The following is a 228,883-nucleotide window of genomic DNA, read 5'->3' as shown; positions in this document are numbered from 1 at the left end:
TATAGACATGTTACTTTTTACTTTATTTTCACATGCTTAAGTATTTTCAGGTGAATTACAGACATCGTGATGTTCCACCTCCAAATATTTCAGTATAAACCTTTAAAAAAAACAGAATATCTTTAAACATAACCAAAAGTAGATCCTTTGCATCTAATACCCAGTTCATCATCAAATTTGCTCAATTGTCCTTCAAGAGTTTATACAATTGTTTTCTCAAAGCCAAATCCATTCCAGGATCTGGTGTTTTGTCCCTTGATTTTTTTAAAAATACAGGCCAGTCCTTTCTTTTCTTGACCCTGATGTATGGAAAAGCCAGGGCCATTTGTCCTGTCAAATGTTCCACCTTTGGATATTTCTGATTGCTTCCTTCTGGTGGCATTTAGTTTGTCCTCTATTTCTTGTATTTCCCATAAACTGGAATTTAGAGTTCAAGGCTTGATAGATTTAACTTAAGCATTTGCGTAAGTGATGTTAAATTCTGTTTGTAGCACATCGGAGGATGCAAAGTATCTGATTGTTTACCATTAGTGATGATAAGAGTGACCCCTGGGTAAGAGAAAAAATGCCTGATCCCTCCACAGTCCAGTTATGTTTTCCTCTTGGGGCCAGAAAGGAACCTAGTATTATTTTGTCATTGGAAAAATTCCAGAAATCCTCATTGCCATTCTCCTAATTATTTTAACACAACTTATACTTATTGCATGTATATATATTATATATGTATGTATATATATGTATATATATGTATATATATAAATGAGTGCACATAATTTAAAATATTATAAAATATAACAAAACATAGAGCAAATGCATAAAACAATTTAACAAATTGTTATAAAATGATCACCCATATAATGTCCACCCAAAATAAGAATGAGAACATGACCCTCAGTCCAGAAGACCTCTGGTACTGTGTCTCTCCACAGTTATAACTCCCTCTCTCTCTCCCATTATTCTGGGTGTACCCATGATTCTAACTTTTATAATATTTATGCCCTCATTTTTCTTTATCATTTTGCCAACTTATTAGGCATTCCTAAACAATCCATGTGAGTTTTGCCTGATTTTCAGCTTCATATAAATGAAAACATACTCTATGAATTCCACTGTGTCTGGCTTCTCTATTCAGTAGTATATATTTAAGATTCATCCACATTCTCTCATGTAATTGTAGCTCATCCATTTCCACTGTCATATGGTCTTTCGTTGTATGATTGTATCACACTATATTTTTACATTCTACTGTGGATAAGACTGCTATAAAAATTGCTACCATAGGGGGAATTCCCTGGCAGTCTAGAGGTTAGGACTCCGCTTCCACTGCAGGGGGCACGGGTTCCATCCCTGGTTGGGGAACTAAGATCCCATGAAGTACAGATGGTTTACAATGCTGTGTTAATTTCTGCTGTACAGCAAAGTGACTCAGTTATACATATATATACATTCTTTTTCATATTCTTTTCCATTATGGTTTATCACAGGATACTGAATATAGTCCCCTGTGCTATATGGTAGGATCTTGTTCATCCATCCTATATACAACAGGTTTGCATGTAACTTTTGAGTCCATATGAGCATGTGTTTCTGTAGGGTGTCATCTGGCAGTGGTTTTGCTGATCAGAGAGTAGGCGTGTCTTTGACTTACTGGATTCTGCCTATTTTTAAAAAGTGGTTTTACCTGTTTACTATTTTACCAGCAGTTTCTTGTTGTTCCACATTCTTGCTAGCATTTGATATCATCATTTTAAAATATTTGGCAAAAATTATGGGTGTATAATAGTGGCTCACGTGGTTTTAATTTGAATTTCTCTGATTTTTTACAAGAGAACACTAATTTTTTAAGCCTTGGATATTTGGAATCTGATTGACCTGGCACTGCTGGCTGAGTTCATCCTTTCCCCAAAGCTCTGCTGTGCATCTTTGTCATAAATCAGGTGTCCATATGTCCATCTGCTTGGGGGCTCTCTATTCTGTTTAGTGAATTTGTCTCTACCAGCACCAATACCACCCAGTCTTCATTACTATCATTTTGTAATAATTCTGGATTTCTGGTGGACAAGACCTACATTTTTTAGGTCCTTGACCCACGTTCACTCCGCTTTTCTTTAAAAGGGCTTTGGCAGTTTTTGATCTTTTGTGCTTCCATATGAATCTTTTAATCAATCTGTGGAATTACAAAAAAAGAAATTCCTTTTGGGATTTTAATTGTGATTATATTGAATTTGTAGTTCATTTTGGTTTCAAATTAGATACTATGAACATGATATACCATTCTGTTAATAATATTTTTGTTATTGATTTCTAATGTAATTGCCTTGTGATCAGAGAACACATTTCATATAATTTAAATCTTTTGAGATTTGATGAGACTCACTTTTTGTCCCAGTATACAATCAATTTTGTAAATGTTCCACATGTATATTCTGCAACTGATAGCTTTATTGTCTAAATAGGATGGTTTTTATTTTGGTTCCCAGCCAGGGATCGAACCTACGCCCCCTGCAGTAGAAGCTCAGAGTCTTAACCACTGGACTGCCAGGGAAGTCCCATAAATAGGATGGTTTTTAAATCATGCTGTTCAAATCTCTTACATCATCACTTACTTACATATAACATAATCTTTTGTCTACTTATTTTACCAATTACTGAGAGACATGTATACAAATCTCCCAGAACAACTGTGAATTTATTTCTATGAGTATGTGCATATTTTGAAGTTCACTTTATTTATTTAATGCCATATTGCTATTTAGAATTATATCAATATAATTCTAGCAATATATTAATTATAGCAATATAATAAATGACATATTCCTGGCAAACTGAACTTATTATCATTATGACGAAACCTTTCTTATTTCTAGAAATGATATTTGCCTTAAGGTCTATACCAACGATCTTTGTTACTGTTTGCATGGTTTATCTTTTTATACTAGGTTTGTTTGAATCAGGATTCAAATAAGATACACACAATTGCAATTGGTTGAGTTGTTTCCATTTCTTTTAATAATTATGGTGCTATTCAGATACCTATTGCATATTAGGTGAGTTGTAATAGTTTGTGCTTTTTAATGAATTGGTTTATCCCATCTAAGATGTCAAATTAATGTGCATGGAGCTGTTTGTAGTATTTCCTTATTATACTTTTGATGCTTGCAGAGTCTGTAGTGATAGCCTCTATTTCCTTCCTGGCATTGGTAATTTTTGTCTCCTCTTATTTTTCATTTGATTTTTCTATATTTTCAATCAACTGTGATTAGATATGGAATTTTCAAGAAATTCTTTGGCTTTGTTGGCATCTTTGAAACAATAGATAGATGCCCCTCATTAGGTCTTTAATTATTTCTGGGGAATTCTCAGCTACTATCTCTACAGATGTTTTTCTCTCACTATTTTCTCTAAGTTCAATCAGGTCCCATTTGTTTGTTTTTGCTTTTATTTCATTTACTTTAGGAGATGGATCCAAAAAAACATTGCTGCGATTTATGTCAAAGAGGGTTTTGCCTAAGTTTTCCTCTAGGAGTTTTATAAGTGAAAAGACAACCCACTAAATGGGGGAAAATATTTGCAAATGAAATGATTGATATGGGATTAATATCCAACATATTAGCTCATAGAGCTAAACATAAAAAATCCCAAAAAACCCCAAACAACCTGATTAAAACATGGGCAGAACTGAATAGACATTTTTCCAGAGAGGAAATGCAGATGGCCAACAGGCACATGAAAAAATGTTAAACATTACTAATCATCAGGAAAATGCAAATCAAAACCACAATGAGATACCAACTCATATCTGTCAGAATGGCTATCATCAAAAGGAACATAATAACAAATATTGGTGAGGATGTAGAGAACAGGGAACCCTCGTACACTGTTGGAACGTAAACTGGTGCAGCCACTGTGGAAAACAGTATGGAAGTTTCTCAAAAACAAATAAACTAACTAAAAATAGAACTACCCTATGACCCAGCCATTCCAATCCTGCCTATATGTCTGAAAAAAACCTCAAAACACTAATTTAAAAAGATACATGCACCTGTGTTCATAGCAGCATTCTTTACAATTGCTGAGATATGGAAGCAGCGTAAGTGTCCATCGACAGATGAATGGATAAAGAAGATGTGGCACATATATACAATTAGTCAGCCAGAAAAAAGAAATGAAATTGAGTTATTTGTAGTGAGGTGGATGGACCTAGAGTCTGTCATACAGAGTGAAGTAAGTCAGAAAGAGAAAAACAAATACCGTATGCTAACACATATATATGGAATCTAAAAGAAAAGAAAAGAAAAGAAAATGTTCAGAAGAACCTAGGAATATAGATGCAGACCTACTAGAGAATGGACTTGAGGATATGGGGAGGGGGAAGGGTAAGCTGGGACAAAGTGAGAGAGTGGCATGGACATGTATACACTACCAAACATAAAATAGAGAGCATATGTTCTTGATTGCATTCCACTGTCTTTTAATTGGTGAGTTTAACCTGTTTACATTTATTGCAATGATAGTTTCTTGTTTCTTCCAACTTGTTTCAAGTTTCCCATTTATTGTACTTTCTTTTTTTCTCTTTCCCTACTTTCCAATAGGTGAATCAAATATTTTTCTGATTTAAACATTTTACACTTTATTTTTAGTCTTATATTGGTTACTTATGTTTATTTACCCCAGCTGATTTCTTGTCTTATCAATGTCTCTCTATTTCTCCCTAAACAATACGAGTACCTTAGCATATTCTCACATCCCTTAATCTTACCCAATGCACCACCTCTAGAATGTTAATATTGCCTAGAATTTAGTCATGAGTTATATGAATATACATATTTTTCTTTTCTAGTGTCCTTGTTTTTTTCTCCTTTTTATTGTGGTATAATTCATGTGAAGTCAAATGCACAGATCTTTTTTTAATAGAACTTTATTGGAGTATAATTGCTTCACAATACCATGTTAGTTTCTGTTGCACTACAAAGTGCAACAGCCATATGCATACACATGTCCCCACATCCTCTCCCTCTTGAGCCTCCCTCCCATCCTCCCTATCCCACCCTTCTAGGCCATCGCAAAGCACCAAGCCAATCTCCCTGTGCTATGCTGCTGCTTCCCACCGGCCAACTATTTTATTACATTTGGTAGTGTATATATGTTGATTTAGACAAATGTATATACCCATATAACCATCACCCAATTCAAGATAAAGGGCTTTTCAGATCCCCATGTTTCTCTCATGCCCCCCTCCAGTCAACCCCCTCCACTGGTGCCAACTGCTATTCTGATTTCTATCACCATAGATTGGTTTATCTCTTCTAGAATTTCTTTGTTGGAAGCCATCCTGGAGCCATTGCACCATGACAAAGTCATGAAGCAACGGAAGGTGAAACTGCAAGGCAGCGCCATGCCAGGAGGGTGGACTACAGCTCTGTTGTTACATTTTATGATAATAAATTTACATATAGGGGCAATTTTGGGAGGATGTTGCTCCACGTGAAAGAAAAATTCCTCTAAGGACTCCTCCTCCTGAAACTACCACAGAATGGGAAGTACCCACTAAAGCCCCGGGGAAATGGGTAAAGAATTAAGAGCCTGGAACTAAGGGGATGTTTTTATGGAAAACACCCTCTAGTATGGAGTTACGACCATGGACCGGAGTTCCTGATGACATAGGAAATTTATGGTTCTATTATAAAGGAAGATTAATTATAGAAAAGCAAATGCCTAGAGCAGAATTGGTTGCTAGGATAGGGAGAAAACACTGTCTCAGTTGGAGGAAACAACAAGAAAGGGCATGCAGGGTATATTGTAAATATTTTCGTGGAACCATTGTAAAAGGTTGCCCATGCAAGAAGAGAAATAGGAACAAGTAGATCCAACTTCTACAATTAAAATAATTATATAACTGCTTGGCTTGATTATTAAGAAATAACCTGTGCTTAATGGGAACTTGGGGAAATATTTTAATGGGACATCTAGAAACTAGGGGATATTTTTTTAAAAAATCTTTATAGAACATTTTGAGGTCAGATTGTGGTAAGATTGTTTGGTCACGTACCTGGTAATGTAATCAACTACAATATATAAATCTGTGACTGTAAATAATAAAGGAGAGAGAGACATATGATGCTGATACTTTAAGAAGTGTAATAGATTTATCTCCTTCGCCGACGCTATCCATCCCTTGGGTATCCCTGCACTCGCTGGAGCTGGACTCCGGCATTTCTTATTAAAAGAATCATATAAAATGAATCTTTTGTGTTTTTCTTTTTTCACTCAACCTGATGTTTTTGCAATTCATTCATGTTGTTGGATTTATCAGTAGTTGTTTTCTTTTTATTGCTGAGTGGTATTCAATTGTACGAAAAACCCAAACTTGCTTATCTATTCTTCCACTGGTGGATATTTTTTTCCTTTAATTTGGGAATATTATGAATAAGGCTGCTGTGAACATTCTCATGTATGTTTTTGTAAACATGAATAGAATTGCTGGATCATAATTGCCCCAATTGTGTGCTGGAACTTCTTCACTGAACACCCAAACTTCTACAAAAGCCCTCTCAGCCATAGGTGATGTCAGAGAATTGTTCTTTGATGGGGAAATGGTAGGAAACTCTCATTGCATTATGTTTATGACATCACTCCTTTTGATTTTACACTTTTATCTACCTAGGGTCTTGGTCACATACCAGATGTCTAATAAACAACTCCAAGCTTCCACAGACCTTTTCATCAGACAGTTCAAGTGGCACAAGATTGTGGCTGTGGGATCAGTTATTGCAATTTGTGTAACTACACTTCTTTCCACTTGTCCTATCCATCACAGAACTTGAAACAGTTACTTTCATCTAGACGGAGGAGGCTGAGGGAAGCTCTCCATTTTGTCATTCCATTTTCCTGCTTCTAATCCAGGTGGTGCCATGGTGGGACAAGCTCTTAGAGAGAGAATGAGCACATTCTATCAGATAGGGGTAGCTTTAAACAAGTCCAAAACACTAGCCCAAAAGAGTTTGTTTGAGGGGAAGGCAGAAACAAGCTGTCCATGCTTTCTCTTTCCCTAAATTGTTACATTTCTGCTCCAGCTTACCTGGCTCCTTTCCAGTTCTTAAAACTGAGAAGACCACTGTTACCTTCATACCTTGTCTCTAAGGACAACCTGCTCCTTCTCCCTACCTTGCTGCATATGTAAAATTTTCCTTTTCCCCTTGGTTCTGCTGAAAAAAAACTTGAATTCTTGGGAATTCCCTGGCAGTCCAGTGGTTAGGACTCTGCACTTCCACTGCAGGGGGGCGTGGGTTCAATCCCTGGTCAGGGAACTAAGATCCCACATGTGGCGTGGCCAAAAAATATTTTTTTTTAAGTTGAATTCTCGAAAAAAAAGCTTTACCAGGAATAAATAGTGGGGAAAATAGTAAAAAAAAAGAAAAAAGAAAAGATATAAATCTATGTGTTTACAAAGGACAAATCACTTATGTTAAGCAGTTAACAATTGTCTTCAAACTGAGTTGCCTCTAAAGCTCCTTTTTCTGAGCATTAGCTTAAACTGTTCACCATTTAGCCTGGAATAAGTTTATGTTATTGCTGTGACTTGTTCTGGTAAAACTGAGAACTTTTCTTGAACATCCTTTGTTGTTTTCTAGTAAAACTCAGATCTCTCTCAGAGAATAGGAGATAGGAATTCAGTAGAGAAGTGCTATCTCAGAATAGAGTGTACACCTAAGGGTCATGACCCTGGCAGAGGAAGAGATTATCCCAAGAGATGGCATTTCATGATTGACTATAGAGCCATAAGCCCTCAGCCCACCCTGCCCTGAGCTTGTGTTCTCCTCCTGCAACCCTCTGGCCTCTGTAAATCCTGTTGTATCCCAGGACCTGTTCTCTGACCTCTTCGCTTTCTCCCCATCAACCAGGTGGTTCCATACTGAGGTGAAATTCAGTTCCTTCACCTACTGTCCTATACCTGTTAGAATCCAATATCTGCCTCTAACACACCTCCTCTCACTTATCTCTCTCTCTCTCCCCCTTCCTCTTTCTCTCTCTTCAGTGAAATTGATGTCATCCTTACAGATGAGTTTACCTGAAATCCCTATTAATTACATATCACCTTGTATTATAAGCACTTATTTCCTGTCTGTTACCTTTGGCAGGGCCATTCATCTCCGTATGGCCAGTGCTTAGAACATAGTAGGGGCTCATTATATATCAGCTGTATCTAATTAAGGGGGAATGGGAATTCACATTTGTCAAGTATCTAGTGTGTCAAGTATCTAGTATCTAGTGTGTGCTAGGAGATTTAGATATGTGATTTCCTTCTGGCAAGCTTGAATACACTGGTGTGCCTACACTAGTTACTTACTTTTTTTTCTGAGACATCCCTTAGGTTGCATAGGATTTTAAAAGATATTTTCTGAATGGTTAACAGTAGGGAAATACTATCTAGATACATTCACAGTAACAGATCTACAGAATGAATAACAGGATCACTTTAAGAAGTACACCTCTCTTCCTTCCTGAATAATTCAGTCAAAAGGTTTTTCGGGCAAGACTGAGTAAGGAAAGTGGATAAGTGGTGTGGCAGCTTGAATAGGGGTTTCCAGACCCAATTTCCAACTTTGACAGGGGAGGGGGGGCTCCCCATACCTCCAACAAGGAATTCTCAGACACCAGAAGGGTGTCTGAGAATTCAACTCAATTCTGATACTACCCACCCAGAGATAGACTCAGATTCCACAGGTGAAGGGCTCAGTCCCACAAGACCACCCTCCACTTCAGATGTCAGTCGCAGGCTTCCAAGCTACAAATTACAAACGGGAGGTTCTGATGACCCCCTCCTCAGGTTCGATTAATTTGCTAGAATAGCTCACAGAACTCAGGAAAACCCATTTACTCACTAGGTTACCTATTTATTATAAAAGGATATTAAAGGATAGGAATCAATAGCCAGATGAAGACATATACGGGGTGAGGTCCCAAACAAAGGAGCTTCTGTCCTCATGGAGCTTGGGACCCCACATGGTGGCACATGGAAGCATTCTGATTCTCCAGAGTAGAAGCTCTCTGGAAAAGGACCAAAAAGCTGTCCTTTTGGTTTTTTACAGAGGCTTCATTACATAGTCATGATTGACTAAATCATTGGCCAATGGTGGCTGAGTCAAGCTCAAGTCCCTCTCCCTTGCCCAGAAATCAGGGTGGGATGGATCCCAACCCTCTAATCACTTGGTTGGTTCTCCTGGCAACCAGCCCCTATCCTTAGGTGCTTCCAAAAGTCACCTCATTCACATGACAAAAAACACCTTTATCATTCTCAACAGTTAGGAAATTCCAAGGGTTTGGGGAGCTGTGAACTCCCAAATATATATATATATATATATATAATGTATGTACGTATGTGTGTGTATATATATATTATATATATTATATATATTTATAACTATCTAACTTTATATATGTCTTATAAATCACATCACACAGCTAATGTAGTAGAGATTGGAGATTATGCAGGAAGGCAGTTAAGAAGGGTGGCAGCTGGGGAAGAACAGGAAAAGTTTAGGAAATTGGTTTAATTTCCAATTTGCAGGGAGATTAAGCAAGTAAGTAAATGCATTAAGGATAATGAGAAGCCAGTTCCTCATTGTTGAAGGAGTTACCAATATGGAAAGGAGAAGACTAGAATAGACCCTGAGGTGTTGGGTTAGAATTAGAGAGATAAAGGGAGTTATTTCATAACATTAGAAGGATCAATTCAACAAGAGGACATAACAAACCTAACTGTATATGCTCCTAATAACAGAATTTCAAAATGCATGAAGCAAGAACTTCCAGAACTTCAAAGAAAAATAGGCAAATTCACAATTTTAGTCAGAGGTTTCAGTACCCCTCTATCAATAACTGAAAGTACAACTTGGCAGAAGATAAGTTAATGTACAGAAGACTTGAAAAATAGTATCAAACAACTTGACCTAATATATGTTTATAGAACACTCCACAGAACAGCAGCAGAATACACATTCTTTTCAAATACACATGGAACATTCAGCAAAACAGATTGTGTTCTGGATCATAAAACAAGCCTTAATAAATTTAAAATGTTTCAAATAACACAAGGTTATGTTCTTTGGCCACTATTGAAATACATTAGAAATCAATAACAGATAGATTTCTAAAAAATTCTCAAATATTTGGAAACAAAATAACACACTTCTTAATAACCCAATGGATCAAAGGAGAAATCTGAAAGGAAATTAGAAAGTATTTTGAATGGAAGGAAAATTAAACCAGACCTATTAAAATTGCAGGGGACACTCAGAGGGAAATGTAAAGTATTAAATGTCTTTATCAGAAAAGTAAGATCTCAAATCAATGAACTCAGTTTCTACCTCAAGAAACTAGAAAAAGGAGATCAAATTAAACCCTATGTAAGTAGAAGGAAAAGAAATCAGAGCAGAAATAAATAAAATATAAAACAGAAAAATATAGAAAATCAATTCATTGAAAGCTGGTTCTATGAGAAGATCAATACAATTGATTAGCCCCTAGACAAAATAATCATGAAAAAAGACACAAATTATCTATATCAGGAATGCAAGAGGTGTCATCAATACATATTGTACAGATATTAAAATAATAATGAGATAAATTTAAGCCAATAAATTCTATAACTTTGATGTAATTGACAAATTTCTTGAAAGACAAAAACAATAAAAAATAACTCAAAAAGAAATATCAACATGAATAGCCCTATATCTATTGTGGAAATTGAATTGTAGTTAAAATATCTTCCTGGGAGAATACATCATTACCAAGTGGGGTTACACTATGTGTATAAGGCTGATTCAACATTCAAACATCAATAAGTATAATTTGCCATATTAAAAGCCTAAGAAAGAAAAAATAGATGATCATCTCAATAGATGGAGAAAAGGCACTGGATGAAGCTCAACATCTATTCATGACTAAAAGTCTTAGCAAAATTCAGATAGAAGGGAACTTACTTTAGCTGATATAGAGAATCTACTTAATCATTCTTTTTTTCTTTATTGGGATATAGTTGTTTTACAAGGTTGTGTTAGTTTCTACTGCCCAGCGAAGTGAATCAGACATATGTATACATATATCCCCTCTTTTTTGGATTTCCTTCCCATTTAGGTCACCACAGAGCACTAATTAGAGTTCCCTGTGCTATACAGCAGGTTCTCATTAGTAATCTATTTTATACATATTAGTGTATATATACAATGGAATATTGCTCAGTCATAAAAAGGAATGAAACTGGGTCATGTGCAGAGACGTGGATGGACCTGGAGACTGTCATACAGAGTGAAGTAAGTCAGAAAGAAAAAAACAAATATCGTATATTAACGCATATATGTGGAAGCTAGAAAATTGGTACAGATGAACCTGCTTACTTAATCATTCTTAATGGTGAAAGATTGAAATCTTTCCCCAAAGATCAGGAACACAGCAAGGACATCTGCTCTCAGCACTCCTCCTCAACATTGTACTGTAAGTCTTAGCCAGTGCAATAAGGAAAGGGAAAAAAAAGTGTACAGTTTGGAAAGGAAGTAATAAAACTTTCATGAAGACATTATTTTCTACGTAGAAACACCCAAGAAACCTACAAAAAATCTCCTAGAGTTAATAAATATGTTTAGCCCTTGATGCCCTACTCCTGGAGATCTTGTTATGTGAGAAAAATAAGGGCATAATTCTTAAACCACTGGGTATTGGGTTTTCTGTAATTTGCAGCCAAACTATTCCTAGATCATATAACTACCATAGTTGAGCCTTTTATTAAAAATAAGTTTGTATATTTATTTATTTATTTATTTATGGCTGCGTTGGGTCTTCGTTGCTGTGTGTGGGCTTTTTTTAATTGCGGCGAGTGGGGGCTACTCTTCGTTGTGGTGGGCAGGCTTCTCATTGCGGTTGCTTCTCTTGTGGAGCATGGGCTCTAGGTGTGTGGGCTTCAGTAGCTGTGGCACACAGGCTCAGTAGTTGTGGAGTACAGGCTTAGTTGCTCCATGGCATGCGGGATCTTCCTGAACCAGGGCTTGAACCTGTGACTCCTGCATTGGCAGACATATTATTAACCACTGCGCCACCAGGGAAGTCCCAAGCCTTTTTTTCTGATGTTTATTTTCTTTTTATAGTTCCCTTTCTGTAAATTAGCCTGTTCATACACTGTGCCTATCTTTCTGCTGGACTATTTGTCTTCTTCATGTTGACTTGTAGCCATGCCTCCTATTGTCTGGATATTAATCCTTTGTTTATGAAATATGTTGCAAATACCATATTCTGTTAATTCTAGGATATGCATCTTTTCACATTTGAACATCTCTGAAATTGAGATGTGTCTTATAAATTATGCTACCTCACACTGCAGTCAGCTAGGGGCAGAGTGGGCATTGCTGTGGCTACCACCTGAGGTATATTTGTCAAGAGGCCAGTGAGGCTTACGGTTCAGAGTCCTTCCCTTGCAAAGATCCCTTTTAAGGCCCTGGGAGGGGCATTAGTAATGTCATGTGCTTTTGTAAAAGTTACAACGGTAAAATATTTCAACCTCAATCTGTTAAGGTCATGTATCTATTACAAGTTCCTCCATGTCAGATGATGTTGGAGTGGTCACAGGCATTTTTTTAGAGCCTGATAAGGGGAATTTGAATTGAGGAACATTTAGCTTTATTTATTTATTTATTTATTTTATTAGTTTCTGCTTTATAACAAAGTGAATCAGTTATACATATACATCTGTTCCCATATCCCTTCCCTCTTGCGTCTCCCTCCCTCCCAGAACATTTAGTTTTGATTTAATGTGGTTTTCAGTCATTCCTGTGTATAGTTCAGTTACAGCTAAATGTCTCAGTATAGAAACAGCTTCCAGGAATACTCCTACCACACACTGTGCCAACTCAGCATCATGGAATGAAGAGACAGCCAGAGGTCCTATCACAATATGAATGTTTCTTATGATACCCAGCACCAGAAGTATGTGGGCGGTGGAGGAGAAACAAGATTTGAAATGGCCTTTCCCTTCTTATCTCGAGAAGGTTGATGCATTGCCACACACTGAATCCACATCCCAGGTGTAAATAAAATAGGGGCAGCAACCAGCTTCATTGGTCCTTTTTATTAGGTGAGTGAAAGCTGACCCTGATATTTCTCATCAGACCCCTCCTTACATCTTATTGGAACTCAGAAACTCCCAAGAAGACTCGGAAAGTGTGGGATGTGACTGTCATGACTGGCTGAGACCAATAATAATATATTGCATGATAATAACGTATCACCTTTGGCTACATTCTGCTCCAAACGAAAATGGGATCTTGGATAGGCAACCAACAGTGTCTGTCACAAACACCCTCCCCAAGTCTAGACCTCGGGAAACCCACCTGCAGGAAAGTCTGGATCTGCACGAGAGACACACTTATACAGAATCACTGCCTCATGTACACCAGCCCTGAGAGTTCAGAGATGGAGGAAGAGAGAAGGACAAGAACGAGTTCCAGAGTCAACATGACTCCAAAATTATCACTGCACCAGACTCATACTCCCTAAAGTTAGAAAATGATAGCAAATTCCCACCCCTTCGAGCAGTTAGCCCAGAAAACAATGTTCTCAGAGCCCAGTACTGAATACAATCCAGTCTCTGGTTTTGCCGAAGACTGGAGTTGAACTTCAGAGGTGGCTGAAGCCAGGTGAAGAGGGAAAGAAGAGGAAAGCTTCTCAGGTTCAGCCTTACCCGATCACCAGCTGGTCTGCACTGGTTGTCCAATGCCTACAACCTATGAACCTAAATTTCACTGGGAAATTTCTTCCACCGAGAGTGATTTCTCCCACGGGGAGTGATTACGTACAATTATAGGGTAAATCCACCTCTGCGTGCTGCCTCCTTTTCCAGAGGATGGGATGTGGGACATTCCCTTCTTTTTGAAAAATGTGGAAATGTGCAATAACAAAACCCTCACCATCAGATCTTACTTGAGGGGCCCATCTTACCCATGTCATGTCTGTCTAAAACATCTTAATTTCCTGTTCCCCAAGTTCCATGGTCCAGACATCCAATTGCTGCATAAGGTGTGGGTTCTGCAAATGGCAGAACAGAGAGGAATACATCACCATGTCTTGTGTGTAGGCACCTTCTGTGCTCTGTTCAAAGGCTGCGGCCACTGCTTCTTGCAGAGAATTGCTTTGTTCCATGAAATATGCCTCCTGGGGGTAGTTTCTCTCTCAGCCCCATTAATTTCACCTTCAGCAGATCCCTGAACTACATCTTGTAGCTCCAAGGCTTTTGCCTCATTTTAGAAATATGCTCCCATTCTTCCCTACTAACTCATAAACTCAAACCTGGGTAATGTTTCCATCAGGGAAAAGGGGGAAGACTCTATGTCCAGACTCCATCACAGGCAAGAGGGGTCAACGATTTACAAACAGAAGTTGTTGAGTGGGATTTTAAAAGCTATTTTGGTGCTCTGCCTTTCCTCTTCCTGCTGCTCCAAAAGTGAATATGATGGCTGGAGCTCCAGCAGCCTTCTTGGGACCATGAGAGAAGTGCCAAGAGAATCACAGAGATGTTGCCCTGACATCCTTAAGACACTGAACCAGACACTCATTGTGAGAAAAATAAACCTTTCTTTGCTCACGCCACTGAAGTTAGTACCTGTTACTACCAGCCAAAAGCAATTCCTAACTAACACAGTTAGTTAGTCTTCTGCTTTTGAATTTTCCATTATTTGAGTAATGTGTGTTATTTCTCGGTGTCACATCTTTCTTTATAGAAGAGGGTTGATCTCTGGCATTACGTTTCTCTCCATTGTTCCGTAATCATTTCAAAATGCTTCAAATAAGCTTCTAATATTTTAATGTGGTTTTAAGATTCGTCCATTTTCCTCTTCTTCATTATGGCCTTTATGTGTCATCTTTTTCTTTGCATTCCTAATCTCTCCCTAGACAGGTGAACCCCCTCAAGCTGACTTGGGTGAAGGAGGTATACTCTGAAATAAAAACAAACAAAACCATATACCCTCTTGTCTTGGTACTCTAACCCCAGTTTTAGGAGCATATTCTTAGATCAAAGTCAAAGCAGGTGCCCAGGTTTTGGCTTGCTGAAGCCCATGCAATTAAAATCCATCTGCAAGGGCTTCCCTGGTGGCGCAGTGGTTGAGAGTCTGCCTGCTAAGGCAGGGGACACGGGTTCGAGCCCTGGTCTGGGAGGATCCCACATGCCGTGGAGCAACTGGGCCCGTGAGCCACAACTACTGAGCCTGCGCGGCTGGAGCCTGTGCTCTGCAACAAGAGAGGCCGCGATAGTGAGAGGCCCGTGCACCGCAATGAAGAGTGGCCCCTGCTTGCCACAACTAGAGAAAGCCCTCGCACAGAAACGAAGACCCAACACAGCAAAAATAAATAAACAAATTACTAAACTCCTACCCCCGACATCTTCTTTAAAAAAAAAAAAAATCCATCTGCAAGGCTGAAGCCATCAGTTACTAGGCCCATGTTAATGAAAGCACTTACAACCAGCTTAGGGAGGACCCTGCTGAAGTATAAACTTAAAACAATTTTAATTCTTCCACTTGCTGCTATGAACCATGTATGCTGGATGCTGTCCTTTCCCTGGCTTCCTTAATCACATCTGAGCCTAATTCCATAAATTTCAAGTCAATTTCAGTTATGAAAGCAGTTGACTTTGTTCTCTAAAACCCAGTTCTATTTATTTTACTCTTCAACTTCATACCCAGTTCGAAGCTCCCCTCCTCTACTCCTTCCCTTCTCCTTCTGCCCCTCTTGCCACGTTCAGCCAAGTCCCCAGCTGATTGGAGTTGGGCGTGAGGCGTGCTCTGCTCGCACATACCTCCCTCATCCTCTTCCCTCTATTTCCCCTTCAACGTTGGGAAGGGAAACTAAGAGAAGGAAAAGTAGACAGCCTCGTCCCCGTCACTAACCTGAGTGAGATGGCATTCCTTCCTGGTGACTGATCACAGTCACCGACTATTGGCTTGATGAATGGGTGGTGGTTCCAACAGGCCCTGTGCATGAAAGGCTCAATCCCAAGCCACTCCCAGAGCCATCGGTGGTCTCTGTGGGACTCCCCGACATCATGTCTCATTCCTCAATTGCACAAGCCTCTTGGCCCCATGGCACACAGGTCCCTGGAAAGATGGTAGCCTCCCCAGTTCTCAGTCACAAACTACATCTCAAAGAAAGTGACTTAGATATGTTCACATTCCAGGGGCTTAATTAAGTTTCTCCAGGACAAGTCTCAATGATCTGCATGAAGGAAATATCACCACCTGCCCCTCCCCCTCTGGACCAGTTCTCCCTTCCTGATGTACCTTCTGAATCTTTCTTCCTGCTTATGTTGATTTTATCCAGGAAATATGTAAGGAGAGGCATCTGGGCATCCCCTGTGCCCTGGCGAGACCCAGGAGGGTCAAACGGCCAGGAGTATGTATACAACACCTACTCTCTGTGCTATTAGGAAACATTGAGCAAGGGGGTCAAGTTTCTTGACACTAAGATGTAGTCAGAGAACAAACTAGGTGCAGGGTAGGTAAATGCTAGAGACCATCAGATGCTGGTGGGCCATCAGACTGGATTAACTTCCTTCCCTGGGAGGAATTGCTGAGCATTTGTGCTGTGCTTTTGAACCATACGTTTGTTTCCCATGAGGCAAGGCCCACTTAGGTTTGTGCTTACCTGAGACCTGGCTTTTTGTTGGGGGCCTAGAGAGACCTGGAGCGACGGCCCATAACCTCCCAAAACCCCCTTCATCTGTTTGTCTCTCTCCTTTTGCCTCTTGTGCAGGGAAACCCCGGGGCCCCAAGTGTCTAATTCCATCGATTCCAGCTCCTGCTTCTGTGTGTAAAAGAAATCCTCCTTCTAAATCCAGGATGGAGATGGTAGAGGTCATTTGTAGAAAGAGGAAACAGGAAGGGAAAGGGGGATTCAGTCTGGGTTTTGGAGTCCAGAGAGAGAAGAAGGACTTGTAAAGGGTGGGGAGAGCTAAAGACTGGTGGGTGGGTCCAAGCCTGGACCCCCTTCCTCTGGTGGCAGCAAGAGCGTGTGCGTCTGGGGTGAGCAGAAGGTGGGGCAGGAGCTAGCAGGCGCCAGGAGCCAGAAATACTATTTATTGTCCGTGGGAATTTAGCAAAACTCACAAACACAGGATTTTAAACACAGGGTGGTAAGTGGGAGAAGGGGCAAGATAGGAGTAGGGGATTAAGAGTTACAACTACTATGTATAAAATAAATAAGCTACATGGATGTATTGTACAGCACAGGAAATATAGCCAGTGTTTTATAATAACTTTAAATGGAGTATAATCTATAAAAATATCAAATCACCATGTTGTATCCCTGAAACTAATGTAATATTATAAATCAACTATACTTCAATAAATATGAGAAAAAATACAAAATAAACATGAGATGGTGTCTGCAGATGTGTGCGATGGTAGCTCAGACACCAGCTTCGGGGCAGCAGCAGCATGATGCAGGGCAGGTGGGATTTCTGCCTGAGACCCACCAGACACTAAGTTTGGTGAACTGAGAACTTCTTCCCAGAAGAAGAAGAGACACAAACACTGATGGGTTCTTCTGGCTCTGCCCACAGATCTTCTACATCAGGCTGTCCCGGCCTGACGGCGCCGTCCCTCCGCCCCCAGGGCCCCACCCTGCCTACAGATCTTCAGGCTCTCTCCCCCAGAAGTTCTCAGACCTGACCCATTTTCTGCACTGGCCTCTGACCCCAGGAGATGGGGGCAACCTTTTGGCCTCCACTAGCCCCCAGACTTCCACCTACCACCTGAGGAATCCTGCCCAGACCAGCTACACCCTGGGAGGCTACCTGGAGGCCGTCCCCATCGCCAGAGACCACCAGGGCAGGCCCAAGACCCACGGTGGGGATCTGTTTCGGGCACAGCTGCTGGGGCCTGACCTGAAGGCAGGCGGCCTTGGAGATGTCAAGGATCTGGAGAATGGGACATACCTGTTGACCTTCCCCCTGCTCTGGGCTGGGCAGGCCCAGGTGCAAGTGCGGCTGATCCACTCCAGCGAGGCAGTGTGGGTTCTGCGGGGGTTTGGAGAGACCAGTGGGCCACAGTTGATTTCATGGGCTATTTCCGGGGACCCACAGGATACGAAGAAACTGTGACTTGCAATGTTAACCCCCTGTTAATTGGGGAGGAAGAGTCCACCTGTCACTAGAGGGATGACGATTCGGGTGAGCTCTGGTTCTGTGCTCGACTCCCCAGGCTGTCCTGCGACCCACTGGTGAGACATTCAAGCGGACGTTGCTGGAACGTGACCACACCGTGCAAGGAGGCCCTGCTGGCACGGTAAGAGACACAGCGTTGTCTGGGATGTCTGCCCTGACCCCCCTGAACCCAGGTCCCTGGGATTATTCTGCCTGAGCACCTACTCTTATCATTCATCTATTCACTTCTATTAAACATGTCTCCTGAGCACCTAATATATACCAGGTCTCACGTTAAGTGCTGACAACTTTTATGTAATAGTTGGCATTCCTGCCCTCTACAAGTTTTCAGTGAGGGGACATGGGACCTTTTAAAACAAGCACTGTAGTGAGTGCTTAACTGTAGCACACACCGAGTGGTTTGAGGACATGGAGAAAGGGCAACCCACTTGGCATATGGTGATCAGGGCAGGTGACAGTTGAGCTGAAGCCTGAAGGAGAACCACAGACTTCTGGCCAAAGAGAAGTGTCCTGGTCCCTCTGCTGTGCTGACGGTCCCTGCAAGGAGAGATATCAATTTAGAAATCACCAGGATGTGTGGCTGGGGAGTAAGGAGGATGGATGTGACCCCACTGAGTGAGAAGGGAGCAGAGATCGCAGCCTAGAAGCCAAGCAAAACCAAAGCTGAGAATTGTCCTCGGTCCCAGGGAAGCAAGAATGGGAGTGATGGGGAGGAGACAGTGAAACCAGGCTGGCTGGCAGTGAGCCCTACTTACTGCCCCTGGGATCTGAGGCAGGACGAGGGCTAGAGAGACCCCAGGGAGGAAAGAGACATTTTTAAAGATAGGTGCATCTGGTCTCCAGCAGAGACAGAAGGGGAAGGAGGTAAAAACTGGGTCCCGGGGATGGCTGGGTAGGGGCAGGGCAGAGGTGGAGGGACACCCCCTCTGCAGATGAAGGGGGAGAAGGGGCTGCGGGGAGAGGCAGAGGTGGTCAGGTGGGAGGGATGCTGCTCTGTGGCCCCAGAGAGCATGGAAGTTATCACTGGCTGCTGCTGGGAGGACCGGAGGTGCTGGCTGGCTGGCTCGAAGCACTGAGGCAGCTGAGCTGAAGATCCCCGAGGTGCCAGCTCCACCAGAGCCTCTCCAGAGGCTCTCAGCATCAACTGGTGAATTTCCACAACATTTACTTCCAATGTGAGGATTCAGCACCAGGAAACCTGGTTCTTTCCAGACTAATTTTTATGCTCCCCTTGGTCAGGAAAAAAGAACCACACATCCTTTTGGCATTGGTCAATTGGAAATAAATCTAAGATTCAGTACAGGAGCCATCTCAGGATGTTGCTCGGAGGTAAAGCCCAGCTACCTCTGGAGCAAGACGGCCTGGGTTCAAATCCCTGCTCCACCTGTTACTATGTTCCAGCTTCTATTCATGGGATCTCTGGCAAGTTACGTAACCTCTCTGCACCTCCGGTATCTCATTTGTAGACAGGAATAACTTTAGGACCTCCCCTGTCGAGTTGTAGTGAAGAATAAATAAGTTAATGTATGCTAGGTGCTTAGATCAGGGACAGCACAGCAGGCTCTGTTGGCTCTTATAATCTGATCTCAGGCCTTTGCTGCCATTGAGCCCCGCCCCCAACCCCTTCTCTGTGCCAGACACTGTCCAAAGCCCTGGAGGTCCTGGGGACAGGCGAGCAGGGCAGCATGGCTGCATCTCTCAGGAGCTAATAGCATGCCGATTGAAGACAGGCATTGAACAGATAAGCACACATGTGCAAGTGTGTAGTGGACGTGGATTTGCAATCCCAAGGTCAGGTGTTTTCTTTACATCAACTTTAATCACATTCTGAGGACCTCCGCAGTGGGCTGGTGGGAAGGGTTCCCTTGCCTAGGGTCCTGCAAAGGAACTGACCCCCTGACCATCAGGGATCTTTCCTTAGTCTTCTGTCATGCTTGTCACCCCAAAGTGCCCACTGTCCAAGCCTGTGTGGTCTTGGGCTCCAGGATCATCCTTCACCTGCTCCCAAAGCTCTGTCACCTCTATGGGGCACCAGAGCCCCAACAGTCCTAGGGCGGGCCACACTCAGCATCTTTCCAGAGTACAGGAATATTCTCTCCCCTTCCCCCCAAAAGCAAATTCCCCTCTCCTCCTAGGATTCAACCTCTTCAATCAGTCTGTCCCTTCATTCAGTACATGCACATGAGCACCTATTACATGCGTGGTCCTGCTGCAGACCCTGGGGATGTGGCAGTGAACAGACAGACAAGGACCTTGCCCTCATAAAGCTTACATATGACTGGAGGAAGGGATGATAAACAGTAAACATAACAATAAGTAAATTACATAGGATGTTAGAAGGAGATATGTACTATGGAAATTCTTAAATATAGAGGAGGTAAGGATTAGGAGTGTGTGGGGACAGGATGCAGTGTTAAGCAGGGGGTCAGGGTAGAACTCATTAAGGTGACATTTGAGCAAAGACTGTAAGGGGATGAGAGAGTTGGCCAAGGATGTCACTGGGAGAAGCAGAGAGACTGAAACACAGGAGGCCTTGGCCTCGGGCTAGAGCAGCAGAGGTTTCTAAAGTGATTCATTTCTGGATATATTCTGAAGGCAGTGCCCACAGGATGTCCTGAGAGACAGAATGGTCCAAAGAGAGAGAACCGGCGGGTGACTGCAGGGTTTGAGGCCTGCTCACCTGAAGGATAGAGTTGCCATCTGCTAAAGGGGAAAAGGTACAGGTGAGGGGGCTTCCCTGGTGGCGCAGTGGTTGAGAATCCGCCTGCCAATGCAGGACACACGGGTTCGAGCCCTGGTCTGGGAAGATCCCACATGCCAGGGAGCAGCTGGCCCCGTGAGCCACAATTACTGAGCCTGTGCGTCTGGAGCCTGTGCTCCGCAACAAGGGAGGCCGCGATAGTGAGAGGCCCGCGCACCACGATGAGGAGTGGCCCCCACTTGCCACAACTGGAGAAAGCCCTCGCACAGAAACGAAGACCCAACACAGCCATAAATAAATAAATAAATATTAAAAAAAAATAAAATAAAATAAAAATAAAACAACTTTATAAAAAAAAAAGGTACAGGTGAGGCAGGGGTGGAGACGGGGAGTTTGGTCATGTGTGTCAGACATCAAGCAGAGATGCTGATACATACACAAATCTGGAATTTGGCAGAAAAGTCAGGGCTGGAGATCTAACTGTGGAAGTTAAAGTCCGGAGGCCGAGCGAGACCACCAAGGGAGGGAGTGTGACTGGAAAAGAGGAGCAAAGGCTGAGCCTGGACCCTCCAGTATCAAGAGGCTGGGGGGAAGGGGGCTCATAAAAGGGGCTACCAGGAGAGTGAGGCGCCCTGGCAACCAGGCAAAGAGAGAGTCTCAGGGAGGAGGGAGTGATCATGGGGCTGATGAAGGGATGACAAAGGCTGAGAAGTGACACTGGATGTTGCCATTTCTGGTGGGAGTGAAGGTCCAACTGCAGTGGGCTTGGTGAGACCAACAGTAGAGCTAAAACTTCTTGTAAAAGGCTCCAAGCACCTTCTTGTATTAATTGTGTTTCTCATTTTCTGTATTTGGTGATGCTTTGACATCTTGGGCTAGCTGACGCCCAGAGAGAGCAAACAACTTGTCTTGAGTACAGCTTTGATACGCAACCCACCCCATCCTGAGGCCACCTGGCCACCCTGCCTCCTTTTACCAGGCTCTTGAAGCTGCCCCGACACGCCAGAGCGAGGAACTAGGTAACTGAAGACCACCGCTATGGCCCAGGGCCCACTGAAATTATTCAAACTATCCCAACCTAAGCTTGCGCAGCTGCTTACCCTTCCTTGCCCATCGCTTCCTGTGAAAACCACAATACAGGCTTTCACCCACATTCTCCGCCGGATCCCTGTGCCTCCTGACCAGCCCTGGTGCTTCCCCACGTGGCTCTGCATGGTGTGCCATGCCCCCCATGCTCCACCATTTAGGAAATGTGAGTAACACACAATCTCTTCAGTGGCAACTGTCTCCTGATCTGTTGGCCTCACCAGACCTGAATTAAACCAAAGTCCTGGATATATTTTAAAACAATTCTGCTTTCTGCACTGACGAAATCCCTGAGACCATGAAATTCAAAGAATCAGGATCCCTGAACTCCAGCTTCCAATCCCTCCCTAGGCCCCCTATATTGCTGTCTCCCAGGAGCCCCGACACAGGACAGATGCCCTTGACATTGAGAACCTCCTTTCCTCCAAGAACCCATCTTTCACCTCAGTCCAGGATTCCTTCTCATCACATATTCCTCTCTTGCCCACTGGTTCCTCTTCAGGAATGTGACAGACAAGGCCCTCCCTCTGGGCATTTCTCCAATCTGGGTGGCAGAGGAGAACAACAGGAGTCTGGGTAAGTGGCACCAGGGTTGGTAGGAAAGGCAGTCCTGACTCCAGGCCGCGGCATGAACCTCTCGTGTACTCACTGACTGTTTTGCTCACAAACAATTGCTTACAGTTCTGTCCCCTCAACAACCATGCCACCCTGGGATCCCAGGCCTGAAGCCCTCCGGATTCTACCACCAAAACATGTGGCACTTGCTGTCCTGCTCTGGCTGCTCTTTCTCCGCCGCTGACAGCATCCTGGGCTGCCTGGCTGGCCACATCGTCCACATGATGGGGGGCTCCACGCTCCGGCAGTGGTGAGAGTATCTGCGGGACACCGTGCCCTGTGAGTAGCCGTGAGGGGAGAGGGCAGGACCGATTTGCTCTCCCTAATCTAGAACATTGCCAGCGACCTCCTAGTTACCAAGTCTGAAGACCTATTTCTAGTTCTCAGTCTCTCCGGCCCCCTGTAGCATTTTGTCTCCTTGAGTTTCCTTTGGGAACCCTCTCCTTTCTTAGCTGTGTGTTGTCACTCTCTGAAGCCTCCTTTCTGACTGAGCTCTCCAACTTGGATTCATCTACTGGTGCCCTTCAGCCGCCCCTGGATGAAGACTTGCCCCAGGCTAGAGATTCTGGGTTGCCCAGTTTACGTCCTTGCCCAATGCTGACCAGCCTCACGCCAGAGCATCCTGAAACCCAGTATGTTCACTCAGCTGTGTGCCCTGACACGGAGCTAGAAACAACTGAGCAAAGAATGACCAGAAAGGGAGAAAGGAACAGAATGATGTAGTGTTACAGAAGGCAAGAAAGGAAGGTTTCGGAAGAGGCCAACCAGCTTATGGAAATCAAACGCCAGAGAATTAAAAGCAAACTGAATAGGTGTTTGGACGGATAATAGGGAGATCCTTGGCAACCTAGAAAACTTGAGTGGGGGCAGCCCTAGGCTTTAGGGAGAAGGTTTACGTCCTGGGAAATGGGGACTATAATTTGTATTTCAGTCAAGAGGATGGCGCACGGTCCGATATTAATCCCTACACCTCCTCTCTCGTCCTCCGCGCAGCCCTGAAGCCGGTGGATCTACACACCACGTATGAGACGGGTCCTCTGATGGCCGTGGACACAGCCTGGGGCATGTAGTGCGGCACTGACCCGCGCACAGCTGGCCCCTGTGCTCCCTCTGCACATCTGTGGCCGCCCTGCACTCTGTGGTCCGGGAACTGGGGGGCCTGGCTGGGGGCCCTCACACCGTGGTGGTGCTGAGCCTGGGCGGCCACTCCACCACCTTCCCTCCGTCCATCTTTGTGCAACGACTGGCAGGAATCCGGGCTGCCTTGGCTGTGCTGCTGGCCCGGGAGCGCCGCACTCTGGTGGTCATCAAACTGGCCAACACCGGCTACAAGTCAGGGTACGGCAGCGACTGGTTCTCCCTCCAGGTGAACCGGCTCCTCTTACCTGCCTTTGCGGACGCCTGGGAAATGACCTCCAGCCTGGCCCTGCCCGACAGCATCCACCCGGGGAAGCGCATCGTCTGAAATGAGGTGGACTTCTTGCTCTCCCACGTCTGCCTCATCTGAGCACTCTTGCCGGTCCTGGGGCTGTGGATGGAGAAGCTGGTGTGAGACCAAGCCTGGAAGCCCCTCCCCCTCATCTGTCTGTACGTCTTCTCTTACCGCCCTCTGATGCAGGTCATAATATCCACCAGCAAGAACTGGGATGTGGGTGGTGGCAGGAGAAGGAAGCCTGGCAGTCGTCCAATGTATCTTGAGCTTTCTCCCCACGTGGAAAAGCCACGCTGAGGGGATGAGAGTTGGGGACAGAGCCAGCAACGCCTATTCCATTGGTACATATGAGCATATGTGTTGGGCTCTATGTTTAGAGTGTCAAGGAGCCTTGCAAAAATATAAGGGTTGGATTCCACTTCAGATATCAGAGCCACCCAAGTGGAAAGCCTGACTCTCTATATAAAGACTTTCATGGATTGATTTGTAAGATAAAATGTCTCCTAATTGTAAAAAGTAATACATGCTCTTTGTAGAAAGTTTGAAAAAGTACCAAAAAATGAACAAAGAAATCTTTGATTCTCATCCAGAGAGTGAACTGATATGCTTAAGGGGGGTGAATGAACAGCCAGAACACAGCCTTGCTTTTTTGTTACTGCTAATAAAAGAGTAACACTGTTTTCCTTACAGGGAATCCACAGATAATGTTTTGATAACCCTTGTCTCACCAGTGAACCATATAGACGTTATTTTCTAATAGATTTGGTTGAAATGTTAGAGAATCACGTACAGAAGAATCCCTATGGTGTGCTGGCTCCTGTTCCTTGCCTAAGCATTAAAGTGTAGGTGTTTTATAATACTGGAGAAAGAAACAGAGGAACGCAATGGATCCTACATTTTTACATTCACTAAAATTTCTGCTGTGGAACCACTGCGTCCGTATTTCCCCCATGTGAGTCGATTAGGATGATCAAGGCTTCCTGTGATGAATCAGTCCTGTGATGAATCCAGGCATTGCCAGTTAACCAGTGAATCCTGGGCAAAGCAAATGAAACTGATTGCAGAAACATTTATAGAAAATCTCTGTGTGCACAGGGTAGCTAGGAACTTTTCTGCTTGTTACACAAATGGTACAGAATTATAGCAGAAAATTAAGGAACAGTCCATGAATCATAAACATAAATTAATTATATTAGGGAAAATTACATTTCCAAAATTAAGTATTGTTATGGTTGTTTTCTTTGGGACTTGTTTATTTCTGTTCCAGTTTTTATGTTCCTTCTTTCAGATCAATTTTTAAACACATATATTTTTATTTTCTGTATGATGAACTTAGTGTGTTATGGAGGTTAGGTACTAAATAGAGTTTGCTTGTAGATTTTTTGATGATGGCCATTCTGACTGGTGTGAGGTGATATCTCATTGTAGTTTTTTTGTTTGTTTGTTTGTTTGTTTGCGGTACCCGGGCCTCTCACTGTTGTGGCCTCTCCCGTTGCGAAGCACAGGCTCCGCACGTGCAGGCTCAGTGGCCATGGCTCACGGGCCTAGCCTCTCTGCGGCATGTGGGATCTTCCTGGACCGGGGCACGAACCCATGTCCCCTGCATCGGCAGGCGGACTCTCAACCACTGCGCCACCAGGGAAGCCCCCTCATTGTAGTTTTGATTTGCATTTCTCTAATGATTAATGATGGTGAGCATTCTTTCATGTGTTTGTTGGCAATCTGTATATCTTCTTTGGAGAAATGTCTATTGAGGTCTTCTGCCCATTTTTGGATTGGGTTGTTTGTTTTTTTGATATTGAGCTGCATGAGCTGCTTGTAAATTTTGGAAATTAATCCTTTGTCAGTTGCTTCATTTGCAAATATTTTCTCCCATTCTGAGGGTTGTCTTTTCGTCTTGTTTATGGTTTCCTTTGCTGTGCAAAAGCTTTTAAGTTTCATTAGGTCCCATTTGTTTATTTTTGTTTTTATTTCCATTTCTCTAGGAGGTGGGTCAAAAAGGATCTTGCTGTGGTTTATGTCATAGAGTGTTCTGCCTATGTTTTCCTCTAAGAGTTTTATAGTGTCTGGCCTTACACTTAGGTCTTTAATCCATTTTGAGTTTATTTTTGTGTCTGGTGTTAGGGAGTGTTCTAATTTCATTCTTTTACATGTAGCTGTCCAGTTTTCCCAGCATCACTTATTGAAGAGGCTGTCTTTTCTTCACTGTATACTCTTGTCTCCTTTATCAAAAATAAGGTGACCATTTATGCGTGGGTTATATCTGGGGTTTCTATCTTGTTCCATTGATCTATATTTCTGTTTTTGTGCCAGTACCATACTGTCTTGATTACTGTAGTACAGTAATATTACTATACTGTAGTATAGTCTGAAGTCAGGGAGCCTGATTCCTCCAGCTCCGTTTTTCTTTCTCAAGATTACTTTGGATATTCGATCTACAAACAATAAATGCTGGAGAGGGTGTGGAGAAAAGGGAACCCTCTTGCACTGTTGGTAGGAATGTAAATTGATACAGCCACTATGGAGAACAGTATGGAGGTTCCTTAAAAAACTAAAAATAGAACTACCATACGACCCAGCAATCCCATTACTGGGCATATACCCTGAGAAAAACACAATTCAAAGAGTCATGTACCACAATGTTCATTGCAGCTCTATTTACAATAACCAGGACATGGAAGCAACCTAAGTGTCCATCGACAGATGAATGGATAAAGAAGATGTGGCACATATATACAATGGAATATTACTCAGCCATAAAAAGAAATGAAATTGAGTTATTTGTAGTGAGGTGGATGGACCTAGAAGTCTGTCATATAGAGTGAAGTAAGTCAGAAAGAGAAAAAAAAAAAAGGTTATGAAGAACCTAGGGGCAGGACAGGAATAAAAACACAGACCTACTAGAGAATGGACTTGAGGATACGGGGAGGGGGAAGGGTAACCTGGAACAAAGTGAGAGAGTGGCATGGACATATATACACTACCAAATGTAAAACCGATAGCTAGTGTGAAGCAGCCACATAGCACAGGGAGATCAGCTCAGTGCTTTGTGACCACCTAGAGGGGGGGGATAGGGAGGGTGGGAAGGAAGGAGACGCAAGAGGGAAGAGATATGGGGATATATGTATACGTAGAGCTGATTCACTTTGTTATAAAGCAGAAACTAACACACCATTGTAAAGCAATTATACTCCAATAAAGATGTTAAAAAATAAATAAATAAAATAAATAGAGTTTGCATGTGAACTGTCCCCGCCAAAAGTGCCTGGTGAAAAAGCCACATTCCCAGACTTTCTTGCAACTAGGGATTGCCATGTGACATACTTCAAGCCAATGACATTTCTGAGTTGGGCTTCAGGAAAGTTCTTTAACAGGCAGAGAGACTTGGCTGCTGAATGTCTTTTGCCCTTTTCTCTTTCTTTTCCTGACCTCCTAAGATGCAGCTCTGGTGCTGGGAGGGAGCAGACATCTTGTGACCATAGGAAACAGAGCAAATGGTAAGTTTGGTTGAAAGGAAAGTTACAGGGAGCCAGGGTTCCTACTGGGATCACAGGTCTCCTGTGCCCCCGCCCCCAGGCTGCCTTCTTCCAGACTTCTTCTTATGTGAGACACACAATTTTTCTCTAATTTGTTTAAGCTCTTGGGTCTTGTTTGTTTCTGTACTTCAGAGCTGAATCCATGTGATATTTCACACAACTGTGGATTTTTCAGCTTATTCTAATTCAGACCATTTTTCTTTCACATGATTGAAATCTGTATTATTACATGCATACCAAAACAAAAAAATTGACACAAAAGAGCCAATATCAGGGCATCACTTGTAAAATCACTGACATTTAAAAATAAAGAAAGAATCCTTTGGGTATTTAAGCAAAACAGGTTTAAGTCACCTATAAGAGAAAATTTTAGATTGACTTAGGTTAATAAACAACAACATTGAACACTAGAAGACAGTGGAACAATGCTTGCAAAGCCCACAAACTATAAGAAAACAAAACAAAAACACCCAAGAATTTTACACTCACATCTTCAAGGAATTCATGGAAAAGACTCTGACAACTACAGGTTTCTGGTAACTGACTATACTGCTGAACTGAATGAATAAGCATTTACAGAACTCTAACGGAAAACTTATGAACTCATAAAAGTGCTAACAAAAGATCAAGATGAAAAAAATTTAATTACATGGGACTGAGTGAACTGATGAGGATGATTATAGTTTTTGTGACTTTCTGTTTGAATTTAAAAAAAAATCTCACAAGGACTCAGAGGCAAAACATATAAAATCAATTTTCACTGCAAAGTAAAGGAGCTGTTACAGTGGAGGATTACTGGACTGAATGTCAATATTATGACATAGTATGAGTGTGTTTCGTGTTTGGTAATTGCAATTGTTGTTGCTTTTGTTGTGGTCATCCATTTACAATGCTTGGTGTCAGTCTATTTATCTCTTGTAAAAATAAAATACAGTGTGTGTGTGTGTGTGAAAAAAAAAATTGTTGAATTCCACCCATGAACTAAGCTGAACATTTCCCTGGGCTCCCCTGGTCCAGGCATTATGCTATTTGTATTCATTAAAACTGAATACGGGGGCCTCCCTGGTGGCGCAGTGGTTGAGAGTCCGCCTGCCGATGCAGGGGATACGGGTTCGTGCCCCGGTCTGGGAGGATCCCATATGCCGCGGAGCGGCTGGGCCCGTGAGCCGTGGCCGCTGGGCCTGCGCGTCCGGAGCCTGTGCTCCGCAACGGGAGAGGCCACAACAGTGAGAGGCCCGCATACCACAAAAAGAAAAAAAAAAAAAAAAAAAAAAAACTGAATACGGTTTTCTTCATATTTATCACCAGTTTGACTTCCATAGCTGAGGCTTACTCTGCTATCAGCAGGATTCCTTGTCTCCTTTGGAAGTTTTCAAAGTGAAAATCCAAGAACACAAATGAATTCTGGCAGCCAGAGTCCTTAATTTAGTGTGTGGGTTCCAGTCAGATGAGAGGAACTGTATTTTAGGATAAAACAATTAGATAACCCTGAATTAAACTTGTGGTGTACTCATCACATTCTTTTCTTGGATTCATGTGCAATGTAACTGTACTTGACGTGATCCAATTATGTCTTAAGTTCCTGATTGCCGAAGCTAATTGAATAATAAAAGTGTAATGTACCAGTCATATTTACAAAAGTTGTATAGGGCCAATGACCTTGGAAAGGGCATCTTACCTCTAATTGTGCATTATGGGCCATGTGGCCCCTACAAATCATAAAGAATAATCATTAAAATGCTAAAACTCAAATATGAGTTCAACAAAAGGTAGGGACTCTCCATTACATTTTATTAATATTGAAGGAGGATGAAGAGCATGAATGGGCACAGACTATAGCATCTTTTTTTCTGGTCTGTTGTGTGGTTCCAACCTCAGGACACTTACTGTGATCACAAATGCCTGTAATCCCTTGCACATCTGAACAATTTCATTAAAGAGAAAGGTGTCCTAAAAAAAAAAAAGAATTTTACACTCAGTTAAAGTATTACACAGCTGTGAAGGCAACAGACCAACATTTCAAATATGTGATAATCCAGGAAATACAGCTGACTTTCTAAAAGAACAACAAAAGTCAAACTTCAGTCAAATAAGAGATTACTGATATGATTCAGCAATTCTACTCCTGAGTATTTATCTGAAGGAAAGGAAAACACTAACTCAAAAAGATCTCCCCTCCATGTTCATACAGTACTATTTACAGTAGCCAAGATATGGAAACAACCTAAGTGTCCATCAATGGATAAATAAAGAAAATGTGGTGTATATACATAATGGAATATTATTAATCCATAAAACAGAAGGAAATCTTGCTATTTGCAACAACCTGGATGGACTTTGACAGCATTATGCTAAGTGAAGTAAGTCAGACAGAGGAAGACAAGTACCGTATGGTCTCACATATATGCGGAACCCCATTCTCCATCCTTATGCGATAGAGTTCTTTTCCCTTAATAAAGTACAACCTGTCACAGTCACACCCACACCTTCACATCTTGGGTCTTAAATGATGCCTGTGTCAGCTTCAGATTCTTCCAGATTTCTTTTATAAGAACAAAAGACACTTTAAAAAATTTATTCACAGTTTTTGCCTTTCAACTCAAAAGGCAAAAATGCATATATTTTTTTGAAACTTGTAAAGCAAAGCTCCCAGTTCTTAACTGCTCAGACATAGAGTGCTGTGGACTTCCATTCTTCTGGCTTTCTCTGGCTTCTATTCATTTATTCAAAAATACTGACTGAGAACCTACTATGTGCCAGGCTCTGTGCATGTGCAGGGGATGCCACAGAGAGCAAGAGCAAGCACAGTCTGTGCTCTCACGTATAGTCAGGAGAGAGGATTCAATCAAATAAACATACCCTCCCAGACTTCAGACAAAACTCTCCCAGACTTCAGACAGCACTGCAAACCTACAGTATTCAAAACAGACATATGGATCAATGGAACAGACTAGAGAGCACAGAAATAAACCCACACACCTGCAGTCAATTAATCTTCAACAAAGGAGGCAAGAATACATAATGGAGAAAAGACAGTCTCTTCAGCAAGTGGTGTGTGTTGGGGAAGCTGGACAGTCGCATGGAAATCAATGAAGTTAGAACACACCATACACAAAAATAAACTCAAAATGGCTTAAAGACTTAAATGATACCATATAAACTTACATGATACCACAAAACTCCTAGAAGAGAACATAGGCAAAACATTCTCTGATATAAATCGTAGAAATGTTTTCTTAGGTCAGTCTCCCAAGGCAATAGAAATGAAAGCAAAAATAAACAAATGAGACCTAATCAAACTTAGAAGCTTTTGCTTCTTTGCACAGCAAAGGAAACCATAAACAGAATGAAAAGACAACTTACAGAATGGAAGAAAATATTTGTAAACAATGCAACTGACAAGGGCTTAATTTCCAAAATATACAAACAGTTCATATAACTCAATAACAGAAAAACCAAACAACCCAATCAAAAAATGGGCAGAAGACCTAAACAGACATTTCTCCAAAGAAGACATACAGATGGCCAAGAAGCACATGAAAAGATGCTCAACATCACTAATTATTAGAGAAATGCAAATCAAAACTACAATGAGGTATCACCTCACACTGATCAGAATGACCATCATCACAAAGTCTACAATAATAAATGCTGAAGAGGGTGTGGAAAAAAGGAAACCCTCCTACACTGTTGGTGGGAATGTAAATTGGTGCAGCCACTGTGGAAAACAGTATGGAGGTTCCCCAAAGAACAAAAACTAAAGTTACCATATGATTAGCAATCCCACTCCTGGACATATATCTGGAGAAAACTATAATTCGAAAAGATACATGCACCCCAATGTTCATAGCAGCACTATTTACAATAGTCAAGACATGGAAGCAATGTAAATGTCCATCAACAGGGGACTTCCCTGGTGGTCCAGTGGTAAAGAATCCACCTTCCAATGCAGGGAACAAGGGTTTGATCCCTGGTGGAGGAACTAAGATCCCACATGCCGTGGGGCAACTAAGCCAGGGCGCCACAACTATTGAGCTCTTGCGCCTCAACAAAAAAGCCCACATGCTGCAAACTACAGAGTCCATGCTCTCTGGAGCCCGCAAGCCACAGCTAGAGAAAGAACACCCGCATGCCACAACTAGAGAGAAGCCTGCAGGCTGCAATGAAGACCTGACGCAGCCAAAAAAAAAAAAAGTCAAGAAGTAAAAATTTTTTTAAAAGTGGCCTCTTCACCTTTTAAAATAATAAATAAATAAATAAATAAATGTCCATTGACAGATGAATGAATAAAGAAGACGTGGTGTGTATATACAATGGAATATTACTCAGCCCCAGGAGGCTAATTCCTTTGGACCACATCACCCAGGTGCCTTTGCCCTCTGGTTTCCTGTCGGGACCTGCCAATGGGAGACACCTGCTGATCAAGGGGAGGAGATCCCTTCCTTGCTGAATCATCTTGGGCTGCTGTTTTCCTCCACCAAAGACCTTCCCCTTACAACTAGGGCTACTTATTCCAGTTTCTGGTAATTGTTCCCTCTCTTTGCTCCTTCAAGCATATTGGCAACAAGGACTCCACTCCTGCTAGCCCAAGATGCTCCACCTCCCTTGTCGGCGTCCCATAATCCTCTCCATTCCTTTAGAAATGGTTCCTTTATTAAACTCTCCTCCATTCCCTCAATTTGAGAATGTCATCTGTCTCCTGCCCTGACTGATACAAATAGAAACTGATCTCCCAGAATTTACTAAAGTTACTTAATTATTTAATTTAAAAAGAGAAATGGGGGGCTTCCCTGGTGGCGCAAGTGGTTGAAAGTCTGCCTGCCGATGCAGGGGACACGGGTTCGTGCCCCGGTCCGGGAAGATCCCACATGCCGCGGAGCGGCTGGGCCCGTGAGCCATGGCCGCTGAGCCTGCGCATCCGGAGCCTGTGTTCCGCAACGGGAGAGGCCACAACAGTGAGAGCCCCGCGTACCACAAAAAAAAAAAAAAAAAAAAAAAAAAAGAGAAATGGCCTGATTGCACGGGCCCATTGTGTACCAAAGAAATAAGAGAAACATGTAGATGCACTATAATGAAAGATAAGAACATCAAAGACAAAGAAAATTCTAATAACTTTCCAAGTAAGAGCAAGTTGTGTACAAAGGAACAAGATTCAGATTGTTATTACAACAGTGACAATGAAGTAAAGTGTTGTAGAAAAGAATCTTGAACCGGGCGCCCAGAGCCAGGAGCCGGCCGTGGGGTCGCCACTAGGTGGCGCCACTGACACCCGCCGCGAAGGGGCCCAATGGCGGGCGGCCTCCAAGGGGGTCCCTGGAGGTCCCTCTGCAGAGGACGGCAGCCCTGCCGGAGAGAAGAGCGTCCTGGGAGACGCTGTGGGGGTCGCGGGAGGAGGACAGAGTTGTGACCCAACCCACGTCCAAGACCCCCAACCCCTTCGTGCTGGGTCCCTCAGCCCCGCCCCCGCCCACTGCAGCTGGCCCAGCAGCCCGGACAGCAGCTTGGACCGGAGCTCAACCCTCCCCAGACCGTCCTCAGGACCCTCCCTCCCCCGTGACTATCCCCTCCCCACGCCACTGCAATCCAGCAGCGGGTCGCGAGAACGCGTTCACCCCGTCCTTCTGCCCCTCGGCGACCCCAGAGCCCTCCTTCCCCAGTCCAGCCCCACCCACCCTCGGGCTCGCCCCCTGGCCCGACCCTGACACAGTCTCCTGTCCCCAGCCCGCCGGAGCCCTCTTCCCCACCCGGGGGTCCCGCCGCCTGTCCCCGTGGCCTGAAGCTCCCAGCCCGCCACAGCCCAGCGCCCACTCCCAACCCTCCGGGTAGCCCACCGCCCATCCGGCCTCTCTCGGCGTCCGACATTTTGACACAACCGCCCTGTACTGACCCCCAGACCCCGGGTGGAGGCTCCAGGCAGCTGCCTTCAGGGTCCTGCAGGCTCCTCCAGGGACCGGCTGGGAAGAACCCAGGGAGCAGATGAAGCGCTGGGCCCTGGGCACCGCGACCGCCCTGCCCAAATGAAATTGCTCATATTTGCAAATAATATATCTGATAAATAGTTAATATCCAAAATATACAAAGAACTCATACAACTCAACATCCATAAAACAAATAACCCAATTAAAAAATGGTCAGAAGACCTGAATAGACATTTTTCCAAAGAAGACATAGAGAAGGCCAACGGACACATGAAAAAATGCTCAACATCGCTAACCAGCAGGGAAATCAAATTGAAACCATAATGAACTACCGCCTCACACCTGTCAGAATGGCTGTCATCAAGAAGACAACAAATAACAAGTGTTGGAGGATGCAGAGAAAAGGAAACCCACCATGCACTGCTGTTGGGAGTGTAAATTGGTGCAGCCACTACGGAAAACAGTATGGAGATTCCTCAAAAAATTAAAAATAGAACTGCCATATGATACAGCAACTTCACTTCTGGGTATTTATCTGAAGAAAACAAAAACACTAATATGAAAAGGTATATGCACCCCTATGTTCCTGCAGCATTATTTACCCAAGATATGGAAGCAACCTAAGTGCCCATCAGTAGATGAATAAAGAAGATGTGGTATATATAAACAATGGAATATTACTCAGGCCTAAAAAAATTAAATCTTGCCATTTGTGGCAACGTGGGTGCATGTAGAGCGTATTATGCTAAGTGAAATAAGCCAGAGAGAAACTAACACCATATGAACTCACTTATATGTGGAATATAAAAAATAAAATAAACAAAACAAATGAAAACAGACTCACAGAAACAGAAAAGAAATGGGTGGTTATCAGAGGGGAGAAGGTTGGGGATGAGGGCAAAAGAGGTACAGGGGATTAAGAAGTACAAATCTACAGTTATAAAATAAGTCATGGGGATGTAATACACAGCATAAGGAATATGTTCAATAATATTGTAAGAATTTTGTATGAAGACAGATGGTTACTAGACTTATCATGGTGATCATTTCATAATGTATGCAAATGTCAAAACACTATGTGGTACATCTGAAACCAATGTAATATTGTATATCATCTATATTTCTATAAAAATAAATTAAAAAGTACCGGAGGATTGTGTAGGTTATATGCAAATACCTATGCCATTTTATACAAGAGATTTGAGCATCATAGAAATTTGATATTCACATCCTCGAATAAAAAAGATCATCTACAGGGCCTCCCTGGTGGCGCAGTGGTTGAGAGTCCGCCTGCCGATGCAGGGGATACGGGTTCGTGCCCCGGTCCAGGAGGATCCCATATGCCGCGGAGCAGCTGGGCCCGTGAGCCATGGCCGCTGAGCCTGTGCATCCGGAGCCTGTGCTCCGCAACGGGAGAGGCCACAACAGTGAGAGGCCCACGTACCGCAAAAAAAAAAAAAAAAAAGATCATCTACAGACTAGAGAAAATACTTGCAAACACACATCTGATAAAGAACTTGTAACCACAATATGTTAAGGTCTCTTGATACTCAATAACAAAAATTCCAACTTTTAAAAATTGGAGGGCCTCCCTGGTGGCGCAGTGGTTGAGAGTCCGCCTGCCGATGCAGGGGATACGGGTTCGTGCCCCGGTCTGGGAGGATCCCATATGCCGCGGAGCGGCTGGGCCCGTGAGCCATGGCCGCTGGGCCTGCGCATCCGGAGCCTGTGCTCCGCAACGGGAGAGGCCACAACAGTGAGAGGCCCGCATACCACACACCAAAAATAAAAAAAAAAAAAATAAAAATTGGAGGGGATTCCCTGGTGGTGCAGTGGTTAAGAATCCTCCTGCCAATTCAGGGGACACAGGTTCGAGCCCTGGTCCGGGAAGATCCCACATGCTGTGGAGCAACTAAGCCCGTGTGCCACAACTACTGAGCCCATGAGCCACAACTACTGAGCCCGTAAGCCAAAGCTACTGAAGCCCGCGCACCTAGAGCCGGTGCTCCGCAGTGAAGATTAGCCCCTGCTCACTGCAACAAGAGAAAGGCTGCGCATAGCAACAAAGACCCAATGCAGCCAAAAGTAAATAAATAAATAAATAAATAAATAAAATTTATTTTAAAATAAATTGGACAAAATATTTGAACAGATATTTTATCAAATAAGAGATACAGATGACAAATAATGACATGAAATGAAGTTCAAAATTATTAGTCATTAGGAAAATGCAGATTAAAACCACAGTGAGATACCACTACAATACCAAGAATTGGTAAGGATGCAGAGCAACTAGAACTCTCACACTTCACTGATGGGGATGAAAAATAGTATGACCACTTTGAAAAACATTTTGACAATTTCTAATACATGTAAATACATATGTACCATATGACCCAATAATACCACTGCTAGGTATTTACCCCAGAGAAATGAAAACATGTTCTCACACAAATTTGTACACTAATGTTCATAGCAACTTTATTCATAATTATCCAAAACGGAGGGAAAAATTGTCCCTCAGATGATCAACTGGTGAGTGGGTCAACAACTCATGGTACATCTATACAATGAATACTACCCAGCAGTAAAAAGGAATCAGCTACCTATACACAGAAAGTTGTGGACAAATCTCAAAAGTACTTTGCTAAGTGAAAGAAGCCAAACTCAAAAGGCTACATACTGTACAATTCCATTTACATGACAATCTGGAAAAGGCAAAAGTATAGGGACAGAATTCAGAGCGGTCATTGCCAAAAGTTGGAAATGGGAGGACAGTATTGACTACAAAGTGGCATGAAGGAACGCAGGGTACTGGAATATTCTTTGTCTTGACTGTAATGGTGGCTACACAGCTCTATACCCTTTAAAACTCATTGAGCTGTAATACTTAAAAAGGATAAATTTTACTTTATGTAAATTATATCACAATAGACCTGAATTAATAAAAAAGATACAGTTATCTAAAACAACAAACAATATGCTATTAGGAATAACGTGAATAAATCAAATAAAAGAAATGTAAGAACTTTTTGAAAAAATATAAAACTATTGAAATTATTTTGTTTTATACCATGGTCATGAATAGACTCAATATCATAAATTAAATATGTCAGTTCTCCTCAAATTAGACCATAAAGACATACCAAACCAATAAAAATCCCAACAGGTTTTATCATGGAAATTGGCAAGCAAATTGTAAAATGCAAATGAAAGAGCAAAACACCTAGACTAAATGAGATTTTGAAGAACCAAAATTAGATGAGGGTCTCGCATACCAGCTCTCACATAATGACACTAATTAAAAAGTTACTGAAATTAAGACACTGGCTTTGACACCCATAGAGCAATGAGAAGAGAGCCTGGAAATATATCCTTGCGCATGTGGAACCTTTATATATTAGAGAGATGGCATTACAATCCTACAGGGAAGTATAGCCAGGACAATTGGCCATCCATCTGGAAAAAATTAAATTCCAACTTCACACCTTACACAAAAACCAATTCCACTGGATATGACTTAAAACTTAAATATGAAAAGCAAACTTTTAGTCTTAAACAGAAAATACAGGAGGCTGTCTTTATGACCTTAGGAGTAGGACAGGATTTCTTAAATAAGACACACAGAGTTAGATAAATCTGAAAAGATTAGATTTAAATTTCTATAGTTCAAAAGCACTATAAAGTGAAATAACTAGCCTCGTACAGAGATGATGTTTGCAACATATATAATCAGCAGAGAATTAGAATTCAAAATATCTAATGAACGACAAATCAATTTAAAAGTAGAAAAATACATTACCGAACCTGGTTCATTCGCCCAATGCACAGCAGGCCAAACCATGGGACACCAAAGTTTGCAGAGAAAAGGTTTATTCACAAGGCAGCCAAGCGAGGAAACAGGAAATCTGCCTCCCAGAAGGGGTGGGGCTCAGGATATTGATGGGATAAAGATGAGGTTTGGGGAGCTTGGGGAAATGTGATTGGAGGTAAGAAAAGGGTGAGGTAATTGTCCTGCTGCGCAGGTGCAACTAAGCTACAGAACGTTCAAGAAGTCATCTCCTTAACCCAGTGGCAGTGGAAAGGAGGTTGTTATAAATAACAATATACTCATTTCACCTTTATGGCTCTGAAGCAATTTCAAGAACTGAGGATAAGAGACCAAATATTATAACAAAAGATGATCCTATTGCTCTTATGGCTCAGGAATTTCCAAGGGTTTTGGGAGCTGTGAGTCAGGAACTGTGGAGGAAAACCGCATATATATGAGAAATATGTTTTGGTCATCCCAATCACCAAATATATATATTTCTTATCAATCACAATATCGCAAGAATAAGAGGCAAGTTGCAAATGAATGTATCCTGGAAGATACCTTGCATCAATCATCCAATCCCCAGGGGCCCAAAGGTAAAGCCTGGGCTTTAACCAGCCTCCAAATCTCTGATGACAAGAGACAAAGCCTGGGCCAGAGCAGGATGGAGATCAGACGAGACCTCTGCATAAAGCCAGGGCCCCTAAATCACTGACCCTCTGACAGTGAGCCAGAAGAAAAATAACTGCCATGAAGGGAGAGGTAGTGGACACTAATTCTTCAGCCATAGCCTTAGAGAAAAGCATGAAAAATATCTTCCCTCAGAGCATCCCTAACCCTCACTCACACTCTTGAGGGTGTAGGCCAAAATTTACAATACCTGTGAGGCTTGAAAAATATAAGCCAAAAATATCATTTAAAGTGACCCTCATGGGTAGTATACCTGTACCCAGCAGATGTAAACACAGATCCCCTCTGGAGGAAGGCACTTACACCTAGGCCTCAAAGAATTCCCACAGACTAAGTTCCAAGTAAGATGAAATATCAATTAAAAAACCATCAAACAGGACCTCCCTGGTGGCGCAGTGGTTGGGAATGCGGGGGACACAGGTTCGAGCCCTGGTCCTGGAAGATCCCACATGCCGCGGAGCAACTAAGCCCATGCACCACCACTACTGAAGCTGCACTCTAGAGCCCGCGAGCCACAACTACTGAGCCTGTGTGCCACAACTACTGAAGCCCATGTGCCTAGAGCCCGTGCTCTGCAACAAGAGAAACCACTGCAATGAGAAGCCCATGCACCACAATGAAGAGTAGCCCCCGCTCACCACAACTAGAGAAAGCCTGTATGCAGCAACAAAGACCCAACACAGCGAAAAATAAATAAATAAATTTATTTTTTAAAAAACCATCAAACACAACAAAACAACTGATCATGAGCAAAGGAACTACAGAAACAATTAACTGCAGTTAGACCTTCAAAGATTGCTGATATTAGAAGTATCTGACACTGATCATAAATCAACATGTGTAAAGAAATAAAAGAAGATATTGGAAGTATGATGAAACAAGAGAATGTAAAACTGACCAGGCAGATTTGGGGGGAAAAACACAAATAGAAACTCTACAAAAGTAAAATATAAAAATTGAAATAAAAGAGTAGATGGGTAAGTTAAATAGCAAATTAAATACAGCTGGAGATAAAATTTGTGGGTTGGCTTAATATAGGTCCAAAGATGTTGTCAGAATGCAGCATGGATGTACAGAGAGGGAAAATATGAAGGAAAAAAAAGTCAGATATAAAAGAGTTAAAAAATGTCTGACGTGTCTAATAATACAACTTCAGAAAGAGAGACTAGAGAAACTGGGAAATAAGCAGTATTTGATAAGAAAATGAATTTTCCAGTATTGATTCAGGAAGCCAAATAAATTCCAAGCATAATAAATAAAAAAGTCCACAACCAGAAACATTCTAGTCTAACTGTAAAAGACAAAGAGATGTTAATAGTAGGCAAAATTAAAAAAAACCAAGTATCTACAGAAGAGCCACAAATAGACAGCTAGGGACTTCCTTGGTGGTCCACTGGTAAAGAATCTGCTTCCAATGCAGGGGACATGGGTTTGATCCCTGGGTGGGGAACTAAGATCCCACATGCCACAGGGCAACTAAGCCCCTGAACCACAACTACTGAGCTCCCGCGCCTCAACTAGAGAGGCTGCATGCTGCAAACTACAGAGCCCACGTGCCCTGGAGCCTGTGTGCCACAACTAGAGAGAGAAAACCCGCACGCCACAACTAGAGAATAGCCCATGTGCGGCAACAAAGAGCCCACGTGCTGCAACGAAAGATCCCACGTTCCGCAACTAAGACCCAATGCAGCCAAAAATAAATAAATAAAATAATAAATCTTTTAAAAAATATATACAGCTAACTTCTCACTGGAACCCAAAAGATAGTGCAATGTTATCTTTGAAGTGTTGAGAACAAAACTATGTCAACCTAGAATCATGTAGCCAGATAAATTATTTTCAAGAACTCTAGCAAAATAAAGACATTTCCAGACAAAATAAAAGTAACAGAAAGAAGTAAGGTCTGAGGTGCAAAAGGGAATGGTGAGAAGAAAGAAGCAAGCATGCAGATAAATCAAAAGTAATACTGAGCTCATAAGACAGTAACAATGATGCCTAATTTGTGGGATTGAAAATATCAAGGTAGGAGTCCCAGGTCTGGTTAAGATGAGTAAACACACTCCACACTATCTATCCCCCACTGATTACAACTAAAACCCTGGACGAATACATGAAGCAACAATTGGAAGACCCTCAAAAGTAAGGAATAGCGGACAGATTGGAGGGCGAAATCAAAACTCATGGAAGGGTGTGGCAGAGAGTTTATGGTTTAGTTTGGTTTGGTTTCAGCTCAGACTCAGAGCATCCTGAATCCCAGAACTGCATAGCAGGCACAGGAAGAAAAAGCTCCAACAAAACCCCTCTTTTTCTGATCAGAGACCTAGGACAGAGAGAGTAGGAGGAGAATCCTGGTTTTATTTGTAATCCCACCCAACCCTGCCCTGAGGCCAGACCCTGTCCCAAAGATGCACTCTCACGGCAGTAGTGGCAACCCAGAAGCAGCAGCAGCAGCCATGCCCACCCTGACAGGGCAACTAGGAGAGAGAAAAAATCCTTCTCTCTGACCGCAGAAACCATATTTCACTACTACGTATGCTCTCGAGGCTACTGTGCTATTGTATCCTCACCGTGGGAAGGCTGTACAATGACACATGCTGTACATTTCCTCCTGGCTCACATTCAGTGATTTCACATTGGTAGTTGTATTATCTGCTCAGGCTGCCAGAGAAAAATAGCACAGACAGAGTGGCTAAAAAACAGAAATTTATATCTCACAGTTCTGGAGGGTGGGAAGCCCAAGATCCAGGTGCTGACAAGGTAGGTTTCACTCTGAGGCCTCTTCCCCTTGGCTTGTAGGCGGCTGCCTTCTTGCCCTGTGTTCACAATGGCCTCCGAGTGCAGACTCGTGGAGGAGGCAGAGAGGGCACTCTGGGGTCACTTCTCATGAGGACATTACTCCTATTGGGCCAGGGTCCCCTCCTCATGACCTCATTCAACATTAAGCATTTCCTTAGGGGCGCATCTCCAAATACAGCCACACTGGGGGTTAGGGCTTCAACATATGGATATGGGGTGAGAGGGGCACACAAACAGTCAGTCCCTACAATAGTTAACTTGACACTTGGAAATTGGAAAAGCCTACAAATCAGGACTCCTTTTCTGGAGATGGTTTGGTGAACACTTACCAGCACACTGCTCTGAGGGGAAGTGCAGACAATGATCTCCTGGTCCCATTCTTCTGGGTATCCTTCACTTCTCCCAGCCTGGGAGCTCAGCAAGGTCAGGGGTCAACCTTTGATCCCCAGTTCTCATCCCTCTGCTCTCATCTCCTAGAAGCCCAATCAGCATTTGTCAGATTGACCAGGAGCTGAAATGCATCCTGGTGGCATGAAAAGGAGGCTGACAAGAGAGGAAGTCTCAGTCCCACAAAGATGAAACTTGTGAATATGACAGAAGCAGGAACTACAGACACAGGCTCTGGAGTCGACTGTGGGGTGGATGACTTCCCTTCCCTGAACTTCGGGTTTCTCATCTGTAAAGTGGGGGTAATAACAGTACCTCCCTTGGAGGGTCCCAGTGAGGACAGGATGAGGTAACACTGAGGACCCTGCACACGGCCTGGAAAGCTACATGGATCGTCACACAGATACCCATCTTTTAAAGATCTCTCCTTCTTCCATAAACATTCAGTCAGCACTGACTGCCCCACTCACTGTGCCACCTGACAAGGACCCAACACCCCCTGCGCCAGTGTCCCAGTCAGTCCTCAAGCTTCTCCCTGTGTAGCAGGAAGACAACACAGAAAAGGGAAGCATTGATTGTTAATGGGGCCAGAGGGCTGTTGACCTTCGTCACTGCGTGGGGAAGTGGTAGGGAGCACGGGCTCTGGGCTCAGACCCAACGCTGCAGCGGACATTTACATGCGATGTGACCTCAGTTTAATCTCACTTGGGACCTGAGTTTCTTCCTGCATAAAAATGAGGATCAAAATAAACCCTGCCTACCTCCTGGGGTTGTTGGGAGAGTTAAGAGCTATTTTAAAACATAACCTGGATTTGGTAAATTGGTGCAGCCACTATGGAAAACAGTGTGGGGTTCCTCAAAAAACTAAAAATAACTACCATGTGATCCAGCAATTCCACTCATGGGTACATATCCATGAAAATGAAAACACTAACTTGAAAAGATACATGCACCCCAATGTTCATAGCAGCAATATTCATAATAGCCAAGACATGGAAGCAACCCAAGTGTCTATCAACAGATGAACAGATAAAGAAGATGTGGTGTGTGTGTGTGTGTGTGTGTGTGTGTGTGTGTGTATAATGGAATATTACTCAGCCATATAAAGAATGAAATTCTGCAGTTTGCAACGGTGTGGATAGACCTAGAGAGTATTACGCTCAATGAAATGTCAGACAGAGAAAGACAAATACTCTGTGTTATCACTTATATGTGGAATCTTAAAAAAGACACAAACAAATGTATGTGATAAAACATAATTAAGACATTCTGCCCTGCCATGCCCTGCTCTCAAGAGACACAAGTCATCTCCCCCAGCAAATGGGCCTGGCCTGCGGAGGAGGGCGGCATGCAGCTCCGCTTTGCCCAGCTTTCAGAGCACGCCACCACGCCAACCAAGGGGTCCAAGCACGCCACGGGCTATGACCTGTACAGTGCCTATGATTACATGTACTACCTACAGAGAAAGCCCCTGTGAAAACAGACATTCAGATAGCTCTTCCTTCATAGATGTAGGAGCTGGTGTCATAGATGAAGATTATAGAGGAAATGTTGGTGCTGTACTGTTTAATTTTGGCAAAGAAAAGTCTGAAGTCAAAAAGGGTGATTGAATTTCTCCGCTCATTTGTGAACAGATATTTTACCCAGAAATACAGGAAGTTCAAGTCTTAGATGACACTGAAAGTGGTTCAGGAGGTTTTGGTTTCACTGGAAATAATTAAGATTTATGCCAAGAACAGAAAATGAGAAAATGTACTTTTTCCTTGAAAATAAAGACTTTGCTTAAAAGAAATCATAGTTAAGGGATTAAGAGATATAAACTAGGTATAAAATAGATAAGCAACAAAGATATATATATGGCCTGGATTTGTTTTATTCAAGTATGGTGAGACACACAGACACAAAATTGGCTATTATGAAGGAAGCAGTTTATATTCACAAAACCATAAAAACAAGATGCCCAGCACTCCACGCAGGGCCATGCAGGGAGGCACCAGGGTCAGTCAGGAGGCAGAGGGAGGGAGGGGGAAACATGGGCAGGAGCCTTTGTTGTAGGTTCTGTGAGAAAGACAAGGCAAGGGAGAGCAGGCAGGTTTAGGATCAGCTGGTATGAATAATGTCTGCGGGCTCTGGGGATTAGGGGCTGTCCCTAGTTGCCTGGTACCTGGCCCTGGGATGAATACGGCAGAAGAACATGGGCCTCCTGGAGCATAAGAGCCAGATGGAGGAGGTGGTGGGGAGTGTGGGCTCTGGACTGGTTGGTTTGCATATGACAGGCGAGCTCCTGGGCACGTCCACTGCTCTTCTAAGAAATGGCAGCCCTGGGAGGGACAGTCTCTCCCTGGTCAGTGAAGCCCCAGATGTCAGAGCATCAAGAATACAGCAAATAAGAAAACATGGCCAACACGAGTGCAAAGCACCTGACACACAGGAAGTGGGAGATATCATCCCTGCCTGTTTCAACTTTATGGGGCCTGGGTCTCCCTCTACTTGCTTCACATAGTGAAGTAAGCTGAGAGTCTTCCCTTCCCAGCTGGACTCTAGTTCCTGGAGGGCTCACTGCACGCTTGCACCCACCAGGGCAGGAGAAGCCTTCTCTAGGCCCCTCCCTGTCTGGAAAACAAGAGGAAGTAAACAGAGTGCTGATGTCAGCAGAGGCCCATGGACAGCCCATGGGAAAGAGCAGAGACCAAGACCTTGCCCTTCGTCCCTCCCCCTTCCCTGTGCTCTTTTCTTTGCCTCGTGTGTCCTGCCTCACCTCAGGGGCCACACTCACATCCCTCCTGCCTTTGTTTCCCCAGACCCTGAGAAGTGGCCAGCTGAATGAAGCACAGTGAATGACCCTCCAGGATGGGCTGTGGAAGGAAGGGGAAGTGAGGGAGGTTAATGGGGGTGGTTGGTGGGGGAGGGGCAATCTTGGGTAAGCGCCAAGCTCACGAGGCAGACAGACCTGAGTGCGGTCCAAATCCAGACCTGGAGGGAACCAGAGTAAGTGAGGTCACCTCCCTGTGGACTGTGGAAGACGCTTGGGCTGAATTGGTGACAGGAGTTCATCCTCCCTTCCCCCAACAGGAATGGGGGAGTTTGGGACTCTCCATGACATTAAGGCTCTGGGCCTCAGTTTCTTCCTGGGTAAAATGGACATAAGGATACATCACCACAGAATGTTGTAAAGTTGAAAATGAGAAAACGCAGGTTTAGGGCTTGACTCAGACAACAGGGTTCCATGAAAGGGCAGAATCTGTCCTCTGCGGCCTATAAGTGCAGGCACATAGAGAAAGCCAGGACTACCTGGCTGGCCATGAGAGAACTGTGCAAAAACTCTATTAGGATTGGGAAAAAAACTGAGAAAAGGAAAAAGGAAGTTCAAATCATGTCCTCCCACCCCCATGGTCCATTCTGTGAACCAATGCCAACGCCATCCTGGAGAGCAGGTGAGCAGAGCCTCCATCCCAGCCAGCCCTGGGGGGCCACCAAAGTTCCCAGCCCCCAGTCTCTCACCCCGCCCACCACCAGTCACAGGCGGGCAGGGCCTCCATCAGAGAGGGTCCCAGGGACTGTCACCAGGATGGATCATGACTGCTCTGACCTTCATCCCCTCTGTCCAGGGAAGGCTCCTGATGAGCCTGGGTCGCCCAGGTACTGTTGGAACCCCCTGAGAAGCGTTATTAAATACAGCCTCCGGGCTCAGCCCCCAGAGCTCTGCACTCACAGGGTGAGGCCCAGAGATTCTGTGGCGCAGCCAGGAGGAAGCATCCAGAGGAGCAGGAGGCTCTGTGGGCTCAGAAACACTGGAGTTGAAGTCCTGGACCCGCCACCTCAGAGTCCTGGGCGTGGGGCAGGGCGTGTCTGAGCCCCGGTGTCCTCCTTGTAGAGTGTGGGGACAGAGGGCCCTGCGGATGCAGTCCTGCATCCCTGGGTGGAGGCGTGGCCTCCAGAAGGCCCACCCTCTGGGTAGGTAGGAACCTGCGCCCACCCTCACCTCCTCACCTCAGGGAGGGTGAGAGACTGCAGGGAGCAGAGCAGGGCGGGAGGGGCCTGGTGGGCCTTGGTTCTGCCTGGAGACTGACGCGGACACTGCAGTGTCCCCTACCTGCAGAGAGAGACCACCAGCATGCTGGGTGCCCCTGGTGCCTGCGCTGGGGGCTGAGGCTTGAGCACCAGCAGCTCCCTCCTCCTCCTTCTCTCTAAGGGGCTGTAGCTGGGCAGGGACTCAGGGCCGTGGACCTCTCCCTGAAGGAGCCTGAACTGGTCCTGCTGTCGCCCCTTTCCCTGGGAGGAGAGAGACACTCAGAGAAGCAGAGAAAAGGAGAGAGAAAGACACACAGAGAGACACAGAGACTGACTCCTAAGGAGATGCCAAGTGGGTGGCAGAGGCAGGGAGCTGAGGGAGAGAGGAGAGGCCCCAGCTGGCCCAGGTCAGGACCAGCCCCTCAGTGTGCAGAGGAGGGCAGGGAGCCCTAGGTCATGGTTCCCTTTGCACTGACCACAGAGAGGCCCTTTTGCAATATAGGAAAAGAAGCCAGATTGATAAAGGAACTGCCAGTCACGGCAGGGGTGGGCAGGTTTGGGGAAGGCCCCTACCCTCCTCAGTCCTCTGAAGGAGCCTGGTCCTCGCTCTCCTGGTGCTGAGACTCCCCACAGGCGGCCCCTCCACAGGCCTCCCCTCTGGCCTTGAAGGCTCTGCTTGTCTTCTCATCCCGGGAGGAGGGCAAGGCCATGGGTCTGCCCCTGCTGTTGCCCCTGCTGCTGCCCCTGGCATCTCTGCAGGCAGGTGAGAGGCCGGGACTGTCCTGTCTGCCCAGGGCCGCAGGGACCACCCCCAGGGGAGGGGCTATGGCTGGGTGTCTGTAGAAGTGTCCCCTGGGGTAGCCGGCCAGGCCTCTCACCCCCAACAAACAAAGAGCTGGTCCCACAGTGCCGGGTCCCCCCAACCCCGCACCCTCCTCCCCGCCCCAAGCCTGGAGAGGGGCTCACCCAGGCCAGAGGGCCAGTCCTACCACCTGTCACACATCCCCCTGTAGGTGAGGGTGGCTGACGGTCTGGGGTCACCTTCAAAGTCTCTCCCTCTCCCTCTCTCCTCTAGGTCACTTGGCAGAACCCAATCCAAACACTGACTTTGAGATAAACCAACCAAAGAAACTCTCAGCCTCCAAGGATGGCTCCATCCACATCCCCTTCTCCTTCTGTTACTCCTGGGAATTAGACAAGGTTCCCAACGTGAGACTATCCTGGAGATGGAAACACTTCCATGGGGAGTTCATCTACAACACGACCCCGCTGTTCATCCATAAGGATTTCAAGGACCGGCTCCTCCTGAACTGGAAAAAGGGTGGGAAGAACGGCTCCCTCCAGATCTCGAAACTGCGGAGGGAGGATGAGTCTACATACTTCTGCCGGGTGGAGGTGCGCACACTGAGACAAGGCAAGCGGATGTGGCAGTCCGTCGAGGGAACCACACTCACCATCACCCCCAGTGAGTCCAGCTGTCCTGCCTGAGGCTCTTGGAGGCCACTGGGGTCTTGTCTCCCAGGCCTGGCCCAGGCCCCCTCTTCCTCTCTTCTCTCTAACTCCTCTCCCTGCCCCCTCTACTCCTCCCCAGGCCTCTCTCAACCCCTTTTCACCTTAATCTTGCCCAGCCCTGGGCTGCCTCCCTTGCCCATCCTCCTCTCTGCCCTCCAGATCCAGCGTCCTCCCTCATCCTCAGGCCTCCGCCCTCTGGGCTCCCAGCTCTTCTCCTTTCTTGCTCCAAGCTGGGGCTGCACCCTCCCCTGCCCTCACCCCATGTCCTCCAGGTGACTTGACATCTTTGGGATGTGGCCGCCTCCCCTTTGTCACGTGTCCATGTGTGGAGGCTCGGCTACCCCATGTCTGTCTCCCCACGGCCATGAGCTCAGCCCACACACACAGTAGGTGTGTGGTGGCCACCAATGGTGGCCCGAGGCGTCCCGTGTCCCCATCACCTGTTTCCCATCTCCCCCTTCCTTCTGCTGCTCTGCTCCCCAGAACGTGGCCCTCAACGCTCCCACCCCCATCCCATCTCTTTCCCATCTCCTCTTCCCCGCTTCCACCCTCTTTACCTCCTTGCCTCCCCTCCACCTCTCCCTGTGTGGTTCTAGTCACACTGTCCCCGTTGTCCACCCTGATCTTGCTCCTCTGTCCTGGTCATGACGAGGCAGCAGCAGCGGTAACGGCAGCTCCCGCTGACTGTGTCCTGCGTCCCGGCTGGACACCTTGGCAGCATCACCCCAGCTGAACCCCAGCTAACCTTCCCCACGACCCCGGTAACAGTCGGCCCTTCTGCCATCCTCCTGTTACAGGAAGGGAGACCGAGGCTCGCACAGCAAACACCTGCCCGAAGTCACTCCTGGTGCAGGTGGGGTTTGACCCCGGTTTAACCCCAGAGCCTCCCTCCTTAACCATGAGCTGCTCGGCCTCACCTACTGACCTCATCATCTTGGTGTCTTGACCTCTTTTTAACCTAATAATGGACACGTTGCAGTAACAGATCTCCGTCTGTCACTCAGTGGGGCATCGGAACTTGCACCTCAGTGTATCTGTCTCCAGAGCAGCGGGGAGGGGGTTCTCTCTGACAGGAAATGACAATAAGGGTGTTGTCGTCTGTAATTTTTTAGAAAACTAATAATTGACTAAGACAGTTTGCTCTTTATAAACACTTGTGCTGGCAGTTCTAAACACTGTCCATGATGGATTACTGCTCTTGGCCGGAAAGACACTCTCCCTGTCTCTCCTCTTGGAAAACCACTGCCCCTTCTTGACCACTATGCTCGTTTAAGAGCAAACAGATAGTGACTCACAATCTGAATTAAGCAAGACAGCCTTGGATTAATATTTCCTGCACCTCCTCCATATTCCCTTAAATCAGGGGTCTGCAGCCTGTTAGGAACCGGGCTGCACAGCCCGAAGTGAGCAGCGGTCGAGCGGGCGAAGTGTCATCTGCCTCCCCCATCGCTCCCCGTCGCTCACATTACCAACTGGACCATCCCTCCCCGCTTCCGAGGAAAAATTGTCTTCCACAAAATCAGTCCCTGGTGCCAAATAGGTTGGGGACCGCTACCTTAAATGACCTTTTCTGACAGATTTTTGGTCTCCTTAGATCCCTCTTCTTCCTTTTCTAATTCCCTAATTTCCTCTCCATTCTTTATTTTTATTATTAATGTACAACATTATCTTTTGAATGTTTACTTTTTATACTTTTCATTGTAAAAGTAAAGCATAAATTCTGGCCAAGATGCTGGGTTGTATGCACATGTTTACCTCCACTCCCTCCCAAAATCTACTAAAATGACAGCAAAGGGAATTTTAAAGACAAAAACCAACAAGGACAAAAAAATTGTGAGCTAGGAGGACAAAACCAAAATTTTGGATGCTGGAAACAGATAGATGAATGTAACTGGCTCAGGAGATCAGAGTGGTTAAACACTAAGCCACCAGTGGGGACACCCAGAAGGAAGGTGATTTACACTGGAAAAAGGGTCAGGAATGGCAACCCCTAATATCCCTGAAGGTGGGTATGGAAGCAATCCAGATTATGATTGGAGATTAGCATAAGGTTTTTTGTTTTTTGGCTGTGTTGGGTCTTCGTTGCTGCACGCAGGCTTTCTCTAGTTGCGGTGAGCGGGCTACTCATTGTGGTGGCTTCTCTTGTTGTGGAGCGCGGGCTGGAAGCGCACAGGCTTCAGTAGTTGCGGTGTGTGGGCTCAGTAGTTGTGGCACAGGGGCTTAGTTGCTCCGTGACATGTGGGTTCTTCCTGGACCAGGGATCGAACCCATGTCCCCTGCATTGGCAGGAGGATTTTTAACTACTACGCCACCAGGGAAGTCCCTAGCATAAGGTTTATGTTACTGTTTTACAAAATGAATTAGAATTGCATTATTTTCCATATTTCTATGTTCTGGAACCTTCTGTCTGGGAATTATCTACTCCTTAAATTTTCACAAGAATTTATCCATTAAACCTTCTGAGCTTGAAATCTCTATGAAAGGTAGTTCTTTAATACTCTTCTCAATTTCTTCTTTGTCTATCCATTAAAGTTTACTGTTTCTTAAATTAATTCTTTAAAAATTTTCTTTGTCTCAGAAAATCATCCACTTCACAAAGGTTTTTAGATTTCTCAACCTATAATTGAGCACACATGCACTCATGATTTCAACAGACTCTTTGTCACTATTAGGCTTGCAAGAGTCTTGTCTGTTTTCTTATTTGTTTTTCCCTAAATAACCACGTCCTTAATTTTTGAGTCCTTCTGCTGTTCTGTTTCCTTAAAAATGTATCCTATCTAGGTTTTCATTACTTTCTATGAAAACTATGAGTTTCCTTAGAAACTCCTCTCTGTTTTGGATACTGAATCTTTCACTCATTTAAAAAATATCTTCAGGGCTTCCCTGGTGGCGCAGTGGTTGAGAGTCCGCCTGCCGATGCAGGGGACGCGGGTTCGTGTCCTGGTCCGGGAAGATCCCACATACCGCGGAGCGGCTGGGCCCGTGAGCCATGGCCGCTGAGCCTGCGCGTCCGGAGCCTGTGCTTCGCAACGGGAGAGGCCACAACAGTGAGAGGCCCGCGTACCGCAAAAAAAAAAAAAAAAAAAATCTTCACATTTAAAATAATGAAAGTTTTCAATACTGTGAATTCAACTTTGAATGTAGCTTTAGTTTTGTAGGGTTTTTAACCTGCGTTCCTATCACTTTTATTTTATATGACATGTTAGTATAATTAAGTAATTTTTCTTTGATTAAGTAATTTTTAAATTATAAAATCTTAGTTGAGGGACAGTATTTACACTTTTATTATTAATTTCTAATAAGAGTGGACAGTGAATTCGGTCCACACTAACCCGAAGACTTTATTGGAATTTGGGTTTTTTTCCTTTTGGCTGGGTATTAAGTAATCTTTTAATGGTCTATTAAAAGAGGTGCAATCTGTTTGTAGGACTTAATAAGTTAACCTTAGAAACGCATTCCAATATACATTAGGTGCAGACAAATACTGTTTGATTCGACTTATAGGAGGTACTTGGAACAGTCATATTCATAGAGTCAGAAAGCAGATTGGTGGATGCCAGGCTGGGGGAAAGGGGATGGGGAGTTAGTATTTAAATGGGACAGAGTCTCAGTTTAGAAAGGTGAAAAATTCGGGAGATGGATGGTGGTGAGAGTTGTACAACAGTGTGAATGTACTTAATGCCACTGAACTGTAGAGTTAAATATGATTAAAATAGTAACTTTCATGTTATGTGTCTTTTACCACAAAAAAAACACATTTTTTTTAATCCTGTGATTTAGTTCACCTATGGGTGGGTGATCAAATAAGGTTCTGAGATCACAGCACTGGTCAGTGGTAGGGTCAGGATTTAAACAGAGGGATGAGGATTCAGAGCTTCCAGCATCTGCCCTTGTTACTCCCCTCCCTGTGAGAGCTTCAGAGACTTGCTCCCCACACCTCCACATTCCCCAAACTAGGGAACAAGATGTGACAGCTTCACTCAGATACCTCCAGCCCTTTAGTGATGAATTTGCATATTTCTTATGTCTTCCCAGCTGCTAAGCCAACCACCCTGGGCCCCACTACGCCTAGCATCAGGGTCCCAGATGGCAAAAAGAGTTCAGAGTTGTGGTCCCTAAGTATGGAAACTACAGTTGAGTTGTCATCGGCCAGCGCTATGCTCAAAATCGCGATTTTGGGATTGATCGTGTACCTCAGGTGGAAGAGAAGCAAAGGTAAGTGGTCTGGGACCTCCAACCTCTCCCCAGCATTCCCAACTAGGTGTTTCTCAGAACCCTCCTGCATCAGAATGATCCAGGTGCCCATTAAAAGTGCAGATCCCACATAAGACCATAAAAATGAAAACAAAACAAACAAACAAAAGAAAAAAACAAACAAAATGCAGATCCCTGATGGGCCTGAGGTCTGGGCTTGGGAATCTTCATTTTTAATGATCTGCTCAGGTGGTATTTGTGTGTCATCGAGTTCGGGAACCACCGCTCCAGCCCAATCCCTCTTCATAAACCTGATCACTTTCCAGTTCTGGATGCTTGACTTAACAATTTCTCAGTCCTCGCTTTTGGTTCATGGGAGGGACGCTCTGCCCTGGGAGAAGGAAGGTGAGAGCAGAAAGAACAGGAAGTTGGCTCTGCTCAGCAAGCACTGGTTGGACACCTATTTCCCAGGGCCTGGCTTGTAAATGGAGATGCAAAAGTAAATAAAGCACAGGCCCTGCTTTCAAGGAACTGGGGGATAGGAGGATATGGGGAGGACAGTTGCCTCAAGGGCTAACTGACCCACTTATGAAGAGCTAGGTTGGGAGGAAGGAGGGGTAATCAAGGAGGACTTCCCAGAGGAAGTGACTCCTGCAAAAAGTCTCAAAAAATAAGAAAGAATTAGCCAGGCAAGTGGTGAGGGTGCTGTAGAGGTCACTGTACTTGTGGGGGAAGGAAACCATTCTGGGAACTCTAAGTAGCTCAGGGCTGTGGAGGAGGCAGGAGATGAGAGAAGATGACCTTGGAAATCACACCCCAGAGCCTCTGATCCCAGAGGCAAAGTGAAGCAGCAAAGTGGCAACCTCAGCTTGGCCTTGCAGATACACAGTCTGCGCAGTAGAGGGGCCGGAGGTGGGCCAGGCTGGGGTCACTCTAATGCCATGGCAGCGTGGATGGAGGGAGAGGGCCAGATCCTGAAAAAGTTTAAGAGGGGAAACCAGTAGGACTTGGTGATTGGATTGATAGAAGGATGAGGGAGCAGGGCTTAGTCCCATGTTTCCAACTTGGGTGCGTGAGGCCATGGTGAACCCAAGTAAAATAGGGGGCATAGGAGGTCAAGGACCATGATTGGGAGAGAAGGATGATTCCTGAATTTGGAATAGTTTATACTTGTGTGGCATGTGAGTAGAGATGCCCATCAGAAATTTGGATGTATGCATTCACAGATGAAAGAGACAACAGGGCTAGAGGAATTAATTATTTATGCCACAACACCCACCAAAACTGATTTGAAATAATTTTTTAAAAATTTGCAATGCGAGATGAGCCCTGTGAAATATTAAAGCTCATAGGTTGAAAAGCATAGAATCCAGCATGCCTGCAGCCGGATTCACACACCTGCTTCACACCCTGGCTGGGTAAACTCTGGCACTATGATACTACTGCTCTGAGCCCCAACTTACTCATAGGTAAAATGGGAATAAAAATAGTATTTCCCTGGGGTTGTCATGACAAACAAAAGGCATTTAGAATAGATCCTGGTGCAGAATAAGCACTATATGAGCATGAGGACTTATAATTAATAAGTTACAATAATTAAAATGATGTAATTCTGGCATATGATAGATAAACAGATGGAATAAAAGTGAAAAATCAAATACAAGCAGGATGAAAACAGATCCAAATATATGACGGAATTTAGTAGGTTAAAAGGAAGCATTTCTAATCTAGGGGGAAGGATAAATAGTTCAATACATGGTCCTGGAACAATGGAGTAGCAGCTGAGAAAGAATAATGTTATCTCCCTATCTCATAATTTGCACCAAAACTGAAGATATAAATGAGGAAAAAAATAACCCTAGTACTAGTAGAAAGCATGTGAAACTATTTTACAACCATGGATTGAAGATGACCAGCCTAAGTATGAAGAAGTCATGAATAAAAATATTTATAAAGTCAATTACATACAAATTGTTTTTTAATTCTGCAGAGCAAAAACCACAGTGGTTGTGTCCTGGGAGTGAGGATGAAGGTCAGAGACAAAGAGAAAATGTGACATAGTCACTAAAGAAATGCAAGATGGTATTTGAGGACCAACTCAGATGAGGAGCCATAAATCTGTACAAGCATCATTGCACATGATTATGTTTCCCCCCAGCAGTATTCAAGCATGCAGGTTTAGAAACATTTAGGAATTACTGGTTAGAAGTTGTGTTCAGCTGCTAGCACCAAAGTCCAGAAGGAACAGTAAGTTAAATAACACAGAGTTTACTTTCTTCCCCTCATATAAAAGGATGTGGAGCCAGAGAGCAGAAGCTACCACCTATAAGCACTCAGGCTTCTACCTTTCTGCTCACTGTCCTGGATCCTGGCTTCTATTCTAAAGTTTACCTCATAGTTCAAGATGGCTGCTAGGACTCCAGCCATTATTTCTGAATCCAATCAGGGATAAAGGAGGAAAGGACAAAAAGACAATTCCCCAGCTGTCTGTTCTCCTTTTAAAGAGCATCTGTGAAGTCCTACCCACAACTTCCCTTTATACCATATTGGCGAGATTTAGGTCCCACATACGTCCCACATCTACCTGTAGGGGGGCATGCTGCCACTCCAAATAAAATCAAGGTTCTGTAACTGAATAAGAAGAAGCAAATGGATATTGGGATAAGCAAATAGCATTCCCTGCCTTAGGACACATCCAGGATTGAAGATGTGTCAGCAAGTGTGGCAGGATAGGGGAACACAGGAGGTCAAGGAGCGAGTGAGGGGGCAGAGATGGAGAGGAGAGGACTCAGCAGGGAGCCTGGATAACCTGAAAGAAAGTGGATCATCAAGAGACAAGAGTTAGGTTAAGCACAGGTACAGAGGGATGATGACAAAAGAGACCTGGAAGGAAAGACAGTAGTAGCATAACAATGATACTAGCATTTACCAGGTCAGAGGTCTCAGCTCCAGTGATTAAAAAAAAAAAAAAAAGGCCCATGGTGTGGCTGAGTGGAGCAGGGGTCACTGGAGTTGGGGGAAGTGGGCAAGTCCAATGTGTTCAGAAGGTGAAGGGGTGCAGGGTGCAGGGAAGAGCTGCTCTCCTGATGTGTGTTGAGGACAAGGCAGGACAGGAGTGGGCAGCCTCAGGGTGCCTGCTGGGTGCAGGCTCAGAGTCCCGGGCCCTTCCCAGGTGGGTTTCAGCCGAGCTGCTTCGCTGCTCTGGTCTCTCCAAGGATGAGCTCACAGTGGGACGGGGCAGAGAAGGCAGGCAGGAGACAGGCCTCCATGGATGACACATTGACACACTGTTGGTCCCCCTACAGGTCTGCAGACTAAAGCCAGAACCCCAGCCAGGTGAGCGCTTCTCCTCCAAGGGGGGAGGGGGGTGCTGTTTTGTGAAGCAGGAAGTTTCCTTCTGGGAACAGCACTGGGGAGCCTTTCACAGCCCCTCCCCTCCTGGACTCTCCATCCACACCCTCCCAAGTCCCCTAACAGGCCAGGCTCTTCACTTCCCGAGGCTCCAGCTCTTTAAAAAATCAAGAACAGTGGACCAGCACTTTCTCTGATTCTTTCCCAGAACATCTCCCTTTGTCTTTCTCTGGCTGCCTCTTTCCTCCTTCACCCCCAGTTCTCAGCCTTTTCCTCTGTTCATCCTGGTTTCTCTCCACCTCGTCCTTCCTGAACACACCTACCACCTCCACGTTCTGTCCTCTTTCATGCCCCTCATCCAATCTGTCCTTTTCCCCTGTGACGCGGGACTTCCAGCTGCTCCGCCCTCTGTCTTTTCTCAGAGCAACTTCCCTCCTGGCTTCCAGCCTGGCTCCCTCTCCTCGGGCCCCAGCTCCTCTTCCTTTCCTGAGCTCTTACCCTCCTCATGGCCCACCTCTTTCCTTTCTCCATCTTTCCTTCCACTTCCAGGCTTTTCCTTCTCTCAGCCCCTCCCTCTTTTCTCTCCCTCCTGACTCTTGACAGCTGCCCTCCTCGGACCCCTCCCCATGGCGATGGCATCTCCTCTAGGGACCAAGGCCTGAGCACCGCCCAGGGGACCTGAGATTAGCTTCCTGATTCTCAGGCTCCAGTTTTAACTGAGGTGCTGCGGCAGAGCGAACAGAAGCTCCCCCTCCTGCTTCTCCTCCCTGTGCCCCTGCAGTAAAGCCGCTTCTCCAGAACAATCCACCTCAGTCAGCACTCAGGGACAGGGCTACACCGCAAATGACCCCTCAGCCCCATCCAGGTGGCCTCCTTCTGAAAGCCTCAATCCTCTGCCTTCATCTTCCGAGTGTGTCCAGGCAGGTCACAGAACCCCCACCAAGAGAACCAGTCCGATGCAGGTGGTAACTCTTTTCTGCCCAGCCTCTGACACATCGCCCCCCTCCTGTTCCCACACAGGGGATCCTTCCAAAACCCGGAGGAGAAATACGAGAACCCAGGGAATAAAGAAAGGTAGGTCCTGCCGCCATCATCCCCGCTCTCCACCTGGGCCGTCCTTCCCCCCACACACCCCCTCCCTACACACGTGCCCTCAGCATCCTCCTCTCTCCCCCGCCTCACCCACCCTCCCCCAGACCCTGTTCCTGACCTAAAGATGACCTCACTACTGGAGCCCCCTGCCCACTTCTCTACCCTTGCTGCCAGGCCACCTAACCCTGGCACATCTTGATTTTTTCTAGGACAACATACAGGCCCCAAGCTGGACACCAAGGTAAGCAGCTCAGATTAGGGCCTGAAAGAATTAAAGGGAAATTTGGAGAAGGTGGGGTGGAAGAACAGGGGGACTGTGGTTTTGGCAGGGCATCAGCTGTGGGACTGCGGCTCTGAGAAGGGACAGCTCCGCCTCTGCTGCCTAACACCCTCCCCTTTCCATTCTCCCCCAGGATGATGGCATCTTGTATGCCTTCCTCGCCCTCTCCAGCTTGACCTCACCAGCAGCGCCTCCCCACCCACCTCCCCAAGAGGGCCCCCAGGAAGAGACCCTATACTCTGTCTTAAAGGCCTAAGGAGTGGGACTGAGTGAGGACCTGCTTAGAGTCAGCTGCACACAGGGATCTCAGTTTCTCATAATCACCCTGGACAGACACAGATGACTCAGAAGCCAGCAGATGTTGAAGGCCACCAAGGACCTGAGAGACACACAGCCACCTGCTCCAGATCCCTCTTCAACTTCCTAGCCCTTGACCACAAAAATAAAAGTCCCTGTACAATTTGGCTGAATGCATGTAAGGAGAAAGCTGACATCACCTTCCACTTCTGTCCTTCTTGCCATATATTAACCATAATAGATAGCTCACACCCAAGATCCCTCCCCTAGTACCTTTGTTCAGTGACCGCCTCAGGCCAGGGACCAATAAATCCCCAAACACTGGTAGTCAGTCTGGAAGCAAAGGTTTGTCCCCCAACTTTAACCATTCTGCTTTCCTTAGGAAGATAACTAGCATGTATTGTGTTAGTGCCTTACGTACATCGCCTAATTTCAGCATCATCAACCACCCTATATGGCACTGGATGTACCATCTGAGGCAGGATAACAAGACCCAGAATGGTTACAGTGCTTTTCCTAAGGCCATGTAGCTAGTAAGTGACTGAGGCAGGATTTGAACCCAGACCTGCCCTTCTCAGTGTCCTTCTCCTAGGACTCGGGTGTCATTGCCTTCCCAGATCCCTATACTGACAGGCCTCCCACCAGAAAGCATGATGTGCCACAGTGACACGGAGGAGGAGGGAGAGAAGCCAAAAGAAAGCAAGTGGTTGAGACGAACCAAACCAACTAAACCAGTAACCTGGTTTATTAACATAAACTGCACAACTCTGACCTTAGCCAACAACCTCACAGCCAATGAACAACCCCAACATTTATCAGCTTCTCGGGGATCCTCTGAGAGGCTCTGCCTCCTGCTCCCACAGAAGGGATGAGAGAGCAGAAAGGAGGTGCGAGGCCACAGCTATTCCTCACAGCAGGACACGGCGAGCTCCCCTGCATCCTCTCTGTGCTGTGGCTCCTCCCTCTGCTCCAGCTCTTCTCCAACGTCCTCCATGAGCTGGTCCAGGTCCAGGTCACTGGAGGCTCCATCATCAGAGAGGACACTTCCAGCCTCCTGAGGCCATGGCTCCTGGGGTGCAGGCCCTTCTTTCCCCACCATGGGACAGGCCCCGGGAGGAGCTGGTGGGGTCAGGACCTCTGGCAGTATTCTAGCTTCTTTTTCCTCAGATGAGCTGCTTACTGGGGCCTTGCTTTGGGGAGCTTTAAATTTTTTCTTGGGGCCTAAATGAAAAAGTGACAAAACTGAGAGTCTTTAAGTTTTACATGTCAAATTCCTAGATTTCTAATTCCAAAACAATCTCCGGAAAAGATGACGTTTTTCATTAGACAGAAAAGGGGCTTTGGAGTCAGAAAGACCTGGATTTAAGCCACAGAACAGCCACATGCTAGACACTGGTCTTAAGGAAATTTTAAAACCTTTGAGCCTCAGTCTCCTTACCTTTAAAATGGCAAATATCCAATCATAGAGATAATGAAAGAAGTAAAGGGAAATAAAGGGAACAATCATAGAACTATGTATCTAGCCAGCCCACAGAAATGTCAATAAATGTTAGTTCCCGCCTCCTCACCATTCTCCTGTCCCTGGAACAAATAAATGCAATAACCATTATGTTTCTATAATATATGCTGCATTCATATAAAATGCTCAATTAAGACCACAAAAGGCAGAAAAAGTGTAAGACAAAAATAGGAACAGTGGTTGAGAGTCCGCCTGCCGATGCAGGGGACGCGGGTTCGTGTCCTGGTCTGGGAAGATCCCACATGCTGCGGAGCAACTAAGCCCGTGCACCACAACTACTGAGCCCACGTGCCACAACTACTGAAGCCCACATGCCTAGAGCCTGTGCTCTGCAACAACAGAAGCCACCATAATGAGAAGCCGGCGCACCACAACAAAGAGTAGCCCCTGCTCACCACAACTAGAGAAAGCCTGCGTGCAGCAATGAAGACCCAATGCAGCCAAAGATAAATAAATAAATTTAAAAAAAGAAACACATTCTATCTACTTCAAATAAATAAATAAATGCATTGATAATCTGTCAAATTTTAAAGGAGTTATCAGAGGGCAAAATCTAAATGAAACTGGGAACTCAGAGAGTAATACACTAAAGACTGCTTTCCCCTTGAGGGCATTTGCCAAGCTCAAGAAACTTGAGATTTGGTGTTCAGGAAGCCAAGAGCAAGATACAGACCCCAAAGTCTTTGACAATGTGGTGAGTCTAATAGGAAATTGCCCGCTTGGCATAAAGTCAGGGTCTCAAAGTTCTACACCCTCATATTGTGTGACCTGGAGACCACCACGCCACACTCAAGCAGAGGATTTCAAAGAATTTGACTGTCTTGGACCTTGGTCCAGAACAGACAGAGAAAACTCTTTCTGGAGAATTTATACCCACAAGCCAGCCCTTAGGTAGATGTGCAGTCCAAATTCACAGAACCACTGATAGGAAAAACCTCAACCTGTGTTAACACACTCTAGGAAGTTATTAGCCTAAATTTTTGGCAGAAGCAAAAATTTTCTTTGGAGAAGCCCACTATCAGATGGGATTCTTCTATGCCTATTTGGTAACCTCTGAATTCAGTACCAAATTAATAGAAAATTCAATACCAGATTAATGAGCAAGGGATCTTATTTGGGTCACATTTAAATTAACCATAAGGTGTTGCTATTAATAGGGGTAACCAACCCAGAGCCAAACATGCTTATGATTTAGATCCATTAACTGTTCCTTACAGTCTCTGTGGCCTTCAAACCAGCTTTCCCATTTGTTACTTTTTGGCCATCTTTCCAACTTCTTCTTTTAGTTTTTTGCTCTTGTTAGCAGCTTTGACTTGAATTTGTCATTCCAATATCTAATATTAAATTAACTGCTTTTAAAATTATTTTTCCCCAGCTTTAGTGAGGTAAAACTAACTAACAAAAATTGTATATATTTAGGTTGTATAGCGTGAGTTTTTAAGGGGTACAACATGATGGTTTAATATATGTATACATCGTGAAATGATTACCATGATCAAGCTAATTAACACATTCATCACCTCACATAGTTACCTTTTCTTGTGTATGTGGCAAGAACACCTAAGATCTACTCACTTAGCAAATTTCAGGTATACAATACAGTGCTGAGTATAATCACCATGCTGTACATTAGATCCCCAGAACTTATAACTGAAAGTTTGTACCCTTTGATCAATATCTCCTCATTTCTCCCACTCCCCAGCCCTTGGCAACCATTTTATCCTCTGGTTCTATGAATTTAACTTTTTAGATTCCACATACAAGTGAGATCATACAGTATTTGCCTTTCTGTGTCTGGCTTATTTCCCTTAGAAAATGTCCTCCAGGTTCACCCATGCTGCCAAAAAATGGCAGGATTTTCTTTTTTAAGGCTGAATAATATTCCTCTGTGTGTGTGTATACATATGTGTATCTCACATTTTCTTTATCCATTCATCCATTAATGAACACTTATGTTGTTTCCATATCTTGGCTATTGTGGATAATGCTACAGTGAACATGGGAGTACAGATATCTCTTTAACATACTGAGTTCATTTCATTTGGATACCCAGAAGTGGGACTGGGATCATATGGTAATGGTAATTACCATGGTCATTCTATTTTTAATTTTTTGAGGAAACTCCATAGTGCTTTCTATAATGGTTGTACCAATTTACATTCCTACTAGCAGTCAGTACACACAGGTTCCCTTTTCTCCTCAATCTTACCATCACCTGTTATCTCTTATCTTTTTGATAATAGCCATCCTAAACAGGTGTGAAGTGGTCTCTCATTGTGGTTCGGATTTGCATTTCCCTGATGATTAGTGATGCTGAGCACATTTTCATATAGCTGTTGGCCATCTGTACGTCTTCTTTGGGAAAATGTCTATTCATGTCCTTTGACAATATTTAAATTGGGTTGATTCTTTGCAATTGAGTTGTATGAATTCCTTATATATTTTAGACATTAACCAATTATAGTTTGCAAATATTTTCTCCCATTCTGTAGGTTACCTTTTTTTTTTTTTTTTTTTTTTTTTCTTTTTGTGGTATGCGGGCCTCTCACTGTTGTGGCCTCTCCCGTTGCGGAGCACAGGCTCCGGACGCGCAGGCCCAGCGGCCACGGCTCACGGGCCCAGCCGCTCCGCGGCATATGGGATCCTCCCAGACCGGGGCACGAACCCGTGTCCCCTGCATCGGCAGGCGGACTCTCAACCACTGCGCCACCAGGGAGGCCCTGTAGGTTACCTTTTCATTTTGTTTCCTTTGCTATGAAGAAGCTTTTTAGTTTGAGGTAGTCCCACTCATTTTTTCATTTGCTGCCTTTGCTTTTGGTGTCATATCCAAAAAAATCACAACCAAGACCAATGTCAAAGAGCTTTTTCCCTATGTTTTCCTCTAGGAGTCTATTGCTTCAGGTCTTACATTTAAGTCTTCAATCTGTTCTAAGTTAATTTTTGTGTATGGCATAAGGGTCTAATTTCATTCTTTTGTATATGGATAACTAGTTTTCCCAACACTACATGGTAATTCACAAAATTGAATACTACGCATGTGAAAATGAATGAATTACAGCTACCCACAATAAATGGGTAAATCACCCCTCTTCTGGAGGTGAGCCTGGGTGCAGATGCAGAATTTTCTGGTAAGGTGGCTTGAAGCAGAGATAGCTGGGACAATGGTCTTTGCTTTCTCTGTGAAGTAAGTGCTGCCCCCTTCCGGAAGTGAAGATGGAATGATGTGATGTGATTGACAGGTGCTTTGGGCAATGGGAGAAGGCATAAAAGATTGCATTTAAGAATGTATATACGCGCTTCCCTGGTGGCGCAGTGGTTGAGAGTCCGCCTGCCGATGCAGGGGACACGGGTTCGTGCTCCGATCCGGGAAGATCCCACATGCCGCGGAGCGGCTGGGCCTGTGAGCCATGGCCGCTGAGCCTGCGCGTCCGGACCCTGTGCTCCGCAACGGGAGAGGCCACAACAGTGAGAGGCCCGCGTACCGCAAAAAAAAAAAAAAAAAAAAAAGAATGTATATAACAAAACACGGGAATTCCCTGGCCGTCCAGTGGTTAGGACATGACAATTTCACTGTCGGGACCTGGGTTTGATCCCTGGTAGGGGAACTAAGATCCCACAAGACACGTAGCGCAGCCAAAGGGGGAAAAAGAAAAGTAATGTATATAACAAAACAGACTCACAGATATAGAGAACAAAGCACTGGTTATCAGTGAGGGAAGGGAAGGGAGAAGGGGCAAAATAGGGGTATGGGATTAAGAGATCCAAACTGCTATGTATAAAATAAATAAGCAACAGGGATGTATTGTACAGCACAGAGAAATACAGCCACTTGTAATAACTTTAAATGGAGTACAATCTATAAAAATATTGAATCACTATGTTGTATACCTGAAACTAATATAATAAATCAACTATACTTCAATTTAAAAATCAAAAAATAGAATCTAGGATAACCACCCCACCCCCAAAAAAAGAAGGGGAACTTTAGGGGCTTCCCTGGTGGAGCAGTGGTTGAGAGTCCGCCTGCCGATGCAGGGGACACGGGTTCGTGCCCCGGTCCGGGAAGATCCCACATGCCGTGGAGCGGCTGGGCCCATGAGCCATGGCTGCTGAGCCTGCGCGTCCAGAGCCTGTGCTCCGCAGCGGGAGAGGCCACAGCAGTGAGAGGCCTGCGTACCGCAAAAAAAAAAAAAAAAAAAAGAAGGGGAACTTTTAGCATCATCAATTCGTGCACTAACCCACTGTGGTACGTTGCAACAGAAAAAAATGGCCACAAATTCTTTGCAGCTCCTTCTATCAAGATGGAGAGGCTATTTCCTCATCCCTGAATTTGGGCTGGCCTGCTTTGGTCAACAGAATGTGATGTAGGTGATATTGTGCAATTTCTGAGCCTAGACCTCAAGTGGCCTTGCAGCTTCTGCTCTCAAGGGGCACAGTGGGGAGAGGACATTTCCAGAAATAATGACCAACACCAGGTATCACCTAATGCTAAGTGAACAATATAGAGAAGGCATAGCTAGAGTTTAAAATAAGGTTGGCAAATTCAGGGGTGGTTTTCTGTAGGAGGTGAGAGAGCTGAGCCTGGGTGTTTGAGATGGTGGAGAAAAGCGAGAGGATGGGGAGTGGAGGGGGAGCGGGCTCAAAGGCCCGCAGGAGAGGAGGGTGTGGGTGTCTGAAAGGCAGTGGGCAGTCAGCCAAACTGGAGCAGAGAGCTGTTCTTGGAGAGAACTGGGCAAGAAAGCCGGGGTTATTCTGCAGCCAATGTCTGCCAATGACTTGTGAGTAGAGGAAGCTGATCATATAGGTGCAGTTTTCCTAAGAGTTTTCACCAAAAAGAAGTTTGAAAGAAACAATCACTCTGGGCCCAACCTCCTAATATCTTAAGCACTTTTTCCCTCTGTTGTCAGCCCTCTCCCCATGCTGTTTTCCTCACTCCCTGTCTCTAAGGGATCATTTCCATCAGTGTTTGTATCCATTCACAACTCATCTTGTAAACAGCTGAAAACACAGTCAGAACAGCTTAGGCACGAAAGGAGTTGATTAGCCCAGGTGACTGATGAGTTAGCAGTGGATCTGGCTTTCCGTGCTCACACCTGTCATCTGGTCTGTTTCTCGTCACTGCCCACTTCTGCCCCCTACCGTTCAGCTTATTCTCTCATTCTCATTCCCTCTTTGGTGGCCCCAGCAGCAGCGGGCTCTTCCAACAAGGGGGCAAGATGACCCATCCTCCCATATCAGTCTTGCAGGAAAGAATGAGACTTTTTCCCTTAGCTCCAGCAAAACCCCTAAGATTACTAAGACTGGACTAGCGTAGGTGACCCGTCCATCCTGGAGACAATCAGTGTGGCCAAAGGGATGTGTTGCTCTGGGTGACCAGCCCTGAGTCAAGGGTAGGATACCCATGCTCTAGAAAGTAAGTCGGGACTGGAACTTTTATCTGTATAACTTGAGAGTGTACAGCTCTAAATAACCTGTCCCCTCCTCTCTCGTCCTCCGTGCAGCCCTGAAGCCAGTGGGTCTACACACCACGTATCAGCTGGGTTCTCTGATGGCATGGACACTGCTCGGGGCGTAGTGCGGCACTGGAACGCACAGCTGGCCCCTGCGCTCCCTCCACACACCAGTGGCCTCATTACAATTGGTGGCCCATGAAGTGGGGGGGGGGCCACACCGTGGTGGTGCCTGGGCACCCACTTCACCGCCTTTCTTCTGTCCATCTTTGTGCAACGACTGGCAGGGATCTGGGCAGCCGTGGCTGCACTGCTGGCCTGGAAGCCCTGAACTCTGGTGGTCATCTAACTGGCCAACACTGGCTACAAGTCCATGTACAGCAGCAACTGGTTCATCCTCCAGGTGAACGGGCTCCTCTGAGCTGCCTTTGCTGACCACATGGGCTTCGTGGACGCCTGGGAAATGACCTCCAGCCTGGCCCTGCATGACAGCATCCACCTGGAGAGGCTCATCGTCCACAAGTTGGACTTCCTCCTTTCTTTCCTCTCCCCAACCTGAGTGCTTCTGTCCATCCTGGGGCTGTGTGAATGGAGGGCCCAGGCTCGGGGACCCAGTTGTGAAGAGGACCACAGCCACAATAGGACTTCTGGGATAAGGGCAGGTCCATCAAGCTCTCTCACCTGGAAGACGGCAATGGCTTTCGATCTAGTCCAGCCCATTCTATTGTTGCCCCACTCCAACCCTTTCTCCACTCAGAACAAGAGTGGTTATTTTAAAACATAAATGAGACCAGGTCAACGGCCTGGTCTTTTGTATCAGTATAAAGCCAAAGCCTTCTATCTCAGGACAAATCCAAACCCCTAACCATGGTTACCAAGGCCTTGCAAGATGGCGCTAACTCTGTGGGCTTATTTATTGCCACTCTTCCCCAGCGTCCTGCAACCCAACCCCAAGGTCCTCTTGCTGCTCAAGTAGGTCAAGCCTGCCTCGGGGCCTTTATACCTGCTATTCCAGTGCCTGGAATGCCCCTCTCCCAGACCTCCACGTGGCCAGCTTTTTCTCATTCAGTTCTCTCATCAAACATCACCTCGGAGGCTTTTCCTGACCACTCTCCCACCCCAGTACTCTATACCCTTCTTACACTGCTTTTTCTGCATATCAGTAACCAGAACCCGTAATTATTTGGTTTACTACTATTATTATTTACCTGTCTCCTTGAGTTTGTCTGGCTTGCTCACTGCTGTATCCCCGTGACCTCAAGCCGTGCTTGAGACATTGCAGATGTGTTAAGCAGCATTCATTGAACGAATTAATAACTTAAAGTCAGATGATGAGAATGATACCTGTCTGCCCTGCACCTTCTCTCAGCAAGCTGCCTCCTCTGAGAAACAGGCGATGTATCGCCAAAGTGTCCCCTTGTTGCACTTGCTGGATTATATCTGCATGATTATCACTATGAACGCTTCACATTTACATTTAGGGCAGTATGATTTTTTTTCTTTTTTCTTGGAGAATAGTTGAAGGGCAGTATGATTTTCAATGCAGTTTCTACTTTTATTTTGGAAGACTCTCCCAAGAACATTCTCCCATTTTACTAATGAAGCCCGAGAGGTGGCACACAGCTGAGCCAGTCCTTGGTCCTAGTGACCCTGGTGACAGCTGTGGCAAAATTACTCTGTGCTCGCTGGAAAACTGGCCTCCTGGAAGGGCTGGAAGTGACAACCCATGACTCCTCTCTGACACATCCTCTCGTGTCCTGGACGTCAGTTTCTTGTCTGGGGGTGGGGGGCTGGGGTCCCTGAAAGGAATCCAGTCAAGACTGGGGTTTATCGGTGCACCGTGGGCTCCTTGTCTCCGATCACGAGATCTGGCCGGCTGTTCCTCAGACCCTCTGTCTCTGGCGCCGAGGTTTCCCTGATCACCCTAAAGGGGGCTCCGTGACCAGGCACGACCACGTCGGCAGTGCCTAGGACCCTCTTCCGGCTGTGCTCCTGGGACACCGGGTCTTCGCTCAGCGCCTGCCACGAGTCCTCGTCCCCATCACGTTCAAACACATCGCCCACTACCATGACGGTACCCAGGGCCGTGCCAGCCACCATCACGCTCACGTCCCGCTGGCCACCATGGCCGGGCGTGGCCCACACCTCGAGTCCCGGACCCAACCGCAGAGGCTGCTCCTCAGCCAGCCCGTGGGGGAGGTAGCGGCCCCCGGGGAGGCAAAAGTCGTGCGAGACCAGCAGGGCCGCCGCGGGAAACAGCCCCAGGTTCCCGATGTGGTCCGAGTGTCCGTGGGTCCCCACCACCAGAGTCACATCTCCCGGGGCCACGCCCTGCCCCGCCAGGGCCCCCAGGAGCGCCTCTCGAGCCCAGGGCCCCGCGGTGTCCACTAGGATGGGGCCACGGGCCGCCTCCTCCAGGGCGGTCTTCGCCTCGTAGCCCTCGGGCGGGGGCTCTCGGTGGCCGGAGGCCGGGCCCCAGGCCTGGGGCATAACAAGGGTCACGGAGCCGTCGGCGCGCACGGCGTCGCCGACCCCCTCGGGCTCCGCGTAGCCCTGCAGCAGAACCACCACAGAAAAGGCGTCGCCGGGCACCCGCAGAGGAGACTCCCCGAGCAGCGGCTCGGTGCGCACTAGACCGCTCATGGCCGGAGAGGGACGGGCTGGGGAAAGGAAGTGGGGCCTTTGGCGACTGTCCGCTCCCTTCGGGTTTCCACACTCGCCCAGCCTCCGCGGAGTGAATCTCAGTTCGTTGCCACCCCTCTCACACCCTTAAGTTGGCATCGCCCAACTGAACTTCGGCGAGAATGCGCTCGTCCCTCAGCGTCTTCGGCCACCACCCCGCTCGCGTGTGAGGTCCTCAACCGCCACCCTCCGGAGATAACGTTGTTATTTTCTTCATTCTAACCGGCGCCGCTCTCTACCTTGGACCTAGTTTTAGCGCCTCTTAGGTCTTGCCTCACCCTGAGGAAAGAGACACCGGAAAAGCGCGTGGGAGTTTGTCCTCTGCGAGCTCCCGTCACCCAAGTATGGCGGCCCAGGCGTCGCCGCGCACGTAACTTAATTCCGTCGCGTTTTCAGGCATGCGCGGACCGCGGCTGCGCAGTCCCAAGCCTGAAACCCGTCTCAGCTCGCTGATCCGTGCCACCCTCCTTGGGCTGCAAAACTACAAAGCACCGGTAGCTTTTAACAGGATGGCGACCAACGGCCCTATTCACTGGGCGCTGCCGTACCGTACTGATATTTAAAAAAAAGTTTACTAGCGTTATAGAAAATTTGGCACCTTTGATATTACGTGGTGGCCCCGCAGTGAAATTAATATGAAGTAGACCAAGTGTCTACCCCACCTAACTTATCAATATTACCCCGTCCCCATCCAGTGTCCCCTTCCCGTTCACAGACTGTTGGCATGTAGCCTCCTAGACGCCGGCAGCGTGTATAGGTCGTAGAGAGAATGTCCATTCTGCTTCTTTGTTATAAGAGTCTAAAAACAGATCCTCGAGGGGCAAAGTGACTTTGCCAAGGTCCACTGCTTCTAAGCCATGTTGACCTCTGGGTCCGGTGGGGAGTAGCGGACATATTTAAATATCTCAATACTGTCACCACACACACCTGACAAGGGGATAAATGGCAGGTAGAGGACTCATCTGTCGGCACCGGGCTTCCACCTACTGCGCCCACCTTTCTCCCCATAGCTATGCGATGCTGCACCAGCAGGATCCTGCCTGAGACTACATGGGAGAGAAGAGCTACACGCTCTAGGGTGGGGTCACTCACACATACACACACTCTGAAAGCTGTGGGGCAGGGAGCGCTCAGACTTCAGAGGGTTCCTCTCCAAGACCCCTGTTCCTCCTGGGGGCTCAAAGGCAAAGGTCAGAGTTCCTCTGGGTCATGCTTGGGGTGGCCTGGTGTGTTAGTCACCTCCTCCTCCTCCTTTTCTGTCTTCTCTTGCCCATCTGTGATCTTCTCCTTTCCAGTCCAAGTTTCCTGTAGACATGCTAGGTTGGGTGATAGAAAACAATTTAGATATTGGTCCTGGGGAGAGGGAAGGTTGTGGCCTGGCGAGAAAGGGGCCAGCCCCCAGGCTTACCAGTTTCAGTAGCTCGGAGCACATGATCTTCACAGAGAAAATGCTGTAGGGGCTGCTCCTGATGGTGGAAATACCAGTCTCCCACGACGTCTTCAAACTCCTCCAGCATCGTCTCACACTGGTCAGGTAGAAAGGTCAGAAGGGTATCTGCTCTGCTGGCCTCTGCAGACCCTCCTCTCTGCTCTTCACTCCCTGTCTCCCCACCCCACTTCGGAAAGGCAGGGAACCAGGAGGTTACACTTGGCTTATTAGATGTGTGATCCTCATTCATTCAACAGACATTTACCAGCACCTACTCTGTCAAGTAAGTTATTATACTCCGAGTCTCAGTTCCTTGCCTGTAAAATGGGAAGTGGTAATAGTACCTACCACATCAGGTTGTTGTGAGGGTAAATTGAGGCAGCAGCTGGAAAGTATGTGGCCCCAAGTCGGGCACACAGTAGGTGCTCAGTAAGTGGCAGTATATATCATTAGCCTCCATTATTACTTCTTGATATGCTCCTGGGCCCACTTCAGTCAATGGCAGAGTTCCTGCTCTGCTCAAAGATGGACCTCCTTAGGATCTAGCTCCCCTCTCAGGTTCCCTTCTCACCTTCCCGGGCAGTGCAGTATCTTATCCTACCTGCTTCTTGAGGAACGTGACCTCCACACTGGGCTCATCCCACAGCTCCAAAGGGATCCCCAGATCCACCTTCACCCCCTTCTGCACCAGGCCTTTCAGCGTTGCCATGGTCTGACTCTGCCCCTGAGAGATGGGAATTTGAGGTCAGCCCAGGCCACTGCCCTGCCTCCTCCCCTTTTTGCCATATCAGCTTTGTCAACTACTGGAGACCCCGGTGAGTTCCATAGAGATGAGGTGAGGGAGTCTACGATGGGGAGGGGACACTCCAGAGCTGGGGGGAGCTGGGCAGACATCGTGAGGACCTCAGGGGGTACAGGTTGTAGTTTCTGAGAGATGGGATCCTGCCCTGGAGAAGAGTCTGACCTTGGCATATCTCAGTGAGCCCTTGCGCTCGGCATGAACACTGTAGTCCAGGATCCGCTCACATAAATTCTCCAAGGCCTCTTCCAGCCTTGTCTCTCTGTGGGAAGAGGGGAAACAAAGACTCCCTGGATGCTATGGGCGCTCCCAGGGCTCCTTCGGGGATTGGAAGGTGGAAGAACACCAAGAAGAACTCACGAAACACTGTAAGGGATGTGTCTCTTCCTCTTGCCTGTGTCCAGCACCTGCCCCAGCTCCAGCACCTCTCGAGATCGGCCAGTGCGACTCAGCTCTTCCTGTAGCTCCAGGCTCAGCAGTTTACATACTAGATGTCCAAGGGGACGTGAAAGACAAACAAACGTACCAGCAACTCATTCGGCAGATAAGCAAAGGCAGCAGAGCACAATGGTTATGGGTGCAGGCTCTGGAGCCAGCCTGGCAAGGCTGGAATCCTGACTCAGCCACTTAGTAGCTGGGTGACAATCCTGCTGTGCCTTGGTTTCTTCACCTCTAAAATGAAGATAATAATAGTACCTCCCTCACAGGGGTGTGGTGAGGATTAAATCAATCAATCTATGTAAAGCCCCAAGAATAGTGCCTGGCACGTGGTGAGCACTGCCTAAGTGTTTGGTGTTTTCTGCAGTTATTTGTTGAGCCCCTTCTGGATGCACAATAGCAACACAGAGAGCAGTAAGACCCATGATATATCCACAGGACATTGCCAATGTCTCTGGGGATAGATAAAAATATGATGACAATATTGTGTAATGGACTCTATCAAGAGACTTAATCTCACTAGGAAATGCAAAATTCATTCAATGTTCATTCATGGACTTCCTACTAGCCTACGATTTCCTCAAGGATGAGCATTGTGTCTCTTCCACCACTGTCTTCCCAGCACCAGTGGGTCCCAAGAAAAGGACAGGCCTATACAGAAGTGCCAAGCAAACTAAACACAGGGGCAAGGAGCAAAAGTGTCCCAACTGTGCCTATGGCACTATGCTAAGGATACACAGGGAGACACAGGTACTCTCCTTCCCTCCAATGCAGTGGGAGGTGACAGATAAGGAAGGAGGCTTCCAAAGGAGGTGACATTTAAACTGGGTCTTGAAGAACCAAATACAGAAGGGCAAGGATCATTCCAGGCAAAGGAAAAAAACAATGTGCAAAGGCAGAGAGGTGTGAGAGGATGAGGCAGGCTCAGTGACCACTGAGGGGTTCAATATGGCTGAAGCATGGGCACTTTGGGGATGGGAGGTGGGGTATGGAAATGTAAGAAAGATGGAGGCCAGACCACAAACACTTGGATGCTATGCCAAAAACCGTTGGCTGTAGTCTAATCACAGCAGGAGGCCTGAAGAGGTGTTAAAGCAAGGACATACACAATTGAGCCTGTGTTTAGAAAAACTGACAGGTGTAGGGGGTTAAGAGAAAGGACACAAATGAAAGGAGAGGAGAGATGAGGACCAAGTCAGGAGGAATATTGCTACTGAAATGCAGCGTGGAGTGAGGCGAAGGGGAAAAGAATTCAGGAAGAAATTAAAGCAAGGGAGGCAACAAACCAGGGGACCAGGGCACTCTGAAGTGCCCCTTCCCAGCTGGGCCCCATAGGTGATACAGCCACAGAAGATGCTGCTCACTGTAAAATTCATACAGTGCACACCCTCTGCAAAACCTCACAATTATGGGGAACCTCTCCCAGTTGTGTGGCCTCCTCTTTCTTTTATGAGCTTCAAAGGCTGATGTACTCACTCCCAAACCCCTCAGGAGGGCATGGGGCCTATAATTTGGGAGCGTCTCCGCCGGGGTGGAGCAGAGGATGTCCACAGGTAATGAGCCTGACACCTCACTCCTGCAGTCTCTTCAGATTTAGGTCTGGTGGCATGGAGGAGACACACACACACACACACACACACACACACACACACGATGCTCAGTAAAGTGGTCGGTCCTGGGCCGATAGTCTCTGCACTACAATTCCCACAAACCATTGGGAGGCCCCAACCAGCAAGAAAAAGCGGGCTCCCTCTGGATGTCTCATGGGAATTGTAGTGCCATAGTTTTGGGGTAGCGCTATGCGTTCCCTCCGTTGACCCCATTCGAATTCCACCAGGCTCCATCAGAACCTCCCTCAGGTCCTAAAGGAGGTCAGGTGACCCACCCATCACGGTCCATTTGGTCTGGCCCAGACGGAGGTGGGGCAGAGGGATGCGAATAGGGGCTACTCCCTTTAGATACCTTCGCATTTGCTGGGCAAGCGTTCTGTGTCATCGTCCTCCTCCTTCGGCGTCCCAGACACAGTCAAAATGAAAAGCAACATTGCCAACCGCACAGGTCCCATGACCAAGTGCCGTCCGCAGCCAACCACCTCCTGCCTTCAAACCAACTTCGGTCAGGCAGCGGGCCCTTTAAATCCCAAGGCTGTCGGCTGCAACTTTAACCCGGCCTGGCATGGGAAGCGCAAGCGCAGTGCCGGCTCGAAGAGGGCGGGGCTGCGCGGCGCTGTGGGTTTCCTCGCCTGATTTTGTGGCACCTCCCAAAGGTCCTGGCTGCCGGATAGTGAAGGAATAAACTGAAGTAATTACAGCAAGAGGGTGTGCTCCTTACACGTAGGCACAGAGACAGCATTTTAATATAATTTCAGGCCGTGAACCTAGGGGTCTTATTCCGGCTCGTGGAAGGGGCAGTGCCCTGCTCTCGGTCTCTGCCAGGAACTGCTCCTTGAGGGGGCGGGGCCAACATGGCGCCGAGCGCCGGGTGAGCGGCGCTTTGGCGGTGGTGAGAGGCTCTTCCTGTGCTGGGCGCTCGACTGGCGGGGGCGGGTCTGAGTGGTACCCGGGACTAGACCCTTTGAAGGGCCCGTGTGGGGACCCGGAGGAGGACGGTTGGTTGTGTGTCCGTGCGCGTGGGGACTCTGTGTGTTTGCATTGGAGGGATGTTGGGGGCATGAGGTGGGCTTTCTACGCCTTCTTTCTCGCTGTACCCATTGCCTGGGGACCTTAGACCTGCTTCCCTGCTGGGGAAACTGCTACACGGATCTAGGTCAAGTTAATCTTCTGGGAAGCCTTCCTGCCGACTCCACTGACCTGAGGTTTCCTGAGGCCGTGGCGTGTTATTTGAGCCTGTACTGGCAGAGGGTACCGCGGGGTATTGAAGGATTAGTAGGAGTTCGCCAGGGAACTGGGACATGACCGCCTCCTGTATACCCGGCTCCAGGCACAGAGTATGTTGAATAAATGTGTTCCCTGCAGATAAGACTTATAAAAGCGGGGGAGGAGACCTGGGATGGTTTGAGAAGAACTAACTTGTATTTCGCCCCCATCTTCCCGCCCCTCCAACAGGCCCACACCCGCCCTCAACGTACACCTCGCAGTCAGTCCAAAACACTTTTGACATTAGTCTTCCTAATGCCAGCTTGAAGCGAGCCACTTTCCTTTTGGACACAAAGTAGATTCCAAGCTTGGGCTTATATCTTGTTCACTTGATAACAGTGGTACTTGAGGGTTTAGTGAGCACCTAATTCCTAAGCCTTACAGTTCATTCATTTATTCAACAGATATTTATTGAGTATCTAGTGTGTCTCAGGCCCCAGTCCGGGGTCTCAGAATACATCAGTGAACGTAACAAAGATCCCTGTTCACACAGTGCGGGAAGGGGAGATGTGGTGATAAACAATAAGAAATAATACAATATGTATCAGCAGATGTTAAATTCCATGGGAATTTTTTTTAAAAAGCAGAGTGGGGGTGGGGTGCAGTATTAAACAGGGTGATGGGAATAGGCAGCCAGGGAACATCTGGGGAAGAGCATCCCAGGCAGAGGGAATAGAGCAAAGGTTTGAACAGCAAGGAGGACAGTGGGGCTGGATCAACGTGGAAGAAGGAATGAAAGGAGGTCAGAGATGTGGTGGGGAGAGAGTAAATCACGAAGGAGCTTGTAGACCATAATAAGGATTTCGAATTTACACTGTGGCACATTGGGAGCCAGTACAGGGTTTTGAGCAGAGAAATGACCCAATGTAGTTTATTTTTTGACAGAATCACTCTGGTTGCTATGTTGGGAATAGATGTAGGGAGCAAGGATGGAAGCAGGAAGACCTTATCAGGAGGCTATTGAAGTTCCCCAGGGGATAGATGCTGGGGAGCTGGTCACACAGTGGGAGTGGAGGATCAGATTGGATCACCTGGTGGATTTGCTTTGAGGGCTCACATAATGAATGACCGCCTGGATGAATGGTGTTGCTATGAAGATGAGAAGAGCCGAGGCTGGAGCTGGTGGGGTGGGGGTCATCAGGAGTTCAGTTTAGAAGGAATTCTAAGTAGCCAGTTTGATATACAGGTCTGGAGTTAGGAAGGAAGCTCTGGGCTGGGGATATAAATTTGCCATCACCAGCCTATAAGCGATACTGAAAGCTGTGAGAATGGTTGAGGTCACCAAGGGAATAAGTATAGCTCATAGCTGTACAAGGACCAAGCCCAGGGCACTGCAACATCAAGCAGACGAGGAGAAGAGGAGGAACCAGCAGAGGAAACGTAGAGAAAGTGGCCAGTGAAGGAGGAGGAAAACCAAGAGAAGGTGGGGTAGCCGTGGTGTTAAGACAGTGTCTCCAGAAGGTAGTAGGCAACTATGCCCTGTGCTGCTGAGAGGTCGAGGAAGATGGGGAAGGAGATGGGACTTTGGATTTGACAATGTAGAGTCACAATGACCTTGATGAGTGGTTTCAGGCACCTAATGGAGTCAGAAGCCTGACTAGAGTAGGTTCAAGAGGAATTAGAGATAAGACAGCTCTTCCAGGGAGTTTTGTTGCAAAGAGGAGCCAAAAAACCCCAGAGTATCGCTAGTACAGAAAGTGGGATGAAGAAAAGATGGTTTTTTCTTTTTTAATTATCTATTTATTTATTTATTTTTGGCTGTGTTGGGTCTCCATTGCGGCAGCTTCTCTTGTTGCAGAGCACTGGCTCTAGGCACGCGGGCTTCAGTACTTGTGGCTCACGGGCTCAGTACTTGTGGCTTGCGGGCCCTAGAGCGCAGGCTCAATAGTTGTGGCGCACGGGCTTAGTTGCTCTGCGGCCTGTGGGATCTTCCCAGACCAGGGCTCGAACCTGTGTGCCTTGCATTGGCAGGCAGATTCTTAACCACTGCGCCACCAGGGAAGTCCAAGTTGGTTTGTTTTTTTTTTTTTTTTTTTTTTTTGCGGTACGCGGGCCTCTCACTGTCGTGGCCTCTCCCGTTGCAGAGCACAGGCTCCGGACGCGCAGGCTCAGCGGCCATGGCTCACGGGCCCAGCCGCTCCGTGGGATGTGGGATCCTCCTGGACCGGGGCTCGAACCTGTGTGCCTTGCATTGGCAGGCAGATTCTTAACCACTGCGCCACCAGGGAAGTCCAAGGTTTTTTTTTTTTTTTTTTTTTTTTTTTTTGTGGTACGCGGGCCTCTCACTGTCGTGGCCTCTCCCGTTGCAGAGCACAGGCTCCGGACGCGCAGGCTCAGCGGCCATGGCTCACGGGCCCAGCCGCTCCGTGGGATGTGGGATCCTCCCGGACCGGGGCACGAACCCGTGTCCCCTGCATCGGCAGGCAGACTCACAACCACTGCGCCACCAGGGAAGCCCCAAGATTTTTAAAAAATTTTTAATTGTGAAATACACATAACATAAAACGTACCATCTTAACCTTTTTTTTTTTTTTTTTTTTTTGTGGTACGCGGGCCTCTCACTCTTGTGGCCTCTCCCGTTGCGGAGCACAGGCTCCGGATGCGCAGGCTCCGGATGCGCAGGCTCAGCGTCCATGGCTCACGGGCCCAGCTGCTCCGCGGCATGTGGGATCTTCCTGGACTGGGACACGAACCTGTGTCCCCTGCATCGGCAGGCGGACTCTCAACCACTGCGCCACTAGGGAAGCCCCATCTTAACCATTTTTAAGTGTACACGTTAGGGGCATTAAGTACATTCACACCCATCACCACCATCCATCTCCAGAATGCTTTTCATTTTGTAAAACAGAAACTGTACCTATTAAACAATAACTCCCCCTTCTCCCCTTCCCAGCTTCTGGCACTCACCACTCTGCTTTCTGTCTCTATGAATTTGACTACTCGAAGAACCTCATATAATTGGAACCATATAGTATTTATCCTTTTGTGACTGGCTTATTTCACTTAGCACAGTGTTCTCAAGGTTTATTTGTGTTGTGGCGTGTGTCAGAATTTCCTTCCTTTTTTTTTTTTTTTTTTTTTTTTTTTTTTTTTTGCGGTACGCGGGCCTCTCACTGCTGTGGCCTCTCCCGTTGCGGAGCACAGGCTCCGGACGCACAAGCTCAGCAGCCATGGCTCACGGGCCCAGCTGCTCCGCGGCATGTGGGAACCTCCCGGACCGGGGCACGAACCCATGTCCCCTGCACCGGCAGGCGGACTCTCAACCACTGCGCCACCAGGGAAGCCCTTTCCTTCCTTTTTAAGGCTGAAAAATATTCCATGGTATGGGTGGACCACTGTTTTGTTTTTGAAGATGGGAGAAATAACTGCATTTTGTAGGGCTAATGGGAGTAATCTGCTAGGTCGAGGAATTGACGATGATGCAGGGAGGTGGGGGAATGCTGGAGGGATGCTTGAGTTGGGGAGGGGCATGACCAGAATCTCTACAGTGAAAGGGAAGGCAGAGCATGTGGGCGCCGGTGCTGCTCAGTCGGTGGACATGGTGGTGGGAGCCTGGGGAGGTCTCTTCTGATGGCCAAAAATCAGGGAGGAGTAGAGGTGTCAGATGAGACAGAAGGAACCTGGGTGCACTGAAATGTAGGACCATCAGGCAGCATTAAGGGCCCGTTTGAAGTTCGTGGCCATGAAAAAAGTGCACATTGGTCAGGATGGTTGTGCATTTTCTCATCACGTTCAATTGTAAGGGCATATAGGCTCAGACAGGGAGAGTTGTTTTTAACCAATGTTGTATTCTTGTCAAGTGTGAATAATGATGCATGACGGAGCAAGACACATGAAAGCAGGCACATTAACAACCTTAGGGAAAAAAGATGCTTTCCACATTTTACAGAGAAGAAACCCAAAGCTGGGAGAATTTAAGTAGCTTGCCCAGGTAACATAGCTAGGTAGTGCTGGGGCTGGGATTTAAACTGAGAGCTGAGATCATTCCACTATACCTCACTTGTACTGTGCCTGGCATAGAATCAGCTCGATAAATTGTGTCGAATTGGGTCCAAGTGCTACCTCCTCCTGTTCAGCTGGTGCTGCTCGCGTGGGGATGGACAAAGGGCACCCCCCCACCCCGAGCCCCTTCCCCCCTCACATCTCCACTGTCCTCCCTTTGTGCGGCCCCTCCTGAACGGACAGCCCCTCTTCTTGGGATATCACTCTCACGTTTCCTCTCACCCCCCTGCCAGGGTCTCCATCTCTCCGCCCTGGGGCATCTTCCTTCAGGGGAGGGGAGGAGGGGCTCCAGAATGGCTGAGGAGAAGAAGCTGAAGCTGAGCAACACCGTCCTGCCCTCGGAGTCCATGAAGGTGGTGGCCGAGTCCATGGGCATCGCTCAGATTCAGGAGGAGACCTGCCAGCTGCTGACAGATGAGGTCAGCTACCGCATCAAGGAGATTGCACAGGTACCCTGGCCTCACTGCACTGTATGGAGGATGCTGCCCAGGCCGCCTTCTTCCCCAGGGTCTCGGGCTGACATCTGTCCTCCCATCCCTAGGATGCCTTGAAGTTCATGCACATGGGGAAGCGGCAGAAGCTCACCACCAGTGACATTGACTACGCACTGAAGCTAAAGAACGTCGAGGTGATGGGAATGCACAGGACTGAGGGGGCAGGGTACTGAGACCTCCCATACGGTACATTTGCCTCAGCCAGACCTGCCTGCTTGGGCTCCTTTCTCATCCCAGTGTCTCTCTCCGTCCTGTTGTAGCCACTGTATGGCTTCCACGCTCAGGAGTTCATTCCTTTCCGTTTCGCCTCTGGTGGCGGCCGGGAGCTTTACTTCTACGAGGAGAAGGAGGTTGATCTGAGCGACATCATCAATACCCCTCTGCCCCGAGTGCCCCTGGATGTCTGCCTCAAAGGTTGGGGAAGGGGAGGGGAGCAGGGGAAGGAGCAATGCGTAGGGGTATGAGGAAGCACGCCCTCAGTGTGAGGTCCCTTGTGAGGAACAGGAAGGAAAGCACGCGTCCCATAGTGTGGAGTGACTTCCTGATGTCTGCGCTCAGCAGTTCACTTTGACACCTTCCTTCCTTGCAGCTCACTGGCTGAGCATTGAAGGCTGCCAGCCAGCTATTCCAGAGAACCCACCCCCAGGTAACCTCCGTGCCCAGCGTCCAGCACCCACCCCTCTCCCTCCTCCTCCCTTTACATCTCCTGCCTTGACTGCTTTCCCACCAGCTCCCAAAGAGCAGCAGAAGGCTGAGGCCACAGAACCCCTGAAGTCAGCCAAACCGGGCCAGGAGGAAGACGGCCCCTTGAAAGGCAAAGGTCAGGGGGCCACTCCAGCTGATGGCAAAGGTCAGTACTGCTGGGCCAGGCCTCTTGCCCCAAAGCCAGATGGTCATTTGTGAAGTGGGTGAGGTCAGGGCAGAGGGCGAGACCTCAGGCCAGGAGCCCCAGCGAGGATCAAGAAGCCCAAGGGAAGCCGGATCTCCCTGGGTGGGGGAGGGGAGGGTTGAGGTTTGTCTGGTGCTGAGGCCTCCTCTGGAGCTTTCTTTTCTAAACCTGTCTTCCCACTTCACACAGGGAAAGAGAAGAAGGCGCCACCCCTGCTGGAGGGGGCGCCTCTGCGACTGAAGCCCCGAAGCATCCACGAGTTGTCTGTGGAGCAGCAGCTGTACTACAAGGAGATCACAGAAGCCTGCGTGGGCTCGTGTGAGGCCAAGAGAGCGGTGAGGCCCTGCCACCCTCTCCTGGCTTTACCCCTTGGAGGCCACCCGCCCCCCCGCCCAGTGTCGGCCCCTCTTCACTCGCTCCCCTCCCCCCACAGGAGGCTCTGCAGAGCATTGCCACCGATCCGGGGCTCTACCAGATGCTGCCGCGCTTCAGCACCTTCATCTCAGAGGGGGTGAGAGGACGCGGGAGGGGGGCACCTAGGACAAGGTTCTGGGGTGAGGAGGAGGGAGAGGAAGCTCACCGGAAGGGTCCCGCTTCCCCATCGCTTCTCTCCCCCCAACCAGGTGCGCGTGAACGTGGTGCAGAACAACCTGGCCCTGCTCATCTACCTGATGCGCATGGTGAAGGCGCTGATGGACAACCCTACTCTGTATCTAGAGAAATACGTGAGTGGACCTGCCCTCCCACCTCTCATCCCAGGCCCTGGGGACCCTGCCACCACCCACAGGAGGTCATTTGTCAGAATCAGCTGACTCGAGGCTTCTCCCTTAGGTGCATGAGTTGATCCCGGCTGTGATGACCTGCATTGTGAGCAGACAGCTGTGCCTGCGGCCAGATGTGGACAATCACTGGGCGCTCCGGGACTTTGCCGCCCGCCTGGTGGCCCAGATCTGCAAGCATTTCAGCACAACCACTAACAACATCCAGTCCCGAATCACCAAGACCTTCACCAAGGTGAGCCGTTTCCCATCACTACCCGGGGTTGTCACCAGAACAATGAGAGCTTCACTCAAACCAGTGTGGCTGCAGGAAATGATGCTGAAAACCGGGGGCAAGAGGACAGGGGGATGGGGACTGGGACTTGAGCTGCATCTGCAGTGTCTTTTTTTTTTTTTCTAATTGTGTGATTCCATTAAAGTTCAAAAACCAGAAGAACTAATCTCTGGTGGTAGAGGTCAGAATAGCGGCTACTTTGGGGAGGACAGGGTGGCTGGGAAGGAGCTGTCATGTCTTAATGGTCTACAAGGAAAATGTGTGTATGAGAGACTTTGGTCTTTAGTAGTTAGCTTTTCACACCCCTTTATTTGGGTTTATTTTCCATCCCCTTACAGAGCTGGGTGGATGAGAAGACCCCGTGGACAACACGCTACGGCTCCATCGCAGGCCTGGCAGAGCTGGGACATGATGTTAGGCCCCAGCGGAGGGGAGCCCTGGGGGAGGGGAGGGATCGTGAGGTCAGAGTGGGCAACAGCCCCCTGACCCGGGAGACCCTGTGGTGACCCCAGGGCCCCAGCTTCTCCCCTTCTCTTCCAACAGGTGATTAAGACTCTGATTCTGCCGCGGCTACAGCAGGAGGGGGAGCGGATCCGCGGGGTCCTGGACGGCCCAGTACTGAGCAACATCGACCGCATAGGGGCTGACCACGTGCAGAGCCTCCTCCTGGTGACAAAGCCCCGCCCCCACCCTCCCCCACTTCTTCCCGCTGATCCCCCTCTCCACCCCCCACCACACACACACAAGGACGATGTTTAGCAAACATACAGCATCCTCCATTCATCTCTCCCACCTTCGCCTCTTACGTTCAGGGCACACCACAGAGTCCCATATTGTTTGCAGCTGGAAAAACTGAGGCACTAAGGGGTTAAGTAAGAAATAAGAGTCTTAACTCTCAGCCTGTGACTTCAAGCCTGCACTGACCCTGATGCTTCTGCACCACTCTGGCCCATTCTGTGCAAGGCACATGCCCTGTGGACTGGCTGGCCCTTAGATAGCACCAGTGTAATTACTCAGCAAGTTCTCCACTCCCACCAGCTGGTGCCCAAGTTCTCTATGAAGAAAAACCACAGCAGGGCTTCCCTGGTGGCGCAGTGGTTGAGGGTCCGCCTGCCGATGCAGGGGACACGGGTTCGTGCCCCGGTCTGGGAGGACCCCACATGCCGCGGAGTGGCTGGGCCCGTGAGCCATGGCCGCTGAGCCTGCGCGTCCGGAGCCTGTGCTCCGCAACGGGAGAGGCCATAACAGTGAGAGGCCCGCGTACCGCTAAAACAAAAACAAAAACAAAACCCCACAGCATTCCTTACACACTGATAACCCAGCACAGCCTGGCTTCCAGCAGGAACACACTGAACTAGTGGGTGACCTCCTTTCTCACCCCTTCCCCCGTCATGATTCTCAGAGTCACTGCCCTCCCTCTACCTGGCTGCTCTTTGCTTTCTCTCTGCAGAAACACTGTGCCCCTGTTCTGGCAAAGCTGCGCCCACCGCCTGACAATCAAGATGCCTATCGGGCAGAATTTGGGTCCCTCGGGCCCCTCCTCTGTTCCCACGTTGTCAAGGCCCGGGCCCAGGCTGCTCTGCAGGCTCAGCAGGTCAACAGGACCACTCTGACCATCACTCAGGTCAGTACAGGGTCCGGGGAGGACAGATGAGCAAGTGGTAAGGTGAAATGAAGAAAAACACGGCGGTGGTTCCCATCCAGGCGGGACTCACAGACACCACGTACTCGGGCACACACACTGACTTTTGTAAAACACAGCCCCCGAGTCAGCCATCTTTGGGGGTGTCTAGGCCCCCTTTGTGATGATGTCCCAAACCCAGTGAGACCCACTGAGGAACAAGAGGAGCCCTTCTTTTCATAGCTGGTATTTTTCGTAGATGGTGACGTTTTCTTCCTGCTGCTTCTTCCTACAGCCCCGGCCCACGCTGACCCTCTCACAGGCCCCCCAGCCTGGCCCTCGGACCCCTGGCTTGCTGAAGGTCCCTGGCTCCATTGCGCTGCCTGTCCAGACACTGGTGTCTGCTCGAGCTGCTGCCCCGCCTCAGCCCTCCCCTCCCCCAACCAAGTTCATTGTCATGTCATCATCCTCCAGCGCCTCATCCACCCAACAGGTATGTGGAGCCGTGTGGGACCAGGGATGGTGGGGACTGTGTCACCATGTCACTGATTATTTGGTTGGAGCAAGGGAAGTATCCCCCGGCCTCGGGTGTGGGAAGAGTGCAAGGCAAGCGGCACTGCCTTTCTCCCCGCCCAGGTCCTGTCCCTCAGCACCTCGGCCCCTGGCTCAGGCTCCACCACTACCTCTCCTGTCACCACCACCGTCCCCAGCGTGCAGCCCATCGTCAAGCTGGTCTCCACCGCCACAAGTGCGCCCCCCAGCACTGCCCCCTCTGGTCCTGGCAGTGTCCAGAAGTACATCGTGGTCTCTCTTCCCCCCACAGGGGAGGGCAAAGGAGGCCCCACCTCCCATCCTTCTCCAGCCCCTCCCCCGACCTCAGCCCCCTCCCCGCTTGGGGTCAGCGCCCTATGTGGGGGGAAACCGGAAGCTGGGGAGAGCCCCCCTCCAGCTCCAGGGACTCCGAAGGCTAATGGCTCACAGCCCCCCGGATCTGGCTCCCCTCCGCCTGCACCCTGATGCTGTCGCGCGTCTGCTGACCGTCTTCTCTCCCCTGTATTCTCTCTCTCTCATTCACACACACACACACACGCTGGATGGAAGGAAATAGTAGTCAGCTTCCCCCACGTGACTTTCTCTTTCAGTATTGTACAGTCAGTTCCTCAGAATAAAAGTTTGATTTTTAAATTGTGATCCACCTCTGTCCTTCCTGGGTCAGATCCCACGGATGGGCGGTCGAACCCATGGAGCCCCCCTGCTCTCTAGGACTCAGGACTCTCCCAGCCAGAGCCACATCCACAGGCCAGGATGCTGGGAGAGGAAACATCGTCCTTCTCCTGATGCACTGGTCACCACCTTTGCCACCCGTGTCCTCGTTTGGGAGCCTCAGATCCGAATGACATAGGCGTCGCTGTGGCTTAGATGTCGCACCCACTTGTGGGGATTGGCGTTGCCGCATGGTCTGAACGCCAGCCTGAGGAAGCGAACCTGGAGGCCAGAGCATGTATGCCGGGGAAGTTCAAACGAGAGGCTGGCGGGGCCCAGCCCCAGAGGAGGAGCCGAGGTGGAGGGGCCTTGGCCGGGAGGCCCGGGGAGGCCCGGAACGTCCATCTGTGAGGGGCAGAGGCAGGAGGAGGGTGCTGAAGGCCTCAACAGGAAGGAGGGCAGGGGAGCCAAGGGGCCAGGAAGCTGACCACGCGGACCGACCGCATTAGGAGGCTATGGGTCAGGGCTGAAAGTGGAGGTGGGAGGAGAGGGCCTGCGGGACTCAGCGGCTGATACCTGGAAAAGGCCTGAGAGCTGAGAGCCTCCCTGCACCCGAGGCAGGTCCCAGCAAAGGGCTCCCTCCCCCAGCTCTGCCGTCTGCTCTGGGCTGCTCAGCTCCTGCGACAGGCTGGAGTCGGGAGAGGAAAGGTGCTGGGTTAGCCCCTGCCATCCCACAGCTCCCTCTCCTCCCCCAGTGCCGTCCTGTTGTCTGGAGAAGCTGGTAAACCCACCCGCGGGCCCGCGGTGCACACACGCTCACCTGACCACCCCCCGTGGCAGGGGAAGGTGCAGCCTGACGTTGAGAGCCTGGCTGCAAGGAAAAAAGGAACAGAGTCAGCCCCAGGAAGGTCGTGACGTGTCCCATCTTCATTACTGTCATGACTGGAGTTCTGCACAAGTGCCACCCCACCCCCTTCCCAAACTCTAGAGCCTCTAAGCTGGATTCTGAGGCTGGTGGCCGCACCTGAAGGTGGAAACAGCAGGTATCTTGGCCTTGTCTCCTACCCTACGTAACTGGACTAAGCTTGGCTACCCCCACTTACCTCTTTGGGGGCAGGTCACATCGTAACTTCAGATAAACCTGGAGCCTGGGTGGGAGGGCACAACACCGTTACTCAGGCCCTATCCTACTGGCATCTCACCATCCCTCACACAGGGCCTCCACGTGTGGCTGTGTGGATTTTGCCCCAAGACAGAGAGAGAAGGGCTGAAATCCACCCAACTCCACGAGCCATTACATTCATGGAGCTGGGTCCACTTGTTGGGGAGGGTGCCTTTACTAACACAGAGCCAGTATCGCCACCACCACCGCTCCTTCACAGCCAGTCCAAGGGGTAAACAGAAAAGTGCATATATGTGTGCGCACACACACACACGTACATGCGTACACGTTGGCTTGGGCTCCAGAGAACTTCTAGAACGGGGAAATGGTCTCACCTGCCTGAGCCTCGGTCCCAATGCACGGAGGGAAAGAGCCGGAAGGGGAGCGGGGAAGGGAGGTCATCTGAGAGTTGATACCTCATCACAGTCAGCTGAGACCAGAGAGGAATGCAGGTGAGTTTGGTCTCCTCACACCTGAACTGCCTCCCTTCCCCTCGGTAGGTGGAATATGCTAGGCCAGCCCGATCCTGACCTCACCCTGAGGTGGCTGCAGGCGGAGGATTCGATGAGATTCAAACTCATCCAGATGCACCGAGCTGTGAAATGAGACCTCATCCACCCGAATTCCTGGCCCATAACCTGGAAAGAGAGAAAGACCCCTCTCCTAACCCATATTTTGGGAGGGAGTGGGGATCTGTCTCTAACTTCCCTCCATGAAACCTTTGACAGTGACCTCGACCTAGGAGAGAAAGACCCACTTTCTCCTCACCTCTCAGTTCTGACTTCCCCACACAAAACTCTTCCGTTAAGCCGATGCGCATCTCTGTCAGAGAAAAGAACAGAAGAAGAAGCTGCCAAATACCCCATACGTGCCACCAAGGAGCCTGTCCCAAACCCCACCCTGGTCCAGCCTGCAGGCTGCTCACCAGAGCCGCTGGGCAGAAAGCTCTTGAGTCGTATCTCTCCCTGCACGTCCACCTTCAGCAGCGAGCCCTGAGAGTGACAGGTCAATGCCCAGACGTGACCTCCCCAACACACTTCCCAAAGGCCACCTGTCCTCAGCCGCAGGGCTGGGGGCTCAAACTTACGTTAGAGGCTATCAGGACAGACAATCTCTCGACCACATCCAGAAACACTTCATTCTTTTGGCTCTAAGGAAAGAGGGATTTGGGGGTTGATCGGCCTGTGTTCTAACGTGGACAGGCAGAAAAGACAGGACAGTGGAGGCTGGAGCCCTGGGGTGAGGACACGGGTAAGAAAAGGGATCATCCACGTCTAAGGGAGGTGGAAAGATACGCTGGGGTCTTGGACTCTGGGGGCTGAGAGAAAAATCAGAGGATCTGAACCCATTAATCCCTCCCTCACCTGGTCAGAGCGGCTGGACAGCACCGGGCGGCTGGCTGCACTGCTGGGGGCCACTTTGCTCTGTTGTGTCTCAGCCCCAAACTGGAAATCATCCAAAGCAATCAATCCTCACGTATGACACTTCCCACTAACCCTCCTCAATCCTGGCCTCATCTGTCCCTGGACTGACCAAGCCAACGCTGCTGAGGTCAAAGAGGCTGAAGGGTTTGCTGACCACGGCCTCCGTCTGGATGAAGTTCCTCAGCATCTCCGTGGATGTGGTCTGTACATAGCCATAGTCCTATGGGCAAAGGAAGGGCAGTCTTTGGGTGGTCGGGGGGGTGGGGGAAGGGGTGAAAATGAATGGACTCAGCCTCCCAGCCAGGGGATGCATCTTCAGGGAACGGGGGACAGGGAGGGACATCCTTGGACTCACCAGCACTTCATCCAGAAGTTCGTAGACCAGAGCCACGTTGCGGGAGATGGTCCCCTCACCCAGGGAGCCACAGTAATCACCCAGGAGCGTGGCTAGCCTGCAGAACAGGACAGAGTGCGCATACCCTCCTCCTCTCTGACCCCCACGCCCGGGTGCCCAGCCCCGCCCTCCTCACCGGGAGAGCAGCTCTAGGAGGCTGAAGGGAGAAATGTTTTCTGAAGTCGTGGCCACCAAATAGAGGCCGCTGTGTCTGATGTGAATAAAATGACGGTCATCGTGGTGCTGAGGCAGAGGCAGGAGGAAAAAGCATTAGCAAGAAAGAGTTATGGTGATTCCTGGCCCATGAGACCTGGGCTGGTATCCTGATTCCCCTACTTACTAGCAGCGTGACTTGTGTCACAGACGAAACCTCCCCAGGGCCCAGCTTCCTAATGTGTAAATGGAGTTAATAATAGTACCTACTCCAGAGTGGCTGAGGATTGAGACGTGCGGGGAGCTGTGCCTGGCGCATTGAGAACGCTCAATAAACTTCCATTAATATTATTTAGAGGAATGTGCCCCCCCAACTGGAAGCTCTCAAGGAAACAGCCCTGGGAGGAGGCGCCCCCCACCCAGACCCACCAAGCGCATCCCCTCCACCCCACCCCCGCCAGTGGTTACCACGACAACCGGAGACTCGTCTCCAGGCAGTCCCGTCAGCTTCCGGTAGAAGAGCTCGGCCACATCCCGGCCTCCGCTGTCTCCGCGGACTGACCGGGTGGAAGGACAGCTAAGGAGCTAGCGACACTGGCTGGCTCGGGGGCACTAGTCCCACCCAGCCCCTCCCCCCCGCCCCGCTGGCCAAGGATACAGTCCTTGTAGATAAGCGGGTCCCCCTTGGAGGACAGAATGAAGAACTGGGAAATCATGGCCGTTCTGGAGAGTAGACCAGGAGGCAGCGAAAGTTGGGCCTGCCCCGCCCTGCGGCCCCGGAACAAAAGGACGCGAGTGGGCTGGCCCTTTAAGAGCGATTCTCCTTCGACCGCGGGAAACCCGGCGCCAGCCCCAGCCTCGCCCAGCCTTACCCTCCTGACACCCGCGCCGCTCCCCCGTCACTCAGCCCAGACTCGCCCGCTGATTGGTCGCGGCAGGGGCCCGTGGCGAGTGGGAGGGGCGGAGGGCATCTTCCCCGATTGGCCCGCACTCAGCGGCGCTGGTCACGTGGGGAGCGACGTTTCGCGCCAATTTCGGTTGGTTGGCCGCAGTCCGTCGCGCCGACGTTTTTAGCTGCCTGGGGAGTGAGAGCTCAGAGCCCGCCAACTGCTGCCGCACAGCCCTCGGCAGCAATGGCACTTAAGGACTACGCGCTCGAGAAAGGTGAGGGTCTGCAAGTGTGGGAGGGGCGTCCTGCGCGGGAAGTTTCCTGGTCAACACCTGTTTGGGTGAGCTGGGGTCCCGGGGGGCCGGGTTCGGCGCGCGAGGCCCGAGGCAGGGTCGGGAGGTGGCGGGCTGGAGGCACACGGTGCCTGGGATGCGCACGGGGCGCCGAGGTCGGGGGAAAGCTGGTAACCGCGTACGGGAAAGAAGTAGGGGTCGTGGGTGGGTGGGCTGTAAGTTCCAGAAGGAAGGGTCGCCCCAAGGGGAGACTAGGACCTCAGGGGACCCTGTCAAAGGTTCAGGGTCGGCCACCCCCAGCCCTACTTCCCTCCGCGCTCCGAGCGCCCGAGACGCGCCGAAGCCCGGGGGGCGGGCAGGCCGGCCGCTGCACTCTGGGATTGGCCGCGTTAGGCCCACCTCCAAGCGGAAGTGGAGGCGGGCGGAAGTTGCGCGACGCCGCTGGAAGGAGTGTCGTGTGTAAACAGTGTCCTTCCGCGCGGTGGCCTCGGAGAGAGCTGCTGAGGGTGGGGGCCTGCCTGGAATTGGGGTGCTTATCAGACGCAGAGAGAGGAAGTGGTGGGGTGGGACGGTGTGGCCCTTGACGAGCCGGCCAATCGCCGGACGGGCTCCCGCCCTGGGCGGAGGAATCCCGGGCTGTGAGGCGGCGGCATCTGGGCCCATGTGCTTCTTTGTTTACTAAGAGCGGAAGCCGTGGCGGGAGAGGGGGTGGGGCGGAGGACGGGCCTGGTGGCGGAGATCCCAGTGAGGGCAGCGGTTTAGGGGACCGAAAGAAAAGGAGAATAAAACGCGTAGAAGAAACGCTGAGAACCTTGAGAGCTGAGTGTGTTGCCGGCTGTGGGAGGCCCTTAGGAAACGGTACTGAGATTTCTAACTAAGAGAGTGGAATTCCCCTGCGGGGAGGGTATCGGTTAATACTCTAAACTGCCCGGGGCCACTTTTTCTTCCCTAGGCCAAAACAGGCTTGTGAAAAAGAGTTCTGCCCTGTTTGGGGAGAATTAGGTAGGCTTATTTGAATGTTGTTTCGATTGATGAGTTCATCGATCTCATTTTAAATGGAGGTGAGTTGCTTAGATTTCTCTCAGACGGGTTTTGCAGTAGGGTATCTGAAGAAAGGTTGATTCTTACGGTTTTACGCTTTCTTTATAGAAAAGGTGAAGAAGTTCCTACAAGAGTTTTACCAGGATGATGAATTTGGCAAGAAGCAGTTCAAGTATGGGAGCCAGTTGGTAAGTCTAAGGTTGGGTAGAGGGAATGGGGCAGTGACTTGAGCTATGAGAGCTATTAGCAAATGCATTTTTGTGTAAGTGACGAGTTTAGCACCATACCTGATACCTGTGTATCACTACATTGACAATAAGGTATTTTCAGGGGTTGGGGGGCTGAGAAGTGAGCCTTGTTCTGTCTCACACTGCTGTTTCTCCCATGTGGGGCCTGGGACCTGTGTGCTGAGCTTGTGGTGACAGACTTTTGCTTGTCAACACTGGTAAGGTAAATTTGGCCCCGTGGCTATCTCCTCCCCACCCCAGGTTCGGTTGGCTCATCGGGAGCAAGTGGCAGTGTACATAGACCTAGATGATGTAGCTGAGGATGACCCTGAGCTGGTGGATTCAATTTGTGAGAACACCAAGCGCTATGCCAGGCTCTTCGCTGATGCTGTACAGGAGCTGCTGCCTCAGTACAAGGAGAGGGAGGTGAGAAAAATGCAGGGCATGGAACTTAGGTTTTTTCCAAGAAGGTTTTTGGGAGCAGAAAGCTGGCTTTCCAAGCTGGCAGAAAGGGGGCGGTGATTTCTGCCTGGCCCCCTTTATGCGATGTCCTTTCACCATCCTGGCTTTTTCCTATTTTCCTTCCTTTTCCTTTAGGTGGTAAATAAAGATGTTCTGGACGTTTACATTGAGCACCGGTTGATGATGGAGCAGCGGAGCCGGGACCCTGGGGCAGCCCGGAGCCCCCAGAACCAGTATCCTCCTGAACTCATGCGCAGATTGTGAGTGGTCTCGGTGGGGAAGGGTGTGGGGTTTGATCCCCAGAGCCTTGCTAACGACAGTTTTTTCCCTTAGTGAGATGTATTTTCAAGGTCCCAGTAGTAACAAGCCTCGCGTGATCCGGGAAGTACGGGCTGACTCTGTGGGGAAATTGGTAACAGTGCGTGGAATTGTCACTCGCGTCTCTGAAGTCAAACCCAGGATGGTGGTGGCCACTTACACTTGTGACCAGTGTGGGGCAGAGACCTATCAGCCGGTATGTGTGGAGCAACGAACAGTGGTTTTTCTAAGAACTAATTTTGTCTGCTGATGGTCACTTGTTATTTTCTCTGATAATTGTAAAACATGGTGTGTTCACCTTTTATCTTCTTTCTGACGTGGAGTGGTCTTTTTATACGTTCTGTGTTGACATCCACCAGGAATAACTTAAGACATTCTCGAGAAAGTTCTATGGTTTTTGTGACAAAGAGGAATGTGATTTAAGTAACTGACTCTAAGGGGCTCCTTTCCTTATGGTTTCCTTTAGTGTTTCCTTTTTTGCATGCTAGATCCAGTCTCCCACTTTCATGCCTCTGATCATGTGCCCGAGCCAGGAGTGCCAGACCAACCGCTCAGGAGGGCGGCTGTATCTACAGACACGTGGCTCCAAGTTCATCAAATTCCAGGAGATGAAGATGCAAGAACATGTGAGTTTGGGGTGTGTGGTCCAGGACCCAGGGAAGGTGGAGCTTGGGAGTCCAAGAGAAGTCATCAAGAGCAGCAGGGAGGTTTAACTGGAACTTTCTGATTGAGTTGGGAAGAGGTAAAGGAGAGCTCAGCTTCCCTCCTGTCGGCTTCCGTGAGGCTGAGCAGGCCAGGAAGCAGAAGAGCAGTATGCCTGGGGAGGGGAGGTTAGTCTTTGGAGGCCTCACGTACCCTTCTCCCCCAGAGCGACCAAGTGCCCGTGGGAAATATCCCTCGCAGCATCACGGTGCTGGTGGAAGGAGAGAACACAAGGATTGCCCAGCCCGGGGACCATGTCAGTGTCACCGGTATCTTCTTGCCAGTCCTGCGTGCTGGGTTCCGACAGATGGTCCAGGTGAGAACGGGAGTTTAAAATGAGGAGGTGGTTTTCCCTTTTTCTCCTCATCCCCTTATTCTTATCCAGCCCCACAGAGAAAAGTGTCAATAGCAGAACACCAAAGCAGAACGAAAGGTTTTGTCAGGAACTCCTGAGGGAATCACGTGGATGGGCAAGTCAAAGAACTTCATTCATACCCTGGCATCTTCCTGCCCAAGGGTTTACTCTCAGAAACTTACCTGGAAGCCCATCGGATTGTGAAGATGAGTAAGAGTGAGGATGATGAGTCTGGGGCAGGAGAACTGAGCAGGGAGGATCTGCGACAGATTGCAGGTGAGGGGTCAGGGGAAGGACTGGGAGTGTGAGCTTCATCCTAGCACTTTTTATCCCCCAGAAAACACTCTTACTTTTCCCTTTCCCACAGAGGAGGATTTCTATGAAAAGTTGGCAGCCTCCATCGCCCCAGAGATCTATGGGCACGAAGACGTGAAGAAGGCGCTGCTGCTCCTGCTGGTGGGAGGGGTGGACCAGTCTCCTCGAGGCATGAAGATCAGGGGTGAGTGCAGTGAGTGCAGCGTTCAGGAAGAAAGGATGGGTGACCAGGGCCAGTGTCCCATAGGTCACAGAATAAAAGAGCAGGCGTCTTGGCTTCCTGGGCACGGGGCGGGATTAAAAGAAATGGTGCTGGGCATGATGGGGGCAGATCTCAAAAGCACTTTTCTCTGTGTTTGGATGACTTGCATTGAAGGAATAGTCATTCAGGGGCTTCCTTCCCTTTCTCCAGGCAACATCAACATATGCCTGATGGGGGATCCTGGTGTGGCCAAGTCTCAGCTCCTGTCTTACATTGACCGCCTGGCCCCCCGCAGTGAGTAGTCAGATCCTGGGAAAGGCAAACTGAGGGCAGGAGTAGGACCACCACGCGTCCGTGTGTGTTCTCTTCTGGGAGCATTGGGGAATGGAGATTCGGTCAGCACCGCCACCCACAGACCTGCAGCTGCCTCGGGAAGGCCTGGCTGGGTCAGAGCAGTTCAGTACAGGCCTTGCCTCACTAGCCCTGTTTCTTCTGTCCTTTGCCCCGTTGTTGCTCCCTTGTTGTCTTCGCTTTTCCTAAACATGTCTATTTTCTTTCTCCCTGGCCCTTTTGTTCAGGCCAGTACACGACAGGCCGCGGCTCTTCCGGAGTGGGGCTCACAGCAGCTGTGCTCAGAGACTCCATGAGTGGAGAGCTGACCTTGGAGGGTGGTGCCCTCGTGCTGGCTGACCAGGGTGTGTGCTGCATTGATGAGTTTGACAAGATGGCGGAGGCTGACCGCACGGCCATCCACGAGGTCATGGAGCAGCAAACCATCTCCATTGCCAAGGCAGGCATTCTCACAACGCTCAATGCCCGCTGCTCCATCCTGGCTGCTGCCAACCCTGCCTATGGGCGCTACAACCCTCGCCGCAGCCTGGAGCAGAACATACAGCTTCCTGCTGCGCTGCTCTCCCGATTTGACCTCCTCTGGCTGATCCAGGACCGGCCCGACCGAGACAACGACCTGAGGTGAATGCAGCTCAGCACTCGAGACACCCCTTGGTAACAATCTCTGGAGATGGAGGAGAACTTGGAAAACTCATTGTCTGCTCATGGAAACTCCAGAACCTTTCCTTCATACAGCAGGGGCTGGTCGACAGTTGTTAAGAGTGGGTCAGGGTTGAAATGTTGATGGTCATTTAATGGGAAAGTTTGTCCCTGCCAGGCTGTGAGGTGGAGAGCTGAGGGGCCAAGATGTAGAGTTCGGGTGTGACGTGTGACACCAAAGAGACAGGGTTCCTACTTGCCTCCCCTCTTCCCAGGTTGGCCCAGCACATCACCTATGTGCACCAGCACAGCCGGCAGCCCCCTGCCCAGTTTGAACCTTTGGACATGAAGCTTATGAGGTAGGAGAGCTGGGCGAGGACTGGTGTACTTGCCCAGGTGCCATGGGTGGCAGTGTCTTGGCCTGGGTGTGCGTCTCTTGAAAATCTTTCGCTCCTCCTCCACCATATGTTCTGGGTCTAAGAACAGTGAGTCTAGGTCCCTGCAGCCTGGCCATGGGAGACCATGACGCAGAACCTGCCTTTCATGCTACCCCCACCACCTTCCCATCTCAGGGTTGAGACAGGTTCAGATTTTTGGCAAAGCTGCATCCTGCTGCACGGATACCTGATAGTACTATTCTCTCCATGGAGTCTGTCCAGGGACTCCCAGGGGTTCCTTAAGTTTTCCTTCTTTTTACCTATTCTCTTGAAGTTAACAAAACCGTCTCTTAAGACAGGTGGATTTGTCATATTCATGCAAAAGCCATTTTCCTAAAAATTTGGGAATAACTTGAAGTGCAGCATTTGGAGAAATCCATCAGTGATATTTAAGCAAGCAGATACTCATCTGCTGATTTTGTTTTTCCTACTTAAAAGTACCCCCGCCAAAGTTTTCTTAAATGGAAAACTCTTAATGCAGAAAAAACATACTCTTTGCACCCCTCTCTCCTGTTTTGCCACAGACGTTACATAGCTATGTGCCGGGAGAAGCAGCCCACGGTGCCAGAGTCTCTGGCCGACTACATCACAGCAGCGTACGTGGAGATGAGGCGAGAGGCCTGGGCCAGTAAGGACGCCACCTTTACTTCTGCCCGGACTCTGCTGGCTATCCTGCGACTGTCCACTGCTCTGGTGAGTGCCAGTCTGTCATACTGGAGGATGGTCCACTTGGGCTCTACTGGGCAGCCTGCCTTAACGCGGCCCCCCTCGCTGCCTCCCTCCTCCGCTTGCCCTGCCGGGGCTAAAGTGCTGACAGTGCAGATAGTGGTCCTCTCCGTGCTACCGCACTGTGGGTACTTGCTGCTCTGGCAGGGCACGCCCAGCGCCCGTGGAGGGAAAGGCCTCCCTGCTTCTCCGACCTCACCGAGGGGGTGGATGGGTTAACTTCACTCCCTGTGTCCTAGATCCTGTGCTAGGAACGTTCATTTCTGTCCTCACATCTTGGACCTTAGTCCTGGGGGCTCCAAAGTGCTGTTCGTGCAGGTAGTGTGATTACCTGACCTACTGCTGAGCTAGCACTTCCCGAGCCCCAGGGACACTACCTCTCTGCCAGTTGCTTTCTTGGCTGAGCTCCCCAAGCTCCACCTGTCGTGGTGGGGAGCCCAGTGGAGTTCAGAAGGGTCTGGTCTCCCTCACAGGACAGCTGAACACCGGGACTGGCCAGTGTTGAGAGGCGGAGACTTGGGCAATTGCTGGACGCTGCCCTGGGCATTGCACTTGTCTCGGTCTGACAGTGCCGGCCCCACACTGCGGATGCTTGGCGGGAGGGGAGGGGCCTCTACTCCTTTGTGAGTAGGAACACGTGGGTTGTCCAGCCTTAAAGCTGGAGCGGGGTGGGGGGTCCCTGACTTTGTTCCACCCCCCCTCCTCCCGTTCCCATCTCTCCCTGCCTTCCCCTTAGGCACGTCTGCGAATGGTGGACACAGTGGAGAAGGAGGATGTGAATGAAGCCATACGGCTAATGGAGATGTCCAAGGACTCACTTCTGGGTGACAAGGGGCAAGCAGCCAGGTGAGTGGCTTAGTGAAGGATGTCAGGAGTTACCTTGACCTTCTTGAGCAGAAAACTTATCCTGTGGCTTCCGCATCCCTGTGTCTGTGATGTTGGCCTCAGAATTCTAACCCTGACCACTGCTGTTCTGTTGGTACTGGGTGTTCTTGTTGGACCCTGACCTTGCACACCCATGCTTGTTTTCTCCAGGACCCAGAGACCAGCGGATGTGATATTTGCCATTGTCCGTGAGTTGGTCTCGGAGGGCCGCAGTGTCCGGTTTTCCGACGCAGAGCAGCGCTGCGTGTCTCGCGGCTTCACACCTGCTCAGTTCCAGGCGGCCCTAGACGAGTACGAGGAGCTGAACGTCTGGCAGGTCAATGCCGCCCGGACACGGGTCACTTTTGTGTGATTCCAGTTGCTTGAGACACTGGTATCTACTCTGCATATGGTCCTAATCCCCCTTCCTTTAAAGACCTAGAGATGCCCTTGAGGGGAAAGGAGGATCCCCTCTTTTTCCCAAGCTGCACTTGTTTTACTCATTCTTTTTGCTAATAAATGTGTAGATTTTCTGCCTTCTGTTAAAACAGGGTATTTTGAGTTTTCTAGATTCCTGTCTTTTCTCTTTACGCTTGTCTTATTCCAGCCCCTCATAAGTCTACTCAGGGGAGTTCCTGCTCTGCCTGCTGGGCACTGATAGAGAGTGCACTGGGTCTCCACTCCCACCCCCCACTCCAGTTGATAGTCTTAAAGTATGGACACGAGTACCTCTGCCTTCTGGGGTTCAGGCACATATCTCCCTGTGGTAAACACTCAGTACCGTAGTAACTGAGAAACACCTCCCCCTCGGCCATCCACTGAGCCTGTAGGATCAAGGCTTTAAGATCCAAGAGTGTGGCACCTAACAGAGAGGACAGAGCCACTAGAAGGGGTGCGGAGGGGCTGCTCCCCTTTTATTAGCAACAGGTTTCTCTAAACGGAGTGTAGCACCCTCCTCTCGACAGCTGTCCGACCCCTGTGCTGCATCCTTTCAAGTATCCTCTCATCAGAAGAAGAGCCCCCGCATCCGCCTGCCAATGCCTTGTCGGTCATAGAGGACGTTGAACTTGTTCACAAACTGGTTCATGGTGTTGCATGTCTTGGTGATGGTGCCAAGGTAGGCCATGAGCCCCACGTCATTGCATTGCTGCGAGGGAACAGAGAGAGCCAGTTCCCCAGGGGGCTCTGGGTCCCCCGCCGCATGCCCAAGGAACAGCCAGGTCCCACGTCCTGCGTGCAGAAATGACGGCGCGAGCCCCACCTCCCTGTCCTGGGCTTTACACTCACATCGTAGAAGTCTGTCTTGAACTTGTCTGTGCTGAGCACCGGGAGGCAGTGACACAGAGCATAGGCCTCACGCAGGATCTCATGGTTAAAGGGAACCTCTCCTGAAGGCACAACAGAGGCTGCGTTAACGTGGATGCTGTCGCTTCCCCACGAGGGAGAGGAAAGGGTTCAAGTGCCAGGGAGACACCTGCACCTGTCCCACCTGCTTCAGAGGCCTTGACGTACTCCAAGATGAGCTTGACGCGGCTGTGCAGCATCTTGATGGCGCTGTGCTGTGCGATCAGGTGTTCAGCCACTGCAGGGGGACAGGGACAGGCCAAGGTGGAGAAGAGTGGGGCCACACCTTCCACCCCCCACTTACGAAGCCCCTCCAGCCTCCCCTACCAGTGGAGTTCTCTCCACTGCCTGTTGCTGTCATTCGTGCCACGTGGTCCACACCAATGCGTTCAGCTTCCTCTGTGGCCAGAGTGTAGGTCAGCTCAGCAAACAGCATTGTGGCCTACGGGGCACACAGGGAGAGTCAAAAGGAGGAAACGGCCAGGAGCAGAATCTGAGGGTTGAAGAGCAGGGCGTTACCTACCTCTCCATTGATTATATCTATGACAGACTCAAAAACGCTGACGGGAAGCTGTAAAGAAGAGATGGGAGAACAGCTCTTATTAACATCAAACACACCTGAACCTATATGTTAAGTGCCAAAAACTTGGGCTTGGCCCCTGCACATTACATTTTCTCATCTAATCTTCCCAAGGACCTAGTGAAGTAGGAATTGCCCCATTTTACACACGGGGAAAATGCACTTTAGAGGTTAAATGACTAACCCAAAGTCTCACAGCTGGTAAACTGCAAAAGAGATTCAATAAAGATGTCATACAGTTAAAGATAGTGGGATGAGAATGAAAGATGGCCACAGCGATGGACAAGCAGGACAAAGTGGGCACGGGGTCAGTTTTACTCACATCTGTGTGCTTGGTCATAGGGTTCAACTTAAGAAACAGAGGGCTCTCAATTATCTCGCACACCTGGAAGAGGGGGAGGATGCACACGAGTGTCAGGGCCCATCTTCCCCTCATGTGCTAGTCTCTGCCCCAGCATGCACAAGTGTGAGTGTGTATACCTGCTTATGGACGTGGATGTCGGAGGGGTCAGGTGGCCCCCCTGTGGTATACCAACCGAGGAACTCCAGCTCCTTGAATACCTGTTTAACTGGAGAGGAAGGGGCCAGAATATTTCTTTAAACCATCCTTCCTTAATTTGAAGTTCCTGGTGTATTTTTACCAGCTTCTCCCCTCCCCATGCTGGCTCTATTTAGAATAATTTCAGTCTTCTCTCACTCCTTACCTTTGCAGGGAATAACTGAATGTGTCCTTTTTCTAAGGTCTCTTCAGCTACTCTATCTTCACTTTTCCTCCGTTCTCGTCCTATCCTGTTTGTTTTTTTCCCCAACCCTCTCCATCTTCCCCACTCTGCTTTTTTTCCCCACTCCCACTCCGCTCCCCCACGTCTATTCCCCTCTCACACTGCTCCTCCTTGGTGTAATAATATTCCTTGTCAATGATAATCTTCTCTTCCACGGTGTGGGACAGCAGCTCAAAGGAGTTCATCACCTCGATATTTCGGCCCTCCTGCTTCCCGATCAGAGCCCCTATCACTGGATGAGAGAGGGACGCATAAGAGGTGAGGGTAAGGAAACCCCAAACTTCCCTAATCATTATAGCTTGAGGGTCTGAGGTCAGTGTGAACCAAATATTAGGGAAACGGGGATCTGCGGAGGAGGAACTGGCTTCAGTAAAGGAAGGGGAAAGACCACCATTTGGGGGAGGTGGCCAAGGAGAGGAGGCTGGAGAATTACGCCGAACACTCACCCTGCATAGGCCGCCCCTCCTGCGAGCGCATGCGAATCCAATGATCTGAGATGTTGAGGATGACGAGGGGATGAAGAGCGACTGAAACGCTGCCAGTCACTCCGGAAGCCATCACGCTGGGCACGACTAAGGGAGGAGGAAGAGGGGGTGAGAATCCTCCCGGGAGACGGGAGTGGGAGACGGCAGAGTCGGGCCATACATCCCTCCCGCAAGTTAACCCAGGGAGCTCGCTTTTGACCCGCCCCCCGTCTTCTCCCGGGAGTCCAGGACGGCCTTGATGCGCCCCCAAGGAAGTCTCCAGAAGCCGCTCCCGCGCGGCCCATTACCTGCTGCATCCACCTCCATCCCGCTGCTCCCTCCGGTCCCGTTGGCCGCAGGTACCGCCGCCGCCGCCATTTCCCCCGCGCCCGCCAGCGTCGGCCCCGCCCCCTCCCTCCCTTCCTCCCTCCTCCCCCTCCCTCCCGGCTTCCGTAGGCAGAGGCGCATGCGCAGTGTCGCCGTGACGCGCGCACGCCCCAAACCTGGGCTGCGCTGGCTGTATTTACCTAGCCTCGGTGGGGTGGCGCAGGCGCCCCTAGGGTGGGGAGAGCCGGCAGGTTTTCGTAGCCCCTCTAGCCTTCAGCTGACCTTGAACAAATTACCTAACCCCACCCTGATCGTCCTCGTCAGTAAAAGTGGGATCAGACTACCTAGTTCCTAAGGCTGTTGCAGAATGAATGAAACGTCCCGTTGCTGCCCTCAGAATAAAACCCAAACCTCTAACCATGGCCTGCAAAGCCCTGCAAGATCCGGCCGCTGCCTGCCAGCCTGCCCTGGCCTCTGCCTTTCTGCTTCTCAGTCCCCGTGCTTCAGCCACACTGGCCCTCACGTCTGTTCCTTTCACACGCCTCACTCACCCCCACTTAAGGGCCTTATGTCGCCTTCATCACTGTAACCCCTGTGACCAAAACTGTACCTGACACATGGGCACCTAAATGATTTTTGAGTGAGGCGGTGGAGCCTGGTCTTGAGAGGCTCCATCCACACGTCCTATCTTTCCTCCTTCTGTATTACCTAGGGCACTAGGAACACCCCCTAGTGTTTTCTAACCTCTTCCAACCTCCCTCTACCCTCCATCTCCATCATTCTTTCCAAACTCACCTCTGGCAAACCTGGCCTACTACAGCCCTCTCCCCAACCCTGCACCCAAGCAAGTTGTGTACACTGCGTTTACTCCATCTTGTTGCCCCTACAATTTCGCTGGCTCTTTTAGTGCGTGTCTGCACTGAACCCAAAGTGTTAGCTCTTAGAGAACAGGTAGAGACCTGTATCTTGACCCTATGGAGCCTACTCGTGCCCAGAACCAGCAGGTCCCAGGAGATGTTTTCTGGCGATAATGGTGCTTTCTGTGAATTAAGCAATCTTTCCTAAATGGAGCCTGAGTGAAGGGAAGTTAAAGGGCAAGCAGCCCTCAAAGGAAGGGGCTTGAGAAATCCTGCAGGGAGAGACGTCTTCTGGCCAAAGGGAAGTTAAGAGTTTCTCTCGTTTTAATGCCCAACGAGTGAAAAACCTCCCCGTCAACTGAGAGGGTTATGGGAAAACCTCACTTCTCTATATATGCCTCACTTCTCTTAGGAAAAGTGAGGTCAGAAACATGTATCTCTTAAATAATAGGCAGCTTCTGAGGACTGTAATGCTTCTCAGCTATATTGAAGACTCAAAAAAAAAATTATTCTGGTGTTGAAGTTGCTAGTTTGCATTGCTGTTTCAATCATTAGAGAATTCCTTTGCCTTTTTGTTGTTTCAAATGCTTTTGAAACATTGTTCAGATAACTATACAACACATAAAACAGTGGTTACTGTGAAGTTTAAAGATGACTTGGAAATTGAATCAGTTGTTTATACATGCTTTGGAAGTAAGCTCAGCTGAGCATTTCTTTAAAGTGCATTGTATTTTAAAAAACTACCATCAGGGACTTCCCTGGTGGCGCAGTGGTTAAGAATCCACCTGCGAATGCAGCGGACACGGGTTTGATCCCTGATCCAGGAAGATCCCACATGCCGCAGAGCAACTAAGTCCCTGCACCACAACTACTGAGCCGGTGCGCCTCGAGAGCCCGTGCTCTTCAACAGGCGAAGCCACCACAATGAGAAGCCTGTGCACCACGACGAAGAGTAGCCCCAGCTAGAGAAAGCCCGCGCGCAGCAACAAAGACCCAACACAGCCAAAACTATAAATTTAAAAAAAAAAAAAAAACCTACCATCAAAACCTCCGGTTGAAATGATGGTGTTAAAGCAGCTATCCCACTGTTCTTTTTTTCCCTTCCAACAAAACTAAACATACTGTATCACTTTGTTGTTTTGTTAACTTTTCCTTCCACAGACAGAGTGGAGGTGACTGGGCTGGTGGGGAACAGAGCAGAGGGTCTGCTCAGAGAGCCTGCAAAGAAGGCACATATGTGAAAGCTGCTAAGAGAGTACACCTTTTTAAAAAATTATTATTATTATTATTATTTGCCACGCTAAGCAGCTTGTGGGATCTTAGTTCCCCGACTAGGGGTTGAACCCGGGCCCCCAGCAGTGAACGCGCAGTCCTAACCACTGGACCACCAGGGAATTCCCGAGAGTACATCTTAAAAGTTCTCATCACAAGAAAAAGTAACTATGGATGGCGGTGGATGTCACATCCCAGTAACTATGGCTTCTCCTTTTCTCCAGTTATCCCCTATTTCCAGACCTTTTGTTCAGAAGGGTCAGGTGTGAGTGACAAGGCATTTTTACAAAATGTACAAAGACCCATTACTCTGGCCACCGTGGCACATGTATTTGTTTCCCATCGTTGCTGAAATAAATTACCACAGACTTCGTGGCTTAAAACATCACACATTTATTGTCTTACAGTTCTGGGGGTCAGAGGTCTGAAATAGTTTCCACTGATCTGAAACCAAAGTGTCTGCAGGGCCACATTCCTTCTAGGGGAGAATCCCTTTTGATGTCTTTTCCAGCTTCTAGAACTGCATTCCTTACATTTCTTAGTTCATGGCTTCTTCCCCGTCTTAAAATCCAGTATTTTAGCAGCGTCTTCAAATCTCTTTCTTTGTCCTTCTATTCCCATTATCGTATTGCCCTCTGTTGTAAAATCTGTCTCTACCTCCCTCTTATAAGGACACTTGGGGTTGCATTTAGTGCCCACTGGGATAATCCAGGATAATCTCCCCATCTGGAGATTCTTAACTTAATCATATCTGCAAAATCCCCTTCACAGGTTCCAAGGATTAGGACCCAGAAATCTTGGGGGCCACTGTCCAGCCTGCCACAGCAAGTGTGAGCCACTATAGGGGAGCTGGAGAGAGCAGTGTCCTCAGTCACATGATCTAGAACCACACCAATCCAACAAGAGAATCCTGATGGCTGGGTCAGAATTAAGCTGGAATTCTCTAGGCTCTCTTTTGGCTGGGCTGTACTCAAGAGAGTCTACCAGCCAGGCTGGCCTAGGGTAGCTATTAGGGGAAAGAAAAGAAATGCCATACCAACAAGTGGTCAGGGCAGACTCTTTGATTTTCAAAATAAGTCTAGAAAGACCCCCGTCCCTTTCATCCTGATCATTACCCAAGAGATGGCCAACCAAGAAGGGACAGCCACATTCAGTGACCAGGCTGCCTTACTACAGTGTGTGGACCAGAAGTAAGTGAGGGAAGTAGAGCTGACTTGAAAGAGGTCATTCCAGTGCTTGGTACCCAGATGCTGTGGGTGGTAGGGAGTGTGGAATGTCCATCCAACACCTTGACTATTGGCCCCCGGTGAGTGGCTTTTGTAACAGAAGGTGCATCAATATCAGACTGTAGAGGACCTGCAAAGCCTAAGACATGACACAGTTTCAGGGCTATAATGATGTGGCCTGAGTCAGCCGACTGGACTGGGACAGGGACACCAGCATCAAGAGAGCCCATAGCAGGTGTTAAAGGTTCGATGGAGTCAATTTACCAGGAACAGGAGGGAGCTTCTGGGCGGTGCAGGCTTGATCAACAGCCAGGGAGTCTTATCAGAGACCAGGTCCCCACTCTGGGCATCCACATGAATGACCCATCTGTCAGATAGGACCAAGGTGTGATTCCATAGTTTACCGCCCCAAGGGTGTGTCTTTAATTCTCCATACCTGTCATTTTCCAAGTGAACCAAGCAGCCAGGCCATTGGCTAGCAGCCCAAGTCAGTAAAATGTAACAAGGTTCATCAAGGGGAGTGCTGGCCAGACTCAGGATGAGAATGGCCTTGACTTCTGCCCATGGTGGCATCCACTTTCGGTTTTACGTAGCTGGCCATGAAGCTGGATGGCAGTGGCCACCCAACGCACCCATCAGGTTTCACCTTGGCTAAGTCATCAGTGAACCAAAGCCGGGCATTTAGGGGAACCTGTGTCACTTGAGGGCCCCAGATTCAGGACCTTGTTTCAGGTGGTTTCTCCCAAGGCAGTAAGCTGCCACTTTTTCATGTAAAATTCCTCAAGGGCCAGGCTGACTGCGCTTTTAAATAAACCATTTCTATTTGACTATCGAGGCCTTTTAGGCTCTTCCCATCTTGCTAACTCTCAGGTTCAACTTGACTCATCCCAAAATGGGGTATCAAGCTGGAGAGCTACAAAGCCTCCTGGGTGTGGAGCTCAGTGGCAGAGGTACCTTGTGGCTGTGTCAGCAGGTGGCGCTGTTGCAGTGAGAGAGGCCTCTCTGAGAGCACAGGCAGCAATCCCGTTTTTAAGAAAAGCTGTGATTTCCTTTTCTTGCTTCACAGTCTTTATTGTTTCTGTTGGACCATCGGAGGTGGAAGGAAGGAGGGTTGAGGAGTGATCTCCGTGTTCCACTGTCACCCTCTACGTACAGCAGTCCCTGGATGGGAAAAGCCCCTCTAACACTTAAGGGACTGGAAAAGTGCAAGCATATAAGCCATCAATTCCTGCTACGTATACAGGTGCAGAAGCATCAGTTGAATTCAGACACCTCTTCCCCTACAGGAACAAGGACCAAGAAATCTAACACATTTGCGAGGGGCAACAATAACCACCAGCAGGAGACCCCAATGATCCTCCAGCTGAGCCTGCAGGGCACGGTGGAGGCAGCAGAGGGGAAACGGAACCCTCAGGCTTCTCCTTCTTGGGCCTCGCACTCCAGGGTCAGCACCCACGATTCACTGCTGTCCCTTCCCTTGCATGGAGGGTTGGTACCTCCTGGCCTCCTGTAAATGCCCCAGCCCAGGGGGCCCCTTTCTTTCTGCACCCATGCATGTTGTTGCATTTCACCCTGCAGTCCTTAGGGCCTTGCCCACCCCTGTGCCGAGCACCCTGACCTTACTACCAGGAGCCAGGTACTGCGGCTGGGTTGTGAGCCCAGCCCAGCAGATACTCAGGCCACTGGCTTAGGCAGCACTGGCATAAGCCAGTGGCCTGAAAGGTGACCTGTCCGGACACCCTTGCCTTGCACAGAGGGGTAATGACTCACAAGGCCACAATGACTGCCCCCTCCAAACCCATATTGATGAAAACAAGTGGCCTTATTATTGGGCTGGGGCTGCACAGGCCCCCTGGGTCACTGGTGGCAGCCCCCCATGTGGTGGGAAGAGAGGACGAGCTGACCAGCTTCAGTTCATAGAATCCTATAGTGCCGGCCTTGAGTACGTTCCTGGAACACACAACGGGCTAGTCAGCTGTGAGTGGGCCACATCTCCTGGGCACTTCCTCCGCTCCCCCCCACCCCGGAACCACACACACACACACACACACACACACACCACTGAGCTCTTTATCCAGGAAGATAAGCCAAGAGAGGATACGCATTCACCCTTCATTCAGGCTTGGAGGTGGGCAGAAGAGTTTAATCTAGAAATAAAGCATCATTAATTTTCTAATTGATTAAGGCTCTGTGGGGGTAACTAAGATAAATGTGCCCACATGTCTCTCCCCTGGGAGTTACAATCCAGAAAAAGAGAGTGACTAGTATTCAAATGTTGCAGGGAACTAGTAGACTCTGAGTGGATCCCAATGCAGTGAAGGTCAAAAAATTATCATCTCTTCTAGTCCTCTGGGTCCCTCGTTCTGGGCGTTTAATCCGTTGCCAAGCGCTCTTGGTTTTACCTCTATGAAATCTCCCATATACCAACCTCCTTCTCCCCGTTTCCGACGACGCCACCCTAAAAGCACGCAGCCTGCTGGCCATCCAAGTGCCGAGGAGTCTCTGATCACCTGTAACTCGTCCCAGGCACCCAGGCTGGGCACCTGGTCGGAAGCCCCTCTTTCCTCAACCCTGACCCCTCCACTCTCACCCTGCCTCCTGCTTACCAGGAAATAAAGGCTCTTTGGTACGACTTACGTCGACTTCCTGATCTCTAACAATCCTAGCGGGTATATACATCTCTCTCCATCTCCTCACCTGTAGTTTCAGAGGATGAATCTTACCTGGAGTTTCATCGGAACATCTTGCGGGAGCCAGTCACGACTCGAGGGCTACAGGCAGCCTTTACTGGAACAAGCAGCGGCCGTGGAGATAAACGGAAGGGCCGCAGACAAGTGTGGCGGCCACTGGGAGATGACCTGCCGGGCGCGGGTGCAGGACGCCCGCCCTCCACCCACAGGAAGCAGACAGACTCCGGGGTCCAGCCCAGCCATAGCCGTTCATAGCATGTGCCATCCAGGGAATCTGGTTACTTATCCAAAGTTGAAAACTTCATTTGCAAAAAACCCATATGAATTTTTGCCACAGCTGAAAATAACTGACAAGTGAGCTGACCTCCCAACAGAGGCCTTCCTGTCCTGTGGCCACCAATGGAACCCACTCCTGGATGTAAAAGCGCATTATCTCCCTTCCTCTGGCCTCAGAGAAGCCTTCAGTACGGACAAGAAAGGGTGGCTGAGCCTCCTAACTAATCCTGGGATCCTGTGCGCATGCGCATGAGTAAGCCGTGGGCTCGTAGAGAGGAGAATGGAATCGACCCACAGAGGAGGAAGCTGGGTCAGATCGCTTAGGGAGTGCCTGCTTCCCTTAAAGTTCCTTGAGTTCCCAACTCTGAGACGGATCCTGCCTTCGGATTCTGCGTGCTATCCGGGGCCCTTCATCACCCTCCTTCCCCTACTTTGCACGAGTTAGTCTGGAGAGGCTAAATTACACGCGCGATGAAGCACCGGATTGCAGCGCTAACACCTCCCTGAGGCCAGGAACTTCCAGCTACTGAGCAGGAAACGCCTACAGCTGGATGCCCCAGAGCCGCTGTTGCCCTGGGCTGTACGGTGTAAAGTGGTGATCCAACGGGATTAGCACAGCAGTTCTGACCAAAAGACAGGATTAAGGGGGCTCTCTTATTCCAGGGATGTGAAGAAAGAATGCCATCCCCGGACAGAATCTTAGGGCACTTGATGTAAAGGTGAAAGAGAACTATAGAATCATGCTTCCGTTTCCAATAACGACTAAAAACTAACTAGAGTGCCCCTCTAATTCATTTTGGGGTCCAGGTGGATCCCCTAAGAATGCTCACATGCACAGAGCTGGAATAGAAGGACATCCAGACATCCTGTCTGTCCCTCTCCAGAGCTTCAAGCCTGCTCCCTCCCACTGTCCGGGATGCCAGAGTACTTAGACCCTGTATTTTTTTTTTTAAAGCAGCATTTTATTATTATTATTTTGCATTTTTTTTTTTTTTTTTTTTGCTGTACGCGGGCCTCTCACTGCTGTGGCCTCTCCCGTTGCGGAGCACAGGCTCCGGACACACAGGCTCCGCGGCCATGGCTCGCGGGCCCAGCCGCTCCGCGGCATGTGGGATCTTCCGGGATAGGGGCACGAACCCGTGTCCCCTGCATCGGCAGGCGGACTCTCAACCACTGCGCCACCAGGGAAGCCCTATTTTGCATTTTTTAAAATTTATTTTTAATTATTCTTTTTCTTTCTTTTTGGCCAAGCCACCGGGGCATGCAGGATCTTAGTTCCCAGAGGGATCGAGCCTGTGCCCCCTGCAATGGAAGTGTGGAGTCCTAACCACTGGACCACCAGGTAATTCCCTAGACACCTGTCTTGAGTCCTCTTGGGTCCTATATTGAGATGTTGGACAGGAGGGGCCAGGTGATGGGAAGAAACTGGCCTGGTGATGGTGGTTCCTGAGCACAAGGGTGGAGTGGAAGTCCTTGCTCCCAGGCTGGCTTTGGGGCTGGCACAGGGTCTTACCCTCAGGGCAGCAGCTTTTGCAGGCCAGCTCTTTCCACAGTGTGTCACTGGATGAAGGCAGCTCGAAGACAAATAGGCTAAAACCTTTTTTCTACACCCTGGGAGCCAGGTTGCCCTGGAGCAGAAAAGATGGGGCAGTTTCCTTGTCAATTGTCCCTCAGGGATGGGACTGCAGCTTGAGCTCAGTCAGCTGAGGAATTTGGTTGAATTTCTCTCAAAGGATACAAACTACATGAGCAACAACGCTATTCCCAAAGCCACGTTTGGAGTCTGGTCATGGAATCTGGTACTCGGCTCCAGCTGCTACTTCCAGAGCCAAGGTGCCCTTCCCCAGCCTCACCAGTTCTCTGAAGGAAGGCAGCCATCCTAACTAATCTCAGGGAGAGACCTTTTCACCCTAACCCAGTGGTTCTCAGCTGGGGTCGATTCTGTCCTTCAGAGGTTTGGTTTCATAGTTCTATGTTTCATGAGGTCCTTATCATATGGGCAATTATACTGTAATTATTCTGTAAAATAAATAAATTTACATAAAAATACTGAATTACTATAATGTACACCTGAAACTCATATAATATTGTAACTCTACTTCAATTTTTTTTAAGTGTGAAAAATAATATTTACACAAAAAATGATGTTATGTTTGGGATTTGCTTCAAAATAATTAGGAGGAGGAGTGGGACTGCAGATGAAACAAGATTGGTACCTATTGATAACTGATCGACTTATCATAATTCTCCGCAAAAAAATTGTATAGAAACTGAAATTTAATTAAAGTTTTCTATGAACATAAGGCTTTAAGTATTTAAAAAAATTTCTCCTGGATTGGGTTATCATGATAAGTAGGACTTTACAATTGACCAAAATAGAAATGTACAACAGGGACTTCCCTGGCAGTCCAGTGGTTAAGAATCCACCTTGCAATGCAGACGACTTGGGCTCTATCCCTGGTTGGGGAACTAAGATCCCACATGCCACAGAGCAACTAAGCCCTTGCGCCCTAGTGCCCGAGTGCCACAACTACTGAGCCCCCTTGCTCTGAAGCCTACGCACCTGCTGCAACTAATGACCCTGCGTGTCACAACTAGAGAGAAGCCCATGCACCGCAACAAAAGATCCTGTATGCCGCAACTAAGACCCGATGCAGCCAAAACTTAAATAAATATTTTTTAAAAAAAGAAATGTATACTACTGAGCCTGCGTGTCTGGAGCCTGTGCTCCACAACAAGAGAGGCCGCGACAGTGAGAGGCCTGCGCACCGCGATGAAGAGTGGCCCCCACTTGCCACAACTAGAGAAAGCCCTCGCACAGAAACGAAGACCCAACACAGCCAAAAATAAATAAATAAATTTAAAAAAAAAAAAAAGAAAGAAATGTATAACAAATCTGATCTATGAGTAACAAAAAGTTATTTTTATTAGAATTTATCTCAGTGAGATAGAGGGAACTGTCTTGTTTTTCTCAATGGATGGGCAATACTTATTACCGGAATGAAATATTATGTCTATTACTACTTTTGGGTCTTTTTTTGTTTTTTTAATAGATCTTTATTGGGGTATAACTGCTTCACAATACTGTGTTAGTTTCTGTTCTACACCAAAGTGAATTAGCCATATGCATACATATGTCCCCATATCCCCTCCCTCTTGAGCGTGCCTCCCATCCTCCCTATCCCACCCCTCTAGGTCATCCCAAAGCACGGAGCTGATCGCCCTGCTACTTTTGTTTTTTAATTTAATTAATTAATTTATTTATTTAGGCTGTGCCCCGCACAGCTTGTGGGATCTTAGTTCCCTGACCAGGGATGGAACCTGGGCCCCGGCAGTGAAACCGCCGAGTCCTAACCACTGGACTGCCAGGGAATTCCCTACTTAAGTGAGATGAGTGGTGAAAGGAATATAGTTATAGCAATGTCAATTTAATCTGCCAAAATCATATTGTGATCTATCACCAGCAATGGCCTTGTCCTCCTCTCATTTTTTTTTTTTTTTTTTTTTTCTGCGGTACGTGGGCCTCTCACTGTTGTGGCCTCTCCCGTTGCGGAGCACAGGCTCCGGACCTGCAGGCTCAGCGGCCATGGATCACGGGCCCAGCCGCTCTGCGGCATGTGGGATCTTCCCGGACCGGGGCACGAACCTGTGTCCCCTGCATCGGCAGGCGGACTCTCAACCACTGCACCACCAGGGAAGCCCCATCCTCTCATTTTTTTTGGAGGGAAATAATAGGAAATCACTTGAATCACAAAGGATTTGTTCATCTACTCGATATTGGCAGCAAGGTTCCCAATGAATCCTTTTGTTTGGTACCCCAGAAGTTTTGGGGTACCAAGAAAAAGAATAAAATACCTAGGAATAAACCTACCTAAGGAGGCAAAAGACTTGTATTCAGAAAACTATAAAACACTGATGAAAGAAATCAAAGATGACATAAACGGATGGAGAAATACACCATGTTCTTGGATTGGAAGAATCAATATTGTGAAAATGAGTATACTACCCAAAGCAATCTACAGATTCAATGCAATCCCTATCAAACTACCAATGGCATTCTTCACAGAATTAGAACAAAATATTTAACAATTTGTATAGAAACACAAAAGGCCCCAAATAGCCAAAGCAATCCTGAGAAAGAAAAACAGAGCTGGGGGAATCAGGCTCCCCAACTTCAAACTATACTACAAAGCTACAGTAATCAAGACAGTATGGTACTGGCACAAAAACAGAAATATAGACCAATGGTACAAGATAGAAAGCTCAGAGGTAAACCCATGCACATATGGTCACCTAATTTATGACAAAGGAGGCAAGAACATACAGTGGAGAAAAGATAGCCTCTTCAATAAGTGGTGCTGGGAAAACTGGACAGTTATATGTAAAAGAATGAAATTAGAACACTACCTAACACCATACACAAAAAATAAACTCCAAATGGATTAAAGACCTAAATGTAAAGCCAGACACTATAAAACTCTTAGAGGAAAACATAGGAAAAATGCTCTTTGACATAAACCACAGCAAGATCTTTTTCGACCCACCTCCTAGAGTAATGAAAATAAAAACAAAAATAAACAAATGGGACCTAATGAAACTTCAAAGCTTTTGCACAGCAAAGGAAACCATAAACAAGATGAAAAAACAACCCTCAGAATGGGAGAAAATATTTGCCAATGAAGCAAAGGACAAAGGATTAATCTCCAAAATATACAGACAGCTCATGGAGCTCAATATCAGAAAAACAAACAACCCAATTAAAAAATGGGTGGAAGACCTAAATAGACATTTCACCAAAGAAGACATACAGATGGCCAAGAGGCACATGAAAAGATGCTCAACATCACTAGTTATTAGAGAAATGCAAATCAAAACTACAGTGAGGTATCACCTCACACTGGTCAGAATGGCCATCATCAAAAATCTACAAACAATATATGCTGGAGAGGGTGTGGAGAAAAGGGAACACTTTTGCACTGTTGGTGGGAATGTAAATTGATACAGCCACTATGGAGAACAGTATGGAGGTTCCTTAAAAAACTAAAAATAGGGGCTTCCCTGGTGGCGCAGTGGTTGAGAGTCCACTTGCCGATGCAGAGGACATGGGTTCGTGCCCCGGTCCGGGAGGATCCCACATGCCGCAGAGCGACTGGGCCCGTGAGCCATGGCCTCTGAGCCTGCGCATCCGGAGCCTGTGCTCTGCAACGGGAGAGGCCACAGCAGTGAGAAGCCCGTGTACTGCAAAAAAAAAAAAAAAAAAAAAAAACAACTAAAAATAGAACTACCATATGAACCAGCAATCCCACTACTGGGTATATACCCTGAGAAAACCATAATTCAAAAGCCCACATGTACCCCAATGTTCATTGCAGCACTATTTACAATAGCCAGGACATGGAAGCAACCTAAATGTCCATGTACAAATGAATGGATAAAGAAGATGTGGTACATATATACAATGGAATATTAATTACTCAGCCATAAAAAGGAACGAAATTGGGTCATTTGTAGAGATGTGGTTGGACTTAGAGTCTGTCATACAGAGTGAAGTAAGCCAGAAAAAGAAAAACAAGTATCATATATTAACACATATATATGGAATCTAGAAAAATGGTACAGATGAACCTATGTGTAGGGCAGGAATACAGACGCAGACGTAGAGAATGGATGTGTGGACACAGTGGGGGAAGGAGAGGGTGGGACAAATTGGGAGATTAGGATTGACATATATACACTACCATGTGTAAAATAGCTAGTGGGAAACTGCTGTATAGCACAGGGGGCTCAGCTTGGTGCTCTGTGACCACCCAGATGGGTGGGATGGGTGGGGGGTAGGAGGGAGGGCCAAGAGGGAGGGGATGTAGGTATACACATAGCTGATTCACTTCATTGTACAGCAGAAACTAACACAACATTGTAAAGCAATTTTACTCCAATAATAAAAAATATATATTGGCCGCAAGATTCCCAAAGAATCCTTTTGTTTGGTACCCCAGAAGTTTTGACACCCTGAGGGCAATGCACCATTGCAAGATTTGGGGGTGAGAAGCCTGACTATCTTCTGCCAGGTGGGGAAGGCGACCGAGAAAGAGGGTGCCCTGGCCACTGGGATGCTTTCCAGGAAAGCAGTTTTAAATGTGAACAGATAGAAAATAAGGATCTGGGGCAAACATGGCACTGAAAGCTGTGGGGACTGTGCAGGGCCGAGGTCTGCAGCCTGTGCACCGTCTCTGTCACCGTGGCACACTGGCCCGGCTCTGCTGTCGGGTCGTAAATTCACAGACAAACATGAATGGGTAACAACAGAAAACGGTGTGGGAACCGAGGAAATCAGGAATTTTGCACAGAAAGCTTTGGGAGATGTTGTTTACTGTAGTCTGCCCGAAGTTGGGACAAAATTGAACAAACAAGAGGAATTTGGTGCTTTGGAAAGTGTGAAAGCTGTGAGTGAACTCCACTCTCCTCTATCAGGAGATGTAACAGAAATGAATGAAGCTCTAGCAGAAATCCAGGACTTGTCCACAAATCTTGTTATGAAGATGGTTGGCTGATCAAGATGACACTCAGTAAGCCTTCAGAACTAGATGAACTAATGAGTGAGGAAGCATATGAGAAATACATAAAATCTATTGAGGAGTGAAAATGGAACCCCTAAATAAACTAGTTTGAAACAACTTAAAAAAAAAAGAAAGAAGGATCTGGAATTGATTCTTTCAGAACTGGCTGTGTCCTCACACTCTTTGGGAAGATTTGTGTGTTCTCCACCCTCCCCCTTCCCTATGCCCCCTCCCCCAGGTCCTCATATCCTTGTCTGAAAATGGCTACAGTCTGACATGAGACCCACATACGGCCACCAGTACCCTTCCTTCTATGGACCTCTGATAAGACTTATTATTTTTTAAATGAAATTAATACTTTTACTGCTTCATCAAGGACATTCTTAAATGAAACTGGATTTTTAAAAAAACTATGCATGCATGGCAATGAAGAATATAATAGTTCAGTTTTGTGCCATTACCTGAATTTATGCTAAGGCATTAGCAGTTTCACCCACGATTACTTTTGTAGCATCACTGCAAAGTCAACACAGTGAAAAAGACCAAAAAAATCTATCTTATGTAAACAGTTTTGACCTCCCAGACCACCTGGTCGCAGGGACCCGCACAGGTCCACAGAACATACTTTGTAAACTGCTCAAAATTAGATACTTCAAAGATAAGATAATGTTACAAATAATATCACACCAGAAGATTCGAGATTTTAGATGAAACAGATAAATTCATAGAAGAAAGTAACTTACCAAATCTGATTCAAGAGGCAACGGAGATATGAAAAACTCTAAGCCAAATTCTAGGCTTCAGAGATGAATTCTTGTGGAAGTCTCTTCTGAGATACAGAACAAGATAGATACAATTTTGTTCTAATCTGTTTGCAAAGCCACAGCTGCAGCTTACTTTAGGACAAATGGACTAAAGTGCAGATAACACTCTCTCTTCCCCTCACCAGCCTGTATCACTGCTGGAAAGTCTTCTCACCTCTGGACAGGGTCCTGCTCTTCATCACCTTTTCTTAGCACTTACCGTATTTTCTTGGAATTGATTAGATTACTGTCCTTAGAGTGAAGTCCCAGGAGAGTAAGGTCTGTTACATTGCAGAGCTGAATGGGTGCGCTATAAATATTGGAGGCAGTAAACATTGAGATCAACCGCGAGGCAGGGCCATAAGGGAAATCAGGAGATCACAAGGGTTCATTTTGTATATCATCTGAAAGACTTGATTCTCTCACTACCAGGATTCCTCCTGTGAGGGCATAAAAGTGAGTGAACCTGAGTGAGCCACGAAGCCTCGCTCCTCATTCCCTCAAGCATTTCACACCTTCTTCACAGTGATGGGGCTTCACCAGTTTTCTATCATCTGGATGGATCGACATCGGTAACTTCCCCAAGTCTTTTCTGCTCGCTTGCCTTGTACAGGTTTTGTCCTCACGTGAACTCTCTGATGGGCCGGAATGTTTTCTTCAGATTTTAGTAATTTAAAGGAGGCATTTTTACAAGAAACAAACACAAAACTTGGTTTGTTTGGAAGCATAAACTTGGTTTATTTGGAAACTTCAAGTAAGGGTGAATGTTCTATATTGAATCCTTCCAGCGTCCTCCTGTTTGCTGCGTGTCGGCTTGGGACTCCGATCCCTCGGACACGGTGAGCAAGGCTCGGCACTCGGAGGCCCCGCGGGAGACCACGTGGGAGGGCAGCCAGGACCCACTCAGCCCCCTGCGCCCCGCCTTCTGCGCCCCGGCCGAGCATGCGCCCTGAGGACCAGGTGCGCGGCGCCCCACCCGGCCTGGCCAGCAGGGGGCGCGGCTGGCGGTGCGGCAGGCCTGGAGTGTCGCGTCGGTGCTGGGGCCCTGCGCCCAATCAGCAAACCACCGAGAGGCGAAGAGCTTCCATTTTCCTAGAGGGAACAAGTGGATGTGGGGGGACCGGGGGAGGTGTGGGTGGTGGTGAATAGGACCGACCCGGAAGCGAAACGGAGCGAACTTCCGTTCTTTGTTCTGTCCCCAGTGTGTGGGTCTGTGACAGGGTCCGACGGGGCCTGGTCGGTGTCCGGCCCCCCAAATCTCCCGTCCCTGCCCCCAGGGTGAGTCCGGCCGCCCCCGGGGCTCGCGGTGGGACAGAGGCAGTGGTCGCCGGGGAAGGGGTGGTGTCCGTGCCGCTGCGGCCCGCGGGGTCCCCAGGCCCGCCCGGGGCAGGGTGCCGGGAGGCTCTGGTCCTGACTCCGCTTCCCCAGGGACCCCGCCCCCCAGCGGGCCCTGCATCGCGGGAGGAAAGGGGCTGCGGTTATGGTTCTGTGACAGCGCCCAACTCGAGTACTTTAAAGTTCTGGTATGGCTGCATAGGCGTTCCTCTCTTTAAAACAGCTGATGACAACGACCCTAACTTGGTCGTTCCCCGAGACGCTTTCATTTGATGTTAACACAGTTACAGTTATCCGCGCCCGCGGCACGAGAGAGGGTCGATTTTTTAGTGGGCTGGGTCTGAGGACCAGAGAATGAGTTCAACGAAGTGTGCGCAGTTAAAACTATTCAGATTCCATAATAATCCCCTTGGCGCCCAGTAAATCTAGTCTTTTTCGTAGAGTGGTACAACTGTGTCCCATTTCCAGTTGTAATAGATCCCTGATTTGATTCGCTTTTCAAGTGGGACTGAACACCGACCGGTGTTTCCATTCTGAAGGGCATGTGTAAACTCCAGGAGAGGATAAGCAGGATGCTGAACCTGAAGTCTGTGGGATAATTAGAGGAACTGAAGGTATTTATCCCCAAGAAGAGAAGTTTGTGGAGTGGGCATCATTTGGTTTCAGGTGTTTGGTGAAGAATTGTGTGGAAGGAGAAGATTCTATCATTGAAGGTCCATAGGGCACTAAGCCTCTGAGAGGTGAAGGTCGAAGGGGCAGGTTTTTAGTTTACCATCCGAAGACCTCTCTAATGGCTAAGCTGTGCAGCAATGGGACAGACTCCCAGCTGAAGCAGCTGAGAGTGTCTAACAAGTTAGCTGCCAGAACCTTAGGAACTTGAGAAGGTGTTTCTTGCCCTGGGTGGGAGGTTGACCTGGAGAATCTTGACTTCTGTTTCAGCTCTAAGGGTGCAACACAAATACCAGTTGTGATCTTAATCAGTATTTATTAGCATATGTCCCCTCTCTTTTTCTCTTATCTCTTAAATATCTAGATTAGAAGTGAAGTTTACATAAACATTTAAAATGCCTTTTTTTTTTCCCTTAGTCCTACAGCGTTGGCATCAACTAAAGTCAGAATTCCCAAGAACTTGAACAGAGGCTGCCAAGTTCCCAGTAATTGCTACTCTGGCCTTTTAGAGACCAACTCCAGAGAAGGAAGGAAAGAATCCAGGAGGTAAAGCTTTCCATGACTTGTTCTCACTGCCAGGTCATCTTTCCCAGTCCCCAGCAGCACTCCAGAGAGTGGGGTTGGCAGTGGAGCAGGGGAAGGGCCCTGACAGGACCTGAAGCTCTGGGGGCACAATGGAGGTTTTTCTTTCTATGAGAAACATTGTTTACTGATCCAGACACCGGGGACTTGTTCTCAACAATATCCGTTTGAGCTCCAGCTTTGGTTAACCCAGCTGGGAGGAGGGAGTGTTGCTTTCTTCTCCGGAGTCAGAGCCTCTGACTTTCCCTTCCTTTCTAAAGGAGAGCTTAGACTGAGAGAGCGGATTTGTTGGGGGTGCCTGCTTATAACCAATCCTGGAGATTGTAAAGTTCGTTGACAGAAAAAGATGGCTGGCTCTGAGAAAGAGTTGGGCCCCAGCCAAGAGGGCGATGGTGGCAAGAGGGTGTGTCACCTTGATTGTCAGTGGGTCTGGCTTATGCCTGATTCATTGCTTTTCACTGTGTTATGGCACTGGTGATGGGCCTTCTACATCCCCTTGCTGCCCAAAGACTATAGAGTTCTCTGAACTCTGAGTGACTCTTAGGGCCCCTCCCCTTTTTATACCTTAATGTGAATGCAATAGTCTGTAATGATGAAGCAAATACCTTTTGCATTGCTGATTTTCTTACTCCTTTCAGTAGTGCTTTGCATTGTTAATTGGCACTCAACAAGTGTTTGTTACATGAGCAAATGAACAAAGAGGGAGGCACACAAAATCCAGGGGTTTTCCCTGTTCTTCCCTCAGTGTAAGGATGCGCTGGCAGCTGCAGCACCTATTCTCCATCTGTTGATTCTTGCCACAGCATTCAGTTGTGAAAAACAAACTTGTACTTGAGACCCAAACCTTCGTCTAGGTACTAATGTTACATCTTATTCCCTGGAGCCACAGAGAACAGCAACCGGGGAGTGGGGATCTTAGTAGGGACAAAAATGGAGTAATAAGTAATCTTATGCTTTTTAAAAAGCATTGGTTCTTGCTTCAGGGACTTACATTCTGATCCAAGAAAATCTCTTATGAGAGAAGGGAGATAAAAAAGAAGGTTGGGGGGCTTCCCTGGTGGCGCAGTGGTTGAGGGTCCGCCTGCCGAAGCAGGGGATGCGGGTGTGTGCCCCGGTCTGGGAGGATCCCGCGTGCCGCGGAGTGGCTGGGCCCGTGAGCCGTGGCCGCTGGGCCTGCGCGTCCGGAGCCTGTGCTCCGCAACGGGAGAGGCCACAGCAGTGAGAGGCCCGTGTACCGCAAAAAAAAAAAAAAAAAAAAGAAGGTTGGCTGCTACCTTCTTGGGGAGAGGAAACACAGCAACTGGGACTAGTCTCTCAGAACCTGGCAAATATATACACCCACCCCTGTGATGAGACGACACAAGGACCACAAAAAGGGACTAAATCCTTCAATAACATCCCACCTTTGACTGAGACTGGAAGCAGGAAACTTATCTTTTTTTTTTTTTTTTTTTTGGCCACACCGCACAGCTTGTGGGGTATCAGTTCCCTGACCAAGGATTGAACGCAGGCCACAGCAGTGAAAGCGTCAAATCCTAACCACTAGATTGCCAGGGAGTTTCTGAATTTATCTTAATTTAATAGATCTGAGCTATTTGCCCTGGTTCTGTGAGACAGGTATTGTTTCCTCAGGGTTTTTAAATTAAGACAGAACTTATGGAAACTCCCCCATGGTCTCTGTTATTTGGGTGCTTTTTCATGGCCCCTCTTCCTCTAAGGATAGCACCTACATTTAATATAACAGCTAGAAACCTACCACAGTAAGTTTTTTTTCCTTCTACTAATTCTAACATTTATGAGGGTTTAAAAAAAATCTATATAGGGCTTCCCTGGTGGCGCAGTGGTTAAGAACCCACCTGCCAATGCAGGGGACATGGGTTCGAGCCCTGGTCTGGGAAGATCCCACATGCTGTGGAGCAACTAAGCCCATGCACCACAGCTACTGAGCCTGCGCTCTAGGGTCTGCGAGCCACAACTACTGAGCCTGCGCACCACAACTACTGAAGCCCGTGCGCCTACAGCCCATGCTCCGCAATAAGAGAGGCCACCGCAATGAGAAGCCCGTACACTGCAATGAAGAGTAGCCCCTGCACGCCTCAACTAGAGAAAAGCCCGCATGCAGCAACAAAGACCCAGTGCAGCCAAAAATAAAATAAAAAATCTGTATACATTAGCTTTATCCATTATTACAAGTATTCTTAAAAGTTGATATGATACTTACATTTTGCAGTCTGTGTGTAACACTTTTTCACTTTAATATTTTTCATGTGAGTAGTTGCTTCATATTTCATTCTGCTAATGGCATCATTTGGCACCCGTGTTCCCCATTTTTTGTTGTTAGAAATATCACTCAGTGTTGCGGGGGGAGCCTAAAGTGGGATGTGGCCCAGGAACTTCGGCCTTTGACCTGAAAGACTAATCCCAGTTGCTGCATTTCCTCTTTGCTGTTCTGGTACTAACTGAAATGCTAGTTTCCCTCTGTCTGTATTCAAGAGGGTTTTTAAAAATTATCTTTGGGACTTCCCTGGTGGCGCAGTGGTTAGGAATCTGCCTGCCAATGCAGGGGACACAGGTTCGAGCCCTGGTCCAGGAAGATCCCACATTCTGCAGAGCAACTAAGCCCGTGCACCACAACTACTGAGCCTGCGCTCTAGAGCCCGCTGAGCCACAACTACTGAGCCCACGTGCTGCAACTACTGAGCCCGTTTGCTGCAACTACTTAAGCCTGCACGCCTAGAGCCCGTGCTTCACAATAAGAGAAGCCACCTCAATGAGAAGCCCGCGCACATCAACAAAGAGTAGCCCCGCTTGCCACAACTAGAGAAAGCCCGCGCGCAGCAACGAAGACCCAATGCAGCCAAAAATAAATAAAATTAAAAAAAATATATATATATATATATAAATTATCTTTGAACCTTGAACTTTTCCTTCTACAGTGCTTCCTCATTCTCATTCAAAACCTGTTTCCTGCTGACTCTGCAAATAGGAGACCAGAGATCCGAGCTTCACGCCCGACCCATGGAAACTCAGGCTGATCGAGTATCTCAGGAACCTCAGGCCCTGCTGGAGAGTGGTAAGGAATCAGGGTTCCCTCGTCTTTTTATTCAGCCATTCAGCAATCACCTGTTGAAATCCCTCATTCACCAAGTGCTGGGCTAACTTCTGGAATCCAGACTGGATAGGACATAGTCCTTGCCTTTCACTAGCTCCCCGCCTAGTGGGGAAAGGCGGAATGAAGCCATTAGTTAAGTATAGTTTGGAACTTCCCTGGTGGCGCAGTGGATAAGACTCCGTGCTCCCAATGCAGGGGGCCCGGGTTGATCCTTGGTCAGGGAACTAGAGTCCACATGCCACAGCTAAGAAGTCCGCATGCCGCAACTAAAGATCCCGCATGCCGTAACAAAGACCTGGCGGAGCCAAAATAAATGTTTTTTTAAAAAAAAGTTACAGGAAAAGATATATGATCAAGCACGGAAACAGGAAACAAGATACATCATCTAGCACAGAAACAGGAAACATTTTGTAGTGTGTAGATTTGATCTGGGGATAGAGAAAAAAGAGAACAGTTGTGGGCATTGTGTCTTCAGTCAGGGCTGGGATGAAGCCCGTTTTCCTCTGGTCAAGAATTTTGTCCAGGAGTTTGAGATGTGGAGAATGACGGAAGGGACATGAACAGGATAGCTTGTGTTCTGGCCAGGCTTGAGAGGATGGACGAGAATACACGAATCACTAACAGTAGTTCAGGGCAGATGTCATGGAGAGTAGAGTGACTGGAAAGAAAGAAAGGGACCTGGGGCAGACCAGAGAGCCTGGGTCACCAGGGCTTTGGGCGTCTTTCCTCAGGCAGGAAGGCCCACGCTGAGCGTGCCGGCCGTAAGTGTAAGCACCTTCTGTAGCTGCAGAAGGAGTGAACTTAGAAATGTAAGAGGGGGTGGGTCCTTGGTTGTCCCAGGACCTGTGAGTTTTCTGTAGGTCGAGAGGCTCAAGTGCAGATCGACTGACACATGGACCCTTTAATTGTCCTCAGCCCTTCCTTCCTCAAAAGTTCCTGCATTTTCCGACAAGGACAGTCTGGGGGATGAGATGTTGGCAGCTGCACTGCTGAAGGCCAAGGCCCAGGTAAGCTGTGCTTTTCTTTATCCTTCTTTCCCTTCCCATTTTGCAGAGGTTTTTTGTGTAGCAACATCCCATTCAGTGCCCTGAACTATGATTCCCTCTATCAGGACTGTGGGCGTTTCCTGCTACACAGTGGAACTTCGCTTTATCTCAAACTCTCTTCTCTCCTCCTCCACCCTGACCTCCTCTCCCACTTCCCAATATGCGTTATTCAGCCCCATCCCGAATTAGCTTTTGGCTCTACCAGTCCCATCCCGCAGCCTGAAATTGCACGGGAGAACATGTTGTTTCAGGAATTGGTGACCTTTGAGGATGTGGCTGTGTATTTCATCCGGAAGGAGTGGAAGCGTTTGGAGCCTGCTCAGAGAGACCTCTATAGGGATGTGATGCTGGAGAATTACGGGAACGTGTTCTCCCTGGGTAAGGAGCGATGCTTCCTCAGTAAAACTCCCTTGGCATTTCTCTGCTTCCTTGTTTGCTAGTAATAGTTGAGTCACTGAAAACCATTAGCTAAGGACTGACTTAGTCTCAGAAAATTCTAACAATAGTAGCAACTCCCATTTGTACAGTAATTTGTAGTTCATAAAGAGTGTTCATAGATATTCTCTCATTTAATCCTCACAGTGATGCAGCTATTGAGGTAGCCAGAATTAGCCTCATTTTATAGGCAAGGGAAGAGAGGTCAGAGATCTTAAATGCTTTGCATACGGTCATATTGCTAGTGACTGGCAGGACTCGAGCCCTGGCCTTTTAATTCTATACTTCTTTTTAAATCTGGCACTTTTTTTCCATGTTATTCTTAGGACTTAACATTAACATATAACCCAGAGGGCTTCCCTGGTGGCGCAGTGGTTGAGAGTCCGCCTGCCGATGCAGGGGACACGGGTTCATGCCCCGGTCCGGGAAGATCCCACATGCCGCGGAGCGGCTAGGCCTGTGAGCCATGGCCGCTGAGCCTGCGTGTCCGGAGCCTGTGCTCCGCAACGGGAGAGGCCACAACAGTGAGAGGCCCACGTAACGAAAAAAAAAAAAAAAAAAAAAAAAACATATAACCCAGAGATTTTCCCAAAAGATTACATATTGGGATCCCTAAACATGTGAGGTACTGCTCAGTGCCCAAGTGAACATTCTGGAACTCTGTCTAGCTCCTCCCTTCTCTGTCGGGACTTCCTTTAGGGATCTGTTGATTTGTGGGTGGACCTAGTGTAATTGCTGCTCTTGTAGAAATTTCAACTTGCGTTAGGGAGGAGAGCAGTTAGCTTCTTAACCTGTCGTCTGTGGACTCTTCATTCCTTTACCCTCGCCTGCTTTCAGTGAGGACATTCTCCTGGGCAAGGCCGGGGGTCTTCCTGACTCCCATTTGAGAACTCCCCATGCATTTCCTCTCTGTCCCCTGCAGATCCTGGGTCTGGGATTGAGCTCTGGGGCCATTTGGTATGAACAGGATAAACCTTGTCCCATGTCTTTCCCTGTGAGCAGGATTCCCATTTCTGAATTTTGACATGATCTCTGGGCTGAAGTGAGAGGAAGAGCCGAGGGTCCTGGGTTTGAAGGGCACTAAGCAGAGAGGTCCTGAGAGGTACCTGTTCAGGTGAGGGAGATACAGCTCTTTCTGTCCCTAACACTCACTGCCCTGCCTTTACTCTCACAATGTTGACAGACTAAAAATGCTAACAGTCTGGACCCTTTACCCTTGTCCTCTGTGCCTGAAGTTCCCTTAGAAACCCCAGAGCAGTGAAAATAGCGAAGGCAAACTTGGAAACTGTTGACATAGCCTCACATCGTAGCACAGCGTTCTAGGCCTGGGGCCCAGAGATGGACTGACCTCTGTCTCTGGCCTGTTTCCATGGACTTGGCATATAGGTGCCATGACTACAGACCCGAGTGTCCTTTTCTCCTGGGGCTACAGGGCTTCACCCTTGTCGCTTTGTATTCATCACCTTCCCACTTTTCTCCACACCGTCTGTGGTTAGTTTCTCATACCTGCTCCCCACTTCATCCTCTAACTGTTCTGCAGTCACCATCTCCCAGGTTATGTTCAGTCTCTGACCTCTAGGACTTTGTCACTTCATTAAACCGTATGTCCTGTCTCTTCTGTTTTTGGTTCCCTGCCTCTGCCTGATCCAGCTTTCTCTACACTTCCACCTCCACCTCTTTTCTCGATTTTCCTTCCTGCCTTTCTCCTTCCCTGTTTCCTTGGCCTGGTTCTCTTATTCTGCCTTAGCTACGTACAGCCTGGGTAGGCCTCTTTGCACACAGATAAGAGGCATGTGCTTTTAGCCTGTGAACATTATGTGATTATACTGTCTCTGGTTTTGATTCTTTTTCCCACAAAGAACAAGTGACATTTGTGTTTTGTATTGTGCCAGATGGTGAGACCAGAACTGAACATGATCCAGAAATTTCTGAAGATACAGGATCACACGGGGTGCTATTGGGAAGATTCCAAAAGGATATTTCTCAGGGTCTTAAGTTTGAAGAAGCCTATGAACAAGAAGTCAGTCTGAAGAGGCAGCTGGGGAGCTCCTCTGGAGAGAGACTGAATAGGAAGATACAGGATTTTGGTCAAGTGACAGTTGAAGAAAAGCGAACCCCCATGGGAGGGAGAAGTGAGAAATACAGCGATCTGGGGAACAGCTTCACTGTGAGTTCCAACCTTATTTCCCAGCAGAGACTTCCTGTGGGAGACAGACCCCATAAGTGTGATGAATGTAGCAAGAGCTTTAATCGAACTTCAGACCTTATTCAGCATCAGAGAATCCACACCGGGGAGAAACCCTATGAATGTAGTGAGTGTGGGAAGGCCTTCAGCCAGAGCTCACATCTTATTCAGCATCAGAGGATCCACACTGGGGAGAAACCTTATGAATGTAACGACTGTGGGAAGACCTTCAGTTGCAGCTCTGCTCTCATTCTCCACCGGAGGATCCACACTGGAGAGAAACCCTATGAATGTAATGAGTGTGGGAAAACCTTTAGCTGGAGCTCCACCCTCACTCACCACCAGAGAATCCACACTGGAGAGAAACCCTATGCTTGTAACGAGTGTGGGAAGGCCTTCAGCAGGAGCTCCACCCTTATTCATCACCAGAGAATCCACACTGGAGAGAAGCCCTATGAATGTAATGAGTGTGGGAAGGCCTTCAGCCAGAGCTCACACCTCTATCAGCACCAGAGGATCCACACTGGAGAGAAGCCCTATGAATGTATGGAATGTGGAGGGAAGTTTACCTATAGCTCAGGCCTTATTCAGCATCAAAGGATCCACACAGGGGAGAATCCCTATGAATGTAGTGAGTGTGGGAAAGCCTTTAGGTACAGCTCAGCTCTTGTTCGCCACCAGAGAATTCACACTGGAGAGAAGCCTTTGAATGTAATGGGAGTGAGCAAAAGTTCTCTCCGAGTTACTGCTGAATTAAATATCAGAGAGTCTACGTGAAAGAGAGCCAGATGCCTGTTTTCCTCACTTCCTCTGAGTTTCAAGAGCTCCTGCCTTACTATATAAGTATGAACAATTTGGGACGTGTCCCTTCCGACTCCATCCTTTCGCCTTAGAGAATGGGGCATATTGGGCAAATCATCCTGGCACAGTGGTTAGCAACCTAGTCAGTTTTCCCAGGAATGACACCGGCCTTGAAAAATTAGGGTGCAAGGAGCAGATTAAGTGCTGGGAGTAGAGGGAAGCTCTGGGACCAGTCTCCTTCCATTTGGGAAGGGAGTTTGCACTAGACCATTTTTCTCACACCATTTCCAAGGTGGGGATGGAAGCACAATAGGAATAAAATTCCAAGGATTCCTCTAACTGGAGTCAGCACAGAAGAGAGTAGAATGTTTTGGGTCGTGTTTTTGCTAGAAAGGGGAAATGGAGGCTGTATTTCAAAGCCACTGCTTCTAATCCAGCTTTAAATTTTGATAAGGAATGTGCTATTTTGTTTCATGACTTCATTAATTACGGGAATCTGGTGCTGAGGGATTTGTTATTTTGTTGGGCATGGGGGAAGGCCCCAAGAGAGATTTTCTGTAGTGACTATATCCTTCAGGGCTCTTGGAGCAGCAAGACCAAGTTGCCAAGAGCAGTCTGACGATATGGGTGGAGAACTCACTCTTCCCTTTTGTGACAGTGAGTCTAACATGAGGGAAAGGATCAAAAGCATTTAGCACTGGCCTCTGTCTCATTCCCTCCCCTCTCCCTCTTCCTCTTGGCACTCCTGTGATGGAAAGTGATTTAATCTAAACCCCTAGCAACTAAGGACACTTTTAGGATCTCGCTCAGCCAGCTTGCCCTGCCCTCTGATACCGATGACCTCTGACATCTGGCACCAGCAGCCCGACCTTTCCCAACCCCACCTCTGACTTCAACAGCCAAGTGTGAATTCAGAGAGCACAGCCCAGAGGAGGAAGCTCGGGTCTGAGCCTGGCATCAGGGCTCCTTGCTGGCTTAGGATGGAGCTCCCCGAGTTTTCCCAGCGGAAGGGATGACCTTTCGTTATATTTTCCAAATCCTGCTCATCCTGTAGCATAAATCAAATGCACTATTAAACAGAATAGTTTTCCAGAAGGACAGATGGAGTGTGTTTTTGTGCCGGGGCCAAATTTATTTCGGTTTAAACAAGAAACATTAGTGACTGTAAATGGAATCTTTAAAACTTTTTACAGACAGCTGTTTCTCTTCTAGTCTCAAATCTGTGACCTCTCTCCCTTGACTCTGTCCTTTCCTCTGCACGCTGCCACAGAGTATCTTATCTCATTTACACAGCCGCTTACACGTCTGTACCCACCTTTAGGATTTCGTGTGCTGCATGGCGTTCTGTGTTGCACGATACTTTAACACCAGCAACCAAAACTAGAAAGGTGTTTCTGAGTATGGGGTTCTTGACAAGAGCATGCTTGGATGTTGGGTAACAGTAGGCGTATTGAGGCAATTCCCTAGCGGCCCAGTGGTTGGGACTCGGTGCTCTCATTGCCATGGCCCTGGGTTCCATCCCTGGTCGGGGAACTAAGATCCCGTAAGCAGCGTGTCTTGGCTAAAAATCGCGCCCCCCCCACCACCACACACACAAAAAAAACAATAGGCATATTGAGATTTCTTGGTTTGGCTCTTGGTGGGAGGTTACAGTCATGGAGAAGGCTGAGATGAAAGTCTGATGGAATAAAAGGAGGAAATGTCTGGAACTCTGACCTCTGAAAAATTTTGGATCATATATTGTGACTGACTAATATGTTTTTAATTTCTTAAAACGACCATGAAACTCATCATTTTTGGCTCGTCTTTGACACCCACCATAGACTTGAGATTGACCAAGTGTAGACCACAAACTATCATAGCAGGGTCACGAGGCTGCTTGTTAGTAATGCAGGTGTCTGAGTCCCAAGTCAGACCTATAAAGTATAATTCCTGAGGGTAGAGCCTAAACATTTACACTGAGAAGAAATAGTAAGGAAATGGAGGAAATGTCTAAAAGATAAACCTGAGCTAGGCCGTATAAGACCCATGTGTAAAGGAGAGGAGGTTCCAGGCAGGACAGTTTGGGGTGGGCCTGAGCCTGGCTGCTCGTGCAGGTTCAACTGTGAAGCTCTGGGAAAGACCCCTGAACAGGTAGAACTGGTGATGGACAGTCACTGCACAGCAGGGCTCAGCCTTCTGACCACCCCCGACCCCTACCCCTACCCCTAGAAGACTTCGTGACACTTCTCAGAGCATCTCAGGGGGGCCCCTGAGACTGAGCAGGGCCACTGTGTGAAAAATATGTTTTTTAAAAAATATCTTTGAAACAGCTACAACATCTGATTCACCTGATTCTCCTGATTGTTCATTCCTTTTTCTCTTAATGATTCCTCTTTTCTCAGTCCCTAATTGAGCATTCCTTAATGTTCAGTCACCGTATCGGTGGTATCTTCCTATGCCATTATCCTTGGAACCCATTTATTCCCATGGCTTCGACTGTTAACCTCTATTCAATTAAATTTTAAATCTGCACATGGGGTACTAATCACTCTCAAGCTCCAGTCTCGGGTCTCTAGCAGACTGCGGGGCATTTACACTTGGGCCTCTTAAAAGTTTCAAATTATTTGCTTCAAACCAAATATGTTTTTTGCCCCATATACTGCCCCAAATTTTCTGTAAACCTCTCAGGGTCTAAACTTCTGAGTTTTCTTTAACTATGCTCATCCTCCTACATCTGACCAGTGTCAAGTCCTGGGCAGTTTCAATAAGCCAGGTGTGGAAAGACGTTGTCAGAGGGGAAGGTTTCAGAGTTGAGTCACGGAGGCGGTGGGGTTTCCAGTGAAGGTAATAATAGCGGACACGTGGCATACACTCTTCCTGGCCCTTTCCCAAGTGGTGTTCATATATTAGATCATTTAATCCTCACAACAACCTGTGTGTGAGGCAGGTGTTAGTATTAACCCCGTCTTACAGAAGAGAAAACAACTGAACTTGCCTAGGGCATGGCCTAGACGTCTTGGATGTGAGGTCAGGAGGCCGGTGTGAAGAGCAAACGTCATCCAGGCAATTGCCTTGTCCTGTCAGTTACAATTCTACCATCTCCTTCCTAGTTCCTCCTCTTTGTTTCCTTTGTTGCGAACCCTAGAGTTCGGGTCTTTATGACTGTTCCTCTGGATCACATCAATAGTCTCCTAATGGACTAATACCTTTGTTTTCTCTCCAGTTAATCTCCCCTAAGCTCTACTCCCATCTTGTCACTGCTTTACCAACAAGTTTCAATGTCTTCTCCCTCCTTAAAGGATAAAATTCAAACTCCTTAGCCATAGAGTCCAGGCTTTCCTTGAGCTGGTGTCTACATATCTGTACAGCCTTCTCCTTTACTGCTCTTTACACATCTGAAAACCAGATGTTTGAGAAAACAGAGGTGGGTAGTAGGGTGGTAAAAGATTTTATTCAGAATTATTATGATAGGGGAAAAGAAGCCTCAGTGTAGAACTGGGCTCAGTTCTGAATACAGCATGGCCACATGGGAATTTATGGCTAAGGAGTAGGGTGGAGGTCAGTGGATAGAAAACTTCTAAGGGGAAGCTTTAGGGGTAAGAGGGGTTTTGGCTAAACTGACTTAGCAGGGTTCTTGCTAGAACTGGATTTTGCAAGGAAGTGCACAGAGGGGCCTAAGAAAAGGTTCGGGAGCCTGAGTAAGGTTTGCTCAAGCGAAGAATCTCTGTCACATCATATAGCAAGATGATAACAAGGCCCCAAACACACCCTACATCCTGCCCGAGAGGTTGTCCACGCACGGTGTTCCCACGTCCTGCTCCAGCTCCTTACCTCCAGCCAGTGGAAGTCAGAGTCCAAGAGGGCCTGTTTCAAGGCGGTCTTCAACCTCCACTCAGCGCAGACACTAAACAATAGTATCCTGGGCGGATGGCTCTCGGGTCTCTGTGGTGGTCTCTTTAGGGATGGCAGACTTGTTGTTACCCCAGGCAAAAGCAGGTGATTCCACTGTTGAGCTTTCTGACTGCTGGAAGTTAAGTTGTGCTGCATGCTGCCTCCCTGTAAGCTTCTGCCTTCCACGGTTAGCTTTGCCTTCTCACCTGTGGAGTGATTCCGAACGATATTATCAGTCCTAGCAAAAGCAATTTCATTCCTGATGCCCCTGCCCACCCCAAGTCACGCCTGTCCGAGCTCCAACTGAAATAATTCTGAGAGAGGATGTTGGGTTAAGTTTCCAAGGAGAGGAAGAGCCTGGTTTTACCTGAACCCTGCAGCTGACAGGAATGTGAGCCACGGGGTGGTGGTGGAGAAGAACATCTTAACAAACTGTTCCTTTTTAATTAAAAGATTGTTTTTAAAAGCTCCCCAGGGGCTCCCCTGGTGGCGCAGTGGTTGAGAGTCCACCTGCTGATGCGGGGGACACGGGTTCCTGCCCCGGTCCGGGAAGATCCCACATGCCGCGAAGCGGCGAGCCGTGGCTGCTGGGCCTGCGCGTCCGGAGCCTGTGTTCCGCAACGGGAGAGGCCGTGGCGGTGAGAGGCCAGCGTAACGCAAAAACAAAAACAATAAAAGCTCCCCAAAGGGCTTCTCTGGTGGCGCAGTGGTTGAGAGTCCGCCTGCCAATGCAGGGGACACGGGTTCGTGCCCTGGTCCAGGAGGATCCCACATACCGCGGAGCGGTTGGGCCCGTGAGCCATGGCCGCTGAGCCTGCGCGTCCGGAGCCTGTGCTCCGCAACGGGAGAGGCCACAATAGTGAGAGGCCCGCGTACCGCAAAAAAAAAAAAAAGAAAGAAAGAAAGAAAAAGCTCCCCAAAGACATTTCTTTTTTTTTTTCATTTTCATAAATTGTTTATAGAGCTTAGGTTAAGGTTTTTTTCCACTTCAAAAAATAAAAAGAAAGCCCAGTCAGGTACATTATTTTTTCTTTAATTTTTATTTATTTTTTTTACAACCTTGTCTTTATTTATTTTTTTTAACATCTTTATTGGAGTGTAATTGCTTTACAATGGTGTGCTAATTTCTGCCTTACAACAAAGTGAATCAGCTATACATACACACACATCCCCAGGTACATTATTTAAAAGATATCAATAATGGGGCTTCCCTGGTGGCGCAGTGGGTGAGAGTCCGCCTGCCGATGCAGGGGACACGGGTTCGTGCCCCGGTCCGGGAAGATCCCACATGCCGCGGAGCGGCTGGGCCCGTGAGCCACGGCCGCTGAGCCTGTGCGTCCGGAGACTGTGCTCCGCAACGGGAGAGGCCACAACAGTGAGAGGCCCGTGTACCACAAAAAAAAAAAAAAAAAAGAAAGAAAGAAAAAAATATATATATATATATCAATAATGATGAACTGAAGAGTTTTAAAATGAGTCCAAATTCCCATATGGACCATTTTCTGCATATGCAGATAAACATGGTCGCCAGAGTGGTTTCTCAGGAATGACAGAGGACTCTTAGTACCTTCCTCCACAGCACAGTTTCCCTCGTGTATCCCCTCCTCTGGTTGCTGAGAGCATCAACTTCCCAGTCAGCCAAGCCCCAAACCCGGGCCTTGTTCTGGCTGTGCTGTTGCCCTCCATCTCCTCACCCTCCACGTCTCTCCCTATCCTGCCTGGCCCATTCCTGGGACTTCTGCATTGGCCTAGACCATCTCTGATTTGTTCCCAGACTTTGGCACCAGCCTTACAGTAGGTCTCTTCACTCCCAAAGTGCCCTCCAACCATTTGTCCTGCTATGAGTGAGTCATCGCTCCTAAATGCTAACTGGCTGACAGCCCGTCCAAGCCTTCCAGGGCCCCTTCTCAGCCCCCAGGTTGAAGTCCAAATTCTTCATCATGACACAGGGCTTTTCACTTCCTGGCCCTGCCTACTTCCCGTCCCCCCTCCTAGCACCCCTCTCACTCCAGCACCCACCCTTCTGCCCTCCCGTACACACTATACTGGAGCGATGCACAACTACAGTGACCGCGGCGCAGAAGCTATTTAATGCCCCGGTGCCTTTGCACATGCTAATGCCCTTCCCTGCTTCGTCCACCTAACAAACTCCTATTCATCTTTGAAAACCTCCTCGTATGTAAGCTTCACCTTGTCCGTGGGGTCTTTCCAGGACGTGGGGGACGGCACCTTCTGCCCCCACCGAGTACATCATTTCCTTGAGCTGCCTCTGCATCTTGTACACATGTGCATTATTGTGCTCATCTCCCCCCTCCTCCATCTTTTACTTGTTTGCTCATACCTCTGACTCCCTCACTATGGTGGGGGGGTTTCCTACGTTTTCACACTTTTCTACCATAAATAAGTATGGCGTTCATAATCAGAAAAAAATACACCAAGAAAAAGAGAAAAGTAGTAAGAAGGAACAGCCATGGAGCACTTATTATGTGTCAGGCATTGTTCTAAGCATTTTATCTGGTAACTCATTTAATCCTTGTAGCCATCCTGTGAGGTAGGTACTAATATTGCCACCATTTTTATTCCCTTTTCTTCAGGAAAGAAGAAAGGAAGGAGAGGAGGGAGAGAAGTCCTCCAGGCACAATAAATGGTGCAGTGAGACTCAGAGGCTTTGGAGGCCAAAGCCCGGGCTTGCCCTCCCTCATCACAGTCTCCCCAGACCTCCTCCCACTGATCCTTGAAGCCCTTCGCCAGCAGCTCAGCGAGTGCCATGGGGGGCACAGAGGCGAACCACCCATTGTTCTGCACTAAGGAGGCGCCAGCCTAATGAGAGCCAGAGTGAGACCCCAGGAGAGGCTGGTAACCATGACAGCTGCCCTTTGCTGACCGCTCACCTACACGCCAGCATGGACCGTCTTCAGTACAGTCAGTATTGTTGTCACACAGTCATATGTGCTGTTAGTCCTACTAATATCCCCCTTTTTACAAATGAGAAAACCTAGACACACAGTGCAGTGGAGCAGGGGTTCAAACCCAGGCAGTCTGGCTCCAGAGCTTGGGCTCTTAATTACACCATGGTACTCTCTCTTTACAAATGAAACGGGGGAATCAAAAGAAGCTAGCTTGTGTTCCCCATGGGGAGGGGTGAGGCACATGGTGGTCACCAAAGGCTTCAGTGAGGAAACGGCATTAAAGCTGAGTTGAGAACGTGGGTTGGTAAATACAGACAACCATTCCTCTTTTAGTCACCAGGGTGTGACCTCTCTTTCCCTCAAGACTCCAGCATATTCCCCTGGATACCACCCCAGACTATCTCGACATTACAGTCACTGCCACCTTCATGCCCATGTACAGAAATTTCTGTGCTGCGTGTTGTTCTGTGCGGTACGATACTTAAGGCTGGGGGCAGGCAGGCATCGTCTAGACAAAACTGTCCAGAACCATGAAATACCACTGCCACCTCCCCCCACCTGCCCCCATCTGCCTCGTCACAGTGTGGACGCCAGGTGAAAAGTTCCAGTGAAAAGAAAGTTTATGTCGTCTCTTCTGCAGGAAGAAGCTGATGCACCATCAGAATTATAAAGAGTAGCAAGTGACAAAAAAGTTGTTTTTAAAGCTACTAACATTACCTGTCATGTACCCCAAATTAAACACAGAATTTCTTAGTAATACTTATCTGCTCTAATCACACCAGGGAAACACTGAACCCCAGCAGCTGCACGATTCCCTGGGATAGCCCCGCCCCATTTTCTTCATGTCTCACACCTGTCCGGGAACTGTCACGCTGCCCTGTCACAGATTTCTGTCACTGACTCCACGGTCTGCCATTAAGCCTTCTCCGCACACCAGCCTCCCCAGGACCCACCAGCACCTTCTCTCAAGAGTGTGCCACATACTCTCACCACCCTGTCTTTGCTGGTACTGTTCCCTGTTTGCAGTGTCCTTCCCTCCTTTCCCTGGTTGCTAAAATCCTAGTATGTTCATATCAGGGGAAAAGCATTCCAAGCAGAAGGAACAGCAGCTGCAAAGGGCTCTTGAAGAGGACCGTGTTTGCCATGTTCCAGGAACAGCGAGGGGCATTGAGATTTAGAAAGGGTTGCATTCTGGAAGTCAGATCATCAGATGGGAGGGGTTTTTCTCACACAGAATTCTTTTTTTTTTTTTTTTTTTTTTTGTGGTACGCGGGCCTCTCACTGTTGTGGACTCTTCCGCTGCGGCACACAGGCTCCGGACGCGCAGGCTCAGCGGCCATGGCTCACGGGCCCAGCCGCTCCGCGGCATGTGGGATCTTCCTGGACCGGGGCATGAACCTGTGTCTCCCGCATCGGCAGGCGGTCTCTCAACCACTGTGCCACCAGGGAAGCCCTTTTTTAAAATTTTTTTTATTTTTTATTTTTTATAAATTTATTTATTTTTGGCTGCACTGGGTCCTCGCTGCTGAGCGGGGGCTACTCTTCGTTGTCGTGTGGGGGCCTCTCATTGCGGTGGCTTCTGTTGTTGTGGAGTAGAGGCTCTAGGCACGCGGGCTTCAGTATCTGTGGCTCGCGGGCTCTACAGCACAGGCTTGGTAGTTGCGGCGCACGGGCTTAGTTGCTCCACGACATGTGGGATCCTCCCGGACCAGGGCTCGAACCCGTGTCCCCTGCATCGGCAGGCGGATCCTCAACCACTGTGCCACCAGGGAAGCCCTCACACAGAATTCTTGATCCTCAATCCAGTTGAAACTGATGGAAAATTTCCCTATGGTTATTACATGCAAGGGTAACTGCTGGCACGAATCTTTTCATGTCTTTTCACATCTGACTCCCCAGTGCATCTTCTGCTAAGCAGCAGCCTGTGTGGGCATCCATGGGTCTCGTCAGCATGAATCCTCCACTGCTCCACCAAGGCTGGCCCCTCGGCAAAGGCTCTGTATTTGTTTGCTTGAGTTTGTGGGTTTTTTTTTTTTTTTTTTTTTTTGCGGTACGTGGGTCTCTCACTGCCGTGGTCTCTCCCGTTGCAGAGCACAGGCTCCAGACGCGCAGGCTCAGCGGCCATGGCTCACGGGCCCAGCCGCTCCACGGCATGTGGGATCTTCCCGGACCGGGGCACGAACCCGTGTCCCCCGCATCGGCAGGCGGACTCTCAACCACTGCGCCACCAGGGAAGCCCGAGTTTGTGTTTTTTAAAAACAACTTTGAGAAATAATCCATACAGCATATCGAGTGGTTTTTAGTATCGAGTTGTGTAACCGTCACAATTTGAGAACATTTCATCACCCTAAAAAGAAACCCCATACCCTTTAGCAGTCACTCCCCACTTCCCTCCAGCTGCCCCAGCCCTAGACAACTGCTGGTCTACTTTCCGTCTCCATGCATTTGCCTATTGTGGACATTTCACATAACTGGACTCATAATCATATATGCGGCCTTTCGTGTTTAGCTTCTTTTGCTTAGTACGATGACGTCAAGTTTCATCTATGTATGTTGTAATGTGAATCTGCACTTCATCCTTTTTATGGCTAAATAATATTCCATTGTATGCATATATCACATTTTGTTTTTTCTTTCATCCACTGATGGAAACATTTGGGGTTTTTCTTCTTTTTGGCTATTATAATGTTGCTTTGAACATTTGTATACAAGTTTTTGTGTAAATATGTTTTCATTTCTCTTGGATATATATCTAGGGTAGCAATTTCTCAAACACTCTATTTAAACTTTTGAGGAAATGCCAGGCTGCCTTCCAAAGTGGTTGTCCCATTTTACATTCTCACCAGCAGCATATAAGCTTCTGATTCCTCTGCATCCTCAATACCTGATATTATCTTTTTTATCACAGCCATCCTAGTGGGTACGGTGTGGTCTCACTGCGGTTCTGATCTGCATTTCCCTCAGAGCTATGTTGAGCACCTTTCCATGTACTTGTCCTTTTTTGTATCTTTTGTGGAGAAATGTCTATTTAGATCCTTTGCCTATCTTTTAATTGGTTGTCTCTTTTATTACTCAGTTGTAAAATATATTCAACATAAAAGTGCCTTATCATATATACATGAGTTGCAAAAACGTTCTACCATTCTGTGGGTTGTCCTTTCACTTTCTTGACAGTGTCCTTTGATGATGTCCAGTTTCTCTTATTTTTCCTTTGGTTCTTTATGCTTTTGTTATCTGTATTAGGTTAGACAGAGAGGTGGAAGCATTGCTGTTCACACATACTGGGGGTAGGATTGCCGGATAAGATGCCCAATTACATCTGAATTCCAGATAAACACTGAATAATTTTTTTAGCATAAGAAGTATGTCCCAAACATACTGTTTACCCGGAATCTAAATGTGCTTTTATTTGCTAAATCTGGCAGCCCTAGCCAGGGGTCCAGTGTACATGTGTATGTGTGTGTGTCTAAATGTGTGTCCATGTGTGACGTATGGGGCTACACTCACAAGCATCTTCAGACCAAGCCAGCCTCGCAGCCCCCTGGGACAGTGTCCTTCCCAGCCCACCAGGGATCCTCAACCACTCTCTTGAAGCCAACCAGGAACTAGCCTCCTAACCATGGGAGGCGGGCACAGGGACAGAGCAGAGGTCAGGTATACCAGCTTCCCCCATTTGTGACCTCATGTCTCTGAAGGTCCCCAGCAGACCTGAGCACTAGCTGCCTATAGAAGAACCAGCTCAATAATGCGTCTCTTACTGGCTTTTCCTCCTCTCTCTCTCCTTGCTTCCTCTGGCCATCTCCCTAAGTAAACTATCTGCCCCCATGCCCTGGTCCTGCGCTCTGTTTTAGAGGAAATCCAAACTATGACAGTTGGTACTGGAAGTGCCCTAGAGATGGAGCCCTCAGGATGGGATTCTGGAGTAGGTCATTTGCTGGTCAGATGGTAAAAAAAAGGAGCCTGGTGATAAATGTAATGGTGGTAACCCCTGGCGTTCTACCCCATGGCAGTTGCTACTGTTCCTACTAGTTCTGGCAAGAGATGAGGTACAGGTACCAGGGAAAGCATCAGCTTATGCAATAGTTCTATATAACCCAAGCATTACTGGGATAGTGGCAGTTATAAGGGCTGCAGAGTTTCTCTCTCTCAAGCTTTGAAGAAAGAAAATGATACACTTGCGTAAGCCAACTATCAGTTCAGGGCCTGTTGTGACAGCCAGAAGTCCTCCACGGCAGCGTTTGAGGAGAACCGCGCTTTGTGTACTGAGAGCAGACTGGCCTGAAAATCAGGCACAGTGTTTAACTGTCAGGGTGGCAGAACTGCAAAGGTGGCTAAATGAAAAGCCTCACCAAGTCACTGATGCCAAAATTCCAGGCCCTGATCGGGAAAGACTGGGATCCTGATGTATGTGACACTTGGGTAGGTGTGCCTGAGCACCTGGAACCCTAAATTCCCAAGTCCTCTGGCCTAACAAAAGCACCTCCCTTCCCCCTTGATACAGGAAAGGAGCCTCTTTTTGCCTGGAGACCATGCAAAAATCTCACCTGAGGCAGATGCCTCTCAAGATAACGCTCATTCTCCTCAAAATCTGTCCCCATCTTCCACAATACATACAGACTGCGATACTGTGATTTATAACAATATGAATTTAGTCATTCATACGACCTGAGCAGGTCCAGAAGTCACAAGGTGTGTAAGCAGGAGGCTCAGGCCTCACATTTCCTACCTTTGTTGACCTGATGCTTCCCTCTGCTCACACCTGTGGATTCATTCCCCTTCGACTTGGTGGAAGAAACAAGTAGCGTTTGTGTTTCACAGAGGGATCAGCTCAATATTTTGGTGTGTGAACCAAAAATGTGCTGATTCACACGGCCTTGCTCAGGAGTGGCCCTAAAGGCCAGAGTGAGGGGAATCTGGTGGGCAGAGCTGTGAGCAGTCTATCTGGCACCAACTTTTCATGGAGGGAGAAGTGGCCTCCTGGGCTGTGACTTGTCTAGACAAGGGGTCTGCAAAGAATAAGGCTGAAAGTCTGGAGACAAGGAGGTCAGAGGAAGACTTCAGCTCGCAGATGGACCGATGGGAGCTGAAAGGAAGTGTGTGGACCTTTGCCTCACATCAACACCCATCAGAAACTACCACTGCACAGTCAGGAAGGTGAGGGGCAGGACAGATGGGGGGCCCAGGCCGCTCTCACCAGAGGAGGACGAGGGCTCAGCAGGCTCCTCAGCCTTCATCTGGAGCAGTTTCGGCGGGGGCCCTACAGATAGCCAGCTGCCACCTAATCACTAAATTCTCTGTGGGCCTCCGGAAGGGCTAATATACAAACAGGATGGCTCACACGAAATGGCCAAAGGAGCTGGCAGGGATGTCCAGATCATCAGCAGGCCACCGGAACAGTAAGAACCCTTCAGATTTCAAGCACTATTGATTCTTTTTCAGTAATGACACCCCCGCCCCCCCACCGCCCTAATAAATTTGGCTGCTGCATAGACTCATTACCTGTAGTTTAATCTGATCCCAGGATGGCATACGAGGCAGTTTCCAGCGATCAGAACTGGTACTACACATGACACTTTCTTGCTGTCCCCAATCCTGGCATGTCAGGTTTGTGTGACCACTAGGGCTGCAGCAGCAAAGAGATATTTCAGTGACTACTAATAAGAGGTGGAAAAAACTCACAATATGAAGATAAGCAAATGACAGGAGCAAAGAGTGAAGTTGCTGGGTTTCCAGGTAACAGGAGGACCAAGTGGCCAAAAGCCATACCTTAAATCAAAGAGTTTGCAGCCAGAGGGAGAAAAACAGGATGGATTTAAGGTAATCATACTGTGCATTATTGGCTTCTGGAATTTAGTAGGAAGCTTATCAGGGAGTCAGATTTTCACAGATTTTGGCAGAGACACGAGTGTAACACCCAAAAAGCATGAGGCTGACAAAATGTTCCCAAATGCTGGAAAAACGTGTTCTGTACACAGGAAAAGCACAATGAAGACTAAGCTGCAGCTACCCTGCACACCCTGCTGCAATTTCCTCACACACACACTCACAAGCACTGAAAGTTCTATTTACCCCAAATCCAAATTTTCCAAAAGCAAAACCAGTAGGAAGTTTCCTCTCTAGAATAGTGTTGAATAACATACAATTTTTTAATAAAATAGTCCTGAGGCATCACAAGATGTTTTAAGTTTATTCTGAATCGGATTAAACTGTGTTCAACATGGCTCATTTCTTTACAAATCATAATTCCTGAATATATGTTAAAACACTTAAACAGTTTTAATGTTTCCTCCTTAATTATACCGGATACACAGCACTTTAACTATACAAAAGGCAATGTCCGCATGGTTTATGGGACTCGAAGTGTGGTGAGGGGACCCTGCTGCAGCCAGCGGGCAGGTGAGGAACCCGCAGTGTCCCCACCTGAGCTCTCACTCTGTCCCCTCGACGTCGAGTGAAACGAAATCTACCCCAGAGTTTACACTGCAATTACTGGGCTTTCTCCCTAGCATTCACGTTCTGAAGTTAAAAAAACAAAAACCATCAAGAGAGCATACCTGACAGTTAAGGCCCTTCTCCCTCTGCAGTGTGGACCCTCTGATGTTTGGAAAGATTGGACTTACTACAGAAGCTTTTCCCACAATTATTACACCAATAGGGCTTTTCCCCGGTATGGATTCTATGGTGTTTATTAAAATTGGAGCTGTGGTTGAAGGCTTTCCCACACTCCTTACATTTATACGGCTTCTCTCCAGTGTGGAGTCTCTGGTGAGAACTAAGACCTGCGTGCTGACTAAAGCTCTTCCCACACTCGTTACACTGATACGGCTTCTCCCCGGTGTGTATTCGATAGTGTCGAATGAGGCTGCCTTTCCCGCTGAAGGCTTTGCCGCAATCTTTACACTGGTAAGGAGCCTCTTCAGTGTGCATTCGCTGATGTTTAAGGAGGTCCGAGCTCTGACCGAAGGCTTTTCCACACTTACAGTCATAGGGCCGGTCCACCAAGTGTGTTCTATAGTGAAGGGTCAGGTTGGAGCTGTGGCTGAAAGCTTTCCCACATTTGGTGCACACATACGGTTTCTCCCCAGTGTGTGTTCTCCGGTGTTTAGTGAGATTTGAGCTATTACTAAAGGCTTTCCCACACTCAGCACATATGTAACGTCTCTCTGCTGGGGCAGGTTTAGTCATTACTTCTCTACCTTTTGAGGAACCTTTGTCTTGGAGAGGAATTTTTGTTCCTCTTCCCTTTTCCAGGTTAACCCACTGCCTTTCTAACCTGGCCTCACATTTGTTGGCAATAATCATGGGAATAGAATCCCTTCTGAATCCTTCTGCGTGAAATTCTTCAGAACTTTCCTGCTTATCTGTTGATTCCTCATTCTGGGTGTTCGACTTACGATCTGAAACAGTAAGTAGAATAAGGACATGTCAGTTGTTTCCTGTCCTGAAAAGAAACTGTTAAATGAGAAATTGAATCACCAGGTGACACTGATGGATTCTAAGGGGTAACCAAATATTGCTCTATGAAGTTACAGTATCACACTGATACAAATAAGTCATTATCAGATCTAGTTTATGATGCCAGACTTTCACGCAAGCCCCCTACCAGAAGCTATCATGGTATGAGAAGTACATGGTGTTCTCTGCCAGGAGAACTTCGGGTATAGAGGGCAATTAGGCAAAACCAAGCATATTGAGACAGGGCTTCCCTGGTGGCGCAGTGGTTGAGAGTCCGCCTGCCGGTGCAGGGGACATGGGTTCGTGCCCCGGTCCGGGAGGATCCCACATGCCACGGAGCAGCTGGGCCCGTGAGCCATGGCCGCTGAGCCTGCGCGTCCGGAGCCTGTGCTCCGCAACGGGAGAGGCCACAATAGTGAGAGGCCTGCGTACGGAAAAAAAAAAAAAGCAGCATACTGAGACAGCAGCAAAGGAGCTGGGTGATGCTCAGGGAGAGAAACAAGAAAGATTGTGCAAGGGTCAAAGTTGAGAAAGGAAAAGAAAAAGGATAATTAAGGGAGAAGAGGCTAGTGGCAAACTCACAAAATCCTTATTCTCACGGAAGCTGAACATAAAAGCAATAAGAGAGAGTGTTTGGTCCACTTATAATCATTCTAGTCCCAGATCCTTACTAATTTGAATGACAGTACTTAACTCCCATGAGCGTTTAACTCTCATCATTTCACCTACATTGGCTATGTCTTATCATTCTCTTAGTTACAAAGTAACTGTCAAAATCAGACTGAAGCAGTTTAGCTTTTTTAGAGCACTTCACGAGACAGTCACACCTCTTAAAAGTCCACCTAACCATCCACATACACAGAAAAGGGGAGTAAGAGAAATTCACACTGAAAAATGGGCTCCCTTTGAGAAGTGTCATCCCTCCGCAAGTCCAGAAGCCTCAGTCAACAAGGTACTTTCCTCTAAGCCACTTTCTCCTCGTCCCTGTCTCTCTCTCCACCCACCATCTATTTCCCTCCTCTGCTACCAGCTGCTTCTAGGCTCACCCCCTCCTCACTGTTCATTGTTGACTGAAGCAGCAGCTAAAATCCCTCTCAGTCCCCATGATGAGCAGTCACTTGGCTACACGTACAGATTTCCCTTCAAGTTGCCATGAACTATGTGTGGGAAGTAAATAACTTAAGAAAAGTTAAACATTTTAAATAGCTTAATGAGGCATAAGTTGAAAAAGAAATTACCAGGACCATTTCTGCATAATCCCAAACTGATCACAGCAGGTTCACTAAGTCATTAACAAAAGAACCAGTACCACCTTTTACTGGTTCATTCAAGCTGTCCTCGCTTCCATGAACAGTCCCCTTACTAAACTCACTTCAACTCTCCCTTTACGAGCGTGTCATCTGTTCCCACGCCAGGACTGACTGAGACACACCTGAGGGAGGAAAGGAACTCATTCTGCCTCATCAGCCAGACCAGCTGAGTCAGCCTAGGGGACCACCTCACAACCAGGAATTAGGACGAGTGTTTCTTCAACCACAAAGGCCTGGGCACCGAGTGGGGGCCTGACAGATGGTCTTACCTTGAATCTTTCTCAGCTCTGGAGTGAAGTCCTCCTCTTCACCAGTCTCTTGGATGTAGAGGGGCCCCCAAGACTCGTATTTGTAACTGGTCTCCACAGACCGTGGCTGCGGGCTGCTCAGGGATTCCTCCACTGCTCCTGAGGATGCCATCTTCTCCCACCACTGTTTCTGTTCACTGGGAGGTGGTGAGGCCTAGAGACAATTAGGAACGGCTGGGTCTGTGCACAGCTCACTTTAAGAACCAGAACAAAAGAAAATCTCAGGACAGCTATGTAGAACCTCTAGGAAAGAGAAAAGCATCCATCCCATTCAACTCCCAAGGGTAATTCCCCAATTCCATATAGGATAGCAGAAGAAAAATAGGAGGAAACATGGTCTAACTCAGCGGAAGGTCCATTCAGTTATTCTCAGTGTGTGAACAAACCCGCTCCTGCCTGGACTGCTATGCTTCCGATCTCACAGAGCAAAAGGTCTCCCCAGCCTACCTGCTGTGCTGGCTCATCCAGCTCTCGCTCCAGATCTTCCAGGAGAGTGACGGCCTCTTCAGCGCTCTCCGGGCAGTGCTCCTGCACCCAGGCCTGGAGCTCCTGGGGCAGGATGGTCAGGAACTGCTCCAGCACCAGCAGCTCCAGGATCTGCTCCTTGGTGTGAATCTCAGGCCTCAGCCACTCACAGCAGAGCACCCGGAGCTGGCTGAGGGCCTCCCGAGGGCCAGGGGTGTCATGGTACCCAAACTGCCTGAAGCGCTGGCGGAACATCTCCAGGCTGGGAAGGCGCTTCCCTTTCTCCTCCTCCTCCTCCTCGACCTTCACAATCACAGGCCCCTGCTCTTGTGGAGTTCTAGGGCCCAGAACTGTGGCCATGCCCAGTACCTTGGTCATCATATAGGTACTCCAGAAACAGTGTCACTAAAATGGGGCTCTGTGTAGCAGGAGTACTGGTTCCTTTGGGTTTCTGGTTCTTTAGGGCTACACGTTAAACCTATGAAAATATGGTTACCATAAAATTACCAAAAGAAAAAGTATGTATGCTTTTTGGTTTTTATAGCCACACCTTTAGCACAGGAAATTGTGGAAATTATGGCCATCGTAAAGCTACCATATTACAATGACTGTCAAATATCTTTCTGGAGTCAGCTCAGGATATCCTATTTTGATTTGACTTTGCCTCCACTCTCTGAAAAAGTGCACTGTGGCTCAACCCCACTCCTGCATATATGTCTGAAGAAAACGAAAACACTAATTCAAAAATAGACATGCACCCCAATGTTCATAGCAGCATTATTTACAATTACCAAGATATGGAAGCAATCTAAGTGTCCATCAACAGATAAACAGATAAAGAAGATGTGGGGTGTGTACGTGTATACACACACACACAAAATGGTATACTAGTCAGCCATAAAAAAGAGTGAAATTTTGCCATCTTCAACAACATGGATGGACTTGGAGGATATTATGTTTAGTGAAAAGTCAGACAGAGAAAGACAAATACTGTATATTGTCACTTACATGCAAAATCTAAAAAACAAAAAAAACCCTAGTGAATATAATAAGAAAGAAACAGACTCACAGATACAGAGAACAAACCAGTGGTTACCAGTAGGGTGAGAGAAGGGGGGAGGGGCTATATAGGGCTGGAAATTAAGAGGTACAACCCACTATGTATAAAAGAAATAAGCTACAAGGATATACTGTACAGCAGAGGGAACAGAGCCAATATTTTATAATAACTATAAATGGAGTATAATCTTTAAAAATTGTGAATCACTATGTTGTACACTTGTAACTTATATAATACTGTACATCAAATATACCTCGATTTGAAAATAAATTTAAGAAAAGCACTGTGGCATAAGCTTAAAACTAAATTTAAATTAACTTTGCTCCAAAAACTGTTTCAGAATCTTACAACTTCTGAGATCTCAAGAGGCCATCTACTGGCCAAATGAAGTCTGTCTAAACCTACAGCTTTTAGCTTCAGCATTAAAAATTTACTAGTCAGGGCTTCCCTGGTGGCGCAGTGGTTGAGCGTCCGCCTGTCGATGCACGGGACACGGGTTCGTGCCCCGGTCCGGGAGGATCCCACATGCCGCGGAGTGGCTAGGCCCGTGAGCCATGGCCGCTGAGCCTGCGCGTCCGGAGCCTGTGCTCCGCAACGGGAGAGGTCACAGCAGTGAGAGGCCCGCCTACCGCAAAAAAAAAAAAAAAAAAAAAAAAATTTACTAGTCAAATGACAGGGCTAGTTAGCATAACCAGGAATCATGTTAGAAGCCTGGAATTAACTAGCATATTTTTAAATGATTGAGCACAGTTAGTGATGTAATTTAAGCTTCACTTGACCCATTTTAAGCAGGGCATACTCTTGTTTTAAAATGCCGTTTATGTTTAGCTTTCACAGAAAGACAAGTGGAATGACAAGAGATTAGACTAAAAGTAACGTATGTTCTTGCAGAGGTATTTCTTTTGATGAGACACATACTGCTGAGAGGAAACTGAAAGGAAAAATTAAACCACAATAGACAATACAAACAAAAGATGTTTAAGAGTATTTTTTCTTTTAAATTTTAAATATTCTATATATTTGTCAGTTGATACATTAGAATACTGAAAACATCTATAGTAAATATAATTACTTCCATTTTCTTCATATGCCAGAAAAGTGAAATCCATTCACTCAACATTTGCTCAATACCTGCCATGGGCTCGACGCTAGGACTGCAGGGATGCCTAAGATAGATACACGCCTACCCTCACACAGCTTTCAAGTTGTGGGGGAGATGGAAAAGAAGTGAGTAAACAGACAATAGAATCAGTCTATCATTATTGGCATTCACTAAATACAGTACTCTGAAAGAAAACTACATAAGTTAATTAATCTTACACACTTGTGGCTGGCCTTCCTGATGAGCATGTTTTTAAACTCTAAGCAGCACCTCTCCTGTCACATAGGTGTTCCCGTACTGAATTTGAATAATCTAGACCAGGAAAACTCCAGCAGTCTCAAGAAAGAGCCAAACATGTAAAAAATCTATGTGGGTGTTCATTACATGAAATTATATTGATAACAATGGTAGAGAACATAAAAAGGATGTATAAATGGCTTATAAAAGCTGAAGACAAGGGAACAGGAGTTGCAGATAATCTAAAGCTAAGGCATTTAAAAAGCTGAGTATGCTAATTTCTAACATGTGTGTCAATCTCCATGGATCTGGCTTGACAGCCTTGAAATATCATTTCGCACACACAGTCATAATATACACACAATCACAATGAAGGAAAAAGATAAAAACACGAACAGTGATATTTCTGGGTTACAGAATTATGAATGATTTCAATTTTTTAAAGTCTTTTTTTTATTTCCTAAATTTTCTATAATGGATATTATTACTTTTGTAGCCAGAAAATCATAAAATCTCCAAAGGGATCATAAGCAGTTTTTAACAAATAAAATAGATTTTACTTCTAATGCCCAAATTCCATGCCCTTCAAAAAAAGAAACCCAGGAAAACAAAAAAGCAGCAATTCCAGCCCATGCAGAACCTTCCAAAAAAGGTACATTTATGTTACAGCTTTTATATCAGATGTTCAGTTTCACACATTTAGTAAATATGTATTAAAAACATGTGTTTTATATGACTTCCCCTTTATTTTTGTAATCAATTTTGGTAATTAAAAAAATATAGGAAGTGGGGTTCTAGGAATAAAACCTCAATATGTAACCTTGCTTTTACGAGAAAGTCAATAATTATCAGCTGCTAATTAGTTCAGAACTCTCGGGATGCTAGCTGGGACTCCCCTCTACTGTACCCAAATTCTGAAGCATCCTATGAGGTGCCAACAGGTATTCCAACACAGTGGACCAGCATCAGCACTGAACACTCGTTTATGCTATCCTCTGCACCCAGTACACTACTGAAGCTCCCAAGTTCAGGATTACTTGAAAACTGAGTGGGGATGGGGGGTGGGTGGGAAGCACTGTCATCTAGTCTCTTAAAATAAAGGCATTAGCACCAAAGGCTAAAATAACCTAAATATAGATGTAGCAGCGCTGGGAGCATTCCTTAGAAATCCTTTCAAGTGGACCTCCTAAGTGTTGGAATAAGTTTGTAACATAACTGGTTACAAAATTTCCCACTCTCTTCAGAGGAGGGCACCCCAAGAACAGGAAAGACTACTCAGCTTCTGGGATCCAGCCTGGGAAACTCTGCAAGACACTAGGAGTTATAACCCAGCACAGGAGGCATTAAACAGTGAGTGTCCTGTATCACGTTCACATGGGATCTGTTCCCAGAAGTTGGTGAGTTCAAACTCACAGATGCCACTATATCACACAATCGCCTTTGCAAAACACATACATAGTCATAATTGAAGAAGAAAGTTTCCCTAGATGTTGCTGCTGGGCAACTGGCTGGGCTGGCTCAATAGCTCAGTGGTTTATTCTAGCACACCAGTTTTGCAGTGCCCACAATTCAAATTCATGCCTCAGCAAGGCCACAAACAAGTGGAGGGCTGGGTGCTTGGAGCCTTCTTCCTAACTGTACTCACTCTCTTTGGAGAGTTCATCCAGTCACGTGGCTTTAAGTACCATCTATATACTCAACAGCCGCCGATTTATCTGCAGCCTGGACCTCTCTTCTGAACTCCAGACTCACACAACAAACTACCCACTTGACGTTGCCACCAGCACGTCCAGTGGCATCTCAAGCTTAACACGCCTGAAACTGTACTTCCCATCTTTCCCCCAAAGCTGCTCATCTTAGTTAATGGCAACTCCACCATTTTTTCCAGACCAAAAAAACCTGGGCACCCAAATCCTCCTTCACATTCTGCACACAATTCATGAGCAAAGCTCTACAAGTAAGAGATTCAGAGTTCGCTACCTCCAGCACTGCTGTCCCACCAGTCCATCATCTGTTGCCTGTTAAATACAAGTCAGATCCCATCATTCCTCTGCTCACACCTTTCAAGGCTTTGTGTGTCATACAGAGTAAAAGCCAAAATCATCACAAGGCCAACAAGGTCTCAAAAATTTCAGCCCCTGTTGCCTCTCAGATCTCCTTGTCTCTTGTCTGCCTCTAGCAAAGCCAGTATTGGTCATGACCACACTGGTCATGTTGAGTTTGTCTAAAGGTTCATTTAGGGATGCCCTCAAGATCTTAGCTTTCGAATTTTTCTTAATAAGGTGCTTATAAAATAAAAAAGCATGTGAATAGAAAACAGAGGCTTCATTACTCACACTGTCTTCAACCACAGTGAACTATTTTAAGCTCGCTAGAATGTTTAGGACAAGAGGCCCATCAAGGAAACATTCATGGTCTACTACAAGCAGAGGCCTTTGTTCTGTTCCGAGGTTTTTTCCCCCTCTTTTATGCCGATTTCCCAAAGCTTATATGCCCTTATCAAAGTGCCCCAAATCCATTCTAGAACAAGATGAGGCATAAATAAACCAAATTATTACAGTCTAACAATTTAACATGACTTACCTATTAATGCTAGAATGCTTTTGACATACTCATTCTGTACCTGAAAACTCCTACGCAGGCAAACTTGATAATTCATGAGGCACAGATTTCTACTGCTGGACAGTTCTAACTGTTACAAGTTTTCTTTAAACTGAACCAAATTCTGCATCACTTTTTATCTTCTTTCTTCACTGATCCTAGTTTGGTCCTAGACCAAAACTTACTTTCTCCGTTGTAGGCTTCCAATACCTGAAAACAGTTGTCTTTTCTTCACAGTTCTTTCAATTGCTCCTTATATAAGAGGTTTCCAAGTACCTCACTCACTAGATCACCTTTCTCTTGACAAACTATTTATAAATAAATGGTCCTCTAAAAATGCGTTTCCAAACTGGAGCAGATCCTTGTTACGTGCTTTCTAACCTGAACAAAGCCCTCCCTATTCCCTCCCTTGGAACAGACACTACCCAGGACTACTGAGGCCCAGTTTCTCACACGAGGTCCCCAAACCCCTCGGGCGAATTCTTATCAATTAGCCTTGAATTCGGACCGCCTACTGAGAGCCAGGGAAAAAAGAGAAAGCAGCCCCGCTCAGACTGACGGGCCGTTCGGCTCAGGGAGCGCAGAGAAAAACTGCTCTGGAACACGAAAGAGGCCAACTTTCACTTTTTAAGCCCCTCGGGGGGTGCGCGGGGGTGGAGGAAATGCTTTCAAGGGAGCAAACGCCTCCGCCGTCTGGGGCTGGGCAGGGACTGGGAGCTCCTCCCACCACCCTCCCAGGACCGGTCTGGGGAGTCCCCACAGGCCACAGCTGCCTAACCCACTCGTCCCTCCCCGCACCCTTCGGCGGACACTCCCGCTTCCGCCCGCCACGCGAACCGGGGACCCGGAGGCTCACCGTGAGTCAAACCTGCTCAGGCCGCTGGAACACCTCGACGCGCACCGCCGCCGACGCAGCCGGAAGTGCGTCATAGCCCCGCCCGCGAAGAGCTGTGCGGGGCCGCAGAGGCCCCTCTAGGAAGTTGGGAGGTGTTTTTGGCATCTCGGTGTCTTGGGTACTCGGGAGGTAGAGGAGCGAAAGTGACTAGTGGAGGCGCCCTCGCAACGTGAACAGGCGGGGACCTCTTTCCCATTCCTTTTTTTTTTTTTTTTTTTAACTAAGGAGGGGCCGACCAGATGAAGTCTTGGCGGTTTTCGCACCCCGCTCCCGACGCCCCGGGCCAAGGAGAGGCGTGGGCTAGGCGCGGCGGCCTTGGTCCTCCTCGTGGACTTAAGAGGCCGGTTCTCCTGTGACCCTCAGGCCGGTCACCGCGTGAGAACTCGGCCCCCGTTTATGGACACAGAGCCCCACGCTTAGCCCACGAAGCCCGAGATTCAGTTATCACACTCAGATGCCCGGCGGCATCCACCTGAAGTAGCTGTGCCCTTGGGGCTTTGCGGGTTCAAAACTTCCTGGGCAGAAATCTCCGAGGCCGCCTTCCAGAGGCTCCTGATGCTGCAGGACTTGGTACAGAGGTCCTTGCCTACCTTTTCCCCCGCCGCTATTGCTCAGCTGCAGGTTACGGGACTGTAGATTCTCAATGTTTTCGATCTCAGCCCCACCCCGTCCGGCCCTCACTGAGTTTGCTTTTGCCTGGTCCCTCAAAAGGCACACATGTTGAGGGACAGCAACGTGCCTGCGCAGGGAATACCGTGTCTGAATGCACCATAAATTTGTAGAGATGAGACGTTTTTCCCTGATGTTTTCTATGATCATTTAAATTTAAAAACATAAAAATTTAAAATTCAAAGACATACAAAAGGTCAACAGTGAGTCCCCTATGTACCAACTGACCAGTTTCAACAGTTATCACACAGTCTTGTTTCATTCATTCCCCCACGCACTGGTCAGACGTCTAAGATGGGCCCCTTCTGGGTGGCACACGTTAAGAGGAGTGTTCAAAACCCAGTGATCATCCAGAAATAACGAAATCATTGGGAGGTGTGAGCTCTGAACACCATGCCATCCCACCTAGAAGAATCTGGAGAATTTTTCTTACCTTAGGTAGGAGAGGACAAGGGGAGAATGAGAGACAAAGCAGTCTTAGTTTTCAAATTTGTGAAGTGTCATCACTTGAAAATGAAGTTTGTCTTCTGGAGCCCAGAGGACAGAACTAAGAGCAATGAATGGAAATGAAAGAAAAGTTCAATACAAGGAAGGACTTTCTGAGAGAGTTGCTCAAAAACGGCCACTTCCTGCATCATCTTGTGCTGCTTTGAAGTGGGAGAGCCCTGGGAATAGGGAGGACAGGAGTTTTGCAGAGTGAATTTTGGGGCTGGATGACCTGCAGCTTGCCCCAGACTCCTGTTAGTTTTTCCCTTCACCTCCAGCCCCAATGGCATTCATTCACCATTACCACTCCCTCCACACACCTCCCCTGAGTACTTACTGTGGGCCGGTACTGTGTTAAGCACTTGGTTTCAATTCTTTATTGCCGCATAAAAAACTACCCCAAAACTTAGTGCCTTAAACACAACAATTATCCTGACTTCTTCTAACTCAGAGGCAGTAAGGGGATTAAAAGTATAGACTCTGAAGAAAGAGCCAAGTTTGAATTTGACTTTCCCACATCTCACTTGTATGACACTGGAGAAGTTACTTGCTTTCCTGAGCCCATGTTTCCTGATCTATAAAACAGAGATTTTAATATTTCAAAGGGGTAAGTATTCTCAGGATTATGTTTCAAAGGACTGATAAATTGAAGATAAATGTGTGTAGCAGATTGTTTCTAAAAATAGTCACAACATTATCTATCATCCCACATGCTCTTTTGCAATGTGGCCAGGAGCCAGATAGAACAGAATCACTCGGGCTGAGGGGGAAACCAGAAACCTGCATAGGTCCATGAGCCACATATGTTTCGTTGTTGTTGTTTTTTGGTTTTTTGGCCGCACTGTGAGGCTTGCAGGATTGAACCCGTGCCCTCTGCAGTGAAAGCTCGCAGTCCTAACCACTGGACTGCCAGGGAATTCCTGAGCCACACGTGTATTGATGCCTTGGCAGTGCTCTGTCCAACCTCATAGACAAAAGGATCTTTGCCGAGTCATGCAACCAGTAAGTTGTGATGTTGAGGCTTAAAGGAAATCCTTCCCGTTCCAAGCCCATCGTTCTTTCTACAGCAAAGGGCCTAGAGCTGCAAAATACTGATGGCAAAAGAGACCTTAGGGAAAAGCTGGTTAAGCTCTTGTTTTCAGATGAAGAAACCCACCTGTGGCTGAAGAGGTCAGCTCCGAGGCACACTAGTGAGCTAATTAGTAGCAGAGCTGAGAGTAGAATCCAGATGTTCTAATTCAATCCTGTGTCCTTACTATATCTCAGCAGATTAAAAAGATCAATATGCTTCCATCCAAATCAGACTGTGGTAAAATAAGTTAACTTACATGATTCATTATCAGGTATTGATATAACCATGGCCATATGACAAAACCACAAGAGAGCAGACAAAGGAAAAGTTAGCCATTGTGGCTGGTGGCTCTTCATTTCTTCTTCAGAACAGTTTTGACTTACAAGAACCTCATATTCTTCCAATGAATTCATTCAGCAAACACTAACCAAGAACCTACAATGTGTCAGCCATTGGGTTCAGGCAAAAGGAGAAAATGAAAAATGAAAAATACATGTAGTTCTTGGCAGGTACGTAAACAAATAACTATGGACATGGTCCATAATAATACATGGTCCATGATAATACAGACGAGACCAATAAATGGTGACTAAGTGACGGGTCATCTTGGGGATGCACAGTGTGATGTCTCCTAATATGCAAAGCTCTGTGGCAGGGAGTTTATTAGAGGACAGTTCCCGCCTTTTGGAGAATTCTACTTGCTAAAAGTTCTTTCAATTAAAGCAAACATCTAGGGGACTTCCCTGGTGGCGCAGTTGTTAAGAATCTGCCTGCCAATGCAGGGGACACGGGTTCAAGCCCTGGTCCGGGGGATCCCACATGCTGCGGAGCAACTAAGCCCGTGCACCACAGCTACCGAGCCTGCGAGCCACAACTACTGAAGCCCATGTGCCTAGAGCCCGTGCTCCACAACAAGAGAAGCTACTGCAATGAGAAGCCCACACACCACAACAAAGGGTAGCCCCCGCTCGCTGCGACTAGAGAAAGCCCACATGCAGCAACGAAGACCCAACGCAGCCAATAAATAAAATAAATAAATTAAAACAAACAAACAAAAAGCAAACATCTGCTTTCTTGTAATTTCAACTCATTGATCCTAGTCTTTTTTTTTTTGGCTGCACCACAAGGCTTGTGGAATCTTAGGTCCCCAACCAGGGATTGAGCCCAGGCCCTCGACAGTGAAACCACGGAGTCTTAACCACTGGACCGCCAAGGAAGTCCCACATTGATCTTAGTCTTGATTGATCTTTTTCTCTCACAAAATGCATGTAGTTGTTCTTGTCAGCCCTTCAAAATGTTTGGAAACTACCATGTGTGACTGTCCCGAAGACCACCTACAACAGTTCTATGATCTTGTCTGAAAGTTGCTTCTGAATCTTGGAATGTGAAGTGTATAATGACTCTCTGAGGGTCCACGGTTCCTCATTTAAATTACCTCCATACTCTCCCACTTAACTTTCTCTGCATTACTCGGTTTTCTTTTGTCTTTTTTTTTTAATTGGAGTATAATTGCTTTACAATGTTGTGTTAGTTTCTGCTGTACAACGAAGTCTTTTGTCTTGAAAGATTATTTGGTTTGAAAAAGAAAAAGACCCCACTTTGTAGCAGAGGTCTGGAAGGGGAAAAGCTACGCTAGTTACTGCAGGTCTGGGCTCCCTCCCTCCTCTTCCAGCAGGGTGGCCGTGGTTTTCTCTAAAAAGGTTGCTTTCTGGATCTTCCTCACTCAGTCTCGCCATCACTTACTTTTGCTGCCATCACTATGCTTCGCCAGCAGAGGGTGATCAAACCTTGGCTTCTTTTAGAACAAGGCAAGCTCCTCATCCATCATAGCTCTGAAAACTTCCTTTTTCTTCCCAGAGGGAGTCCACCTGTACAGCCTGTTGGGAAGCTGCAAAGACATTCATTCAGCTAAAGAAAATGAAAAGAGAATAAAGGTGATGTAGTTAGACAACCCCATAGCTTAGAGCTGGAGCGCTGTTGCTAATGAGCCTTGGAGAACTTGAAGATGCAGCTTAATTATCTGGAAAATGGGCATAATAATAACCTGCTCTGAGAACTTTAAAGCATTTGGATCACATGAGAGTGAACTAGCTTTCTAATTACCTGTACCAATAGTAAGGACATTTTCATCTTCAAAATTCTTGGCTACCATATTATTTCTGATCTTTTAATGTCAGCGCACTGCCCTCCCCCCAGCCCTGCCCTAGGATGTGGCTCTGCCCATCACAGGTCCTTTTTTGTTGTTGTTGTCCTACCCCCTCTGGAGAGGGCCACTTGCCTTCTTAACAAGAGACAGTAAAGTCTCCCGCCAAGGGTTTTACAAGAGCAGGTTGCCGGCTTATTCCCCGTTGTTGGTGGAAGAACCCAGAAAAAAATTGCATAACCTCTGAGTAGAAGGAGATCACCAAGGGCATCTGGCCCAGCCCTCCCCCCTTGCAAAATCCCTTCCTGCCCAGGACCCCTGGGTGTCATACCTGACCTGATTCGATGCAGACACCTGCTCTGGCTGGCTCTGCAATGAGGTTCCTTCTCCCAGTGTCTTCCACTAGGGCCATTCCTTCTGGGTGTGCACCTTGGGCCCTGCAGAACCCTGGGGCCACCAGTCATCTTCTTATTAGGAGTTGTACGGTTATCACAACTCGCTAGCACAAGGCAGGCAAGTGTCTTGAGGAAGGGGTGCCTTTTTCTAATTTGCCCAAAAGTCCTGGTAGCAGCTGGCAAGAGCTGGCTTTACTTATCTGCCTTACTCACTGCTGGACCTCTTTCTTTTTTATTATTCCTGACACCCAGCACATGGCCTGACAATAATGTTTGTTGAAAGGGATTTAGATTGATTTCTTGGAGGCATGCAGAACAAACTGAATGCCTCTTCTACATGACAGGCCTTTAGATACTTGAGGGCAGAGACCAAGTTCTCATGTGTTTTCTCTTCACCAAGCAAAACCCCTTATTGCACACCTGAGGTGGTTTTGGTTTTACCATCCTGCGGTTGGTCTGTCTCTCTTTTAAAATGTGGAGTCCAGAACCAAATGCAGGGCGCACGATGACAGATAATCCAGGTAGGGGGGAGTCGTGCTAGCACGTGTATGTTCAAGCATCTGGAGTGGAGGCCGTGCCAAAGACACCTGAGACTTGGAGGCAGTGGTGGTGACTACTGGTGAAGGGATGTGCATAGTTTGGGACAAGAAAGCCCTCTTAAACCTGTGCAGTAATGCCCATGACTCCAGAGGAAATACCATTCCCCGGAGGATTTGGAATTGCAAGAGCTGAAGAAGCATTGGGGCAGGGGAAAGAATTGAGTAGGGATTAGTGCAATTTGAGAGACTCAGACGCCATGTGAAATTGTCCGTAACATTGGGGACTGTCACGGGTCCCAAATTTTCACAAAGACCAGATTTCAAGGTAACGTCTTTTAGGGACTTTTCCTCCACCCCCGCGCACCCCCCGAGGGGCTTAAAAAGTGAAAGTTGGCCTCTTTCGTGTTCCAGAGCAGTTTTTCTCTGCGCTCCCTGAGCCGAACGGCCCGTCAGTCTGAGCGGGGCTGCTTTCTCTTTTTCCCTGGCTCTCAGTAGGCGGTCTGTCAAGAACACTGGTGACCTCTAATGGTGCCATCTAAGAGGCTGGGAAGAGAGCTGAGTTACAAGGGAATTCCCTGGCGGTGCAGTGGTTAGGACTCCGTGCTTCCACTGCAGGGGGCAGATCCCTGGGGAACTAAGATCCTGCATGCTGTACAACGTGGCCAAAAAATTAAAAAACACACAAAAAAGAATGTTAAAAAAAAAGAGCTAAGTTACAGGGGCTTTATGAGGGAGGATATCAGCAGTGAAGAGATGGAAACAGCAGTTCTGGTCCACGTGGCAGAGGAATTTGGTAGCTAAACGGAAGGGTCAAAGTCAAACCAAAGATTTTAAAAATTTGCTTCTGCTCCTCAAAGCTACAAGTTTGTGCTTATTTAAATGGAGAACAGGTACTGAGGGGTGAGGAGGAGCCTGGAGGCGCTCGAGAGCAAGGCCACATCCCTCGGCAGGCAGCAAGGGAGGGGCTCCAGGGAGCAGGGAGGACCAGACAGCGAGGCATCAGGATGGCCTGAGGCCCCTGGGAGAGCATATCAAGGGGGGTCTGCTGAGAAAGGGTGAGGTGAGGCCATGGTGGGCCTGGGAGCTTGGGGAGCAGGAAACACCCGGACAGCGGCCCCAAGACTACGGCAGAGAAGAGGGTAGGCTAGCAGGGGCGAGGGTCATGGAGGGGTCATGGAGGGGCCATGTCTGCGGATTTTCCCCAGGCAGCTTTCTGTAACTAAGGCACAGGAATGGAGGGAGGAGGAAGCTACCAGGGTTTGAAGTGGACACAGTGAAAGGCTGAGATGCTCTTGGAAGGTAACCTTGACCCTTACGACTCCTGGGGCTCTTGTCTACACTGGGGACGCTGGAGTCTCTGGTCCTCTCCACACCCAGCCGTTAATAAGCTCAGGACCAGAATCTCTCACAGGGCCCATCGTCCACAGCAGTGACCAAGTTCAATAATGCACTGGATTTCTTCCAGCTTCTGTCTACCCTGCTGTTCTCTGGAATCATCTCCTAAAATAAATCATCTGCACACGAGCCCTAACCTCAGGTTCTGCTCTCAGGGAACCTAGGCTAAGATAGTTGGACAGGATAGGGTGTAGTACCCGAATTAAGATTTGGTCATGATACCTAAGTAAAAATACACTGCTTTTTCATATGTGCCACCTTTTACTTTTTAAACAATTTGTTTATCTCACCATAGCCCTGGAAAGCAAGTGAGGCAGGGGTTAGTATTCCTTTAGGATAAGGAAACTGAAGAGCAGAGGAAAACAGAACACTTTGCACTTCTCTCTCGTTTCTAAATAGGGTGGAAAAAAATCAATTATTTAAATGAGACAGTGAAAAAAATCACATTGAGTTTGTTTCAGTAAGTTATGCAAAAACAAGGTTATTAGGTTAGAGTTCATAGTTTGAAGGTCTAAAATATCAACTTTACATGTTGCTCCTACTATCAAGATCTTCAATTTTTTGTCTCATAAAATGGTCGGTTTTGTTTTTGTTATTGGAGTATAGTTGATTTACAATGTTGTTAGTTTCTGCTGTACAGCAAAGTGAATCAGTTATACATATATCAACTCTTTTTTTTTTAGCTTCCTTATCCATATAGGCCATTGAGTTCCCTGTGCTATACGGTAGGTACTTATCAGTTATGTTTTATATATAGTAGTGAGTATATGTCAATCCCAGTCTCCAAAGGTTATTTTAATGGTTCCATCCTATGAAAAAATTGCTTTGGGGATCATTAAAAAGCAACTTTATTCCATGGTTTTTCATTCTGTTGCCAAGAAGCTACCTAAGCGCTTGTGAAATTACCTAGAACATGTCATTTGGGTGCGGATTGTTTGTGTCACAGTTCTAGTTTTTTTGAAATTATACTTTTTTCTTTACCCAAAACACGCATTTTATGCAACCAAGGACAACAAAAAACAAACATCACAACTATTGCCACCTAGAGATGATAATTTATTGTTTTACCATGATCCTGAAGAAACATAAAGAGATTATTTATTACAAATCCCCACAATTTCCTTCCCCCACCTCACTACTCTAAAATTTGTCAGACACCATCAGCCTCCTAAAATGGACCATTGACTATAAATGCATTACCAATTTACTTTGCTGCCATTTCTCATGACTGAAACTTTAGTGCTCAATCAAATGACTTTTCAGTGGAGGAGTTTCCTAGCTTTAAAAAAAACCCCACTTTTCCTCTAAAATTCCATTATTTACTGAAAGAAGCCGTTCTAGAAATGTTAATGAGGATTTTAAATGAACAAATTCATTAAAAAATCATTCACTGAACATCTACCAAGCATCTGGATGCTTCAAAGATCAGGGAAATGAAAAGGCCAGGTTTCAACAGCAATAACTTAATTCTGCGGATATACAAAGACAAGTCAGTTTCTTTTCGTCTAATTTATTCTAAACTAAGAAACTAGGAACTGACAAAACAGGAAAGGTTTGTTTTATCCAGTCTACAGATAAACAAGACAATGCCTGAGTTAGCTCTCTATATAGATTTAGGCTTATTGTGTTGACCTGGGTGTAATAACCTCTATTTAACTAAAAGTTAATACAAATATTTATGTTCATGTTAAAATAATTGCTGATTTTGCTTGAATATCCCGCCCCTTGCCCCCAAACTCATAGATTTTTAGAACAAGATTTTCCTGTGTCGTCACAACCTGCTTCCCCCTGCCCAGCCCTCTCACTTAAGAACCCCTGCAACCAGCAGAAGCACCTCTAAATCTAATACGCTTTGTCCTCGCTCGGCAGACTAAAACCTTACTGTCAAGTGGCTGAAGTGGGGGTAGGGGGGTGGGGAAGGCAGGTGAGCACTGGCCCCCAGCACATGCCCAGCAGTCCCTCTTCTCTCCCTCCACAGGGCTCCCTCACCACTCTTCCGCAGCTGGGAGTCTGGCCCCTACAACCCTCCCCTACACTCTCCTTCCTAGCAAACCTGACCTTGTCGGGAGACTAAACAATAGCGACTCAGGCAGCTGCCTGGTCCCTTCCCTGGACCAAAGGAACTTGAAACCCGCATCTGAAACTGGAATGAAATCCCAGTTTCAGCATCACCTTTCAATCCCTCACAGAACTTACTCTTTGTATCTTAACGCACTCAGGCTGACTGCTTAATGAGTGCTTGCTGAAGGGAGAAAATTTAATTTTAAGACCAATTAACTTTGCTGATTACTGTGTAATTTGAAGTGAGTCATGATTCTTTAGTAAATGGAGGCGAGAATCTCAATGATTAAAAGAAAAACAAAACAAAAAACCTGTGAAAATAACAGACCATTGTTCAGAAGTCGACCTAATGCCCCCTCTTTACCTTCCACTGTTTTAGGATAAGAGAAAAACATGAGGCTTGTGGTATCCACTGTTAAACAGAACCAGACAATATGAAACTAAGTTCTCATGTTAAGACATTCTGTATTATGAGATGTCCAAACTAGTTCCCAAACTTTTGTTTGACCTGCAGAATTGGAGATGGCTTACCTCCCTATAACTTCAAGTTTGTTTTACAAAGCTCTGTAAAGTAAAACAGATAATTTCATTTTTAGATATAATAAAAAATTAATTTGAATAGCAAAATAAGTAACTACTTTTCAATGTACAGTAGTGTGTCCATTCTAAAAACGAAACCTAAATGTTAGGGAAACTTTTCAAATAATACTTTTTATTATATTCTCCAGTAGTAGTTGAAATAAAAATCTACTCTAACTTCTATGAAAAGATCTATTTATACCACTTAATTTCCTTTTCTCTGATTCTACGTTTCACTTTGCAATCTGCAGACCTTCACGTGGTTTCCCAGGTGGGGAACCATAGCCCCCTCATCGTTATTTCTGGTAAGTTGCACAGGGTGGGACCCACAAACACATGGCTGCGCTGCTAAGTACTGCTGTCACTGTGTGACGACGTTTTAATACTGTTACTCCAATTCACACGATGACTCTTCTGTGAGAATGGTAGGATGAGCCTGGTTAGCTAGCTTTAGATGAGGACGTCAGGACGATGAGACCCTGCAATAAAAGGTGATCAACTCTAGGACAGAAATTAGAAAAAAGTTCTTTCCCAGCTATGAACCTTCATAAGCCCTCTCTCCTAATAATCACAGGCCAGGCGAAGTGAGTGGGAGCAAGGAGGGTACACAGGAGACAGATGAGACAGGAATATTGCAAAATGCTTCTCAAGCCTTCCTGCAATCCCAGGGACTGGATGCCTGTGTGTCTATTTTCCGGGGAAGAACCCATCCTGGTGTTTTCCTATCCCAAGTTTTCTAAACACAGAAATTTAAGAGTTAGTGGAGGAAGCAGGACTACGCTTCACACCATTGGGTCAAGGTAAGTGGTCCCACTGGCCCTCCCAGGACATGCCCTCTTCTTGATTGACGGGGGCAGACCTTCTTCCTCCCCCCGCAAGCTCAGAGAACCCATTCTCCTTGCTTGAAATGGTGATCTGGCAGCTAAGCGGTCAACTTCCTGGCTTTGAAGAGAACACTCTCAGGAAGCTGCAGATGTTTCTAGAACTGTTCCATTTTAGTGCCCTAGTCGCCTGTCTCTCCTAGCGATTCCACTCATCTCCTAAGCTCTTGACTTGATAAGCACCAAACTATGAAGGTTTTTTTCTCTTTTTCCCCTTCCTCAGTTCTGTGAACTGACTTTTTGTCTATGACCACACCAACTTCTTCACTACTCCAAAACTTTGCTCTTTTGGAGTGATGTGTTCTGTCAAATAGATTAAAATAAAAATACATTATCTGTTTACAGGAAATATACAGAATAACAACAGGGGCTGGAGGTACAAAACACAGACACTGACATTATGGTCATACAAAATATATAGAAGTACCCAACATTAACAATTTTTGTCAGAAGTTGTACATTTGCTATTTCTTTAGCATTTCCCCACATTTTTTTTTTTTTCTTCTTCTGTGGATCCTCTGGAGTTAAGATTGAGCTTCCTCTGCAGTGTTTCTGAAATTCAATACATGATTGGAACATACTGACGGAATTCATTTTCTGTCCAAAGCAATGAGTGCTACACATGAAAGTTTTCCACACATATAATATTAATAATGTTTATTTACAGTGTGAGCTTTCTGATGCTAAGGGCTGAGATGTGATTAAAGGCTTTGCCATATTTATCACATTCAAGAGGTTCCTTCCTGGGATGACTTCTCTTGACGCCAGGTAAGATGTGAATTGTCTTAGGTATCAAACGTGTCAACCTCTCTGTACATATTTAGCACAGTTTCACTTTTATGCCTTTAATAAAATACTAAGTGCCTTCCATATCAAGATGCCTCATACATCTGTAGTCTTAGGCTTTAGCCTTGCCTGCCAGGATGAAGTAGAAACAAATGCCCCACAACTTGAAGACTTTTACTTCTCTTCCTGGCAAGGTTAAGGTGTATTTTTAAAAACCCCTCAAAAACTTCCACTGGGTCAACTAGCATGCTAACAGTTAATTAGAGTACTTAAACCATTAACATACTTCAGCCAGTTGACAACTTTCAAATGACTATCCTGAGCACTAATTTAGATGTCATAAGCCTTTTGGGCCATGACTCTATTACACTTTGCGCTGAAGAGCTGATAAATGAATGCAATGCAGATGGTTTTAATAAACAGTGGTAGCCGGTTTTCTTCAGAAAACTTGTCTTCAAATAGCTGCTTCAAGGAGTCCATCTGCTGAAGATCTGGAGCAATGCCCGTGGCCATCCCACACAGTCAGTACGATGTCCCAGGAAATGGGAATTAAATGTGGGGCACAGGTTATAGTTAACTTCCATTAAAAAGAAATGACGGCTGAATCATGTCCGCATAAAAAAGCCAATGTGGGTGGACCTGACCAGTGTTCTTTCCCTCTTCACAACAGTCGGTGCTTCAATCGGTGTCTGGAGTTAAGCACCTCACTGCTTTCAGTTGCTTCCTGGCAGCAAAAGTCTTTGCTCAAAAGCATCAGCAGTTTTCTATGCGACCACCACTATGTCTCACTCTTTGAAGAAAATTCCTAAAAGCATTTCTTCTACCTTCCCTTACTATAAAAAGTTACTTAGGTGTGCTCTTCTGGAGTCTCTCTCCTATTTTTCTTAAATTGGATGGATAGAATACTCTGGTCACCAGCTGACTTCCTTAAAGTTCCCCCAGGCAACACTGATGCAACTGCTTAGGAGCTACCGGGAAGCTGGAGTTGCTCCAAGTTATAGAGAGAGGCCAGAGAAAAAGTGCTGTTTGGCCCAGAGCTGAGGCCACAGGTGCCCCCATCTCCATGGTTCCTGGTGAAGTGACACTGTCTCACAGGCTTGGGTTGTTGGCTAGCAAACCAGTGATGAGTGACAGTTTTAGTTCTTGAAGGAAAATCTCAAACTCTATGTGAGGGGTCTCCCCTTATGGGGCTAGTCTTCAGGTGTGTTCTTAGTCTGTTTCTAAGTCCCTGCAGGGCTGTCCACAATCATTCGTGTGCTCTCACGAGCAGTTACCTCTACCCAAGGCCCTGATGACTTCCTATGTGACCCACGCTGCTTGGGTCTCTTGTGTGTGCATCTGAAAATGGTCTGTCGCTGGCTTCTACGCAGAAGCTAATGCATCCTTCTGCACAGATGATGGGAAAGATCAAAGTTTCATAACCTCACCTCAGTCTCTAGTGATGAGAAACAGAAAAGACATTGTGCAGTATGACTGCAATACGACCAACCACATCTTAGCACATTGGTGAGCTTCTCAGAGCAACAGACACGTTTAGTAATTGCCAGCTAACGATCTCAAATGTCTTTTCGAAGTTTCTGGAAGTTTCTGTGGGAAAAAAAATGCTCCCTCCAATGTTCCTTTTTCTGAAAAGCAACAGAAATCACATCCTTTGAACTTTAAAGTTACAAATGATTCAGAAAGTGCCCAAATCATCATGTTGTTCAGCAGCTGACTGAAGAAATTCTGGTTAAGATCTTTGCCATCTTTGCCTTAGTAAGTGTTCACATTGTTCTTTAAGATGGCGGATGACAACAAAGTCGTTTGACATTTCATGGTATTTACTCTCTGATCTGTGTCTAGATAGTCCACGCTGGCGGCTGACCAGCACCCTTCGTTTATCTTTAGGACAAAAACAGCATGCTACCCTAGAGCTTTAGCCACGCCTCGGGCTCACAAGCTGGGCCACGCTACCGTATTTCAGGTACTCGTGACTCACAGGCCTTGTCGTGAATGTACAAATCCTGCTAGGCCTAATGAGCACTTCTCATATGGTCAGCACTGTGTCCAGGGCTGTCGGGGATATAAATATATCCCCCGACGAGAGAAGCATCTCTTTTGGGGAGTGATGAAAACTTTCACACACGGAACAACAAAAGATTCAAAGACAGTATGCAATCAAGTGCTAACCTGTGGAGAAACGCAGTTAGGAGTGCGATAGTGCTTTAGGGAATTCGGGGATTTCGCGAAGGGAGAGAAGTGTTTTGAATCACGGTTGCCATTTCAGTAGGATTTATCTCAGTCATGAGGAGGGAACCATCTACATCTGCAGCTGTCCTTTGGAACTGTAGACTGGTGCGCATGCCCTCTCTTTCAGGAAGAGATAGAAATCTTTGGTTTGATACTGACAGCGCAGTCCTAGATTTCTATAGCTTTGGTAGGCTACCAGCGACTGTAGAGAACTTACCGTATATATATAACTAGTTTGAGCAGCATGTGCCGATGTAGTTTTTGTTCAAACTGTCCCTCTTTTTTGAGAAATAAGGTTCAGCAAGACGTTGGCCAAGTAGGGCGTGTTTGCGGCAAGCAGGTTTTGAACCTCAGTGTCATTTTCACAGAGCCGATCTTAGTCTTTCAATTATGTACTGTGGTTGCGGAGAGTTCAAGAGCGCCTTAAAGGTCTCCTCATTGCTGAAAAGCTTGACATTTTCCTGTGTGTGTGCTTCTATCCTGTGTGGAAATAGCATGTGGATTATCCATGCCTATGACTAGCACTTCCCTGCAGGGGCTGTGGAAGAATTATACGCCCAAAGTCTAGGCAAAGGCAGAACACTGCTGATGTACCTGTAAGGATCCATAAGTGTGATTTTTTTTTTTAACCTGTTGAGGCTTTTTTTTTTCCCCTCCGTGGGCACACATCTCTGAAGTAACTTTAGAAACGAAAAGGGGAAATGGCTTGTTGACAAATTCTCGCTTTACACACAGCTTTTCAGGAATGCTCCGAAAGCATCGAGGGAGGCGGGGCTGTACTCGGAGGCTCGCTCTCTGGTGTGGATTCTGTGATGCAGAGTGAGGGTAGAGCTCCGGGTGAAGGCCTTGCCGCACTTCGTGCACTTATAGGGCTTTTCTCGGGTGTGAATTCTCCGATGCAAAATAAGGTATGAGTTTCGGTTGAAAGCTTTTCCACATTCACTACATTCATAGGGCTTTTCCCCCGTGTGGATTCTCTGATGCTTAGTAAGGTCTGAGCTCTGGCTGAAGGCCTTCCCACACTCGTTACATTCGTAGGGTTTCTCCCCAGAGTGGATCCGCTGATGCAGAATGAGATTTGAACTGTGACTGAAGGCTTTGCCACACTCGTTACATTCATGAGGCTTCTCTCCTGTGTGGATTCGCTGATGCAGGACAAGGTTTGAGTTAAGACTGAAGGCTTTCCCACACTCACTACATTCATAGGGCTTTTCTCCGGTGTGGATTATTTTATGGCGAATAAGGCTTGAACTCCTTGTGAAGCATTTACCACATTCATCACATCTGTGGGACTTTGCTCCTGTCGGAACTTCTTCAGGGGTGTTGAAGTTTGAGCTCAGACTGAAACTTCTCCCCAGTCCTTTACCCTTTTCCCTTGGACCTCGCTCTCCTGTGCTGGGGTTTTTTTTTTCCTTGACTGCAGCTGGCCCCGGATCTCTCTTTTCTTTTCCAGTCTTCTCCTCAGGGTTTCTCTGCTGCCTTTCTACTACTCTGCCTTGCTGGTCACGTTTTTCTCCAAAATCTTTCTGGAATTTTCCTGTGGTCTCCCCATGTGATGCTGAGTCTTCTGCAATTTCAGCTTTTGAGGTGGACTCCTCATTCTCATTCCTGTTTTCACAACCTGACACAATAAATAAAAAATACAAATAGCATCTTTTTCTTTTGAATATGTGGGTTACTCAAGTGACACTGTTTTCCAGGAAGCTTCTACCTGCCTGCAAAATGACCTCACAATATTAACTGGAGATAAAATAGTAGAAAAACAAGGGAAAAAACATAGGGACAACTTGGAGTAGAATTGGGAAATGAGAGGGCAGGCAAAGCGTGGAAAGGACAACGGAGGGAGCGTGCAGAGAGGCCAGGAGCGAGCAGAGGGAACAGAACCAGGCGAGGAAGGAAGGAAGGGGTGAGGAATTAAGGAACATAAGAGGTCACAACTCATGGTTCTATAATTTGGTCACCTGGTAATTAATCTGAAAGAATAAATACACATTTAAAAAAATCATGGTCCAGGGATTTCCCTGGTGGTCCAGTGGTTAAGACCCTGTGCTTCCAATGCAGGGGGGTGCGGCTTCAATCCCTGGTTGGGGAACTAAGAGCCCACATGCTGTGAGGCTAAAAAAAAATTTTTTTTTAAAATCATGTTCCAGTTCTAATTAAGAATTTATGAGTTAATGGGCTTCCCTGGTGGTGCAGTGGTTGAGAGTCCGCCTGCCGATGCAGGGGACACGGGTTTGTGCCCTGGTCCGGGAAGATCCCACATGCCGTGGAGCGGCTGGGCCCGTGAGCCGTGGCCGCTGAGACTGCACGTCCGGAGCCTGTGCTCCGCAACGGGAGAGGCCACAACAGTGAGAGGCCCACATAACGCAAAAAAAAAAAAAGAATTTATGAGTTAAAAAAAAAGAGAGAATGGACAGGTCTTTCCTAGAAAATGATAAGTGGTATTACCAGAAAGTAAGGAATGCAATTAATAATAATAAAAAAAGCAAATACTCTGCCAATTCTGTGAGATTTTTATTGACAAGGTGATAGTTAACAGGCAAAACAAGGAGCGCTGAACCTGGCAGGTTACCTTCAGACACAGAAACTAGTTTCTCTCCACCAGGGAGAGCAGCACAGAGCTGACAGTGCTCAAGCAACAGGAATGAGGGTGAAGAAGCTGGTTGGGGCATTAGTACACGTAACTGAAACCTGCACTGACAAATGACTGAGAACTACTGAGAACAAAGAGACCGAAAACAATTCCAGAGACAGCCCACAAAGGACGTAATATAAGACAAGATCTTACAAATGCAGAGATGATCCTCTGATTTTAGCAATCTGCCTGTTAAAACACTGGAATATATTCTTATTGTGAACTGCTATATTTTGTGTGCCACCCTGTTTTTTAAGTATAGACTAAAAATTGTTCAGTACAAAAACACTATTTTATATATGTTAACATTTGTCTAGGAAAAAACTAAACTATCCCAAATCTATTCTTTATTTACTTGGCCTTAAGAAACCTTTCCAAGTGAGTGTGCACTATCTCAACGCCATCACTGAAGGAGTTGAGTATCTAACCCCTGACTTGAGTGATGAAATCACCATAAATACTGACCTGATCATAAGGAAGAGGAAATTGGTCTACTTCTTTCGAATTCCAAGCCTAGGTCCTTGATGATCTGGATAGTTCCCCGGTTGTTCCCAATGTTTTGTTTTGTTTTAAGTTAGCAAGGGGTGGGTACTACCCCGCTCACAAACAGAGATCAGTTTTTTTGGCTTAATTTTCACCTCGTCCAAAGAGCAAGTACTAAGAAACAACAAACCCCAGTTATCCCTGTGGTTCAAAACAAAACTTGAGGTTTCTGTAGTAACATCCTTTCTTCATAACTTCCCTTCATTCACCCTACCACTGCCCTCCCTAGGCACAAGTCTTAGGAAGTGGCCTTCCCTATGACAGGACTGATCTGAGAGCTTCCTGCAGTACTGTCTCCCAGGGGTTAAGACCTAATAGAGACATATGGGACTGTTTGTCAACTGTCACCTTGTCTTATCTGGTTGATGCCTCTTAGAACTTCTTTGTTCTTTAACTACACACTCAGGAGCCAGAGCTCTTCATAGAAGATCACCATTAGGTTTGGAATCTGGGAATCCTGACCATAAGGGAGGTACAGGTGCAAGTTCATGGAATTATACAGAGCTGTCGTGGAGCAGCGCTCACAGGATGCAAGACTGAAAGCCCATGGCAGGATGCAGTGTAGGTTCAGGAACATGGTCCCAGGTTAGGATTAGACTGATGATCAATTCTCACCTGGCCCTCTATACTAGGAAATACAGACACTCCCCCTGACAAAAGCACTTAATTGTATCCACAGGGAATGAAGCAGAGTCCTCAATGGTGACAGAGTAGTTGAAGAGGTGGGGATTCAGAACATAAAAGTATTTCTGCTTTCAAACAGCAAAAACTACCTAGAGGTAAAAAATCCACCTGGAATCAGGAAGTCCCAGTACCAGGCTTTTGGGATTAAAGAAAAATTGTTCTGCTTCTCTATCTGGTCTGAAGAAAGGGGCTCAGTAGTCTCTAACACATCAGAGATCCCAGAACTAACAGAAAAAGAGGCAATACAATCTTATCAGACAATAATCCTGCAGCCATCTTACCCTGGGAAATCATGTTCCCATAATTCTCCTGCCTGGTGTCCCTATTCAGATTCCTCCGAGCCAGGTTCTGACATCCCCATTCCTCCAGGATGAGGGACACGGCCATGTCCTCGATCTTCACCATTGCCTGAAATAACATGAGATCCCCACACTCAGTTCTCCCAAAGTCCAGGGACAGTCCCACTGCCCGAACCTGGAGTCGGGGACGGAGGTGACTGCAAACCTACAGGATGCTGGGAAAGAAAAGGTGACCACGCCAGGCTCTAGTGGACAGGTGGGAGTGGGGCTACTCTGTGGGCAGGGACATCAAGAGCCAGTGTCCTGGTGAAGACCGCTGAAAGAGCCCCAGGAAGAGGCAGATGTGAGGGACTCAGGAGGGCAGAGGGGCCCACAGCTCACCTGGGAATCTGCCGAGAACAGTGCAGATGCCATCGCCTGGTCTCTGGGACCCCCCTCGTGATGAGGGGCAGGAACGTGGGTGGCAGGGAAAGCTGAGGGAGGAGAAAGGAGCTGTGAGTGAAGCCAGCTCTGCTCTGGGCCTTCCCTCAAAGAAGGGCCCAGGGGCACCCTCTTTCTTGTACCAGCATGCCCAATGTTCAGTGTTTAACTACAGAACTGAGAACCACAGAGAATATAAGAAAGAAAAGGCATGATCTGTGTCTTCCCAAGACCTCTGTTCTTAAGCAGGAGTAACAAGGGTCATAAAAGGGTCCTTAAAATCACCTGGTCCAACTCCTTCATTTTAAAGAAGGGGAAACCGAAGCCCCGAGAGGGTAAACAACTTGCCTAACATCATCCTGTTAAGAGGGCAGAGCCAGAACTAGAACCCGGGTTCCTACTCTCAGCCACAGAAGTAGGTAACACTCAGCCCACATTCAAGTCTGGCTCATAATTTAATTTTCTCCAGTCCAACGAACAGTATACCAGGACTTCAGAATCCCATTCAGTTGTGGAAAATGCAACAGTTTTTAAAATCTTTAGTATAGTAATATCTTGAAACACTGAGAAGGAAGGGGCTCTTCTTACTTCTGGGTAAGTTTCTGCCATTTTTTGTCCCTCTACTTTTCTCCCTCACTTAGCCACAGTTTTTGGATAAAATGCACACATGGTTCGAATGTCAAGGAGACATTTACAAATGTATAAAGGTCTGGGTTGACACTCATCTAATAAAAGACATCTACAATATAGGATCACACTAACTGCAATGTGCAAGAAAAACTGGAAAAATTTTAAACGGCAAAATCAAAATCCTCCCTTGCCAAGTAATGTTAGATTTGGAAATGTTACTGGTGAACAGATGATGTTACTGCGCTGCAAAGATACTAGAAAAACTAATTTGAAACGGAATTAGTAAATCTTGTAACTATTTCAGAATATACAGCAATAATATAAGCTAAAGCAAAATGTAGAAAAAGATCAAGTACCTAGCACTTTAACCCTCTGAGAGTTAGGAAACACTCTGGAAGATGAGCAGCACAAAGAGAAACTGAGAAAGTGCATATGCCTCAATTCCTTCAAGAACTATTTACGACTTAACAACTGTATGTTCCAGGGTCTGGAAAGCTGCTACTCTGGTAACCTGAATCAGCCCTAATCTGGCACTTAAAACCACGAAGATCCTCCTCCGTTTCCTGACTTCACTTGGTGGAGTGCGGAGAGAGCTCACAAACCCTACGAGGACCTAACGGGACTGGGTGGACAGCGGTGGATAAACATCACAGCACACTGGTTGGCTCACAAGGCTTTCTCCAGCTTATGAGCGCTGGCTATCCTGCAGAATGCACGGAAGACAATACTTCCTTAAGCTCTAATATTCCTATCCTGAATGTCATCATAAATAAACACACTGGTTAAGGACTGAGCCTTTGTCAACTCTTGCTGAACAACCATACTTTTAGCATGTTATTTTTTTTCTTTTACTGATATTCTACGTATCAACTTTGATTTTAAAATTGGATAAAAATATTGTTAATATTTCCCTCAAAGGAAAAAAAATTCAACTGATTTTTATTTATATGACCCTGAAGTGATTTTTTTGCCTCATGTTCCTCAACCAAAAACAAAATATTTTTTCCATCCTTTTCCCATTCTTTGGAATTTTTGAAAGTAACCTAGAAATAGAGTGATGTTACAGTATTTTATACATTTTAAATAAAATGAATTGATAAATGATCCTTTTAAAGATAATTTACAACATACTAGAGTGTTGGCTATATTTCATCTCTTCCTAGGACTTTCCTGTAAAAAAAAAAAAAACCTGCTAGACATCCAGAATACTAACAATTCAACAAATAATAATAATGTCCACCCAAGTTCATTATGCACATTTCACTTATCTCCTTGGTAACATTATTTAACTCCTGAAATTGGTCTGTAAGTTATATTTCCTCTGATATTTAGTAATAACGACAATAGAAGTAAACATGCTTCTCTATTACAAGCATTTAGCAACACAGAGAGGGCACTCCCATCTGGAATAGTTTGCTTCTTTCCCGCCATGTGAAACCTTGCTTCTTACCCCGTGGTTGTAAGAGGCGGGGTTTCCGAGATGAATGCTTGAAATGGGACTGGGTGGCCTCACGAGGAAGGTCAAAGCTCGAGGACTCCTGTACTGGATCCAGAGGCACCATCCCCCTTGCGAGCATCTCAGGTCCATGAACTTGACCTGGGACCTGAGGACAAACAGGTTGGGCTTGTGGGTAAATCACTTTTTAAACAGGAATTTAAACAAACGAAAAAAGACAGTAAATATACCAGTGGCTGCAGGAAGGACAGGGCCAGAATACTTTTTGATATCCAAGCAGAACAGGATCAAAGCACCACAAGGACTATATTAATACAAACTTTAAGTCAGTAAATTTCTCTCTGCTCCAGTCTCAAAGTCCACGTGCTGCTCACACATGACAGGTTTCCCCTCTTCTTACCTGCTGTCCTGATAAATCCAGCTCCAGATCTTCCAGAAGGGTCACAGCCTCCTCCCCACTATCGGGACGGTATTCCTGCAGCCAGACTTGGAGCTCCTTGGGAAGAATGGAAAGGAACTGCTCCAGCACCAGCAGCTCCAGGATCTGCTCCTTGGTGTTTATCTCTGGTCGCAGCCACTGGTGACAAAGTTCCTTCAGTCGACTCAGGGCCTCTCGAGGCCCAAAAGTGTTCTGGTAACAGAAGTGCCTGAACCGCTGGCGGAAGATCTCTGGGTCGGGAGGAGGAGACTCCTGCAGACTGGCGTCCTGCCCCCACACGTGCTCTTCCTCATCTTCCTCTTCGACCTTCACTATCACAATGCCGTCCTTCTCCTGGGCAGCGTGGGGGGACAGACCGGTGGCTTCCCTTGACTCAGCAGTCATCATTCAGGCTCAGGGACCTGACTTGATCCAAACAGGGTCTGTGCTCTCCTTTCTGTCCTGGGAAATGTTTTCTGATATCTGTTTCTGTACTATTCCTGAAGGAGTAAAAAAAAAAAAAAAAAAGTTATTGGTACCTTTATGAAAAGTGACCTGTGCTGTTAATACTTCATACAAGGCTACACATCAAGGCATTAAAAATGCCTCTGGGGGGCTTCCCTGGTGGCGCAGTGGTTTAGAATCTGCCTGCCAATGCAGAGGACACAGGTTCGAGCCCTGGTCTGGGAAGATCCCACATGCCGCAGAGCGGCTGAGCCCATGAGCCACAGCTACTGAGCCTGCGCTCCGCAAGAAGAGAGGCCGCAACAGTGAGAGGCCCGCACACCACGATGAAGAGTGGCACGAGCTCGCCGCAACTAGAGAAAGCCCTTGCACAGAAATGAAGACCCAACACAGCCAAATAAATAAATAAATTTTCTTATTAAAAAAAAAATGCCTCTGGGGGCTTCCCTGATGGAGCAGTGGTTAAGAATCTGCCTGCCAACACAGGGGACATGGGTTCAAGCCCTGGTCTGGGAAGATCCCATGTGCCGCAGAGCAAATAAGCCCATGCACCAGAACTACTGAGCCCATGAGCTACAACTACTGAACCCGCGTGCAACAACTACTGAAGCCCACGTGCCTAGAGCCCGTGATCCACAACAAGAGAAGCCACCGTGATGAGAAGCCCGCACACCGCAACGAAGAGTAGCTCCCACTCGCCGCAACTAGAGAAAACCCACACACAGCAATGAAGATCCGACACAGACAATAAATAAATAAATAAATAAATAAATAAATAAAAGTCTCTGAATAGCAAGGGGGGGAAAAAAAGCCTCCAGAGCCACACTGTTTTCCCTGTCACTGTAGATATTAAGGTTTGCAAACAAACTTCCAACTGGCAAATTCCCCCCTCAGGGTGTTTGCCTGAGCACCGTCCCTCCAGGAGGAGGGCAGGCTATGACATCATGTGTTTACACGCTAAGCCCAGTGAGAGCGGAATGTTAGTGGGGTGCCAGGCACCCGCTTCAGCAGCATGCTAGCCATCTTACCACCTCCCACGATACCCTTGGAGCACCATCTCACAGATGACACGACTGCGGCTCGGAGGACTCAAGTGATTTGCTCAGGAGCAGGAGGCTACCTCCCTAGCAGAGTCAATACTCAAGCCAAACGTGAAGGCCAGGACTTGCTAACCCACCGTCTAGCTATTTCTATTATTTTTATGGGTGCCTTGGTCAGTACGAGATGATCCACTTTGGACAGAGAAAGAAAATATCAGAACGTCTATTTATATTTTAAAAGTGAGAAAAAATAAACCATATTTAATGTACAAATGGAGAGTACCAAGCTCACTTGGTCTAAATGCTGAACTGTGACATATCACACATGAGACAAGCGTGGGGGTGTGTGTGAGCAAAATGGGTCAAATGATACAAACTTCCAGTTATAAAATAAGTTAAGTCCTGGGGATGTAATGTACAGCATGGTGACTACAGTTAATAATAATACTGGGGGCTTCCCTGGTGGCACAGTGGTTGAGAGTCCGCCTGCCGATGCAGGGGACATGGGTTCATGTCCCGGTCCAGGAAGATCCCACATGCCGCGGAGCGGCTGGGCCCATGAGCCACGGCCACTGAGCCTGCGCGTCCGGAGCCTGTGCTCCGCAACGGGAGAGGCCACAACAGGGAGAGGCCCGCATACCGCAAAAAATAATAATAATAATAATAATACTGTACTGCATATTTGAAAGTTGCTGAGAGTAGTTCTAAAAATTCTCATCAAAAGAAAATAAAATGTAGGGGACTTCCCTGGCAGCGCAGTGGTTAAGAATCCGCCTGCCAATGCAGGGGACACGGGTTCAAGCCCTGGTCCGGGAAGATCCCACGTGCCTCGGAGCAACTAAGCCCGTGTGCCACAACTACTAAGCCTGCGTTCTAGAGACCGTGAGCCACAACTACTGAGCCTGTGTGCCACAACTACTGCAGCCTGTGCACCTAGAGCCCATGCTCCACAACGAGAAGCCACTGCAATGAGAAGTCCGTGCACCGCACCGAAGCGTAGCCCCCGCTCACCGCAACTAGAGAAAGCCTGCGTGCAGCAATGAAGACCCAACGCAGCCAAAAATAAATAATAAAAGAAAAAAAGAAAATGTAACTATGGTGACAGATGTTAACCAGACTTATTGTGGTGATTACTCTGGAATATACACAAATATTGAATCCTTATGTTGTACACCTGAAACCAATATAATGTTACATATCAATTACATCTCAAAAAAAAGAGAGACAAGCAGCTTTAAAGATTCTTTCAGAGAAACTACAATTAGGGAAATACTAACGATGCAAACACACACAAACAAGAAAACTGCACAGCAATTTTTAACTCAGCCAGGTTAGAAGGTAAAAACAAATGTGGAACTGAATCAAACTTAAGAAGTCAACCAGTAAGTGAGAAAGTAGCTGCTTAAAAAAAATTGTGAGGAAAGATATATTATGAGAACAGATGTGTGTTGTTACATAATTTTAACTGCCAAAAATGATACTCAGTTTCCTGGAAAATCTTTATTATCTACACATTTTAAAAACTTGGAAATATTTCCTAATTTGTTTAAAAATCTTCCAAATGAGAATTTTTAGTGGGTCTTAAATCTGTTTGTTAAAATTATAAAACACCTTTTTTTTTTTTGGCTAAACACCTTTTTATTTTTTTTATTGGAGTATAACTGCTTTACAATGCTGTGCTAGTTTCTGCTGTACAATGAAGTGAATCAGCTATATGTATACATATATCTCCTCCCTCTTGGACCTCCCTCCCATCCCCCACCATCCCACCCCTCTAGGTCATCACAGAGCACTGAGCTGAGCTCCCTGTGCTATACCGCAGGTTCCCACTAGCTATCTATTTTACACACGGTTATGTATTTATGTCAAACCTAATCTCCCAATTCATCCCACCCTTTATAAAACACCTTTTGATTAGTTTGTAAGAACAGGCGATTTAAGGGCATGGAAAATGGAAACGTACTAGCTGAATTTCAAGAACAAAAATTTAACATGGTTGGTGGACAGGATCAATCATGAGTTACTGAGCAGAGGCAACAATGTGTCGCTTCCATCTGAACTGACAAATCTTTGTGAAGCATCTTTTTTTTTCCACCTCTACAGCCATCAAAATTAAGCATCAAATTCAACCTTTAGAGACAGAGCATCCAATTGTTCTATAACAATGAGATAAGCCAAGAGTTTTAAACTAGCAAAGTATTTTTAATTACATGGCTCTCACTGAAGAATTATTAGTAATTTTGATGGAAAAAGGATCATGTACATTGAAAGCACAAAAATTTTTCTAGAATAGCACAACTTAATGTATTTTTTAATTATACAAAACACTGGTACATGTATATGATTTTTCTAAATAGTTTTTACTGACAGAAACGTGTGGTGTGACCAGAAGTTTGGAGATGACTGTTCTAATCGCAAAGAATATGATTTTAATCTGAGATTTATCACAGGATTAGTTTCTTTCTCTCTCTTTCTTTGGTCCTTAATGAAAACCAGAAACCCTTATTAAAATAGCAGTCTAGGGCTTCCCTGGTGGCGCAGTGGTTGAGAGTCCGCCTGCCGATGCAGGGGACGTGGGTTCGTGCCCCGGTCCGGGAAGATCCCGCGTGCCGCGGAGCGGCTGGGCCCGTGAGCCATGGCCGCTGGGCCTGCGCGTCCGGAGCCTGTGCTCCGCAGCGGGAGAGGCCACAGCAGTGGGAGGCCCGCATACCGCAAAAACAAACAAACAAACAAACAAACAAAAAAAAAATAGCAGTCTATAATAACAATAAAGAATATTACATTCAAAAAGGCTTTCTACATAAATGTAAAAACAATGTGGGAATTAAGTCATTTCTCCAATGATTTTAAACTGGTAAAAGTCCTGTTGCAAACCATCTTCTAGCCCTTCCTATCCACTCCTTCAGATCTGTTTTGCATCCACCCACCTTGCCGCAGGAAATATATTTGTTTTTCAACTTCAGAACAGCTTTACCTGGAAAGTCCTTACAGTTACGAGTATTCAATTTCCTAACCATTTCTGCAATCTACAGTATGCAAAGTGTCTTGCTAAACTGAGGGGAATAAAAAGATGAGAAGCACCATTCTTATTTTCACACAAATAATTACAGTACAAAGCAGATGTGCCAACAGTTCTAAGGAGGTTACAACCTGAGTGCTGGAGAAGCCCTGAGGAGAGACTGACAGCTACAAGGCAGCTTCCAGGAAACAGCTCCCCTGGAGCTGGGACCCAGACAGGAAGAGGCAGCGAGTAGGGAGTCCAAGAGATCACTCCTTTGGCTAGCTTTCTCCCAGCTGGAGGCTAAATAATTCCTGTAAGGTTTAGCCTCTTTATTTCGTTCTGAAAAGTGAAAAGAAAGACTATCTTTTCCAGCTATGCCTCCCAGAACTGTCTTCCACCACCTTAATCCAGGCTCCACATCTCCTGCCGAGACTAGGGCCTTAGCTCCATACAGTTTCTCTAGCGTCCATTTCTCCCCTTTCTAATACGAACAACATACCAAGGTCAACTTAGTATTGCCAAAGTATGCTTCTGGTCATTCCCTCCTTCCCCTCAGTTACTGTCAATGAATCCCTGACATCTACCGATTTAGTGTTCAAACAACACACCCCCTCGACCTTTCTACTCCCATTACTTTCCTTAGTAGTGATCTCCTATGTTTCAGCCTATTGGGCCCATTAATGTTCACCAAGCATAGGGTGCGACTTCGCATCTTCAGCCGTTTGCTGGGACCAATCTCCCACCTTTATCTACCTCTACTGGCCAAATTTTCACTCACCCTTCAAGATGTACACTGTCTCCTGACATTCTGAATTAAATAAGATATCTTCCTCCTTTGAACACCCCTGGTACTTTCTCTGTTCCTATCTTAGGCACTTCTACTCTCCTTGTATTATCATTACTTGAGTTGCAGTTCCTATCTCCACCTCCCAACTGAGCCCCTCAAGGACAAGGACTTTTGTTTACTTATCTTCTAGGGAACTGGGGAGACTGTTAAACGGCACAGAAGAAATAAGAACAACTCAGGGACTTCCCTGGTGGTCCAGCGGTTAAGACTCCACGCTCCCAATGCAGGGGGCCCGGGTTCAATTCCTGGTCAGGGAACTAGATCCCACATGCCGCAACTAAGACACAGCGCAGCCAAATAAATAAATAAATATTAAAAAAAAAAAAAAAGGAAAAGAAAAAAGAACAACTCAAACCATTACAGCTCCCCCTGCCGTCTTATTGCCTTTAGTGGCAATTAGTGATCAGACAGCCCACGAACATCTCATCACTCAGGCGCAGAATCTCACCTTCCTTGACTCCTCTCTCTCCTTACGTGCATTCAGTCTCCAAGCACCAGGGAGAAGTAATTCTTTGTTCATACTTATTTTTCTATCTAGCTCCGTGGAGGCCAGCTTCCTCTCTTTGGTGCCCTGCCTTCATCCCCCACCCCAGTTCACCTCCCACCTTGCTCTCAGACCTCTTCCTAAAACTCTAGAGCCTTGCAGTCAATACTCCCCAGCACCTGGTCCCAGTTTCCCCATCAAGCTTCATTTCCCATGAATTTCTCTCCCTCCCCTGCATGAACCTTTTCCATCCAGCAAAATGAGTCTACTCAGTACTTCCTAAATATGTCTTGTATTTTGAACACCATCCTTTTCTCCCATGATAATGCCTGGGATTTCCCTCCCAGTCTTCTCTGACTTTTCAAATCCTACTTATCCTTCAGAGCTAAGCTAAAATGCAACTTGCCCCTCATCTGTTCAAGAGGCCTCTAGTAGGCATTATAGGAAGAACCAATGTCAGTCAACTGAGTGCTTTCTATGTACCAAGCATTTCACACAACACCCTCAGGGGGTAGGTACCATTGTTGTCTCACTGTATAATGAAAAAACTAAGGTTTACAGATGTTAAATAACATACCCAAGGTCACAGAGCAATTGAACGGTAGAGCGAGGATGTGAAATTAGGTCTGTGGGACCCCTGAGTTCAAGCTCCAACCACCATACTAAACTCATTCTGTCCCAACGTGTGGGGTAAGGAAGGGCTTCTGCAGACACACGGATTCTTTCGAAGAGGAAGGCCTATGAAGGACGACCACTCAGGAATGGGCCTCACCTGCCATCCACTGTTTTCACTGGAGAGCTGCGTGACTAAGGAGACACGGCAGGAGATGCAAGTGGGAATCATCTAAACTCTAACCAGGTGGGACCTTCAAAAGAGACAACTGAGCAGAGCTAGTGTGGCATCTAGCCTGGTGTCAGAAATCTCATTTATGAAAATTCTGTTCCATCTTAGGCATTTAAGGAGACTAAAGGAAAGGAATCTTAATTTGTGCCCACACCTTAGCCAGTTTTGAAGAGTAGGATGCTCCTTGGGTCAGTGGGACTCAACAGGAAGGGATTCTGAGGAGGAAGTGAGACCTTAAGGGACAGAGATGAGGGCACGGTCACAGCCCCTCTTCCCCCAATTTTGACAGGTACCCCCCCCCCATTTCTCTGCTCCTACTTTGGGCAGGAGAAAAGCCACAATAGCGGTGGAAGGGCTGGGTTTTATTTTAGGTTTCAGAGGATCTGTGCACACAATCTTTTCTCCTCTCTCTAAACTCTAAGCCCTAATGGTCTCCACCAAGCATCTGCTATTCAAGTTCTTTCTTGGTAATTTAATTTTTCATGCCATCTTCTTCGACTGGGCTATTGTTAAGAGTATGCGTCTTTGTACCTCTTAGACCACTTAGTATGACCTCTTTGCAAGCACTAGTTTTTAAAAAATACTCGACCGAATGTTACTCTTTTTGGCCCATTCATACAGCATTCAAAGTTGCCCTCAAATTACAGGGGTGGAAGAGTTTCACTAAGCTGCATCACCACTTACCAGCTGATTTTAGGTTAGTTACTCTAAGTACAGATGTTTCTTCTCTGGGTTAAAAAACAGTATTTGTCTCACAGAGCTGCTGTGAGGATTATAGGAGTTAACATATATGAAGCACTTAAAACAGTCTCTGGCATTTAGTAGGCACTAGAGAAGTGTTTTAAATTTTTTCAATAAACTTAAGAGATGTAACTATACTTTCCAATTTTCAGCCTGCTTAAAAGATTAAGCAACAGGAGAAATCCTGTAATAGTGAAAGTAGCACAGGGTGGAACACCTGAATCCTAGTCTCCCATGAGTAAGAGTGAGTCCCTCCCTGGGTGAGTTATTTAACCTCTCGGACATCCAGTATCCTTATCTGTCAAATTGGGGCAGGGTGGGGGAGGCAACAGAGGAGCAGAAAACTACCTCTGGGGTCCCTTTGAGCTGAAAACCATTCTGACACACTATCCGATTTAGATAAGATCACCCCCAGTACCTGGTTCTCCCCGAAGGTAAATACTAAAGATTTTCTTACAAAAAAGGCTTGGAGTTACAAGCTCAGTTTATTCCAAAGGCTATTTTCTAAACAGGCCAGTATCTTTTCCAGGGCATAGTCCTCAAAGTTTAAACTGCCTCCCACCCATTTCTGAACAGAGCTCTAAGATGTTTTAAAACATGAAAAAGCTACCTTTAAAAGACAACTAGGGCTTCCCTGGTGGCGCAGTGGTTGAGAGTCCGCCTGCCGATGCAGGGGATGCGGGTTCATGCCCCGGTCCGGGAAGATCCCACATGCCGCGGAGCGGCTGGGCCCGTGAGCCATGGCTGCTGAGCCTGCGCGTCCGGAGCCTGTGCTCCGCAACGGGAGAGGCCACAACAGTGAGAGGCCCGCGTACCGGAAGAAAAAAAAAAAAAAGACAACTAGCTACCCAAATACTGATACTCAGAATTAAAAGGTAACATTTAACATAACACTCATCTGTATTTAGATACAATATAAAGTTAGAAAAAATTTAAATGCTTAGATCAAGTAGGGAATCAGCAAAAGACTATGATATTAAGTAGCTAGCTTCCCTGTTTGTATTTTAAGATTGGTGAAAACTGCCTGAAATAATGAACAAGCATCGTGCATAGTAATTCAGAGACAATACAAACTTGGAGGAACATTCTGGGGCAAATGATCATTATGGTTCCCTAAGTAATAAAGCTACTTCTCCACACGTGGCTGGCAAATACAGTAACAGGGCTTTGTTGACTAGTTACAATGAATCCTCCACAGTTCAATTCGACAACTATTTACTGACCACCTCCAATCAGCCTAGCAATAGTCTGTATAATAAATGCTTTCTTTGGTCCCAGGCCATGTAACAGCTGCTCTCTGTAATGAAAGTATCTTATTGAGTACTGGAGGCACTGCAGGAAACGGAGAGCAGGGGGTCAGTGTCAGGCTGAGCTGTAGCTGAATTTTTCAATTATATTGACCAAATCAAATTATCTCAAAGTTGGAAGGGCCTTTGGAGAAAACCTAGTTAATCTGATTGATGACAAAACTGAGAGTTGGCGGAAGTGTCTTATCTTATCCAAGGTCACTCAGTTAATCAGTCTCCTAATGGCCCCGCGCAATTTCCACAAATTCCTTTCACTCTTCACCCCTTCCAAGTCAGGCAGAATAACTACTACCCAGAAATGGAAAATCCACCTCATCTACCGGACAGCTCGTTTTCAAAAGCCTTCGAAATAGTCCATAAAGCTGAAAGAGAGTGGGATGCACATATAATCTCTACTAGACCCGAATCATTCTTTACCCGCTCTGACTAGGTTTCAAAAGGTCTTTAATCACCGCTCGGGGGTGGGGGTGGGATGCGGAGAAGCAGGTGATCTGGAAACACGTATGCGGCACCTTGAAACGTGTCCATTTCTCAGCCTTCCGCATTTTTCACCTCGAGGTCCTGCAAGGACCCCGAAAAAATAAATCTCTCACTGGAATCAAAGCAAATGGCGACGAAAGCAGAGCAGAACATTCAGACAGGGGTCGGTTCGCTCGCGACCCGGTTCTCAGAAACGTCAAGCGACGATGACGACACTGCAGGAGAGGGGCCCGGAAGGGGCCCGCAGACGGCCTCCCAGGACCCCCGGCCAAGGACCGTCGCCCCCTCCCCGCCTGGGCCCGCGGTGGGGAGGGGACAGCCGGGTCTGGGGCGGGGACGCGGTCACGGACTCGCTTCACGCTGCGCCCCGGCCGCCCGGAGAGGACCCCGGGGCCGCAGCTGCAGAGCCCACCCCCACGCACACACCCCTGCGGCCCCGCCCGCCCCCGACAGAGGCCGGCCCCAAGTCTCACCGTGAGCCCCGGGAGCGGCCTGGGGTCGCTGGGCGAGCAAGGGGAGCTGACTCTGGGGATCAGGCCGGCTGAAGGGCGCCGCACACGGATCTAGGCCCTCCTAACGCCTCGACACAGACACAATGAGTCACAAAGGCCGGAAGTGTGTCAGCACCTCGTCTTCCGGGACTGCGCCGCGCTTCCGCGTCCTCTCTAGGAGCGCGGGAGGTTTTGGCATCTCGGTTCCCGAACGCTGGACCAGTCCCCTTCCCTGCCGTGGTCCTGTCTCCCGCTTTGGGGTCTCCGCCCTCAGCCTGTGCGCCCCGTGTGAAGGCTGGGGACGAAGGAGAAGGGATTCAGGCCTTTCGAGATACAAACAGACTGTCCAGTTCTGACACCAGTCCATCTGATAATTCGATTTCTCCTTTTTCATCTCGGGCAGTCCTTGTAGCAATTATAGTGATTACCAAGCAATAATACTACTTAATAATTGTATGTCTGTGGCAGAGGAGCTGAAAGAAGGGTGTACACAGAGGAAGGTCAAAGTGAAGCCAGCGGTGGCTGGTTTCACAAAACTGCCGTGGTAGTTTCTCTCGGGCCCTGAAGATGTCTGACAATTGAGTTGGTGGTATTTTTAAATACTTGGCCTGTGGATGAAGGACGTCTTTCTACAACCAAGCTAGTTACAGGTTCTATGTTCTGCTCATGTGACATATGCTATTATAGCGATTTGAAAGAAGTTTTCAGAATAATAACAGACACTTTTGCCTTCAAGGTGCTTTCACAACCTACAACAATTAAGGCCTTCACCTGGCAAGATAAAGCAGAAATAATTGCCTGCTGAGCAAGGGTGACCACAGGCTTTAATGATTGTGACTTTGCTGTATATTCCAAGGCAAGTTTGGGGGAGAGACTGAACTTAATAGCTTGGTTGCATGACTCCTATTGCTTGGAGGAGATTACTTTTTAAAAAATATTTGAAAACTAAAAGGCAATTACAGTTTCATTAAATGAAAATTGCAAAATGGAGAAAAATAATCAGCTGTAATCCCTCCATCATAACCCAACTATGATGGTTTTAATGTATCCCTTTCCTATCTGTTTTCATATGTATATGTTTTTATTGTTTTAAACATGGTTCAAAACTATGATTGTATTGGATATGTGGCTGGTGTACTTGAAGCACCTGCCACATTCATATTGTGTGGCCACTTTTTGGACCAGAGCTGATGGGAACAGTTTTGGGCACTTGATGGAAACACAGCTCATATGCTGTGGTGGTCTGGTCTGAGAGCTCTGATGAATGGGACAGTAGGGAACTAAAGCGACTAGATCTCCTTTCTTGGGGAGTTCAAATGGGAGACACACAGAAAACTGGGGCCAAGCAGAAATCAGTCAGCAGAAGGCATTAGGTGACAGGAGCCACAAAGCCATGGGTGTCATGGGTAAGCAGTGGTTTCAGTAGAGAAAACTCAACTGAGCTATAGAAACAAAGCCCAAGAGTGGCTGATGCACCACATGGCAGAGCTCACAGAAGGGAGCCCAGCCACCTAGTGCTGAGAACCCACAGCATGAGGAGGTGACAGCCTGAATAACCCTCAGGTTCCAAAGTTTTATTCTCTGCACCACTTGACTTTGCTGCAGATGCTCTTGTATCCTGTTTCCCTACTTCCCCATGTGTCCGTGTGTCCTTAGAATAAATCCCTTGCCAACAAAAGAGTCTCACTTTGTTCCTTGCCACAAAGAAAAGCCCCATGTGGTTGATGTGAAATAATGCATGCTACTTAAAAAACCTTAATATCATATCATTAACATTTAAAATTTTGCTACACAGAATGGATAATTATCATTTTAATAGCTGTATAGTATTCCATCAAGCAACTGTACCATTAATTATTTAATAATTCCTGTATTTCTAGACATGCTGAATACTTCAAAAGTTTTGCTAGGTTAAGCAATATTTAAATGAAGATCTCTGTGCAGATGTCTTTTGGATTATTTAAATAGGACAGATTCTGACAAGCAAGTTTACTGAGTTAAAAAAAATATATATGTACATATATATATATATTACCATTATTTACAATTGCCAAGATATGGAAGCAACCTAAGAGTCCATCAACAGATGAATGGATTACGAAGATGTGGTGTGTGTATACAATGGAATATTACTCAGCCATAAAAAAGAATGAGGGCTTCCCTGGTGGCGCAGTGGTTGAGAGTCCGCCTGCCAATGCAGGGGACACGGGTTCGTGCCCCGGTCCGGGAAGATCCCACATGCCGTGGAGCGGCTGGGCCCGTGAGCCATGGCCGCTGAGCCTGCGCGTCCGGAGCCTGTGCTCCGCAATGCGAGAGGCCACAACAGTGAGAGGCCCGCGTACCAAAAAAAAAAAAAAAAAAAAAAAAAGAATGAAAATTTTCCATTTGCAACAACGTGGATGGACTTGGAGGGTATTATGCTAAGTGAAATAGGTCAGACAGAGAAAGACAAATACCATCTGATAGCAGTTATATATGGACTCTAAAAAATACAACAAACTAGAGAATATAACAAAAAGGTAACAGATTCACAGATATAGAAAACAAACTAGTGGATATCAGTGGGAGAGGGAAGGGGGGAGGGGGAATATAGGTGTGGGAAGTAAGGGGTACAAACTATTATGTATAAAATAAGCTACAAGGATATATTGTACAACACAGGGAATATAGCCAATATTTTATAATAACTATAAATGGAGTATAACCTTTAAAAATTGTGAATCACATTTCCCCTGTGACTTATATAATATTGTATATCAACTATACACTTCAATAAAAAATATGCATACAACCATATTTCTTCCCCAAAGAGGTTTAATTCTTATCTTTGTCCTGCAGCAAATCTACTTACACCAGAAGGGTGGCAAATGTCCTTCCATTGACCTTGCTTAATTTATTGGGTCACATCAGAGTTATGGCAAAACTTATTTATATATTCATAACCATTGATCATATAATATGTATCAGGGATTATGCTTGACTTTGGAGGATACAAAAGTGACATAGCACTGGTCTTCGAGAAGTTTAAAGTCTTGTGGGGATATTAGATCAATGCATGGGTCACCAAAATACAAAGTGAAATGATGCATATATCCAGAGCCATATAAATACACTTCTCTGTCCTGCTGGTGCAGGTTTCCCAGGGCAGAATTAAGGGATCTGTGGGGCCCCTCTTCCAAAGGTTACTCTCTGGTAGTAGAAAAAGGGGTTGTCTCTTCATAGCACAGGGAAATCTACTCTGTACTCTGTAATGACCTATATGGGAATAGAATCTTAAAAAGAGCGGAAATGTGTATATGTATAACTGATTCACTTTGCTCTACACCTGAAACTAACACAACATTGTAAATCAACTATACTCCAATAAAAATTAATTTAAAAAAAAAGAAAAAGGGGTTGTCTCAAGCCTCCTCCAAGGTCAGCTGTGACAAGGTCAGCTGTGACAAGGTCAGCTTCTCCTCCTGCTGCCCCTAAGTGCCACTGCCTGCTGTTGTCTACTCTGAGTCCCCTGGCTTGGAAAAGCCTCTTCTTCAGTTCTTGGACTTATGAAAGGTCCATAACACAAGATTGTTGTGCACCTGTGCCAGCGAGGCTGTGGGCAGAGCAGGGCGGGGTGGAAGGGGCCAGGCCAGGGAAGGAGAAGTCCCCACGTGAGGACCTTTCTCAGGTCGGCCACCTCTGTGCTGACTGAGGGCCTGGCCCTCACGCCTCCCCCCTCCCCCTGCCCCTGCATGGCACATCCTCTGTGGCCCCAGCTGTCCCACTGTGTGTGGCCTCTGGCCTTCCCACCTGTCCCCTCTTGCTTCCTGTGGCTCCACAGAGAGACCACCACCAGCAGTCAGCCTGCTATCTGGCCCTTGTCAGCGCGTCTGGGTGCAGTGGCTGTGTCCCTGAGCTGGGCTTTCCTACAGAATGGTCGCCCCCCTCACCTGCTCCATTACCTCTGATATGCTGTGCAAACATATTTCTGGATAAAATGCTGGGAAGAAAAAAGATTGCTGTGCACAATAGATTTAATCCTCAGTTTCTGAATCAATGAGGAAAATGATAACATGCAGATTGGAATCAAACTCAAGGTGAATATTCAACATTTGCAACCACTGCAGCCATCGGGAATTTATACCTGCCCAGCTCGCTAATGCTTAGCCCTACCCCGCACCCAAGCTCTCTGCTTTACCCAGATCCTCCCTCTCATCTTCTTTCTTCTAGGATTTTAACAATCTCTTGGAGCTTTTATTCTATTGAATATCGATGTCTCTTTATGTACGTCCATCTGCCCCACCCCCAAGTACCCTCAGGGGCCAGGCAGCCAGTGGCTGGGATAAATTTAATTGTTACCTGAGCTTGAAGTGGGACTGTGGGTGGCTGTCCATCTGTTGAGCACAGGCCCTGGCTGAGGGAGGCACTCACACTTCAGGCTATTGCTGCCAAGCCAGGTGTGGACTCAGAATTTCCAGAAAGGCTAATTCTTCCAAGGAGAAAAGAGAAGTGGGATTTTTAGATGAAGTTTCTCAATTTTTACTTGGTACTCAGCAAACAAACGAGGGGCACACTGGCACTGGGCATGCACACAATACACCCCCTCTGAGTTGGGTGCAGAGAGATTTGCAGGTGGCCCTGTGTGCTACCTCTTGTCTAAAGAGCCCCAGGGCCGAGGGACCTTCCCTTTCTTATACAAGTCCCCTCCAGGGGTTTTCCTAAACAAAGAGCCATCCGAACGTGAAGTGAATGCTGATCCTCCACCAACAATATGGAAGCACTATTGCAATTCCTTCCCTTTAAAAAAATAGTCTTTTTCTTTGCACTGCATGAGAAAATTGTACATCCTGGAGGTGGGTGGGCCCTCTGGGAGAAGGATATTGAGGGATGTAACTGGTTGTTTTGGTTGTTTTAACATCTTTATTGGAGTGTAAGTGCTTTACAATGGTGTGTTAGTTTCTGCTGTATAACAAAGTGAATCAGCTATACTATACATATATCCCCATGTCCCCTCCCTCTTGCATCTCCCTCCCACCCTCCCTATCCCACCCCTCTAGGTGGTCACAAAGCACCCGCTGATCTCCCTGTTCTATTTGGCTGCACTGGGTCTTCGTTGCTGCGCGTGAGCTTCCTCTAGTTGCGGCCAGTGGGGGCTACTCTTCATTGCGGTGCGCAGGCTTCTCATTGTGGTGGCTTCTCTTGTTGTGGAGCACAGGCTCTAGGTGCACGGGCTCCAGTATTTGTGGCATGTGGGCTCAGTAGTTGTGGCTCGCGGGCTCTAGAGCACAGGCTCAGTGGTTGTGGCACATGGGCTTCGTTGCTTCACGGCCTGTGGGATCTTCCGGGACCAGGGCTCGAACCCACGTCCCCTGAATTGGCAAGTGGATTCTTAACCACTGCACCACCAGGGAAGTCCTGCAAAGGACTTCTCACCATGAAAGATAACATATTCACAGGTTTCAGGATTAGGGCATAGATATCTTTGGGGGGTGGATCGTTCTGCCCACCATAATTTCCTGGGAGAAGAATTCTTCAAACTCTCCCTGCAGGCTGTCCATCCAGTTCCTAAGTCCTGGGCACGTACGGACCTGCATCCTCAGGCCATTGCTTCACCATCAGCTGTCAGCTTGCCATCACCACCATCAAAGATGTTGCTGCTGCCACTACCCCCAAAGGAAATGACACCAGAGTCACCTGCTGGCAAAGGAGTCTGGAAAGTGTAATTTGCATGGTCCTAGCTTCTTCCATACAGAGTGGGAGCCAGAAGGGAGAGAATCAAGCTGGGCACTGAGAGCTGACAGGAAGAGTCCACTGCATTCCTTCTCCCTGTTCATCAAGATTTAACTTCCACGTGGCAGCAGCAACAACAAAACACACTTTACTTTCACTTAAGTTGTTGCAATGATCCCTCATACATGTGAAATGCTTTTGCGCATTTCCACAAATCCCCATCAGTCACTTATTCACCATTGGGTGTTAATATCTGGTTCAGTTCCAATCTCACCTGTATAGTCTGTAACCTAAAATCTAAACTGTAAGTTAACCATTTCTGATGTAAAATTAGTAACACTCTTTATATAAAATAATAGGAGAAACAGAAGAAAAAGGACAGATTAGTAAATACATAGAAATATATAAATACATATATAACTATATACTACAAATAAGGAAGAAAATAGGCATAGTTGCTACAGGTCTTACTTCTGTAACTCACTGCATGGTTGTGTTTGGGGGCTTTTTAATAACCTCTCTAAGCCTTCAGTTCCTTCATATGTAAAATAATGATAATTAATAACTGATCATTATTGATAATCAATTGACAAGGGTGAAAATGATACTAACCTCATGAAGTCTTTGTGAGCATTAAATGACATAATGTATAAATAATGTATTAAATGCATAGCAAAATGCTTGGTACACAGTTAATACTCAAGGCCTGTTACCTATCATTATCATTATTATTGTTATTCTTATCATAATCTGAATCAGAAGAGGAAATAATGGAGCTTACATCCACATGGGGGAAAAGACGCAAGTAAATAATCAAGATAGTTTCATAGTGGTGCTGTGAAAAAAGCAAACCAATTTTGTGCATACTCATTAAAGGCATCTATGATGATTTCTTTTTTTTTGCGGTACACGGGCCTCTCACTGTTGTGGCCTCTCTCATTGCGGAGCACAGGCTCTGGATGCGCAGGTTCAGCAGCCGTGGCTCACAGGCCCAGCCACTCCACGGCATGTGGGATCTTCCCAGACCAGGGCACGAACCCGCGTCCCCTGCATTGGCAGGCAGACTCTCAATCACTGCGCCACCAGGGAAGCCCCAGAGCATGGGGCTGTGCGCGTCCAGAGCCTGTGCTCCGCAGAAAAAAAAAAAAAAAACCCCACGCTCTGGACACCAGAGGTGAGCAGACACTTCAGGGAAAAGTCTCTCACGGGTGTGCTTATCGCTCTGGATTGTCCTTTCTGGCCTCCAGGGAATTCCCTTACTTTCCAACCAGCTCTTTCACATACAGTATTAATAAAAGATGTCTTTTTCATGGAACCCATCATTTTTCGGTATGCTCTACAGGGGGAGTTTCTCTAATCTTCTTACCTGCTATATGGCCAGAAGTAGAAGTCCAGGAGGATATTATATGTAAGACTTGTAAGTCTGAAAAATTATAGGTGGCATGACTGGAGTAAAACAGGCTTAATCATTAAATCACGGAACACTAGAATGAAGATGCTCGTGCAAAGTACAAAGGACAAATACCTGGAGATATTGCTTTGTAGAGAAGATAGTGATTTTATGGATCTTATTCCTGGGGGACAGGCTGGAAAAATGTGGCCCTCAATGACTATTTGCTATATAAATGGAAGGCAGGTAAGGGCAGAGTTGGATGGAATTTTTAGTTGGTTGAATTACCAGACCCAAGTTCTATTAACAAACTCATATCAACTTTAAATGGAGTCTCCAGAGACTGCTACCACTGGGCTCCATACTGCTATTCTCATTCAACAGGATCCTCTTATTTTATTTATTTATTTATTTATTTATGGCTGCGCTGGGTCTCCATTGCTGCGCGCGGGCTTTCTCTAGTTGTGGCGAGCGGGGGCTACTCTTCATCGCGGCACGTGGGCTTCTCATTGCGGCGGCTCCTCTCATCGTGGAGCATGGGCTTTGGGCACGTGGGCTTCAGTAGTTGTGGCACACGGGCTCAGTAGTTGTGGCACGCGGGCTCAGTAGTTGTGGCTCATGGGCCTAGTTGCTCCACGGCATGTGGAGTCCCAGGGCTTGAACCCATATCCCCTACATTGGCAGGTGGATTCTTAACCACTGCGCCACCAGGGAAGCCTCAACAAGATCCTCTTATATGTGCTTTATATGACCTGTTTCCTCTTTTATCAGTGTCATACTCAAGAATGTTGGTGTCATAAAGTTGGATTAGCACATGATCCTAAACTAACGGTGTTAACTAATGTGTTGAAGGTAGAAAAGCAATTTCTGTCCCTTCTCCCCCGACTCCAATCCACAGACAGGGAATGGATGAGTTAAAATATAACAGGGCCAAGTGTTCTGCTTTTAGGGGGAAAAGTCTACAAAACATCCCTGTGGCTACCATCTAAGATGGAACATCAGTCTGGAAAAAATAAGCATAGAAGGCCCAGAAGTGGAAGATGTGGCTTTTTGACAGTAATGTTAGTGAACAAGCCCTGGGGTTCTTTACGGACTGTAAGCTCAAAGGGAGCCAAGGGTGAGTCAATCAAAGTTAAATAAATCTTAGTCTCTGTGAGCAGCAGCACAGAGTCCAATGAAGTGAGAGGCATGTCTTCCTCCACAAATGGTCAGGACAGCTGGTTGCAGGGCTTCGCCTCTGGGCACTGGAACTAACCAGAGTGCAGGGAGGGGAGAGGTAGCCACATGGGGAAGGAGCAAGGGAAGATCCCTGCTCAGTAAGAAGAGCAGGGTCTGCTTAGGCTGAAGAGGGGGCTTAGCTGGGAGCCTGTATTAGTCTGCAGTGGCCGCCATAACAATATATTGTCTTAACATCTGGAGGCTTGGTTCCTTCTGAGGCCTCCCTCCTTGGTTTGCAGATGGCCTTCTCCCTGTGTCCTCACTGGTCTTCGCTCTGTGTGTTTGTGTCCTAATCGCCTCTTCTTTTAAGGACACCAGTCCTACTGGATTAGGGCCCACCCCAGGGACCTCATTTAAATTTTTTTTTTAAGTTACCATCTTAATCATTATTTTTAAATAAATTTATTTATTTATTTATTTTTGGCTGCATTGGGTCTTCGTTGCGGTGCACGGGCTTCTCATTGCAGTGGCTTCTCTTGTTGAGGAGCACGGGCTCTAGGTGCACAGACTTCAGTAGTTGTGGCTCGCGAGCTCTAAAGCACAGGCTCACTAGTTGTGGTGCACGGGCTTAGTTGCTCTGCGGCATGTGGGATTTTCCCAGACCAGGGCTCAAACTCGTGTCCCCTGCACTGGCAGGCGGATTCTTAACCGCTGTGCCATCAGGGAAGCCCTGGCAGGCGGATTCTTAACCACTGCTCCACCAGGGAAGTCCACCTCATTTAAATTTAATTACCTCTTCAAAGACCCTGTCTCCAAATCCAGTCACCTTCTGAGGTACTGGGGGTTAGGACTTCAACACATGCACTTTGGGTGTGGGGACGATGATACATAATTCAGCCCATAACAATGACTGACTCTTGTTTCCACATGCAGAAAAGGAAGTAGATTTCTCTTTTGCGATTCCAGCAGACAAAGCAAAGACCACTGTGTAGGAATTATTAGGAAGGTCAATTCTGGCTCAATAGGAAAATCTTTGTAAGAAAGAAGAAAGAGCTTTGCCTTAGGAAGGGATGGTTTCAAAGATGGTCAAAAAGAGGGTGGATAGTCTCTTGTTGGGAATGTTGTATCTGAGAAAAGGCAGACTGGATGAATCCTCAAGATGCATCTATGAGCCTGAGGTTCTTTGATGCTGAGTGTACACAATTGCAAAAATATCTCTTGTGTTCCCCTTTAATGACAAAATACCAGACCTGGAGAGTCATGGTTTTGGATTGGAGTACCATTTCTTCTGTACTTAATTTTTTTAAATTGAGGTATAATTCACGTATAACCTTATTAGTTCCAGGTATACAGCATAATGATTCAATGTTTATATATATTGCAAAACAATCACCACAATGTCAGGTTAACATCCGCCACCACACATAGTTACAAAATTGTTTTATCCCGTGATAAGAACTTTTCAGACCTACTCTCTTAGCAACTTTCAAATATGCAATATGGTATTATTAAATATAGTTGCCATGCTGTACATTGCATCCCCAGGACTTATTTATTTTATAACTGGAAGTTTGTACCTTTTGACTCTTTTCACCACTAACCCTGACTCTCCAGCCTCTGGCAGCCACCAATCTGTTCTCTGTATCTACAAGCTCGGCTTTTTTTTTTTTAGATTGCACGTATAAGTGAGATTGTATGGTATTTGTCTTTCTCTGTCTGACTTATTTCACTTAGCATAATGCCCTCCAGGTCCACCCATGTTACTGCAAATAGCAAGATTTCATTCTTTTTTATGGTTGAATAATATTGAAGTACACACACACACACACATTTTCTTTTTTTAATAAATTTATTTATTATTTTATTATTATTATTTTTTAAATCAACAAGTATTTATAGCCTCTTACAATTTCTGTGTGGGTTAACTGGACCCAACAGTGCAATTCTATACCATGTGTCAGGGCTGCAGTCTTCTGAAGGCTCAACCCGGCTGGAATATCCACTATGGCTCACTCTTGGGGCGGGCAGTTGGTGCTGTTTGTCGTCTGGGAACTCAGCTGGGGCTGTTGATTAAAGGCCTTGATTGTTCTCCACACAGCTTCTCCATGTGGCTTGGGTTCCAAGAAGGAATACTCTAAGCGTGCTTCTACATGATAGAAGTCACCTGTCTTCTCTTGCGGTACTAGCAAGCAATTCAAAGTTCAAATCTCAGAGGATAAGGGCTGGAAAAAGTAATTTCCCCTCCTATCTGCTTGAAGTCAATCTCCTGGTGGTCTCATTTCCTATATGAACCACCACTTGTCATCTTGGTGACTGAAATGGTAACCTAACACTTTCAGGGGACACACTGGCCTCTCAGAGACCTCACCTAGACAAGCAATTCAGAGTTGAGCTGACAATGCCAATAGTCATTCTAGGGATACACACTTATATATATAGATTGCAAAGGGGTGGGGTAGGGTGGTGGTACAATTCATAGGAGCTTCATGACAATCACTATCTTACTATTGTAAGAGAACACTGCAAATGGGCTACATATTTACACACTACTTAAGAACGAAATAGACATGGGAAAACAAAAAAAAAACAAATCAACTAATCTAGTATATGTCCATGTCAACTACGCTAAATACTTCATTAATATTTTATGTCTTTTTTTAAATTTTGTTTTATTTTTTATACAGCAGGTTCTTATTCGTTATCTATTTTATCCATATTAGTGTATACATGTCAATCCCAATCTCCCAATTCATCACACCACCACCACCACCACCCCTGCCGCTTTCCCCCCTTGGTGTCCATACATTTGTTCTCTACATCTGTGTCTCTATTTCTGCCCTGCAAACGGGTTCATCTGTACCATTTTTCTATTTATTTATTTATTTAGGCTGCATTGGATCTTCGTTGCTGCGTGCAGGCTTTCTCTAGTTGCAGCGAGCGAGGGCTACTCTTCGTTGCGGTGCGTGGGCTTCTCATTGCGGTGGCTTCTCTTGTTGCGGAGCATGGGCTCTATGCGCGTGGGCTTCAGTAGTTGTGGCAGGTGGGCTCAGTAGCTGTGGCTCAAGGGCCCTAGAGCGCAGGCTCAGTAGTTGCGGCATACAGGCTTAGTTGCTCCGCAGCATGGGGGATCTTCCTGGACCAGGGCTTGAACCCATGTCCCCTGCATTGGCAGGCGGATTGCTAAACACTGTGCCACCAGGGAAGTCCGATACCACATTTTCTTTATCCACTTACCCATTGATGGACACTTAGGTTGTTTCTATATCTTGGCTATTGTAAATAATGCTGCAATAGACATGGGGTGCATATATTTTTGAGTTAGTCTTAAGGTTTTGTTTGTTTGTTTGTTTGTTTGTTTTTGCGGTATGCGGGCCTCTCACTGTTGTGGCCTGTCCCGTTGCGGATGGAGCACAGGCTCCAGACGCGCAGGCTCAGCGGCCATGGCTCACAGGCCCAGCCTCTCTGCGGCATGTGGGATCTTCCCGGCCCGGGGCACGAACCTGTGTCCCCTGCATCGGCAGGCAGACTCTCAACCACTGCGCCACCAGGCAAGCCCTAGTCTTAAGTTTTAAACGCAGAAATGAGAAGTGGTTGGACTGCAGTGAGGTGACCCAGAAGGAGGAGGAAGTCAAGTCCTGCTTGGTTCTGCCCAGCTGGGACCACTGGTGGTCCTTTCACAGGTGAGCTGTCCCCTTGTTTGCAGGCCCATTCATATCAGGGGAAGATGTGAGGGGACCCAGCTGACCCTCAGGTCTCAGCACAAGGTCACTCTGGTTGCTCTTGGGCACCAGTTCTATGACCTATGACCTGAATTTCTGTTTTGTTCCAAAGACCAGGTCTCCTTGGATCTGAGTTCCCGTGTCTGGAATCCTGACTTGTCCCTGTGCCTGAAGTCCTGGTTTAGGATTTATCTAGAACTCTGGTCCATTTAGGGTTGGCACAAGGTTTTGCATGCCCCTCTATGAAATTCTAGGACTCAACTTTAGGACATGTTACTAGGACTTCTCTGATCGTCAGAGTTTCAATCACAGGCAAGCTGGGAGTCACCTCTCACAGTGCCTCCCCCAAATTGCCTTTGGTATAATGCCAAACCCATAGGTAATAGAACACAGGACGTGTTTGAGTTGGGATAGAACCCAGAGAGCAGCTGAACTAACCCAGAGCTTCCTCTAAACATCTGTGTAGTTTATAAAGGTAAAGGACTGTCACTGCTGCAGGGAGCTGGCAGGGTAGAAGCAAGGTGTGGATGTGCAAACACACCCAGGCAGCACGGGGTGGCTGGCCATGGGGTGAACTGTCATTCATGGCCACCTGACCCTTAAAGTTGCTGGTTCTAGGAGTCACATTTTAACAATCAATGACAGGCTCTGAATGTTGAGAGAGAAGAAAGAGACAGGAGAGGGCTAGTTAGAATTTTTGGAGGAAAGGAAGTGAGACCTTCACATTAGGAAGAATGCTTGAAAGCGTATAAGGAGCAATTTATCAGGAAGGTAGTGAAGATCTTAACGTAGGTCAGTTAAAAGAAAAATGGCAGGCAGAGCTCAGGTGCATTGAAGGCAAAGACAAAAAAACCCCAACAACTCACAAACAACCAGTGTTAGAGGGACTTCCCTGGTGGTCCAGTGGTTAAGACTGCACACTCCTGACGCAGAGGGCCCGGGTTCGATCCCTGGTCAGGGAACTAGATCCCACATGCTGCAACTAAGACCCAGCACAGCCAAATAAATAAATGAATAAATAAAAACACAAATAAATAAATATTAAAAAAAATAACAACCCAGTATTGGTAGTTTAGGCAGGGGATGAATAGAGATCCAGCAGGGAGGAGAAGCTAATTGCTAAATGTGAGTCGGTATGAATGTTTGTGTATATGCACGTAGGCAAATGGACTTTGCAAGCTGTAAAACATGGTAGCACATTAATTGTCACAGGAAAGTGGTCCCTGAAGGATGGATTGGTGAGAAAAGAGGGGAGACAGGATTTGACCACGACGGGAAAGACCAGGAAGTGAGGCTGGCCAGGTGCTGAGTCAGGTGCTGGAGCCGGGCTAAGTGGGGAGGGGAGCAGAGCTGAGAGGGTCCAGCTGACCTCACAGGTCAAAGCAAGTTGGATGGAGCAGGGCAGCGGGACTTGAGGGTCAGAGCTGGAACTCAGGTAACGGCTTCAGGTAGACACGCACAGGTTTGAACGCACGGGGACAAGCCCAAGAGGAGGCAGGGAGAAATGAACTTGGAGGAAAGCTTCGGTGGCCCTATAGCACGTTCCCCCTCCTCCACGATTCTGCTGGTGGTAGAAGAGTATGTATGTTCTGTGTCGTTTCACCTGGCTGGTCCACATAAGGCTCTGTCTGGTGCCCGGGGAACGCCCCATTGGTGGTACCCATGGACAGACTCCGTGGTCCGGGCACAGTGCCCTGCAGCTCACACCGCCTTTGCTTTCCACTAGGTCCCTGAGATGCAAGGCTCTCTCCCAGGAGCCACTGGAAGGACGTAACATATTGGAACAAGGTCTCCGCACACCTTGCTTTACAGCCAAGTGGGAGGCAGGGGGCGAGGTAGAAAAAGCTCATAACCTGCAGTCACTGGGCCTCTGCCTCTTGTTGGGTGTGTGGTTTCGTGCCAGTGACTTGACTCTCTAAGTGTCAGCTCCTCATCGGTAAAACAGGGATGATTTTGGCCGCAGCCACCCACCTCCTTGCTGTCTTGAGGGTCACATGAAACGGTGGAAATGACAATGCTTTGTCAACTGTACCTCGTGTATGAAACATCGCCATTCCTTGAGTGCTGAAAATGGCATTTCTCCCCACTTTGAAAGGTCCTAGATGATTTATTTGGTGTGGGTATGAATTAAAGGGGAAAATAATTAGCACTGTTTTGAGAATTTTTCCCAAATCTGCCAGATTCACTCTCAAAGAGGAGACGAGAGCGTCTCCAAAAGACTGTTGTCAGGGGCCTGCCTTCCCCGAGGCCCTGGAACACAGACAGGGCCTGACCTGCGAAGGTCCCCCGCCCGCTTCCCCGCTCAGCCAGAGAATAGCCAGATGGCACTGCCACCTCCCTCCCTGTGCAAACATCTCTCACCCAGCAGAGTAAACAGGCCTCCTGGGTAGCGGCGCCTCTGTGCTGCTTCTGTGTGATGTACCCCAGGAAACGAGGAGCCCTAGGCTCTGGACTTGGGTTCTGTTTTCAATCTGGGCCCCCGGGCAACGGGGTCATCCGTCTTGTCTCCTTCTCTCTTTATGTAAACAGGGCTGGGGGCCCCTGTGGTTTGAGTACAGCCAGGCCCCTGCTCTCACTCCTCCCTGTGTAAACACATTACAAAGAATCTTTGTAACCGTCCAGAGGAAGGGAGCTTGAATCAGGAAGCGCGTGGTGGTAGAGATGGGGGTGACTGCAGGAAGGGGGGAGAGGGGAGGTGGCGAAGAGGTGATGCCCATCAATACTCCCTGTGCTGTGTGATGCAGAGAGGTCTGCTTTGCCCAGTGTCTGGCCATGGGACAAGTGGGTCTGTCCCCTGCAGCAGAAACCAAGCGGGCTGTGAGAAGAGTTGGGGAACAGACCTGATATCCTTCAGCCCTGACACCTTCCCTACTGTAGAATTTCAGGTGTGGTAAGAAAAAGAACTAAGACCTCCTCTTCCAGCAGTGCAGGGTATAAGAAAGAATATCAGCTGGAGAGTTGAGAAAACAAACTCTATTCCTGCCTCCACCCTTAATGAGCTGTGTGCCTTTTGGATGGTGCCTTAACCTCTCTGAGTTTCCTTGTCCAGATAAATTAGAACTACACTCTCTGCCACTTGTTGAGCCCCTTTGATGTGATGGGGACTTTAGGGGGTATGTTATTTTATTAATCCACACAACTACCCCATGAGGTAGGGAATGATTATCCCCATTTTAGAGATAAAAAAATTGAGGCTTAGCAGGTAGACCTGATTTGCCTCCAAAATGCACATTAAGAATCGGAAGATTGGGACTGACATAAACACACTGCTATATATAAAATAGATAACTAATAAGGACCTACTGTAGAGCACAGGGAACCCTACTCAATACTCTGTAATGACCTACATGGGAAAAGAATCTAAAAAAGAGCGGATATATGTGTATGTATAACTGATTCACCTTGCTGCACACCTGAAACTAACACAGCCTTGTAAATCAACTACACTCCAATAAAAATTAACTCAAAAATAAAAAGAAGTGGCAGAAGCAGCTCTTCTCTCTGCCAAACCCCCATTTTGCCCCCGCAACTGAGGATTTCTTTCCTTGACAACTTGGAAGCTGAGCTAAGAAGGTCCTGGCCTACGGAAAACAATCTTTCTTGCCAGAGACGGAGGTTCTGACTCATAAGCTCAAGGCCTGGGAGTCAGGGCTCTGTCTCAGGGGCCCCACCCTCCCCAGACATCTCCTCTCACTGCATTCCTGTATCACCTTGGGTAAAATCCAGGGAAAGAGAACAATCGGCGATTTGTTCCACCCGGGGTAGAACTTGGCAGGAACTCTCGGAATCGCTGTCACCACCTTTTCCACTCCAAGGCAGTTCATAAATGTCTACATTTCCATGGCACGTCTTGGAGGCTGCATGAAGGAGAGAGAACTGGTAACCCTTATACCTACAGGTAAAAATCAGCGCTGGGAGCATTGCTAAGGAGAGGAGTAAGAGAGGTTCAGAGGCCTTTGACAATAAACCCTCGACCACGATGTTCTAGGACTGGGATGGGCAAACTTCCACCACTGGGCCAACTGCAGCTTGCTGCATTTTTTGTAGAGCTAGCGACCTAAGAATTTTATGTTTTTATTTTTATTTTTTTAAATTTTATTGGAGTATAGTTGATTTGCAATGTTGTATCACTTTCAGGTGTACAGCAAAGTGATTCAGTTATACATATACATACAGTCATTCTTTTTCAGATTCCTTTCCCATATATGTTATTACAGAATATTGAGTAGGGTTCCCTGTGCTGTACAGTAGGTCCTTGTTGGTTATCTATTTTATATATAGAATTTTATGTTTTTAAATGCTTGGGGAAAAAAATCAAAAGAATCATTGTTCATGACATGTGAAAATTATATTAAATTCAAATTTCAGCCCATAAATAAAGCGACTTTGGAAGGTAGCCACGTTTCTTCGTTTACACAGTTGCCTTTGCACTAGGATGGCAGAGTTGAAGAGTTGTAACATCGACCATGTGGCCTGCAAAGCCTAAAATATTTGCTGTCTGGCCCTTTACAGAAGAAGTTTACCATCTCCTGTCCTAGGAAAAACTATGTGCCTGGGACAGGGGCTTGGGGGGAGGGTCTCACCATTCAGGAGGTAGATATTCATTTAACCCCTTGTTTTTGGTACAGCACCCACATCTCAGCTGCGCCTGGTGGCCTCGATCCAGCTGGGTCTAGTTGGTAGCCTGAGGGGTGCAGGCTCCCAGACCCACAGTGGATGAGTGGCCTTGTCCTTCACTCCCTACCCTTCAAGGGTCAGGTCCTTTCCTCCCCGGGCATCCGGAGTACTGGCAGCCAGGCTTGGACTTCTCAGGAGGGAGACTGGAGGGTTTTCCCCCGGAGAAACTGACCAAGAGACAAGATCTAGATGCTGACAGTTGGGAGTTGAGGGAAGTTCGTGGTGGACAAGCCCTGCCCACAGCCAGGGCCTTCCAGAGTCCCACGATGACATGTGAGTGGACGGCTGAGACATGTGAGCAAAGCCCTCATCTTTACGTCTGGTGAGGTGGAGAATTTCACGGCTGATCAGGAAGAGATGGGACCATGACGCGTCAGGATCACAGAACAGGCCTACTGGGTCGGGACTGCGTGAAAAGGACCTTACAGACAGCTGCAGGAGACCTTACAGGGGCAGCTGCGGCACCCAGAGGGGGAACAGGGCAAGGGAACTCCCAGGAGAGAGTGGAATCACAGAGGGGACTTTTGTGTCTCCGTGGCATCACTCAGCAGTGCGGTGGGGATTTTCCAGGTCAGAGACCCCTGAAGGGCAAAAGCAGATTTGGGGTCTTTTTTTTTTTTTTTTTTTTTGCGGTACGCGGGCCTCTCACTGCTGCGGCCTCTCCCGCTGAGGAGCACAGGCTCCGGACGTGCAGGCTCAGCGGCCATGGCTCACGGGCCCAGCCGCTCCGTGGCATGTGGGATCTTCCCGGACCGGGGCACGAACCCGTGTCCCCTGCATCAGCAGGCGGACTCTCAACCACTGCACCACCAGGGAAGCCCAGATTTGGGGTCTTTAATGGCCCCAGGGTTTGTCTTATCTAAGGTAAGCTGATGCTGAGTGCAGTTTTGCAAAGCAGGCAGGCTCAGGTGGCTAAAAATACCCTTCTTTGGGCTATATTTAAAGCAATCGGATGTGTGAGGATTTGAATTTAGCACTGGTGGGCTTGGAGCCTGCTGTGAAGAAGTAAAAAACACTGAGGTCATCTCTAGCCCATGAAATAACAGCAGCCACAACAAGAGAAAGACCAGGAAACCATGGCAATAGAGGGAACAGGAGAAAATCGTGAACAAGAACCCCTGCTGTTAACGTCCTCAGAGATATGAGAAGAAATTGCAGGGTGCTCTATAAAAGGAACACTCAGAAAACAAAAGGAGTAACTTTGAAATGGAAATTATTGGAGCAAAAATGGAAAATTCAACAGAAGAGAAGGTTAAGGAAATAGGACAGCAAATAGAACAAAAAAGACAAAGACAGTGTGGTAGTAATCAAGACAGTGTGGTACTGGCACAAAAACAGAAAGATAGATCAATGGAACAGGATAGAAAGCCCAGAGATAAACCCACGCACATATGGTCAACTTATCTTTGATAAAGGAGGCAGGAATGTACAGTGGAGAAAGGACAGCCTCTTCAATAAGTGGTGCTGGGAAAACTGGACAGGGGCATGTAAAAGTATGAGATTAGATCACTCCCTAACACCATACACAAAAATAAGCTCAAAATGGATTAAAGACCTAAATGTAAGGTCAGAAACTATCAAACTCTTAGAGGAAAACACAGGCAGAACACTCTATGATATAAATCACAGCAAGATCCTTTTGGACCCACCTCCTAGAGAAATGGAAATAAAAACAAGAATAAACAAATGGGACCTAATGAAACTTCAAAGCTTTTGCACAACAAAGGAAACCATAAACAAGACCAAAAGACAACCCTCAGAATGGGAGAAAATATTTGCAAATGAAGCAACTGACAAAGGATTAATCTCCAAAATTTATAAGCAGCTCATGCAGCTCAATGTCAAAAAAACAAACAACCCAATCCAAAAATGGGCAGAAGACCTAAATAGACATTTCTCCACAGAAGATATACAGACTGCCAACAAACACATGAAAGAATGCTCAACATCATTAATCATTAGAGAAATGCAAATCAAAACTACAATGAGATATCATCTCACACCAGTCAGAATGGCCATCAAAAAATCTAGAAACAATAAATGCTGGAGAGGGTGTGGAGAAAAGGGAACACTCTTGCACTGCTGGTGGGAATGTGAATTGGTACAGCCTCTATGGAGAACAGTATGGAGGTTCCTTAAAAAACTACAAATAGAACTACCATATGACCCAGCAATCCCACTACTAGGCATATACCCTGAGAAAACCATAATTCAAAAAGAGACATGTACCAAAATGTTCATTGCAGCTCTATTCACAATAGCCCGGAGATGGAAACAACCTAAGTGTCCATCATCGGATGAATGGATAAAGAAGATGTGGCACATATATACAATGGAATATTACTCAGCCATAAAAAGAAATGAAATTGAGCTATTTGTATTGAGGTGGATAGACCTAGAGTCTGTCATACAGAGTGAAGTAAGTCAGAAAGAGAAAGACAAATACCGTATGCTAACACATATACATGGAATTTAAGAAAAAAAAATGTCATGAAGAACCTGCGGTAAAACAGGAATAAAGACACAGACCTACTTGAGAATGGACTTGAGGATATGGGGAGGGGGAAGGGTAAGCTGTGACAAAGCGAGAGAGAGGCATGGACATATATACACTACCAAACGTAAGGTAGGTAGATAGTGGGAAGCAGCCGCAGAGCACAGGGAGATCAGCTCGGTGCTTTGTGACCGCCTGGAGGGGTGGGATAGGGAGGTTGGGAGGGAGGGAGACGCAAGAGGGAAGGGATATGGGAACAGATGTGTATGTATGACTGATTCACTTTGTTATAAAGCAGAAACTAAAAAAAAAAAAAAAAGAACAGTATATAATTTATTTCTTTAAAAAAAAAAGACAAAGAAATTTTTAAAAATGAGTGGAAAATGAAAATGAGAGAAGCAACCCAGGAGGTCCCACATCTGAATTTTAGGAATTTTGGAAGGAGAGAAACAGAGAAAATGAAGTGGGGGAAATTATAAGTAAAAGAATTTAAGATAATTTCTCAGAAATAGAGAACATGCACAGCCCACTGAATACTCAGCAAAATGAATGGGAAAGAAACAAACCATAGATGTGAAATTTTTGAGCCTAAAGATTTCCAGAAATCAAAAAGAGTTCTCATATAAAGGACAAAGAATCAGAATGTTCCTGGGTGGCTTAATCACAATACTAGAAGTTAGGAGACAAAATTCCATGGGAAAATATTTCCAAACTAGAATTTTATGCCCAAACTTAAAAAAAGAGTTTTTTTGAAGGAGAGCAAAAAGATATTTTCAGATATGCAAGGTCTCAAAATATGAACTCCAACAGGCACTCTATCTCAGGATGCTTCTAGAAGAGTATGCTTCACCAAAAGGAGGAATAATCAGGAGAGAAAGGGGATCCAGAAGCAGGAAATCCAACATATGGGGGGGGGGATGGTCCCAAGGTGACATCAGCGCGGGACTGAGAAGCAGCCGTGCATTTCTGGGGCAGGAAGCGAGAGCTCCAGAATTTTTCTAAAGAGTAAAATACATGCCTGTATTCAGGTGATAAATTGAACAGTTCTCAAAACCGAAAGAAAACATTTTAGCCCCAGTGGAAAAGGATTCCTTTGCATTTCTTAAAAAAAGAAAAACTTTTTTTTGCTGTTGTTGTTTAGCAGTTTTCAAAAAAACCAATCAAGTCCTTCTGTTTTTCCATGTCATTTGTCATTTGTGCATCTATATGATAATATGAAGAAGACAAAATTTGGGGTAAAGAATATTCCAGCATCTCTGGCTATCTCCAGAACGCAAGATCATACTACCCTCTTGTCTTAAACACTTCAGTTTTCCTCTTGAATATTGTGCAGCAAAACTCCCCCTAATGCATAGAGCCCATGGGTTTTCCAGATGGCTTGGGGCCTGTTCTAAAATGTGAGCACAGTAAGAGCCTATATCTGGAGGATTTTAGTGAAAAGAGCCTGAGCTTTGAACCTGAACAGACTAGCCTCTGCCACTCTGCAGCTGATGCATTCTGGCAACTGTTCTGACTTTTAAAAATGATCCTGTGCTCGCTTCGGCAGCACATATACTAAAATTGGAACGATACAGAGAAGATTAGCATGGCACCTGAGCAAGGATGACACACAAATTCGTGAAGCGTTCCATAGTTTTTGTGTATCATGGGATAAAGTAAATGAATGATTATACTGATTTTTTTGAGAACTGAGATTTTCAGCATGAGACAAAGAAAACATATATGTAAGATCGATGCAGTTAAACAAAAACTCTATAGTCTTCAAGAAAAAAAAAAATCCTATCGTGGCTACAAAGCATCTAGTACCATGGGTGGTTCCTAGAGATGCTTAATGCCTTGTGGCTGTGACAAGTGTTGATGTTCTGTAGTTTCCACAGTGCTTTCATCTGTCCTTTCTCATCGACTCTTCATTGAGGTGGGAGGCGAGGTGGGAGGGCGAGTTTGAAGTCTCCACTTAAAAACAGACAAAATCAAGGCTCAGCACAGTCTAGTCCTCTGGGATGGACGCTTTGGTGGCGTAGCGTTTCTCATCACTGGGCAACGCTCTACCACAGATAGAGCCACTGAGAAGGGAACTTCCTTGAAAGAGCATTCATCCCTGCTGTGGTTTTACTTCCCATCCTACCCTCCCAGCAGCAGGACCATGTGGTTGAGAATAGACTGTGATTACAGACCTGCTCCCAGAAAGAGGGTGTTTTGACGTTCCAAGCGGGACCAGGAGGGATAAGTGATGACAGGACAGAGTGGATCCAGGAAATAATGTTTTCCTATTCATTGCCCAAAGGAAATTGGAAAACAAGCGTGTATGAATCACTTCACTCCTGTAAATACGTTTGCTACATAGATGGGATAAGAAATATCAGGGCAGTCTGCAGAAATAATAAGGACAAAGCCCCAAGCAAAGGATAGAGCTTTTTATTCTTAAGCAGGCTTGGAGTTCCTCTTTGAACATAACTAAGTAAACATTTGTGTTAAACCATGTCTTTAAAATGGTGAATGGGAAGGATTGTGCCAAGAATGCCATTTAAAACAAATTCAGACTTCTCGAGTCATTTAGAAATAACGTAAAAAGCTTCAGAGACTATTATAATAACTGCCATGAGAGCAGGATTCATATTTAATTGTCTGAGCAAATTATCTGTGTATACAAGACTTCTGTTTACTTTTTCTTTTAAAAGAAATGTACAGGACTTCCCTGGTGGCGCAGTGGTTAAGAATCCGGCTGCCAAAGCAGGGGACATGGGTTCAAGCCCTGGTCCGGGAAGATCCCACATGCTGCAGAGCACCTAAGCCCATGTGCCACAACTACTGAGCCTGCGCTCTAGAGTCCGCAAGCCACAACTACTGAGCCCGTGCGCCACAACTACTGAAGCCCGCATGCCTAGAGCCCGTGCTCCGCAACAAGAGAAGCCACCGCAATGAGAAGCCCGCACACTGCAACGAAGGAGTCCCCACTCGCCACAACTAGAGAAAGCCTGTGCGCAGCAACGAAGACCCAACGCAGCCATAAATAAATAAATAAACAAATAAGCAAATAAATAAAAGAAAAAGAAATGTACAGTGGAGCCAAGAAAGTTATGTTAGACCGTTTTGTGTAGGGCAAAGAACCCTGAGGGCGTCATTGTGTAAAGGATATTCATAATGTTGACCAAGTCAGAGAAAAGTGAGTTAAATCATACACAGACAGGCAGGTGTCATAAATTTTAGAAAGATTTCCATGCAGGATGATTAAATGTGTTATTTCTGAAAATATTAGCAAAAGGTCAATAAATGTGGATTGAATGCAGAAAAATTATTTAAAACAATAAATAAATATCCAAAGATGAAAACACTAACATGTAAATGGTTATCTCTAACATATAACAATATATTCCAATAGTCCCATTATAGACGGGCTTTTGGGCATTTGGAGCTTATTTTCCCAAATAAGCAGTGCTGTAGACATCAGTTATGCTCTCACAAAAGTTTAGGTAAAACATCATGTAGATAAAACCCTGTGTACCTGCAGTGAAAATCAGTAGAAATTCTAGCATAGAAGTACAAAAGGAAAACAATAAAATTGGGTTAGAAATGCTATATTAGTTTGCATGCTAGTGTTCAAGGATTAGAGAACTACTGAAAAAAGAGATTACTTCTGGGAGGATTCTGAGTGAGGTATCTGGGCTTTCAAATAACTGAAGTGCTGGTGGCACCCATGTGATTTCACTTTAATACTTATGGCCTTCTCTTTTCTTGATACACTTATATCTCTGGATTATTGTGAGTCAAATCAGTGATTATTGTCATTTTTAAGTTCACAAATGGTATGAAGAGGGTGAGGGGATAAAGGACAGTGTTGCTTTTTTTTTTTTTTAACTGAGGTATAATTGATTTACAGTGTTGTGTTAAGGACAGTGTGTCTTTTAAGGTAAAAGGCAAATGATGAAAGATAGGGGCCTGTTGCAGGGACGTAAAGAGGGAGCTTGTGCACCCTTGTGAAAGGGTGTGAGAGGGCATAACTTAATGGTAAGCAGTGAGGGGCAGGAAAAGGCAGTGAGTCATGGTTGCCCTGAGATGCCTCATCACACGTGTCCTTCCGCCTTAACTCCTGGGTTCTGGTCAGCGTCTTCAGGGGTGGTGGATTCTAGGGGTGGGGTGGCGTGGGGGAGGGTGGAGCAAGGAGGCAGGGTGCATCCGGCCACTGTACATACAGAACATCTGTAAACTGAACCCTCGTAACTTGAGGACTACCTGTATCGTGTATATTTCAATCTCATCCACACCACCCCATTTTTTCCCCCACATGCTTTCCCAATTTCTGATAATTGTGAGTCTCTGCAGTAGAACCATGATTATTATCCATCACATCCCCTCCTGAGAAATTAAGAAAAATGTAGCTTGAGGCGTTACAAAAGGACCAGAAGAAAACAGTGACCAGATAGTCTGTTTACCTAGACTGTGTGTTTCTGGAATGTGAATAAGCTCATGCACACTTGGTAAACAGGGGAACCATATTAGTATAAAGTGAAGCCCTATTGTTTCATATACAAGTTTTCTCAGTTTACTGTTTTGAGCTGCTAAAGCACCAGCGCCTGCAAGCAAAGCACACCAATGAAGCTGAACTCAGCAAGGTGCGGGCCAATCCAGAACAGTACTCGCCCCTTCTTTCCTCCTGTTAGCTCCGGTGGCCACATGCTCTATTTTGGAAAGGCTTATGCACACTTGTCCCTAATCTTTGTGTATTAGCCCATGTCTCCCTAACTCTATAGCCTCAAGCTTTCCTCACAGCCCTTCCATCAAGCTACCTTCCCCTTTTATTTAAAAAAATTCCCCCGGTTTTACTGAGATATAATTGACATACAGTATTGTATTAGTTTCAGGTGTACAACATGATTGATAATATGTATATATTGTGAAATGTCCACCACAATTACTTAACACCATCACCCCACAGTTAACAATTTTTTTTCTTGTGATGCAGACTTTTAAGATCCACTCTCTTAGCAACTTTCAAATATATAACACAGTATTAACTATAGTCATTATGCTGTACGTTACATTCCCAGAATGTCTTATAACTGAAAGTTTGGACCTTTGGACCACTTTCACTCTTTTTAGAAGAAATCTCTAGAGCAGGGATTTGTGGCCACACATTCTTTAATCTCCACTACCCAGTGCAGAATAAACATTTACCAGAATGGTATTGAAATATTTACTGCTCTCTCTGCAGTTCTCCCCACCCTTTCACCTTTAGGCTTTTGCACCAGCTCTATCCGGAATATCCTTGGCTGGCAGGGCAGTGCCACAGATCCAATTCTTACTCTCTTCGAATACCACCCCCGCCCCAACCCCCCTTTGCAAAATCTTCAGGATTTGATCTCAGCCGCTGCAGCTCTATCGGTATCTCTCCATCTCTCGGTTGTATCTCACATTATATCGACAACACACGTCAGTTCCCTTGCTAGAGCGCCCAGCTCGGGAAATGCAAAAATCTAGTCTGATGTTTATTCCCCCTACACCCAGGTCAGTGCTCGGCTGATTAAGTGCATGTGGAAGAATAAAGAACATGCAAAGCCGAGGGATCCAGCGTGTGTTCTGCGGTTCAACAACCTGGACTTCCCACAGGGTCCTTTCAAAAGGAGTTTCTGTGGACTTGGGAGGGGGCGGGGGCGGCCTGAACTCCGCTGCCAGGCTGGCTCCAAGGAGGCCAGAACGTGGGGTCAAACCTCGCACCTACCCCCGCTCCCGCCCCAAGTCTCCGTTAAGTCCCCCCGGGCTGGCTGGGAGCACAAAAGGAGGACAACACCAAAAATGGGAGAGTAGGGAGACTTGGTGCCTGCAACTGGCCGCCGGGCCTTCTTGGGCCCCACAGGCCGAGACTGGCATCGCGTAACCCGGTAACCCACACCTTCATCCTGGGGGCCTCAGAGCCACACCTCACCGCGCACCCCCGCTGACGGGAGAGCGGAGAACTGACCCCCCGGGCCGCGGTCGACTGCGGCACACAAAGGCCGGAAGTAAGTCGGCGTCAGACTGGCGAGGCGTCCTCTCTAGGACCCAGGAGGCCCCACACCTCAGTGGTTCGCCAGACTCGCAGGTGGCAGGAGAGGACCAGGGCCAGACCCGGCAAGACCTCGTCTCCCAGGGCGTGTGCCCCACTCCAGGGGCAGCAAAGTGAATCGAAAGAAACAACTTGGAAATCAAATCCAGAACTTTTATGTGCAAGAGAAACTCCCCTTAAATGTATTCAGGCCTGTTTCAGCTAAGGGTTTGGAGCACAGTGGGTTATCATCCTAGCTCCCCGCAGAGGAGGAGAAAACAAACTGGAGAAAGTTCTCCGTGGCTCAGGGCTCAGGGCCTCTCACTGACAGAGTGGGTCAGACCCCGGACCTGTACCACCACAGTCAGTGCACTTTCTGCTGCCCGGGGCTGCCTCTCATCAGAAAGACTCAGTAGGGACAGGAGAGTGTCTTCAGTAAATGGTGCTGGGAAACTGGATTACTACCTGCAGAAGAATGAAACTGGACCCCTATCTTCTACCACTCACAAAAACTAACTTGAAATGGATTAAAGACTTAAATATAAGACCTGTAACCATAAAACTAATGAAGAAAACATAAGGAAAAAGCTCCTTGACATTGGTCTTGGCAACAATTTTTTGAAGATGACAACAAAAGCACAAGCAGCAAAAGCAAAGATAAATAAGTAGGATTGCATTAAAATAAAGACCTGCTCAGGGGAAAAAAATCCGCAAAATGAAAAGGCAACCTATGGAAAGGGAGAAAATATTTGCAAACCATCTATCTGATAAAGAGTTCCTATCTAAAATGTATAAGAAACTTATACAACTTAACATCAAAAACCTAATAATCGGGCTTCCCTGGTGGTGCAGTCGTTGAGAGTCCGCCTGCCGATGCAGGGGACACGGGTTTGTGCCCTGGTCCGGGAAGATCCCACATGCCGTGGAGCGGCTGGGCCCGTGAGCCATGGCCGCTAAGCCTGCGCGTCCGGAGCCTGGGCTCCGCAACGGGAGAGGCCACAACAGTGAGAGGCCCGCGTACCGCAAAAAAAAAAAAAAAAAAACCCTAATAATCTGTTTATTGTATAATGGACAGAGGACCTGAACAGACGTTTTTCCAAGGAAGACATACCAATTGCCAACGGGTACTTGAAGAGATGCTCAGTATCACCAATCATCCAGAAAGTGCAAATCAAAACGACAACGAGGAGCTTCCCTGGTGGCGCAGTGGTTAAGAATTCGCCTGCCAATGCAGGGGATATGGATTCGAGCCCTGGTCCGGGAAGATCCCACATGCCACGGAGCAACTAAGCCCGTGAGCCACAAATACTGAGCCTACACTCTAGAGTTCGCGAGCCACAATTACTGAGCCCACGTGCCACAACTACTGAAGCCTGCAAGCCTAGAGCCCGTGCTCCGCAACAAGAGAAGCCACTGCAATGAGAAGCCCGCACACCACAACGAAGAGCAGCCCCCACTCGCCGCAATTAGAGAAAACCCGCGTGCAGCAATGAAGGCCCAATGCAGCCAAAAAAAAGACAATGAGATATCACCTCACATTTGTTATAATGGCTGTTATCAAAAAGACAAGAAATAACAAAAGCTGGTGAGGATGTAGAGAAAAGGGAACAGGGTGCATTATTGGTGGGAATATAAATTGGTACAACAACTATGGAGAACAGTATGGAGGTTTTTCAAAAAATTAAAAATAGAACTACGATATGACCCAGCAATCCCACTTCTGGGTAGATATCCAGAGGAAATGAAATCAGGATCCTAAAGAGATATCTGCATTCCTGTTCATTGCAGCATTATTTGCCATAGTAAAAATACCGAAACAACCTAAGTGTCCATCTAGGGATAAATGGATAAAGACGATGCGATATCTATCTTCTTCTGGTATATGGGATTATTCAGCCATGAGAAAGAAGGACATCCTGCCATTTTTGACAACATAGAGGGATCTTGAGGGCGTTATGTTAAGTGAAGTAAGTCAGACAAGAAGTCTCTGGGTCCAACAGCCAGTTCTGGATTAAGCCAAGCTCTTCTGTTCCTTAGTAGAATGTCCTCAGGTTCATCCATGTTGCAGCATGAGTAAGGATTTCCTTCCTTTCTAAAGCTGAATAATGTTCCATTGTTTGGATAGATCACGTTTTGTTTATCTGTTCACCCTTTGATGGACACTTGGGTTGTTTCCACCTGATCTTGACATTTAAGAGAGAAGTGACGTGATCTTACCTGTGTTGTCAGAGCATCGAGCATGTTAGGAAAGGAGACAGACTTGTGAGGACTGTGAATAATTGATGGCGGTGCAGCATGACAGGAGCAGTCTGCGGGAGAAAAGGGCCCGAGTCAGAGCATAATTTGGTGACATCTAGGCTGCCGGGGCTGAAAGGGAGGGGACAGGAACCTTAGCTTGGGAGGTTGGGAGGAGAAACCCAGAGGAGAAGGATCAGGAGGCGGAAGAGGAGGAGGACGGTGAAGAGGGAAAGTAGTTTTGGTTTTCTTTGGGGGTGGGGTGGAGTGGGGAAGATCATGCTGGAATTGGGACTCGTGATTCTGAGACGTCTTCAGGACATCCAGGTGGCAATGCTGGGGAATAGGTGTGAAAACGAGTGAGATGATCCCATAATTATAAAAAGGATCAACAAATACAGTGGAAGAGAGATGCCCTCCTCTTTCCTCTCACCCAGGGCTCCCGGACAAGCCCTGCAGGTTCTTAGAGCTGCTGGGAGAACCTCTCCGAGCCCGTTAGCTGGACACACAGTGCCCTCTCCTGGCAATTACTTGCAGCTGCAACTGAGCCTCCACCCTAGGGCGGAAATGCCTTTCCCGCTGAGCATCCTGAAAGCCGCAGCTGCGGTCCATTAGCCTAAGAAAGAACTGTGACTGACCAGCACGACGGGTTTTAAGATCCTGCACGTGAGGATTGCGTGCTCAAGGGTCCAGAGAAGCTAACCGCCCCCTCAGCAGGTGCCGTGAGCCTCGGAGGCACCTGCGGGACAGCAAAGTGGAAATGGGAGACCAATACGGAAGGTTCACGCCTAACTTAAAAGAGTCCGATGCTTTTGCTGTAAACCCCGTTGTTTATTTGAAAGCATTCACACACACGGAACCTCACAAACAGAAGAAAGACCCAGGGCGGTGAGAGCTCCTTCATCCCTGTGGTCCCTTGAGGGCGGCAAGGGCAATGGTGTAATTCCATCATTTTTCTCTGCCCGGCCCCTGCCGCAGCCCCGGCTCTTTCTGAGAAGTAGACCCCGTCTCCTAATCCCACCTTCTTCCGAGGCCTGGGACTTAACACAGAGGGGCCTTGCCTCTTCTGTGTGTCGGGCATCTGAGCAGCCCCAGGAGCTCCAAATCCCATCCTCTCCCCCATCAGGAAAAGTGCTGCATCCACCCAGCCCCGGCCGGATCCCCGGCATCTGAGTTTTGAGGTGCCCAGAGCTGGCTCCATGGCTTGGGGGTTTGGAGGAGAGGAAGGAAGGGGGAGAAGGCAGCACAACAGAACCCAGGAAACAGTCTAGACTGAACTTTTCTCGTAAATTCTGAGATCTCTCCCCTGTCCTGTTATCCACAACATACCACGATTTTTTCCTGATTGCGAGGCCTCCCGTGGCTGAGACTAAACACTCCCCTGGTTCTCAGAGTTCCGGGTCTCCCAGTGAATTCTCTGCACAGATGCAGCCCAAGCATTCGTTCCTCCTTCCCCTCTTCCCAGGACAGCATCCTGCCCTGGTGCTCCTGGCCTCGAGGGCACACACCCACCCTGTGAACCCGGCCTCCTCCCTCCCGGCCAGGGACCCAGGGCTCTCCGTCACGTGTGAGCCTGAAACCACATAATCCACCGCCCACTGGGGACACGGAGTGTGCACAGGCAGGAAGGGTGACATCCTGCCAAGGATCTGGACTTGTTGATAAAACAAGATTTAGAGGCTCTGGCTCTGTTTACAGAGCAGAGAGAGGGACCGCCCCCCTTAGGGTGGGGAAAGGCAAAATCAAGGTCAGCGATGGGGTGGCGTTGGGGGTACTCACAGCGGTGGCTCCGGAGGCAGATTTTTAAAATATGTAAATGTTGCAAAACTGTCACATGGCTTCACTAAGGGCCTTTCACAAGCCTGGTGACCATGGGGAGAGAGGGTGAGAGATGTGAGAAGGAATGCCAGTGAGGGGCGGCTATGTGGTGAACTGCCCCGTCCTGGGCATCCTCCCCTGGCTGCTCTCTGCCTGTGTCACTCACCTGGAGGCCCGAGCAAGGGCTTGTCCACAGGTAGAAGCACACAGAGAAAAGAGCCTTCTGGCCGGAGCCCACCTGAACCCCAGCTCTCCCCCAGGCCCAGCTTCCAGCCACAGCTGTGTCTGCCTCTTCGCTTTCCATTCCCCCTCGGAGGAAAGAAGACCAGCAGCTGGAGGCAGTCCTCCTCCTGCCTGTGTTTGAGAAGCAGCAGAAACATGGTTTCCTGAGCAAGGGGTGGGGCTGGAGAATCACTCCGAAGCCAGTGTGGAGGCAAGGAGGTGAAGCCTGGGAGGAGTGCCCTGGGTGAGGCTCTGATCATGGCAATGGCAGGTCTTAGAGCCCAGGGCATGGAGGGGCCCTGGGCGGCAGGAAGGAATGCAGCCCCCGGTTACCTTCCTAACTTTCCTCTGTGTCACCTCTTTGTCCCTGCTGTCTACCACTGTTCAATTCTTAGGCCTTCCAGAAAAAAGCCCTGTGAGCACTGACTATCTCCAATTCTTGCCCCACCATCACTGCTCAAGCCACTGCAACCTGGCAGCTTTTGGCTCTCTTAACCAGCGGGCTGGAGAGGAAGATGGGAGATGCCTGACAGCTGGAGTCAGGAGAGCTGGGAGAGCCCTGACCCTGGTTCCTAAAGAGAAGTGGCACAGAAGAATGTTCCAGAATACAGCTCTGCAAGATTGCAGGTGCTGCAAAGTCAGGGGCTGTGCCTGTCACGCTGACCATTGTGTCCTAAGCTGGGTGTCTCACACGCGGTACATTTGAAGTAACAAGAAAACACAGTAACTAGGAAACAGAAGATGAGATGAAAGCAATCAATTTAACTGTGTCAGAAATCACAACATATTTAAATAGGTTAATTTCCTATATTAAAATGCAGATTGTTTAGGACTTAATTCTCCATTTCTTGGAATCCTTAAGAAGACATACTGTTACCCAGAAGGCCTTTATAGTTTTGCAGTGTGTAAAATAAGCATCAGCCCAGAGCAGAGAAGCAGAAGTTTGCAATCCAAGGGCAATGTGATGAGCTGAATTGCATTCCCCCAAATTCATGTGTTGAGGCCCTAACTCCCAGTACCTCAGAATATGACTGTATTTAGAGATAGGGCCTTTAAAGAGGTAACTGAGTTAAAATGAGGCCATTAGGGTGGGCTCTAATCCAATTTGTCTGGTGCCCTTATAAGAAGAGGAAAGTTGGACACACAGGAGACACCAGGGTGTGCGTGCACAGGGGGACAACTGTGTGACAACACAGGGAGAAGATGGCCGTCTGCAAGCCAAGGAGAGAGGCCTCAGGAGAAACCAACCCTGCCAACACCTGATCTCAGCTTTCTCGCCTCGAGAACTGGGAGAAATAAATTTCTGTTTTTTAAGCCACCCATTGCGTGGTGTTCTGTTACGGTGGCCCTAGGAAACTAGTACAGTCATGTACAAGAACATTGGGTGCTGACAGGTTATGGGCAAGTTACCAAAGGCATCTGCTACAGGGGCCAACTCATTTCATCAGATTCTTAAGGGGGCGATGATCTCCCAAAGTTAGAGTCACAGCGTAGAGATTTCATAACTCAGCGTGGAGATAGAGAAAGGTAGGAAGTGCCCCTCACCCCAGCTTCCGAGGCTGCTCACCCTGACCCATTTGCCTGGCAGGAAGAGAACCCACTAGAAGGTGGTGTGTGGGGCAGAGGCTCATCTCCTATAAACAACTAAGGGGCTGCAATGTGAGGATGTGAGAAAATTTGGGAAGTAACTGCATAACGGAAAACCCTAGGGGCCTTGAGTCATCCGGCTGATCCCATGCTGTGTATTTCAGAGTTATGATGAACTTTAACCTCCATACGGGGAAGAGGAAAATAAAGTAAAATGAGGCTACCCGGGAGGGGGGGTTGTCTTCTGTCCTTCTGCCCCTTCTGGGGCAGCCAGGGGCATGAGGAGACATCTGCCAAGGGGGCTTCAGGGAAAAGTTCAGTTGGGTCTCTTCAGTTTGGGCCACTTTGTTTAAGAATGATCAATAGCAGTTATTAACCTCCCGGGTAGAAAGTATTTCCACTTCCTGGAGCTCTCCTGCTGTCGGGGATATTAATCCAGCCACCTAGGCTGAAGATACAAATTTGAGAGCTTTCAGCAGATTGATGGCTTCAAATCCATGGAAATGGAGTGAAAATCCTAGGAGAGGGTGGGCACAGAAAATAGAGGAAGGTCCATGCATTAATCGTGAAAGGCAAACCGAGTTATCAAAAAAAAAAAAAAACCCTTCTGCATCTCAAAGGCTTAAAATAAAGGTGTGTTTCTCACTTACTTAACAGTTAGTGACCGAGATGTATGGCCCCACCTAGATGTCAGGGGCCTGGGGACTGAGGCCATCCTGTGTATCCAGGAGGACAATGGATTGGCTTGGTGGACACACAGCATCATCTCTGCCACAGTGCAGGCCCGGGCTTTCATCAGAGGAAGCTGAGGCAGGAAGCCCGTGTGCAACGTGACAGCCTGCAGAGGTAGGGCTGCAGGAAGTGGCTCAGAGCAAAAACCTGGGATGCAGACTTGAGTGATCCCTTCCCCGCAACAGCTCATATCCAGCCCATCAGCAAACCCAGTGCTTGCAGATCCATCAGCAAGTCCTGTAGGCTTGATCTCCAGGATATATCCTAATCTGGCTGCTTACTACCTTCTCCACTGCTGCCACTCTGGTCCAAGCCCTTCACTGGTGCCTGGATCTGGTTTCCTGATCTCCCTCCTTGCATCACTGTGGTCAGTTCACACAGCAGCCGAAGGGATGTTTTAAAAACTTAAATCAAATCATATTGCCACCTTGGCTAAAACCCACCAGGAGTTCCATTTGCAATAGAAACTCCTTTCCAAGGCCTACAAAGTCCTACATGATCTGGTTTCAACATCTTCTCTTAGGGCTTTCCTCTTGTTTACAATGCTCCAGCCCCACTGGTCTTTATTCTGTCTTTCAAACACCTAGGTGGTTCCTTCCCCAGGACTTGGCATTTGCTGTGCTCTCTGCCCCAAATGCTCTTCCCTCAGATAGTCCCAGCTTTGATTTCTTTACTTTTCTTTCTCTTTCTTTTCACTTGGGAAGGAAAAAAAAAAAGAGACTCAGTGATGGGTGGTCTGGGATCTCTTGCGACATCCTCAGATGATGTAGAGATTGGCTTCACTCAAACTTCTTCTTGAAACCTCCCCTGATATTTCTATCTGAAAGAAATTTCAGCATGAAAAGAGTGCGTGTTGGAATTGGTTATCATGGAAGCGGTCGTGGGAGGACGTGAGATTGGAGCTGGACCTTAACAGTGAGGGTTGTTTCAATAAGCAGAATTGGGGTAACCTCCATGCAGGAAGGGGCTGTACCTACCTTGTTCTACGGCTCTCCAGTGCTTATTAGAGTACCAAGCAGAAAATAGATACTCAATATAGAATTCTTGAATGAATTCACCACTAAATGAACAAAGGAAAGAGAGTGAAAACACTAAATATGTGTGATGGCGACGAACAATAAGGTCTATTTGGCTAGAACAGCCAGTTCTAGCGAGAAACGAGGTTGAAAAAGCAGCATTCAGCTGAATTGAAGAGAGCATTAGCAGAGAATGTATTTAAGTCCTATACCCGGTTGGTGTCTCCTGCCTAATTCGGAGCATGCCATTCCTCCAATCCAGCTGGTGAACTATCCCCAGAGAAATCCTCCATAGAGAGCCGAGGTAGTACTTAGGGACTGAGGAACTGTTGAGAAGGAGATAATTTGCGGCAACGAGCCTCTCCTGGGGTGGGACATCCTCAGATTGCACTGGAAGTTGGTCCTGCCCGCAGGGAATCTGTTGGTGGGTCTTTGCTGGGTGGGCAGGAGGTGACCATGGCAGGACCCACATTTGGCTCTCTGGACCCCTTCTTCCTCCCTGCATTGTCCAGTCGATGCCCATGGCCCCGCCCCACCCTCGGGTTGCTTCCCTTGTCAGGACCTTGCCACCTTCACATCTCAGCTGTCTCACATCCGACTGGTCAGGAACACTCTTTTTAACCTCTTCTTGGCAAGCTGTCTTAGGCTTCCCCTAAAATCTGAACCCCTCCAGGAAGTTTCTCTGGGTGTCCGAGTGGCTCTGTGCCCTCTCTTTGTCCCCACACCTGGCCAGGACTCAAGTCTTTTGAGGTTTTCTCCTCCTTGCCCATCTCTCCTGTTGTAAGTGGGGCAGATCTCACATTGCCTCAGCCCTGGCCTGTTCATGTGGACTCTGCGTCTCCTCGTTGATCTGAAACTTTTCTCCTGTCACGTGTTATTCTTTATTTGTTCAAAGGTCAGAAGTTACTTTGAAATATCACTGGCTATGTTACTGAGTTATATATATATATATATATATATATATAACTCCTTCTGAGTTATTTGGTTCTTCTTCCATGACTTACTATTAAAGATAGCATTTCCACGTATTGTCCACCAAATACAGGGTAAGAAAGTAATACTACTATGAGTGAGAATTATAGAACCATGGGGCTTATCCAGGCCAGTGTCTCCCTGGGGAGCTCAGGACAAGGACAGAATCCAGACTTAGGCCCTTTTCTTGAGTCTCAGGAGTGGGCTGACAATGTCCTTCCCTGTCTCCAACCTTGTCCTGAACCTACAGCTTTTGAGAGTACTTTTAGTGGGTTAAGCAGGATTCTGAGGAACACTGTTCCACACCTCTAAGCCTTCCTCCTTCTCTTCCACTGAGTCATGCACCCTCTTATGTCCCCTTTCCTCAAGGTTTCTTGGTCCTTCTTTTGCTCAATGCTGATGAGTAGAACACAAGAAGAAGTGAACACAGTCCAGGTAGTAGGTGATCCCGCTGAGCATCTCAGGGCACTCCTCCTCCAGGCAGGCCTCAGCCACTTCACTGAGCTGCTCTCCGATTCTCACTTCTTTTTTTTTTTTGCGGTACGCGGGCCTCTCACTGTTGTGGCCTCTCCTGTTGCGGAGCACAGGCTCCGGACGCGCAGGCTCAGTGGCCATGGCTCATGGCCCAGCCGCTCCGCGGCATGTGGGATCTTCCCAGACTGGGGCACGAACCCGCGTCCCCTGCATCGGCAGGCGGACTCTCAACCACTGCGCCACCAGGGAAGCCCCGATTCCCACTTCTGATGGGTGTCTGGGGCTGCAGGGTCCAAAGGGACTCAGGCTGGGATTTCTTTGTTGAACGTGATGAATCTGTCCATTGTAGGCATACCTCCAGACTGCTACCCTGCTTTGTTTTTTTATTTGTGTTTTTACTCCAGAGCTTTCAACCCAACATTCACTGGAAGATGTGAGTCCCTGAACGTATGGCCTCCTGGACCCCGTACACAGTCAGGTGGTCTGGCTTCATTTCCTGCTTCATTCACAACATGACTTCCATCTCTGTTTTTTTTTTTTTTTTTCTTCGGTATGTGGGCCTCTCACTGCTGTGGCCTCTCCTGTTGCGGAGCACAGGCTCTGGACGTGCAGGCCCAGCGGCCATGGCTCACGGGCCTAGCCACTCCACGGCATGTGGGATCCTCCCGGACCAGGGCACGAACCCGTGTCCCCTGCATCGGCAGGCAGACTCTCAACCACTGCGCCACCAGGGAAGCCCCCATCTCTGTTTCTTAAAAAAATTTAATGTTTCATTTTTATCATTTTATCCTATAAAGCTATAAAAGCAGTTGAGGCTTGAGCCACATTTTTTTAAAATTAATTTTTATTGGAGTATAGTTGTTTTACAATGTTCTGTTAGTTTCTGCTGTACAGCAAAGTGTGAGCCACATTTTTTGTTTTAAATAAATTTCCACACAGTTACTTCCAATTACATAACCTTTTTGCAATTCTTTCCTTTTTCTGTTAATTATGTTCCAGTAAAAATTCTTTAAGACCGTAAGTATTTTTTTCCAATGCTTGGTTTATGCAAAAAGTAATATGGTTTCCAAAATATTTTTTCTTTATATTTCACGTGATGATTTTTCATATCTTTTAGCTGGTTATTTTGTAGATACTTACCTCCATGTCTCTAAATAAAATGCTTTCTTGATATTTCATTATAAAGTCAATATCCTGGAAGATGATGATTTACCTTCATCCTTTCCCAGCCTCCACCACACACGTCCATTTCCCGTCATCCATCCTCCCAACATAAATAGCTTATATGAGAATTTAGGTTAGATCGTCATTATTTTCATTATTATGACTCTGTAATATATTCACACCTCTGCTGTGTAGTAAACTATAATCATTTGACTTTCCCACACAACTTTTTATTTTCAATGGAGCTAATAGTTATTATTTTCAATGTTCTTATTCAACTGCAAGCTTCTCACCAGTCATATTAATCTCATCACAAGACATTCAGAAATCTGGGGTTTAGACAGGTTGCTCTCCACACTTGGGATTTCCCTTCATCATCCTCATCTTGGGAATTCCATCTCTTACCTGTGTGGCACCTTCTATGTCCTCTATACCATATATATAGTCTTCTCTTAGTTTACTTTTTCATTTCGATGGAGCACATTATCAAGAAGCTTCTGGAGGTAAATTTTTAGAGTGCTGGTATATCTGAAAATGTCTGTATTATACCCTCACACTTGAGTGACAGTTTGGCTAGGTATAGAAGTTTAGGTTAGAAATTATTTTCTTCATAAGTTGTGGCATCTCTCTGTTACCTTCTGGCTTTCATTGGTACACTTGAAATGTCTGGAGACATTCTGATTTCTGATTCTTTAGTATGTGACCTTTTTTTTTTTTTGTCCCTTTTGGAAGCTTGTAAAAAAATTTATTTTTTTCTCTAGCATTTTGGAATGCAAGATATGAGTCTATTCCTCCTCAATTCTTTCTTTAGGGAACTCCTATTGTGTAGCTGTTGAACCAGCCAGCCAGGTTAATTTTTAAAATCTCTTTTCTCCTACTTTCTATTTCTTTTCTTTTTACTATAGTTTCTGGGAAATTTCTTCAACCCCCCCCCCCCGCCACCATGAGGGGCTACAGAAACAGAATGACCCATTGCTCTGTTCCTGTGCCTCATGGAACACCTGGAGCTTTCCAGAACCAGTGAGAGGGGCTGGAGGGGGATGTCCAATGATGGGAGGACCCTCCCTCCCCTTGGTGGAGGGGGATCCCCAAGAGACAGGGGGACCCTGAGCCATACCTCACCAACCATATGGCTGAGGAGGAGGAGGGGGAGGGCCAAGGGGGCAGCAAGAAGAGCAGTCAATCCTCATGGCTATGCCTGGCCAGGAGAGCACTGAGTCACCACACTGATCACCACAAGTGAGGATGTTCCTCTGCCTAATTCATCTGGAAAGCCCAGCTACAAAGATAGGTGCTCTCCCCACTCCCCAGCCTGATCTGAGAAACAGAGGGGGGCGTCCAGGTTGCTGGGCGTCCAGGTTGCTGGACACCAGCTGCCACCCTCACTGCCCTGGGGTGCTGTGGATTGGAGGGGGCACCTCACAGGTTCTCCCCGCGACCTCCAAACTCACACAGAAGGGTAGGGCTGTGGGCTGCTATAGCCCAGAATCCTGAACCCGTCCTGCGTCCCATGCCCATGAGAGCAACCGAAGATCAGTGTGTTAGCATCATTCTGATGCAGTCCTGCCTCACCAGCAGGAGCAATCAGCTTGTGTGGACAGTGGGCCAATCTGGCGTAGAGGTGGGGTTGGGGGCAAGGAGCTGGGGAGGGTGCTGTTGGGAGGGGCAATCTGCCATGGGTTTTGAACTCCCTGTACATTCTGGGCGTCTCAACAATGCAAAGTCCTGTGTTATCTTTACCCAGGCTGTTTCTCAGGGTACTGCATGGAGCCACCTCCAGGGATGTGGTATTGATCCCCTCTGGAAAAAGATCAGGCTTGTGCCAGCTCGCTGTCATTCCCCAAGCTCCGTGTTCCCTCCAAGCCTACCACCTGGGTCCTGTGGAGTCACCGTCTGGGATCTAGGGGCCATGCTGCTTGCTGTGCCATAATCATCAGTTCTTTGTCTCTGTTCCAGAGCTGTCCTGTCTCTGTCACATCCATGAAACATAACAGGCTAATTTATTGGCTTGCAAGTAGGGTTCAATTCCAGAGTCTGACAAGCACCTGCCCCAGGGGATGGTCTCACGCCCCTCCCCTGCCTGCATCTGATTCTCTGCTGGCAGTGTGTGTTGGGGGTACTTTGTGTGCTAAGCTGATCAACCCACCTGTGTGCACCCCAGCTATGGATATGTCAGTGCACTTTTAGGAAACCAGGTCCACCGTTCCAGGGAAAACAATCAGGATGATCCAGCCCTCACTGCCGGCCTCCTGGAACTCTTGTGGGGGACACCACACACCTTCACTTTAGTAAGGTTCAAACCCGACATTGACACTTGGGTTGGTGTTTCTTAGACTCTTAGAGGTAATATCCCATTTAGCCACAAGAGGAGCCTATCAGTGGGCTGGGAAAGGAAAATCAGCTCGGTGGGCACTCCTGAGTCGGCTGAATAGAATCTTTCTTTCTTTCTTTTTTCATTGAAATATAGTTAATGTACAATATTATGTTAGTTTCAGCTGTCCTATATCATGATTGTACATTTGCATACATTGTGAAGTGACCAGCATAAGGCTAGTAACCTTCTGTCCCCATACAAAGTTATTACTATATTACTCACCGTATTATTCTTTATGCTGTGCATTATTATACATCCCTGTGACTTACTTATTATGTAACTGGAGGTTTGTTCTTCTTAATCCCCTGCACCTATTTCACCTACACTTACTCACTCCCTTCTGGCAACATTCATTTGTTCTCTGTATCTGTGAGTCTGTTTTTGTTTTGACCTTTTGTTTTTTTAGATTCTACATATAAATGAGATCGTGTGCTATTTGTCCTTCTCTGACTTATGTCACTTGGCATAATGCCTTCTAGGTCATCCATGTTGTGGCAAATGGCAATATTTCTTTCTTTTTAAACAGTTGAGGAATATCCCATTGTGTGTGTGTGTGTGTGTGTATATATACATATATATATATACTGTACATACTGTATATATATATATATATATATATATATATATATCTCACATTTTCTTTTCTTTCTTTCTTTTTTTTTTTTTGGCTGACCAGGGATCGAACCCGGGCCCTTGGCAGGGAAAGCATGGAGTCCTAACCACTGGACCGCCAGGAAATTCCCTATACCACACCATCTTTATCCATTCATCTATCAATGGACACTTAGTTTGCTTCCATATCTTGGCTATTGCAAATAAAGCTGCAATGCACATTGGAGTGCAAACATATTTTCGAATTAGATTTTATTTTCTTCAGGTAAATGTCCAGAAGTGAAAATTCTTCAGGTAAATACCCAGAAGTCATATGGTAGTTCTATTTTTAAATTTTTGAGGAAACTCCATACTGTTTTCCACAGTGGCTGCACCAATTTACATTCCCACCAACACTGCACGAACATTCCCTTCTCTCCACATCCTCATCGTTTGTTATTTGTTGTCTTTTTGATGACAGCCATTCTGACATGTGTGAGGTGGTATCTCACTGTGTTTTTTTTTAATTTTTAAAATTTATTTTTATTGGAGTAAAATTGCTTTACAAGATTGTGTTAGTTTCTGCTGTACAATGAAGTGAATCAGCTGTATGTATACCTATGTCCCCTCCCTCTTGGCCCTCCCTCCCTCCCTTTCTCCCCCGCATCTAGGTCATCACAGAGCACCGAGCTGAGCTCCCTGTGCTATACAGCAGGTTCCCATTAGCCATCTATTTTACACGTGGTTAATCTGCATCTCCCTCATGATTAGCAGATGTGTGTGAGGCTGGGGAAAGGCAGAAATGTCTGGATATCTCTTCCTCTCCCTGAACACCTGGGATCAGTATAATCCTACCCTAGGGCTTCCTCCTCCTTCCTCCTTCTGTCTATTCAGAACAGTAACTCTAACTAGGATTTAACCCAATATGAGTGTTTTGGTTAACTATCCAGGTTTTACAGACAGCGTGTCCGGTTGAATGTTGAATCCCAGTTCCACCACCACTGGCTAAATTTTTTACCTTGAGCAAATTACTTAATTCCTCTGTGCTTCAACTTCTTCCTCAATAAAATGGATATTTTGATAACAGTTTTATCATAGAGTTTTTTTGGGTGAGAATTGAGATAATATGTACCTGGTACAAAGTACTTGCTCAGTAAATGCCATCTACTATAATTACATAATGTCCTGTTCTTTCTGTCTATCTGTCACCCCTGCTACTCATGACTCTGACCACAATTCTTCTGTTCCAGCCCATGTCTCTCCCAGTCCTCTGTGCCTTAATTACTCCTACTTAGGAGACACGATCCAGGCTGCTTTCCTGATCTCTCCTCCTGGAGATTCCAGATTCTCTGCAGCTTTCTGGGCATTCTTTTCTCGAACGCCGCTCTTTACCTCTTATTCCATGTCTTGTAGCAATGGATCTGAGGAACTGGTTCTTGCCCTGGTCTGGATCTTGGAGTCTGTATCACCCATAGAAATTATTTATTCTGAGTCTGTTTCCTCATACATAAAATGGCCTGGAGGATTCGTAGGATTCCATGTAGCTATGACAGTCTATGGAAAGGAAAACATTTAGTGAGCACCTGGCATGAACCATGAACTATGCACCATATGTACTGAGCAAGTTCTAAACGCCGAGCAATGCCCTTGGCAATGAGGGTCAGGGCAGATCAAGAGACACACCCTCCCTGTCCTCACGATGCTTACACAGGCTAGTTTTTAAAAATTGGATTCTCATAACAACCATGAGGGGACTCATGGGGGCAATGCTATCCAGATGATTAAGTTACTTGATTAAGTCACCAAGAAACAGCCAGTGACTGGTGGAGCCATCATGTGAACCCAGGTCTGACTGACCCCAAGACTGGCTCACTTTCCACCCAATAGCCCTGGACAGGGGTGAGTCTGACACCTTCTGAAGCGGGAACAGCCTCAGGCAGATGCGGGGCGTGGAGGTGAGAGGTCAGATGTGCCTGGATCAGAGCTGACTCTGACATCACTTCCTGTGTGAGCTGAGGCCTGGGAGATGGGGATGGGGGAGAGGTGGGGGAAGGAGGAAAGCAGATGAGTGTGGGGTTGGGGAAAGGCAGAAATGTCTGTGTATCTTTGGGGGCTCTGATATTTCCTTCCTGCTATCTCCCTTTCTCATGTCTACCTGGGACTGGCCCTTGAACTTGTGAAAATGGCCTAGTCCTACCTCCCATTCACAGCCTTCACTCCACCAGCCTTCTGTCTTTGGAATGGTCCATGACGTCATTCAAGGTCGCCATGAAGACGTCCTCTCTGGTCTTCTGAACTTGGTTCTCCTTCTGTCCTCCATCTGTACCACCTGGCTCTAGGGGCCCAGGGGCTTACTGCCTTCACAGTCATAGAGAAAGAAGACCTGATCATTGGGGTGGGCAGTGGCCTAAAACATGGGGAACACTTCATGGGGCCTGGAAAATCTACTGTAAAGAAAGTCACAGAGTAAGGACCTATAAAATTGGAGAGGCCTTCGAGGTGTGGGTCTACTGTGAGTCCCACTGAGGGGCAGCAGAGGGCCAAGAAGGAAGACCTGGTCATTGGGATCAACAGTTGTCCACAGCCTCTGGTCTCTAGCCTTTTCTTCCTGTCAGCCTCTCAGCAATGCACGCTCACAGGGGCAAGGACTTGCCTTCATGTGGTAGAAAGTGCAGGATGGAGAAATTTCTAGAAATCTAGGTAATAAACCAGATGGAACAAAACCAGGATGCTGCTCCCATTAAACTTCACCAGTCCTTTGAGTTAAACTCATTGCTAAGTCGAATCCTTGCCATACTGGTGGGAAATGCACTTGCTGACTCTGTAAATGTTGCACGTTTTAAACCTGCATAATATTAAAAAATTACTAGCTTTGGGGCTTCCCTGGTGGCGCAGTGGTTGAGAGTCCACCTGCGGATGCAGGGGACGCGGGTTCGTGCCCCGGTCTGGGAAGATCCCACATGCTGCAGAGTGGCTGGGCCCGTGAGCCATGGCCGCTGGGCCTGCATGTCCGGAGCCTGTGCTCCGCAACGGGAGAGGCCACAACAGTGAGAGGCCCACGTACCGCAAAAAAAAAAAAAAAAATTACTAGCTTATATCTTTGTGACCTTCAGATTGTCACGCAATGATGGGCCCAGGACTAGCTTATCTCCCTTCTCTCCAGGTCACACGTAGTATCCCCGGCCCAGTGCTGTTGAATCCGATTCTCTGGGGAGATTTTTTTTTTTTTTTTTTTGCGGTACATGGGCCTCTCATTGTTGTGGCCTCTCCCGTTGTGGAGCACAGGCTCCGGACACGCAGGCCCAGCAGCCATGGCTCACGGGCCCAGCCGCTCTGCGGCATGTGGGATCTTCCCAGACCGGGGCACGAACCCGTGTCCCTTACATCGGCAGGCGGACTCTCAACCACTGCACCACCAGGGAAGCCTGTTTTTCTTTTTGTTCTGACACTTTCCTTCTACTGACTGTAACTGAGCAGGGCCCTATGAGGCCTTTCCAGAATAACCACCACCCCCTCCGCCCCCACCCCCATATCCTCCGCCTGCCTTTTGTCTGTAGAAAAACTTTAGTCAACGAATACATTTAATCAGAGAAGTGAGAAAATGCAGAAAGAAAGAAAAACAGTCAAGCAAGACAAACTAATAATACTTTAGCCATTAAACAAAGTCAAGGACCTTTAGTTCTTCCTCAAGGGCTATAGATAATATTCTGAGCCATGACCTTTGAGCTGTTATGCAGATACTGAAACCCCCTCCAGGTGGAAGAAGTTAACCATGTGCTGACCACACAGGTAGACCCTAGACCAGTTGTAACCAGAAGGTTGATGGTGTTGACTCCCCATGACCTCACTACCGACCAATCAGAAGAATGTCCATGAGTTGACCACGCCCTGCTCCTAGAACACTATGAGACTCCTCATTACCCCCTCCAGGGGGGGACACACAGTTTTGAGGGCATTAGCCCGCTCTGGCCCCCTTTGCCTGGCAAAGCAATAAAGCTATTCTTTCCTACTTCACCCAAAACTCTGTCTCTGAGATTTAACCCGGCACTGGTGTACAGATACCCAATTTCGGCAACACTCTTCCTCCTCAATCCTCGTTCCTGGTGGTCTCTCACTCTCCCCCAAAGCAGACAGACACATCCAGCTGTGGAAAGAGGGAGGGAGGGAGGGAGGGAAGAAAGATTTCTCCCCCATCACCATGAGGGTACAGAGATGCTCCCCAGCCTTGGGTGACCCCTGCACCCCAGGCACCCTGCTGCTCCAGGTCCTGGCACGTTTTGTCAACATATGGCTGTGGGAGGAGTCTGGTCTCATCTGCTGGGAGGAGGGGAGACAAAGAGGGCCTTGTTTGGTGGAATAAAGAAGTGGGAGGAGAGTTCTCTTGACCCTTGGGGGCTTCTTTCCTGGCACCAATCCTCAGAAACTTACTGTGAAAGAGAAGTTTGTCTTGGTGCTTTAGGGTCCTGTCAGAAGCTTAGAAATAATTAGGCAGAAGTCCCCTCCCCCCAGCCTCCAGCACCAACCTTAACCTCCTGCCCTGATACCCACATTGACCCAGGCACTGTGGACATTTATAAATGGAGCCATTGAGGAATCAGGAGAAATCCAGGCAACTTTGAAAAATGTGCCTATTCTCCGAGTCCTGTGTATCTCCCCACTTCCCACCCCCATCACAGACAGTTTGTCAAGGACTTTGGTCACTGTGGCTGGACTGTCTGCATAGCCCCGAATGGCGGGCTCACAGTTCTCTGTTTCCAAGGAGGTGATCACATGCCGTCAGCAAAGAGGTGCTGTAGGCACCTGACTCAGTGGCTCCTCCTTGAGAGGGGGAAAGAGTTGGACCCTAGATTCACCCTTGGTTCCCATCCTGTCTCTTCTACTTACTGCCTGAGTGGCCTTCACAAGTGATTCAACCTTTCTGAAACTTTGTTTCGTTGCTAGTCACCTAACTCTGTTATTAGGTGTATAAATGCTTAGGATTTGATGAATTGACCCCTTTATAATACCGGAATGACCTCTTTATCCCTGGTAATAGTTTTGCTATGAAACCTAATTTGATATTAATATAGTCCTTCAAGCTTTCTTTTTTTTAAAATTTATTTTACTTTATTTGTTTATTTTTGGCTGTGTTGGGTCTTTGTTGCTTCACGCGGGCTTTCTCTAGTTGTGGCGAGCCGGGGCTATTCTTCATTGTGGTGCACGGGCTTCTCATTGTGGTGGCTTCTCTTGTTGTGGAGCACGGGCTCTAGGTGCGTGGGCTTCAGTAGTTGTGACACATGGTCTCAGTAGTTGTGGCTCGCGGGCTCTAGAGCGCAGGATCAGTAGTTGTGGCGCACGGGTTTAGTTGCTCCGCTGCATGTGGGATCTTCCTGGACCAGAGCTCAAACCTGTGTTCCCTGCATTGGCAGGCAGATTCTCAAACACTGTGCCACCAGGGAAGCCCTCAAGCTTTCTTTTGATTAGTGTTAGCAAAGTATATTTTTCCATCCTTTTACTTTTAAACTATGTGTGAATTTATATTTAAAGTGAGTTATTGGTGGGACTTCCCTGGTGGCGCAGTGGTTAAGAATCCGCCTGCCAATGCAGGGGACATGGGTTCAAGCCCTGGTTCAGGAAGATCCCACATGCCGTGGAACAACTAAACCCATGCGCCACAACTACTGATCCTGTGCTCTAGAGCCCGCGAGCCACAACTACTGAGACCATGTGCCACAACTACTGAAGCCCACGCACCTAGAGCCCCTGCTCCACAACAAGAGAAGCCACTACAATGAGAAGCCTGTGCACCACAACGAAGAGTAGCCCCTGCTCGCCACAACTAGAGAAAGCCCGCGTGCAGCAATGAAGACCCAACACAGCCAAAAAATAAATAAATAAATTTATTTAAAAAAATAAAAATAAAAAATAAAAAATAAAGTGAGTTATTGGGACTTCCCTGGTGGCAGAGTGGATAAGACTCTGCACTCCCAATTCAGGGGGCCCGGGTTTGATCCCTGATCAGGGAACTAGATCTCACACGTATGCTACAACTAAGAGTTTGCATGCCACAACTAAGGAGCCTGAGTGCCGCAACTAAGGAGCTGGTGAGCCGCAACTAAAGAGCCCTTGAGCTGCAATGAAGGAGCTCACATGCCTCAACTAAGACCCAGTACAACCAAATAAATAAATAAATATTAAAAAAAATAAAGTGAGTTATTTGTACATAGCATATAGTTAGGTTTTGCTTTTCTACTCAGTCTGTCTCTCTGCCTATAAATTGGAGTGTGTTGACCATTTACACTTAATGTGGTTATTTATATGGTTAGATTTAAACCTCCCATTTTGCTATTTGTTTGCTATTTGTCTCATATGCTTTATTTCATTTTCTTCCTTTTCTGCCTTCTTTTGGATGAATTGATCATATGTTTATATTTCTATTTTGTCTCCTTTGTTGCCTATTAGCTACAATCCTTTTTTGACTATTTTATACTGTACATCTTCATCTTATCACAGTTTACCTTCAAGTGATATCAGACCATTTCACAACACAGTATAAGAATCTTGTAAAACATACTCCTGGCTTGTATGTAATATGGGGTCACAGCACACTTCACCATGCTCTCACCGCAGGTGCAGGTCTTTTCTTACTGAAGTCAGTCTACAAAGTCTGGAAAAGTAGAGGACACTTCCCCATTGTATTCCTTGCCTCATGGCCCCTTCCACACATCACTCCAGACTCCTGCCTCTGATATCACATCTCCCACTGTACTCTCTGACCTCCTGCCACCTTCTTATAAAGAACCCTGTGATTTCATTGGGCACACCCAGACAATCCATGGAAATGTCCGCATCTCGAGATCCTTAAATTTTATTTTATTTTTTTTCTGGCCACACCTAGTGGCATGCAGGATCTTAGTTACCCAGTCAGGGATTGAACCCATGCCCCCTGCAGTAGAAGCACGGAGTCCTAACCACTGGACGGCCAAGGAAGTCCCATGATATCCTTAACCACATTCGCAAAGTCCCTTTTTCATATAAGGCAACATTCACAGGTTCCGGGGATTGGGATGTGCATATCTTGGGGGGCATTACCCAGTCTACTCTAGGCAAGAAAAGGAGGCACAAATGGCCCCCAAACATATAAAAAGTAGATCAACATCATTAATATTCAGAAAAATGCAACTTTAAATCAAAAGGGCATGATCACAGAAAACTGTTAGGCATTGCCTTATAGGATTGGGTATATTCTATCTAACATTAGCCTACATTCTGGTAATTCCTCAAAGATGAAAACTCTAAAGAAAATCTTGCATGGGTGCAGATATAGAAACGTATGAGAAATGTGCATAACAATATTGATGAAATAGCAAAACTGAGAAACAACCCAAATATCATCAATATTAGAACATATAAATCATTGTGGTTTATTTAAACAATGAAGAACTACACAGCAGTGAAAATTAATGGACTTCAACTGCATGTATGAGCATTACTTATATTCATACTCATGTTAACATGTATGAGTCTAAAAATATATAATACAGAGACAAAAAGGAAATCACAGAACTGTATAATTCCACCACATGTATAAAAAGTAAAAAAAGGCAACATTAAAAACAGATTTTAAACAAAGTAGATATGTGTTAAAAGTATAAAAAGATAAAGGTATGATAAATAAATATTTTAGGAAGATGGATACCCTGGAGGGTTGGGAGAAGGAGATTTTTAAAAGGGGCAAACACATCATTAAAAACTCTACAAATAACAAATGCTGGAGAGGGTGTGGAGAAAAGGGAACCCTCCTGCACTGTTGGTGGGACTGTAAATTGGTGCAGCCACTATGGAAAACAGTATGGAGGTTTCTCAAGAAACTAAAAATAGAACTACCATATGACCTATCAATTCCACTCCTGGGTATATAGTAAAAAAAAAAAAAAAGAAAAAATGAAAACACTAATTCGAAAAGATACATGCACCCCAATGTTCATAGCAGTATTATTTACAATAGCCAAGATATGGAAGCAACCTAAGTGTCCATTAACTGATGAATGGACAAAGAAAATGTGACACACACACACACACACACACACACACACTATGGAATACTACTCAGCCATAAAAAAGAATAAGATTTTGCCATCTGTAACAACATGGATGGACCTGGAGGGTATTATTCTAAGTGAAATAAGTCAGACAGAGAAAGACAAATACTGTATGATATCACTTACATGTGGAATCTAAAAAATACAACAAACTTGTGAATCTAACAAAAAAGAAACAGATTCACAGATATAGAGAAAAAACTAGTGGTTACCAGTGGGGAGAGGGAAGGGGCGGAGGGGCAAGAGAAGGGTAGGGGATTGAGAGGCACAAACTACTACATATAAAATAAATAATCTACAAGAATATATCTTACAACACAGGGAATATAGTCAATATTTTATAGTAACTATAAATGGAATATAACCTTTAAAAATTGTGAATCACTATGTTGTATAATATTGTACACGAACTATACCTCAATAAAAAAAAAAAAAGAAAGAAAAAATGAGAGTTTACCCCTAGACAGTTCCCTAGTAGAAGAAATACTAAAGGTTGTACCTCAAGAAGAAAATTTAGTGCACCTATGTTCATAGCCCATTATTCACAATAGCCAAGAGGTGGAAACACCCCAACTGTCCATCAGTGGATGAATGGATAAACAAAATGTGGCACATACATACACACAATGGAATATCATCTAACCTTAAAAAGGAATGAAGTTCTGGGCTTCCCTGGTGGTGCAGTGGTTGAGAATCTGCCTGCTAATGCAGGGGACACAGGTTCGAGCCCTGGTCTGGGAGGATCCCACATGCCGCGGAGCAACTAGGCCCGAGAGCCACAACTACTGAGCATGCACGTCTGGAGCCTGTGCTCCGCAACAAGAGAGGCCGCGATAGTGAGAGGCCCGCGCACCGCGATGAAGAGTGGCCCCCGCTTGCCACAACTAGAGAAAGCCCTCGCACAGAAATGAAGACCCAACACAGCAAAAATAAATAAATTGAAAAAAAAAAGGAATGAAGTTCTGATAGATGTTACAACATGAATGAACCTTGAAGAGATCACGCTAAGGAAAATAAGCCAGTCACAATGTTCTATGATTCCACTGATATGAGGGGTTTAAAGTAGTCAAATTCATAGAAACGGAAAATAGAATAATGGCTGCAAGGGGCTGAGGGCAGGTAGAAATGGGTACAAAGTTTCAGTTTTGCCAGATGAAAGAGTTCTGGAAATCCACTGAACAACAAGAATGTGAATATATTTAACACTACTAAAATGAACACAAAAATGGTTAAGAGCACGGTCACCAAGAAAAAAGAGAGAGAGAGAGAGAGAGAAGGAGAAAAAGAGTTAATCGGAGGAAGGCATAAAATTGAAGAAGCAACACTGAGCAAAGAAACTGGTAAACATGTTGGTAAATCTAAATAAGAATTGAATTAAATATTGTCTGCAATGCAAGGAATGCATTAGAGGTGGACAAGTCTAGAAACAGCGACACTAGGGTGACATTTTGGTAATTCAGTCTTTTTTTTTTTTTTTTTTTTTTTTTTTTGTGGTACGCGGGCCTCTCACTGTTGTGGCCTCTCCCGTTGCGGAGCACAGGCTCCGGACGCGCAGGCCCAGCGGCCATGGCTCACGGGCCCAGCCGCTCCGCGGCATGTGGGATCTTCCCGGACCGGGGCACGAACCCATGTCCCCTGCATCGGCAGGCGGACTCTCAACCACTCTGCCACCAGGGAAGCCCCAGTCTTTTTTTTTTTTGTAAATTTCTTTATTTATTTTTGGCTGCATTGAGTCTTCATTGCTGCGAGCGGGGGCTACTCTTCATTGCAGTGTGTGGGCTTCTCATTGCGGTGGCTTCTCCTGTTGTGGAGCACGGGCTCTAGAGTGCAGGCTCAGTAGTTGTGGCACGTGGGCTTAGTTGCTCCTCGGCATGTGGGATCTTCCCAGACCAGGGCTCGAGCCCATGTCCCCTGCAATGGCAGGCGGATTCTTAACCACTGCGCCACCAGGGAAGTCCCGGTAACCCAGTCTTGAACTAAGGCACCTTCTTAATTCATGGGACAGAAATCTGTGCAACCAGTAGAATGATAAGATGTGCTCAATGAAGGAGAAGTTGTCAGTGATGACACCTAAGTTTTTGCTTGGAATCCAGGGTTGATGGCATAGCTAGTCATTAAGATGGAGAAAATGCCAGCAGAGGATTTTTATTTTCTTGAGGGTATGAAATTATAGTGGATTTACCATCAAAAGGTCTTTAAGGGCTGGCAATTTGAAATATGATGAAGCTAGGAGTATAGTAGTGTTTAGGGGTTTGCTATCTGCAGCCAGATTGCTTTTTCAGATCCCATCTCCTTTAGTCACTAGCTGGTCAACCTTTTACAAGTTATTTAACTTCTCTATTCTTCATTTCTCTCCTCTGTACGAGGGCAGTAACAGTATTTACTTCATAAGGTTGTTATGAAGTGTGAATTAATAACCATTTAGCACTTAGAATATCCATCATTTATTAAACAACTAAATAAATGTTGGTGTAACAAGATATTGGAAATTTGGACTGGGATTTCAAGATGGAATATTTTAGAAAACACAACACATATGACATTCTAAAGTGATTTGTTAGTCTAAAATACAATATTTCAAAGGAAAACCAAATAAATAAGTTATGTCCCTCGAACTCTCCACCCATGTCTAAGTTGTATAAAATGGCAGAGTTGTTGGAAATTAGAGGGAGAGAGGATTAAGTCTGGAGGGAAGCTGCCTTGGAAAGAGATGTGCTGTTAGTTCTCCCCAAGGGAAAGGGGTGAGGGTGCTGCCTCCTGTATCTCATGCCTGGTGAGAGGGGCTCCATTGTGTTGATTCCCGACTGATAAATCAAAAAGGCAGGAGATAGGATATCCAGCAGATGAATGGAAGGAGATGTGGCTGTGTTGGAAATGGCCTGTATGCCCAGAGTTTCTTGGCCCTAAGGATGCATCCATGTTTCCTGTGTACCAGATGTGAACAGGAAAGAGCCAGTGAGAGGTTTCTATGTCTAGCTGAGTAGTACCCCCTGGAGGAGTGAACAGGCTTCAAAGGTAAAAAATCATCCATTTGGCAAACTGTCAAAAAGATCAAATCACTTAAAAGATGAAGACTATTGAGCTGGACTTGAACTTCTCTATAACAATGTGAAATGCTAGAAAATAGTGGAATGATGCTCCAGATCTCCACAGGGGCAGTATCTGGAACTCAGGTGGTACAATTTTCCCTGGGCCTGGCGGAGAGGGGCTGGGCTCCCTGAGTTGCAGAGAGCCCGTTTCTCCCAGCCAAGAAGAGAGGATGTCCAGAGATAAATGTATGAAATTCTATCTGTTGTTGCCTGCAAGCCCCTATATTGAAAACATGCCGAAACCTTTGTCCCCCTTTCAGATGATCTGAAAATCCCCATTTCAGTTCACTTAGAAGACAAAGCCCTCACCCTCGACAACAGAGGGTTATTCTCCAGAGCCCATTCTTTAGCAGCTGGGCTGCCTGCCCCTCTGGCTGCAATTCTTTGACCCTGCGCTAAGGCTGCCAGGAAAGGCGAGGGGCGGGGGAAGGAGTGGGTGGAGGCATGGAGGCAGGGCCTGGGGGAGAGCTGGGACCCTGCGGGCTCCAGCCTGAGGGCTCTTACCTCTGCCTCTTTCCCCGGCTGTTGGTGCTTCTGCTCGAAGCTGCCAGGTGAGCGCCAGGGCAGAGCAAAGCTGGGCTGGCACAGGGCCTGGGGTAGTGGTGGTGGGGACCGCCTGGAGCTCTGGGCTGTGCATCTGCAACTCTAATGCACATGCCCACGGCCTGGGGATTATTATTAAAATTCAGACTTGACTTGCTAAGCCTGGGATGTGGCCTGAGGTTCTGCACCCCTGGTGATGACAGAGGTGCTGCACCATGGACCGCACTTTAGTAAAAGATCTGGAATGTTTTCTAGGCCAGGTGGGGTGAGCTGGAAGCAGGGAGCTGCTCTAGTGCTGGCCTCAGTGGACATCCTTCCTTCACGCCTTAACTCTCTGAGGTGGATTCTGCCGCCCATAGTATCCTGAAATTTTTCTCCCAAAGGACTTAGAAAAATTCTTAACAAAATTGTTATGGAATTTTAAAAAATCTGTTTACGTATTTGAAAATCCCCTCAAACTCTGGGTTTTCCTCCTTCTCCCAACTCTTGAGCTCATAGGAACTGCTTCTAAAATCTTGACAGGGCTCAGATCCTGCCAGCCCCCTCCCGAATAAATTGATTTGCAAACTATTTCTCCCCTTGGAGAAACAGAGTGGTCCCTTGAGCTTTCTCAACAATGCTGAGCCCTCAGCTCCCTAGGTCTCGAAGTTTAGCCTGGGGTCTCTGGCCCCCTGTGGGCAAAGCTGCAGACGTGTTTGGGGGAGGAGGATGTGGGTCTCAGAGAACAAGAGGGGTGGGCTGGAGATGGCTGGAACAGATGGGGAGACCACAGGGTTCCAGGAAAGCAGGGGAGGAGGGAGGACAGACAGCTGTGTTTGAGCTTCGGTTTATAGGAAACTCCCTTTGGTCTGCAGACTTGGGGAGATGGAGCAGGATATTTATTGTCTGCTCCCTCCAGGAGGCCCTGGAATGTGTGTTGAATAAGCATTGTTTCGGTTATAACAGCCACGGGGCAAAGGGCAGGAAGGGTGCTCCAAACCAAGGGATCTCAAGCAAGCCCTCTTGTCCTGCTTTTTCTGTTCTCTCCCTTCCAAACCCCCAAAGCTCTGTGGTGAGCCCTGGAGACCTCAGCTCGGTTCTGAGAGCCTCTCAGAGGACATCTGGGTGTCTGGCTACAGGTCTGGGGTGGGCACGGGAAAGAAGAACCAGAGAGAGGGCTTCAGGAAGCTACTCAAACTCCCGACACTTGGAATATGTCAGGGCTGCTCTGTGTTAAATTCCAGGTCTGCTGGGGATGTGCTGGCAACATGTGTAGACAATGCTGGGCCTGCACTTGGAAATGAGACGAGGCGGAGAGCTTGACTTGAGAATTTACCAAGTTAGCATTTAGTCTGGTGACTTGCCAGGAGGGCCAGGGCAGAAACCCCCAGAGCCCAGGGCTCTCCCCCAACCCCAAGTGCTGGGACCCTTTGAACTTATGAGGTGGGAGAGGCTGCAGGCATCCTCACAGGAGGATGTACAACCAGCCTGGAAATGGGCTGATTATCATGCCCTACAAAAGCCCTCTGAGATGCTCTGGTGCAGACATCTTGCTTTACAGAGCTGGCAACTGAAGCCAAGAGTGGAGAGGTGATGGACCAGTGCTACCCTAAAGCAGTGGTTCTCAACCAGGGGTGATTTTGACCCCAGGGGACACTTAGCAGTATCTGGAGACAGTTGTGGGTGGGAGGGGAGAAGTGTGCTACTGGCATCTAGTGGACAGAGGCCAGGAATGCTGCTAAACATCTTACAAAGCATGGGACAGCACCCCTGCTACCCCTAAACAAAAATTATCAGTCCCCAAGCATCAACAGTGCCAAGGTTGAGAAACCCAGGACCAGCCTTGAAACTTGCTGTGGAGCTGTTTTCACCAAACAAAACTGAAACATTTATGGAGAAACCACTTCTTTCCTAGACACTTCACTAAGTGCTTTCTCACCAATACGTAAGCTAGTGACTTTGTTTTACTGTTGTCTTGATTTCCAAGTTAGAAACAGATTTTGTTCCTTATCTATTTACCTTTTATTATTTTCAATTATTCATCTTCTTCCTTTGAATTCTGGAAGAATTATCCAATGTGCTTTTTAGCATCCTGATCTAATTTCCCCCAGAATCTGTCTTATTGCCTTCAAACATCAAGCTGATGATCTATCTCCTACTCTATTTATAGTGGGTGTACACATGTAAAGATCCATTTACTCTCATTTTTGAGGAGTCTTAGGGATGAGAAGGGATAAATCTTTATCTTCAATATGCCATCTTTAATCATGGGACCAATTCTGCATCTTTCTAGAGACGAAATAAATTTCTTCTAAAAATTTTAACCCAATTTTATAGAAAAGAATTTTCAGCAGCCTGATATACTTCTAAGTTTTCACAGTCTATGAAGGAAGAAGAAAGACAGGGACTGAGGGGCAGTCAGAGGTTCAGACTCTGATTCTTAGTGGCTCAAATAGGGTTTCTCACAGTTGGTGGATGGTGACATAATTCTCTGGTCAACTGAGGCCCTTAGAACTGTCCCTTGGAAGCATCTCAATCCGTCTCTTTTGACTGCACAAAAGTGACCGTTCGGCCTAAGTTTTGGCATGTGGTCCATTCTTATCTATAGTTTATAACACTAATACTCATTTAATATTGTTTTGTGCATCTCTCTGGGTATTATAATTGGGAAGCCGACGTGAGATAAATTAGGCCTGTCTCACTTGCTGCCATGTTACCTTAGAAATTCAGGTTATTATTATTAGACTTAACAGGAAGAAACCTAAGCAAGTTCAAGGTCAGAGCAGATACAAGGATGGTCTGAATTACAGCAAAGATAATTAGGGGGTCAAATTCTTGAAGAAGCTGGAAGGAGTGACCCAGGGACACAGACTTGAAAGGGAGGGAAACCTTGGACAAGTGGAAAGACACTTCTTTCTCTGAGATGCTACAGCAGGACGTGACTGTGAAGATACGAGAAGAAGGAGCTTCAGGGTTTCACACTAACAAGTCTATTTTCTCTGGAATAAGAGCTTTGCATGGTCTTCTGAGACTGAGGGGAACCAGGTATGTAAGAGTTTGGGCTGAAGGGGGAGGGTTAGAAAGAGAAGCTTGGCGTTGAGGAGGGCTGCTGAGGAGGACAGAGAAGAAGATAGCAAACTGGGCTTGTAGCATGACGGCATTTTGTCCAGAGAACAGAAGAATTTCTGAAGCCTGTCCTCGACCATGGTCACCTCTCGCCGCGAGGGAGATGTAAACCCAAGGAGCAATGACAAAGCAGAGTTGAATTTTGAGTTTTGAATTTTGATCCAGTCACCTCTGGCTTTGGCCCAAACACCATTATGTTTAACCAGTAGATTCTGCTGGGTTTTCTTCAAAGTATTCTCCTCTCCTAAGCTGGTTAGGTCTGAAGAACATCAGACTAGAGCAAGCCTTGACATTCACTCTGTTCACTGGATCCCCATCGAGCCCCTTAACCTAACTTCACTTCAGTCTCACCACTGTGTTGGGGGCCAGACTGACACACCTGTGAGCACCTGGGGGCCTGAAGCCAGAGAAAGGCAGACAGGCAAGGCAATGCACACCCCTCCCAGGGGCAGCACTGATTTCATTCAGGTGACACTGACAGTAGCACCAGACCTAGCAGCCATCACCTAGGGAAGCAATGGTTTTCAGAGGACTCAGGTCTCTGACTATTTAGCCTTTGGGAAGCAGAAGCGGGAGGGAGGGAAAGAGAGAGACAAAGACTGACCCTGGCCTCCCCGCAGGCCGAGAGTTCCTCTCCCCTCCAGCAGTACAGGAGGGGGGACAGAAGAGAAAGCCACACCCACACTCACTCACTATTAATATTCTACATAGATGATTCCGTTAACTATAAAGAGGTGCCCTCAGGTCATGGTATTTGATCAGCCAGGTCCTGGGAGAGGAGCAAGGAAGCCTGCCTTAGTCACCGTTGGATTGGGAGTGAAGAGCTGGCCTGGCACTTCTCCCACAGGACAGTGAGCATTACACCTACACTCACCACTGTCCTCTCTCCCTGACAGGATGTGTGGCAGGTTCCTGAGGCGGCTGGTGGTGGAGGAGAGCCGGCATTCCACCCCCGTGGGGCGCCTCCTGCTTCCTGTGCTCCTGGGGTTCCGCCTCGTGCTGCTGGCCGCCAGTGGGACGGGGGTCTACGGCGACGAGCAGAGCGAGTTCGTGTGTCACACACAGCAGCTGGGCTGCAAGGCCGCCTGCTACGATGCCTTCCACCCTCTCTCCCCGCTGCGCTTCTGGGCCTTCCAGGTCACCCTGGTGGCTGTACCCAGTGCCCTCTACATGGGTTTCACTCTGTATCATGTGATCTGGCACTGGCAGGAATCTGAAAAGGTGAAGAAGGAAGAGGAGACCCTGATCCGCCAAGGGGAGAAAAGCAGAGATGCCTTGGGGCCTGGAAGCCCCAGGGTGCTCTGGGCCTATGTGGCACAGCTGGGGGTGCGACTGGCCCTTGAAGGGGCAGCCTTGGGGGGGCAGTACCATCTGTATGGGTTCAAGATGCCCAGCTCCTTTGCGTGTCGTCGAGAGCCTTGCCTTGGTAGTATAAGCTGTAATCTGTCTCGCCCCTCTGAGAAGACCATCTTCCTGAAGACCATGTTTGGGGTCACTGGGCTCTGTCTCTTGTTCACGCTTTTGGAGCTTGTGCTCCTGGGCCTGGGGAGATGGTGGAAGATCTGGAAGCACAAATCTCCCTCTTCTAATTACTTCCCAACTTCAGAGAGCGCCCAAAGACACAAGGAACCGACTGATAACTTCCCAGTGGTAGAAACAAAAGAACGGTTTGGAGAAGCAGGTGAGAGGGGCACTGATGTCCCTCTTTCTACCTGTCCCTGATGTATGGGTCCTGATGATCCCCCATGGCAAGTCCCTCACCCTCTGGGAAGTACAGCTCCCACACGTTACAAAGTAGAAAACCAGGTTCTACGCAGATGTGTCCTAACCACTCATCCCACCCCATCACCCAGCTGCATCCCCATCAACTGGATGGCTCCTTCCAATGAACCAGGACCCAAGTGCTCAGTTGATTGTACCTCCTGCCCTTCCATTTAGGTCTCTTCCCACTTAGGAAAAGTCTCAGCTTCTGCTTGATCCTCTGCTTTGCAGAATTATGAAGACACCTGGCTCACCTCTGAAGGAAACCCTATGACTGGATCTTCGTCCGAACATCCAGTGAGTGGGGTGTTTATCTCCATGGTAAATTAAAGGCTGTTGGAGCATATCCAAGAGCCTTGGGGGGCCACAGTGTCTGAAGCTTTTCCTTGGAGATCTCCTGCTTGTGCCTTCTCACCAGAATTCCCTGGTGTCAGCATCACAATTTTCATGGGCTTGGTTCCAGAGTCAGCCAGCAGAAACCTCCATAAAACCTCCATAAAACCGTGCCTCTCTGTCCTGCACAATAAATATTGACCACTGTTGCTGGCACTCCTGTTGCTGAGGACAATCCTCTTTCCCGTCTCAATGAGTTTACTCCTCTTTCCTGCTGTAAACATCCTCTGCTCCCCCCACCTTTAAAATCTTGTAACCTATAAATGCACCCAGGCCTGCAACATACATCATATTCAGAAACTCTGGCTTTCCAAGCATATGTAACCCAGGGTCCTTTAATATATAGATTCAATGTATTCAAACCCTCAGCCACACTCTTCTGGAAGATTCCTGTGAATTCAGAGTCTTACATACTCTGGACCACTGACAGATCTGATTTCTGCTCAATCCTCATTCTCTGCTTTGTACGTTGCAGTTGCTCCATTGTTTCATATGGGGGGGGCAAGTCGTTACTTTTTAAACTCATACTTCTCAGTATCACACAGAAAAGACAGCAAGTTTTATTGCTGATTCAGGGCTAACAGTAAGGGACATTTATATCACAGTGGGATTCAGCAGATGATCTAATGCTGAATATCAGGCTTCTCTTCCTTGAGTCTCTCAGTCATTTCTGTCCCAAAGCATCCCAGCCTCCCACCTTTTCTGCAGAAACACTTCCCTTCTCAGTTCTTCCTCACCCTCAAATTCTCAACAAAGAGCAGTTCCCAGGTTTGGTTGTCTCCTCTGAATCTCAAATGATCCCCAAGTAAATTAGGAAGGCTCATTCCTAAGGAAAGATACTTGATTCCCCAAAGACACTTTGGCAACAACTAGCAAAGTAACAGTTTTCTTTCTGCTACACAGTGTTTCATAAAGAATCCTGTATCTAGCATAGCCAGAGCCCAGCCAAGTGACCAAGGACAGAAAAAAAAAACAAATGTCATCATTCTGAACTCCTCCTTGATAGTGTCCCTTTTAAAATAGCTTTATCTTTTAATTAATTAATTTAAAATATTTATTTATTTATAGCTGCGTTGGGTCTTCGTTGCTGTGCGCAGGCTTTCTTTAGTTGCGGCGAGCGGGGTCTCCTCTTTGCTGTGGTGCGCGGGCTTCTCATTACGGTGGCTTCTCTTGTTGCGGAGCACGGGCTCTAGGAATGCGGGCTTCAGTAGTTGTGGCCCACAGGCTCTAAAGCACAGGCTCAGTAGTTGTGGCACATGGGCTTAGTTGCTCCGTGGCATGTGAGATCTTCCCAGACCAGGGCTCGAACCCGTGTCCCCTGCATTGGCAGGCGGATTCTTAACCACTGCGCCACCAGGGAAGTCCCTAAAATAACTTTATTGACATATGGTTCACACACCCTATAATTCACCCATTAAAAGTATATAATTCAATGGCTTTTAATAAATTTATGTTTATGGCTGTGCTGGGTCTTTGTTGCTGCACGCGGACTTTCTCTAGTTGTGGCGAGCAGGGGGTACTCTTTGTTGTGCGCGGACTTCTCATTGCAGTGTCTCTTGTTGTGGAGCGCGGGCTCTAGGCACGCGGGCTTCAGTAGTTGTGGCACGTGGGCTCTAGAGCGCAGGCTCTGTAGTTGTGGCACACGGGCTTAGTTGCTCCGTGGCATGTGGGATCTTCCCGGGCCAGGGCTCGAACCCGTGTCCCCTGCACTGGCAGGTGGATTCTTAACCACTGCGCCACCAGGGAAGCCCTCAATGGCTTTTAGTATAGTCAGAGTTGTGTATCCATTAACACAATTTTAGAAAATTTTCAGCAATTCAAAAAGAAACCCTATAGTACTTAGCTGTTACCTGCAAATCCCCAAGCCCCCAAACATAAGCAACCACTAATCTACTTTCTGTCTCTACAGATTTTCCTAGGCTGGGCTTTTCATAAAAATGGAATCATACAATATGTGGTCTTTTGTGACTGGCTTCTTTCACTTAGCAACATGTTATCAAGGTTCATCCATGTTGTAGCATGTATTAGTACCTCATTCCTTTTATGATTATTATTTCATTGTATGGCTATACCACATTTTATTTACTCATTTTTCAGATGGACATTTGGATTGTTTCCACTTTGGGGCTATTATGAATAATGGTGCTACGAACATTCATGTACTAGTTTGTGTTTATGTTTTCAGTTCTCTTGGGTAAATACCTAGGAGTGAAATTGCTGGGGCATATGGTAACACTTTACTAACTTTTTGAGGAACTGCCAACCTTTTTCCCACAGCAGCTATACTATTTACTAATTCACAGTCCCAGCAGCAATGTACAAATGGATTCCAATTTAATCTGCATCCTTGCCAACACTTGGTATTCTGTTTTTATTTTTCTGTTTGATTTTTAAATTCTAGCCATCCTAGTGGGTGAAGTGATATTTCATTATGGTTTTGATTTGCATTTCCCTAATGACTAATGATGTTGAGCATCTTTTCATGTGCTTATTGGCCATTTGTATAGCTTCTTTGGGGAAATGTCCACCCAAATCTTTGTCCATTTTAAAATTGGGTTGTTTGTATTTTTACTGTTGAGTTCTTCATATATTCTGGATACTAGATCCCTATCAGATTTAAGGATCTGATATTCCAAATATTTTCTCCCATTCAGTG

At 47.0% G+C, this 228,883-nt stretch overlaps 11 protein-coding genes, 1 long non-coding RNA gene and 2 pseudogenes across 32 annotated transcripts; 7 read left to right on the top strand and 7 right to left on the bottom strand.

Annotated features, from left to right (window-relative positions):
- Window positions 1-884: 884 nt before the first annotated feature.
- LOC308628318 (NXPE family member 3-like) lies at window positions 885-33,401 on the top strand (annotated as a pseudogene). Its single transcript has 7 exons — window positions 885-910; window positions 6,665-6,779; window positions 17,603-18,326; window positions 22,495-22,568; window positions 22,674-22,886; window positions 23,601-24,099; window positions 32,829-33,401. The product of its transcript is annotated as an NXPE family member 3-like (transcript).
- MBLAC1 (metallo-beta-lactamase domain containing 1) lies at window positions 24,003-66,025 on the bottom strand. 2 transcript variants are annotated; one of them, XM_081257420.1, is made up of 4 exons: window positions 64,095-66,025; window positions 29,463-29,525; window positions 24,211-25,074; window positions 24,013-24,135 (listed from the first exon to the last, which is right to left on the bottom strand). In XM_081257420.1, exon 1 carries the CDS (start codon window positions 65,527-65,529, stop codon window positions 64,714-64,716), a length of 816 nt encoding a protein of 271 aa, XP_081113546.1. In that variant the 5' UTR covers window positions 65,530-66,025; the 3' UTR covers window positions 24,013-24,135; window positions 24,211-25,074; window positions 29,463-29,525; window positions 64,095-64,713. The 2 variants fall into 2 exon arrangements, with proteins under 2 accessions (XP_081113545.1, XP_081113546.1); XM_081257419.1 differs by lacking the exon at window positions 24,211-25,074 and having other exon boundaries at window positions 24,003-24,135.
- On the top strand, window positions 41,725-42,923 carry LOC308628987 (deoxyuridine 5'-triphosphate nucleotidohydrolase, mitochondrial-like; annotated as a pseudogene). Its single transcript has one exon. The product of its transcript is annotated as a deoxyuridine 5'-triphosphate nucleotidohydrolase, mitochondrial-like (transcript).
- Window positions 45,676-56,196, top strand: LOC308628762 (paired immunoglobulin-like type 2 receptor alpha). Of its 2 annotated transcripts, none has more exons than XM_081256027.1 (7): window positions 45,676-45,954; window positions 46,267-46,656; window positions 50,739-50,918; window positions 54,203-54,233; window positions 55,269-55,318; window positions 55,550-55,581; window positions 55,754-56,196. In XM_081256027.1, exons 1-7 carry the CDS (start codon window positions 45,900-45,902, stop codon window positions 55,874-55,876), a joined length of 861 nt encoding a protein of 286 aa, XP_081112153.1. In that variant the 5' UTR covers window positions 45,676-45,899; the 3' UTR covers window positions 55,877-56,196. The 2 variants fall into 2 exon arrangements, with proteins under 2 accessions (XP_081112153.1, XP_081112152.1); XM_081256026.1 differs by having other exon boundaries at window positions 55,269-55,322; window positions 55,754-55,887.
- Window positions 66,026-66,121: 96 nt separating the features above from the next.
- CNPY4 (canopy FGF signaling regulator 4) lies at window positions 66,122-70,406 on the bottom strand. Its single transcript, XM_081257421.1, has 6 exons — window positions 70,197-70,406; window positions 68,157-68,283; window positions 67,962-68,058; window positions 67,599-67,721; window positions 66,977-67,094; window positions 66,122-66,884 (listed from the first exon to the last, which is right to left on the bottom strand). Exons 1-6 carry the CDS (start codon window positions 70,297-70,299, stop codon window positions 66,760-66,762), a joined length of 693 nt encoding a protein of 230 aa, XP_081113547.1. The 5' UTR covers window positions 70,300-70,406; the 3' UTR covers window positions 66,122-66,759.
- Window positions 70,407-70,674: 268 nt separating this feature from the next.
- On the top strand, window positions 70,675-80,354 carry TAF6 (TATA-box binding protein associated factor 6). 8 transcript variants are annotated; one of them, XM_081255386.1, is made up of 16 exons: window positions 70,675-70,715; window positions 71,001-71,181; window positions 75,346-75,561; window positions 75,654-75,740; window positions 75,867-76,020; window positions 76,196-76,252; window positions 76,337-76,456; window positions 76,685-76,830; window positions 76,929-77,006; window positions 77,119-77,220; window positions 77,327-77,509; window positions 77,887-77,961; window positions 78,092-78,217; window positions 78,999-79,172; window positions 79,465-79,662; window positions 79,806-80,354. In XM_081255386.1, the coding sequence occupies exons 2-16, from the start codon at window positions 71,146-71,148 to the stop codon at window positions 80,184-80,186; spliced, it is 2,133 nt and encodes a 710-aa protein (XP_081111512.1). In that variant the 5' UTR covers window positions 70,675-70,715; window positions 71,001-71,145; the 3' UTR covers window positions 80,187-80,354. The 8 variants fall into 8 exon arrangements, with proteins under 8 accessions (XP_081111512.1, XP_081111514.1, XP_081111509.1 ...); XM_081255383.1 differs by having other exon boundaries at window positions 70,688-70,736; XM_081255385.1 differs by lacking the exon at window positions 70,675-70,715 and adding an exon at window positions 70,746-70,842.
- A 130-nt stretch (window positions 80,355-80,484) lies between these two features.
- Window positions 80,485-84,444, bottom strand: AP4M1 (adaptor related protein complex 4 subunit mu 1). Of its 2 annotated transcripts, XM_081255391.1 has the most exons (16): window positions 84,378-84,444; window positions 84,164-84,228; window positions 83,974-84,062; window positions 83,489-83,595; window positions 83,314-83,410; window positions 83,068-83,178; window positions 82,899-82,979; window positions 82,622-82,684; window positions 82,460-82,526; window positions 82,303-82,356; window positions 82,066-82,172; window positions 81,870-81,964; window positions 81,476-81,520; window positions 81,193-81,243; window positions 80,949-81,060; window positions 80,485-80,777 (listed from the first exon to the last, which is right to left on the bottom strand). In XM_081255391.1, the coding sequence occupies exons 2-16, from the start codon at window positions 84,219-84,221 to the stop codon at window positions 80,553-80,555; spliced, it is 1,362 nt and encodes a 453-aa protein (XP_081111517.1). In that variant the 5' UTR covers window positions 84,222-84,228; window positions 84,378-84,444; the 3' UTR covers window positions 80,485-80,552. The 2 variants fall into 2 exon arrangements, with proteins under 2 accessions (XP_081111517.1, XP_081111518.1); XM_081255392.1 differs by lacking the exons at window positions 80,949-81,060; window positions 84,378-84,444 and having other exon boundaries at window positions 84,164-84,337.
- A 104-nt stretch (window positions 84,445-84,548) lies between these two features.
- MCM7 (minichromosome maintenance complex component 7) lies at window positions 84,549-91,874 on the top strand. The gene is made up of 15 exons (XM_081255382.1): window positions 84,549-84,669; window positions 85,837-85,916; window positions 86,217-86,381; window positions 86,553-86,677; window positions 86,751-86,931; window positions 87,224-87,361; window positions 87,604-87,753; window positions 87,954-88,068; window positions 88,160-88,291; window positions 88,520-88,603; window positions 88,888-89,281; window positions 89,575-89,658; window positions 90,261-90,429; window positions 91,199-91,308; window positions 91,498-91,874. The coding sequence occupies exons 1-15, from the start codon at window positions 84,639-84,641 to the stop codon at window positions 91,697-91,699; spliced, it is 2,160 nt and encodes a 719-aa protein (XP_081111508.1). The 5' UTR covers window positions 84,549-84,638; the 3' UTR covers window positions 91,700-91,874.
- A 339-nt stretch (window positions 91,875-92,213) lies between these two features.
- On the bottom strand, window positions 92,214-94,898 carry COPS6 (COP9 signalosome subunit 6). Of its 2 annotated transcripts, XM_081256188.1 has the most exons (10): window positions 94,805-94,898; window positions 94,479-94,604; window positions 94,133-94,264; window positions 93,731-93,819; window positions 93,573-93,635; window positions 93,194-93,241; window positions 92,998-93,112; window positions 92,816-92,908; window positions 92,614-92,714; window positions 92,214-92,473 (listed from the first exon to the last, which is right to left on the bottom strand). In XM_081256188.1, the coding sequence occupies exons 1-10, from the start codon at window positions 94,872-94,874 to the stop codon at window positions 92,333-92,335; spliced, it is 978 nt and encodes a 325-aa protein (XP_081112314.1). In that variant the 5' UTR covers window positions 94,875-94,898; the 3' UTR covers window positions 92,214-92,332. The 2 variants fall into 2 exon arrangements, with proteins under 2 accessions (XP_081112314.1, XP_081112315.1); XM_081256189.1 differs by lacking the exon at window positions 93,194-93,241.
- Window positions 94,899-109,693: 14,795 nt separating this feature from the next.
- Window positions 109,694-120,374, top strand: ZNF3 (zinc finger protein 3). Of its 5 annotated transcripts, none has more exons than XM_081257210.1 (7): window positions 109,696-109,782; window positions 110,379-110,453; window positions 110,926-111,054; window positions 114,027-114,163; window positions 115,118-115,209; window positions 115,500-115,626; window positions 117,576-120,374. In XM_081257210.1, exons 4-7 carry the CDS (start codon window positions 114,109-114,111, stop codon window positions 118,643-118,645), a joined length of 1,344 nt encoding a protein of 447 aa, XP_081113336.1. In that variant the 5' UTR covers window positions 109,696-109,782; window positions 110,379-110,453; window positions 110,926-111,054; window positions 114,027-114,108; the 3' UTR covers window positions 118,646-120,374. The 5 variants fall into 5 exon arrangements, with proteins under 5 accessions (XP_081113338.1, XP_081113336.1, XP_081113334.1 ...); XM_081257209.1 differs by having other exon boundaries at window positions 109,702-109,782; window positions 110,343-110,453; XM_081257212.1 differs by lacking the exon at window positions 110,379-110,453 and having other exon boundaries at window positions 109,694-109,782; window positions 114,077-114,163.
- Window positions 120,375-122,083: 1,709 nt separating this feature from the next.
- Window positions 122,084-130,996, bottom strand: LOC308628863. Its single transcript, XR_014017588.1, has 2 exons — window positions 130,951-130,996; window positions 122,084-122,748 (listed from the first exon to the last, which is right to left on the bottom strand). It is a non-coding gene; the product is annotated as an uncharacterized lncRNA (long non-coding RNA).
- Window positions 130,997-131,619: 623 nt separating this feature from the next.
- ZSCAN21 (zinc finger and SCAN domain containing 21) lies at window positions 131,620-140,921 on the bottom strand. 2 transcript variants are annotated; one of them, XM_081257923.1, is made up of 4 exons: window positions 140,846-140,921; window positions 134,972-135,467; window positions 134,486-134,678; window positions 131,620-132,848 (listed from the first exon to the last, which is right to left on the bottom strand). In XM_081257923.1, exons 2-4 carry the CDS (start codon window positions 135,368-135,370, stop codon window positions 132,013-132,015), a joined length of 1,428 nt encoding a protein of 475 aa, XP_081114049.1. In that variant the 5' UTR covers window positions 135,371-135,467; window positions 140,846-140,921; the 3' UTR covers window positions 131,620-132,012. The 2 variants fall into 2 exon arrangements, with proteins under 2 accessions (XP_081114049.1, XP_081114050.1); XM_081257924.1 differs by lacking the exon at window positions 140,846-140,921 and adding an exon at window positions 139,972-140,832.
- A 10,581-nt stretch (window positions 140,922-151,502) lies between these two features.
- Window positions 151,503-198,385, bottom strand: ZKSCAN1 (zinc finger with KRAB and SCAN domains 1). 3 transcript variants are annotated; one of them, XM_081256812.1, is made up of 7 exons: window positions 198,288-198,385; window positions 175,243-175,372; window positions 161,187-161,704; window positions 160,781-160,934; window positions 158,662-158,753; window positions 158,263-158,389; window positions 151,503-155,740 (listed from the first exon to the last, which is right to left on the bottom strand). In XM_081256812.1, the coding sequence occupies exons 3-7, from the start codon at window positions 161,610-161,612 to the stop codon at window positions 154,845-154,847; spliced, it is 1,695 nt and encodes a 564-aa protein (XP_081112938.1). In that variant the 5' UTR covers window positions 161,613-161,704; window positions 175,243-175,372; window positions 198,288-198,385; the 3' UTR covers window positions 151,503-154,844. The 3 variants fall into 3 exon arrangements, with proteins under 3 accessions (XP_081112938.1, XP_081112937.1, XP_081112939.1); XM_081256811.1 differs by lacking the exons at window positions 175,243-175,372; window positions 198,288-198,385 and adding an exon at window positions 170,887-170,998; XM_081256813.1 differs by lacking the exons at window positions 158,263-158,389; window positions 158,662-158,753; window positions 175,243-175,372; window positions 198,288-198,385 and adding an exon at window positions 170,887-170,998.
- Window positions 198,386-220,877: 22,492 nt separating this feature from the next.
- Window positions 220,878-226,451, top strand: GJC3 (gap junction protein gamma 3). The gene is made up of 2 exons (XM_081256187.1): window positions 220,878-220,976; window positions 224,970-226,451. The coding sequence occupies exon 2, from the start codon at window positions 224,971-224,973 to the stop codon at window positions 225,793-225,795; it is 825 nt and encodes a 274-aa protein (XP_081112313.1). The 5' UTR covers window positions 220,878-220,976; window position 224,970; the 3' UTR covers window positions 225,796-226,451.
- Window positions 226,452-228,883: the final 2,432 nt, after the last annotated feature.

The sequence above is a fragment of the Mesoplodon bidens genome (genome assembly GCF_964165515.1).
Source record: "Mesoplodon bidens genome assembly, chromosome: 15".
NCBI classification, from domain to species: domain Eukaryota; kingdom Metazoa; phylum Chordata; class Mammalia; order Artiodactyla; family Ziphiidae; genus Mesoplodon; species Mesoplodon bidens.
This window is presented reverse-complemented; position numbering and strand designations above follow the sequence as displayed.

Coding starts and splice junctions, on each gene's coding strand:
- LOC308628762 (XM_081256027.1), top strand. CDS start 45,900: ATGGGTCTGCCCCTGCTGTTGCCCCTGCTGCTGCCCCTGGCATCTCTG. Junction 54,234..55,268: donor AAAGCCAGAACCCCAGCCAG/GTGAGCGCTTCT, acceptor GTTCCCACACAG/GGGATCCTTCCAAAACCCGG. Junction 55,582..55,753: donor GCCCCAAGCTGGACACCAAG/GTAAGCAGCTCA, acceptor ATTCTCCCCCAG/GATGATGGCATCTTGTATGC.
- MBLAC1 (XM_081257419.1), bottom strand. CDS start 65,529: ATGAGCGGTCTAGTGCGCACCGAGCCGCTGCTCGGGGAGTCTCCTCTG.
- CNPY4 (XM_081257421.1), bottom strand. CDS start 70,299: ATGGGACCTGTGCGGTTGGCAATGTTGCTTTTCATTTTGACTGTGTCT. Junction 68,284..70,196: donor CTTGCCCAGCAAATGCGAAG/GTATCTAAAGGG, acceptor TTGGACATCTAG/TATGTAAACTGCTGAGCCTG. Junction 68,059..68,156: donor CACATCCCTTACAGTGTTTC/GTGAGTTCTTCT, acceptor CTCTTCCCACAG/AGAGACAAGGCTGGAAGAGG.
- TAF6 (XM_081255386.1), top strand. CDS start 71,146: ATGACCGCCTCCTGTATACCCGGCTCCAGGCACAGA. Junction 77,962..78,091: donor TGGCAGAGCTGGGACATGAT/GTTAGGCCCCAG, acceptor CTCTTCCAACAG/GTGATTAAGACTCTGATTCT. Junction 79,663..79,805: donor GCGCCTCATCCACCCAACAG/GTATGTGGAGCC, acceptor CTCCCCGCCCAG/GTCCTGTCCCTCAGCACCTC.
- AP4M1 (XM_081255391.1), bottom strand. CDS start 84,221: ATGATTTCCCAGTTCTTCATTCTGTCCTCCAAGGGGGACCCGCTTATC. Junction 83,411..83,488: donor CTCCTAGAGCTGCTCTCCCG/GTGAGGAGGGCG, acceptor CCTGTTCTGCAG/GCTAGCCACGCTCCTGGGTG. Junction 80,778..80,948: donor AGCTCTCAGGCCTTTTCCAG/GTATCAGCCGCT, acceptor TGCCCCTCACAG/ATGGACGTTCCGGGCCTCCC.
- MCM7 (XM_081255382.1), top strand. CDS start 84,639: ATGGCACTTAAGGACTACGCGCTCGAGAAAG. Junction 84,670..85,836: donor GGACTACGCGCTCGAGAAAG/GTGAGGGTCTGC, acceptor CTTTCTTTATAG/AAAAGGTGAAGAAGTTCCTA. Junction 90,430..91,198: donor TGCGACTGTCCACTGCTCTG/GTGAGTGCCAGT, acceptor CCTTCCCCTTAG/GCACGTCTGCGAATGGTGGA.
- COPS6 (XM_081256188.1), bottom strand. CDS start 94,874: ATGGCGGCGGCGGCGGTACCTGCGGCCAACGGGACCGGAGGGAGCAGC. Junction 94,605..94,804: donor GATGGAGGTGGATGCAGCAG/GTAATGGGCCGC, acceptor CTCCTCCCTTAG/TCGTGCCCAGCGTGATGGCT. Junction 93,242..93,572: donor CTATGACCAAGCACACAGAT/GTGAGTAAAACT, acceptor TCTTCTTTACAG/CTTCCCGTCAGCGTTTTTGA.
- ZNF3 (XM_081257212.1), top strand. CDS start 114,109: ATGGAAACTCAGGCTGATCGAGTATCTCAGGAACCTCAGGCCCTGCTG. Junction 114,164..115,117: donor TCAGGCCCTGCTGGAGAGTG/GTAAGGAATCAG, acceptor AATTGTCCTCAG/CCCTTCCTTCCTCAAAAGTT. Junction 115,210..115,499: donor TGCTGAAGGCCAAGGCCCAG/GTAAGCTGTGCT, acceptor ATGTTGTTTCAG/GAATTGGTGACCTTTGAGGA.
- ZSCAN21 (XM_081257923.1), bottom strand. CDS start 135,370: ATGATGACCAAGGTACTGGGCATGGCCACAGTTCTGGGCCCTAGAACT. Junction 134,679..134,971: donor TGGATGAGCCAGCACAGCAG/GTAGGCTGGGGA, acceptor AATTGTCTCTAG/GCCTCACCACCTCCCAGTGA. Junction 132,849..134,485: donor AGAGCTGAGAAAGATTCAAG/GTAAGACCATCT, acceptor TTACTGTTTCAG/ATCGTAAGTCGAACACCCAG.
- ZKSCAN1 (XM_081256812.1), bottom strand. CDS start 161,612: ATGATGACTGCTGAGTCAAGGGAAGCCACCGGTCTGTCCCCCCACGCT. Junction 158,390..158,661: donor TGTTCTCGGCAGATTCCCAG/GTGAGCTGTGGG, acceptor ATGTTATTTCAG/GCAATGGTGAAGATCGAGGA. Junction 155,741..158,262: donor TGGGAACATGATTTCCCAGG/GTAAGATGGCTG, acceptor TTATTGTGTCAG/GTTGTGAAAACAGGAATGAG.
- GJC3 (XM_081256187.1), top strand. CDS start 224,971: ATGTGTGGCAGGTTCCTGAGGCGGCTGGTGGTGGAGGAGAGCCGGCAT.